The sequence below is a fragment of the Manacus candei genome, unplaced genomic scaffold (assembly GCF_025592945.1).
Source record: "Manacus candei isolate 608988 ecotype Guabito, Panama unplaced genomic scaffold, ASM2559294v1 h1tg000058l, whole genome shotgun sequence".
Taxonomy (NCBI): Eukaryota; Metazoa; Chordata; class Aves; order Passeriformes; family Pipridae; genus Manacus; species Manacus candei.
Genome location: NW_026138106.1, coordinates 26,502 through 272,696, shown reverse-complemented (window position 1 = coordinate 272,696; position 246,195 = coordinate 26,502). Strand labels below are relative to the sequence as shown.

At 60.9% G+C, this 246,195-nt stretch overlaps 18 protein-coding genes and 2 long non-coding RNA genes across 87 annotated transcripts; 8 read left to right on the top strand and 12 right to left on the bottom strand.

Moving 5' to 3' along the window:
* Positions 1-58,746: 58,746 nt before the first annotated feature.
* Positions 58,747-61,403, top strand: DLX4 (distal-less homeobox 4). Its single transcript, XM_051803542.1, has 3 exons — positions 58,747-59,134; positions 60,171-60,364; positions 61,152-61,403. The coding sequence occupies exons 1-3, from the start codon at positions 58,858-58,860 to the stop codon at positions 61,401-61,403; spliced, it is 723 nt and encodes a 240-aa protein (XP_051659502.1). The 5' UTR covers positions 58,747-58,857.
* Positions 61,404-66,076: 4,673 nt separating this feature from the next.
* DLX3 (distal-less homeobox 3) lies at positions 66,077-70,845 on the bottom strand. 49 transcript variants are annotated; one of them, XM_051803575.1, is made up of 7 exons: positions 70,380-70,845; positions 69,831-70,021; positions 67,115-67,977; positions 66,990-67,064; positions 66,834-66,860; positions 66,730-66,783; positions 66,077-66,679 (listed from the first exon to the last, which is right to left on the bottom strand). In XM_051803575.1, exons 1-3 carry the CDS (start codon positions 70,696-70,698, stop codon positions 67,639-67,641), a joined length of 849 nt encoding a protein of 282 aa, XP_051659535.1. In that variant the 5' UTR covers positions 70,699-70,845; the 3' UTR covers positions 66,077-66,679; positions 66,730-66,783; positions 66,834-66,860; positions 66,990-67,064; positions 67,115-67,638. The 49 variants fall into 49 exon arrangements, with proteins under 49 accessions (XP_051659535.1, XP_051659545.1, XP_051659515.1 ...); XM_051803585.1 differs by having other exon boundaries at positions 67,015-67,039; positions 67,142-67,977; XM_051803555.1 differs by having other exon boundaries at positions 66,730-66,887.
* A 4,014-nt stretch (positions 70,846-74,859) lies between these two features.
* ITGA3 (integrin subunit alpha 3) lies at positions 74,860-90,864 on the top strand. 2 transcript variants are annotated; one of them, XR_007907144.1, is made up of 26 exons: positions 74,862-75,216; positions 81,456-81,577; positions 81,658-81,740; positions 82,123-82,372; positions 82,892-82,975; positions 83,553-83,760; positions 84,198-84,391; positions 84,578-84,666; positions 84,886-85,022; positions 85,107-85,193; positions 85,276-85,343; positions 85,497-85,633; positions 86,132-86,278; positions 86,356-86,453; positions 86,541-86,706; positions 86,808-86,876; positions 86,974-87,053; positions 87,174-87,251; positions 87,463-87,565; positions 87,642-87,812; positions 87,918-88,031; positions 88,161-88,274; positions 88,711-88,809; positions 88,916-89,041; positions 89,639-89,799; positions 90,019-90,164. XR_007907144.1 is itself a non-coding variant. In XM_051803544.1 (25 exons), the coding sequence occupies exons 1-25, from the start codon at positions 75,002-75,004 to the stop codon at positions 90,175-90,177; spliced, it is 3,198 nt and encodes a 1,065-aa protein (XP_051659504.1). In that variant the 5' UTR covers positions 74,860-75,001; the 3' UTR covers positions 90,178-90,864. The 2 variants fall into 2 exon arrangements, 1 of the variants encoding a protein (XP_051659504.1); XM_051803544.1 differs by lacking the exon at positions 89,639-89,799 and having other exon boundaries at positions 74,860-75,216; positions 90,019-90,864.
* Positions 90,865-91,598: 734 nt separating this feature from the next.
* Positions 91,599-99,281, top strand: PDK2 (pyruvate dehydrogenase kinase 2). The gene is made up of 11 exons (XM_051803541.1): positions 91,599-91,766; positions 93,560-93,701; positions 95,223-95,294; positions 95,534-95,718; positions 96,592-96,681; positions 96,980-97,057; positions 97,181-97,257; positions 97,339-97,437; positions 97,525-97,632; positions 98,331-98,444; positions 98,520-99,281. Exons 1-11 carry the CDS (start codon positions 91,649-91,651, stop codon positions 98,658-98,660), a joined length of 1,224 nt encoding a protein of 407 aa, XP_051659501.1. The 5' UTR covers positions 91,599-91,648; the 3' UTR covers positions 98,661-99,281.
* A 251-nt stretch (positions 99,282-99,532) lies between these two features.
* Positions 99,533-105,492, bottom strand: SAMD14 (sterile alpha motif domain containing 14). Its single transcript, XM_051803539.1, is given in 11 exon segments — positions 99,533-100,147; positions 100,150-100,168; positions 100,629-100,784; positions 100,865-100,978; positions 101,664-101,820; positions 101,898-101,972; positions 102,549-102,636; positions 102,738-102,996; positions 103,291-103,445; positions 104,547-104,598; positions 105,409-105,492. Coding segments are annotated over 11 exon segments (1,230 nt in total). The 5' UTR covers positions 105,427-105,492; the 3' UTR covers positions 99,533-100,010.
* Positions 105,493-106,692: 1,200 nt separating this feature from the next.
* On the bottom strand, positions 106,693-116,639 carry PPP1R9B (protein phosphatase 1 regulatory subunit 9B). 2 transcript variants are annotated; one of them, XM_051803538.1, is made up of 10 exons: positions 114,897-116,638; positions 112,194-112,326; positions 111,960-112,080; positions 111,523-111,627; positions 111,046-111,181; positions 110,788-110,940; positions 110,648-110,701; positions 109,985-110,214; positions 109,061-109,157; positions 106,693-107,870 (listed from the first exon to the last, which is right to left on the bottom strand). In XM_051803538.1, the coding sequence occupies exons 1-10, from the start codon at positions 116,193-116,195 to the stop codon at positions 107,817-107,819; spliced, it is 2,382 nt and encodes a 793-aa protein (XP_051659498.1). In that variant the 5' UTR covers positions 116,196-116,638; the 3' UTR covers positions 106,693-107,816. The 2 variants fall into 2 exon arrangements, with proteins under 2 accessions (XP_051659498.1, XP_051659497.1); XM_051803537.1 differs by having other exon boundaries at positions 110,788-111,181; positions 114,897-116,639.
* A 1,610-nt stretch (positions 116,640-118,249) lies between these two features.
* Positions 118,250-122,572, top strand: SGCA (sarcoglycan alpha). Of its 5 annotated transcripts, XM_051803554.1 has the most exons (10): positions 118,310-118,350; positions 118,550-118,601; positions 119,016-119,168; positions 119,721-119,863; positions 119,947-120,019; positions 120,107-120,305; positions 120,617-120,779; positions 120,864-121,069; positions 121,243-121,269; positions 122,150-122,572. In XM_051803554.1, exons 3-10 carry the CDS (start codon positions 119,018-119,020, stop codon positions 122,343-122,345), a joined length of 1,158 nt encoding a protein of 385 aa, XP_051659514.1. In that variant the 5' UTR covers positions 118,310-118,350; positions 118,550-118,601; positions 119,016-119,017; the 3' UTR covers positions 122,346-122,572. The 5 variants fall into 5 exon arrangements, with proteins under 5 accessions (XP_051659513.1, XP_051659512.1, XP_051659511.1 ...); XM_051803553.1 differs by lacking the exon at positions 118,550-118,601 and having other exon boundaries at positions 118,250-118,350; XM_051803552.1 differs by lacking the exon at positions 118,550-118,601 and having other exon boundaries at positions 118,274-118,350; positions 118,986-119,168; positions 119,721-119,842.
* A 1,813-nt stretch (positions 122,573-124,385) lies between these two features.
* Positions 124,386-141,505, bottom strand: COL1A1 (collagen type I alpha 1 chain). The gene is made up of 51 exons (XM_051803545.1): positions 141,302-141,505; positions 139,466-139,660; positions 139,258-139,292; positions 139,114-139,149; positions 138,936-139,028; positions 138,784-138,852; positions 137,796-137,840; positions 137,504-137,557; positions 137,238-137,291; positions 137,061-137,114; positions 136,852-136,905; positions 136,696-136,749; positions 136,551-136,595; positions 136,225-136,278; positions 136,070-136,114; positions 135,810-135,863; positions 135,430-135,528; positions 135,298-135,342; positions 135,119-135,217; positions 134,809-134,862; positions 134,609-134,716; positions 134,317-134,370; positions 134,027-134,125; positions 133,791-133,844; positions 133,601-133,699; positions 133,358-133,411; positions 132,877-132,930; positions 132,726-132,779; positions 132,544-132,597; positions 132,252-132,296; positions 132,054-132,152; positions 131,777-131,884; positions 131,016-131,123; positions 130,862-130,915; positions 130,699-130,752; positions 130,490-130,597; positions 130,338-130,391; positions 129,919-129,972; positions 129,554-129,715; positions 129,330-129,437; positions 129,097-129,204; positions 128,839-128,892; positions 128,625-128,732; positions 128,087-128,140; positions 127,861-127,968; positions 127,704-127,757; positions 127,442-127,549; positions 127,071-127,353; positions 126,237-126,427; positions 125,916-126,158; positions 124,386-125,835 (listed from the first exon to the last, which is right to left on the bottom strand). The coding sequence occupies exons 1-51, from the start codon at positions 141,381-141,383 to the stop codon at positions 125,689-125,691; spliced, it is 4,362 nt and encodes a 1,453-aa protein (XP_051659505.1). The 5' UTR covers positions 141,384-141,505; the 3' UTR covers positions 124,386-125,688.
* A 10,397-nt stretch (positions 141,506-151,902) lies between these two features.
* On the bottom strand, positions 151,903-155,328 carry LOC127478231 (uncharacterized). The gene is made up of 3 exons (XR_007907145.1): positions 154,967-155,328; positions 154,654-154,924; positions 151,903-153,052 (listed from the first exon to the last, which is right to left on the bottom strand). It is a non-coding gene; the product is annotated as an uncharacterized LOC127478231 (long non-coding RNA).
* A 91-nt stretch (positions 155,329-155,419) lies between these two features.
* On the top strand, positions 155,420-156,697 carry LOC127478229 (uncharacterized). Of its 2 annotated transcripts, none has more exons than XM_051803548.1 (3): positions 155,420-155,509; positions 155,743-155,995; positions 156,461-156,697. In XM_051803548.1, exons 1-3 carry the CDS (start codon positions 155,487-155,489, stop codon positions 156,563-156,565), a joined length of 381 nt encoding a protein of 126 aa, XP_051659508.1. In that variant the 5' UTR covers positions 155,420-155,486; the 3' UTR covers positions 156,566-156,697. The 2 variants fall into 2 exon arrangements, with proteins under 2 accessions (XP_051659508.1, XP_051659506.1); XM_051803546.1 differs by having other exon boundaries at positions 155,438-155,539.
* A 167-nt stretch (positions 156,698-156,864) lies between these two features.
* On the bottom strand, positions 156,865-165,329 carry LOC127478230 (all-trans-retinol 13,14-reductase-like). The gene is given in 12 exon segments (XM_051803549.1): positions 156,865-157,621; positions 158,187-158,346; positions 159,184-159,350; positions 159,544-159,653; positions 159,954-160,092; positions 160,716-160,841; positions 160,943-161,060; positions 161,062-161,141; positions 161,436-161,631; positions 162,564-162,793; positions 163,168-163,350; positions 164,178-165,329. Coding segments are annotated over 12 exon segments (1,821 nt in total). The 5' UTR covers positions 164,344-165,329; the 3' UTR covers positions 156,865-157,475.
* Positions 165,330-165,669: 340 nt separating this feature from the next.
* On the bottom strand, positions 165,670-177,703 carry MPP2 (MAGUK p55 scaffold protein 2). 6 transcript variants are annotated; one of them, XM_051803641.1, is made up of 12 exons: positions 177,633-177,703; positions 175,751-175,869; positions 174,360-174,518; positions 173,803-173,952; positions 172,968-173,195; positions 171,452-171,583; positions 170,635-170,740; positions 170,168-170,236; positions 169,884-170,045; positions 168,787-168,989; positions 168,054-168,182; positions 165,670-167,035 (listed from the first exon to the last, which is right to left on the bottom strand). In XM_051803641.1, the coding sequence occupies exons 1-12, from the start codon at positions 177,661-177,663 to the stop codon at positions 166,859-166,861; spliced, it is 1,665 nt and encodes a 554-aa protein (XP_051659601.1). In that variant the 5' UTR covers positions 177,664-177,703; the 3' UTR covers positions 165,670-166,858. The 6 variants fall into 6 exon arrangements, with proteins under 6 accessions (XP_051659601.1, XP_051659605.1, XP_051659602.1 ...); XM_051803645.1 differs by lacking the exon at positions 177,633-177,703 and adding an exon at positions 177,142-177,248; XM_051803642.1 differs by lacking the exon at positions 177,633-177,703 and adding an exon at positions 177,134-177,226.
* Positions 177,704-178,086: 383 nt separating this feature from the next.
* Positions 178,087-181,336, bottom strand: LOC127478261 (pancreatic hormone-like). The gene is made up of 5 exons (XM_051803654.1): positions 181,283-181,336; positions 180,181-180,285; positions 179,148-179,325; positions 178,640-178,711; positions 178,087-178,217 (listed from the first exon to the last, which is right to left on the bottom strand). Exons 3-4 carry the CDS (start codon positions 179,321-179,323, stop codon positions 178,648-178,650), a joined length of 240 nt encoding a protein of 79 aa, XP_051659614.1. The 5' UTR covers positions 179,324-179,325; positions 180,181-180,285; positions 181,283-181,336; the 3' UTR covers positions 178,087-178,217; positions 178,640-178,647.
* Positions 181,337-182,147: 811 nt separating this feature from the next.
* LOC127478259 (peptide YY-like) lies at positions 182,148-184,685 on the bottom strand. Of its 2 annotated transcripts, none has more exons than XM_051803652.1 (4): positions 183,549-184,685; positions 182,823-183,010; positions 182,553-182,624; positions 182,148-182,398 (listed from the first exon to the last, which is right to left on the bottom strand). In XM_051803652.1, exons 1-4 carry the CDS (start codon positions 183,744-183,746, stop codon positions 182,371-182,373), a joined length of 486 nt encoding a protein of 161 aa, XP_051659612.1. In that variant the 5' UTR covers positions 183,747-184,685; the 3' UTR covers positions 182,148-182,370. The 2 variants fall into 2 exon arrangements, with proteins under 2 accessions (XP_051659612.1, XP_051659613.1); XM_051803653.1 differs by having other exon boundaries at positions 182,148-182,395.
* Positions 184,686-187,115: 2,430 nt separating this feature from the next.
* On the bottom strand, positions 187,116-189,586 carry TMEM101 (transmembrane protein 101). Its single transcript, XM_051803650.1, has 4 exons — positions 189,434-189,586; positions 188,727-188,907; positions 188,501-188,647; positions 187,116-187,679 (listed from the first exon to the last, which is right to left on the bottom strand). The coding sequence occupies exons 1-4, from the start codon at positions 189,568-189,570 to the stop codon at positions 187,371-187,373; spliced, it is 774 nt and encodes a 257-aa protein (XP_051659610.1). The 5' UTR covers positions 189,571-189,586; the 3' UTR covers positions 187,116-187,370.
* A 404-nt stretch (positions 189,587-189,990) lies between these two features.
* Positions 189,991-199,422, bottom strand: LSM12 (LSM12 homolog). Its single transcript, XM_051803649.1, has 5 exons — positions 199,232-199,422; positions 195,920-196,053; positions 192,008-192,117; positions 191,520-191,646; positions 189,991-190,809 (listed from the first exon to the last, which is right to left on the bottom strand). The coding sequence occupies exons 1-5, from the start codon at positions 199,350-199,352 to the stop codon at positions 190,717-190,719; spliced, it is 585 nt and encodes a 194-aa protein (XP_051659609.1). The 5' UTR covers positions 199,353-199,422; the 3' UTR covers positions 189,991-190,716.
* A 120-nt stretch (positions 199,423-199,542) lies between these two features.
* G6PC3 (glucose-6-phosphatase catalytic subunit 3) lies at positions 199,543-205,627 on the top strand. Of its 2 annotated transcripts, none has more exons than XM_051803647.1 (7): positions 199,543-199,683; positions 200,651-200,877; positions 201,722-201,837; positions 202,266-202,356; positions 203,030-203,148; positions 203,279-203,420; positions 204,134-205,627. In XM_051803647.1, exons 1-7 carry the CDS (start codon positions 199,645-199,647, stop codon positions 204,504-204,506), a joined length of 1,107 nt encoding a protein of 368 aa, XP_051659607.1. In that variant the 5' UTR covers positions 199,543-199,644; the 3' UTR covers positions 204,507-205,627. The 2 variants fall into 2 exon arrangements, with proteins under 2 accessions (XP_051659607.1, XP_051659608.1); XM_051803648.1 differs by having other exon boundaries at positions 199,567-199,662.
* A 42-nt stretch (positions 205,628-205,669) lies between these two features.
* HDAC5 (histone deacetylase 5) lies at positions 205,670-229,825 on the bottom strand. 6 transcript variants are annotated; one of them, XM_051803634.1, is made up of 27 exons: positions 229,752-229,825; positions 228,178-228,300; positions 225,775-225,837; positions 222,509-222,735; positions 221,179-221,311; positions 220,358-220,472; positions 220,130-220,257; positions 219,913-220,044; positions 218,660-218,766; positions 217,586-217,714; positions 216,874-217,093; positions 216,196-216,383; positions 215,115-215,390; positions 214,668-214,818; positions 213,413-213,546; positions 213,209-213,329; positions 212,216-212,265; positions 212,036-212,143; positions 210,882-210,937; positions 210,683-210,770; positions 210,476-210,595; positions 210,288-210,385; positions 209,410-209,528; positions 209,198-209,331; positions 208,918-209,002; positions 208,120-208,273; positions 205,670-207,135 (listed from the first exon to the last, which is right to left on the bottom strand). In XM_051803634.1, exons 2-27 carry the CDS (start codon positions 228,197-228,199, stop codon positions 207,096-207,098), a joined length of 3,198 nt encoding a protein of 1,065 aa, XP_051659594.1. In that variant the 5' UTR covers positions 228,200-228,300; positions 229,752-229,825; the 3' UTR covers positions 205,670-207,095. The 6 variants fall into 6 exon arrangements, with proteins under 6 accessions (XP_051659594.1, XP_051659595.1, XP_051659596.1 ...); XM_051803635.1 differs by having other exon boundaries at positions 217,586-217,711; XM_051803636.1 differs by having other exon boundaries at positions 221,179-221,308.
* A 4,539-nt stretch (positions 229,826-234,364) lies between these two features.
* On the top strand, positions 234,365-238,477 carry LOC127478258 (uncharacterized). The gene is made up of 7 exons (XM_051803651.1): positions 234,365-234,522; positions 235,294-235,397; positions 235,943-236,013; positions 236,122-236,221; positions 236,790-236,803; positions 237,197-237,298; positions 238,131-238,477. The coding sequence occupies exons 1-7, from the start codon at positions 234,443-234,445 to the stop codon at positions 238,317-238,319; spliced, it is 660 nt and encodes a 219-aa protein (XP_051659611.1). The 5' UTR covers positions 234,365-234,442; the 3' UTR covers positions 238,320-238,477.
* Positions 238,478-241,969: 3,492 nt separating this feature from the next.
* LOC127478262 (uncharacterized) lies at positions 241,970-244,116 on the top strand. The gene is made up of 5 exons (XR_007907149.1): positions 241,970-242,392; positions 242,482-242,707; positions 242,893-243,489; positions 243,693-243,755; positions 243,867-244,116. It is a non-coding gene; the product is annotated as an uncharacterized LOC127478262 (long non-coding RNA).
* The last annotated feature ends 2,079 nt before the right edge of the window (positions 244,117-246,195 follow it).

Below are 246,195 nucleotides of genomic sequence, written 5' to 3'. Positions count from 1 at the left end.
GGAGGTGGAAGAGGAGTTATGGGGGAAAAGGAGGTAAAAGGGAGTGAAGGGGGTGAAGGCAGCACCCCCTTCCTTTCCAGCAGCTCCCTGGGCAGAGGGAAGGAGCCAAGGCCAACCCTCCCCCCTGGAGGGGAGATTCTTTATGAATGTGGGGAAGGAATAGAAAAAAAAAAGGGGGAGAATTAATGAGAGCAAAGGGTGGGGATAAGGCCCAGGGCCTGAAGCTTCCCGAGCCACGATGTCTCAGGTGTGTGCAGGGGGGTTATAGAAATCTCTGGGAACTGCTGGGAAGGTTGAGTGACAGTTCAGGTTCCCAAGGAATGGCCACCACAGTTTTCCTGCCCTGGCCACCACCCAAACCAGGGGAGAGAGGAAACATCTCCAGGCTCATTCCCGTTCCCTGCAGCCATCTGGTCCTTGGTCGCCGGAGAATTCCCTGCCTGGGAAGGAGGCCCTTTGTGGGATCTTCCCCCGTGCCAGGCTCCAGCTCCCCTTTCATCCCCGCTGCCGTGCCCGCCCCCTCAGCCTTTGATTGCAGGACCTGGGGAGGGCTGGGGAGGGAATGTCCCCCTCCTGCTCCCCGGGCGCTCTCCGCTGGCTCCGCGGTGCAGACGGACGAGATCAAAGCCCAGCCGGCTGTTCTGGGCCGGGGGAGGAATGTCCCAGCCCCGGTAACCGGAGCCTCCCGTCCCCGGGGGGGGACTGACGGTGACACGGGGCGGGCAGGTCCGCTCGGCAAGTCCCGACTGCGCAGCGGAGCTTTTCCGAGGGGGCTGGAGGTGTCTGCGGTCGGGACGGGATGTGCCTCGGAACACCGGAGAACTTACCTGGATGGGATTAACCCTTCCCGGAGCTCGGGGCTCTCTTCTGCTCCGTCGGGGGGATGAACGGCCTCTCTCTGTGACTTGGGAGCAGATTTTTGTCTCTCCCCCTCACTTTGCCCATCTCACAGCTCCCATAATCCCGGTCTCCCTGTTTCCAGGACTTTTCCCTGCCTTTGTGGAACCTCTCACCGGTGGGGTGGGCGGGTTTGCTGGGGTGGCACCACCAGCAGGCAACTCCAGCTGGGATTTTCCTCACTGGAAGCACTAAAGAATCCCTCCAGCCTTTCCCACAGCAGCAGGAGGCTCCAGGAATCACCTCTTGGGGAAGTTCATGACCCGGTTTGACCCGGGGGCTCCATCAGACCCAAAATCCCGCCGTGAGGAGCCGGGAGCTGTGCCTGGTGCACAGCTGAGGTCTCCTCTGAGGCACGTTCGGGCTCCCAGTTTCTCCACGTGGATTTTCCCACCTGCTCTGGGCAGGGAGGGCTGGCAGCCAGCAGGCAGCAGAGCTGGGATTCCTCAAACCCCGGAGCCTGGGGCAGGTTTGCTGGGTCTGTTCCTGACAGGGAACGCTGTGAGCTGCCAGCAAAGCTCTGATAAAGACTTTGCTCAGAGGGCTGTTCATGGAATAAAGGAAAGGGAAACAAGAGGAGGAGATGGGGAGGAGGGGAACTCTCTGCCCTGAAGAACAGGGAGCTCAGCCAGGGGAGGGCATGGGAAGCAATCCCGTGTGTTTAGGATGTTTATGCATCTTGCCAGGGTGTTTTTCTTGGATTGCTGGAGTCAGATCATCCCTCTGGGTCGTTCCCTTCAGTCTGTTGGGGAGTCATCTCCTCTCCCTGGACCCCTCTGTGTGTTTGGGTCGGGGAGATCTCGGGACAAGGGAAATCCCCCCGGTGGGATCACTCCAGACAAGAGCTCTGGGCACGTCCCCAGCCTGGCAGGGGGGCACAGCACCACGGAATCGTGGAATCACCACCTTTAAAGCAGGGAATAAGCCTTGGAATTAGAACATTTTCCACTCTCCACCCAAACAAGCTGCTGAGCCTCCAAGATGCTCCAGCATCCCGATCCCCTCCGAGGGGAAACTGAGGCAGGAGCAGCCCCCCGGGGCCGAATGCTGATCCTGTGGGAGCAGGGAGTGCAGGCAGGGCCTCCTGCCTGCCGGGGCTGCGCTTCAGCCACGATCCATCTCCCTGCCCAAGGCCCTTTCCGTGTTCAAAGTGTTCCACAAACAATTGAGGCCTTTGAACTCCTCCTCATCCTGGTTAGTTTGAAAGAGGAGGCAGGGAAGGAAACACCTTCCCAAACTTAGCCCCCAGCCAGCCAATACTTTTGGGAGCCGGGTTTGATTAGGCCTGGGGAGCAGGAATTTGGGCTGAGGTTTAGAAAAAATCCTTTCCTCTCCGGCTGGGAGGAGCAGGAGAAGGATTAGATCCTGCCTTTTGTTCCTCTCCATCCCAGCTCCCGGTGATGTGCCCCTCTCCACAAAACCAGTGTTTCCCCTGGGCTCTATCCCTGGAATTTCTCCACAGCAAGTGTAGGAGAGAGGAAAACAGGGGCCGTGGTGCCTCTGGAACAATTCCTTCCACTCCTTGCAAAGTGTGCAAGTGCCATAAACCCAGATCATGGAATGGTTTGGGTGGGAAGGGACCTTAAAGCCCACCCAGTCCCACCCCAGGGACACCTTCCCCTGTCCCAGGTTGCTCCAACCTTGGACACTCCCAGGGATGGGGCAGCCACAGCTCCTCTGGGCACCCTGATGACAGGAGCTGATCCTGGTTGCCAATATTTCCCCCCTGAGCACCTCCAAGGGATCTCCTGGAGCACCACAGCCTGTCCTGCCCCAGGGAGGAGTTTTTTCCCATCCAAGGGGTGTGTTTGCACCTCTCAGCCCCAAGGTGGGACCTTCCTCCCCCTCTGCCAGGAGCCTCCTCACCGCAAGATGTCCCTGTTCAGCTGCACCAGCGTTTTTCCAGAGGGAAAAACGAGGATTCCAGAGGGATGGGTGGAGGGAATATCAGCCATATGAGGTTTCCATGGATCTCCTGCTGGTTCCTGGGAGGAGCAGGGAGGCTCAGGGCAGGGCAGCCCCCCGGGTGAGCCGGGCTGGACAGGAGGTGGTGCTGTGACCCTTCTGCTGTCCGGGGCTCACACTGGGCTTGTGCCCCCAGTCCTGTCCCAGCTGCAGCAGCAACTCCCCCTTGGCATTCCCCAGATCCCAAACCGGCCAGAAATCACCACCAAGTTCATTATTCCGGAGTCCAGTGCCTTCCACCCCCTTCTCTTCTGCCTCCTGACACAACCTTCGAGCAAAAGCCTTGAGGGAACACATCTCCTGCTCTGCCTTCCACGACCCAGAGCTGCGTCCCTGCTGGGAATGAGCAAGGCCTGGGAATGGGGAGAATGCCTTTGGCTCTGCTGACCTGCTGCCAGCACCCAGAGGGACCAAATCCCCCTTCATTAGGTGTGTTAATTATTTGAGATGGGAATGTCTGAAGAACTTCTCCGGAGCGCAGCCGAGCCGTGGGACCAGGACGAGGTCCCTCACATGTCATCCCTAACACAGCCTCCCTCATCCACGGACTCCACAGCGACTCAGGGAGCCAAAACCCACCCAAAACCTGCACAGGGGGAGGGGACACGCTCAGGGACAGCACAAAGCCAAAGCCCACCCCCAGTGCTGGGCTGTCCCCACAGGGCAATGCTGGCATGAGATCTGTCCCCTGCTCTGGGCCTCCTTTTCCCAGCCTAGACCTCATTTCCCCAACCTGGTCTTCATTTCCCCAACCTGGACGTCCTTTTCCCAACCTGGAATTCCTGCTGGCCTCCCCCCGTGAGGAGGGTGAGATGGATGCTGAGCAGAGCCCCGGGTGCTGAGGGTTGTTGTCCCACAGCCTGTGGGTGCTGAGGGTTGTTGTCCCACAGCCCATGGGGGCTCAGGGTTGTTGTCCCACAGCCGTGGGTGCTCAGGGTTGTTGTCCCACAGCCGTGGGGGCTCAGGGTTGTTGTCCCACAGCCGTGGGGGCTCAGGGTTGTTGTCCCACAGCCCTGGGTGCTCAGGGTTGTTGTCCCACAGCCCGTGGCCGCTCCACGATCCCACTGTGCCAGTTTCCCGCTGCCAGCTCGGATCCTGCCGGAGCTGGTGCCAACCTCCAGGAGGTGCCAGCTGCTGGCAGGGCTGGGGGCACCTTGGAGGGAGCCCCGTTGGGAAATGAACCTCCCAGACTGCGAGACGAGATCAGGGGCTGCAGGCAGAGGCTGCAGACGCGTCTGGAGCGATGTTTTCCCTCCCTGCTGAGGGGGAGGACCTCGATAGGTGGCCTGGCTGGGTGCAGGATGCTGCCAGAGAGGTGCTGAGAGCTCCAGAGCAAACAATTCCAAGGGGAGAGGAGCCAGGGAAAAACGCTCCGATGGTGCCGAGAGCCTCATTAGCAGGGCCCATCCTAATTGTGTGTTTGCATGTGCTGTTCTGTACTTGCCTTTCCAGCAGCCAGGGAGCTGACAGGAAAAGCTCTGGGATGCCCACGGCAGTCTGGGCTTGGATCAGCTGCAGAGATGCTGCTGTGTGATAAGGAGGAGCCCTGGTGATTTATATCCCTTCCACTTCCTTCCTCGTGGGGCTGGAGACATCCCAGAGTCCTCCTGTGCTTCCCAGGACGTTCCTGGGTGATCTCACCCCGCTCTGGCCCTGCCTGTGCCCGCAGCACCAAACCCAGCTCGTGCTTTGCAGGGATCCCAGTCCCCCCAGCCGGGCTCGGAGCAGCCTGGCCCAGTGCAAGGAGTCCCTGCCCATGGCAGTGCAGGGGCTTTAAGGTCCTTTAAGGTCCCCTCCAACCCCAGCCAGGCTGTGATCCCGTGATCCTGGCACAGGGAAACTGAGTCACGAAGGATTGAGTCACCCACGGAGACCCGACCCAGTGTGAGCTGAGCTCAGGGAAGGAGCCTCTCCGGGACTTCAGCAGGCTTTGGAAGGGACCTTAAAGCCTTCCTGCTGCTCCCCTCAGCTCTGCCCCACACTGTGCAGGGGGACAAAGCAGCTCCTTGGAGCTCCAGGCAACGCCAGGAAGTCAGGACAGCTTTGGTCATTTGGGAATTCAGCTCAAGGCAACGGAACAGGGGCTGGAGGTGGAAACCCCTCCGTGACCTTGGGAGCTTCCCGGAGTCCCTGTGGAGTGGGGGCGAGGGGATCACAATATCCCCTTTGTGTGGAAGGGCTGGGCTCTGGGAGCTCTCTGTGCACAGTGAGGCTGGGCACCATGGTCCCTGTGGGTTATCCATGGGGGGCTGTACCTGGAGCACAGTCCTGTTGCACTGGGAATGCTGTTGGAAACACCAGGATCTCTGGAACAGGCAGAGATGTTCTTCCAAGACCTGAACCAGCCTTTTTGGTGGAAGCAACTGCCCCAGAAATGATATTTCAGGGCATGATGATCAAAAGAGAGCCCAGAACTGCTCCTGAGCTTGGATTGAACTCGGCAGTTTAGTTTGGAGAAGGCAGGAGGGAAAACCTGGAGGAAGTTCAAATGTTTGCTTTGTTTCAGAAAGATCAGAACTGAAATTAAATTTTGGGGGTTCAAAGCAGTGTTTTGGTTTCAAATAAAGTTGGGTTGGGTTTTTTTCAAGGTGAAAAAGACAATAAAGTAACTCCAGGTGAAGGTTATGCTCCAGCACAGAACATTTTCCCTTTTTGTTCAGCCAGCAAACGGATGAATCCCCACCTGGACTGATGGGTGGAAACATGGAGGGGGCTCCTGGAAATCTTGTATTCCAAGAAAATGGAAGAAATTGCTGCCTGTTCATACAGGAACAGCTGAAATAGGAGGATGAAGAGACGTTGCCCAGAGCAGCTGTGGCTGCCCCATCCCTGCGAGTGTCCAAGGCCAGGCTGGACGAGGCTTGGAGCACCCTGGGCTGGTGGGAGGTGTCCCTGGGGTGGGACTGGAGGGGCTTCAAGGTCTCTTCCCACCCAAAGCATTCCACGATGATCCTGTGGAGCCGGGAGCCTCATGGCACAGCTGGTCCCATCCTGCTTGGATGTCCAGCAAAACCAAGGCAAATTGTCTCCACCTGGGCACAGGAACAAGGAAAAGCTGCATTTTGAGGGCAGAACCCACCTGGCAGAGCAGAGGGGAGTGTCTGGAAGAGGCAGCTGCCTCTGGGCACCCAGTAAACACCCAGAGTGGTGCCAAAGCACCACCTGACTCACCCAATCAGTTCCCCCTCCTAACGGAAACACCCTGGCAAGGCCCCAGGAATGGGCAAAGCACTCTGGCCGGGCAGGAGCGGGAGCAGGATCCCTCCAGACACGGAGCCTTGGCTGGAAGGTATAATTTTCTTGCCTTTATTTATTTATCTCTATTATTGTTGTTGCTATTATTATTATTATTATTGTTATTAAGTGCTTTCAAGTTTGTTGGTAAAGAAATGTGAGCCCTCTCCCCGAGTCCCTGCCGTGTGGTGAGGTGCCGGCTCTCGGGATGCTCCCGCGGGAATGACTCGCTGCTGGGGCAATTATGTGGGGCTGGATGGAGGGTGTCGGGGTGGCTGTGCCAGGGCTCTGTGGTTGTGGGGAGGGTGAGGCTCATCCCGCTGCAGGGGAGGTGCAGCAGGAGCACAGTCCTGCTTCCGAGGCTCCAGGAGGGATCTTTCATCCTCCCCGGATCTTGGTCCGTCTGTGCCTCCTGGAGATGAGGGAGATCCTTGTCCAGGAGCCAGGAGCCTGCAGGATCATGGAATCGTGGAAAGATTTGGTTGGAAGGGACCTTAAAGCTCATCCAGTGCCACCCCCTGCCATGGGCAGGGACACCTTCCACCAGCCCAGGGTGCTCCAAGCCCCGTCCAGCCTGGCCTTGGACACTTCCCAGGATGGAGCAGCCAGAACACCCTGTGGCAGCTCAGCTTTTAAGGATCAGCACCGGGATCACTCCTGGAACCAAACTTACCCCCTTCAAGCCTGTCTGAAACCCATTTCTCCACAATGGCCATTTCCCCAAGTCTCCAAACAAGCCAGGCACAAAGTCACTGCAATCCCAACGCCAGAGGAGGGGGTTAGTGTGGTACCAAGGTGGAATTAGTCCACCCAGGCCAGCTAAGCCGGGCTTAGCCCCGTGCCAGAGCCCCTGTGCTCCCCACACAACACCCAACACCCAACACAACCCTGTGCATCACTCCTCCTCCTCCTCCTCCTCCTCCTCAGTCCCAGCGGTCTGTGCCAGCCCTGCCCCGCCGGGGGATGGCTCAGGTGCAGAGGTGACATCCCAGGTCCCACCGCCCCCGGGCCCTCCCTCACCCCCCTCCCCTCTTTCCCAACCGCGAGCACAAACACGGTCCCCGCGCAGCCCCGACCTGTTCCTCCAACCCACAGCGCTCTGGCACCGGCGGGAGCGAGGAGCGGTCTGGCCCGGGGCCTTCCCACTTCACAGGGCACCTCGTGCCCTGGAATGCGGCTGATCTGGCTCCCTCCCCGCCGGGAGCCGGGACAGCTCCCGGAGCCAGCGCCGAGCCCGCCCAGGGAGCTGCGGAGACACCGCCTGGGTCTGGGGCAGCCCGGCCACCCTCTCCTGCTCATTTCCAGGGAGATGAGGCTCAGGGGTGGGGTTTGCTGGCACTCCTGGCAAGCCCCGTGTTCCCAAGTGCTGACAGAGCACTCCCAGCCCGTGCTGGAGCCCGGGGGTGCTGTGCAAAACCAGCCCCAAGCACAACCAGCCTGGGCACAACCAGCCTTGGATACAACCAGCCCTGGGCACAACCATCCCTGTGCAAAACCAGCCTTGGATACAACCCTACCTGTGCACAGCCCTCCCTGGGCACAATCTGTGCACAACTAGCCCTGTGCACAACCCTCCCTGTGCACAACCCTCCCTGTGCACAACCATCCCCGGGCACAGAGGGGCAGTTTCTGGGTGACCCCCTCAGCAGGCTGGGGATGGAACCGGGCTCAGGTTTCCGCAGGGATTGATTTACTGCTCCCAGCAAAGCGCCCCGGAGAAATTCCCTGCCGGTGATGCAAGGTCAGCCCATGGAGACTCTGAGACTCCTCATCCTGCTGGAATGAGGAGCAGCACGTCGGGTCACCGGGCCAGGGTGGACACGAGGGGCCGGTGGTGGCACCGCCGGAGCCCGTCCGGCCGGGATGGAGGTGGATCCGTGGAGCAACGAGGCCAGTGGGGCTGCTGAGGCTGGGAGGGGACAGGGAATGACTGGGACAAGTGGTTTAGGTGGCTTTAAAGCCCTTGTGGTGAAGGGCTTGTGGGGTTTGGTGCTGTAAAGAGCAGAGTGAGGAACAACACCACGGCCCGGCCCTGCCCGTGATCCCGTCGGGAATGGGGACAGAAAGCAGCGTGTCCTTTCCATCAGCATCATCCTCCTGCTGACAGGAGCTGGGAGGAGACCTCAGCTCTCCTAATCCCTCACCCGTGGCTGTGTCAGCGTTCAGAGCAGAGCACAGTGGAGCTGCCAGGGGCAGGCCCGTGCTGGCAGAGGGCAGTGGAGCACAGGAGGTTGTACTGGGAGGACTGGGAAGGCCTGGAGGGAGTGTGAGCCCAAGGGAAAAACCAGCCCTGCAGGACCTGGGCAGGGGCTCTGGGTTCAGAGGAGGAAGGGCTGTGTTAGACCCTGAGCTGGTGGCCCCTGCTCTTGTCCCCAGCTCAGGCAGCTGGGAGCAGGGAGAGCAAAGCTGGGAGGCAAAGCCCTGCTTTTAACCTTTGTGGCAGGGGGAGGCAGCACATCGACTGCAAAGGGACACTGGCTCTGGGATGCACATCCCTGCCTTGGCTGGGTTTGCACACATGGATTTCACTGCCCGGTGGAGCCACGTGTGTCCTGATCCAGGTATGTCCTGATCCAGGTCTGTGTGTCCTGATCCAGGTATGTGTGTCCTGATCCAGGTCTGTGTGTCCTGATCCAGGTATGTCCTGACCCAGGTGTGTGTGTCCTGACCCAGGTGTGTGTGTCCTGACCCAGGTGTGTGTGTCCTGATCCAGGTCTGTGTGTCCTGATCCAGGTCTGTATGTCCTGATCCAGGTCTGTGTGTCCTGATCCAGGTCTGTGTGTCCTGCCCCAGGTGTCTCTTGTGACACCTCTCTGTGGGTGTATCTCCCTGGGTCAGTGACACATCCCAGTTCCATGCTGCCTTCCCAGTCTGGAGGAGGGGGATCCAAGGCCTGTGCTCCCGAGGGGGTGCGAGGAAACACTTCCCTTGTGCCCACACCCTGAGGGTGAGGGCTGAGCCTTGTCCAGCTGCTGGATCCCGTGGGATCACAGTCAGCCAAGGGCTCCAGGACCCCAGCAGTGGCTGCAGGGATCACACTTGTTTTCCTCTCTCCTCTCACCCCCTCGTAACCACTTTGCCACAATATCAACAGCAGGAACCACCGCCCAGCCCCAGGTCGGGCTGATTAAGATCTTCTCCCCTAATTACTCAGCAGCCTGCAAGTGCAGCCTCAGTGAAGCCCCTGAGCAGCCCTGGGCCACCTCTTCTCCCTCTCCTCCATCCTCCTTGTCCTGCTTGGGGCTCATCCAGCCGGAGCTGTCCATGTTTGGGGGCTGTAACCAATGCCCCAGACCTTGGAGGTCCGGGGTGTCTGTGGGACTCCTGGTGTTGCCATCCGTGAGTAGCCAAGGGAAAAGACCACGGGGGAAAACCTCCCTGCTCCCCTGTGGGATGGATGGGGAGGAGGGTAGGCTTGGGAAGAGAGGACTGGGTGCCTGAAGTCATTTATCACAGAATCACAGGCTGGTTTGGGGTGGAAGGGACCTTAAAGCCCATCCAGTCCCACCCCCTGCCATAGGCAGGGACACCTTCCACTATCCCAGGATGCTCCAAGACCCGTCCAACCTGGCCTTGGACACTTCCAGGGATGGGGTGTCCACAACCCCTTTAAAGCCCAAGCTGCCTGTCTGGGATGGGGGGGAGTAGAGCAAGAATTCTGTGTGTGCAGAGAAATCCATGACCTGTGTGAGCTCCTGGTGCCCCTGCAGGGAGGGTTTGTAGAATCATAAATCGTTAAGGTTGGAAAAGACCTCCAAGATCATCAAGGCCAACGGGATGGGAGGCAAAGCCCAAGCTGGCACGTGGCTGGGAAAACCAGGAGCCTGGAGCTGGACAAGATCTGTGAAGTTCCAACCTCAGCAGGGCTCCCGCTCAGGACAAAACCTGGGCGGCTCAGGGGCCGCTCCGATCCTGCCCTGACACCCGGCTGGGACTCCTCCTGTGCAGCCTGAAAGGGAAAGGTAATGGCAGGGCAATTAATGGCATTACCGGCTGAATGCAGAGCTATTATTTACCTCTGGGTTAAGTACACACTGGCACAAAATCCTGCGAATCTCGTGTGCTCAGAAAGCGCCCTGGCACTAAGCCCAGCCCAAGGTAGGAAGGGACTAAGCCCCAGGCTCGGCTTTCCAAGCCCTCAGCCACCCTGATCCCACTGACAGGAGCCTGTGGGGTCAGCAGTGCTGGCTGAGCAGAGAGCTGGGGAGGGAGGGGTGCCCTCACCTTCCTCACCGGGATCAGGAGCTGATTCCTCATGGATCAGAGGTTTCCCATCAGCACCAGAGCTGGTGCTCTGCTCCTGTGGGATAAGGGGATGGTTTTTTAGAGGGAATGGAGCATGGTGGAAAAATGTGCTTGGAGAAGCCTGTTCTGCTCTTGGAAGTGCTCAGAGCTGCCTGGCTGATACCTTTGAAGCAGTTGGAGGTCTGGGTTTCCAGGAGAGCTCCACATCCATCCCCCCCAGGCTCTGCATGTGCAAAGAGCTCCTTCCTCAGCAGCCACACAAAGGCCTGAGCTCCTGAGCTCATCCCAGTGCCAGGCTCTGACTCCTGGGGTGTACCTGGCCCTGCACTGACTCCTGGGGTGTACCTGGCCCTGCACTGACTCCCTGGATATACCTGGCCCTGCATTCCAGGGAGCTGAGTGTGGCCCCGTGGCCCTCGTGCTGAGCTGGGTTACCCCTGTAGATGGCATCCCAACCTCTCAGCTGGCCCGCAGGGATGATCCCAGCTCCGGACAAAACCCCCCTGGAGGAGCTGGGCTGCCCCCCCCACTCATCCCAACATCCCGAGGGTCCCTGAATCCTCCTGGAATCCTGACTCCTTCCAGGTGACAGTTACCTGCTGCTTCCAGACCTGGAATTGCAGCGTGGATTTACCTGGGAGGGAGTGTTAAATCAGGGCTTGGTCCCAGTCCAGATCCAAACTCCTGGTGGGTTTTACTGGTGGACTTAAATTGCATCTTCGCTTCCTAGAGCAGGGTTTGTGTACCTGGGGACATTCGGGAGAGTTAATCTGCATTCACTTTGAAAGTGGATAAATTAAACCACATTAAACATGCTTATAGAGAATTAAAATGGCTTTAATGTGGTTTGGTTTAATTTACTTGGAGAGTGTGTTGAACACTCCAAGATTAAATTGAACCCATTTTCATTCTCAAATCTGAATCATGAGTTTAACGGGCTTTAACTGATCAACTTCAAATTCATGCTTTTAATTCATTCGAATTAATTTTCCGGAGTGGCTCCATGTCGACAGGCCTGGTGGGGAGAGAAAACCACAGGGGCCCAGCTGGGATGTGTGGGATCACGTTCCCCATCTGCGGGAACGTCGGTGTCCCGTCCCTGCCGGGGCTGGGGCGGGATGGGGCTGGAGCTGAACGGGCTCTAACGGAGCTGGCTCGGCACCAGGAGCCAGCCTGGCCATGTTTGAGCCCACTGGAGTCCTGGGCCAGCTCTGCTGAAGCAAAACCCAGCCCGGTGGAGCCTCTCCAGGCTGTTGGTTTCCAGGGATTTGGATCTCCCCCAGGAAGTATTTAAGGCAAGGCCGTGTGGGCAGTGGTGGCCCAGGAGAAACCCCGCAAGGACTCGCTGGCAGCAGATTTTGGGAGCCTGCTTTGCCCACTTTGAGGCTGGTTTTTCCCTCCCCCCTTGTCCCTGAGTGCAGAGGGTGGCTGTCACTGCCCTGCTGCATTCCTTCCATCTGATGGCCGGCTGAGCTGGACGGGGCCACCTCGGCCACCACCACGTGTCACCTCTGACCAGGCTGCCACATCCCAGCGTGTGGCATCCCGTGTGGAGGCTGCTTCCAGTAAACACAGCTTCCCGGGATTTCGACACGCCCCTCCCTGCCTCCCTGCAGCCCGAGGAGCCTCAGAAATCCAGGTCACGGCGTTGTGGGCACCGGGAATGGGGGGAATGGGGTCGGGTGGGCAGGACCAGCTCGGAGGGCACAAACCCTCGGGGCTTCCCCAGCTCTGAGATAATGCTTAGGTGGCCCTTGTAAGGATTAATTAATGTTTGATTAGTTCTCTGGTGTTATAAAGCACCAGATAACCATTAAAGCTCATTATAACCCAATTTATCTACACGGTGCTTATCACCCAGGACAGTTCCTCAGCGCTCCAGGTAGTTTAATACCAACAGCTGCAGCCAAGACCAGGAAATCGAGGATTGTTTTCCACCCAGCTTTCTTTGTCCCAAGTGGATAGAAACTGCCAAGGCTGGGAAAATTCCCTGCTCTTGGGAATAAGTCACTAGAGCCCTGTTTGGACCAGGCTTGACTGGCTGGGAGAGCTGGGGGTAGAGAAGAAAAGGCTTTGGGGAGACCTTAGAGCCCCTTCCAGGGCCTAAAGGGGCTCCAGGAGAGCTGGAGAGGGACTTGGGACAAGGGATGGAGGGACAGGATAAGGGGAATGGCTTCCCACTGCCAGAGGGCAGGGAGAGATGGGATATTGGGGAGAAATTCTTCCCTGTGAGGGTGGGGAGGGGCTGGACTGGATTTTCCAGAGGAGCTGTGGCTGCCCCATCCCTGGAAATGTCCAAGGCTGGGTTGGAGCAACCTGGGACAGTGGAAGGTATGCACAGGGGGTCGCACTGGAAGGGCTTTGAGGTCCCTCCAACCCAAACCAGTGTGTGATTCTATGATTCCTAAGCCCCAGTTATAGAATTTGTGAGTGGATACAGGACAGACCTGTGTGATTCCCATGGGGAATCAGGACCTAGACCCAGCTGGAGCAGCTCTGAGAGCCCAGGGGAGCAGAGCTGTTGTTGTCAGAGTCTCAACCAAGAGAAAACCCGAATTTTCACCAGGCCAGGGAGTGAACACGTGGAGGAAACCAGCTCCCCTGTTGCTCACTCCCGTTCCCCTCTTGGCAAATCTGTGTTTTTATGACCATGTCACCTCCCAAGGTGCAATAAGGAGCACGGGATCCTGTTTGTTTTCCACTCACCACGGGATCGTTGGGCAAGGCAGCGTCACCCAGGGAGTGTTCCTGGCATGGCAGGGACACAGGGACACACATCCAGGTGGGCAGGGAAGGGGTGCACCCCACCCTCAGTGGGCACTCCCGTTGCCAAACCTCCCTGGCTTGGTTGGGGTTCAGAGGAGCCGCCTCCCTCCTGCCCAGAGATCCCTGGAGCCGGGCCAGGGAGCAGGGAAGGGGCTGCAGAGGTGTGTGGAGGAGAGGGAAGGGCTGGCATGTTAATCCTGCTCCGTGGGGACAAACCTGCCCTTCCCTGAGAGCACCAGAAATAGTCGTGTGCTTCTGAGTCTCCTGGAATTCTGCTGCAAAGCCTCAGCATCCCCCCGGCCCCACGGGGGATCCGTCGGCCGCTCCCTCCCGAGCCCAGGGCTGGAGGGATTCGTGTTCTGCATTTACCTGCAGGGGGTCAGGGGCAGAACCTGCTGCCCTGAGTGTTCTCCACGTTCCAGGTTATCCTGCAGAGAGGCAGTGCCAGGTATCCAAACCTCCCCTGGGAGCTCCTCACGCCCCCCAAAGCGGCACCTCCCCGGGTCTGATCCCGCTGGGTCCCTGTTCTGCCTCTCTCCACTCCTGCTTGAGGTGTTTGCTTACAGTGGCACTCACAATTATCTTTATTTACGGGCTCTCAACCCTTCCCAGCTCACTCCTTTCCTTTGTCAGTCTCCAGGTTCTCCCTCTGTCTCATTTGGATGAAAGCCCTTCCAGGCAGGAGCAATATCTCCCTTCATCTCTCAAGCACCAGCCACTGGTTACAGCTCCAGATAAATATTTAATGATAATAATTGAACTTGACATTAACAATACCCAGCCACACTTACGTTTTCTAAGCCCTTTCAGACACGGGCTAATTAATTAATTGCAAATTTACAAACAGGATAATTAAAGGATGCCCCGGCTGAGGGAGGGAATGTGCTGAAAGCAGAGCAGGGTTTTGGAGGGATCTCCATAAATCATGGAGGGGAAGGATGCAGCACCCTCCTCATGCTCAGCCCTGGAGGAGGAGCTCTGAGGACATTCTCAACCATTTGGTTCCCAAAACTGGACCCAGTTCGTGCTCCTGCCCCTCTCCCCACCTCCCTCCTCGGGTTGCATCATTTCTCCTCCCTCCCCTCAGGGAGAGTCAATTAAAATAGTTGGGTTTGATTTGGGTTTTTTATTTTTTTTACTTCTTTGAAAGGCAACCCCGGGCCTTTTATTTGATGTAAAATTGTCAAATTTGGGCAGAAGAAGCTCCTTTCATCCCCCACTGGGACAGCAGAGCAGGGAAGCCCATCCAGGAGCCAGCTGGGATCCCCTTCATCTCTCCCTGCTCCCGTGGGGAGAGGGAGGCTGGAGAGTTCCCCCCAGTTTGGGTCCAACAAGAACTCCCAAGGCCACGTGAACGGTGGGAGGTGGCCAGGCCACATCAAGAAATCCAATATTTCACTGCACCCTCCCTTGTCATTGCGAGGCTTTTCCTTTTCACAGGTTTGACATATTTATCCCTGTTCCCTCGACTTTTCTGCGCTGGAAAACCTGTGAGTGTGCCATTGCTGTTCCACAACCCGAGGGCCCAGCAACTGCTGCAGCACTTCCAGCAGCCCCATCCACGGACACACCAGCAAACAGAGGAGCTCTGGCTGCACGGGGAGGTGGCTGTGGTGTTGTCTCCCCCGGGACTCTGGATGAAGATCAGGTATTTATGCAGATGTTCCCAATCTGTGTCATTCTCCCCTCATTTCAGTGGTTTGTTCGCTGCAGAATGTTTCCAGCGCGGGATGGGGGAAAGTGAGTTGCCCAGGGCAGAGCCAGGAACATATCGCTCACTTCCCTCTGCCGTGTTTTAACCACAAGATAATCTTAATGAATAATAATAATTCGTGTAAACAGCGGGCCCGGCTCATCCCGGGAGCAGCAAATTGGCTTCGGATCAGGAGGAAGACGAGCCTCGACTCTCGCTCCGCACGTTCCCTCCCACACAGGAGGAAGAGGGTGGGTGTTTGCCGTGGATTTCCTCTTCCCTCCTCCTCCTCCCGCCCCAGTTCCCCGGGATAAGCGAGGCCCACGCCGGGCTGGGTGATTCCAGCCAAGCCGCTCCTCTGGCAGCCGAGCCTGCCCTAATTATTATTTATTGTTGGTGTTGTGGCAGCCCCAGGAAGCCCCAGCCAGGGAGCGGGGTCACATTGCTCCTGGTGCTGCCCGAATCCCACACAGATATCCCAAAGGACACCCGTCAGGCGGGAGGGCAAACGTGGCAGCATCTCCCGGGCTCGGCTCCAGCTCCGGCCGCGCCGCCGTGGCACCGGCGCCCGAGCCACTGGGGACCCACATCAAAGCCCTCCCCGAGCCACCACTGAGGGCCCCTGTCCCCCTGCACCCTCGGGGGGCTTGCTGGGGGCTGGGAGCAGCAGGATCCGAGGGGCTGAGCCCTGGGGTGTTTTTGGGAACACCAAGCTGGGTGACCAAAACCGGCTGGCAGAAGGGCCGAGGTTCCCAGGATGGGGTTCCCAATGGAATGGGGTTCCCGGCGGAACGGGGTGCAGGGAAGGCTCAGCTCTGAGCAGAACTGGTTGTACCAGAGCCTGGGGGACTCCTGGAGCTGCCCAGGCACAGCCAGCAGAGTTTCCCTGTGGAGGGGCTGATGTGCCTGCAGAGCCCTGGGCACGGGTGGGAAGGGGGCCCTCTCCTCCATCCCCCTTTCCTGAGCTTCTCCAAGGGCAGGGTGGGCAGAAGGACTGGACAGCAGTGACTTGTGAGTGCTGGTGATGAGGTTTCCAACCCTCCAAGTGTCCAAGGCAGAACAGGAGGGGGCAAAACCCCGGGGATGGTACTTAGGGAAAGGATTCTGCAGCTTTTTCCGGTTCCTGTCATACCTGGACGTGGTGGCCCTTAAGGTCCCTTCCCACGTGCCTGGTGAGCACCTGGTTTCCCTGTCTTACCCCCAGGTTTGTTCTCATCCCCATGGAACACCTCCCTCTGCCTCTATCTTATAACATTTCCCCCTGGAAATCTAATTGACAGCACATTTAACTGGGAAAAGGCAAAATTCCCCCCAGCACCATGTGCAGGTCTCCTTCTCCTTCCTAAAACCTTGGGGGACCCGTGGGGGAGCCAGAGGCCTCTGTCCCAGGCGCAGGGTTGTGTAACCCTCTTGTAAAACACATTCCCTGACTCCTCCCTGCACCCATCCTGCTCCCTGTCCACGCTCTGGCTCCGCTGCAGTGCTGGAGTCAGGCCTGGGAGCATCCCAGCTCGGAGCTGCCTGGCTTTGCCAGGCTCTGGACGGGAGCAGGGAGAAGGTTTTATCAGGAATGCCACTGTGCAGCGTGGAAATGGCCCTTGGGCACCTCCATAAGGGCCTGGGTTGGGGCACCAGCACATCTGTGGGAGCTGCAGACCACGATCTCCTCCTGCTGCTCCTGGAGGAGCAGCAGGGCAGCCTTGGCCACGGCTGCTCCGAGCTTTTTCCTCAGATCCCAACCTGCCTGTTGCTGGCTGCAGTTGTTTGTGGCATGAAAAGCTCCACACAAGCCTGGGGGGCTTCTCTGACCCCCTCAGGACCTGGGGGACAGCAGGATCAGCCACGGGAGGTGGGAAGGACCCGGCAGGAGCAGTGCCAGCTGGTGCCACCAGCCCGTGCCCAGAAGCAAATCCTTTGCCAGGGCAGTTCAGGGCCCTCGAGCCCCTCCTGGCTCTTTCTGTGCTGGTCTCACTCCAGCCCAGTGTTTGTTTGGCCCTTTCGGAGCCCGGACGAGCCAAGGCTGTGACTAACAGTGACTTGCAGCTCTCCCGGGGAAAGTGGTGGGTGCCTGGAATGTCTCCCATCCCACAGCAATCCCTGCAGCCCCCTGAACCTGCCCAGGGCTCTCTCCAGGCACAGGAATTCCGGTCCCCTCTGGCTGGAGCCAGCTCAGGGTGGTGCAGGATCAGTGCTGGGGGGACGGGTGGGGCAGGTCACGGGTGCTCGGAGCAGCACATCCAGAGGCTGCCAGGCTGGGGAGGGAGGAGAGCCAGGACTCGGAGCCAGGGAACCTTCCTGGGCTGGGAGAGAGCCAGAGTGATGCAGCGCTCGGGCCGAGCTGTGCGGACCTGATGGAAAATCCAGGCCAGTCCCTGGGAGCCTTTCCATGAGCACTGACGTGTTTGGGGCCAAGCCTTTGATTCTGGAGCTGCCCTCAAACTTTTCCAGCTTTTTCAGGTGTTTGCAGGCGGGATTTTGTTTCAGCTCCGCTTCCAGCCTGATTTACTTGGACAGGAGCTCCCTGGAGAGGGGCAGTGGCATTGGCACCGTGCTGGGCTCAGACCTCCCTCCGCCCCGGGGGACATGGGTGGGGTGGGGATCCATCTCACCCTGCATCCCCCAGGAACAGCATCCCCCAGGAACAGCATCCCCACAGGAATAGCATCCCCACAGGAACAGCATCCCCGCAGGAACAGCATCCCCCCAGGAACAGCATCCCCCAGGAACAGCATCCCCCCAGGAACAGCATCCCCCAGGAACAGCATCCCCAGCAGGAACAGCATCCCCCAGGAACAGCATCCCCCAGGAACAGCATCCCCGCAGGAACAGCATCCCACAGGAACAGCATCCCCCAGGAACAGCATCCCCACAGGAACAGCATCCCCACAGGAACAGCATCCCCACAGGAACAGCATCCCAGCAGGAACATCACCCACTGCTTCCCAGTGCCTGACCACCTTCCCAGTGCTCAGCACTGAACACCTTTTGGTGGGACAGGGAATCCCAGCCCTGCTGGGACACACGCTCAGCACAGACTCGTCTCCGTGGGTTCCTCAGGATGCCCCTCAGTCCTGGGGGCAGGGGAGCAACAGGGATTAAGGGCTCCGAGGAAAGGCTGAGTCACCCCAAGGGCATGTTGTTAATCCTCCCCAGCCAGGGAGAATTTGCCTGGCACTGGATCACAAAGGTGAACTTACACCCTCCTGTGACACCGTGCCCGTGGTGCTTCCTTCCTAAAGCCACGGCCTGGCCCAAAGGAGACTTGGCTCTGTTTTCCAGTGATCCTTGGGGGTCCCTCCCAGCTTGGGATATTCTGTGATTCCACAAAAAGGCAGAAGACCCCGAGGATCCCTCTCTGGAGCTGGGCTGTGCTCTGGGCACCCCCAGACAAGATCCCGCCGGGGCAATCAGAAAATCCCACGTTCTGTATTTACCCATCTCAGGGCCTGGATTTAAGGTTCTCCCAGGTGTTTGTGTCAAAATACCTCTGGAGGCTGCAGGGTGGATACCAGGGCTGGGGCTTGGGGAGCTGCACCCCTGAGTGCTGCTGCTCCTCGTGGTGGAGCTGAGGCTCCATCCTTGGAAATCTGCAGTTCCCATAACGTGCATGTTCCTGCTCCATCCCGGCACCGAGCAGCGAAGGCTGCTGGAAGAGAGGGGGCAGGGAGGCAGAGTTTGTGTAATTACCTGCAGGAACCTTTCAGCCCTGAATGGAGAAACCAGGCTGCAGCCAAGGTTTCTGCAAGCCGGGCAAACATCCCGACCGGAGAAGGCTTTCTTGAAACTCCACTCTTCCAGGCGGTGCCTTTCTTGGCTGCTGCTTTGGCAGCACCCGGGCCAGAATGTCTGGAGGCTGTTGCAGGGCAGGACTGCTGCCTCCTCTGTTTTCTTATGAAATGCACCCACAAAGCAACCTGCAGAGGCTCCAGTCTGCCAAATCAAAGGGATCGCACTTGTCCCAGGGCTACACACTCAGCAGCATTCCAAGCAAAGCTGCAGTTCTAAAACCTGGGCCGCAGAAATTAAAGGCACAGGCGGCCCTTCCTTCCCCCAGCCCCGCTGGCTGCGTCCCACCCCGTCCTCCCTTTGCTCCCCTGCTCCCCAAAATCGACGGGAATTAGAGAAATCCACAGGTTTTCCAGCCCCTGCAGCCACGGTTGGGATCCATTCCCTGGCGCCAAGTCCCTTGTGATTATGTTCTCCCACACAATCAGATTAAGTCTTGTCTCTTCTCCCTTTCCAGGCTTATTCATGTCGAGATTTTGTGCCTTTTTTTTTTTTTTTAAATTACCTGTGGCTTCTCCTTGAAAAATTCCAGAACTCTTCACACGGGCACAGGGACATGAGTGAGTGTCCCCTCCAGCCTGCAGAATTCCAGCACGATCCTCCCCTGGCATGGGGGTGTCCAGGCTGGTTCAGAGCATCTGCAGCACATCTGGGCTGGGTCTGAGCATCCTCAGAACCCCTGGACTGATTCTGAGCATCCCCAGCACAGCTGGGCTGGTTTGGTGTGTCCCCAACACACCCGGGCTGGGTCTGAGCATCTCCAGCACATCTGGACTAGTCCAGGGCATCCCCAACACACCTGGACTAATTCTGAGCATCCTCAGCACATCTGGGCTGGGACTGAACATCCCAAACACCCCTGGGCTGAGTCTCACCCCAGCCCCACTCGCCAGCAGGACCACAGGGTTCCCATCCCTTTGGTGGAGCAGGTGGAAACCTCCCCTGAGCCAAGGAACTGGGAGAGAGGAGGGGAAAGCCCTTGCTGTGGACCTGCACTTCTGTCCCAGGGCTCGTTGCCACCTGGTTTTCCTCCCGGAGGTGGCTGAGTCAGGAGTGCAGCTTTGGAGTCTCCCTCACGCACCCGTGGATGCTCCAAAGGGTGGCTCATCCCACTTCACATCCTCTGGATGCCAGGGGAAGCCTGGGCACCGCTTGTCTCCTGGTGGGACAGACCTTGGCCCCCTTCTCTGCTCTCTCTGGGCTCTGTAGAATAACCCAGGGCTGCTCTGTCCCACTCCTGCACCTTCCTGCTGAGCCTGGCCCGTGCCAGGCCACTCCAATTTCCACAGGGTGGACACAATTCTTCCCTTCCTTACAAACCCAGCACTTTCCAGCCTCTTTGCCCAAGGCCAAATGCAGTTCCTGGCATGAGGACTCACCAAATCTTTCCTCATATATTGTGTTTCTTTAATCCCCTTTATTGTCCACGTTGTCTTTTGGGATTCACTTGTGCCATCTCAGAAGGTGAGGTTTTAGTGAGTGCTTCCCACCTTTTTAATTCAAACATTCCCTTGAAATCACTGTTTTCTGAATTAAAATACCAGTATTGAGTGAAAGCCATCACCTGGAGAGGCTTTTCCAGGTAAAAACATCGATTAACTCTCCAGTTTTCTGTTGCTTTGATGTCTGAGCATTGTTTTTGGCAGGAATGGTGGGTCACAACCAAATCCCTCCAGGCCACTTTGGTTTATTCTTTCTTTTCTCTCCTGGCTCTTTCTTCTTCTCTCCTGTTCAAGGCGGAAGAGTCTTATCTGAGAGAAGAGGAGACAATAGAGGGAAGCAGGACAGAGAACGTGCCAAGCCTTGGCACCTCCATAAAGCTGCGGATTTCAAAGGAGCAGGAAGACGAGGGTGGAAGGAAAGGAAGCAAAACAGGCAAAGAAGAAGGTACCAAATAGGAAAAAACCTTGTCCCAGGGGGTGTGTGGTGAGTCTGAGTCCAGCCAGGGATTCCTCTCCCAGCCACGAGTCTCAAACTCCACATGGATGGGAAAGTCCTGAAACTCCAGTCCCCGGAATCCTCGGGAGGGAGGATGGAGCAAATCCAGCAAGTCCAGCTGCTGGCCCTGCACAGGACACCCCAAAGTCCCACCACGTGCCTGGGAGTGTTTAGAAGCCAAAATCAAGAGAAGACTCAGGCTCTTGCTCCAAAAGAGCCGGGGGGACACGAGGTGTCACCAGGACCTGCCCAGGAGGTGACAATTGTTTTCCAGGGGGACACTCTTGTTTCTGGATGGACTTGCAGAACCCTCAATCATTTGATAATTAACAAGAAAGCAAATAAATAATTAAAAAATAAAAAAAAGCCCAAGAGAGAGCCCTTTGAGTGGCTCTGAGGCTCCAGAGGGGAACATCCCGGGAGAGCTGGGCTGTAATTCCTGCCAGCTCAGCATCAAAGGATGCCCCGAAACTTTACCTTCCCGGTGGCTTCTCTTCTTCCCAATGAAAGATGACCCAGGTGACCTCTGATTGAATGTCTCGATAGTCCCGAAGGCAGGAGCAGGATAATTGGGGCCGGAGCATCTGATCCCAGCAGAGGTGAAGGCGCAGGGCAGGACAATGGGGCTTTTCAATAGCGGGTGTGACTCGGGGATGGTCCGGGGGGCTGGGCAGGGGGGCAGCCCAGCCTTTAAAAGGGGGGTTAAGGAGCTTAATTTGGGATAAAGGGGGCAGGAAGCCGGCTGTTATCTCCCCAGAGCCATTCAGGCTGCAGGTGTGCCCATCTCCCTGCTGGGGCACATGGGTGCTCTGGGACCCACCTTCCTGGGCCTGCTGCCTGTCCTGCTGCCTGTCCTGCTGCTCCCCTGACCTTTCCCTCGGCCCAGCTGAGGGATTTTCCACGTTTCACCAAGTGCTTGGCCCAACCTCACACGGGAGTTCCAACTCCCATTTCTCAAATTTCGGTTTTAGGCACTGAAAACTCTCCGAATCTTTTCCCTCTCTCCCCAAAACAAGACCTTTTTCAGAGCCCACACCTTTTGGGTGTGTTCTTGGTGTGTACAGGCCTCATCCCCGAGCTTTGCTGGTGCCAGAAAGAGGAATTCTCCTCTCCAGCAGTGCCTGCAGGAGCTGGAGCTTCCAGAGAGGGAGATGCTCCCAGGATGCAGCAGGAACCCACCCTCTGCATCGCTGTCCCAGCATGGATTCCTCATGGATATCCTGCCACCCATGGAAGTTCTTCCTTAAGGCTCTTCTTTCCCCCCAGAATTCTTTTTTTTTTCAGCTTCCCCTCGTGGAGCTCCCAGGGCAGGGTCTCATCCTGCTCTCCGGGTATTCCCAGTGCTGGATCCAGGCTGTTCTCAACCCCCACCTGGAGCCTCCCTGTCCCATCTGCTCCCATCCGACCCCCTTAGATCCTCGTCCTTTCTCCCCTCCTCGAGACAGGGAGCATTAAGTGAGAAATGATGAAAAGCCCCCGTTGTTCAGCTCAAAGCTCCCCCTTCCCCTGCGCTGCTTCTCCCCCCCCATTTTCGCCAGGAACCCCCCACACAAGTGCAAAATTATTTCCATGCGGGGCCGGTGAGGAAGAAAACTCCGCAGCAGCGAGTCCCTCCCCGGCTCCGCAACAAATTGGACAATTTGGGGCGATTAGGGAGGAATTCACACGTGGGGCTCCTGCAGCCCATTAAGGGCCATTTCGGGTGATGGGCCCATTTGTCTTTGTTGTTGGTTCTGGCAGGGCCGGTGACAGGACCTTGGTGACGGCTCCTTGGCTGCCCAGCAGTGCAGCCTCTCCCCGGCAGCATCCCAGCGCTCCTGGGGCTTCCCTTCCCAAACCTTCCCTTCCCTTCCCAAACCTTCCCAAACCTTCCCGATTTTTTTTCCTTGCCTTTGTTTTGGGTTAAGCCAAAGTGAAAATTTTTTGGGGGGCTAAAAGGAAGAAGTTTTCTTTCAAAAAAGGGAAGATTTTGAGGGGTGTCTCCCTTCTATAACCAAAAATCCATCTGTTGGTGGGACGTGATTTGGGATGGGAGGAAAACTCTGAGACCTTAATATAAAACAAAATCTCTTCGTGCTGTAAGTTATTGCTCTGATGAAGGGAATCGTGGAATTGCCACAAACCCCTGGGATGGATGAGAATTCCCAATTATTTGCAAACAAGACATGCCTTTTTTTTTTTTTTTTTTTTTTTTTTGCCTCCTAACTTGAGTTTTGTCCCGCAAGTGTTGCCCAGCTCTTCCCCTGGGAAGTTTGACCTGGGTTTAACCTTTTTATAAAGGAAAAAAAAACAAAAACCCAACCCAGGCTTGCCCCTCCCCAAGAGTCAACTTTCCCTGGCAAATGCAGGTGGTGTTTCAGCACTTGGGTCCCTCTGAGGGTGCCAGCCCGAGCTGCTGTGTGCTGACAGCTCCCATTGTGTCCAGCCAGGGGAATTAAGAACTTGATCCAGAGCTTTTCAGCCCCTTGGACTGACAGATGCTGGGGGGGCTCTTTGGAGGGGGGACAGGGGTGCTAAAAGGTTCCTGTCCCAGCCCACGGGACACCTGGGGCCATTCCAAGAGGATTTGGAGCTGCTTTTTAGCAGCAATTGGGGCTATTTGAGGAATTGGGGTCAATTATAACCAGCCTTCACCTGGCTTGATCCCACAGAGAACTGGAGCCAGATGGCAACTTGTAGGATCGGCCTCTCCCACTCCCATTCCCACCTGGAGCTCGTGGTGTTACAAACCACCACCGAATGTCGGGTTTAAATGCCAGGACAGAGGTGGAATGAGAGGAAAAATCCACTTGGGCCAAGTCTATCTCCTCAATATCTCGTGCAGCAATAGCCTCAGTGGGTGCCAGGGTCTGACTCCAAGCATCCCAAAATCCCCTCGTGGTCATTCCTGCCCAGATTACCAGCGGGGAGTGAGGCTCAGTGAGTCAGGCTGGAATTTTGTGACCACCCGAGAGATTAAATCTGCCATAAATCTGGACATGTCCAGCCTGCAGCTACTCTAAAGGGGTTTGGGTTGGTTGGTTGATTTTTTTTCAGATGCACAAGTGGATTTAGGGGTTTGTTTATGGGAATTGGGCTCTGAGAGGCCGTTTCTGCCTTCCCACCTCTCCCCAGCAGGTTCCACCAACACCCTCGTGTCTTGCCCACCAAATTCCCGTGGTGTGATGTCACCCTCCTCCTTATTAATGCTCTCATTAATAACACAGTTTCAGGTAGTTCTGGAGAGCGTGGCAAGGCTGAGAGGAGCCTGCCAGCCTTCCCAGGACCTCCTGTCCTCTCCTCTTCCTGGCATTGCACCAGGGAAGGTTTTAGGAAAGCCCCACAAAAATGCAGCGAGTTGTGGCAGCACCAAAAAAATCTCACAGAGGAAATGAAACCCCTGAATTTCCTAAACCTGCAGGAGACACACGAGCAGAGGGACCTGGAGTTCTGTGGAGGCTGCAACGCAGGGAGGGGAGTTATAAAACATTCCCTGCTCTGGATTCAAGGCCAGGAAACCTCCAGAGGAGGCAAAACTACTGGTGACCCTCCAGCTGGTTGGTTCCTTCCTCTGCAGGATAAATCACCTCTCCATGGATAAATCACCCCGAAATGTGGTGTCCCCCAGGGATCAGGGTTGGGCCCAGTCCTGTTTAATGTCTTTATTGATGATCTGGATGAGGGGATCGAGTGCACCATTAACAGATTTGCAGCTGACACCAAGCTGGGGGGTTGTTGATGTGCTGGAAGGCAGGAGGGCTCTGCAGAGGGACCTGGATCCGTGGGCTGGATCCATGGGCTGATTCCAAGGGGATGAGGTTCAAGCAGGCCAAGTGCCAGGTTCTGCCCTTTGGCCACAACAACCCCCAGCAGCCCCACGGGCTGGGCCAGAGCGGCTGGAGAGCAGCCAGGCAGGAAGGGAGCTGGGAGTTGGGATCCACAGGGAGCTGGTGTGGAGCTCTTCTGATGCTTCCCAACCAGGGGGGTCATGGACCTGCCTCTGTGAGTCTTCCTGCTGGCTCCAGCAATACCAACGGCTGCTTTTCCCCCTGCTGGACCCTGCCCTTGGATTTGGGAAGTGCCACAGGAGCAGCAGCAGCAGCTCTCCTTCCAGCTCCTCTTTGCAAACGGTGCCAGAAACGCTTTTACCCGGCCTGATGTCATCCCGAGGCTCTGGGAGCCAGGCAGCCCAGCACAGTGCCTGGATCTTAATCCAGCTGCGGTTGTTCCTGCTTCCAAGCCCTTATTACCTGCCTAATTCCGCGCTAGGATATTGCTCAGACATCTGAGGAGATGCAAGCTGGCGATTTCACTCCTAAACATCTCCAGCAAAACAGCCACCGGTGCCAAGCCCTGGCTCCTGCTCCTGCCCTGTTTCTCCTAAGTAAGGAGATTTCCAGGGCGAGTCTGACCTGGCCCTGCAGGAGGCATCTCCTCTCCTGCCAAGGCCGGGGCTGGAGGAGCTGTCACTCAGGGAGCAGGAATGCAGGCGAGGCTGCCCTGTGGTTTGGGAGGACTCCACCCCAGAGACAGGGACAGGCACCCAGGTACCAACCCCGGAGACTTGGGGCGCATCCAGGGCTGCTGATGACAGGCACTGATCTGTTCTTAACCCTTTGGCTCCCTCCTCTCTGGGTGGTGCCCGTGCATCGTGTTTGTCCCGTGCGGGGCGGGGTGGGAGCGGCTGGCGGAGGGAAAGCCAGGGATGAGGAGGGATCCAGGGATGAGGAGGGATCCAGGGATAAGGAGGGATCCAGGGATGAGGAGGGATCCAGGGATGAGGAGGGATCCAGGGATAAGGAGGGATCCAGGGATGAGGAGGGATCCAGGGATGAGGAGGGATCCAGGGATAAGGAGGGATCCAGGGATGAGGAGGGATCCAGGGATAAGGAGGGATCCAGGGATGAGGAGGGATCCAGGGATAAGGAGGGATCCAGGGATGAGGAGGGATCCAGGGATAAGGAGGGATCCGGGGATAAGGAGGGATCCAGGGATGAGGAGGGATCCAGGGATAAGGAGGGATCCAGGGATGAGGAGGGATCCAGGTCTCCCTCCTCTGTTCTCTGGGCCTGGAGGATGTTTCTAGCTGGAGATTTATGTCCAGGGAAGGGGTCCCCCTGCTATTTTTGTCCTGGAGAGCTGTGATGTGCTAAAGCCTGACTACATTCTCTTTTTATAACATTTAGAAGGCGGGTTCACGTTGGTGGTTCTGCCAAGGTCTCCTGGGAAGGTTTGGAGTCCAAACAAAGATGGTGCACCCAGGGGGGCTGTACTTTAACAGCATTAATTGTCCCTAAAGTGGGCAAACCCAATGGGTTTTTCCTTCCCTGAGGAGAGCCCCAGCCCAGAGTTTTGGAAAGTCTGGCCAAGTATTTCCCTGGATCAGTGGCCCAAGTTTCAGCTGCTCTTTTATTGTGATGACAACATCCCACTGGCCCCCCAAAAAAACCCAAAAACCTGTGGGTGGAGCAGGCTGGGGCTGGAGGGAACAGCCCAGCTGCCCTTGTGCAGATCCAGGCACTTTAATCCCAGGGTGTAAAAGGTGTTGTGACCTCTTGTGTTGCTCCTGCCTCAGCTCTCCATATCCAAAACACGACTTTGGTCTGTCTTCCTCCTGCTCAAAGTCCTGCCCAGTGCCATACCAGTACAAGTCCTCACTGCGGCCAAGGCTTTGCTGGTATTTGTGTCCCACTGGTTGTTTTTCTCCTGTCTTTCCATGATAAAAACCTCCTGGGATTCTCCTCTCCGTGAACAGGGCAGGTGTCCTGCCTGGTTCTTCCCCCTGCACATCCTGAGCATTCAGGGAGCCAGGTCCCAGATTTTGGCCTGTCTCCCTCGTTGTTCTCCTGGGATATTTGCTTAAGGAATCCTCCCTGGGTATTTAAATCCGTGCAGTGGAGCTGGGACGGGTCTTTGAAGCTGCCTCGTGTGCTCCAAGGGAATGAATCCCGTCTAGACCAGGGCTCTGTCAGCACTTCCAAGGCACACAAAGGCACTTAAAAGCACATCACTGAGTCCTTAAGGAAAGGGCACAGATCCTGCTTGTTCCTTTGCTTCTCCCCTGCTCCAAACTCTCCAGCTGCCTCCTCCACAGGCCTGTTCCCTCTGCCTGTTCCGTGCTGGGGAGGCAGCACATCCCTTTGTCTCCACGTGGGCTGGGAAGCTGTTTCTCCTCCTGTTTATGGAGCATTTTGCAGCCTGTAGCAGTAAAGTGACCCAGAAAGTGGAAATGATGTTGTGGAGGAATCTGTGGCCCCACGTTTTGGGGCTTGTTTCTGTTGGAGAGGAGCTACAAGTGTGTCCCAGCCTGGCTCTGTATCCTAAAATGCCCTTTGCAGGGTTTTCTCTGTTCCTGGAGACAAACAAAGTCCAAGGGGTGCCTGTGTCCTGCTTCCCAGATGCTCTGACATCCCCCACTCTGAGGGGCCCATGGAGAGACTGGGAATAGCTGGGAATGGGCTCCTTGCTCCAGTTTGCCACCAAATGCTCAAAGCCCACCTTGCTGACCTTTCCCGACCCCCACTGCCCAAGGGTCAGTGTCTACAAGCCAGGAAAGTCCTTTGGAGACAAAAGGGGGATTTTCCTGGTGCAGCTCAGTGCTGTGGGAGTTGTTTGCCTTGCCCAAGTGGGAGCTGACAGGACTGGGGCCCCAGTGTGGGGCAGGAGGATTTCCTCGGGGCTGCTGTGGGTGCTGGAGTCTCAGTGCAGACGTGGCAGCAGTTCCCCTTCATCCCTGTCCTCTTGGTCCACCATTTCCTTCCCAGTGGTGTCCCCAGGGTGTTCCCTGAGTGCTGGACTGCTTTGCTCAGAACCAAGGGAAAACCTCAGAGCAGAGATTTCCCTTTTCCCCAAATGCTAATGAGCTTATGGATGAGGCTTCCTTGTTCCTTCTGTGGTCATCAAACTCGTTATCAGCCTGTTTATCTGCAAGGATGTATAATATGGATGGATATATTTTTGGAAGGAATTCTTCCCTGGGAGGGTGGTGAGGGGCTGGAATGGCTTTCCCAGAGAAGCTGTGGCTGCCTCATCCCTGGAAGTGTCCAAGGCCAGGCTGGGCACAGCTTGGAGCAGCCTGGGACAGTGGAAAGTGTCCCTGCCCATGGATGAGGGTGGAATTTAAGGCATTTAAGGTCTCTTCAAACCCAAACCGTTTCATGCATCTATATCACAACGAAAGAAAAAAAATCAACCCCCCCAGCAGCACATGACAGCAAACCAACAAAGGCCTCAGGGCACATCCCAGCCCATGGGTGGGATTCTGGGGGGAATTTACCTCCTTTCCTCCTGGCTCCACAGTGGCACCAGTGCCTTCACAGCCCTCACCCCGTGGCCTGAGAGCCCCTGCTGATGTGAACAGGGAGCGCTGACAAAGTGATGCTGAGGAACAGAGCCCAGCTGGGTGTTTGGGGAAGGGTTAAAGCGGGGAGTGAAGCCCAGGACATGCCCAGTTTTGGTGTGGAGGGCACGGCTCTGCCCCTCGGGGTGACCCTGCCCGGGGTCCCCCCCAGCCAGCCGTGGCAGGGATGTCGTAACCCCTCGTGGCACGACCTGCTGGGCCCGGCCCCGAGCCCGGGGTGATGTCAGGGAGGACACGGCGGTGTCGTCTCACGCCACAACACGCTCCTGCTGACACAGCTCTGCCTCACGTGGGCACCGCCAGCTCGGAGCCTCTGCCCTGGGCTGGGGAGGGTGATGTCAGCCCGGGGCCCTGCCAAGGCTACCGGGGCAGCAGAGCCGGCCTTGGCACCTCGCGGCTCGCCCGCTGCTGACGCACCACGCCGGGACCTGCCCGGGGGCTCCTGCCCGGGGGCTCCTGCCCGGGGGCTCGGGCTGGGTTTGGTGGGAGGAGGGAGCAGGGGCAGCCCTGGCTCTGCAGGGGCAGCTGTGCTCAGGCTGAGGGGACTCCTGCACTGCTGCCCGGCATCGCTGGCCCGTGGTGGTCCCATCGTGGACAACACTTGGATCCCTCTGGGAGCAGATCCCGGCGGGGCAGAGCAGGGCCAGTGTGCATGGTGTGGGTTGGGTTGGAAGGACCCATCCAGGCCCATGGGCAGGGACACCTTCTGCTGTCCCAGGTTGCTCCAAGCCCTGTCCAGCCTGGCCTTGGACACTTGCAGGGATGGGGCAGCCACAACATCTTAACAGTTACTCTGTGGTTGCTCCTGGTTTACAAGTGCAGGGCTGCTCTCAGGGGGATCCTTGGTCTGGGCTAAGGAGGGTGCTGGATCAGCAGGATGGGAAGCAAACAGATCTCCAGGGGTCCCCAACTCCCAGCTGAGGATTCCCCAGGGAGCCCCAAATGTCTGTGGCATCCTTCCAGGATGTTTTCCTGACTCTTGGGGTTTTTTGGCACAGAGAAGGATTCATCTCTTTCCTTATCCCCCTGCTTTCCCTCCCATACAGACCCACCCCATATTCCTGCTGCTGTCTGGAGCTCCCCTGGGTTTGGGAGCTGTTGTGTGCCTTGGTGGGGTCCTGTGTCCCCCCAGCCTCACCCTCAGTTGCTCAGCCACCCCACTGTGCTCTGGTGCTTCCAGGATCCCAGCATTGCCTCCATGCCCCTCATTTTTGCATGTTTTTCGGGAGGGGGGTGTTTGACCTTGAGTATGAGGAAGTGCCTCCCTGTGTGGGCTGTGTGGGTGCACCAGCCTCCTCCGAGCTCGCTTGGGGCTCATTGTGTGGTGCAGACTTGTCTTGCATCTCATTAGAGGCTCCTTTCTCCCCTCCTTGCCTGCCACTCGCTCCTCTCCTCCCCTGCTCCCTCCAGACACTGCTTTGGGGACAACAGGCTCCAGTGCTGGTCCTTTGGGGTCTTGGGGTGCTGAACCTCCCCTGCAGGCTAAATCTGAGCAGGGTTTGCAGAGGCCCAGGTGGATTTTACCAGCTAAAACCACTCAGGAGGCGGGTTTGGCGTCGGAGACCTCACGCCCAAGAGCCAAATGAGTGGATACCCCCTTCTTTTAGGAGTCTGACGAACCCAAACGCAGCTGGATTTACCCCAAGGAGCTGATGGCAGAACCTCTGTGTGCCCCTGAGATCCAAGCACAAGGTCACTCCCCTCCCTCCCTTCCCTGTCCCTCACGTGTGAAGCAGGAATGCAACTTCTCCGCCCGGCCGGGGAATATCCCGGTGTTGCCACAATATTCCTGCAGAGAAACCCGTGCTCTGCAGGCCATTAAGGTTTGATTACCTGAGACACAACATGTGCTTTGTAAACTAGGAAAGGTTGTTGTTTTTTTTTTCCTTGGGTGGTGTCATGACCTGGCATCATTTAAAAATGATTTTGTATCTGGGATTATTATTACTTGTATAACGTTACGGGTAATTATCTACCAATAATTATCATGTTGAATAACTCCAGAAAGGGTTTATTTAATATAAACACTTAGAAAGGTAAATACTCTGGGATAAGACAGAGCCCAAGGGCTCAGGACTGCTGGGTTTTATTTCCAGCCATGGCACTTAACAGATGTGGCTTCCCCAAATAACTTGACTTCAGGGGGAAAGGAGTTTTGCTCTCTACCATCAAATAACCCAAAATTACACTGCCAAGACCGAAAGAAGCTTGGATGATACTTTACTGCTCCAACAACACATGGGAAATATCCCAAAGGATCAGTTCTGGGGTGTTAGTTTCTTCTCTGGAGCGATCCAACGTTGTAAAACGCAGCTCAAAGCTGCTCATGTCAAAATCAGCTCTGTTTTATCGCTTCCTTTTCCAACTCCCAGCCCAAGAGAGCACTTGAAGACTGGGGAAAAGTCGATGCTGAAAGCCTAAAGAACGATTTGCACGAGGACCTGTCTGTGTGTTTGAAGCCGGGCAGGGAGCTCGTCTTAAAAAAAAAAATAAATTAAAAAAAAAAAAAATAAAAATCAAGGATGAAACAGTCACCAGAAAATTGATAGACATGCCTGGAAATGCCTTTAACCCTTATTTACTGTAGGGCTTGTGGTTTGTGAGGCCTGGAGTCTCGCTCTGGCTGCCTGGTCCCCACTGAAATTACAGAGGTGGGAGGACCCACCCGGGTTTGGGCTCAGGGGAAAGGGGCTCTGCTCCAACCCAGCCCTGTGCAAATGAAAAGCAGGTTCAGGGCTGGAGCTCTGCTGCTGGTGGCAGTGGGCAGAGGGAAGGAGGCTCCTCCAGAGCTGTGGAGCTGTGCCAGGCTGGGCTCTGCCAGGCTGGAACTCCTGTGGGTGTGGAGTCCTACTTGTTTTATCACAGGGGCTCGTTACCATTTCCCTGGCGCTGGAATAAGCAGGAATAACTCCCTGGAGATAAAGGCACTGCAGCCCAGGGAGAGCCAGGCTTGCCGTTCCAGGCTCCTCCGAGTCCAGGAATCTCGAGGTGCAGGGAAGGGAAGGGAAGGAGCTCCCGTGTCCCTGTCCCTGCTGGAAAGGAAACTGAGGAATGAGAAGTGCCTGGCACGAGGTTGTGCAATGGGGAGGAGCTGCCACTGACACCAGGTCCTGGGGGGGAGCCTGGTGGGGCTTGACACCAAAATCCACAGGAGCAGAGGAGAAAGTGATGATCAGCACAGGGATGGCCCTTGTCCTGGGAGCCACATGGATATGAAGGAAAACCTTCATTATATCACAATATTATATGATATTTATATATATATATATATATATATACAATTATGGTGACATTATATCCCCATCTCCAAGCACACGAGGCCATCAGGGTGGTGGGGAATGAGTAAAGCTGTTTTGGGTTGGGGTTTTTTTTTTTTGCTTGTTTGGGGTTTTTGGGGTTTTGTTTTTAAAAGGAAATCGCTCTGGGCTTCGCTGCCATGGGGCTTTGGAGCAGCCAGGCAGAGCAAAAATCCCCAAGTGGGAATCCTGAGGGATTACCAGGATGGGCCCATGCATGCAGGAATGTGTGTGTGCAGCCTCCTTTATGGGTGGGAAAATGGGAGAGATCCAGAAGTGACAGCACCACCACCTCGGTCTCCAGCGCTTTGGATCCCAGAGAGGTTTGGGATGGAAGGGACCTTAAACTCCATCCCATCCCAGCTCCGTGCCATGGGCAGGGACACCTTCCATGTTGCTCCAAGTCCTGTCCTTGGGATGGAGCAGCCACTTTGGGGTCCTTATTGCCCCCAGCCCATGCACAGCCCCATCCCTCCCTCCCCGGCATTCCCAGCTCTCCTGGTGTCACAGGCTGTCAGAGGAGCTGTTCCCTCTCCTTGGCTGGGGAGAAGGAGGAGGCTTGGAGCAACCCAGCTCCCTCGTGGTGGCCTCCTGGGGTGGGGCAGGTTTGAACAACATGCCAGAATGTGTGGCTGTCCTTGGACATGTCTAATTTCCCCTTTCCCAGAGCAGGGAATGCTTGAATCGCCCTGTAGCGGTTGGGCACAGAAGGGGAAAGATCATTAACATACAAAGGGCTCCTCTTTCAACACCAGCCTTGAAAACTTTCATGATTTTTAGCTCTGTCTCATCACATTTGTTCTGTGTTGTACTTGGGTTGGTTGGTTTTTTCGGGTTTTGGGTTTTTTTTTAAGTCCTAATTCTTGGAATTGGGTAAAGACCTCGAGATCTCTCAGCTCCTGTGAAAGGCTCCGGCTCCCGGTGGGAGCAGAGGAGACCCATGGATTGCAAAGGTGATACAGGCAGTGATCCAGCAGCAGCACTGGGTTTCTGTGGCTCCTGTCTGATTCTTGCCATATTCAAACAAATCTCTCTGTGAGGGGGAGGAGGAATGGGGGAGTGTTGTCACTTCTGATCACTCGGGGCTGGCAGAGCTGGAGCCTGAGCCACTTTGCTGATTGCAACACAAATTCCCACTTCAGCAACGTGGAAAATGCCACATTTTTCACTTTTCTTTTGCCTCCCTCTTTCTGTCTCGCTCTCCCATCTCGGGGGATCAGGACTGTGACCCGTCCTGGGAATGTGGAAGTTGCCCAGAGAAGGGATGTCCCATCCCTGGAAGTGTCCAAGGCCAGGAGCAACCTGGACTAGGGGAAGGTGTCCCTGCCATGGCAGGGGGTGGATGAGATTATCTTTAGGGTCTCTTCCAACCCAACCCATTCTGTGAGAAGGGTTGGATTAGTTTGGGGAATTGTTGAATTGTTGCCTTCACCTCTTGACCCCCTCTTGGCTGCCTCGTTTCCTCAGGTGGGATTGGTTTATTGGGAAGTTTACTCAGAAATGTTGGGAGTTTAATCCCCTTTCGTGCTGGCACCAGGGCACCTGGGCTGCAGGTGCTGGTTGGACCATTCCACCTCTGCTGAAGGCACGACCCACTTAAGCTCAGGTGTGCTGTGGGTACTGCCAAAGTTATTCAGGTTAAACACCTTGGTTGGTTCTTAGGGCGCTTCTGACGATGGGCCCGAGGGGAAATAGGTCAGGTACTTGGAGATCTGTGTCACTGTGCTGGCCTGGGACATTCCTGCCGTCAGGAGATGCCACAGGGCTGACCCGTGACCCGCAGGATTCCCTTCCCAGGGTTTCTGCTCCTCGCTGGAGCTCGTCGGTGTGGAGGCACAAACGGGGGAGAGACGATGGTGCTTCCCCCAAAACCTTCATCTGCTGCCCTGGGAGCTGAGTCACCTTTGCAGGAACCTCCTTTAATCATCTCTGCACCCTCTGGAGGGACAGGCAGGAGACAGGGAAGCAAAGGAATTGCCCTGCAGGGGATCCCTCACAGAGCCCGGGGCTCTGCTGCTGAATGACACCAAAGCCTGTCCTAATTCCCTGGGTTTGGCCTCTCCTGGGATCCTGGCAGGGCTTTGTCTCTGCTGAACATCCTCTCCTTCCTGATACTGTGGGAATTCTGTGAGAATCTCCTGTTTTCCTTTTTCTTCCCCAAAGTAAATGTGAGTCTTTGGAGTGAAGGGAAGGAAGAATTGGTTTAATGCTCTTTGGTGCCTCTTCATTATGTTCCTTGCACCCAAAAGGCTTTGGTTGCCTATTAAAAATGATCTTTTTCCACAAAAAGTGTAATTTATTTGCTTAAAATATATGTACACACTTGTACATGATGCAACTTATCCATTTTTTAAAAAAATTAAAGCTGAATATTTTAGTGCTGAGAGTTGAAGCCTCTCTGCTGTTCCTGCTCTCCTGTTTCCCATTTTTTGCCACCATTTTAAGGGTAAAACTGAAACAGGAAAAAAAGAGTAAAAGCTGAGTGATTAAACTCTGGGTTCATGTTGGGTTTTGAGCAGAAATTTCAATGAGAAAAGCATTAATGGGGGGGGTTTCAGCTGGGCTGTGCTGAGCACACGGGGAGTCCCTTCTGAGCCAGGTGAGTCCTGGTTCTCCTCCTCCCTCCTGGACCTGCAGGGCTTGTGCTGCTCCCTGTCTCCACACAGGGTCTCCCTCTCCTTGGGCAAGGCAGCCCTGGGGAGACATCAATTGCTCTGGATTTCCATCCCATGCTTGGCCTTGGTTCTGCCACAGCCCGTGGGCTCCTGCTCTCTGCTCCAGTGGGAAGGGGGTTACTGAGTCTTTAATAAACTGCAGGAACACGGTGGTTTTCCAGCTTCCCCAGCTGGTTTTTCCATAGAAATGGACATAAAACCATCATAAAAACTAAAATTGTCCCTGTGGCAGTGCAGGAGGTGCACCAGGAGACACTCGTTGGGATTCACGGCCGAGGAGAACCTTCCCATGGCTCAGTTCCCTCTGTAAGCCCAGCTGGAGGGGGGCACCCAGCTTTTCCCAGATTGCTTGGGATCCACAGGAAAACTGAGATCCCATAAGGTCTGGTCACCTCGAGGGCTTAAACTGGAGCTGAGCTCCCCTTGAACTCCAGCCCTGGGACAGGAGGGGAAGCAGGGATGGAAAGAGGGATTGAGGACAGCAAGGAGAGTCAGCCTGGAAGGAATTTGCCATTCCTTCAGTGGGAGGAACCCTGGGAGAGGATCAGCAGCAGGTACCTCTGCGGGAGCGGGAAACATGTGCTTCCCATTTTTCCTGCTCTCTCTGTGCCAAGGGAATCTGTTTCCCATTGACTCCTGACCCCTCAGAAGAAAAGGGGAAAAACAAAAGAGGGATAACAGGCCAAAGGAGGGCTGTTGAGGTCCATGGCAAACATCCCACCAGCTCCAGCGGGACCTAGAGAAGGAAAAAAACCTCTCTGAGCTAGAACAGTAAAAAAATAATAATAGAAAATCTCCTGTCTTGGTCTGGGACACTGGCTGGATTGGGATACAGCGTATTCCCAGGTTATCATCATGCTGGGTTAGACCCACCTAGAGCTACTCTTGGAAAAAAATGTATAAAATCCTTTCCTGAAGGGGAAAAATTCTCTTGGGGGATCTGTGTTCCCAGGATAACAGAGACAGTCTTGGAGAAGACCTGAGTGGGAGATGGATTTGTTGTCCAAGGAATATTCCTGGATAAAAGAAAAGCGAAGATCTAAAATATTAATTTAATTATTTTTTTAAATCAGAAGTGCAGAAAATTAAATTCCTCTGTTCCATGAAAGTGGCCTTTCTTCAATAAACTCGAAATATTTAATTTAGTCTGATCTTTCAAAGTGCTACATGAGTGGTAAGTCTGGCACCAGCTTCCCCAGTTGCACTTCCTTCCCATTTCCATTTCCTTACTGGTTTGGGTGCCTGTTCCCATAAAGGCCAATATTTGCCTCCACAAATCAATGATTTTCTTCCTTCTGAAATAAGAGTTGCAAACCACATATTCCTTCCACATCCGTGTGATTGGTGGCACCTTCCCTTCCTTCCCAGAATGCCGGTTCAGACTGACAGCCAGGACTTGGAATAAGAAGGATTTGAACAAAAACCACCCCTGCAGCAGCGAAGGGAGCAATAAAATCAGTTACTCTGCTGAGTCTTGCCCAGATATCAGACCCTCTGTGGTTTGCAGGGCTCCACTTGTTACACAGGAACAGGAGGAAGAGGATTCCACGGACTGTGGGCAGCCTGAGGATGCTCCTTGGAGCTTTCCCATCAATCCCAGGTATCGAATTCTTCCAGGCAAGAAACCCTTTAACTGTTTGGTCTCATTGCCTGTTCCCTCCTGGCCTGGCTGGAGATGTCCCTGCTCGTTCCAGCGGGGTTGGGTGCCTTTCAAAGTCTCTTCCAAGCCACTCCATGCCCTATTTCTGCCTTGTTTGTTCCCCCCCTCCCCGATCCCAGTTTCCTGGCCGTCCCCAGCGGAGCTGCATGACACGGGTGTCAGGTGGCCCACGAGGCTCCTTTTGCCAGGTTCCTGCCCGATGACAGGTGACTCAACGCCTGCAGGCTCGCAGGGGAGGCAGGAGCCAAGCTCTGATGAAAGAGCCCAGCGGAGAGAGGCGCGAGGGGGAGAGGGAAGAGGAGAAACCTCTCGGGATGCGCTGGAAGTGACTCATCTGACAGGTAGTGCCACCGGCCGGGCTGTAATTAGCGCTCCCCTCGCCGGGTGTCTCCAGAGGAGCGTATGCCAATCACCCCCCGTGGCGCTTTCACACTCCTTATCTGTCAAGCCTAGGAATTGCTTTTTTAGCTGAACTTTGAAGGCTCGGCCCCGGCAGGGAGGCGCGGGGGGCCAGACAGGCGGCTTCGCGAGGGGAGCAGCCACGGCTGCTTTGTGGGGACCAGATTTTCAGGAGATGGGAGCTGGTTTTTCAAGGTGGGACCGGGTTTTTCCGAAGCGTTTGGGTCCTGGCAACTCCCAGCGCGTGTTTTTTTTTCCAAGGGCACCCGGGGAATTGGAGCTGCTTCTTTAAAACCTCAGCGGGAGCCCCCCTGAAATAATTTTTTTTTTGGGGGGGGGAGGAACTCCCAAAAATGACCCACAAATGAATGAAATGGTGGGAAGTGCAAGGATGGGAAATTCGTGGAATGGCTTCTCGGGGTGGTGGGGAATCCTCAGCCCACCACAGCCAGTTATTTTGGGTTGCTCAGGTTCTCAACACCTGCCTTCTGCAGGAGCTTTGTGATCCCTCTGCAGGTGCACCAAGGGCACTGTTATGAACAACTGATTAATGAGATTAAGTTGTACTTAATTAACAAAACCACTGATTGGATTTGGTTCTTTGGCAGTGGTGCCATGTGGGGTTAGAGCTTTGGTAACTTCTCTGGGAGTTATTCCTGAGTTGGGTGAATTAGGGATCCAGCTCAGGTTCTTACACGTGGTGATGCTCTGGAATCAGACCCAAGGGAATCTCCCCTGCTCTTCCAAAATCCTTTGGGATTCTTAAGGAAACACAATTTCCTGTTTTCCTCTGCTTGACTCAGGAAGGACTCGGACGAAGCCAGGTCCGTACCCCTGTCCCTCTCCCAGATGTGTTCTCCCGAGGATTCTGGGGCAGGGCTGGAATAGATGCCTTTTCCCCAGGCCAGCTGAGCCTTCCTCCCCATCCCTTTCTCCAGGGAGGGTGCTGTGGGTGCAGGGATGGCAGTGGGTGCTCCCCACTGCACACACACACTCACCCACGCCCGGTGCCCTCTCCCATGAGCACCCCGTGACTCCGTGCCCAGGAATGCTGCCACCAGGGACTGCTCTCCCACTGGGAATTGCATCAGGCCCCTGAACTCGTTCTGCACAGGATGGAGCAGGTGGTGACACCCGCTCGTGAGCAATGTGGCACCTCTGTGGGGACAGCCGGTCACCGCGGGCTGGGCACGGGGCAGGTGAGGGGTCACCCACTGTCCTGGCACCAGGCAGCGCGGGGGGACGTCCTGCCAGCCTCCACCGAGTTCTAGGACCTGTTCCCACCCCTCCTGGAAGGGTTGGAAGAAGTTTTCCCCGGTCTCTGAGCTGTCTGGGATTTTCCCAGTTCTCCGGGCTGGAGGATGAGACCCTGAGCTCATCCCAGCCCACAGGCCTTGGGCGTTCTTGTCCTCACAGCTCCAACTTTGCCCTTTTCTTCCCTTCAAAAAGCTGCTCCTGCTCAGCATCCCCGGGCTGTGTTCTGACCTGGGCTCTGGATCTCTCAGTGACACTTGTCCCAGGCCCGGGGGGTCTCCCAGGGACGTGCACTCGGAGTTTGTGCTGCGTCCCACTCGTCCCTTGTGTGCACAGGGCATTGCACAGGGCATTGCCTGGAGGTCTGGGTGACCCCAGGGCTGGATTCCCCTCCCTTTCTCGCACATCCCTCCCTGTCTGTCCCAGCTCCCTGCCTGCCTTCCCGGGGTTCCTGGGCCGTCCCTGCGGAGGCGCCGCTGGAATCCCGGGGCCCATTTCCCCCTCTGGATCACAGACAGAGCCCCGGGTGCTCTCCCAGTGCAGACGTCCCTGCTCTGAACATCTGAGGCTGGGCCAGGCAGCCACCACCCTTTGCCTTTCTCACATACATTAAAGCCCAAGGGGCTGATAAGGAACCTGCCACGTCCTCGCCTAAATTTATTAATGTCCAATTTATACAAATCTGGCCTCGTAGCCACCTTGTCCCTCACCTTCATGTTGCTTTCCCACCCCCGGGGGCTCGGGCTGGGCCTCTCTTGAGGCAGAACAGGACAATTCCCTTTCATCTCCCTGTGAAAGCCGAGGCCTTCCAGCCTTTTCCTTGTCAGAAGGGATCCCTTCAGCATCCTTGGAGTCCTCCTCCACCCCTGGTTTCTCGATCAAGGGGTGATTAAAAAAACCCACATTATATTCCAGGTGAGATCCCTCAAAGCCATATTGAGGGAATACCCCTCTATTCCTACTGCAAACGTTGATCCTGGTATTATTTGACCTGCACCACATGGCAATTCCTGGTTGTCCCAGGGCTGGATAATGCACAGGGATGTTCCTCCCTTTCTGCTGGAGGCAGTTTCTATCTGCTCCAATCTGGAATGCTCAGGTTTTATTCTGACCTAAGCTTTATACCTGGACAATTTATCTCCTGGACAACTTATCTCAAGAGTCACCCAACAGCCTGTGGAAAACCAGAAGGATTCAGCCAACTCTAGATCTGCCTTTAAAAACCTCCCAGTGCAGAAGAAAGGGAAAAAAAAAAAAGAAAGAGCTAAAAAGAAAATATTTTTGAAAACTGATTGACCTTTGGGAAGAAACCATTCCAGAAAAGAAAATATTATGGTATAGAAGGAAACAGGCCTGTTTGGCCAGACTTTGCTGAAATAAAATCCTCTGCCAGCCCTCGGGTAGCTGGGTTTGTGCTCGGGGCTGGGAGGGAATTTGTTCTTTGCTGTTTATTCAGCTTTGGATTTTTGGGAAACGTCAACATCGGCTGTTGGGCTGGTTTTTTGGGTTTTTTTGTTGTTGTTTTCTTTCCTTTCCGAAAGAGTTAGAAATTTCAAAATGCTGAAACTCTTCCCAAAAGGAACCAGCTGGTTCTTGCTCAACTCTTTCTGTTCCTACCTCCGCCCTCCCGATGAGTTACACGGAGGGTGTGACGTTCTGGGATCGCGCTGATCCCCAGGTGCTGGAAAGGGCCACTTCCAGCAGCTTCTCCCTAAGTAGGGCTCAATCCCTCTGTCAGCTGGTAAACCTGTCCCTGCTGGAGAGAACATCCCATTCCCTTGGCTCGGGTGCCATTCCCTGCAGAACCAGCTGCTGAAGCTGCTCCTGACCCCGTGGGGTTTATCCACGTGTTCCTCACGGGGCTTGGAGCGACCTGGGCTGGCTGAAGGTGTCCCGTGTGGAACGAGGTCCCTTTAAGGTCCCTTCCAGCCCAAACCCTGGGATTTATCCCCGTGTGAACAAGAGCCAAATCGAGCTGTAGGTGTCTCACACCTGAGGCATTCGGGCTTTCTCTGCATTCGTAGAAAAGGTTGAGGTTATTACCGAGAGGTGAAAATGAGATAATAACCGATGTCTCAAGGGTGCCAACCATCCCTGTCTGAAGTGATTCTTTATTCCAGGCACATCATAATTCCCTGGTGACTGCGCTACCTGGAGCCTGGTGTCTTCCTTGCATTTATGGCAGATGATTATAGAAAATACAGTAATTAAATAAGTACTTCAGCCGAGGAGGTTTGGCCTGGGAAAGAGTAAAATTAGACGAGGCAGCATGAGCTGTTCCAAATTGTGAATCTGATTTAATTTCACTTTCTTTTATGGAAACATGTCCAGTAATATTCAGGAGGAGGAAGAGGAGGAGGAGGAGGAGGGTTCTCCCAGGTGAATTAGAGCCAACAGGCTGAACCCCCAGTGTGCTGTGCTGGTACCGAGTGGTGCCACTCCACAAGGTGTGGTACAACAGAGAGGGAGATGATTTAACCAGAGCTGTGCAGCAGGCCCATGGAAACCCAGGATCTGGCCCCAGCAGCTGGGCAGGGCTGCCTTTTCCTTTTCCCTGTTCCCTTGGCAAGGCAACAGCTGGGATTCCAGGGTAAAAGTGGTTCTTGGGGCCACCTGGTTATGATATTTCTATGATAGTATCTCTGCAGGGGAAGCGCCCAGGGCCAGGCTGGATGAGGCTTGGAGCAACCTGGGCTAGTGGAAGGTGTCCCTGCCCGTGGCAGGGGTGGAATGGGATGGTCTCTAAGATCCCTTCCATCCCACACCATTCCATGAATCCATGGAGCTCTCTGCTCTTCCCCCTGTGTTTTGCATGCCTTGCTCCTCTCCAGCACAACAATTTCCAGCAGAGCCAAGGCCGGGGGTTGGACTGGCTCCAAGCAGCAGGAACCTGCAATTATCCAGGCATCTCCGGGATGCCATCAACGCAGGATTCCCTTTGATGGAGCGTCGTATCCAGGTAACCTGTTCCTAATCAAACACGACACTCGGTGTGCAGGAAAGGGCACTGCCGGCCATTCCAGGAGTGTGCTGTGGGCAGAGCAAACAGGAAGCCGAGGGATGGACCACTGGGAGCCGCTCCACCTTTGCCCAGGGGTGTTGGGCAGGTGACGAGTCAGCCGGAGCTGGTCCTGCTCCCGCTCCGGCAGTGACGCGTTGTTTTGGACGAGAAATTCCAGGAGCGTTGATGGTCCTTTTGCTTTAGGGACGGCGTCATTGCCTGAGGTTTTTGGGGTTAAATCCACACGGGTGCTGACCTCTCTGGAACCCAGCAGGATTTGGGGCCAGGGCTCACCCTCCACGGAGTGCCGGAGGTGCCAAAGGGAGGAGGATGGTCAGCTGGAGTGGCCGGGGAGAGACCGTCCCCAGACACGAGTCACTGTGCCCGGGCTCTGGAACACCCTCCGTGGTGGAGGCCACCTCTCCCACAGCCCATAGAGGGAGCTGATGGAGCTTTGAATCACCTGGCGTGATAAATCTGGCCCTGGTGCTTACATAAGAGCGGGATGCCGAAATTCCTGTATGGCCTGGGCTTCTCGGAGCCACCCAGGAGCCCTTTGGTCTCCCTTTGACGCGCGGCTCTTGCAGCATCACAGAATCCCAGAATGTGCTGAGCTGGGAGGGACCCACAAGGATCATCCAGTCCAACCCCTGGCCCTGCACAGAACCATCCCCAAGTCACCCCCTGTGCCCCAGAGAATCAGCCAAACCCTCCTGCAGCTCTGGCAGCCTTGGGGCTGTGCCCACTGCCCTGGGGAGCCTGGGCAGTGCCCAACCAGCCTCTGGGGGAAGAACCTTCTCCTGAGATCCAACCTGAGCCTGCCCTGACACAGCTCCAGCCATTCCCTGGGTGCTGTCCCTGGTCCCCCCAGAGCAGAGCTCAGTCCCTGCCCCTCCTCTGCCCCTCCTGAGGAAGTTGTGGGCTGCAGGGAGGCCTCAGGGTGCAGAGGGTCAGACAAGGGAACTGAAGGTTTTAGAGATGCCTCTCAACATCAGTGCAGTCTGTGTGGGGTTCCCTTCTCTCTTTGGGTTTGTCTCTTTGTATCTGATCAAGAGATGGACCCTTGGCTGACTCTGCTGGACTGGGACTGAGGAGGGGAGGTGTTTGGGACCCCAGGAGTGGCGGGGTGGGTGGTGTCGTGCCTCTCATCCCCACCAGAGCGTGATGTGATTCCCTCAGACAGGGCAGAGCTGTGAAAACACTCAGGTTGAGACTTGATGCAGCAACTCCAGGAGCTCTTCCAGCAGATTCCCTCTTGGGCCAGCGGGCAGGGAACGGAGTGGGGGCCGTTGGAGCAGGCAGAGGCTGCTGAGCCAGCACAGCCCTCGGTGCTCCTGTCATCACACGGGGGGACGAGGGTCCTCCCCAGTCCTTGGGGGTCAGTGCTCCAGCCTTTGCCTTCCCCTTGGTCTCAGAGCAGGGAAGGGTAGACATCAAAAGCTCCATGGGAGCATCCAAAAGTTCATCTGAAGCTCTGCAGACCTTCAGCATTTGGAACGGGAAGTTGGAGAGGTTTCAAGCACTCTCATCCCACCTCCTGGCGCTTCTGTTTCTGGTTAGGGCCAGACATAACCACAAGAACAAGCTTTCTCACGGTGTTTCAGCACATTTCCTGTTGGTCCTGGAAGAAAACTGGGAGAACGTTTGAAATTAGGAGGAGGTCAAGCCTTTGTAGAACCACAAAGGCCCCGTTTTGGAACCAGGCAGGGGCTCTGAGTGATGGTGAGGGGTGAGGGAGTTTGTTTTCTTAAACCACTCTGGGCCATAGCAGTGTCTCCCACCAAAAAAGAAGAGTGGATTTCGTCTCGCAGAGAAACGAGTCACGGTCCTGCAGTGCTCCAGGGGGACAGGAGCAATCCTGGGATGCTCCAGGAGACTGGGATGCAGCTCCAGGAGACTGGGATGCAGCTCCAGGAGACTGGGATGCAGCAGCCTTGTGCAACTGGAGCCCGCAGAGGGTCAGAGGGGGGTGTGAGGATGGAAAGCACAGTGTCCCCCATCACACTGTCACACAGACCCGTGTTCCCAGGGAGGTTTTCCCAGTCTTTTTGACTGGAGGGTGTGTTGGGCTGCATGAAGCAAAGAACCCTGGGAAGAGCTGGTTGGAAAACCGTGTGTGTGTCGTTGTGGGGAGGAGATCACAGGGAAACATCTCACTTTGGGCAAGAAGAAGACGTTTGAAAATGGTTTCATCAAACTGTTTGTGCCGGAGAACCACGTGGTTTTTTTTTTTTCCAACACAAGTTGGATTTTGTCTGAGCCTTCCTGGGATTGCTCTTGTTGTGACAGACGTTTGTACCCAAATTAAATCAAACCACAGCAAAAACAGCCAGCAGGAAACCCTTCAGCTCAATCACCCTTGGGCTCCAGAGCCCTTGGATGATCCTTCTGGGACCTCGTCCCGGGTGGGGACGGGAGCATGGGAAAGCAGCTTTGGGCTGGGAAAAGGCACGGTAAGAACCCACCAAACCTTGCTGCCACCACGAGAGGTGAAGTGTGTCCATGGAGACATCCAACCACACCCTTTTTTATCCCATCCAGTGCATGCTGCACCTCTGGGTTTAGTTTGGAGCTGATGAGGAGCCAATGACCATTTTTGGTGTGTTTTGTTTGGGATTTGAATCCTCAAAATCTAACACATATATATATGTATGTGTGTATATATTCAGATTAAAGACCATCACACCAGAGAAGTTTGAACATCCAGCTAAGGAGTGCTGGGACACACAGCAGGATCAAACCCTGGAGCTGGGCTGGGATTTGACATCACCTCCCTACAAAACACAGGTATAGTTTACTTTCCCTGGTTTATCTTTGCTCAGCCTTAATCACGGAGCTGCTGCAATTCCTGCTGTGAGGTTGAGCCAAAGGAAGTCCCCGGGGCAGGTCATCCATCCTCTGTGCTGGGTGCTCCAGGAGGAATGACCTGGGCTCCCAGTGGGATCTGAGCCGGAGCCTTGGGTGGGAGTTGACCTCTGGGTGGCCCCTCGAATTTGGCAAGCAGGGAGGGAGCAAAGGTGGCCAGATTTGTGTTGTCCCAGAAGGAGTTTCCACATCCCACCTTCTTTCCCTGCTCAGAGAAGTCAGAGCCCTGCGTTTGGCTCCATCTGGGAATTCAGGTCCGTGGTGTGGCGAGAGGGTCGAGTCTCCAGCGCTGGGGGTTGGGTTTGGAGGGTTTGGAGAAGCCCCAGCCAGGGCTGACACAGGCTGAGCTGTCCCTGCTGCGGGTGCACCATGAGCAAGGTGACCTCCTGCATTCCTGCTGCCCAGCCCCATCCCTCTGCTCCCAGAGGCAGCACAAGGGTTTTGTCCCACCTGAGGTCCGTGAGGAGGAAATCCCAGCTGAGCCCTCCCTGTGTGGAGGGTGGTTCTCCAGCCGGGCTCCTGGGGGCCGACATCCAGCCCAAAGCACTGGGACAGGGAGCAGGAACACGACCAAGACCACCCAGGGGCTCCCAGCCTTCCTTGGAGCACACCCCAAACCCCGGGGCTGCTCTGCCTCCCGCGGGACCAGCTCCCTCCCTGGGGCACAGGGAAGTTTCCTGGGACAATCCTTTCTTCTCATCGGCCTTTTTCTTTTCTTTCTTTCTTTCTTTCTTTTTTTTTTTTTTCTTTTAATTAAACGAAATTAAATTTCTGTAGCATCTTTTTTTTTTTATTATTATTATTACTATTTTACACCTCAGGCATCGCTCTGAGTCCATCGGGGCGAGCTGTGGAACACAGAGGAGAGACAGGTTGACTATCTGCCCACTGCTCCTCCCTCCCCTCCCTCTCCTCCCCTCTCCCCAGAGCGACTCTGCTGTGTGTGTGCTTGGGTTTCAGCAATCCCCACGCTGCACATCAAAGGCTGTGTGTGCTTCCCTGCTCGCTTCCCTGGCAGGCTCCGGGATTAATCACTCGGAGTCTGCGTGGACGGCGTGACCGTGTCACCCTTGTTTGTCTCACACGGGTGTTCTCCTGCTTATCTCCCACAAAACCCACGTGGCCCTTGGTCTTCAAGGACGGGACAGCTCTATTTTGGGGTTTTTTGGGTTACCAGGCATGACTGAGGTCGGCTGGAGGTGCTGCACAAGCAAAGGGAAAGATGCTGAGCCAGGCTGGGAGAGCTGGGGATGTTCACCTGGAGAAGAGAAGCTCCAGGGAGACCTGAGAGCCCCTTCCAGGGGAGCCAGGAGAGCTGGAGAGGGACTGGGGACAAGGGATGGAGGGATGGGACAAAGGGAATGGCTCCCAATTTAAATCTTCTGCACTTCCTCCTTCCCTTGAGGAGATCAAGATCCCGGGCAGGAGGGGGGACACCCTCCCTTTGCATCCTCTGCCACAGCCAGGCCGGGCAGGGAGCGGTGCCTGTCCCAGTGTGGGCCATGGGGAGGGGGGCTGACGGGGAAGGAGGAGGTGGTGGCCTTCCTGTGGGTGTGTTTTCCAGAGCAGGAGAGAAACCAAGATGGATCAGGCACCAGCCAAACAAGGTGACTCCGTGGTGAGGAATGCACAGGCTGTGGTGTGAGAGATGCAGGGAGGAGATAGAGGGGCAGCTGGAAAGGCTTCTGCTGGCACAGCCACCACGCTGGCTCCCAAAAAGTGAGAGGGAGGGTCAGTCTCAGCACCCCCATGAGCCTGGAATAACGTGGAAGTGGTGCAGAACTCACCACCACAGGGCACTGGTGCTGCAAGCGGCTGAGCAGGAACAGCAAAGCTTTTGGAGAGGTGTTGGGATAGTGAGAACAGGGAAGAATTTCAAATGGGAAGTCGTAAAAGGATAAAGGGGTTGAGCACAGATAAAATCCTCACACTGTGTGAGTGGCAGCACGGGGGAGGAAGAGACAGGCAGGAGCTTATTCCAGGCCAGGTAATCCCCAAACCACTTCCTTTAGGGTTAGGAACTGGAGGGATCCCAGGTCATCCTGGAATAGTTCTCCTCCTTCACGAGTTTTGAGATTGGTGCTGATGTTGGATTTACTCTTCTGGACAGGGCAAGGAAGCATCAAACTGCCTCTGTAGGAGGGAATGGGTCTTGGTGCTGACCTGGCACAGCAGTTCCCTCTGGGATTGGAAAAGCCCCACATTTGTGCAGACCCTGCAGGATTTTGTTGTCCTGATGCCACCCCATGGCAGGGGTGAGGTTGGCTCGTGTGAGGGCACAGCCCAGGGAATGCAGAACCAACACGTGAGATTCCTGTCCTCTGGAAAACTGTCCCAAACAACATTGTCTGCAGAGCCAGAGGGATGGGGCTGGCTGGGGATGACCCTGTTCCTCCCAAATGGGGGCTGTGGAGTGGGGATTTTCCTTTCTGTGCATCCAGCAAGGCCTGTTCTCCCCTCTGATGGTTTGGGAGGGAGGTGGCACAGGGAGGTGAGGGGAGATGAGCAGTGGGAGAGGGGATGGGGAGCAGGAGAGAGTCCCCACAACATTCCAGGACCCTGTCCCTCTGCTCCTGCCACTCCTGCCAGTCCCCAAGCAGGGAGAGGGGCCACTCTGAGCTGGGTTCAGGCACAGCCCACGTGGAGTGGAGCTCCCACGTACTCGGCCCATCCGCCTTTGATCTTAAGCTCTGTCAAGAAAGATGCTTTGGCAGGAATCCTGCCTGTCAGGTACCATCCCCAGCCGGCTGGATGTCACTCCTGACCAAGCCCTGGCAGCTCCAGGAGCTCAGGTGTTGCCAGGTTTAAGCCAAGCCTCCACCTTCTGCCCCGGGGCTGGGGGCAGGATCCTTTCTGAGCTCAGGGCTCCCCTCTCCCCTGCCTGGAGGATTCGGGGCTCTGAGCTGCTTCCAAGCATTGGCACAGCTTGGAGGAGCTGCCACTGGTCCCCCTGAGCCCTGAGTTGGGCTGTCCAGACGCTGATTGAATATTGGGAAGGAATTCTTCCCTGTGAGGGTGGTGAGGGCTGGAGTGGATTTCCCAGAGAAGCTGTGGCTGCCCCATCCCTGGAAGTGTCCAAGGCCAGGCTGGAGCAACCTGGGCTAGTGGAAGGTGTCCCTGCCCGTGGCAGGGGTGGCACTGGATGGGCTTTAAGGTCCCTTCCCACCCAAACCATTCCATGATTTCACAACCCAAGCTGCTGGACAATCCAAGGGTGGGATCTGCTCTCTGAGCAGAGGCTGTGCCCCCCCCGGGTGTGGGTACCACCGGGGTGTCACCGTGTCCCAGCTCACCTGTGCTGCTCCACCACCCCACCCTCTTCCCAAACAGTCCCCAAAGCGGCTCCCTTCCCTCGGCCGGGGTGGGAAGCCACTAGATGGCAACGTTCCTGCAGCCCGGCCGCATTCCCGGGATGGGGGGGCACGGGGGGACCCCGGCCCGGGCTGCCGGGTCACCTCTTACCTGCCACCTGTCAGCTTGCAAAAAGGAAGCAAATTGTCTTAAAACCACTTCAATTCCAGGTCAGTGGTTTCCCCCTCGGGCTGGTGGCAGCAGTTCTGAGGTGTCACATCCCCGGGCAGAGGTGACAGCACCAGGGGACACAGAGGCACGTCCGTGCTCAGGGACACACGTTGTTGCCCCCCCTGGAGACTCTGGACCTGCAGAATGTCTTGGATAATCCCCAAAGTGTGCCCTGCAAGCCCAGCTGGGTGTGACCCCGGGGGCACTGGGATCCCTGCAGGGTGTCCAGCCCTCGGTGTCCTGCAGAGACCTGTAAACTCTCACAGAGCCACGGAATCTCCTGAGCTGGGAGGGACCCCCAAGGACCATCCAGTCCAACCCCTGGCCCTGCACAGACACCCCAACAATCCCCCCTGTCCCTCAGAGCGTTTTCCAAATGCTCCTGGAGCTCTGGTAGCCTTGGGGCCGTGCCCACTGCCCTGGGGAGCCTGGGCAGTGCCCAACTACTCTCTGGAGGAAGAACCTTTCCCAAAATCCAGCCTAGCCCTCCCCTGGCACAGCTCCAGCCGTTCCCTGGGTCACTGCTCACAGAGAGCAGAGGTTGGTGCTGCCCCTCCACTTCCCTGCTCATCCACTTCCCACGAGTTGCTGTCCTTGCTGGGGCTGGGAGCTGATTTTGGTGGTGCTGAGGGTTTTAGGCGTGAGCAAACCCAGCTGGCAGTGAGCCAGGCAGTGCTGGGATGTGTGGCAGTGTTTGCCCTGCCAGGGAACACCCAAACCTTTCCCTGCTCCCACCAGGTATCGATGCTGCCCAGTCAGACCAGCACAGCCCTTTAGACTGGAGCAGAGGAGCAGGACAGCTGTGAAATCCATCTTATCCTGGGCCTTTTCCCTTGGAAAGGCAGGGCACAGGCTGCCAAAAGCCTGGCAGTGCTTCGGGCACAATACCCATCCCACTGGAAGAGAGAAGCCACCGAGCTGAGTTATGTGCCTCGGTTTCCCCACGGAATGATCCTTCCCTGCTTCGCCTAAAATGAGGAAGAGGGTGGAGGAGCATGTGCCACACTTCTCCAAGGCAGGTGGATGTGGGATTATCCATCTGATGAACCACAGAGCAGGAGGAAATGAAACTGTGGCCTGGTGTGGAAGGACAGCCCTGAACAGGGCTGGGATGTGCTGCTCATCCCGGGAAAGGGTGATGGGAGTCCTGAGTCGGAGCTTGAAGTGCTGCAACAGGTCACGGAATAAACACCTGAGGACAGGGAGTGAGAGGCAGTGCTGTGTCATTCCCTGCAGAGCCTGGAGAGGATGGATCACGCTGGGGAGGGAGGCAGGAGCCCTGGAGACAGCTCTGCCCTCACTCCTGAGCCCTCCAGGCTCCGTGTGCTGCCTCCAGGTGCTCAGTATTATTTTTCCTCCTTTTTTTTCCAGGGCTTTTGTCCCTCAGTCTCCACCCGCTGCCCTTTGAGCTCTGAAACCTGTAAGTTTGGAAAATCTCCTGCCTCTTTCCAGCTCCAGACCTCCAGGCTGGAGCCTCTGAGAGGAGCTCTGCGGGTGGGACACCAACCCCAGCAGAGATGCCCCCGGCACCGCGCAGGACAGGGAGCTTTGGGCCCGGGGAAGGAGCAGAGCCCAGGAGGTCTCAAGCCCGGGAGGTCTCAAGCCCGGGAGGTCTCAAGCCCAGGTGTCTCCTCGTGGCTCCATTCCCGGAGGGAGCAGAGCTGCTCCCTGCAAAGTCCTGCTCTCTCCACACCCATCAGGGCCGCAGGTCTTTCCAGCTCCCTGTGTGACTAACAGGGCTGGCCAGATCCCAGGGAGCCACTCCGGGACCCCAGACAACCCCCGGGAGCCCAGAGCAACAGGAAAGCCCAGAGCCTCCTTCCTCATCACCCTCCTCCTCCTCCTCACTGCCTGCCAAGGGTGGCCCTGGGTGGCCCCGTCTCCCGCTGGCACAGCCGGGAGCGGCCGCTCCCAATTACTCATGGGATGATGGGATGATGGGATGATGGGATGATGGGATGATGGGATGTGGGATGTGGGATGATGGGGGGATGCGGGGCCGGAAAGTCGGAGCAAATGGAAAGTGGGCACTGGTCTCGTCCTCCCGGGGCTGCAGCTGGGGCTGAGCTCAGCCAGGCACGGGGAGCAGGGGTGGGAGGAGGGAGGGGGATCCGTGTCCTGACCCGGGACAGGCTGTGGGGGGACGGGGAGGGGACAGCGAGCACGGGGGCAGCGGGTCCGTGTCACACACGTGTGCAGAACACACTGCTGTGCACACACACACGTCAAACACGTTGGGCCATGTGGAGCCACGCCCAGACATCCATATCCACCCCTCCCTGGGTGACTGGCACCCACGGGGGGTTCTCTGCCCCCCAAAAGAGTTCCAGCCCCCCCGGGTCCAGCAGCTCTGCTCCCTCCCTGGAGGAAGACGCTGCAAAGCGGAGGCAGGAGGGGCACAGGAGCTGGAAAGTGGGAGTTGGTTCGAGCTACAACCTGAGCTAATCCCTGCTTTCCTGCTGGTTTGCTGGAAAATGGATAAGGCTGTGGTCTCCAGACATCTGTGCAGGGCCAGGAGTTGGACTCGGTGGTCCTGAGGGGTCCCTTCCAACTCAGCACGTTCTGTGGTTCCACTGATCTCCAGATGTTTTCACCCCTTCATCCCATGGCACTGGATCCCCCCTCAGCTCCCCCACTCATCCCTCTGCCATGGAGGGACCAGGGCTTCCCAGACTCACCTTATGCCAAAAATAATCCCAAAAGTAAGGAAAGAAGGAAAACCTGTCCCGTCCCTGCTGGATTTTGCCTGAACAGCCTCCTCCCACCCCTGGTCCTCCTGAGCTCTGAGCCCTTCTCCAACCCCAGTGACACAAAACCACCTTGAAACCAAACCCACCCCCAGCCCATCATGACAATCCCCCACCCCAAACTTTCCAAAATCAGGAGCATCATCCCTATTTCCCAACAGCAGGATTTCCTGGCAGGATGGCTGCACTGAGCCGCTGAATTTGCTGGTTGTGTTGCCACAAATTCAAAGGATTTCACAATTCACCTCCCGTGGGCTGGAGAAAGACTCACTTCCCACCTCAAAGGTTTCTTTGGAGCACCCCAATTCACTAATGGCAGTATCCAAAACTTCTGCCTTGCCAAAAGCCAGGTTTTCCTACTGAATCTGAGCTTCCATGAGGATGGAAGCAGGAGGGAAGAGACAGGAGAGCTTGGGCAGGCTGGAATCTTCTTCACAGAAAATACATCTTTCGAGGCAAATCTTTTGGCATCAAGAGCTGGGGCTGACTGTGGCTCTGAGAGGCTTTCCAGGTGTCAAAACTGGGGCAAATCCATCTGGGAATCCCTGTCCCACCCAGACACCTACACCTCTGCAGTATTTTGAGGAGAAGTTCTGCCCAGCTCAAAGTAAGCAGACACATCCCTGGCAAAAAAAAAAAAAATAAATCACCATTTCCGATGAATCAACATTTTCCTGTTAAAAACCCCAAACAAAACACTTCCAAACCCTCCCTCGGTCACTTTTACTGGGCAGGGGGAGGCGGCAGCTGGGTTGGAACCCGCAGGCAGGGTCTGGGTGAAACGGGACCCTCTGGAAAGCCCCACCGAAACCAGGTGGAATTTTCCAAACCAAAGGCAAGACAAAAGCTCAGCTGGCCAATCTGTCCGGGGGGAGGATGTTCAAAGGGAGCAGTGCCTGCAGTGCCTCCCCTTCCCTGGACCAGGAGGAGGTGGGATTGGAGCTGTTAACACCGTTCCCGGGGTTGGGTTACGGGACTGGGGCTGGGAAAGCTCCTCCACAGGTCGCAGGTGGATTAAGGAATTCCAGCCCCATTCAGTGCCCAGTGAACCACAACTAATGTGGGAGCTGTAAAGAGCAGGGGGCAGGAGGGCTGGGAGGTGTTGAATGGGAAAGGCACCTGTGAGGGAGGGCGGTGGGAGCCTGGAATTCGGGGGGAGGTGAGGAAACAGTGGGATTGACCAGCAGACCTGGCCCCAACCTGCTTTTTGGTTTTGGCCTTTGAGTGGGGACAGCCCTGGGTGAAGGTGGCAGGGTGGAAAGGAGGGTTCAGGTGTCACCTCTGTGACGGGGATGCTCCCAGGGAGGGGAACAGTAATCACCTGGTGCAGGTGGATTGCTGGGATGGGTCGGAGCTGGGATCCATCCCAGGCTCCGTCCTGGGCATGGGGTGCCAGGGAACACAGCGGGACATGGCCCCAGAGCTCTCAGAGGGTGACAGGGACCTCCCAGCGAGGGTGAGGATGTGACCCATGGACAGGGCTGAGGATGCAGAGGGAGTAGCCAGGGCGGAGGAGGTGGTGAAACCCCGAGTCTGTGACAGCTCCAACGTAGGGGAGGTGACAGCAACTCCCTCTTTTTGCCTGTTAAAATACCTGTGTCCTCCACCAGCTCCAGACCAGGCCCAGGACACGGGCTGGACTCGCTCATCCGAGTTGCTGACCCCTTGCTCCATCCCACTCCGAGGGTTTTGGAGTCAGGGAGGTGACAATGTCACCTGTGTGAGCTCTCTGGGGACATGGGGCTGCCAGGAGAGCCAGCACTGGGATGGGCACCTGCTCCCAGCATCTCCCAGGGCCATGGGATGAGACAGGACGGGACGGGCTGGGATGGGATGTGACAGGGATGGTCTTCCCACACCACAGCCTGGCCTTGGGTCTGTCCCGGTGCCACAGAGCCCCTGCTGATGCCACATCCCCCGGGGCACCTCCCCGAGCCCTCCTGGCTGTGCCTGGGGGGACTTTTGCACCCAAAAGCCGTCGGGGAGGCAGCGATCTCGCCCGTCCTGCTCCCCGGGAGACTCCTGGGCGCCTCTTAATGGGACTTTAATTATACATGTACCGTCACCCTTTTTCCCTCCCTCCCTCCCTCTCTCCCTCTCTCCCTGCCCAGCTCAGCTTTCCCGGGATGTAAATACCCGGCGCGTGCTGCGGGACCGGCAGCACCACTAATGACCCCCCCGCGGGGCCTGGCGGGCAGGACGGTGGCGCGGGGACACGGGAGGGGACACGGGAGGGGACACGGGAGGGGACACGGGAGGGGACACGGGAGGGACACTGCCCCGACTGGCTCGCCAGGGCTGTCCCTGCTTTGTCCCGGCTCCGCAGGGAAGGGCTCCGTGGCTTTGGGATTTGGGGGGCCGGGGGGTCGCGGGGGGGCCGGGGATGAAGGGTTGTTCCTGTGCTGTTCCTGTGCAGCAGGACGATGTCACCGGGCCACCAGCCGTGGGATGGAGGTGGCCACCGGGCACCTCAGCCCTAAGGGGGACCCGAGCTCCAGATGCCACACTGCTCCTCTGCCAGCGGCCACCCTCCTCCCACCCCACTCTCTGCTGCCCAGGTGGCTTTTCCAAGCTTTCTTTTCCAGGATTTGGCGGGGACTGAACCCACTTCCCACAGGGGAGAGTCCGAGCATCCCCTGGCACTGAGGGCTCAGGGAAGAGGAGCGTTGGTTTCTGCCCTCCCTCTGCTGACAGGCAAGACCCGACTCCTTTGCTGAGGCAAAAACTAACAGAGAATTTTTGTTTAAGCCTGGGAATTCGGCCCCAGAGGCTCCAATAATTCCTCCTACAATGGTACACGCTGAGAACAAATAAAAAACCAAGCCAAAAAAACAAGCAAACCAGAAACAGCAATAGAAGAGGAACAATTTCCTTCACCACTAATTTTCTCTCTGTTAATTAACGAGAATGTGGGGGCACTGATTAGAATCTCTCCCAACCCGCAGGTCCTGGCTGGGGACAGCAGGGCTGAGCCTCCCCGGGTCCCCCGGAGCTGTGGAATTGCGGGGGGCAGGAGGAGACCCTGGGAAGCTCTGGGGATACCCAGGGCTGGATTTGGGGAGCTGTCACCCCCTCTGTGGGCAAACTGGGGACTTCCAGGGGGCATTTTGCTCCCAGGCTTGACCTGACTCTGCCCCCTGTGGAAATTCTGGGAGAAAGGAGCCGGGGGGGTGGTTTTCATCAGAGCTGGAACACGGAGAATGGGGTGGATTCAACCCAGGGAGCTTCTCCCTGCTCCCCCAGCACCATTCCCGGGGGCAGGAGTGAGCTGGGCATCCCCAGTCCCCCGAGGGCACACACAGCCACCCTGCCTGGCACCTTCCAGCAGCAAACCCACAGGGGCGAGTCACTGGGACAGGTCGGAAAACACCCATTTCTCCAGAGGCGTCCAAGCTTTTCCCATTTATTGCTGCGTTTCCCTCTGAAAAAACTCCTGAAATAATATTTTTTTTTTTCCCAGAGCCTTAATCACCAAAAAGAAAAGGATGTTTGGGGCTGCTGCTCTTCGTTAAAGGGTCCGGGGACTCCGTGCGAGTGTTTGGGGGTTTGGGGAGTTTTGGGATTTCGCCAAAGACGAGAAATGTCAACAGAATATTTGTTTTTCTCTCCAAGTATTTGTTGAAAAGTTTCTGTTCCATCACTAAGACGTCACAGGGGTGGGGTTTTTTCCCCTCCTTTTTCTTCTGTTCACCTGCTCGTGGGCTCTTGCAGTGTCTGGGATGGAGGGATCCCCTCCTGGCACGGAGGAGGATGAGGGGTAGGAAAGTCCTTCGTGGAAACAAGAGGAGGCAGTGCCAAAACCACCACGTCAAACCCCCCCCTCCCCATCCTGGTTTGGCAGCTAATAAGGTGGTAAAAAAGGTGCTCACCATCTGAGTCCTAATCCCAAAGTTTATGAAGTTTCTCCACTGCCTGCAAGAGATTGTGTGGGAGCAAATTAATGGGGTTTATTGGATCGAATTCCCTGCCAGGCTCAGGGACTCCTTGGTTTAAAGGCAGCATCTCACCCTCACCATCGTGTCGTTAAACCCTTAATGGGTCTCACTAAAGGGAAATAACAGCTTCCCAAATGAAGAGGGAAAGGAAAAGACCGTTTATGCGAGGAAGAGTCCCCTGGAAAGGTGTAGAAAACCTGGGCCAGGTCTTAATTGGGCTTGTGAGGCTCCCCCTGAGGGGAAAATCCATCTCCAAACTGGTATTGGGGAAAAAACCCCTCAATCCAAGACGATAGTTTTGTTAATTTAATGGACAATAAATTCAAGTTGTCTTAAAAAAAAATGAACATGGACCAATATTTCCCATGTCCCATCCCTGGAAGTGTTCAAGGCTGGGTTGGACAGGGCTTGGATCGATCTGGGATACCAGAAGTTGTCCCTGTGGATGGAAGAGATGATCCTTAAGGTCCTTTCCACCCCAAACCACTGCTCGAGTCTATGATTATTTAATTGTTCAGTTAAAACCCAATAAATTCAAGTTATCTTTTTTATCTCCTCCACCCATAAAGAAGCAATTATCCATCATTCCAGCAAAGGCAGCAGAGGCAGGGAAGGGGCAGGAGTGGAAGAGCATCAGGTGGGAGAAGAGTTGTGACATTCCAACCAAAGCCCAAGCGATGGAATTCCACGTGAGCGGAACAAAAACATGACCACTACTTTAATACTTTTTGGAGCATCCCAAAGGATTTTTTTGGGGTTGGCATGAGCAGACAAGATGCTTTTGCTGGTTGGGGCATGGCTTGAGTGACCACTGAAGGGACAGCAGAGGGTTCAGCTCCTTTCCAGCCTCTGCAGCTCTCGGCATTGAGGGAGAAGGGAAGCAAACGAAGGTTAAAAAGCCTCTTTAACTGGTTCTCTTGTCAAATTAGCAGGGCAAGGCGCTGAGGCCGGGGCTAATGAATGGAATAATTGATTAAATATGTCATATTTAGGTTCACACCTTCCCCAAAGGTTTCCAGATGGGGCATAATTATCCTCCAAACCAGCTTCACACGCCAGGGCACGAGGGGAGGAAACGGTGACATGGGGAATTCAGACAGCACAAAATTGCTCCCACAATTAATCCCAGGCACTTAATAAACTCACCAAAGAATAGCTGGGATGGGGAGAGACCCTCTCGGGGCTGGCCCTTGGGAATAGCTTGGGATGATGGAGCAAATGGTCACCTTGGTGTTTATGGGGCAGCAAAGGCGCCGGTTTTGCTCCTTTCCAAACAGGAATTGGGGAATTCTCCCCTCTCCTCTGCTCCCTCATTCATCCCTCCCAGCAGGGACCAAGGGCTGAAGGGGTGGAAATGCAGGGGACAATATTCACTGCTGATTTCCATCAGGGTCCTTTTATTCCTTTGATTTCCAGCCGACAGTCCCCCTGAAAATCAAACCCAGATCTACGTCCTGGAAAATATTTTTAAGTTCTAAAACAAAAATATTTGCTTTATTGAGGGGGGACGAGGCGGGGAGTGGGGGGAGTCGTGGCTTGTTTTAAGGATTTTGTTCCCATCCCTATGGTTTCATCTCAGCTCAGGGTGGGGATGGAGCAGGGAACAGATCTGGGATGTCACAGTGGCTCTGACCACGGCTGTGCTGTTGGGAAAACGCTGATTTACACCCCTGGCTGGTGATTTGGATGGCACCAGGCTGAGCCACACCCACTGCAGAGAGCCTTTGGGCGCTGGAAACCAGGGAACCCCCCAAGCCCTGGGTGGGAACTGGGTTTGGCACCCAGAAAGCACATCCAGGCTGGTCACTGGGGCTCCAACCTCTGGGATGAGCCATTTCCTGAGCATCTTTTCACAGCAAACCCCTCTCAAATCCCTCCTGGAGCTGCTGGAGCTCTGCAAAGGTAAAAGGGGGGAAAACCATGAACATGAACTTTCTCCTCCCTTGTGTCCCTCTGAAACTGCCCCGTGGAAGTCCCAGACCCTGCTGGGATGTCACTGTCACCTCCTGGCTCCGTGTGTCCTCTGGGCCACCCCTGTGCCTTCAGGTCACCAGTCCCTCATTCCACAGGTCCTGGGTGCTTTTGGGGGTGTCCGACACCATCCAGGGGACGAATCCTGTGTCCCTCTGGGGCAGGACCAGCCCCTGGGACACGAGGTGTCCCATTCTTCTCTCTGTTATCCTCTGCTGGATCTCCAGCCCCTTCCCAGAGGATGCTCCCCTCATCCTCCTGCTCCCCCCGGGATGGATTTTACCGCTGCCAACGTGCCAAAAAAGCCGGGGGTGGTGCCCGGGGCGCCGCAGCGGAGCCCAGCTCGTGCCGGCACCCCGTCTCCCCGCGTTCCCCTGGGATTATTCCCGGGCTGGAGATAGCGCGGTTGTTCGTTAGTGTGGCAGCGGTGGCGTGTGGGAGGGCAGACGCCAGGCTGTCTGCTCCCACTTTGTTCGGCTTGTTATTAACTTCTCCTTGGGCTGCCATTAACCCAGAATTCCTGTACTTGGCTTCAGGCTTTCCCCGCGCCGCTCTATCTGCAGCGCCTAATTACAGCTGTTGGGATCTCCCTTTATCTCGGCGCATCTCGGAGGTTTGTTACCTGGCATATGCTTTCCTGCCCTCCCCCCCGCCGCCACCTCCCCGCCCCACACACCCTTCCCTGCACCCCTTTAATCCTTCCTGCTTTCATCAGCCTCGCTAGACGGGAAGGGAGAAAATCCGGAGTCTCCGTCGCCCGGGTTTCGCTCAGGTGAATCCAGGGAATCCGCATCCCGGCGCCCACCGGCGGGAGCGTCCCCGGGCAGGTGCCGGGCGGCAGCGCCGTGGATCCCGCGTGTCCCGGCGTATTCCCGGCCACCGCGTGGGGCTCGGCGTGTGCCAGCACCTTCCAGCCCCGAGCCCGAGACTTTGAGTTGGCTCCGAGCGTGGCCTTGATTTATTTTTTTAATTTAATACGAGTTGACTCGATGTATTTGCTTTGGCAGCGGGTTCCCCCTCAAACCCCAAACTCTGCTAAAACAGCCCGTCCTGCCCCTGCCCCGCTGACACAACAGGGGGGCTGGGACCCGACCCGGCTGTGCCCCGTGCCCGCATCCCTGGGGGGCACCGGCCCCCGCCCCCGAGCTGGGACCTCCCTCCCCCCCAAAACCAGCCCCCGGAGCTTTGTGCAGCCTGAGGGCCCGTCCCACATTCCCAAGGGAACGTGGAGCAGGTAGTGCTGTCCCCGTGCCCATCCCAGGTGGGCTCGGGAGTGGGGTGTCCCCTTGGCACAGGATGGGGCTGAGATTGGCGCCAGGAGGAGCAGGAGGAGGAGCAGGAGCAGGAGGAGGAGGAGGAGGATGGTGTCAGCCTCGATGGCCTCGATGCTCGCCTGGGCCATCCCATGCCATGTGTCCCGCTTGGAGACCCCCAAGTGGGGGGACCCTCTTTCCCTCCAGCCCCCAGGCGTGGTGGGATGGGGTGGGTGGGGGTCCCTCCTTGTCATCCCAAATAAAACAGAGCTGTGACCCCTTGCCCCAGGAGGGGATTCGACCCTGAGGGTCCCCCTACCTCTGCCAGAGGGCAAATATTGCCCCCAAGCCCCCATGGGGACACCGTCCTTCCCCCAGCAGCCAGCACAGGGCCCCTCTGCTTCGGGACAGACATTTTGGGGTACTTCTATTTAACAATGGGTATTTATCACATCCCCCTTGCAGCGGAGGGCACAGGGAGCTGGGAAGGGGGGCTCGGTCCCCCGACCCAGCCTTGGGAGCCTCCCTGCCCCACGGCAGCCTCTGTGGTGGAGGGGGACGCAGCCCCCAGCCCCAGCATCCCCCTCCCACCCTCAGCTCCGGGGTGAGGAGCCCCAGAGCGAGCGGAGCCGCCGGGAGCTCATCCCGGCAAGCCGGCACCCGTCCCGGAGCCGGTGGGAGCTGAGTCACCCGGACAGGGAAAGTGAGGAGCGGGATAAAAGCAGATCAGTGCAGGTTTCCTTTGGTACTCGCCCTTGGTACTGGCCAGGCCGGGCTCCCTGGGGATGCCTCAGCCGGCCCGGGCAGGGCTGGAAACATCTGGATTTCTCCTCGTGCTGCTTCCTTCGCTGCTTCGCCCCCACGCTCGCCTGGGTGGGGTGGGAGATTTTCCACATCCGTCCCTGGAGTTTGGTGGGCCCCACAGAGGTGGTGGGATGGCTTCTCCCTCTGCCCAAATTTAAGGCTCGTGTTGAATTTTGAGTCCGTGTCATCTCTGAGGATGATCCCAGGGACACGGCTGTGCTGGGATGGAGAGACGTGGGGACTCCAGCACTAAGGCTGTGCTGGAAATGACCCTTATGGTGCCATGAGGGAAGGTTTGAGGATGTGGGGATGGGGAGAGAAGCCACCAGCTACAACGGGCGAGGAGAAGGGTTGCCCGGGGAGCCTGGGGCAGGACACGGTCCCTGCGTGTCCCAGGGTTACCCAGGAGCTCAGCTATTTATATCAGAGCTGCTGGCCCCAGCTCGGGGTGACTCAGCCCCGATGGCCAGATGGAAACATGTTTTGAAGATGGTCTAATGGGAGGGTGGGGACGGGGGACCCTCCCTGCCAGCACCCCCAGCCTCCTGTCACTGCTCCCTCGGGGCTGCTCCTCCCGGGCAAACCCCGCGTCGGGGGTGGCAGCGGGGACAGACCTTGTGGCCACGGCCCGGCTCGGCACGGACCCCCCCGCTCCCTTCCCCGGTGTCACCGCGGTGTCCCCAAACCCCGCGGTGCAGCTCAGACCCCGCCCAGTGCGAATTGCACCCCCGGCCCCCGCTGGTGTCCCCAAAGGCGGGGACGGCAGCCCCCAGCCCCAGCCGGGGGGGTTTCCCCCCGTTGTGTCCCGGCTGGGGTGGGGGCTGGGGGCCCCCCGGGCACCCGCCGGGGTCAGGGAGGGAGCGGCCGGGCAGGTTATCGCCTGCCACGGGAGCGGGGCCCCGCGGGGACCGGGCGCTGCCGACGCCGGGAAGGGGCCTCCCGTCTGTCGGGGGGTGGCTCGGGGGGTCCCACCCCCGTCTGGCACCCTGGGTGCCCCCCCGCAGCCTCCCTGAGCGCAGGGATGGGATGTGCGCCCGTGTCCGTCCTTCCCGTGTCCGTCTGTCCCTCATGGATGAGCTGAGCGCCCCCGGCCTCAGCTGCCCCGTGCGAGGGGTTTGTCCCCAGGGCTACCCCGCGTCCCCCTGGGCGGACGAACCCCCCGGGGTCGTGCGTGTGTAGGGGGTCACCGTCCTGCCCCTTCGCCCCTGAAGTTTGGGGGGTCCTTGAGAAGGGGTTACCCCCCTAAACACAGATCACGCCGCACGTGGGTCAACCCCCCACCCCCGCGGAGGCTCCGCCAGCACAAGGGGGGGGTCGGGGTGTCCCCCCGCCCCGGGGAGGGGTCGCGTTGGCACAGGCGGTGGTGGGCGACCTCGAAGGGGGTCGCACACACAGAGGGGGCTGCACCCCCGGGGGGGTGGGCACGGGGTGAAGGGGGTGCCCCGGGGCGTGGCGTCACGCGGGGGGGCGGGGCGGGGCGGGGCGTTCAGGGCATCCCCGGGCGCGGGGCCGCGGAGCGCGGAGCCCGTCGGGGGGCGGCGGGGGCTCGGCGGGGGCTCGGCGCGGCACTGCGGGGGCTGCGGGGGCTGCCCGCCCCGGCCCGGCCCGCACCATGACCATGAGCTCCGTGGCCGAGAGCTTGCTGGGGTCCGACCCCTCCAAAGCCGCCTTCCTGGAGCTCGGCCCCCCCCAGCACTACCCGCTACACGGCCTCCCCCCCGCCGGGCACCCCCAGCACGACCCGCCGCCCTTCGCCTCCTACGGCCGGCCCGGGCATTATCCGTACCCCGGGGGGGCCCCCCCGCCGCCCCACGGGGGTCCCTACCTGCCCTACCCGCCCCCCGGCGCCCCGCACCCCCCGGCCCCCGGCGCCAGGCTACAGGACACAGGTAAGGGGGGCGCGGGGGGGTCGGCGCCGCGAACCTCCCACCCGGGGCACCCACCCGGCGGGGAGCGCCGGGGCTGCGCCCGGACGGAGCCGTCGGAAGCGCTCCGGGGCTGCGCCGCCCCATCGGGGCAGCGCCGGTGCGGGGCTGGGCACGGCGGGGGGGTCCGCGGGGGGGTCCGCGGGGCCCGGGGGTGATGTCCTGTCTCTCCTTAGAGGGCCTTGACCCGCCGGAAATCCTTGGCTTCAAGGAACCCCGGGCATGGGGAGCATCAGCCCCACACTGCCCCTACCCTCTCACCGGAGACCCCCGGCTGCCCATAACCTGCACCTCGAGACCCCCAGTTGCCCACACCCTGCAGGCTGTGCCCTCTCAGGCCGGGCATTTCTCCCCTCTCCCCACCACCACCACACTCCCATCTCAGTTCCCTGCCCTGTTCCACCCCTGTTCCCCACTGTTTTCCCCAAAAGCTGATGCAGGAACCCGCAAGCTGAGCCACCCTGGAGAGGAGCGGCCCCAGGGCTGCCCCACGGAGGGGTCCTGAGCCCGACCGATCCCCCCAGGCCCTGTTGGCCCCCCATCAGCTCCGGGGAGCCGTGGCCGTGGTACCTGGGTGCACAGAAACCCTCAACACTGTGCCCGGAGCTCACCCACACCCTCCATGTGCTGCTGAGCCAGGGACCACCAGCGTGCCCACAGAAAGGGCCCCAGGGCAGGGCAGTCCCTCCTGTTGCACCCTCCATCCACCCGGGGGGCCCTGCCTTCCCCCCCCCAAGCTGGGTGCAGGGCAGAGGGGCCCGTGTCCTATGTGCTTTTGGACTTTATGAATAGTGATATTGGATGAATAATCCCATCCCTCCCTTCCTCCTCCTCTGTCCCTTTGGCTTTCCCTGAGACTTGAACAAGCAGTGAAGCCAAAGCAGGTTCCCCCCTTCCTCACCCCCCAAACAATGACTGTTTTGGGGGGATGGTTTGGGGGTTTGGGGGTGTTTTTTTAACCAGCATGTTGGCTTAACTCTGTCTCCTCTCCCACCCCAAGAGCACGAGAAGCCCCTGGCCGTGCCCAACGGGGAGCTGCGCATCAGCGGGAAGGGGAAGAAGCTGCGGAAGCCGCGGACCATCTACTCCAGCCTCCAGCTCCAGGCGCTCAACCAGCGCTTCCAGCAGACCCAGTACCTGGCGCTGCCGGAGCGCGCCGAGCTGGCGGCGCAGCTGGGGCTCACCCAGACCCAGGTACGGCCCCGCCGAGCGGGACGGGACACCCACGGGCAGCGGGGACGGCCGCGGCCGTCGGGCTGTGCCACGTGCTCCGGAGCGACTCCGGATCCAGGCCGCGTCCCGCCGCCGGGGCGCAGCTGGAGCCGTGCCGAGCCGGGCCGTGCCGCGGCGGGGGAGCTGGCGCCGGTGGGCCCGCAGGGCTCGGGTTTGGGGCGCCCCTGCTCGCACCTCCCAGCGGCACCGGGACTTTCCCAGCCCCGGAGCCTGGCTGCCGGCCCGGCCGTGCCCGGCGCTGGGCGGCCCCGGGCCGTGGGACGAGGCGAGTGGGTTTTTGAAGGCGATGGGGAGAGACAGGCAGGCGGCAGCGGTGCAGCCCGGAGCCAGGGGCGAAGCGAGCTCATAAAGCCGGGGAAGAGGAGACAAGTGGGAACCTGCCGGCAGCGCGGGGGGGACCGCGGGGAGGAATGAGCGGGGCCACCACCCCAGCGCGGCGGGCGCAGCCCAGCCCAGCCCCGGCACCCGGCACCCGGCTGGGCTGGTGGGCGCCACAGCCCGAGACACAGAGGGGGGCACGTGGGGATTCCTGCCTCGCTCTCCATCTCTCTGGGCTCCCTCTGCCTCTTCCCACGTTCTCCTCCCGCTGCCCTGAGTGGAGTCTCTGGTGGCTCCGAGCCCAGCTTATCTCACAGAGATGATGTGCACGGGGACCCCGCAGAGAGGTCTGTCCTGGTTGCTGCTGGGGGCTTAGAGGGGGGTGTTGGTCACATCCTCCCCACTCACTCCTCTCTCTCCCCTCCCCCAGGTGAAGATCTGGTTCCAGAACAAACGCTCCAAGTACAAGAAGATCATGAAGCAGGGCTCGAGTGCACCCGACGGGGAGCACCTCCACGCCACCCCCTCCCTCTCCCCCTGCTCCCCCAACATCCCCCCGCTCTGGGACATCCCCGTGCCGGGAAAAGGGCCCCCCCTGGCCCCCAGCAGCTACATTAACAGCTTTGGAGCCTGGTACCAGCCACACCCGCAGGACACCATCCCCCGGACCCCCATGATGTGACGGTGCCACCGCTCCAGCACCCGCCGGACGCAGGAGGGACAGTGAGGGGATGCTCTGCTGCCACCCCCTGAAGGACTGGGAAGCCCAGCGAAGCCCTGGGAGATCCCAGCGAGTGGAGAAGGAGGAAGAGGAGGAGGAAGGTGACCACAGTTTGCAGGAACCTGGACCACCTGCTCTATCACGGTCCGAAGTGACACAGAGCCCTGGTGTGCCCACCCCTGTGGGACAGGACTCAGCCTCCAGCAGCAGCCCTGGGTCCCCCATTCATGGACAGGGGGCAGGGGGACCCCAAGAGGGGCTGGGGAGTCCCTGGACCCCCCCCCTGCTGGCTTTATTTATAAATAGTGTCAGTTATTGTGAGTGCCCCCCCTTTATAAACAGACTGAACTCTGGCTGGTTCTGCTCCTCCTCACCCGCCGCTGCTTTGGGGTGTCCCTGCCTTGGGGGAGACGCTTCCTCGAGGGGCCCCCACATCCAGAGCTCCTGGGAAAACAGCCCAGAGGGGTTGGGGGTGCTGGAACAGGGGGCTGGGGCTGTGTCCCCCCACCCCACCCATCTGTGCAGGACCTGCTGTTTGTGCTCCCCTGAATGGAGCCGCAATTACCCTAATTGTGGGGCTGGAGGCCATGAGGGGCTTCTCGCCACCTCCCCCGGGCAATTTCAGGCAATTTGGAGCTGTTGGAGATGTCTCCTTTAATAAGGATGGGAGCAGGAGGGTGGCGGGACACAGGCCAGGGGTTCCTGCCCTGTGTCCCCCGCAGTCCTGTGGATACCTGGCCCTGGGAGTGAGGGTTTTTTGGGAGCAGGGGGTAATTTCCCGCTGCAGGTTTGGCCGTGGGTAACCTCTCCCCTCCTCCCTTTGTGCTTCCAGAGGCCAGAACCCGGCTGGAAAATACATTCTTGTGATTTCCTCCTTTTCCCATGTCATTATTTCCCACCTTTCCCGATCCTGCTCAGTGTTTGTCACCCACGGTGGGGTTGGGACCCCCACTGGGGCTCCCCCTGCTGAGGTGGGCAGCGATTCCACACCGAGCACAAGCATGCCGTGATCCTCACTCCAGGTATTCCCACTCTGTAATTCCCCTGCTCCAAGGATCCTTTCCCGCCGTGGGGACCCCATTTTGGGAGCTCTGTTTGTTTTGCACCTTCAGCATCACACAGGGCCAGAGTCATTCCCAGCACTTGGCTCCCACCTGAGGAGCCGGGATCAATAGCTGGGAATGGCACGTCTGGGGGTGGTGGCACTGGGGACCCCCAGGTCCCTGCTGGCATCCACAGGGTTGGACATGATTCCCTGCCACCCTGCCAGGTCGGATCCCTCGGCCAAGAGGTTTGGGGTGCTGGCAGTGATCCCACGGGATGGTTGTCCCCAGCTGTGTCCAGCGATGGCACGTGGGTGATGTGTCCCCAGCACCCTGGGACACTGGGACTGACTGTGATCCAGGACCCAGTGCATGGTGGATGATGTTCCCAGTGGGATTTTTCCGGAGTGATGGAGCCTGCCCACCCCTCTGAGGCTTTAGGGAAGGAGATGGATCTGCTTTGTGGCAACACTGGAAAATAGGAGAATTTCCCATCCAGGAACTGGGATAACCCAACTCCTTGGGTGGGATTTACCCGGACAGGAACTTGGGGCTGGAAGGGGTGGCTTTCCTTTGGGAATTACTCACAGTCATGGGAAGGGGCTGGTGGTCCTGTCTGGATAGGGAGGCTCAGGATGCTGCCCTGGAGGAGGCGGGTGCTGGGCACATCCCAGCCCTGCGGATTTGGGGTGACCTGCAGAGCCAGCGGTGCCGGGAGGGAAGGATCCCTCGGGATGGGGGAGCAGGAGGCAGAGGCCGTGGCGCCTGCTCGGCGTTCCCGATGGATGTGCTGCCAAGGACCTGCAGCCAGAGCTGCTCACAGGTCCTGTCTTGCAGTGGGAGGGAAGGAGGGAAGGAGGGAGGGAAGGAGGCAGCAACCTCGGCTCTGGGGCCCGGCTGGCGCCTGGACCCTGCGGGGGGATCCCAGCACAGCCCCACACCCATGGGAGAGCCACAGCCCACCCCCCACTGCCTGGAGAGGGGGGCAGAGCCGTGTTAGGACATCCCTGGATGTAGGGAAGTCCCTTGGGCACACATGGGAATCAGGTCTCTGCTGCCATCCCAGGTCGTGCTGGGATGGGGACATGGATGGGGGGTCCCTGGATGCCCTCAGGAAGGGGTTTGGGGACTTTTCTGCCTTTTCCCAGCTGGATGGGGATCCAACTTCCCTCTGCACCCAGGGGAGGGGCAGCACAGCCAGCCTGGCATCGCTGACCATGGTTGTCACCCTTCTCCACCAGCCAAAAGTGTCCCTGGCTGGGGACACAGGAAAGGCCAAGACATCCCGGTCTGGTTTAACCCACTGGATGGGGGAAATGCCACTGGGGGACCGGGGTGTCCCTGGACCTGTTCCTCCTTCCGCCCACACAGCCTGGAAATCAGGTCTGGGCCGTGGGGACATTGGTGTCACCTCCCCATCCCCAGCAGGGTGATGGGACACGGATGGGGACACCCAGGGAGCAGAGACACCCCGAGGCCTCCCAGGAGCGCTCCTGTCCCGTTTTCCAGGGGCCAAGAGCAGCGGTGGAGCCCTGGCAGTGCCGTGGCTCCGGCGTCGCTCCAGGTTAGCCAAGAGCTGGGAAGGGCACGGAGCCACGGTGGATGCCAGGCCGGGCCGTGGGTGGGCGGCTGCCCCCGCTCCCTGTGCTGGCACTGGGGTGATGCAAGAGGCTGAAGGGACGTGTTGTAACCGGGCAGGACCCGCGTGCCGCGCTGGGAGGGCTGTGCCGGGGCTCGTGGGCGATGCCGGGGGCACACGGGCACTGCCACCCCCCTGGCTCGGGCCCACCGGGGCTCCAAAACACAGCTGAGCCCCCACCCTGCCCGTGGCCACTGGAAAATCCCCTCGGAAGGGGTGGGTGTCCCCAGTGCCACAGCGTCGCCATCCCGGTGCTGCGCTCCGTCCCACCCGGGGGTAACTGGGATAACTGGGATAACTGGGATAACGAGGGGTGGTCATTCCATCCCCGTGCCAGGGCGGGACAGGGATGTTGGGAGGAGTGGGGTGATGGGATGATATCCCCATTGCTCTGGGAATCCTCCCAGACCCCCTCCTGGTCTTGGGAATGTGCTGGGACGCCGAGCTTGGCCCCGGGGAGGGATGTCTGGATCCTGCAGCCCCTTTTGGGGAGCTCTGGGGGTCTTGGCCACCTCTGGGCTGGAAGAGCTGGAGGTGATGCCAGTGGGGACCCCCCGGGGTGTTGGAGATGGGGATGAGAGAGGAGGAAAGGGGGACAGGCAGCCCGGGGGGGCCGTGCCCGGGCAAGTGTCAAGGGGTCCTGCACCCCCTGGGCACTCCCAACCCCAGGGACCCTCTGGAAAAGTCTCTGAGGATGGGACAGAGGAGCAGGACAGGAGGGATTTGGAGACTACAGGAGCTCAATACCTTCCCAGTGCCTATCCCTGTGCTGTCAGGGCTGCCAGGGGAGCCCCATTCCCAGGCAGTGCTGGAAGGGAGCAGGGTTAGAGCCTGTCCATGGGCACAAGGCACCTGGAATTTATATAATCCATGGATATGTAATCGTCTGCCTTTTTATTTTTTTTTCCTTCATCTCTAAATTAAAAAAAACCCCAAACATTAAAAACATTTAAAAAATTAAAAATATATTTAAAAAAATTAAAACTCCCCAGCGCCAGCTCGTGCCATGGAGCTTCTCACGCCGGGCTGGGACACTTGGGTTCCTCCTCTTCCATCCTGGAGCCTGGGATGGGAACAGGGCAGTGGGTGCAGCTCATGGAGGGGGTTAGGGAACCCCCCCAAGGGTGCAAGGTTGGCCTGTGTGGACTTGGGAATGGGAAGGGGGGATGGGGAGACAGATTTGGGGACTCTGAGAGCTCGATGCATCCCGTGCCATGCTGGGGGGTCCCCATGGAGGACTGGGGGGGACTGAGGGGTCCCCACAGCCAGGGGGGATGAGATGTAGGGTCCAGGTCCAGGGGGGCGATGGGGCATCACCCCCACCCGTGACACGACGCAGGTGACAGCGGGAGCAGCAGGACAGGGCCAGGTCTGGAGGGTCTTGGGGTCACTCGAGTTCCCCGACCCCATAACTCCACTGGGAAAGGCACCGTCTTACTGGTCCCAGTAAGAGGAGCAGGAGGGAAGCGCCAGGTCTCTGTGGCAGTTCAGGGAATGCTCCAAAACGCAGGAATAAAATCCTTTCCCCCCAAATTCCCTCTCAGCAGGGCGAAGTGGGATTTGGGGTGGGCCAGTGCCATCTGTGCCCGTCACCCCGTGCCATCCCACGGCCCGACCACCCCCCAGCTGCCCCCCGAAAACAGGGCACAAAGAAATAGGGTTTAACTGTGCATTTCCAAAGGTGGGGAAAAAACTCTGCTCCAAAAAAAAAACTGGGAAAAAAACCTGGTGTTTGGAAATTCAAAACATTTTTATCATTTAATATTTCTCTCTTGGTTCCCTTGGAAAGCAGCAAAGGACATTCAGGGGGACCCCCACCCTGTCCTGAGGGGGGGTGTCCCATCTACCAGGGGGGGTTTTCCTTAAAAACAAAAATAAAAGGACAAAAAACCAGATCGAAACCAGTTTGGTTTGGAACAACTTTATACAAACAAACCTTATGTACACTCGCTTTTTTTCCCCCCCAAACACCCCTATTTATATAAGGCAACATAAATAAGGTCCCCGGGACTGTACAACACGTAGGAACACTCCTTAAAACGGCACTTTCAGCTTAAAAAAATAGCACTATTCTCTTAAAAAATAGGAAAGAGTTTGGGCTTTTTTTTTTCCTTTAAAATATGTTGTCGATTTAGTTAAAAAATAGGCATTTTTGTCGCCGTTCCTTAACCCACACCCAGAGGCACTGCCAGAAAACGGAGATTAACACGACTTTCCTCTTTAAAAAATAACTTAAACCATTCCTGAACTGTTTAAATATTAAAATAATCCCCCCCACCCACCCACTTTTTATTTAATTTTAAATAACCACCTTGTTGTCTGAGCATCGTCCCGGGGGATTCCCACGGAGCTGCTGGGCTGAGGGTCCTGGGTTTGCTCCTGTGGGGTGTCTGTCACCCCCCCAAATCACTCCCACTCCGTGGATTTTGGAGTCAGGGTGAAGCACATCCCGCTCCTCCGGCGTCGGCGACCACCTGGGACAGTGTGTCCTCCATCCCGACCTGGGACAGTGTGTCCTCCATCCCGACCTGGGACAGTGTGTCCTCCTTCCCGACCTGGGACAGTGTCCTCCTTCCCGACCTGGGACAGTGTCCTCCATCCCGACCTGGGACAGTGTGTCCTCCTTCCCGACCTGGGACAGTGTGTCCTCCTTCCCAACCTGGGACAGTGTCCTCCTTCCCGACCTGGGACAGTGTCCTCCATCCCGACCTGGGACAGTGTGTCCTCCATCCCGACCTGGGACAGTGTGTCCTCCTTCCCGACCTGGGACAGTGTCCTCCATCCCGACCTGGGACAGTGTGTCCTCCATCCTGACCTGGGACAGTGTCTTCCATCCTGACCTGGGACAGTGTCCTCCTTCCCGACCTGGGACAGTGTCTTCCATCCTGACCTGGGACAGTGTCCTCCATCCTGACCTGGGACAGTGTCTTCCATCCTGACCTGGGACAGTGTCCTCCATCCTGACCCGGGACAGTGTCCTCCATCCTGACCTGGGACAGTGTGTCCTCCATCCTGACCTGGGACAGTGTGTCCTCCATCCTGACCTGGGACAGCGTGTCCTCCATCCTGACTTGGGACAGTGTCCTCCATCCCCACGGAATGTGGGGGCTCCGGGTGCCCCTCCTGGGTGCCCACTCCTGTTCGGGGCTCACTCAGTGGGGTGACCCCCAAAGGCAAAGCTCCAGAGAGGGACCTGCAGCGGGATGAGGCCTCTGGGGGGGCCAGTTTTATTACAGGGGGGAAGGCGATGAAAAAATAAAAAAAAAAATAAATGCAGAAGAATTTTCCGCCTTTTCCCACGCTGGGAGTGGAGGATTTGAACCCTTTGCAGTCCTCTGGTTCCTGAGATGAGCGGGGAGAGGGGAGGTAAGTGTGTCTAGGGGTGCGTGTACACGGGTGTCCTTTCTTTTCCTTTTTTTTTTAAAAAAAAAAAAGAAGAAAAAGCAAAAAGTAGGAGGGGAAAAAAGGGAGGCAAAGGAGTTCTGCCACTGTCTCTCAGCCCTGGCTCTCCCTGTTAGTAGACGGCGCCGGCATTGGGGGGCCCCGGGGAGGTGTGGTGCATCGTGGTGGCCGGCTGTGCCTGGTGGGGTCCGTGGGGTCCGCTGAGGGGCTGCGGGTGGTACCAGGGGTTGTGCTCCTCCAGAAATCCGGGCGAGGAGCTGTAGGGGAGTGGCTGCGGGAGCGGGGTCCGGCCCGGCGCGCTGCCGTGCGAGTTACTGTCCCAGACGGCCGGGGAGGGGGGCGAGTTGCAGGCCATGGAGTCGCTGTTGTTGGGGCTGTGCTCCAGCGGCACCTCGCCGTTCTTGTACAGCTTCTTGAACTTGGAGCGGCGGTTCTGGAACCAGATCTTCACCTGAGGGAGGGAGGGACAAGGGTCAGAGCCCCGGCATGGAACTGGGGGTGTGGGATGGATGGGGAGAGCGGGAGAGGGGGCGGGGTGGTGTGGGGAGCTCCGGCACGAGGGAAGGGATAAGTGACATGGGCATCACAGGGATCCCAGAGACACGGGAAAGCACCTGGAATATGGGCATTATGGGGACCTCAGAGACACGGGAAGGAGATGGGACAGGGGGGTCACAGGGACCCCAGAGACATGGGAAGGAGATGAGACATGGGGGTCATGAGGACCCCAGAGACAGGAGAAGGGATAAAGGACAAGGGTGTCACGGGGACTCCAGAGACACGATGCACCACAGAACAAGGGTGGCATGGATAGCTTGGACACACCATGTGCCACTGGAAGGCACCCAGGACACGGACACTGTGGGGACCCCACACGGTGGGTGTCAGGAAGCAGTCCCGGCTGTCGTGGGGACCCCGGACACACGGTGGGTGCACAACAGGAGGTCACCCGGGATGTGGGTGTCACGGAAAACATGGACACATGATGCTCTGCGGGAAGACCCATGGAATGGGTGTCGTGGGGACCCTCCTGGGGACGCGGGTGTCACAGGAAGCCCCCCTGGGGACACGGGCGTCGCGGGGAGCCCGTCACTGGGTGCATCACGCGGGGCGTCGGGAGCGTGCCAGGGCTGGGTGAGGCGTTGCTGGACGCGCTCGGCCCCCGCGGGGACGGGGTGGGGGCGGCGGCGGTTGTCACCCAAACAGGATGTCCCTCTGGGAGCGGGTGACGCGCTCCGTCAGCCCTTTGCCGAGTGTCCTCGATTGCTTCATCGCCCAAGGGGGGAGGAGGAGGAGGAGGAGGAGGAGGAGGAGGAGGAGGAGGAAGGCCGGGCGCTGGGAGCGCCGCGCCAAGGGCGGCACAAGGGCGCCGGCGCCGGCCCGCAGGCAGGGAGGGCACCCGGGCCGGGCTGCGGGGGAGTCACACGCTGCAGGGACAGTGGTGACAACCCACTCCCCTCCCACCAGCAGATCCGCCGGGACAGTTTGTCCCCTTGCCGGGCAGAACCCCAAAAACAAGGGGTTAGCCCCGACTCTGGGTGGTTCGTGGGGAGGAGAAGCCCGTCCCGCACGTCCCTGCTCTTCCAGTCCAGCCTGAACTGCCACCCCAGCGCAGGGTCCCGGCGGGGTGTGGAGCCGGTCCCCAAATCCCTTCTCTCTGCCTGAGCCAGGCAGGACAGCACAGTCGGGGAGCCTCGGGAAGTCCAGACGGGAGGAGGAGGGTTCGGCCCCATGTCCCCGTGCTCCTGCTGGACTTGGGATCAGGACCCGGTGTCGGGATGGGGCGTCCCGAACATCCCGTCCCGAGCGTCCCGTCCCGAGCGTCCTGTCCCGCCCGGGACTCGGTGCCCCGCACTCCCGGGACACCGGGTGCGCTGCTGACCCAGGACCTTCCCAGGCACCGGGGCAGGATTCAGCCCCCAACCCTTGGGGTGCCTGAGCAGAGCAAGGTCTGGGACGGTGCTGGCTCCAAAGAGAGGGGGATAAACCCCAAAACTGGGGAGTGGGGCACGGCTGGAGTCCGTCTCCTCTCCCTGTTCCTTCCCTCCTCTCCAGTTTTCCCTCGGCAAAGCATATCTGCTCCGCGTGGGGAAATCTGCTTTGCCCGCTTTGCACCCGCAAACAAGCGGGGACTATCCGTTCCTGGGGACCCCCAGACCCCCTCTGAGCTGCCCGGGAACAGAACTCCCTCCCAAGACCCCCCCAGTTCGCATTTGTGAGGAGCGGGGCAGCTCTGGCTCCCCCTCTGCCGATCCCTCCTGCCCGTGGTCGGGAATTGGGGTGTCGGGGGGTCTCAGCCCTTACCTGGGTCTGGGTGAGCCCCAGCTGCGCGGCCAGTTCAGCCCGCTCGGGCAGCGCCAGGTACTGGGCTTTCTGGAATCGGCGTTGCAGGGCAGCCAGTTGGTAACTGGAGTAGATGGTGCGGGGCTTGCGGATCTTCTTGGGTTTCCCGTTGACCATCCGCACCTCCGGCTCCGGCTCCTCCTTCACCGACACTGGGCAGAGAGCGCAGGGGTGAGGCGGGTGGAGGGGTCCCAGCCACCCCCCGTCCCCAACTCAGGGCCATCCCGCTCGAGCTGCTGGCACTACCCCATCCCCTGGAATATCCCCTGGGACACCCCCTGGGATATCCCCCGGACGCCGCATCCAGCACGGATCCATCCCGCCGCGTCCCCCCGGCAGCTCCGGGAATGCCGGAGGGGGATGAGCTTTGCCCCAACATCCGCCAGCAGCAGCAACACCTCCCGCCCCAACTCGGCGATAACTTAGACACGCACAGCTCCACAAAACTGCCTCCGGAATCCCAAGGGAGCAGCGGGATGGGCACGACCCCCTCTCCCCACAGCATCCTACCTGCTTCTTGCGCCGGGAGCTGCTGGTCCCTGAAGTGGCCGTACTGGCGGTAGGAAGGGCTGTAGGAATAGTCGGATTTGGGCGAGTAGGTGCCGGCGGCGCCAATGCCGTTGAGGTTGAACTGGTGGTAGGGGTAGTGGCTCACGGGCTGACTGTAGGACTGGCCCGGGTAGTAGTCGTGCTGGCTGGTGTAGTAGCCCAAATCGGTGACGGAGGACTCCGGTAAGGTGGGCGAGTCCTTGGAGGCGGCATGGCAGCTCAGCGAGCCCGACAGGTCCGTGAGGATGCTGGAAAGCTTCTTATCGAAAGAGCCGCTCATCGCTGGCACTGGCGAGGGGGGAGCTGCCTGCCCGGCTGGGGACCCCCCAACCTGGCGGCTCCGGCTGCCGCGTCAGGCCTGGCGTGCCCGGAGCTGGATCCTGCGCTGCGGCTCTTTGCGAGGAGCAACCAAAGAGACTGTGCCCAAACCTCCGGCCCCGGCCGCCTGCTTAAAGCCTTTAATTAGGGAGCAGGGCAGGGTGGGTGCGCATTCCGATTGGCTCCAGAAATATTGCCTGGGAGGCAAAATAGGCTCCTGCCTCCTCCTGTGTGGGTTCTTTTTTATTTTTTTTCTCTCTCCCTTATTTTTTTTTTCCCTCCCTCTTTCCCTCTCTCAAGAAACAACAAAGAGTGGGTGAAGGAAGGCGAAGGAGTAAATACAGAGCGCAGGGTCCCGTCTGCAGGAGGGGGGCCCTGGGGATGCAGGGGGCACTGTGGGGGTCAGAGAGGGCTGGTTTGCAAGGGGACTTTTGGGGCTGTGGGGGATTTGGAGGAGGAGTCGAGGGGGGGTGTTTGTTGGGTGGCAGGGAGGGTTGGGGGTTGAGAGCAGGGTGGATCCATGCTTGGGGCTGGGGGGCTCCGGGGGTGTGTTTGTGGTGTCCTCCCTTCTCCCCAGATCCCACCTTCTCCCAGAAGTGACTCCCAGTCCAACGCCATCCCCAAGGCAGAGCCCCCCCATCCTCACGGAACAGAGGACCCCTCACCCACCCCAAAACTTGCCGTGCTGCACCTGCCCTGTGGGGACCTCGGGCAGTGACAGGCCCTGATTCTGGGGGAACACATCCCCTCCGGGGCTCCGTGTCTCTCCCACCCCCAGTCCGGGTCCTGCCCCCCCCCCCCCGCGCTGCCCTCAGAGCCCCCCCCCAGCATCGCCCAGCTCAGGGGCCCGAGCCAGCCCTGGTCACCCCCGGCCACTCCCGGGGCTGTCCCCAGGAGGACGGGGGGCTTTGGGAGGGGGGCTTTTACCTGCGGGAGGGGGGTCTCTGCTTCTGCAGGCGGGTCTTTACCCTGACAGGGGGGGTTGGGAGGGGGCTGGGGGTCCTTGAGCCTGGCGGCGGCTGCGCCCTCCTGTCCCACCGTGTGTCCCCCCAGCCCCGGGATTGTCCCCCCAGCCCCTCGGGCCCCCCCGGGCCCGCACTGCGGTGCAAAGGCACCACCTGACGGACACGGAGGGAACTGCGCCCCCGCCGCCGCCCCGGGTTCGAGTCCCGGCGCCGCCGCCACCGCCGGGCCCGCCAGGAAAACGGGAAAATCGTCGGGAATGTGGAGGGACGGGGGATAGAAAGAGTGGGATGGGAACGGGAATAGGGGTAGGAACAATAAATAATGATAGCGATAGGGATAGGGATAGGGATAGGGATAGGGATAGGGATAGGGGTGGCAGTAGGAATAGGAATAAGCAGGAAAAGGAATGAATAGAAATAGGATTAGGAATAGGAGTAGGTATAGGAGTAGGAATAAGATTAGGAGTAGGAGTGGCAGTAGGAATAGGTGTAAGTAGGAAAACGAGTGAATAGAAATAGGATTAGGAAGAGAAATAAATAGGAATGGGAATAAGAGTAAGAATAAACAGGAATAGGAATAGGAATAAGAATAGGAACAGGGAGAAATAGAAATAGGAATAGGAATAAATACAAATAGGAAAAGGAATAAATAGGGATAGGAATAGGAATAAATAGAAAGAATGGTAGGAATGTGAGCAGGAATACAATTAGAAGTAGGAATAAGACTAGAAGTAGGAATAGAAATAGGAACAAGAATAGGAAAAGGAGAAATAAAAATAATAGAAATAGAGAAATGGAAATAATAGGAATAGCTCTAAAGAAATAAATAGAACTGGAGATGAATCCCGGAGGGAAGCAGAAGCCTCTGCAGGAGGCAAAGCATGACCCCAAAGCGTGGAGAATGGCACGGACTCGCTTCCCACATGGGAATTGTAATTGGGGATTCGAGGAGTTCATTCGGAGGGGACAGAAGCGTCTGGGCCAAGCCCAGCCCTGGGAGCTGTGCGGGGTCTCCCCGGGGAGCATTCCCAGGGTCCCGGGGAGCATTCCCAGGGTCCCGAGGAGCCACAGGGACATCCCCGGCTCCCTGGCCCGGCTGTCCCCCTCCAGCCGGACTGTCACCGGGGCCGGCTCCTGCCGGGAGAGGGATGTACCGGCAGGAAAAGCCGGTTGGGGAGCTGGAGGCCAGGGAGGGCGGCTGGGGAGTGGGGCACAAGCGGGGAGCAGGTCCGTGCAGTCCTGAACCAGTTTGGGACTGGGAGGCACTGGGGCTGCCGGAGGCTGCTGGGCCAGGCTGGCGCTTGTGGAGCCCCAAATCCAGGAGCTCATGGATGGGGGAGGGGGGTGGGGGGACTTGGGGGGGACCAGTTTGGGTGAACTGGGACACTGTGGGGATGGTAGAAGTCGTTGTACTGGGGCACCCGGGGGTCTCTGTGGGTCGGTGCAGGGGCAGGGCTGACCACAGGGTCAGGTCAGCACCCCCCTGCTGTCCCCTATGCTCCCCACAAGTTTGGGCCCCCTCCCCATACCCCCCATAGGGCTGGAGGGCCCCCCCTCGTCCACCCCACAAGGCTGAAATGATCCCCCCTCGTTCCTCCTACAAGGCCAAAGGGATCCTCCCGTTCCCCCCCACAAGGCTGAAGGGATCTCCCCATTCCCCCCACAAGGCTGGAGGGTTTTCCTCCCCTGTGGCCCCCAAAAGGTCGTCAGGTTCCCTTCATGTGCCCCCCCAAGGCTGGAGGGGTTCCCTCCTGTGGCCCCCTAAGGCTGCAGGACCTCTCCCCCCATACTCCCCCAAAAGGTCGGAGGACTTTCCCCTCCTTGCCTCCCACGAGGCTGGAGGGGATCCCTCCCATAGCCCCCCGGAAGTTGAAGGATCCCCTCGTGCCCCCCCAACACTGGTGGAGGGTCCTGCTTGGAAACGTCCCCCGAGCTCGGCAGCGCCCACGGGGGTCCCCGCGTGTTGCCGATTGACCTGCCCGACCCCAAATCCCAAATCCCAAATCCCCCAGAGCATCCTTGGGGGAACGGCGTCATCTAGAGGCGTTTTGGGGTAGTGACACCCCTGTGCGGTGATGTCACCTTGGGGCACGAGGGACAGGGACGGGGGTGGAGACGAAGGACTAGGGACTGGGGACAAGGAACAGGGGACGAGGAACAGGGATCGAGGAACGTGGGACGGAGGGCAAAGGATAAGGGAGGGGGCCAGGCCCCAGTGCCGTAGCCGTGTGCCGGCCGCCGGCAGCGCTGCCCGGGGCACTGTCCCCTTGTGCCGTCACTCTTTCCAGTGACACGGCACAGGGGCACGGGGACATCGGGGTGGGGGACACAGGACATCCTGCAGGCCCCCCAGCCTAGCCCACCCCACCCACGGGTTTCCTGGCACGGGTGGGAGCGGCGCGGTGGTTCCCGGTGACCTCAGCCGGGTCGGGGACGGGGACGATGGCTGTCACCGCGCCACCCCTCCCGGCAGGGAAGTGGCGATGCTGCGGCTGCGGTCGCGTCCCCAGGGCCACCGCGGTGTCCCCGTCGCGGTCACCACGGGATGGGACCGTCCCACGGCACAGCCGCTCTCTGGGTCCCGCCGTGACCTCCTGTCACGGGGGAAGGGGGGTCCCATTCCATGGGGGTCCCATCCCATGGTGGGGGGTCGAGCCTCGAGGGCCCATCTCATGGGGTGTCCTAAATTGGGAGTCCCATCCCATGGAGGATCCTAATTTGGGGTGGGGGCGGGAGAGAGGGGGATGCGGGGAAGGGAGGGGGAACACACACGACTCGGTTCCTCCCACGTGGGCGTGAGGGGGGTCAGCGGAAGGGGGGACGCGACATGATGCTCCCACGTCGGTTTGGGGGGAAATCGCGGACTGGGGGCAGGGGCGTGGAGGGACTCGGTGCCCCCCGCGTGGGCTTTGGGAGTTATCTATGGGAGGGGAGAGAGACTCGACATAATACCCCACGTGGGCGTGGGGACTGCGGGTTTGGGGCGAGGGGGACGTTGCCGGTACTGGGGAGAGAGGCTGCAAATTTGGGGGGGGGGTGCGGTGCCCCCGCGTGGGCATGGGGGGGACACAACAGAGAGGGAGGAGGACACAGGGGTGTGCCCGCACGCCCCTCCCTCCCCTCACCTGCGCACGCAGGTACGGGGGGTTGGTGATGGGTGAAGGAGGGGGTGCGACCCCTTTAAAAGGGGGCGTGTCCGAGCGGTGCCAAGCCCCGCCCCCGCCCCGCCCGGCCCCGCCCCCCCGGAGCGCACCGGGCCCGGTGGGGCGGCAGCCGCGGCTACGGCGGCCGGTGCGGGACATGGCGCGGCGCCGCCACCGCCCGCTGCTGCTGCCGCCGCTCCTGCCGCCCCTCCCGGCGCTGCTGCTCGGGCTCGGCCCGGTGCTGCTCGGAGCCGCCGCCGCCTTCAACCTGGACCGCACCTTCCCCGTCCTCAAGGAGGGGGGCCCCGCCGGCGCCTTGTTCGGCTTCTCGGTGGCGCTGCACCGGCAGACGGAGCGGAGGGAGCGCAGCTTGTGAGCGCGGGGAGGGGAAGCCGGTGATGCGGGGAGGGGGGGCATCGTGGGGGTGGTTGGGGGTCCCGTGTGGTACGGGAGAGAGGGGAGAGATTTACCTGGGCAGTGAAACCCCCCCATAGGGGGAGGGCCCCCGTGGGATGGGGGAGAGCGGGGAGGGGTCTCCCGGGGCGGTGTGGGGTGGGTGCGATGCCCGGTGGGATCGCGGTGGGGGAAGGCGAGAAGAGGTTTTACCTGTGGGGCGGGGGTGTCCCCGTGAAGTGGGGGAGGGTTCAAGGGTAGAGGTGTCCCCCGTGGATCGAAGGGGTCCCCCGTGGGATGGGATGTGCGCGGTGGTTGAGACCCCCGTGCGCTGGGGAAGAACGAGGAGAGGTTTACTTGTGAGGTTTGTGGGGGGTCCCCCATAGTGGAAGGGTCCCCCGTGGGGTGGAGAGGAGTTGTGAGCGGTCCCTGTAAGGGTCTGGGTCGCCCGTGAGGTGGGGGAGAGTGGGGAGTGTCCCCCGTGGTGGGTGTGAGGGGTCCCCCGATGGAATGAGGGTCCCACGTGGAGTGGTGGGGGGTCCCCATGGAATGGAGAAAGGGGGGGGGGGGTCCCCATGGGAGTGGGAGGTCCCTGTGTGAGGGCAAAGGTCCCGATCCCGCCGCCGTGGGGGCGGGGGTGCACCTGGAGGAGGAGGAGGAGGTGGGAGGGGGGGGCTCTGCGTGCCGGGAGAGGGGCGCCCGGGGGGCCCAGGTGCTGGGGTGGGAGTGGGGGGGACCCTCATGGCCCAGAGCCCAGGTGAGGAGGGGTCCGTACTCTACAGTGGCTCCTCGGGGGCTTTCCCCCCCCCCAGTCCCCTGGTCGTGGTTTCTTTGCACCCCGTTAGCGGTGGGGTGACGCGCCCCCCCATTATTCCCTGGGTCCCAGTGACACGGGGAAGGGGGGTCTGGCAGCACAGCGGGGACACCCCGTGTCACCCCTGCTGGGCTGGGAGCCCGACAGCCACCCTGGGAGATGGAATCCCCTCCCACCGGAGGGGTCCCGGCCGGCACCGACCCTCCCCGGGGCGGTTGCGAAGTCCCTCGTGTCCCCCCTCGGCTCCAGCCGCTCCTGGCAAGGAGGCCCCATTCCCGTTCCCGGGGAACCTGTTGGACTGTGGTTCCTGCTGCCAGGCAAAGCCCCAACAAAAGCCCTTTTCAGCCGGAGCATTCCCCGTGCGATCCCACCGCTGTCACCCGCCGTGTCCCCCCGCTGCCCCCCCGCCCTGCCAGTCCCCCATCTCCCCACCTCAGCATCCCTGTCCCCCATCCCTCCTGGCCGGAGATCCCTGCGGGGATAGCGCTCCTCCGCAGGGCTTGGGCTGGGATTTTCCCGCTCGAGGGCACAGGTTTTTTGCTGGATCACCCTCCCGCGGAACTCCCAGCTCCAGGGGGGTCCTTGGGAGACCCGGAGGGCTCCTTTTCTTTTTTTCCATGGAGAAGGGACTGGCAGCAGCTGCTTGGACGGGAGGCATGTGCTGCTCCGCATTCCAGAGATGCATTTTGGGCCGGCGGCCCCGCCGTGGGATGGGTTGTTGTTGCTCCTGTCCCGGGAGGGAGTGAAGCTGTTCCCTGCGGAGCAGCTGGTGGGGTGCAGGACCCCTCCTCCCCCACGGGGGACACACTGGCTCCCACCCAGGGCCGGGTTCTCCCTGCTCCGGTGCCACGGGAGCAGCTGCCGGGGGGCACCGAGCTGGGGGTCCGGGCTGGCACCGGGGCAGATCGGCTCGTGTCTCCCCGAGTGGTTCGGGGTTGGATTTTGGGGGGCCTTGGCCCCCCTAGGCAGGGACCTGCGATCCCTCCACCTGTGCCACGTGGCCCGTGCGAGTCCTGGCGTGATCCGGGTGGGGTGTGGAGGCTCCGCCGGCTGTGGGGGAAAGGCTTCAGAGCCGGGATCCCGCCGGGAATTTGCACCCCCACCCCCCTGGGAGCCCTTTGCTGCCCGTCCCCGTAGTGGCGGGGGTTGGAATGGCGTGGGGTTCTCTCGTTCCACGGGGGTGTTGCCCCCAAACTAGGGTGTCAGAGCCGTTTTAGGCGGGTGTGGCGGGGTGGCACCGATGCGGGGGTACCCCCTGAGCGCCCCCATCCCTCCCCTTTCGGACCCGCAGCCCCATGGGTGTGCCGCCACTCCCCCGTCACCCCGGTGCCGGATGAAGGCTCTCCTGCCCTCTGCTCTCAGGTGCAGGGTGGGGACAGGAAAGGGACGTTTCCTGCCACCGTCATCCCTGATACGGTCCGCGGGGAGGGGGGGTGTCCGTGCTTTTTTGGGGGGCTCACCCCGTGCCCTCGCTGCGAGGGATGACAACGGGACAAGAGGGATGCTCTTGCATGGATTCATGCCGCTGGCATTCCCAGCCTTCCGGTGGGGTGTGGAGCCGCTTCCCGGCCGGGCGCTGGCGGGGGGCCAGGCTGGCACGGCACACCCCCCCTCCTTCCCCATTCCAACCCCGCCGTGTTTTTCGTGTCCCTTGCAAAGGTTTGTTTGCTCGCCCCTCCCCTGGCCAGGTGAAGGCGAGCTGGAAGCGCGGGTGTTTATCAGCCTTCCCGAGATTAGGAAACTCCTTCTGCTGCCCGTGTCCGGCCGCTCCCGTGGGCTCCGGCCGCTCCCCTGGGCTCCCGCTGGGGGAGCTGGTTTGGCCCGTGCTGGTGGGACCCGGCGAATCCAACCCTTCCCTGAAAAACACGGGGAAACTGAGGCACGGAGCATCCGTGCCAGGAAAACCGAAGACCCCCCCCGAATCTGCCCCCGGGGGGGAGGCAGCACCCACGTCTGCCCCCCTTGTGTGTGCCTCAGTTTCCCTCTGTGTGTGCCTGATGCTCGGGGGTCTTCCTGCTCCCAGCTGGATGGTGAGGAGGAGATCGCTCTCCTGGCTGGATTCCCGGTTTTCCCTCCCCCTCGGCTGGGATTCTGTGGATTGCTGGAGCTGGCTGAGCTTCCCCTGCCTTGGCCCGAGTCCGCTGGGGTCCTGTGGGGCTGTGGCTGCTTGGCAGGCAGAGGAGGGGGGCGGATGCAGGGCCGTCATCCCGGGGGTCATCCATCCATCCATCTGTCCGTCCTTCTGTCTGTCCAGCCATCCCTCGTGGCGTCCAGGAGCCGTTGCTGGTTTCCTGAGGGGACATCAGTAGATTTGCCTGCTTAGGGCCCCCCCATTGTAAGCAGAGTGGCATTGAGGGACGATCCTCCTCTCGAAGCCTTGGGGGGGTGGGATATAGTGGAGATCCCTGTTGGATGCTGCTTTTGGGGGCTCAGAGGGGACCCCTCGTGGAGCTGAGCTCTCAAACCTGGAGCATCCCCCAGCCCTGGTATGAGGTGGGGAAGTTTGGGGAGGGTCCACTGTGCCATTCCTGCCTTTGCCCAGGGTGGGGGGGAGCAGGATGGGGTGTGGTGTGGAGCCCCCCCCATCCTGCCTTCTCCTCCTGTCCTGGCACCGTCACCCCTGCGAGAGGGATGAGGTGCTCCCCACACTGCCCAGCTGCTCCCTGGGGAGGGGGCTCTGAGGCTGGGGGGCTGCGCTGCTGTTGGGGGGAACACAACTCCCCCCCCCCATTACAGTCTGTGCTGTGGTGTCTGGGTGGGATCCTCTGCCATCCTCACCTCTGTCACCCCTGCAGGAGTGGCCTCATTTTGGGGTCCTGGTGCCCAGACCCTCCCACAGCCCCCCCTTCCAGCTCAGCTAGTGCTGGCAGGGAGCCCCCCCCGCCGCTGTCCAACCCCCCCAGTTTACCAGGGTGGATTAGGACGGAGCACGGCCTCACATTCCTGCCTCCCTCCCTTCCCGGCCTCCCCCTCGCGCTGCTGTTTGACCATGTCCGCAATCCCAGCTCCTCGTTCCCTCACCCCAGCGGGACCGGTGCCACAAACTGGTCCCGGCCTCCCCGGGATGGGAGCTCCAGTACCCCAGCCCCTGGTTCTCCAGGTAGCTGTGGGGGCACACGGCACCTTGGGGTGGGGGACGCCCGTGGGTGTCCCCCCTGTCTCTGGTGGGACTCCAAAGCCCCCAGCATCCCACACTCCCCCTTTTCCCAGGAGCAGAGCCTGCGGGTGGGCTGCCGTGCCGGGAAGTCTTGGCTGGAGGCAGCAGGATGCCGGAGCTGCTTGGCTTGGGTGGGCTCCCACCCCCCGGGACCTGCGGGCCGCGGGGAGCCACGGTGGTGGTTGGGAACGGCGGGGGTCTGGCTGAGCCAGGACCACCGAGGGAGCCTGGGGGCACCCCCTGCCCGGGGCAGCACCCGAGGGTCCCGCTGGGGTTTGGGGTGTGGGGGCAGGACCCCCCGGGTTCTCCCTCCAGCCCCGAGTCCCAGCAGCTGCACTGAGTCACTTCCCCTCCAGGTAAGACAATGGTGCCCCTTGTGCCCCCCTATTGTGGGGGGTGCAGGAATTAGGGGAGGGGAGAATTCCTTTGTGCTGAGCTGGAAAAAAATCAGGAGGCATCATCCCCCGTTATTCCCTTCCCTTCGCAGCCAGTGGCTCCCGCTTTCCCGGCAGCAGCTGGCATCCCCGTCCTGGCATTCCTGGGGGGGAAGGGGGCAGACACCCCTATTTGGGATGAGCAACGCCGTCCCCCCCACACCTGACTCAGCCGGTGCCGCCGGTGGGGCCCGTCACGGGCCGGGCGGGCGCGGGGGGGCCCCGACGTGCCGGGGCGGGGGCTGCCTGGGGGCCCACATTCCTCTGGCGCCTGGGCTTGGAGTCAGCCCGCCCGGACGTGCCCGCGCTCCCGGCCCTGCATTGCTCAGCCTTCCCGGCACTCCCTGCCTGCTGGCGACGGGATGAGGACAGCGGGATTTGTCCCTGTCCTCGCTGGGGGCTGCACTGGGGACTGGGCAGCTCGTTACCCCAGTGTGTCCTCACCACTGGCCGCACTGAGGACTGGGCAGCTCGTTACCCCAGTGTGTCCTCACCACTGGCCACGCTGAGGACTGGGCAGCTCGTTACCCCAGTGTGTCCTCACCACTGGCCACGCTGAGGACTGGGCAGCTCGTTACCCCAGTGTGTCCTCACCACTGGCCACGCTGAGGACTGGGCAGCTCGTTACCCCAGTGCCTTCTGACAAGGTCCCCATCCCATCACTACCCTTCCCAGTGTCAGTGGGATGGGATCAGCAGGATTTGTCCCTGTCCTCACCAGTGGCCCTGCTGAGGACTGACCTGCAGCCACTACCTGGGTGCTGTGCCCCCCACCCCGTGTCCTGCCTGCCAGGAGGGACACACTTCCTCTGCTAGCACGGCCTCCTCCACACCATTGTCCTCTCGGTCCCAAAGGAATTCCTGGCGGAAAGGCTGGCCTTTCCGGAACCCCCGGGCACAGAGTCCTCTTGCCAGCCCCCAGCCCCAGGTCCTGCTGCTGCCGGGGGTCCCTGGCATCTCCCTGGGGTGGGAGGTGTGTGGGGGTCCCTTCAGCATCAGCGTAGGGCTCTGTGGGGTGGGTGCTGCGTCCAGCCTGGAATGGCAATGCCCCCCCCCGCATGGCAGTGCCGTGACTCAGCCGGGCCGTCCCTGCCCTTCCAGGGGTCTGAGTCACCCCCGGGATGGCGCTGCCTCCCTTGGGATGCCCAGTGCTGCCCAGATGCCTTGTGGGATGAGGGGAGCTCATCCCAGCTCGCCCTCCCCATCCCGGAGGGTTGTCCCGGCGTTCCCTGGCACGCAGGGATCGCCTGTCGGCGGGACACGGCACAGCTGTGCCGGGGGCTGTGCCGGGGGCTGTGCCGGGGGCTGTGCCGGGGGGCCGCGGCCCCGCTCCCGGCTCAAAGGTTGGCCGGGAAGGGCCGTGGGTGTTTACACAGACACGGGGGCCCCAGGGCTGGCGATGGGGTGCTGAGCAACACACACACCCCCGCCCCAGTTTTGTTTTCTCTGAGGTTTGTGGGGTCAGCCTGACTCCTTGCACCCCACTGTGCAGCAGTATGGGGACTCACCCATGAGCCAGGGCTGGGATCAGGTTTGGGAAGGAGGGGGCAAGGAGTGAATCCGTCAGCCTGACCCCCCCATCCTCAGAGACCTTTCAGCTCCGGAGATGGTGTTGGGGGGCTGCTGTCCCCCATAATTTGGGGGTCAAGGTGTCATATGCTCCAGGTCCCCTCTGAGCACCTCCTCACCCCACCACTCCCTCCCCAGGGCGTGCCGGGCTTTCTCCCCTCCTGAAATGAGCTGGACTTTGTTGGAGCAGATGGACCTGCTCCCCCCAACCCACCCACCCACCTCCCTCTCTCTGTGCCCCCCAGGCTGCTGGTGGGGGCCCCCCGAGACGCGGAGCCCGTGAACGGGACCCGGACGGGCGCCGTCTACGCCTGTCCCCTCACTGCCTCCACCCGCGACTGCCAGCGCCTCGACATCGAGCTCAAGGGTACGAGAGCACCCCAGGGCACCCCAAATCCCCTCTGGGAACGGGGAGGCCCCGCTCTCACACCGTCCCTTCCCCCCCAGATGAACCGGACAAGGCCATCATCGATGACATGTGGCTGGGGGTGACGGTGGCCAGCCAGCGGCAGCCGGCGGGGAGGGTGCTGGTGAGTCCATGTGCACACACGTGTGCCACCAGGCAGAGGTGCTCCTGTCACCTCCGTGTCCCCTGGAGTGGGCGCTGTGGGGTGACGGGTGGGGGGTGCCAGTGGGGGTGAAGTGAAGCTCTCGGGTGGCGAGACAACATCCAGCTCTAGAGACCCTCACATCCTATAGACCCTCATCCCGTGGAGATCCTCACACCCTACAGAGCACCTGTAGAGGATTACACCCTATAGATCCCCAAATCCTATACACTTCCTATGCACTTCCCTCTCCTATACACTTCCCTGCCATCCTGACACGGGGCTCAGGGCGAGCGGTTCCCCCTCCCTTTTGGGGGTGCCCCCTCCCTTTTGGGGTGCTGAGCGGCGCCCGCCGTGCCCGCAGGCCTGTGCCCACCGCTACACCAAGGTGCTGTGGTCGGGCAGCGAGGACCAGCGGCGCATGGTGGGCCGGTGCTACGTGCGGGGCAACGACCTGCGGCTGGACCTGAGCGACGAGTGGCAGACGTACCACCACGAGATGTGCAACGCCAACACCGACAGCGACGAGACCGGCATGTGCCAGATGGGCACCAGCGCCGGCTTCACCGCCAACATCATCTACTTCGGCGCGCCCGGCGCCTACAACTGGCAGGGTGAGGGCGGCTGGGGAGGGCAGGGGCGGTGCCCCCTCCCCGGGGTGCTCAAACCTGGGGGATCCCCATCCCTGGGATGCTCATACCCTCATACCCCCTCGTGCCCTCTGAGCGCGGTGCAGGCATCCCCTTTCCTGGCGTGACTGTGCCCCCGTGTGCACCTCCTTCCCCCGGGTCCCCGTATCCCTGTGGGCACCCCCTTGCCTGGGATGTTCATATTTCTCTGGGCACCACCGTGGGTGCTTCCTTCCCCACAGTGTCTGTACCCCCACGGGCACCTCCTTACCCTATGGGACCCCCTTCCCCAGGGTACCCGCACCCCCACGGACACCCTGTGCACACGGATGTGTTTGCACACGGATGTGTTTGCACACAGATGTGTTTGCACACGGATGTGTTTGCACACACACACACACACATGTGGCCACACATGTGCTCATGTGCCAGGGGAGTGGTGCCAAAGGGGGGGAGAGGGGCTGCCCCCCCGTGCTGTGGGGTTGACCCCCCTCACTGTCGCAGGCACTGACTACATGTTGCAGCGGGAGATGTGGGACCTGCACGACTTCTCCTTCCCCAACCAGAAGAACGGCAACACCTACATAGGTGGGGGCAGCGGGGCAGGGGGGGCCTCCCTGGGGGGGGCCTTTGGGTTGAGGAGGAGGTTTGGGGGCTGTGGGTTTAGGGAGAATGTTGGAGGTGGATGTTAAAGGGGTGGGAGGAGTTTAGAGAGGCTTGGAGACCCCCGGGAATGGTGTGAGTGGGGGGCAGTGGTGGCACTGTGGTGACATCGGGGTGTTTAGGAGGCTTGAGGGGTGTCATGGAGAGTAGATTTGGGATAGGAGGAGGTTTGGGGGTTGAAGGTTTGGGGACAACTTTGGGGTGGATGTTAAACGAGTGGAGGGAGTTAGGGACGCTTGAAGACCCAAGTGATGACACCAGGGTGTGTGGAGGGCTGCAGGGGCTTGGGGTGGGGGGACATGGGGTGTGGGGGTCTCTGGAGGTCCGTACTGTCTCCCCCTCCCTGTGGGGGTATCGGGGGGGGTCCGTACTGTCTCCCCCTCCCTGTGGGGGTATCGGGGGGGGTCCGTACTGTCTCCCCCTCCCTGTGGGGGTGTCGGGACACACGGGATGCGGGGGTGTCGGGGGTCCGCGCTGCCCCCTGACCGCGGCGCTGGCACAGGGTACACGGCCGAGGTGGGCAGCGCGGTGCTGCAGCAGGACGCGGTGACCATGGTGACGGGCGCCCCCCGGTACCAGCACACGGGCGCCGTGTACCTGCTGAGCCGCAGCCCCCAGCAGAGCCTGCACAGGAGCCTCCTGCTCCCCGGCCCGCAGGTCGGCTCCTACTTCGGCAGCGCCATCGCCCTGGCAGACCTCAACAACGACGGGTGAGGGCGGGCAGGGGAGCGGGACCACCCGGCCTGCGGGATGGGGGGCTCACCTGGGGTGTCCTGCGGCTCACCTGGGCTGGGACCCCTCAGCTCCCAGGGCACCCTGCAGCTCCCAGGGGTGGGGGTCTCACCTGGGACATCCTGTAGCTCTTGGGGTAGGGAGTCTCACCTGGGGCATTGTGCAGCTTTTGGGGGTCTGGGGTCTCAGCCGGGGCACCCTGCAGATCCCGGGAGTGGGGGTCTCACCTGGGGGCACCCTGCAGCTCACCTGGGGTCTCTGCGGGTCCTATCATGGTGGGCACAGCTCTGGGGGTGGGGAGGTTTTTTAGGGAAGCACTGTTTTTATGGCTCTGGGGGGGTCTCCACCACTCCGGGTGTGTCGGGTGGGGTTGTGTCACAGTGCCCCAACCCCAACCACCCCCTTGTCCCCACAGGTGGCAGGACCTGGTGGTGGGGGCTCCCTACTACTTCGAGAGGAAGCAGGAGGTGGGGGGCGCGGTGTACGTGTACATGAACGAGGTGGGGGGCTTCCAGCTGCACCCCAGCCTGGTCCTCACCGGCCCCAGCTACTCCGGGTTCGGCTTCGCCCTGGCCAGCATTGGGGATGTCAACCAGGATGGATTCCAGGGTGAGGGGCTGGGCACTGCTCTCTGGGGGGAGCTGGAGAGCCCCCCCACTGGAGGGGGCATCGGGAGGTCCCTGGAGAGGTTTGGGGTGCAGAGATGGAGATGGGGGGGTGCATTTAAAGTGGAGGGGAGGGGCTTGAGGGGGGAACCCCATCCCTGAGGGGCTGACCGTGCTCTTCTCCCCCCAGATATTGCTGTGGGGGCTCCTTTTGAGGGGTATGGGAAGGTCTACATCTACCACAGCAGTGCTGAGGGGCTGCAGGACAAACCCCGGCAGGTAACGGCCCCATGGGGGGGGGTGTCCCTTCACTGCGGGGGGTCAGGGGTCTGGACCCCCTCACCGGGGTGTCAGGGGTCTGGACCCCCTCACCGGGGTGTCAGGGTTCCAGATATCCCCTGAGCATCCCATGCTCCAGGGCAGGATGCAGCGGGTCAGTCCCTGGATCTGTGGGGCTGGTGAGCAATGCTTGACACCCCCTTGCCCCCCCAACTCCAGGTGATCAGTGGGTCAGACCTGGGCCCCACCAAAATAAAGACCTTTGGGTACTCGCTGAGTGGGGGGCTGGACGTGGACGACAATTCCTACCCGGATCTCCTGGTGGGCAGCTTGAACGAGCGGATCATCCTGCTCAGGTACAGGGGTGGGGGGACAGGGGCAGGTGTCCTGCAGGCCCTGCCACCCCCGGCAGGGCTCAGCCCAAATCCACCTCTGCCCAGAGCTCGCCCCGTGATCAACATCCTGGACAAGACCTTCACGGTGACCCCCAGCAAGGTGGACCCCGCTCAGTGCACACAGAAGTCCTGGTGAGCCCCCCCGGGTCCCCCAGTGCCACCCATGCTGCTGGTGGCACACCTGGCTCCACTCACGGCCCCTTTGCCCCCCCAGCATCACGGTGACCCTCTGCTTCTCCTACAACCAGAGCGCAGGGGACCCCAAGTACCAGGAGAGGATCAGTGAGTGCGGGGGGTGCGGGGGTGGCAGCGGGTACCCCCGGTGCTCCTGCAGGGGGGTGACATCCAGGGGAGGACGTGCACACCTGTGGGGGTGCCCAGGTGTGTGCTGGGGGCACACGCGTGTGTCACACCCTGGCCCTGCCCTCCCCGCAGCCCTGGAGTACACGCTGGAGGCGGACAAGGACCGGCACCCACCCAGGGTGAGGTTTGCGGGGTCCCCGTCTGCCACCTACACCGGCAGCTTCACCATGCCCGACACCCGCTGCCAGGCCCAGGAGCTCCTGCTGCTGGTGAGCGGGTGGGACTGCACTGGGAGCGGGGCTGGGGCTGCGGGACTGGCTCCTGGGCGTGGGGACAGGGATGGTGGGAATGGCAGGCTCGGGAAAGAGCGAAATCCCACCCTCTTTCCCTCCTCTCTCTTCCTCTCCCCTCTCTCCCCCCTCCATTCCTTCTCTACGTTCCTCCTTCCTTCTCTTCATCCCATCTCTCCCTCCCTCCTTTCTCTCTCTCTCTCTCCACCCATCTCCTCACCCTCTCTCCCCCTTCCCTCTCCCTCTTCCCTTCCCTCTCTCCCTCCCTCCATTGTTTCCTACATCCCTCCTTCCCTCCCTCCTTCCCTCCCTTGTTTCCCTCCCTCCTGTGATGAGTTTGTTGGGTCTCACAGCAGGCTGTGAGTAGGAGGGGATACCCCAAAAGTGTCTCAGGGCTGCCTGGCTGTGGTTGGAGCTGCAGTGGGGGCCAGGGAGGGATCTATGAGGGGCTTTTTTGTGATTCCCACCACCCCTCAGGACAACATCCGGGACAAGCTGCACCCCATCGTGCTCTCCATGAACTACTCGCTGCAGGAGAAGCCCAGAACATTCCAGCTGGGCCCCCACTCCCTCGACTCCTTCCCTGTCCTCAACCAGGACCAGTCCCACGAGAATGAGACCAAGGTGTGCCGGTGGGGAGGGGGATTCTGGGGTGTCCTGGGGGGCCACAGGGGCTCACAGGGACATCCCTGTCCCTCCAGATCGAGTTCCAGAAGGAATGTGGCTCTGACAACGAGTGCTACAGCAACCTCCAGCTCCAGAGCAGCTTCGTCACCGACCAGAACCAGCCCCTGCCCAGGTGACAGCGGAGCCCCCCATGTCCCCACCCACCCTGGGAGGGGTCCCCGTCCCGTTGGGATGTGCTGAGCCCCCCCTCTGTGCACAGGCTGAACGGGACCCAGGTGCTGCAGTACAGCCGGGACGTGAGGAAGCTCTACCTGAGCATCAACATCACCAACACACCCACCACCCCCTCCAACGGCGAGGACGCCCACGAGGCCCTGCTGAACGTCACCGTGCCCCCCAGCCTGCTGCCCTCCTCCGTCCGCCCGGTACGTGGGGGGGACCCCCAGACCCCTCCCCAGCTCGGGGAGGCACCAGGAGCAAGGTGGGCTTTGCCAGGGTGTTCCTCACCCTCTTCCCCTGCCCGCAGAGCGGAGCCTGCACGTTCGGGGAGACGGTGCTGTGCGAGCTGGGAAACCCTTTTAAGAGGAACCAGAGGGTGAGTGCTCCCCCCCTATCCACCCCCAGCCCGTTTTGGGGGGTCAGCAGGCAGGTGGGGGTCTGACTGAGCTGCTCCACGTCCCTTCTGGGTGCAGGCAGAGCTGATCATCACCTTCGAGGCCATTGGGATCATGCTGGACACACGGGAGATCTTGGTGTGGCTGGATCTGTCCACGTGAGTGGGAACACTCTGGGAAGAGGGGGGGCCTGATGGGCAGGACAGGGACCCCCTGCTCCCCCTGGGAGGGTGGAGGCTGTTGGGATGTGGGAGATGCTGATCCTGGTGCCCTGGCAGGCAGAGCACCCAGGAGGACCTGCAGCCTGTGCTCGTCAAGCTGCTGGTGGACTACAGCATCCAGTCCTCACTGAGCATGTGAGTGCAGCCAGGGTGTCCCCCCACCCCTTGGGGTGTCCCCCACCCCTCTGTGTCCCCTCCATCCCTTGGCATCCCCCCCCCCCCCCGTGTCCCCCCCACCTGAGTGTGGCTGTGTCGGGAGCAGGCACAGCCCCCCATGTCCCAGGAATGGGGCAGGGGGCTGCCCCCTCTGCCCCCCACGCCATTCCTGTCCCCATCCCGTTCCCAGAGCCTCCTCCCATGTCCAGTCCTACTTCAGTGGGGTGGTGGTGGGTGAGTCAGCCATGAAGCAGGAGCAGGACGTGGGCAGCCCCCTCACCTTCGACTTCCAGGTGAGCCGGGGGTGGCCGGTGCCAGAGGGGGGTGGATTTGGGAATGCTGGTCTCCACCTTCCACTCTGCTCCGCAGGTGACCACCAAGGGTGAGTCCCTGGGCTCCTTGGGCACCATCCTGCTGGGGTTTGAGTGGCCCTACGAGATCCCCAACGGTAAATGGCTCCTCTACCCCACCGAGATCCTGGTCAATGGCAACGAGAGCTGCCAGCCCCCCGGGGGGGTCATCAACCCCCTCAACCTCACCGTGAGTCACCCGCTGCTTGGCCCTGTGTCCCTGCCCCACTCCGTGGCTCCTTCCAGCCCCACAGAGCTGCCTGGGCTCTGATGGGGCTCGTGTCCCTCCCCCCAGCTCCTGCAGGACCAGGCTCCCTCCCGGCAGAGACGGGAGCTGGAGCCCCCCGAGCCGGCAGAGCCCCCCATCACCTTGGCCACCGCCAAGAAAGCCAAGTCAGAGACGGTGCTGGTGAGTAGGGGGTGAGGGGAGGTCCAGCAGCACTTTCCCCCCACTGGGACCACTGTTCCTGCTGCTTCTCGGCACCGGTGTGGTGCTCTGGGGACTCGGTGCCCCCCTGAGCTCCTCCATGTCCCCCAGAGCTGCTCCGAGGGCACCGCACGCTGTGTGTGGTTCGAGTGCCCCCTGCTCCACACCCAGCACCCCAACACCTTCACCCTGCGGGCCCGAGTCTGGAACAGCACCTTCATCGAGGTCAGTGCCTGGGGGGGCTGCAGGGGGGCCAGGGCTGGGCTGGGCCCATGGGGATGGGCTTGAACAGGGCAGTGAGTTTGCCGGGTCTCAGCTCAGAAGATGACACCCATCCGTGTGTGTGTGTCCCCCTCCATCATCGGTGTCCTCCCCACGTGGTGTGTCCTTCCCTCTGTCATCCTTGTGTCCCCCGTCCATCATCCATGTGTGTTCCTCTCCATCATCCATGTGTGTCCCCACCATCCATGTCCCTCCCTTCCATCATCCCTGTGTCCCACATCATCCACGTGTCCCCTAATCATCCATGTCCCCCACCTGATCATCATGTCCCCTTCTCTGTCATCTGTGTCCCCCATCCCTCATCCATGTGTGTTCCTCTCTATCACCTGTGTCCCCTCTCTCTGTCACCCATGTCCCCTCTCTGTCCCCCATGTCCCAGGAGTTCCGGGACTTTGACCGGGTGAAGGTGACGGGCACCGCGACGCTGTTCCTGCGCTCCCACGTCCCCACCATCACCATGAGGAACCACACCGTGCGGGTGAGCGGCACCAGGGCCTTTCCTGGGACACGCTGGGACACGCTGGGACTCACTGGGATGCACTGGGAGCTCTGTGCCCCAACGAGGCTCTTCCCAACCCCTCCAGTTCTCTGTGGACGTGGACTCGGAGCTGCAGGAGGAGCAGCCGGCCGAGATCGCGCTGTGGCTGGTGCTGGTGTCGGTGGCAGCCGGGCTGCTGCTGCTGGGGATCATCATCCTCCTCCTCTGGAAGGTGAGGGGGGGCCTGGATTCCCTTCCCAGGAAGGAGGGGGTGTAGGAGCTGTGCTGAGACCTCACAGGCTCATGCCACTGGGGGCTGCCATCCTCCCTGCCTGGCGAGGGGTGATCGGGAGCGGCGGGTGGAAGGTTCTCCCCCCAGCTGGAAGGTGCCCCCGTGGGTGGAAGGTGCCCCCCAGGAGGAAGATGATCCTCCCAGGAGGAAGATTTCCCCCCCCAGCTGGAAGGTGCCTGGCTGCAAAGCAATGAGGAAGAGGAGCACAGAGATTCCCAACTTCTCTTGGGGTGCAAAACCTTTTGGGATCCACAAAAACACCCACTCAAAGAAGGGCTGGATGATGGCACCTCCTTCCCTGTGGCTCCCTCCTCCCCCTCTGCTGCAGGGACTGGGGGACCCCCACAGCCCTCTGGGGACCCTTCAGCTCACAGGGGACCCCTGTGGCCTCCTTGAAGCCCCCACTTTCTGCCCAGGAGGGTCTGCAGGACCACCCACCCCACAGGCACTCTGGGGGGCATGTCACCCTCCGAGGGGTGACCAGGAGCCCCCCAGCCCCTCTCCGGCCCCCCCTGACCCCTGTCCCCTTTCTCGCAGTGCGGGTTCTTCCGGCGGGCCAACACCCGGGCCATGTACGAGGCCAAGGGGCAGAAGGCGGAGATGAGGATCCAGCCGTCGGAAACCGAGCGGCTGACGGACGACTACTAATGGGGGGGGCACCCCCACTGCCCCCCCGGGGCCCCTGCGCCGCCCGCTTGGTAATGCCAGCGGCATCCTCCTCCTCCTCCTCCTCCTCTCCTCTTCCTCCTCTGTCCTGTAGGGTCGCTGTAGGGCGCGGGGTCTCTCCGAGTGGCTCCAGGAACTGCCGCTCCCTTTGCCTCCGCTCTTCGCCGCCTCGTGGGGGGTCTCTCTCCTTCTCTCCGGCCATGCCCAGCCCCACACTGACCCCCCCGCCTTCTCTTTCCCCCCCTTCCCAGTGTGACTTCTTCCAGCGGACCCGCTACTACCGGATCATGCCCAAGTACCACGCGGTGAGGATCCGGCAGGAGCAGCGCTACCAGCCCGGGGGGCTCCTGCCCCGTCGCCGCAAGAAGCACTGGGTGACCAAGTGGCAGGAGCCGGAGAAGTACTACTGACCCCCTGACCCCCCCCAGACCCTCAGGGGACTCTGACTTTGCACAAGTGCATCTCCCCCCCGCCCCTTCCCCGATCCCCCCCTCTTCGGATGTGGCTGCAATCCGGTGTTGGCTTCTGCACCTTCCTCTTGCACGCTCGTGCCTTGCACGCTGAGGGGGGGAGACCCCTCAAATGTGCCCCCCCTTCCTCCTGTCGTGTTTCCCCACGTGCTGCTGGGCTCACCGAGTGCCTTCACACTCCTCTCGTGTGTCCCAGACACACGTCCTGGCACGTGGGGACACGTCCTCAGGCGCCAGGACACGCTCGCCCCCCTCCCCTCATTGCTGGGTGTGGGACCCTCTGCTTTCACCCCCGGGCTGGGGCCTTTGGGAGCTCATTCCTTCCTCCTCCTCTTCCTCCTCCCCCGTGTGTTCACCCCGTGTTCGGACGCAGCTTTGGCTTTGGGGGGTACGGAGCATCAGGCCGTGTCCCCCCCCCGTCCCCCTCGCCCCCCACCCCCACGGGGGGTTAAGTTATTCCATGTCTCTCGTCGGTGTTTTGGTGTTGAGTCCCAGCGTCCCGTCGGTACTTGGGGGTGAGTGGGGAGGAGGGGGTCCTGCGCCCCCCCAGCCCCTGCTCGACCCCCCCTCATTCCCTCCCCACCGGGGCCAAATAAAGCCTCGCTCTGTGATTTGTAACTTCACGTCCCCTCCGTGTCTTGGCTGACAATTGATGGAGGGGTGCTCGGGGGGAAAGGAAAGGTGGTTTTGGGGGGTAGGGGGCAAAAAGGAGGGGGGGCGATGATATTCCCTAGAGAGGGCAGGGGAGCGGGGGTTTTGAGGGGGTTATAGGTGTGTGGTGGGAGGGTAATACCGCGGGGGGGGTAATGATGGGTCTGGGGTGGGCTCAGACGCCCCCAGTCCCCCGGACAGGGGTCTGGGTGGGCTCAGACTCCCTCCCGTCTCCCTTCAGGGCTCTTGGGGGGTCCCAGGCACGGGGGGGCTGGAGGGCGTTAAAGGAGGCGTGGCTAGCGCAGAGGGGCGTGGCGACCCAACTATGGGGGCGTGGTTATCTCGATGAAGAGGCGGGACCCACATCAAGGCGAGCGGTGATTGGCGGTGGGGCGGGACCAGCGGTGAGGCAAAATTAGCATAAAGAGGGCGGGTCTTCCCTCAGAGCGGGCGTTGATTGGCCTCGGGGAGGTGATTGACGTCGGGGCGGGACCAGCGGAGAGACCTCATTGGCACGGAGGGGGGCGGGTGTTGCCGCAGAGCGGGCGCTGATTGGCGGCGGAGCGGTGATTGACAGCGGGGTGTGTTGTTTGCGCGCGGCGCGGCGGGGGCGGGGCCAGGCCCGGGGGCGGTGGGGCCGGTTCGGGGCTCGCGGGGGCTCCGGGGACAGCGGGGGGACAGCGGGGGGACAGCGGGGGGACACCGGGGGGACACCGCGGGGACACCGGGGGGACACCGGGGCGCTCCCGGGGCCGCGGCCATGCGGCTGCTGCGCTGCCTGGGGAAGCGCGCGGCGCTGGCCGGCGTCCCCACCTACATCGAGCACTTCAGCAAGTTCTCGCCGTCGCCGCTCTCCATGAAGCAGTTCCTGGACTTCGGTAAATAAACAACCCCCCCTCCGGGACTCCGACCCGATCCCGGCACTTCCCCCCCCCAACAGCCTACGGGATGGGGACACTCCTCCTGCCACCCCCGGGGGTGCCCGGTCTGGGGGGCCGTGCTGGGGGAGGGAGCTCCGTGCACGCCCCCCTGGAAATCCTATTCCAACCCCCCTGGAAATCCTATTCCAACCCCCCTGGAAGTCCTATTTTCCCCCCCCCTCCCCCTCCATGCAATCCTATTCCAACTACTCCTGGAAATGCTATTCCCACCCCCCCCATGAAATCCTATTCCAACCCCCCCCTGGAAATCCTTCCAACACTCCTAGAAATCCTATTCCAACCCTCCCTGGAAACCCTTCCCACTCCCTGGACATCCTTCCAACAGCCCCCAGGAAATACAACACTCCCCCCTCAGCTGGTAAATAACTATCTTGGGGGATCAGGGGGCTGTCCCCCCCAGGAAGGACCCCCTCTAATAGGTATCTGAGCCTGGGTAACTCTAACCCTACAAATACCCCCTTATTATTTTAGGGTGGTGGTATTTAAACAACCCCCCCAGGGTAAATCAGTGAGGCTGGAACATGGTTTCCTTATATGCACCTTTTTGGAGGGGTCTCCTCTGAACACCTCTCCCTATAACCACCCTCAGGGGATTATTCATCCCCCTCTCCCCCCAAGTAAGTCCTCCCTGCCCCCCACATTAAATAACCCCGTGTGTGGGACCCCCAGTGTCCCCCCCCCAGGGTGGGGGACACAGCCCCCTACCCCAAGCCAGACCCTCAGGCAGGTGGAGATGTCCCCCTATCCCTGTCCCCTGGTCCAACCCCGTTCTGTCCCCCCCCGGGGGTGTTCAGTGTCACTGCTGTATTTACCCACGTCCCCTCAGTGCCATGCTGGTTGCACCCTGGGGGTCCCCAGCCCCTCTCTGCGCCCCCCCCCCCCAGTTCTGCCCTGTCCCGCCAGCACCAAGGCTCTCCATCCCAGTGTCCCTTGTCCCCCCTCCAGCTGTGCCCCCCCTGCCTTGCTGGCCACCAGCTTCCAGTTGGGGACCCCACACCCCTGGCTGTGTCCCCCACGTCACTCCCTCCACCTCCCAGTGCCACCAGGGTCTGGTTTGGGCTCTGGGGTGGCCCAGGTCCTTCTCACCTCCAGATTGCACCTGGGGGCCTTCCAGCCCCAACTTGGGCTTTACTGGGCTGTACTGGGCACCCAGCCTGCCCTCAGTGGGGGGCTGAGCACTGCCCCCCCCTCAGCCCTCCTGGTCCCTCCAGGATCACCCTCCAGCCAAGGACCTGCTCCTGCTTCCACTGCCTCAGTCCTCCCAGTCCCCCCAGTGCCCCCCAGCTTTCCCAGCCCTTCCAGGGTCTCCCTGCAGCCAAGGACAGGGACCTGCTCCTGCCCCCTCTGCCCCAGTGTCTCCCAGTCTCCCACACTGTCCCCCAGTTTCCCCTAGCCCTCACACCCCCTCCAGCCACGAACAGTCTGCTCCAGTCCTCCCAGTGTCTCCCTTTCCCAGTGTCCCCCAGTTTCCCCCTCCAGCCAAGGACAAGGACCTGCTCCTGCCCACCCAGTCCCAGTCCCCCCCGTGTCTCCCTGTCCCAGTCCCCCACAATGTCCCTCACCCTCTCCCGGCTCCCCCTCCAGCCAAGGGCAGGGATCTCCTCCTGCCCCCTCTACCCCAGTCCTCCCAGTTCTCCCCAGTCCCACCCAGCAGAGGGGTGGGAGTGACGCCAGCCCCGGGTCCGAGGGGTCCTAGGGGGGCTCACCCCGTGCCCCCTGTGCCCTCCCAGGCTCCAGCAATGCCTGTGAGAAGACGTCCTTCGCCTTCCTGCGCCAGGAGCTGCCCGTGCGCCTCTCCAACATCATGAAGGAGATCAACCTGCTGCCCGACCGCGTCCTGCGCACGCCCTCCGTGCAGCTGGTGCAGAGCTGGTGAGACCCCCGGGGGCTGGGGGGCACAGGGACACTGCCACGGGGTCTGTGGGCTCCGGGACCACCCGCTTCTGTGGTCACGTTGGGTGCAAAGATGCCACCACCGTTGGTTCTGGGCTCTGGTGGTGGCCCAGGTCCTTCTCGCCTTCACATTGCACTCGTGGGTGTTCCAGCCCCAGTTTGGGCTTTACTGGGCTGTACTGGGTGGCACTGGGCACCCAACCTGCCCTCAGTGGTGGGCTGAGCACTGCCCCCTCCTCAGCCCTCTGGGGTCCCCCTCCAGCCAAGGACCTGCTCCTGCCTCCACTGCCCCAGTCCTCCCAGTGTCCCCCAGTGTCCCCCAGTTCCCCCAGTGTCCCCCAGTCCTCCCAGTCCTCCTAGTCTCCCCAATGTCCCCCAGCCCTCCCAGCCCCTCCAGGGTCTCCCTGCAGCCAAGGACAGGAACCTTTTCCTGCCTCCTCTGCCCCAGTCCTCCCAGTCCCCCCACTGGAGGGTCCCCCTCCAGCCAAGGACAGCCACCACACCACTGTCACCTGTGTGGGTCCTGCTGCCACCACGGGTCCTGCTGCTGGGGGTCCCACTACAGGGGTCCCACTGTTGTCACTCACGGGGGTCCCACCACTGCCACTTGCCTGGGGTGACACTACTGCAGGTCACCCCCCGGTGCCCCCCTGAGTCCCCCACTGTCACCTGCACAGCTCCCATTGCCACCACGACTCCTGCCACTGCCGTCACCCAGGGGGTCCTGCTGCCACCACGTGTCCCACTGTGTGTCCCACCACTGTCACCAACTGCCCTCCCCAGCGGGTCCCGAGGGAGCTGGCACACAAAAGGGGACACAGGAGGTGGTGACAGGCAGGGCAGCCCCCAGCTGGTGCCATGCCATGCCCTTGGTGACATGGGCTGCTGGCCCTTTGGGGACATCCCTGTGCCAGCGGGGTGTCCCCAACCATCAGGGGGTCACAGTGCCACCTCCCAGCCTCCTGCCCCCCAAAGAGGCTGAGCCAGCACTGAAGGTGGTGGGTCAGTGTCCCTGGGGTGGGGGGGTCTGGGTGTCCCTTTAAGTGTCCTGTCCCCATGCCAGCAGTGGCAGTGTGACCCTTCTCCCAGTGCCACCACGTGACAGGTTGTTTGTCCACCGTCCTGGTCCCCTGCCAGCGGGATCTGGCCATGCTGGGGCAGGGGGGGTCTGGCCATGCCGGGGAATTCCAGCCATGCCACCCCTCCCACAGCCACCTCAGGTCACAGCCACCCTCATGCCCCACACCCCATCAGAGGGGCCTTGTCCCCAGGTGTGCCCCAGGCCCACCGTGCCAGCAGAGGGGTGGGACAGGGACCCAAGCACAGGGTGGTTTCACGGCAGAGCAGTTTTTGGGGTGGGGGGTCCTGGTTGAGGGGTGCTGACCCCTCGCCCTGCATGGGGCAGTGCCCCAGGGGACCCTGTGCCCCCCGGTGTGGTGTCCCCGGGGTGTCCCCTCTCTTTGGGGGGTGCCAGCTGGGGGTAACCATGTCCCTCCCCAGGTACGTCCAGAGCCTGCTGGACATCATGGAGTTCTTGGACAGGGACCCCGAGGACCAGGCCACGCTGGGACAGTAAGCTGGGGGTGACAGCATGTTCTTGTCCCCAGTCCCGGGGTGTCCCCTCCTCCCAGACTCCCCCTGGTGTGAACTGGTGTCACCCGGGGCTGTATCCCCCCAAACTGCCCCCACCCCATCCCGGTGCCACCGGATTTTGCTCCGGGTTTTCCTGGGTGCCACCAGGAGAATCCCGGCCTGGATCGGGGCCGTGCCCGGACCGGGTGTCCCCGGGGCCAGCCCTGTGCCCTCCCCAGGTTCACGGACTCCCTGGTCACCATCCGCAACCGGCACAACAACGTGGTGCCCACCATGGCCCAGGGGGTCATCGAGTACAAGGAGGCCTATGGAGACGATCCCGTCTCCAACCAGAACATCCAGTACTTCCTCGACCGCTTCTACCTGAGCCGCATCTCCATCCGCATGCTCATCAACCAGCACAGTGAGCGGGGGGCTCCGGGGGGCCCTGCACCCTGGGCATCGTCTTCCTGAGTGTCCCCCTGTCCCAGCACCCCCAGCCCCGAGGGTCCCCAGCACCCCTGGGCACCCCTGATAGCACTGGGTGTCCCTACACACCGCCCAGAGTGTCCCCCCAGCCCCAGGGGTCTGTCCCGAGGGTCTCTCTGCCCTTAGGGTGCTCCTGAGTGTCCCCCTGCCCTGGCACCCCCCTGCCCCCAAGGTCCCCATCAGCTCTGAACATCCCTGCCAGCCCTGGCATTCCCCTGTGCCCCCCAGAGCATCCCCCCAAACCCCAGGGATCTGCCCCAAGGGTCACCTTCAGCCCCAGGGATCAGCTCCTGCCCTGAGGGTCCTCTAAGCATCTTCCCTTTGAGTATCCCCCACCCTGAGGGTCCCCTCCAGCTCCAGGGCTCCTGCCCCTGCCCCAAATGCCCCCTCAAACCTCAGGGATCTGCTTTGAGGATTCCCCCACCCTCAAGGACTGTGCTCTGGATGTCCCCCTCAGCTCCAAATGTGCCCCCCAGCCCCAGGGGTCCTGCTCCACATGTCCCCCCACAGTGTTCCTGCCCCAAGGTTTCCCCCCTAACCCCAGAGACCTGCCCTGAGCATTCTTTTGTCCCAAATGTCACCCCCAGCCCCAGGGATCCTGCCACAAGGGTCCCCCCACCCCAAATGTCCCCTCCAGCCCCAGGCATCCTGACCCAACGATTCCTCCACCCCCAGGGCTCCTGCCCTGAATTTCCACTTCCCCTAATGTCACCCTCAGCCCCAGGGCCAGTGCCCTGAGCCCCCTGGGGGTGTCCCCGGGTGTCTCTGGGGTTGGGGTGGGGTCCCCACAGTTTGTTGTCCCCCCCAGCTCTGCTCTTCGACGGCAGCACCAACCCTGCACACCCCAAACACATCGGGAGCATCGACCCCCACTGCAACGTGGCCAACGTGGTGAGAGGTTGGTGGGGTCCAGGGGGCTCCCACCCCCACGGGGGGTGAATTTGGCAGGGGAGGGGTCGCTGAATGTCCCCCTGATCCTCCCCTTACCCTGTTTGGGAGCCATTTGTGTCACAAGTTTGGGTTGCCCTCAGCAAAAGCATCCCCCGTGCTTTGGGGTCGTGCCAGGAGACCCCAGAAACTTGCTGAATCTGTAGGACTGGAAAATCTTTGGGGGTGGGGGGCAAAGGGGGGGGGGGACCCTAAATGCTCCCTCTGTTCCATTTTGGGGGGTGCTGACCCCTCTGCTCCCCCCCCAGACGCCTACAACATGGCCAAGCTCCTGTGTGACAAGTACTACATGGCCTCGCCCGACCTGGAGATCGAGGAGGTGAATGGTGAGGCCCATCTGGGGGGATTCTGGGGTGTCTCCTTTAGGGTTGGGGGACCCCATGGTGGGGGGATTTTGGGGTGGCTCCAGGGAGCACAGCGATGCCGACGGCTGCTCCTCCTCCCCACAGCCACCAACTCCCAGCAGCCCGTGAGCATCGTCTACGTGCCCTCCCACCTCTACCACATGCTCTTCGAGCTCTTCAAGGTAACCCCAGCCCTGCTGGGGGGGTCTGAGGGGGGGTTTTGGGGGCTCCCCCCTGACCTGGTGACGCCTCCATGCCCCCAGAATGCCATGAGAGCCACTGTGGAGAGCCACGAGAGCAGCCCCCGCCTGCCTCCCATCAAGGTCATGGTGGCCCTGGGCCAGGAGGACCTTTCCATCAGGGTGAGGGACCACCAGCTCCGTCCCGAGGGGGTACAGTTTGGGGTGGGGGCCAGGAGCAGGGTTGTCACCCCCCGTGGTGTCTCACAGATGAGTGACAGGGGCATGGGGGTCCCCCTGAGGAAGATCGAGCGTCTCTTCAGCTACATGTACTCCACGGCCCCCACCCCCCAGATGGGCACTGGGGGGACCCCCCTGGTAGGTGACCCCCCTGGCGTGGGCTGTGGGGGCCCACGGGGTCCTAGGGAGAGGAGGGGGGGTGTGGGTGTGCGGGTGGGGGTGGTTGGGGGTGTCTGGCGTGGGTGGGGATATTTCAGGGTGGGTGGAGTGGCTTGGGGAGGTTTGGGGGTGGCATGGGCTGTTTTGGGAGTGGTTTGGGGGGGCAGAGTGGCATGGGGGTGCTTTGGGGGTGGCATGGGGTGGTCTGGGGGAACTGGGATGGCATGGTGGTATTTTGGTGGTGGTATGGGGAGGTTTTATGGCATGGAGTGCTCTGGGGGTCCTTTGGGGGTGTCCTGGGGTGGTTTGGAGTGGCTGGAGTGGCACGGGGGTGTTTTGGGCATGGCTTGAGGAGGTTTTGGGGTCCACTGGGGGTGGCATAGGGTGGTTTGGGGGGGATGGAGTGGTATGGGAGTGTTTTGGGGATGGCACAGGGAGGTTTGGGAGCGGATAGAGCGGCATGGGGAGCTTTGGGGGTGGCATGGGGAGATTCTGGGTTGCTGGGGGACATTTTGGGTTGCCGGGGGACATTTGGACGTGGCACAGTGACCGCTGGCAGGGGCACGGACACTTTGGGCTGCACATGGTGCTGCTTGTGGTGATGTGGGGGGGCTTGGGGTGCCCCAGGGGTGCCACCCCAGCACTGGAGACCCCCCACCCCATTCCCCACCCCCCAGGCTGGGTTTGGCTACGGGCTGCCCATCTCCCGCCTCTACGCCAAGTACTTCCAGGGGGACCTGCAGCTCTTTTCCATGGAGGGCTTCGGCACCGACGCCGTCATCTACCTGAAGGTGGGTCTTTCTCCCTCCAAATGGGGGGCTCGGGGCGGGGGCACAGACCCTGCCCAGCCCCCTGTGTGCCCCCAGGCCCTGTCCACGGACTCTGTGGAACGGCTGCCCGTGTACAACAAGTCGGCGTGGCGGCACTACCAGGCCAGCCAGGAGGCCGGGGACTGGTGTGTGCCCAGCACCGAGCCCAAGAACACCTCCACCTACCGCGTGCCCTAAGCCCCCCGGGGCTCACAGCCCCCCCAGGCTGCAGGGAACCCCTTGCCCCAGCTCACAGGGCCCGCCCGGGGTGGCCCCCAGGGCCCCGGGGGGTTGTTGGAGCATCCCGGTTCTGTGGCTCTTCGGGCTCCACTGGAAGGGGGTCCCGGTGGGGTGGGGGGGGTCCCAGCACCCCCCACCTTGGTGGCACTTAGGTACGTAGCTGGGGGGGTGTTGGAGCAGTGTGGAGGGGGTAAAACCCCTTTTGCCCCCCCTCCCACCCCCCTTCCTTTCACACCCACCCCAGGGGGTGCACCCCAGCCCAGCAGGGGACTGGTCTCCTTTCCCAGTATGACCAGTAGCACTTCCCTGCCCCTCCAGCCCTGACAGGGTGGGAGGCCCAGGCCTGACCCGCCCTCCACCCCCATTTCCCATCTCCCATCCCTGTTATTGCACTACTGAGCTGTTCTCACCTGCGTGTGCCCCCCACCCATGCACCCCTTGCACTCCCCCGGGGTGGGTTCCCCACCCCACACATGCTGTGACCTGCTCAGAAACCTCCCCCTCCTCCCCCAAATTCTCCTTTCCCCTCCACCCCCCAGCCCGTCCCTCCCCACTGTCAGTAAATTGGTTGTTGGTTGAGCTCCTGGTGTGGTGTTTTGGGGTCCTGGAAATGCCCCTCCTTTTGCACCCCCAAATGGGTCACTGACCACCCCCCTCCCGTGCCTCAGTTTACCCACTCCCAGGCTTGGGAGGGGGCTGGGCACAGTCGCAGGGTGGCACTTGGGGACACAATGGGGACCAGCCATGGTCCGTGCCCCCCCCAGCCTGGCACCGAGCTCCCCCCCCCCATCTTGCCCCCCAGCCCCACCCCAGTCAGCCTCACACTGGTCTCACTGGTTTGCACTGGCCCTTGATACCCTTTTATTTCTTGGCGTGGCCTCTGGGGCGCCATATTTGGGGCTGGGGGTGTGTGGGGAGGTCAGCAATCACCCCCACACCCCAACTGGGGAGTGTCCCCGTGGGGGGGGTCAGGCCACACGCTGTTCCCAGTCAGTGCTGGCCGTGACCCCCTGCCCCCCTTGGGGTGCTGCTGACGGGGTGGGAGGTGATGGGGCAGGGTGGGGGTGTCCAATGTGCCACTTGCATCTGGGAAAGGGGCCCCTGGAGGGGGGGCCCGGCTGTGCCCGTGGGGTGCAGGGGGGCAGGCGGGGAGGGGGCTGGAGGAGGGGGGCACGTGGTGCTCCGTGCTCGTCTCAGCCTGGCACCGTCCCTCAGCCACGCCAGTGTGTCCCACGCCGGGGGTCCCCTGGGGCATCCCAGGGGGGCTGTGGGTGGGGAGGGGGTGCAGGGGCACTCCCAGGCCCCCCCTTAACTCCACCGCTGCTCCTGGAGGTCCTTCTTCTTCTGCTTCTCCCGCTGCTTCTCCGCCTTCTCCTGGGCCTTGCGCTCCCTCTCGGCCGCCAGGCTCAGCTCCTTCAGCTTCCTCTTCAGCACCGCCCTGTCCTGGAGCTGCCCACCCCCAGTGCCTGTGGGCACAGCGGGGGCTGGCAGGGGGCCACACTACCCCCCAAGCCCTCTGGGGTATGTGGACCCCCCCTCAGATCCTCGGTACCCACACCCCCCGTGCAGTAGCGCCTTGGAGTCCCCAGAACTTCCCTTCTGCCTCCTGGACTCGTCCCTTGGGATGCCTGGAACTTCCTGCCATGTGGAGCCACTGGTTTGGGCAAGGGGGTTTAGGTACCCCTTGATGAGCCCTTTGGGGTACCCAGAACCATCCCAGACCTTCCTGCCCTGTGGAGCATCTTAATGGGGTAACTAGAACCTACCTGGACCTTCTGCTCCATGGAACACTCCATTGGGGTACCCAGAACCCTCTAAGACCTCCTGCTCTGTCGGGGTACCCAGAACCTCTTGCCCCACCCCAGAGCCCGTTGCGGCACCCAGAACCCCCCCGTGCCCCCTCATCAGAGCCCCCCAGCCCTATACCTTGAGCTTGGCCCCGTCGAGGTGCAGGAGCCGGGGCCCGTCCACGCCGTGGGCAGAGAAGTCCTGCACGTACTGCTCCAGGCTCAGGCTCTCCAGCCACTGCCCCACCTGCTGGCACGTCCAGCCCGCGGCCGCGCCGGGGGGCTCCTCCAGGAACTGGCACAGGGCGTTAATGGGGGGTCCCCGTGGGATATGGGGGGGGAACACCCCAACCTCGCCCCCTCGCCGCGTCTCACCTCGTCCGAGGACTGGGACAGGGTGTGGTAGGGGTACGAGCACTTGGCGCGGGGGGGCCCGGGCAGGCGGGGGCTGGCGCTGGGCGGGGGGGAGTCCTCGCTCAGCGTCGAGTCCTGGGGCAGCGTGAGGGGGGGTGAGAGCAGGGCTGCCCCCCCCGGACCCCTCTACAGCACCCTCCCACACCCATAGGGCTTCCAACCCCCCCTGGGCTTTCATCCCACAGCCCCTCATATCTATCTTGACCTCGTGGGGCTTTGAACCTCCACCCCAATACCTGTCTTGACTCTATAGGGCTTTGCATGCCCCCACCCCAGCCATCTTGACCTTGTGGGGCTTTGGACCCCCACCCCAATACCTGTCTTGACTCTAGGGTCTTGACACCTCCCTCTCCCAAGCCATTTTGACCCTATAGGGCTTTGGACCCCCTCCTAATACCTGTCATGACTTTATAGGGCTTTGACAACCCCCCACCCCAGCCATCTTGATCCTATAGGGCTTTGCCCCCACCCCCAGTACCTGCTTTGACTCTCTAGGGCTTTGACACAGCCCTCCCATATCCATCTTGATCCTATGGGGCTTTGGACCTGCTGCCCCCAATACTTGTCTTGACTTTTTAGGGCTTTGACACCCCCCAAAGCCACCCTGACCCTATGGGGCTTTGTCGTCTGTCCTACAGCTGGTGTCACCTCCTCTCCTATAGCCACCGAATGCATGGGAGCATCGACGTCCCTATAGGGCCCCCGCCCCCTCCCTTATCCCCACAGTGCCAGGCTCCCCCTCCCCTGGCCGGGCACTGACCTGGGAGGCGGATTTGGCGGGGCTGAGCCCCTCGTGCCGGGGGGAGCCGCAGGGGGACGCGGAGCCGGGGGAGCCCGAGCCCCTGGCGCTGTCCGAGAACCACGAGAAGGGCAGGAAGGGGGAGCCCGAGGGGCGGCCGGGACCCTCCGCCGCCTCCCTGGGCACAGAGCCGTGTCAGGGGGTGGGGGCCGTGCCCAGGCAGCCCCCCCTGCCCCGGCTGAGGGGGTCCCTCACCTGCTACCCGTGGACAGGCGGTTGCTGCTCTTCTCTTTGCGGCTCTTGCCGGAGGACGCCCGGCGCAGGGTCACCCTGGGGGAGAGGGGGGGCAGTCCTGAGGGTTGTGCTCCCCCCATGGGCCCCAGGACCCATCCTTCCACCCACCCATCATCCATCCTCAGAGACCCCTCCATTTCCTCCAGAGGATCCTCCACTCGTGCATCCCTCCTCTGTGCATCCCGCCATCTTTTCCTCCCTTCAGGCATCTCTCCAGCTATGTCTCCATCTTTCTTTCTGTTGCACCTCTCGATCTCTGCATCCATCCTCCCTCCATCCCTGCATCCCTCCGTCCCCCATCCTTCCCCCCATCCCTCCCTGTATCCACCCTCCATCCCTTCCTGTATCCCTCCCTGCACCCCTCTGTCCCCCTCCATTCCCTCTCTATCCCTCCCTATCCCATCCTGCATCTCTTCCTCCATCTCTCCATCCTGTCCTGCATCCCTCTGGCCACCTCCATCCCCTTTCCATCCCTCCCTATCCCTTCCTGCATCCCTTCCTCCATCTCCTCTCCATCCCCTCCTTCATCCTTTCGTGGCCCACTCCATCCCCCCAGTCCCCCTGCACCCCTCCTCCGTGTATTCCCCCGCTCCCGCCAGGGCCGGGTCTCACCCCAAATCCAAGAACTTCCTCCGTGTTTTCTTGTCCAGCCCCACGGTGGGACTGGCGGGCTCGGGGGGGCTCATGTCCCTGCTGTCATCTGCAGGAGAAGGACCGGGGTGTCCCCCACCGCCCCTCACAGTGCCGGGGGATGTCCCAGGGGTCCCCGTGCGCCCCGGGGGGGCCGGGGGGGTGTCTCACCTTCGCTGTGCTGCCGGGGCCAGGCATCGCGGCGGGCGAAGCCGGGGGAGCTGTCGGAGCTGGGGCAGGATTTGGGCACGGCGGGGCCTGACAGCCCCTCCTGGGACGAGGTGTTGGTGAGGGGCCGGTAGCGGCTGAGGGGGGTCGTGGGGGCCGGGGGGTCCCCCAGCGCCGCCCGCCCCGGCCCCCCGTCGAAGGAGAAGTCGCTGGCACGGGAGAAGGGCGAGGGGGTCGGGGGGCTGCCATCGCCCTCGGTGCCCTGGGGGGCACACGGCAAGGGGAGGGGTGGTCAAACCCCTGCACTCCCCCGGGTTTGTCCCCTAGACCCCCATCCCTGCCCTAACCCCCTCTAATCCCTGGGGTAGATGGTGCCCCCAGCCCTGCAGCCCAGCCATTCCCCTCTAGTCCCCGGGGTCTGCGGTGCCCCCCAGCCATGGATTCCCCCCTCTAATCCCTGGGGTCCACAGAGCCCCCCACCTCTTCAGCCCCGACGTCCCCCAACACCATCCCCGGTGTCCGCGGTGCCCCCCGCCCCTGCCGCCCCCGCTCTCACCGCGGTGTCCCCCTCGTCGCCCTCGGTGGAGCTGGCGCTGTCGCGCAGGCGGGAGCGGGAGGGCCGGTGGCGGCGGCCCTTGGCCAGCAGGCGGGCCCGGGCTTTGTGCAGGCTGCTGTCCAGGCGCGGCGTCTCTGGAACCACAGCGGTAAAATCTGGGGGTGAAAGAGAGACCGGGGCAGAGAGAGAGAGAGAGACGGACAGACGGACACGGGGTGCGGTGGGGTGGGATGGGATGGACGAGGAGAGAGAAGGATGGTGGGGTAGACGGAGGGATGGAGGGATGGACAAGTAGGGAGAAGGGATGGATGGATGGATGGATGGAGAAGGAAGATGGGGAGGGATGGAGGGGGGAATAGAGGAACAGGTAGGGAGAAGGAAGATGGATGGGTGGACGGACAGATGGATAAGGAAAAGGAAATGGTGGACAGGTGGATGGGTGGGGCCAAGCAGATGGGAGAAAAGGAGGGAGTGATGGATTGATGGGAGATGGAGGGATGGATGGCCAAGAAGGGGCAGGGAGAAGGGGACGGGGGAGCGTTGGAGGGAGGTGGACAGAAGGTCAGGAGAAGGCCAGCCCGGTGGAGAGGGGACAGAGGGACATTGGGGACAGGGCAGGAGAGTCAAAGGGCGGGAGGGGGGTCCCAGGGAGATTGGAGGGGGGACAGGGAGAGGGGAGCATTGGGGACATGGATGGGGCACCCCAGTGGGGCAGGACAGGGAACAGGGGGACAGAGAGAAGTGTTCAAAGAGATGCCCCGGCACGGGGAGAGAAGCAGTGGGGTGATCCCGAGGACAGAATGTCCCTGTCACCCAGGGGGGCCACGCTTTGTCCATGGTCCAACTGGGATCCCACTCATGTCCCTGCCCTGCTGTGACCCCTGTATCTCAACCCAGCGCAAGGGGTGGCTCTGGACCATGACCCCATGTCCCTGCCACCCTGTGCACCTCCCTGTGCCTCTCCCCATGTCCCCACATTCCTGTCACCCTGTGCACACCCCTATGCCCAACCTGTGTGTCCTGGACGTGTCCCCATGTGTCTGACACTCTCTGCATGCCCCTGTCCCCTGTATGTGTCCCCCTGCCCATACACATCCCTGTGTCCCCAAGTACACGTTGTCCCCAAGCCCAGTTTGTCCCCCCCTAAGATAGGAGGACACTGAGGGTGGGTGGGGACCCACAGGCAGCTCTGCACCCCCCAGGGTGCTCTGCACCCCGTTTGGGCGCTTGCACCCCATGTGCCCACTGGGACTCACCAAAAACCTCGTCCGTGTCCTGCAGCTTGGAGACCGACATGGTGGGACAAAGCTGGGGACAGAGGGGACAGTCAGGAGAGGAACCAGACCCTCTTCCAGTGATGCCAGTGACCCCCCCTGCCCTCCCAGTGATCCCCGTGTCCCGGGGCTCGGGGGGTCTCGAGGTGGGGGCGGGGACTCCTAATGCCTTGGCAGCATCGGGGCGGGGGACAGGCGGGGTAAGGGGAGGTAGATCCGTTCCTGGCTCCCCCCCAGCCCCTCCCTCCCTCCGGGGAACGGGTCCAGCACCGGTGGGAGCTGAGGGGAGGCGGTACCGGGAGGGGACAGGGCCGGGGATGATGTAGCGGTGTTTGGAGCTGTACCGGGCTGGGGCTGTACCGGGGCTGTACCGGGGGATGGTGCTGTGCCCGGGGTCGCCGAACCGGGAGCTGGGGGGCTGTACCGGGATGGGGCTGTACCAGGGGATGGGGCTGTACCGGGGGATGGGGCTGTACCGGGATGCGGCTGTACCGGAGCTGTCCCAGGGGATGCTTCTGTACATGGGGTGGGCTGTACCGGGAGCTGGGGGGCTGAACCGGGCTGGGGCTGTCCGGGCTGTCCTGGGGGATGGTGCTGTACCTGGGGTGGGGCTGTACCGGGAGTAGGGGGGTGTACCGGATGTGTACCGGGGCTGTAGCAGGGGCTGGGGCCGTACCGGGGGCTGTACCAGGGACGCTGTATCAGGGGTGGGGCTGTCCCTGGGGTGAGGAGCTCTACCGGGTTTGTACTGGGGGTGCTGCCCGGGGGATGAGGCTGTACCAGGAATACTGAACCGGGGGGATGGGGCTGTCCCGGGGGAGGGGCTCTACCGGAGATGCTGTACCGAGGCTGTACAAGGCATGCTGTCCCGGGGGTGGGGCTGTCCTGGGGATGCTGTACCGGGGATGCTGTACCGGGGGATGGGGCCATGCCGGGGCCGCTGTCCGGGGGTGACGCCCTGTCCCCCCCCGCCCCCGACTCACCGGCGCTTCTGGGGCATCCTGGTCGCCCCCGGTTGCCTCCCGCGGGCTGGGCCGGGGCCGTGGCAGGGCCGGTGGGAGCGGAGGGCGCTACCGAGCCGGGCTGGGCCGCCCCGCCGGGCCGGGGGCCGCGGGGGGGGCACAGGAACCCGGAAACGGCGGGGGCGGGGGCGGGGGGGCGGGGTCAGCCCCGCCCGAAGCGGGGCCGGTGATGAACGGACAGACCGGGGGGGGCACCGGGAGGGAGGCGTGGGGGGGATACACGGGGGTGCTGAACGGACAAGGACGGGGGGGCTCTGGGGGCGGGCAGCGGGCATGGGGGGACAGACGCACACACGGGGACAGTGCTGAAGGGATAGCGACGAGGGGGGCACCGGGGGAGGGGGCACGGGGACACCGGGCACGGACGGACAGACGCGCACACGGCGGTGCTGAACGGACAGCGACCGGGCACGGGGACACCGGGCACGGACACACCGGTGACCCCCACGGTGCCTAGTGTCTCCCATCCTCCACAGTGCCCCGAAGTGCCCCCCACCCTTCGCAATGTCCTCCACGTGCTACTCACTCCTCCCAGTGCCCCCCAATTCTTCCCATTCCTCCCAGTGCCCTACAGTCTTTCCTGCTCCTCCCAGTGCCTTCCAACCCTGCCCACTCCCCTCCAATTCTTCCCACTTCCCCCCCAATCCCTTCCTCTCAGTGCCCACATCGTGCCCACTCCCCCCAGTTCCCCCCCAAACCCTCCCACTCCTCCCAGTGCCCTCCATCCTCCTCGGTCCCCCACCTTCCCACTCCTCCCCATGACCCCCAATCACTCCCAGTCTTCCCTATTCCCCCCATCCTTCCCAGGCTCGCCCATCGCCCCCCGACCCATCCGCGGGCAGAAGGAGGCGGGGGGAAGCCGAGGCCGCGTTTATGGGGTGGGGGGGCCGCGGACGCTGCGTTACAAAACGAGGACCAGTACATACATAGGTACATTATATATAGTATATACACCCACAGGTACACGTGTGAGATTAAATAACCCCGGCCCCCCCCGGGGCTCGCGCTCCCCGACCCCCCCTTAAATATCCTCCCCCCTCCCCAAGTGGCTCCAATCCAGTCGGACCCCCCTTCCCTCCCCCCCCCCCCCCTCCGCGTGCCCCCCCCCGCCTCCCACTCCCAGTATAACCAGCTCTGGCTCCCAGTTGCCCCCACATCCAGTTACTGTCGGAGACTCGGTACTTCGGGGCAGGGGGCGAGGGGGGCAAAATAGAAATGAAAAATAATGGGGTTCCCCCGGGCCGAGGGAGGGGGACCCCCCGACCCGGCTGGGGGTGACCAGTAGTGGGGGGTGTCCCAGCCCCAGAGAAATACTGTGATTTGGGGGGGGTTATTTACAGTTGGGGGGTGAGGGCATCGCCCCCACCTTGGAGGGGGACCCCTGTGTGTCCCCCCCTGCCCAGGGAAGGCGAAAGCCCCGGGCTCAGGGAGGGTAGCAGAGGGTGCTGGGGGGCACTGGGGGCCCCCACAGTGGGGTGCTGGGCAGCCCCCCATTGCCGGGGGGGGCAGTGGGGCTGGTGCCCCCCCATCCTGCTGCAGGGGTTGGCAAAGGCTGGGGGGGGCTGTCCCTCCTGCCTGGCGATGGTGGCACTGAAGGGGAGTGAGAGGGGGGCACTTGGGGTCCCCCCTCCCTGGCAATGGTCCTGGGCACCAACCCCGAGGGGGGCACCTCGTTGTGGGGCTGGGGGTGAGTCCGTTGGTGGGGTGGGGAGGGCCAAGGCAACCGGCCCCCCCCAGCCCGTGCTCCAGGTGAGTCCCAAGAGAAGGAGCTGGGGATTGGGGGGGTTTCCAGCGTACCCCCCCAATATGGCTCACAATTTGGGGGGTGGGGGGGTGTCATTGTCCGGTCCCCGCCCCCACAGCGTCCAACCAGGGTGCCAGCTCTGTGTCCAGGGGCGGGGGGGTCACGTCGAGGGGAGGGGGGAGGCCTGGGGGGAGCTGTGCCCCCCCCATCGGTCCATCACGTCACCACGAGACTCACACTGGACACAGACACGAACGCGGGGTGTGTCCCCCCCCGAAACCCCCCCTCTGTCAGACACCCCCCCCACACACACTGTCTGTGCCCCCAGGGGGGAGTGGGGGGCACCAGGAGGCCTTGGCGGGGGTCTCATCTCCTCCCCGGTGGGGAAGAGGCAGGGAAGGGGCGGGGGGCAGGGCTGGGGGGGTGGTTTGGGGAGAAGAAATGGGGGACCCCCCCACCCCGAAATCGCTGCGGTTTGAGGGTGGTTTAAGTCGGGTTGGAATTTTTCAAAGTCTGCAGCTTGGCCTCCAGTTCGGAGATCTGAAAAACAGCAAAGGGGACAGGTCTCAGCGGGGGGGGCCGGGAGGGGGCACACACGGGGGGTGGGGGGGACACGGCTGTGACCGTGGGATGGGGGGACAGGATGAGGATACAGGGATGGGGACACGGAGATGGGGGGACAGGACAGGGAGGGATGGATGGGACTGGGGGGAAGGACAAAGGGGGCAGGACATGGGGGTGTTGGGGTGGGGGGAAACATGGAGGGGTGGGAAGGACGAGGGGGAGGACAGGGAGATAGCACAGAGGGGTAGGAGACTGGAGGGGTGGATGGGACAGGGATGGGGGCACAGAGATGGGGGGTAGGTTGGGGACACAGGGACAGGGGCACAGAGACGGGTGGAAGGGGGGCAGGAATAGGGAGGCAGACTGGGGGCACAGGGATGGGGAGGGGGCTGCAGGCAGGTGGTGGGTGAGTCTCTGTGGGATGTCAGGGGATATTTTGGGGTGATGGAGGTGGGTGCATGGAGGGGCTCTGCTGGGTGCCAGGGACCTCCCCTCTGTGCCCTGGTGCCCCCCAGCCGGGCAGGGGATGCCCCCCCCCACTGTGACCCACGGCAGACCCTTGGGATCCTTTGGGATCCGGTGAGCCCATGTGGGATCCGCTGTGGCCCCGCACGGCTCTGACCCCATGGCTGGGGGGTTCCAGTGTGGCTGGCATGGAATCCAGTGGGGTCTGTTGGGGGATCCAGCATGACCAGCATGGGATCCGGCTCCCAACAGGATCGTGTGGGATGATCTCTGGGGATCCCTCGTGGGATCCCGCACAAGCAGCCTGGGATCTGGTGCCCGAGGTGATCTCTTTGTGGGCTGTCAGACCCCGGAGCAGGATCCGCAGGCAGATCCCCTGCAATCCAGGGTGGGATCCAGTGCCGGGAGGAGCCCGGGCGTTGCCCAGCGCCCGAGCAGATCCGCTGTGATCTGGTGGAGGGAGCACAATCCCGCTGGGAGCCCCAGGCAGATCCACCGTGACCCGGGGTGGGATCCAGTGGCCGTAGCTCAGTCCGGAGGGAGCCGGTGCCCCACAGGCTCCGCAGCCCCCGGCGCGGGATCCGGCGGCCCAGCAGATCCCCCGCGATCCATCGGCGACGGAGCCCCGGGAGCGGTGCGACCGTGGCCGGGCGGGGCTGGGGGGCTCAGGGACACCCCTGGTCCCGGCGCCCGGTGCCCACCTTCTCCTGCAGCTTCTCCATCTCCTCTTTGTGTGCCAGCTCCGACTCCTCCAGCACCCGCCGCTGCGCCGTCTCCTTCTTCAGGAACTCGATCTCCCTGCGGGAATCGGTGCGTGGGTGCACGGCCCCCCCCCCGGCACTGGGGATACCCCAGGGAGGGGGACCAGGGCAGGGGCATCCTGGGACACCCAGCCCAGTGGGATGATGGAATAGTTGGGGCTGGAAGGGATCTTAAAGATGATCTTATCCCACTCCCTGCCATGGCAGGGACACCTTCCACTAGACCAGGTTACTCCAAGCCCTGTCTAACCTGGCCTTGATGGATTTATGTCACAGGGAAGGTCCCTGCACAGGGAATGGTCCATGCCAAGAGAACAAAGGGTGCCCAGGAAGGATTTGGTGCCCCAGGGATGGGTCTCTATCAAGAGGAAGGTTCCTTCCCAGGGCATGATCCATGATCAGGATGGAGCTGTTTCCCCAGGGAGGAGTCCCTGCCCAGTGGAATGTCCCTGCCCAGGGACAGGGGGTGCCCAGGAAGGATCTGGTGCCCCAAGGGATGTATTTCTGCCCAAGAGACGTTAAGTGCCCAGGGACAAAGGGTGCCCATGAAGGGGTCAGAGCCCCACAAGAGGGTCCACACCAAGGGCATGATCTGTGCCCACGTTATGTGGCTGTGCCCAGGGACAAGGGGTGCCAGGGAAGGATCTGGTTCCTGGGGGACGGATCCATGGCTAGGGGGCAGCTCAGCCCAATGGCACAGTCTGTGCCCAGAGATCAGGGATGCCCAGGGAGGGCCTGGCCCAGCCCAATGTTCCCAGGGACCGGGGTGCCTGAGGAGGGGTCAGTTCCCAGGGGACGGGTCCATGCCCGGGTGGACACGGGGTGCCCAGGGGAGGACGGGCAGGGGGTGGGCGCTGCCCTCACTTCTGCTGGTACTCCTTGATGAGCCGCTTGGCCTTGCTGTACTTGCGCTCCAGGGTCTGGTACTGGGCCTGGGTCTCCTTGAGGTGCTCGTCCACGGCCTGGCACAGGTTCTGGGCCTCCATCCAGTACCCTTCCAGCTTCTCCATCCGCTCCTTGTTCTCCTCCACGCTCTGCTCCAGCTGGGCCTTCTCAGCCCGCCAGCGTGCCTTCTCCTGCTCCAGGCACTGCAGCTGGGGATGGCACAGCATGGCACAGTCAGGGAGCGGGATATGGCACGGCATGGCACAGTCAGGGAGCGGGATATGGCAGAGCATGGCATGGCAGAGTCAGGGATAAGGATATGGCACAGCATGGCACAGTCAGGGAACAGGATATGGCATGGCATGGTGTGGCGTGGCATTACAAATCAGGGAACAGGCATGGCATGGCATGGCACAGCCACGTGGTGTGGCATGGCATGGCACAGCAAGACACAAACAGGGAACAGGCATGACATGGCACAGCCAGGTGACAGGCAGAACACGGCACAGCACGTGCAGGGTAGGGGTGAGAATGTGAGGAATTCAGAGAGGATGGTGGAGATCGAGATCCAGGGGTGCCAGGGGAGATGTCAGGGTGTCCCCCCTACCCCTGGGCAGCCGGGACCCCCAGACCCCCACTCACCTTCCTCTTGAGCTGCTGGATCTCGGCCTCGGTGACAGCGTGTTTGATCTGGAGCTGCGGGAGGAGCCGGTGTGGGCACGGGGTGGGCACACACGTGTGGGCAGCCCCCTCTCCCCCGGCTTCCCCCAGCCCCTCCTCACCTCCTTGAACTTGTGCACCAGCTTCTCGGGGTCCATCTCCACGGGGGACAGCGTGTCCTCGTTCTCGGCCAGCTCGAACACCTCGATGGCCATCTCCCCACCAGGGAACATGGGGCTCATCTCCTCCTCCTCGTCTGTCGCATATTCACCCGTCTGGGGAGGGCACAGGGCACCATTGGCATCCCCACCCGGGGAAATGGCGTCACCGGCCCCATGTCGGGCGGAGGGACCCTGGGTGGGTGGGCGTTGTCCCCTCACCTCCTCGTCGTCCTCGGTGTACTGGGTGTAGCGCTGCTCGATCATCTCCCGCTGCCACCGCTCCTGCTCCAGCGTCTGCTGGATCAGCTGTGCCACCTCGCTCTGCTCCCCCGGCTTCTCCCGCCCGATCAGGAACCTGGGGGGCAGCGGGCACGGGGGGTCAGCAGGGACGGGGGGGCCTGGCCGCAGGGGCACAGGGCGGGGGACACAGCTGAGGGACATCCCTGCAGTCCTCCTGGGAGTGGTGGGTTTAGGGGTGTCATGGGGGCTGGGGAGCAGTTGGGGGCGTTTTGGGGGGGCGCTGGGGCGGCACAGGGCAGGCAGTGGGCATGAGGAGGGAGTGGTATTTATGAGGGGGAGTGGTATTTTGGGGGACAGCCCAGCCTGGGGACAGGCTATGGGGCAGGGACCACAGGGGTCTCAGCACAGATTCTGGGGGTCTCCCAGCCCCTCAAGCCCCCCAGCCCCGGGTCCTACCGGACACGGCCCTTGGTGTTCCTGAGGACGGAGGCAGCGAAGCTCTGGGTCACCCCCACCAGGCTGGTGCCATCCACCTCCACAATCAGATCGTTCACCTGGATCCTGGGGACAAGGGGACCGTCACAGCGGGGCCACCCCTCGCCCACCTCCCCCACCGCAGGGAACACCTGGATCATCCTCTGCTCCCACCCCAGGGAACATCTGGGTCATCTGCTCCTATCTGGGAACACCTGGATCATCTGCCTTCTCCTATCATGGGAACGCCTGGACCATTTCCCTGCTCCCACCCCAAGGAACACCTGGATCATCATCTGCTCCCACCCAGGGAACACCTGGATCATCTCCCTGATCCCAGGGAACACCTGAACAGTGTCCCTGCTCCCACCCCCGTGCCAGGAGCAGCCATACAGGTGGGCAGTCCCCCCAGCCCGTACCTGCCATCCCGGTGGGCTGCCCCTCCTTCCGTCACCGTCTTGACGAAGATTCCCAATTTCTCCAGGCCCATGTCGGCCCCCGCTCCCATCCCGATGATGCTGATCCCCAACCCTTCGGAGTCTGTGGGGACAGACAGACGTGTCCTGGCGGGGTGGCCGCGGCCACTCAATGCCATGGAGTCACCTCCAAGGTGCCACAAGGGTCCTGGGGTGTGGGACGGGGTGAGGACCCACCTTTCTCCAGCTCCACAGGGAAGAGGTCGAGTCTCTCCACCCTCTTCTCCAGCTCATACTCGGCCGAGGCGGCCATGGGGTCGACGTCCTCATTGCGGCGGTCATAGTCCTCGTTGGAGTAAGTGCTGAACACCTGGTGGGAACAGGGAGCTGCTCAGCCAGGTGGGAAAACACCAGGGACACCCATGGCAATGGGAATTCCCGTGTGGGAGAGCCCCAGGCATGGGCAGGGCAGGGAGCCTGTAAGACACCAGAGAATCCCCCTCCCCACATCGTGTCGTGGAGCGAGGGGGAGACAAGGAAGGACAAAGGGTTTGGAGGTGGCTCTGGGAGAGGAGACAGTGCCTGCACCCCATGGAAGGATGGATGGACAGATGGAAGGATGGATGGACAGATGGATGGATGGATGGAATGGCAGATGGATGAGGAGATGGATGGATGGATGAAGGATGGATGGATGGATGAATGGATAGATGGAAGAATGACTAGAAAAAAGGAAGGAAGGCCGGATAGGTGGAAGAATGGATGGATGAAATGAAGGACTAATAGAAGGATGGGGCACCTCAAATCCCTGGGGATGTTGACTTCTCTCATGAGGCACCCCAAAACCCTCCTGTGTCAAATCCTCAGGGACACTGATCCTCGTTGTGGGGCATCTCTTCACCCTCCCATGCCAAATCCCTGGGGACCATGACCCCCACCATGGGGCACCCCTAAACCCTCCCTGGCCGAGTCTGGATGTGCCTCCAGGACGTTGTCCCCAGCCTGGAGCTGGAGGGAGTGGGTGCCATGTCCACTGGGGGCTGCTGGGGAGGGGCTGGCAGGGGCTGGGCCTGGCAGATGTCCCAGGAGGGGCCCTGGCCCCTCGATGCCGCCAGAGCGAGTGGATTAGGGATAACACCGTGGTGATAAAGCCTGGACACAAAGGGTATTAGGGATGAGTGTCAGGGGACAAAGCCCAGTGACACCCACAGAAGGGCAGGACCCACACGGGTGGCACCCAGGGGTGACAGGGAGGAGCAGGGCAGGAGACGTCCCAGTGTCCCCCCATCCATAGGAGGTCCCTGGGGGGCTGTGGGCACATGTCCCCACTCACCCTGCTGTGCCTCCCACCCCACCCCCAGGTCCTGGGGGATTTGGGATGCGTGGGGGGCCTGGAGTAGATTCCAAGGGAGAAGCAGCCGAAGCCAGGGGAAGGGGCTGGCGGTGTGTGCCCCCAGTGCTGGGCTGGGGGGGGTCCCCAACGTCTCCAAGCCCTACAGCGGGTTTGGGGGGCTCAGCATCACCCCTGTACCTGGGCAGGGACCTGGATCCCACTCTCCACCCATCCCCACGTGTGGGACACCCCCTGAGGTAGGTAAAAGCAGGAGGTTAAAGGCTGTGCTGGGGTGAGCAGAGCACCCCAAAAACGCATCCATGGCCAGGGCACCATTCCCAGGGCTGGGTTGGCTGGTTCCCACAGGATCAAGACTCCCTACAACATGCAGCCACCCCAGCACACAGCCACCACTGCCCCCTGCCCAGGCCACGGTGCTCCCTGTCCCCCTGTCCCCCTGTCCCAGGTGGGGCCACCCACCCGCTCTGACTCAGAGCCAGAATATAGACCGGGGCTCTAAAAATAACCCGGCTCCGGCACAAAGCAACCGCTGCTCCCGCGGTCGGGGGGATCCGTGCGGGAGAGAACACCCCAAAATAGCTGCACGGCCCCTTTAGCCCCCCCTTCACTGGGGGAGCATCCCAGGTAGGGACCCCAAACCCTGCCAGGATCCCCGGCAGGGAGCGGGGGGTGCTCGGGCGATGCCGCCCACCCGGCCACGCTGCCACGGCACTTCCCCTTCCTCCACTTCCCGAAACGGCTCTGGGCACCGGGCTGGGCACACGAGGGGGGGCACAACCCCCCAGCGCCACCTTGTCCTAGGGGACCCCCCGGTTTGGGAGGAGTCCTGGCACCGAGGGACAAACAGGACCAAGGGTGGCACGGCCCTGGCACCCAGCACCTCGTACACAGATATTTCAGGCATCCCCTCCCAAAATATGGAGTAGGTCTTGGCCTGTCCCAGGCACGATGGGGAGGTTGGCACTGGGTGCTGTGCACAGTCCACCCCAGCGGGTACCTGACCCCATCACACCAGCCCCGGGGGGCCCCTTGTTGGCAGGGGGTCCCCACCATGCCCGGGCTTGGCCCTTCATTAGCCAGCTCGTTAGCCAGACCCAGGCCCAGTTTCCCCAAGTGTAAGGGCATGGCCAGGGGGGATGCCCTGTCTGGGGAGGGCACAGGGCAGGGGGGCACAGACCTGCACCCCATTTCTCTGTCCCCTCCAAATGGGTGATTTTGTGGGGGTCCCATACACCAATCTGGGCTGCCCCTCACCCCGGGGTGCCCTTCCTCTTAGGGTACCCTTCATCTTGGGCTACTTGCCCACCTGGGCCCACTTGGGTACAGCCAGGGTACCCCTCACCCTGGGTGCCCCTCACCTTGGGTACTCTTCCCCCTGGGTTCCTCTCACCCTGGGGTACCCCTCACCCCGGGTACCTGTCACCCTGGGTACCCCTCACCCCAGGGTACCCCTCACCCCAGGTATCTGTCACCCTGGGTACCCCTCACCCCAGGGTACCCCTCACCCCAGGTATCTGTCACCCTGGGTACCCCTCACCCCAGGTTCCCTTCCTCCCCAGCTGCCCCCCACCCCCAGCCAGTCTCACCTGGATGGGTGCTGTGCTGAACTGGATCTTGCGGTTGGGGACGGGCTCCTCTTCCTCAGACAGCCCAGGGATCTCCACACAGCCCGACTCGGGTTCATACAGCCCTTCGGCCTCCTCCTCCTCCTCCAGCCCGCTGCCCCCCGAGTCCTCCCCAAGCCCGCTGTAGGCACTTATGTCCACCAGGTCCGCCTCAGAGAAGTCCTCCTTCTTGGCCTCCTCGTAGCCATCACCCTCCTCCGCCCGCTCGCCCTTGATGCCCTCCTCGCCCGAGGCCACCCCCGTGCCCCCATCCAGCCGTGGGGCGGTGGCCGCCGGACCCTCGTCCCCCTTGGCCAGTTGGGGCACGGGTGGCACCGCTTCGCCCGCTGCCGCTGCCTCCTCCTCCTCATCCTCGCCCTCTCCGCTCTCCTCCACCTCCACCGGCTTGATCTTGCAGACCTCCTGCACCCGTGGGGCGGCCGGTTCCTTCTCCGCCGGCCTCACGGTTTTGCTCGGCGCCTTCTCCTCCTCGGGTGGCCGGGCGCGGGTTGGGGCAGGGTGCCCATCGCCCTGGCGCCCGGCCTCGGCGCCCGGCGCGAAGACCCGCGGCCGCTTGCCCACCACCTTGGCGTTGAGCGGCGCTCCCGCCCTGCCCTGCGCCTTGTGCAGGTTGTTCCGGAGATCGGCCTTCTCGAAGACGGCGCTGAGCTGGCTGACCGTGGGCGACACGGCGTCGGCGTCCAGCTTGTCCAGGGACTCGGTGCTGCCGTTGAACCTCACCACCACGTCCAGCTTGCGGTCCTGGAAGCCGGCGCGCTCCTTGCGGAGCAGCAGCTTGGTGGTGGTGGCCTTCTCCTGCGGGCTCCTCTCGAAGATCTTGCGGGTCTCCTGCAGCTTGGAGAAGGGCTTGTCGGGCTTGGAGTCAAAGCGGCTGACCCGCTCCGAGACGCTGGTGCCCAGCTTGAGGAGGCTGCCCTGGTCCATGGTCTCGCTGAGGCTGCCGGCGCGGGGCAAGGAGAGGCGCACCGGCTTCTCCTTGGCCTTGGCCAGGTCGCAGGCGCCCTCGGGGCCGGGCGCCGTCCCCATCTGCAGGAACATGTTCTTGATCCGGTGGACGTTGGAGCCATACTTCTTGCCCCGGCTCTTCTTGCCGTCCTCGCCGCCGTCGGCCTCCTTTGTGGGCGCCAGGGCCTGGATGGTGGCCTCGTAGGCGTTCCGGTGCGGGGACGCGCTCCGCAGCCCCCCGCCGCCCGCCGCCCCGCCGGAGGAGGGGGACCCCCCCCCGGCGGCCGCCCCTCCGCCTGCCTCCGTCCTCAGCATGGCTCCGCCGCTTCTCCCCGCAGCATCGCTCGCCGCCGCCGCCCCCGCCGAGCCCCCCGCTCACGCCGCGGCCCCTCGCCGGCTACAGCGGCATCGGGGAGGGCGAGGATGCTGCCGGGGGGGGCCGCCGCCGGCACACCTGCACCGGCCGGCTGCCAGGCCCCGTCAGGCCATGTCCATCCTCGGCGGGGCCCCCCCGCCCGCCCTGCTCCGCCGCGGCCCTTCTTCCTTCCTCCCTTCTCCTCCTCCTCTTCCCCTTTCTCTGTGGCTGGTGATGGAGCCGCCGCTGCCTGCGCGCTCTGCCCGCCCCGCTGCCCGCAGAGCCCTCTGGGTCTTAGCAGCGCTCTCTCGCTCTTCCTCTTCCTCGGCGCCGCGCTTCGGCCTCAGCGCCGCCGCCGCCTCAGCCCGGCCATGGGGACCCCCCACCACCCCCACCCCAAAGCCCCCTCTCCCCCTACGGTCCCCTCCCCGCACCCGCCCGGGGGTCCCCTCCCTGCGGCGCGTCCCCCCCCAGCATCCGCGCTGTGCAGTGTGGGTCCCCCCCCGCGGCTTGGCCGCTGTTACCACCCCTCGCGCTGTCCCCGTGTGTCCCCCCCCAGCGCTGTCCCCGTGTGTCCCCCCCTCCAGCTCTGGCCCCTCCAGCTCTGGCCCCGTGTGTCTCCCACCTCCCCATCTCTGCTCCCTACCGTGTCTGTCTGATTCTGCTCCTGTCCCCCCTCCCCAGTTTTGTCCCCGTGGCCCCCAGGCTGGTCCCCGTGTCCCCTCGGTCCTGTCCCTGTACCCCCCAGTTCTGTATTCACACCCCGTGGATCTTCTCCTACATCCACTTCTGCCCTGTCCCCACATCTCCCCCCATCCTGTCCCCATATCCCCCGAGATTGCCCCTATGTCCCCCCGAGTTTGTCCCCGTATCCCCCCATCCTGTCCTCGTATCCCCCCTAAGTTTATACCCACAACTCCCCTAAGTTCGTACCTACATCCCTCCATCTGATCCCCGTGTCCCCCCAAATTTCTATCCACATTCCCCCACCCTGTCCCCATGCCTTTCCTGGGTCTGTCCCTGTGTCCTCCTGCTCCTCTCCCTGCGTCCCCTCAGCTTTATCCACATGTCCCCCTCATCCCCCTCCCTGGGACCTCCACACCCCCATGCCCGAAGCACCCTCCACCTCCAGGTGTCCTGTGGTGTCCCCCATTTACTCTCTGTCCCCCTAAATCCATCCTGGGGGTGCTGCACATCCCCTCTGACACCTCCACTCAGGGGTGGCAGGAGGGGAAACTGAGGCAGGAGGTCCCGGAGGGGGGGGCTACGGTGCTGCTCCCCTCATTCCTGCAGAAGTCAGGGGATATTTTGGGGGGCTGTTTGGGGGGTTCTTGTCTTCCCACTGGTGGGTAGGGAAGGGGCAGACACGCCAGTCTATGGCTGTGTTGGGGGTCCTTGCTGTGTGACGAGCCCCCCGAGGGGGTGGAGGGCAGGGTGGGGGGCACCCCTGCACCCCCAGTCTGGGGCAGCAGGACCCTGCAGATGTGTGTGTGTCCCCTTTGTCACCCAAGGCATCTCCCGACCCTTTGTGTGTGACATGGCATGACGAGGCGTGACGAGGCGTGATGAGGCGTGACATGCTGCAACATCCCCCCCATGACCACCCCCTTCCCCTTCTGCCACTGCCACCTGCCCCCCCAAGCCCCACCACAGAGTCTGGTCCCCATCAGTGCCACCCCCTGCTGTCCCAGTGCCCTCCACCCATGTCACTGTCCCCACGCACCCACGCGTGTGCACACACGTGTTCCCATCTTGGTGCCACATACGTGTGCAGGGCAGTGGTGGTGGCCATGCTGGTGGGGGCTATCCCCAAGTGTCCCCCATCCCATCCCCTCATTGCCACCCCAGTACCCTCAGTGGGGCACTGGGACAAGCCCACCCAGGGGACACCCCACGGATGCCACTGGGAGACACGGGAGGCCCCTCGGCAGCCCCGGTGCTCCGTGCCTTGGTGGCAAGAGGTGGCTGTGGCAGGGTGTCCCCTGTGGGACCCCCCCCAGGAGGGCCCTCCCGTCCTGGGCAGCCCCTGCTGCCTCTGTCAATCAGCCCTGGCCCCATTCCCAGCGCTGGCGAAGATGGAGGTGCCCGAGCTGCTCCGGCTCTGGGTGCTGGCAGGCGAGTGACAGCCCTGTCACCCCATCTGGGGGGACACGGCTGGGCTTGGGGGACCCCCGGCAGGGAGGGCGGGGGGGGGGACCCCCAGAGCAGGGTGGGCACGGGGGGTGTAAGTGGGAGAGGACGTGGGGACAGGGCTGGGATGTGACAGAGCTAAATAAAGCCGTCCTGTCCCAAATGCCAGCTGGGTTTGGGACAGGGCGGGGGACAGCGAGTGGGACCTTGGCCTGACAGGACCAGGAAAAGGGAAGGTACTGGCCCCATCCCTGACCCTGTCCCCATCCTGTCCCCATCCCTTCCTGTTGTTGTTCCCATCTCCATCTTTGACTCCATCCCCACTTTGTCCCTATCTTGTGTCCCTGTCCCCATCCTGCTTCTTTCCCCATCCCTGTCCCATCCCTGGTCCCATTCTGTCCCTGCCACCATCCTGTCCCCATCTCCATCCCGGTCTCTGTCCCTATCCTGTCCCTGTCCCTATCCCATCCTCTCCTAAATATATCCCCACTCCACTGCCTTGGGACACCTGGCACTGTAGGAACACATTTCTGTCCCAGGGGGTCTGTGGGCACCTGTGGCTTGTCCCAGGGTCTCCGGAAAAGGGGAATCTGAGGCAGGGAAGGGCCGTGTGTCCCCAGCCTCGGCCCCAGCCCTGTGTGTGGTCACAGCCATGGCCCTGGGGGTGTCCCAGACCACCCTCCCCGACCACCACGTCCTCCCTGACCACCGCATCTCCTCTGAGACTGGAACTATCTTCGTTCATGAGCTGGAGCGGGAGCTGTTCCAGGAGGCCTTTCCCACCGGGAGTGAGGATGATGATGGTAAGGGCCAGCATGGGAGGATTGGGGGGATGGGACTCATAATGGGGGCACTGAATAATCCTCCCTGCCAGTCCCCACCCCAGCTGGGCTGTCTGTCCATCCATCCCTCCATCCATCCGGTCCTGTAAACATCCATCCATCCGTCCATCCATCCGTCCATCCATCCATCCATCCATCCATCCATCCATCCATCCATCCATCCATCCATCCTTCTATCCCATCCCATCCCACCCCATCCCATCCCATCCCATCCCATCCCATCCTCCATCCCTCCCTTCTTTCCACCCTCCATCCCACCCTCCATCCCTCCCTCTCCACTCTCCACCCATGTGAGACCCCCTGGGCAGTGTCAACCCCCCCAGAGCATCACTGAGTGTCCCCTCCCCTGGGGGTTCCCTCCCTTTGGGGGATCAGGACCCCCAGGGACCATCCCTGTTTCCTTGTGGGGACCAGTTGGATGGGGAAGGAGTTCTCAGGCGGGGGGGTCCACCCACATCACAACCTGTGCCGTACCCATGTCTGTGTCCATCCCCACCCACCCGTGTGTCCCAGCAGCCCCCATCACCTTCCAAGCCCACCTGCGGGACCACCCGGACCTGCCGCGGTGGCTGCGGTACCTCCAGCGGGACCCCTACCAGCCCGGCTACCTGTATGGCTGCCCCACGGCCAGCGAGGTGGGCACCCACACCATCGAGGTAGGTGCCCACCCTCACACCCCCTGCTTCTGGGGTGGCACAGGAAGGGGTGACATCTTCAGGGGTGTCCCCTGTCCTTGCAGGTGCTGGCCTACAACCGCCGCACCTACGCCACGGTGTCCCAGCGCCTCGTCATCACCGTCATCCCCGCCCCAGGTGAGGGCTGGGCACCCTCAAGTTGCACCAGGATACCCCACAGGATGGACCGGGGTTTCCCCATGGGTGCTGCGTGTTGCCCCACAGGTGGGGAGCCCCCGTACCAGGGCGAGTTCCTGGTGGGGAACAGGAATGTGGAGGAGCTGCTGCCGGAGGCCGCGCGGGAGATGTTCCTGCAGGGCTCGGCCGGAGTCTGGGAGCGCGGAGACCTCCAGGTCATCAACGTCACCTCCGCCCTGGACCGGGGCGGCCGCGTCCCACTGCCCATCGAGGGGCGCAAGGAGGGGTACGGGCAGGGCTGGGGGGGCTGGGGGTGCTCCCTGGGCAGACCCTGGGTGGGTTTTGGGGGTCACCTCCAGCCAGTGCCCCCGCCCCACAGGGTGCACGTGATGGTGGGTTCCCATGGGGTCTTCTCAATGTGGTTTTGGGGGCTCACCTGAAGCTGCCTTAGGGTGTACATGAGGGTAGTTTCCTGTGGCCCCTTCTCCCCATGGGTGGGTTTTGGGGGGCTACCTCCACCACAAGGTGCACATAAAGGTGGGCTCCCATGGCCCCTTCTCACTGTGGGTGGGTTTTGGGGGCCCACCTCCACTGCAGGGTGTACGTGAAGGTGGGCTCCCACAGCCCCTTCTCCCCGTGCCTGGAGTCGGCCGTGTCCCCCCAGAGCCGCTTCCGCTGCAGCCTGGGCCAGCAGCCCCTCGCCTCCTGCTACGACACCTTTGCCCCCCACTTCTCCATCCGCTGGTGCAACCTCACCCTGGTGAGACCCACGTGTCCCCCCACCTCTCACAACCCCCCCCCTGTGGGGACCCCCCCCTCCTAACCACCCCCAACCCCGTTGCAGCTGCGGGTCTGGCCCAGCCCCACGACTCTGGGACCGGTTTGGGGGTCCGGGGTGCTGGAGGAGGATGGGGATTTCCAGCCCCCCACCGAGGTGCCCCCCCAGGACCTGCTGCCGGGGTTCCTGGTGACACTGCTGGTGCCACTGGTGGTGGCTGCGCTGCTCTGTCTGCTCCTGGGCCACCTCATGTGCTGCCGCAGGGAGGGAGTGTGAGTTGGGGGGCATGCTCAGGGTGCGGGTCTCCCCTACCCCAGTCGGGGTGTCTCCCCTACCCCAGGTTGGGTGCCCCTTCGCCGGCCATTGTGGCCCCAGGACAAACTGGGGATGGTGAGAGCCCTTCTCACCATAATTATAATTTTTCCCTTTTTCCCCTGTTTTGTAGGCAAAAACGGGACTTGCAGACGTCTGAGTAAGCCCTGTCACCCCAGACCGAGCTGGGGGGGTCTGGGGGGGCTGCTCTGGGAGGGCTGCTTTGGGGGACTTTGTCATGGGGATGGGACAACAGAGGAGAGAGGGACAGGGAGCAGTTTGGGGGGTGTCCTGGAGGTGGCAGAGCTTAAAGGATCCCCCCATCCCAAAAGGCCCCCCCAGCCCTCCTCCTCCCCTCCCACCCCTCGGCACCCCCCAATAACCCTCCTGAGACACGGGTTGGAGCACAAGAGCTTCTTTACTTCTCCAGTAGCCTCGGGTGGAACCAACAGCATTCAGGAGATACCCTGGGCATGGGGGGCAGACCCAAGGATGGGGGGCAGACCCCGAGGATGGGGGGCACACCCTGGTGATGGGTCCAGACCTCAAAGATGTGTGGGCAGACCCCCGTGATGGGTGGGTAGAACCCAGTGCTGGGGTGCAGACCCCAGTGAAGGGTGGGCAGACCCCAGTGATGAGGTGCAGACCACAGTGAAGGGTGGGCAGACCCCAGTGATGAGGTGCAGACCCCAACGATGGCATACAGACCCCAATAACAGGAGGGCAAACCCAAATGATGGGGGTCAATTCCTGGTGATGGGGGCCAGACCCTAATTATGGAGTGCAGACCCAATTTTGGGGGGTAGACCCCAATGGTGAGTGGGTAGAACCCAATGGTGAGACATTCAGACCCCAGTGAAGGATGGGCAGACCCCGGTGATGAGCTGTACACCCTAATGATGGGGGACGAGCCCAAATGATGAGTGAGCAGACCCCAACGGTGGGGGAGACAAACCCTGATAATGGGGCACCAACCCCCTCCCCAGGGGGACACGGGTGAAAACATGGGGTGCCTCATTCCATTCTCCTTCCCCTCTCAGCATCCAGCTGGTCCACCACACCACCATCCACGGGGACACGGAGGAGCTGCGGCACATGGCCGGGAGCCGGGATGTGATCCGGGATGTGCCCCGGCCCCTTTCCACGCTGCCCATGTTCAACGTCCGCACGGGCCAGCGCATCAACCCCATGCCCAGCCCCCGGGATGGGGCCCGTGTGCCCCTCCTCCCTCAGTGAGGGGCACCCAGGAGCGTGCCAGGGGGAGGGGGACAATCCCAGGGATGGGAACGGGGTGTCCTGATGTTTTTGGGGGTACAGAAGCCCCCCCAGGCAGAGTTCAGCCAGATGGGTGGTCACCCTTCTGACTGAGCTCTGCCCACTGACGGGCTGTTGCCTGGAGGATTTTGGGGTGTTTCCTCTTCGGGGTGAGTTTTGGAGGATAAATTGACCATTTAGTGATGAAATGAGGCTTTTCTGCTTTATTTGCAGAGCAGGTTTTGGAGTGCCCACCCTGTTCCAGACATGATCCCCCATGAAAGGCTTGCAACCTCCATAAGGGTTGGGATGACTCTGTGCATCCCCCAGCCTTGTAGAGGGAAAAGGGAGCAGGAAGAGGATGGGAATAGGCACAACGGGGGGGACACAGTCCCTGGGACCCATGATGGCACCCCAATGCCCCCCCTCCTCACCTGGGTGTCCGTGTCCAGCAGGATCTCTCCTGGAGCTCCCAAATCCTCCATCCGCACCGCATAGACCTGGATATCCCACTCAGCGTCCCGCTCAGCACCCCCCTAACCCCTCCCCGACCCCCCCAGGGGGTCCCCCAGCCCAGCCCCTCCAAAGAAAGAGCCTCTTTCACCACAGCCCCCCCTCCCTTGCATGGGGCAGGCGCCAGGGTGGGGGTTAGGAAAACATGGGGGCCCGGGAGGAACAAGGGGACCCATTGACGGGCTGGAGAATGGCAGCATTGAGGGCTTGTCCCGCGGCCAGAGCAGCCCCCCCGGGCTGTGGGGGTCCTGCTTGTGCCCACCACCATGGGGAGGGGGGCACTGGGTGGGTACAACCTGCTCCCTGGGCACATGGGGGGGTGCTGCTGGTCCCTTGGCATGAATGAGGGGTATGGGGTGTGTGGATGGGGCTGGGATGTGTGGGGCACCCAGGGGAGCAGGGGGGAGCTTGTGGTGGGGCACAAACACACTGGGACCCCCCACACCAGGGCACACATGCTCTAGGGCACCCACACACTGAGGCACCCCCACGCCGGGGTACCCCCATAGCAGAGCACCCCCATACTCACCCACCCACTCCTCTTGCATGGCTTTTGTTTGCCCACCCCCCTGCCACAATTTTGGGGTGTCTCCCTGTGCCCACCCCACTCCCCAATTCCTTCTGGGGGCTCACCCTGAGCTGAGAGCCCCCCAGTGTCCCCCACCCTGGCATCAGCTGCCCCCGAACCCTTCCTCCCCTTGATCCACCATCCCCATTTCTCCCTCCATTTGGGGAGGGGACACAGACCCCCCCAAATTCCCTCCACTGCGGGTGCCCAGCAGCTCTGCCCCACTAAATCCAGCCCAACCCTCCTACCGGGGGGGTGGGTTCCCCCTTCCTTCCTCTCCCCCCTCATCCCAGGGGGGCTGGAAGAGGAGGAGGAGGGCTGGGGGGCTGGAAAGGAGGATGGGCAGGAGCGGAGTGCAGAAGCTCGGCGGGAGCAGAGTGAGATCAACCGGGATGAGAGCGGGATCGGGGACAAGGAGCTCCCAAGGCCACCCCACCACCCACCCTGGACCCCCTCCTGAGCCCCCCCGAGAGCGAGAGGCAGCGTGGAAGAGCACCCCGAGGTTTGTTGGATCATTTCACATGCTTTATTTCAGCAGTCAAGAAAAAAAAAATCATTTCTTTTTCTTAAAAAAAAAAAAAAAGAAAACCCCCAAACCACTTAAAATTATTATTATTATTATTATTATTATTATAATTATTATTATTATTATACATTATACAAACTAGGTACAAACTCTGGGAAAAACCCGGAGTATCCACCGGGAGATGGGCCCGGCAAGAGGGAGTGGGTTCGTGCCCCTCTGTGCCTGGGGGGGATGCAGGGATGGAGAGGGATGGATGGATGGATGGATGGATGGATGGATGGATGGATGGATGGATGGATGGATGGATGGATGGAGGAAAAGCTGCTGGAAGTTGACAGCGGAGCTGAAGATTCACCTGCTTAACCTGGAAAATTCATTTATTCCTTTCTTCCCTTTTAATCCCTTTTAATTTCTTGGCTCTGCTTTGTGTTTGCTCCGGGATTTGCTCTTGGGATGATGGAAAGGGGGGGGGGGCATGGGGAGGATAGCACCTTTAGGAAATTCCCAAGTGGAACTGAGCAGCAAAGAAAGGAGGAAATAAAGCAGAAAATAGAGGGAAATTAAAATGGATTGAGCTGAGATGTGTCTTTGGAGGTTGTAGCACCAGGAGGTCCCGGGTTTGGGTGTTCCGGGGCCAAAATTAAGGAGAATATCTAAAAATAATAATAAAACAAACAAACAAACAAAGACAACCAAACAAAAAAAAACCCCACAAAACAAAACCAACCCAAAACCAGGATAAAAATCCTGAGGGAAAGAAACCTCCGAGAGAAAATGGGAATGAAAGATACACAGAGCAACAAAAGAGAAAGGTCTGGGGGGAGGGGGATAATAGGGAAAAATTAGCACCTTTGCTCTGAACCTGGCAGGAAAGTCCCGGCACGGCTGAAAAACTCCAAACGAAGCTAAAAAACAAAACAAAACAGAACTCCAAAATTAAAACTAAAAAAGACAATCAAACACCCCGAAAGTGGTGAGGTAGCCATCCGGAAAGGGGGGATGCAGCGGAGGGTCAGGTCTGCTCGGCGCCAGGGGCTCCCCTCATGTGCTTGGGAATGAATTGCTTTTGCTGCCTGAATGAAAAAATAAAATTAAAAAAGAATTCATAATAAAACCCAAAGATTCATAATAAGAAATGGCAAGTACTCAAAAGGCTGGTACCCGAATTAAAAAACTCAAGAGGAGGGGAGGGGAGAGAGAGGGAAAACAAGGAGAAAAAGCAAATTATAACCAAGAATTAAACATCTTCCTGGCAGCAAAAAAATTAATATTTGAATGAGATGCAAAAAGCAAAGGGGCTGGTGGGGAAAGGGGGGGTTTGGAGGGTGGGGGTCGACCAGTCCCAGGGGGGTCTCAGGGATTTTCAGGGAGTTGAGCTGCTCCATCTCCGGGGCTGAGGAATGAGGGGGGGGGGGCAAGCAAGCGAACCCACTTCCTGGTGATTTTGTTTGAAAAAGTAATTTATTTTTATTTCGGGTTTTTTTGGTGTTGTCTTTTTTTTTTTTTTTTTGGTTTAATGCTTTTTTTGTGGGGGGAGGGATTTTTAGGTTTTTCTCTTTTCTTTCTTTTAGAGACGCTGGATAGAAAACCGACACAAATTCAAGTCCATGTGAAATTTTCTCCTTTTTTTTTTGGCTGTTTTTTTTTTCTTTTTTTTATTATTATTATCATTATTATTACTCTCTCCTGTCACGCTTTCGGGGGGGAGGGTGTCCGGTTTACAAGAAGCAGACTGGGCCGATGTTAACGCCGAATTCCTGGTCTGGAGCGCCGACATCCATAGGAGCCAAATCAATGATGGGAAGGCGAGACGTCTTCGTCGTCTTGTACTCGATGACTGTCTTGCCCCACGCGCCGGTGTGACTCTGTGGGGACACCACGGTCATCCCCATCCCCACAAGACGTCCCACCGCCCCGCCGGGACCCCCCGCCCCCGAGCACCCACCGTGCAGCCGTCCTCAGTGACGCCGTAGGTGAAGCGGCTGTTGCCTTCAGCCCTGATCTCGATCTCGTTGGCGCCTTGGAGGAGAAGAGCCTTCTTCAGGTTGCCGGTGTCCTGGTCCATGTAGGCGACACTGTTCTTGCAGTGGTAGGTGATGTTTTGGGAGGCCTCGGTGGACATGAGGCGCAGGAAGGTCAGTTGGATGGCGACGTCGGCGGGGTTGGAGCCCTCACCGCCGTACTCAAACTGTGGGAGAAGAGGAATCGGTCACCGTGGAGGTCCCCCAGCCTGGTTGGCCCCTGACCTCGTGGCCCCCGTGCTCACCTGGAAGCCGTCGCTCATCGTCTCGCCGAACCAGACGTGCTTCTTCTCCTTGGGGTTCTTGCTGAGGTACCAGTTCTTCTGGGCGATGGTGGCCTGGGTCGGGTAGACGCACGTCTCGCCCGTTTCCATGTTGCAGTAGACCTTGATGGCGTCCAGGTTGCAGCCTTGGTTGGGGTCGATCCAGTATTCGCCTGTGGGATGAAGGGAGGGGGGTCAGGGTGGGGGATGGAGGTGTGGAGCAGACAAGAGGGATGGAAGAGAGGAGCAACCCAGGGAAAAAAAGGGGAGGAGCAGCCAGGAAGGAGGAGCAGCTAGGAGGGATCAGGTGAGGAGCAGCCAGAGGGATGGAGGTGAGGAGCAGCCAGAGGGATGGAGGTGCGGAACAGTCAGGAGGGATGAAGGATGACAGTGAGGAACAGCCACAGATGATGAAGATGGAGGTGAGGAGCAAGTGGCAGGAACAGAGGATGGAGGGATAGTTGAGGGATGTGAGATGGAAAGATGAAGGATATGAGAGCTTGAGAATGAAGAGATGAAGGAGGGAGGTGAGGAGCAGCTGTGAGAGGTGGAGGAGGGAGATGAGGAGCAGGTAGGAGGAAGCTCAGGAGTGGATCGTGGAGTTGGGCAACAGCCACAAGGAGGAGAAGAGGGAGGAGGTGAGGGGAAAACAGGAGATGGAGGGACAGAGGATGGAGGTGAGAGCAGCCATGAGAGACAGGATGGAGGAATGAAGATGGGAATCAACCATGGGGATGGAAGAAGGCCGGAGGTGAGGAGCAGGTAGAGGGGACAGAGGGATGGAGGTGAGGGCACAGAGGGGCATGGGACACTGACCGCTCTTCCAGTCGCCATGGCACATCTTCAGGTCGCGGCAGGTCCGGGCAGGGTTCTTGCGAGTGCCCTCGGGGCTGCGGATGTTCTCGATCTGTTGGCTCAGGCTCTTGAGGGTGGTGTCGACCTCCAGGTCGCGGTCACGCATCACGTTGGCATCGTCAGCCCTGTAGTAGCGCCCACCATCGTGGGCCTTCTCCTGGGGCGGCTGGGGCAGGAAGCTGAAGTCGAATCCACCACTGGGGGGGCCGGGAGGACCAGGGGGACCAGGTGGGCCGGGGGGACCCTGCGGGAGGAGAGGAGGAGGAGGACGGTGAGCAGGCAGATGATGAAGGAGGCAGTGCTGGGCGGGTGGCGGAGGGGCAGGTACGTACGACGGGGCCAACATCGCCGGTGCGCCCGCGGGGGCCAGGGGGGCCGATGGGGCCGGGCAGCCCATTGAGACCATCTTTGCCAGCAGCACCAGCGGAGCCAGGAGGACCCTGTGGGATGGGAGAAAGGGTGAGCGTGGCCGTCCTGCCCAGGCAGAGTCGTCCCCTCAAGCCCTGACCCACAGCCCCACGAGGAGCCCGATGGTGGTGGGGACTCCCGTTCCCTCTTGGGATACTGGATATCGCGGTTCATCCAGGGACTTACTCGTGGACCGGCGGGACCAGAAGCACCAGAAGGACCTTGTTCACCAGGAGAGCCCTGTGCCAAGCAAGGAAGAAGAGGAGGAGGTACCATCAGCATCTCGTGCTGCCTCCAGGACATGGGGCAGCACCCGGAGCCACCGTCACCCCACGGGACTTACAGGAGGACCAGGTGGGCCCTGAAGACCGGAGAAGCCTCTGTGACCCTTCATGCCTCTGTCACCCTGTTCACCAGCTTCACCTTTGTCACCACGGGGACCTTGTGGGCCCTGGAGGAGGAAGAGGAGGAGGAGGAAGATGTGTTGAGTGAGGTCCAGACCAACCACTGCCCCCACATCCGTGGGGACACAGAGACACTGAGGAGGATGGAGGAGAACATCAACTTACAGCAGGACCACGAGCACCAGCAGGACCAGGAGGGCCAGCAGGACCTTGGGGACCCTGAGACAGGAGAGAATGGGACAGGTTAGAGCATCCTCCACCTTCCACTGCCACTGGCTTGGGGCAGCATCACCCTGAGCGGGGCAGTGGGACCTCTGACTTCATCCTGAGCAGGGTGGTGGCACCCCTGGTTTCACTCTTTGCAGGGTGGTGAGATCTGTGGCATCACCCTGAGAGGAATGGTGGGACCCCTGGCACCACCCTTTGCAGGGTGGTGAGACCCCTAGCATCACCCTAAGAAGGGTGGTGGCGCCCCTGGCATCACCCTGAGAGGGGTGGTGGGACCCCTGGCACCACCCTGAGAAGGGTGATGGCACCCCTGGCATCACCCTGAGAAGGGTGGTGGCACTCCTGGCATCCTGGGGAAGCCCCTTTCAGCGGCAAGAGCTGAGCCTGAGTCCAGACCCCACGAATAAGATCCCTCTTGGAGTGCCCCTGGGCCAGGGAGGGGTACAAGGGGGGCTCTGGGCAGAGCAGCACTTACAGTCTCACCACGATCTCCGTTCTTGCCAGCAGGACCGACAGGGCCGGGGGCACCGGGGGCACCGGGAGCACCAGGGGGGCCGGCAGGGCCAGTCTCACCACGGTCACCCTGTGAGGAGGAAGAGGAAGAGGAGGAAGAGGAGGAAGAGGAGAGGTCAGTGTGGGCCAGCACAAGCCCATCACCCCCTACTGTGCCCCCCTCACAGCCCACTCACCTTGGGACCAGCAGCACCATCACGGCCGGGGGCACCTTCAGCACCAGGAGCACCCTGTGGAGGAGGAAAGACCCTCGTTAGGGATGGTGGGGGGTGAAGAGGGGTCACTGCTCAGCTCAACACGGGCCTCTCCATGCACCAACCGCGGCAACATCCACCAGTGCCACGAGCTGGCAAGTCCTCAGCACAACGAGCCCAACGCTGACACACGGGGGCGTCGGTGCCACCAAAAACCGATGGATGCCCACGGCCACCCACCTCACGTCCAGCTTCTCCGGGGGGTCCAGCCAGGCCGGGGGGGCCCATGGGGCCGGGAGGGCCGCGCTCACCGGGGGAACCGGAGGGACCTTGTTTGCCGGGTTCACCCTGTGCAGGGGAGGGAACAGGGGGTGTCAGACACGGTTGAACATCCCACCCCCGGCCACGGGGTTAGCCAGACCCCGGCGGGGGTCACAGCGCTGTCTGTTCCTGGGGACCCCTCTGGTACTCACAGAGGGGCCGGGCAGCCCAGGGAAGCCTCTCTCGCCTCTCTGTCCGGGGAGACCAACGACACCGCGCTGGCCGGCGATACCTTGGGGTCCGGGAGTGCCGGGAGCGCCCTGCGGGGACAAGCAGCGCCTCAGGGTGGTGGCAGCGGCGGGGTCCACCCTCCCTGCGGAGGGGACAGCTGGGGGGGGTGACCGGCACAGGGAGTCTGACCGGAGGGTTGACTTACAATGGGGCCATCAGCGCCAGGAGAGCCCTTCTCGCCGGGGGGGCCGGGGGGGCCGGCGGGTCCCGGTTCGCCGGGGCGGCCAGCGGGGCCAGTCTCACCACGGGGTCCTTTGCCACCTTCCTTCCCGCTGGGGCCGGGGGGGCCGGGGAGGCCGATGTTCCCCTGGACGGGAGGGGAGGCGATGCCATCAGGCAGCAGGCCGGGACCCCCCCGGCTGCCAGCTGAAGGGCGGCCAGGGGTATCCCGGTGCCAGATGGGACAGGGAGGCCACATGGAGCAGCCTGGATGGGTACCCAGCACCTCCCGTGTTCCCCGTCACAGGCACCCTCCCGGCCCCCACACCTCTCACCCCTGGGGGTACTCACAGAGGGGCCGGGGGGTCCAACTCGTCCAGCAGCACCAGGGAAACCAGTAGCACCCTGGAAGGGAGAAAAGCTGGAGTCAACGGGGTGGGATCCAGGTGTCACAGGGCCAGGGGACTGTCCCCTGGCTGGGAGCCACGGGGAGTGGGGGGGGAACCCCTTGGCTGGTGGTCAAGAGGGCAGGATCCATCTGGAGAGCTGATTTTGTGGGCATAAAAGCAACCCCTCCCCCTTTTCCCCTCTGCTCTTCCCCCTCCTGGGATGAAGCCACCCCACACTGATGCCATGTCCCAGGCAGTTTTGGGGTTGCAGGAATGGAGGTGCCTCACGGTGTTGGGGCAGCAGAGCGAGACACAGTGGGGAGTGTTCACGCCCCAGGGGGGGTCCCCAAAACCCCCCATCCCCACAAAACTGGTACTTACAGGGGGTCCGGCGCTTCCGCGAGCACCTTTGGGACCAGGAGCACCAACAGCACCCTGTGGGGGAGGAAGAGGAGGAAGAGGAGGAGGTGAGGAGTGAGCTGTGCCATGGGACTGGACCCCAAGGGGGTCTGGGGTGGGTTGGGAGAACTTACAGCAGGTCCAGGAGCACCAGTGGGGCCAGCAGGGCCGGGGGGACCGGCATCACCCTTGGCTCCAGCATCCCCAGTTTCACCTTTAGCACCAGGCTGGCCATCGGCACCCTGTGGGAGAGGGAGAGGGGTGGATTCGGGGGACTCAGCATCACCCCGGCAGGGGCAGGATCAGACCCCCAGGCAGGGAGGAGCGAGGCTATTGCACTTACAGGGGGGCCAGCAAATCCAGCAGGACCGGGAGGGCCGGGCTCGCCGCGGTCACCCTGGGAGAGACGGGAGGGAACGGAGTCAGACGAGCAGGGGACGGCCACCAGGGCCACCAAGGGGCGACCAAACAGCAGGGTCATCACTCAGGGTGGGGGGCACACTTACGGGAGCCCCACGGGCACCAGTGGGACCAGCAGGACCGGGGGGACCAGCTTCTCCCTGGAAAAGGGGAGGACAATCGGAAAAAAAGGAGGTCAGGGCTGCAGTGAGGAGGTGGCAGGGTGTGCCGGACACATCCGTCCCCGGGGGACGTCCCTACCTTGTCACCGGGAGCACCAGCGGGGCCGGGGGGGCCGATGGGACCGGTCAGACCTCGGAGACCGTCTTTGCCAGGAGCGCCGTCAGCACCTTTGGGTCCGGGGTCACCCTGGGGAGGAAGAGGATTGTGGGTTACTGAGGAGGTCCCTTGCGGGGGCTCGCCCCCTCTTCCCTCTTTCTTGGGTGCACTGAGCCATTCCTGGTTCTTCATCTTCCCTGGGAGAGGCTGGGACCATCCTCCTCCTCCTCACCAGAGCTGGGGTCTCAGTGAGAGACTGTTCCCAAGGGCCACACTCGGATGAGGACAGAGGTGACACTGAGCACCCCCTTCCCCAGGGCGTTGCTTCCCCCCAGCCTTGGCTTGGGGGCACATCCAGCCCTGAGGGGACAATGATGAGGGGGCACAGGGGTGGTGGGGAGCAGGTGACCAAGGGGGACATCAAGGTTTTGGGGGCACATCCAGCCCCAAGGGGTTGATGAGGGGAGCATAGGGATAGTGGGGAGCAGAGGAGAAATGGGGACATTGGGGTTTTGGGGACGTATCCAGCCCTGACGGGACTATGATGGAGCACAGGGGTGGTGGGGAGCAGAGGAGCAGTGGGGACACTGGGGCTCTGGGGGGCACATCCAGCCTCAAGAGAATGATGAGGGGGGCACAGAAGTGGTGGGGAGCAGAGGAACAGTGGGGACATCAGGGTTCTGGGGGATGCATCCAGTCCCCAGGGGACAATGAGGGAGGCACAGGTGTCTGGGGACACGTACCCTGTCACCCTTGGCACCTGGCAGGCCGGCAGCACCACGTTCTCCAGGCATACCCTGCAGACCGGGGGGCCCTTGGCTTCCGGGGGCTCCGGGAGCACCAGCATCACCCTGGGAAAGAGAGACAGAAAAGAAGGATTAGCAAGACCCCAGCACAGCAAAACCCTCCTGGCTCCAGCCCCAGCCAAAGAAGCAAAGCCAAACCCATCGCCCTTTACAGCTGCACTCAAAAGCTGGGGACAGTCACCCACCACCCTGACATTCCCAAGCTGGCACCTACCTTAGCACCATCATTACCGGGAGCACCGTTAGCACCACGAGGACCTTGGGGACCGGGGGGGCCTTGGACACCACGTTCACCAGGGAAACCTCTCTCACCCTGGAGGGGGGAGGCAGGAGAAGGGCCGAGGCCATCAGGGAGATGTCAGGCACTTTGAGGTGCCAAGAACCGATGGGGAGTCCACAGAGTTCAACTTACCCTGGCACCGGCGGGGCCGGGGGCACCGACATCTCCGGGGACACCCTGTGTGGGAAGGAGAGGGTGTGGAGTCAGAGGAGGCACTGGTGGGGATGGGCAGAGGGGTCCAGAGGAGTCCACAGGGTGCCCCCAGGGGTCTCTCAATCCCTGGGGCAGGGCTGGGATCCCCACTGCTCCCCCACTGCGTGAAGCACATCACTGGGGGGACCCCCCATCAACACGCCCCAGCCACGGCTGGGAGAGGGGACATGGGAAGGGGACAGGGAGGGTCTCAAGTCGCCCACGCACTCACCTGCTCACCAGGCTTGCCAGCCTCTCCGGGGGGGCCAGCGGGGCCGGGCAGACCCTGGGGAGGAAGAAGAGGAGCAATGAACCACCAGGGAAGTGGGAGACCAGAGAGGACGAGGGAAAGGGTAACATCACCCCCACCCTGGGTGGTTTATGCCCCTCACCACAGAAGGGGACACCCCTCACCTGGAAACCAGGAGCACCAGCAGGACCTTGTTCACCTCTTTCTCCAGCGGGACCCTGGGGGAGGCAGGACAAGTATTGAGGCTCAGCTTCTGAGCCCCTTCTTTGGTGGCAGAGCACGGCCGTGGGTGGCCACGGGCTGGGGGATACTCACAGTGGGGCCGGGAGGACCTTGGGCACCAACTTCACCGTCTTTGCCAGCAGCACCCTGGGGAAGAGGGATAAGAGGGTGCTCAGAGCACGGCCCCGACCTGCAGCCCCCGCAGAGCTCTGTGAGTCCCGTCCCCCCGCCCCCGCCTCCCCAAAACAAGGGTGTGGCCACACGGCGTCCTTCGAAGGACGGGAGACACCGCGGGGCGAGCTGCCCACGGCCACGTCACCTCCCTGCTGTCCCCGCTCCAAAGCTGCCGGTAGCCACCGGGATGGAGTCCCAAACACCTCATCCCACTGCCCTCCTCGTCCTTGGGGCTTTCCCTGGCACCGCTCAGTCATCTCACACCCCATCCCTGCCACCCCACACTGGGGTGACTCTCCCTGCCACCCCATCCTGGGGTGATGCCCCCTGTCACCTCACACAGGGGTGACCCTCCCTGCCGAGCCCCCACCAGACCGTTTGTGCTCCAGCAAATACTCACCACGGCACCGGGGGGACCGGGAGCGCCTCTCTCACCAGGTTTACCGGGCTCACCCTAAAAAGAGAGCAGGATGAGACCTGTGACGACACCGGGGGGGGGGACGGGACGGGTCCCCTGAGCCACCTGCCCATGCACAGCCACCGTCCCCGGTGGTGGCAGTGGCCATTGGGTGGGATCCCTCACGGACCAGGGTGCAGCATCACCCTGGCAGCCCCCCGGGGGGGGTGTGTGTGTCACACTCACCGCAGCACCTTTGGGACCAGGGAATCCCATCACACCGGCTTGACCTCTGGCACCGGGGGGGCCGGGGGGGCCAGGGCGACCGTCTTGACCAGCGGGACCCTGTTATGGGGGGAGCCAGAGTCCCATCAGCTGAGCCCCCGGTGAGCCAAGGGAGGAGGAGACATTAGTGGGGACAGCGGGGACAACTTACAGGGGGGCCAGTCTTGCCGTCGGGACCGGGGCTCCCGGGGCTTCCAGTCAGACCCTGCAAGGGAATGGGAAGTGGGTCAGGAGCTCAGGTATCCCAGGAGATGCTCCAGAGAACGGGAGCATCCTGGAAAGCAGCTTCTCCGTTGGCACGGGGAGTATGACAGCCGGCATCCATCAACGTGGCTCGTTGCTGCTGCTGCCACCGTGTCTCCGTGCCCGCCACCCTGCCACGCTCACCTTGGCACCGGGGAGGCCGGGTTCCCCGGGGCGTCCAGCTTCACCAGGAGATCCTTTGGGGCCGACGGGGCCGGGGGAGCCGCGCTCGCCGGGGGGACCCTGGGAAGGGCGGGAGAGGGGACAGGGGTTACTCTGACTGCGGGGCAGCACCCGGGGGCAGGGCAGGAGCAGTGTCACCGGAGGTGGCAGCGGCACAGAGCTGGTCTGGCCACTGCTTGGGACAGGTGACAATGCTCAGCGTCCCCATAGCCCCGATGACGCGACTTTCTCATCCAGACACGGGCACCCACCTTGGGACCAGCGATACCATCAGCGCCAGGGAAACCGCGGCTGCCGGGAGCACCCTGCGAGGGACACCAGAGGGGTCAACGTGGGGACACGGGGTGGCCTCGGGGGGCTTGAGGGTGCAGGGAAGGGTGTGCCGGTGTGGGACATGGCCACTGGTGGGAGTAGCCTGAGGAGGGGCTGGGGATGTCACCACGGTGTCCTCGAGCACGCACAAAGGTTCAGCTGCTGGACAGCACGGGGACGGGGATGGGGACAGGGACATGGCAGGGAGGGGACAGGGATGCTCCTACTCACACGTTCGCCAGCAGGGCCGGGAAGCCCAGCGGGGCCGGGCTCACCACGAGCTCCTCTCTTGCCTTCCTCACCAGCAGGGCCAGGGGGACCTTGGACACCAGCGGGACCCTGGGGGAGGAGTCGAAGGGATGAGCACCCACAGGATGTGCTGGGGCCAAGAGGGACCGAGACCCCCAAGGTGACATTGAGGAATCACTTACGGGTTCGCCTTTGGCACCAGTGTCACCTTTGTTGCCTGGAGCACCGGGCTCACCCTGGAGGTGGATGGAGAGAAGAAGGAAAAGCTGTTTAACACCAGATTGAGGAGCAGAGGGAGACCTGAGCCACATCCTGATCACCCCTCAGAGGCAGGAGGGTGCTCAGCATCTGTCATCCCCCAGCACCACCCTGCCCTGACAGGGACCAGAGGACACCAGAGGAGGCACCTCCAGGTAGGACATCAGCTTGCTGGAGCAGAGAAAGGGATCCAACCCCAGGAAGAAGAAGATGGAGGTGTCCAGGGATACTCACAGCGTTACCCTTGGGACCGGGGGCACCACTGGGACCCTGAGGTCCGGAGGGACCACGGGCACCGGGGAAGCCGGGAGCGCCAGCAATGCCAGGAGCACCCTGGAAGAGGCAGAGGAGGGTGTGAGGAAACAGCACAGCCCTTCATCCTGGAGCTGGAGCGGGAAGCAAGGGACACTCACAGTTGCACCCTTGGCACCAGGTTGACCATCAGCACCAGGATTGCCCTGTGGAGAGAAAGAGGAAGAGGAGGGTTATGGCGGGGCTGGCAAGACATGAGGCCAAAGGACAAGGAGCCATCAGATGTCACTTACAGCAGGACCAGCAGCGCCAGCAGGGCCGGGGGGACCGGGTTCACCACGGGCACCTTGGGGACCTTCACTGCCACGAGCTCCCTGGGGACCAGTTTCACCCTGGGGAGGAAGAGGAGGGAGGAAGAGCCATGAGCATGAGGGTTTCCCTGATCCCCAACATGGATGACCTCCCCTCCATCTGCAGCTCCTTCCCCATGGAGGCAAAGCCAGGAGAGATGCCCACGGGACTTGTTTGGGGACATCCCCATCTGTCCCAAGCAGTGGTCAGCTCATGGCATTTTGGGCTTGGGAACCCATGCCATGCTCAGTCCTCTTCCCATCCCACTCTCCCAGTTCCCACCAGTTTCTCCCAGCCCAGGAGATGGTCAGGCAGGTCCTACCTTAGCACCAGCAGCACCGGGGAAGCCGGGGGGACCAGCGGGACCAGTTGGACCCTAAATGGGAGAGAGGTTGTATGTCAGAAGAGGGATCCCACCTCCCACACCTGGCACTGGTGGGATTTCCAGGCAGCAGAGCTCTGGCTGCCATCCAGGATTTCCCATTCGTGGTGGAGCTGGGATGGGATTTCTCTCTGGAGAAGCTGGAAGTGATTCCAGGTTCTGGAGGAGGGTGGATGGGTTTGGGGTTTGAGGTTACTTACGGGGGGACCGGCAGCACCAGGAGCACCGTCATTGCCACGAGCACCCTGTGGGAGAGGACACATCCATGAGTGATGCCCACAGGTTGGAGAGGTGACCCCCAGCCCCCCCAAACCCCGGGCAGGGGGTCTCAGCCCTGCCCAGATTGAATACTCACAGCAGGGCCGGATGGACCAGGACGGCCTCTCTCGCCAGGAAGACCACGAGGACCCTTGGGAGGGAACAGGACACATTTAGGACATGTTTGGGTCACCTAGGTGGGCACTTACCTCTTTCTGAGCCTCCTCCTATCCCTGTGCCCCTTGTCTCTCCCCACTCCTGCCCACAGTGACATTTCCAAGGGGTTAATCCCCCTCCCACCCTGGTGAATCCCTGGGGAAGCATCCCTGAGGATGAGCTGGTTCCCCATCAGGTCTTGACCCCCATCCCCATCCCCTCTTGCCCATACCCCCCCACCACGCCCCTCAGGGGTCCAGCACTCACCATCTGCCCAGGAGCACCGTTCTCTCCAGGGCTGCCGGGCTCACCCTGGGAGGGGGGAAGGACAACATGAGGGACCTGCTCTGGAGGGAGGAGGGAACAGCGAGGACATTCCAAGGACAGGGGTGACACTGCCACCACTCCTCACCTTGGGGCCAGCAGGTCCAGGCTCACCCTTGGCACCATCCAGACCACTGAAGCCCTGAGTGGCAAGAGAGAAGGGGTGGGGGGTCAGGAAGGGATCTTTGCTGATGTTGGGGTCCCACATCCCCTAAATCTCACAAGCACTGGAGGGGGGACTCACTCTGTGTCCCTTCATGCCTGGCAGGCCAGCAGTGCCTGGGAGACCACGGGCACCCTAGAAGGAAAGGGGAAGTGGTCATGGAGATGTTGTGGGGGCTGTCCCTGCACCCCATTACCCCTGTCCCCAAGGGGACAGACACCTGGTGTCACCAGCAGAGCACAGCAGGGGTGTCCCCTCCTGTGTCCCTGTGTCCTGAGGGGCCACCTCACCTGGGGGCCGGGGGGACCGCGCTCTCCGGGGCGGCCGGGCTTTCCAGCTTCACCCTAGGGAGAAGGACACCGGGTTGGTGGCATGTCCCCAAGACAGGCAGCTCCTGCTCTCCTGGAGGGGCTGTCAGGGCCATCGGGCCCCAGACTGAGGGGGGACCCCATGGACAGGCCACTTACATCATCTCCGTTCTTGCCAGGGGGGCCAGCGGGACCACGGGGACCCATGGGACCCTAGGAGAGATGCAGGGCAGCAGTGAGGATGCTGTGGGTGACAGCTGTCCCCTGTCACCCTGCCACCCATCCTGGGCAGAGCCAGGCTCTGCCGGCCCCGTCCCCACGGATCCCAAAGCAGGGACAGTGTGGCCACAGCCAGGGCTGGGAACCAGCAGCATTGTCCCCATGCCCAGAGGACATCAGCTGGAGCAGGAGGTGGCAAGACTCACAGAAGCACCAGGCTCTCCAGGTTCACCAGGGGGACCTTGGAAACCTTGAGGACCCTGGGGGGAAAAAGGGGAAAAAAAAAAGGAGAAAATGGGTTATAAAGTGAGAAGTTTGGGCCTGAAGCCCCCAGTGACAGTGGAAGTGTCCTCCAGTATGGTGGCATGAGGACGTGTGTGCCCACATGCTTCCGTAGCTGTCAGGAAGGATGAGACATCCCCCAGCCCATCCCACCCAAAGGGGCCTTGGGGGTTTCTTGTCCCCAAAATCAAGGGGAGAGGAAGAGGAGACACTCACAGGAGCACCGGGAGGGCCAGGGAGACCACGGGGACCGGCTGGGCCCTAGGGGAGAATGGAAAAGTGAGGAGGGGGTGCCTTGTCACCCTCTCCCTATTGCCAACCCTTCCCTGTCCCCATCACCACCCCACTGCTGCACCCAGTGAGCCTCACTGCCACCCCACCACCATCCCATTGCTCTGCACATCTCCACTCATCACTGCCCCAAAACCAGTCCCTCCTTGTCCCCATCACCCCCATTCCCTGTCCCCACTGCCACCCCATCCCTGCCCCTGTTGCCAGCCCATCACTGCGCCCATTGCCATCCCCACACCATGTCCCCATCCCTGTTCCCATCTCCATCCATTCCTTGTCCCCACTGCCACCTCATCCCTGTCCCCATCCCTGCCCCTGTCTGCATCCCTGTCCCTCTCCCCACCCATTCCCTGTGCTTGTCCCTGACCCCATCCTTGTCCCTATACCCACCCATTCCCTGTCCCTATTGTCACCCCATCCCTGTTCCCATCACCCCCCATTCCCTGTCCCCAGTGCCACCCCATCTCTGCCTCTATTACCACCCCATCACCACCCTGACCATATTCCCCTCCCTGTCCCCATCACCCCCCATTCCCAGTTCCTCATTGCCATCCCATCACCGTCGGCTTTGACACTCCATCACCACGTCCCCCCCATTGCCACTCCATCCCTATCCCCACTGCCACCCCATCACCACCCTGACCCTGTCCCCATCCCTGTCCTCACTGCCACCCCATCACCACCCCATCCTGGTCCCCGTCCCTGTCCCCATCCCTGTCCCTATCCCTGTCCCCATCCCCTCCAGGCCCAACATCCCTCCCCAGCCCTCCCATCTCGTGCCACTCAGTGGCATCATCAACACATGAAGCACTTCTGGCACCTCACCCAGCTTGACCCTCCACCCCCCGTGCCCCCTGTGCCCCCCCATGTCCCCCTGTGCCCCTCCATGTCCCCCTGTGCCCCCCATGCTCACCATGGGCCCAGGCACGGCCATCCCCCCGGCTTTCTCATCGTAGCCGTAGGACATTTGGGGAGCGAAGTTCTGTGGGAGGAGGGAGAGAGCGGGGGGTGAGCAGGGCGTGGGACCCCCGGGGGGCTGCATCACTGAGGACCCCCCATACTCACTCCGCCGAGGCCTGGGGGGCCTGGAGGGCCTGGGGGTCCCGGGAGACCAGGCTGTCCAGGGATGCCATCTCTGCCAGGGGGGCCGGGGAGTCCCTGGGGGGAGAGAAGAGGAGCGTGAGCCCCAGTGGGCCAGGGGTCCCAGGGGTGATGCCCACCCTGGGGCAGGGGTGATACCCACCCTATCTCCTTTGGGGCCGGTGTCTCCTTTAGGACCCTGTGGTGGAGAGATGAAACAGATGGTTAGAAAAAGGGGTCTCCAAAAATACGGGGGGAGGGGGGATGTCGGGAGGTTTTGTGGGATTAATTTTGGGGGAGCCTTTACCTCTACTCCAGCACTTTCTGGGTAGACAGGGGAGGCTGTGGGAGGAAAAAGGGGCGTTCAGAGCAGCCCAACATCACCCACCAATCCCACACCCACCCAACAGCCCAGACATGGGGAGCGGGGGGGACACTGAGCCCCACTGGTCCTCAAGGACCCCCTGGACGGATAACTCGGCGGTCGGAGAGCTCTGGGGGACACGCCACTGTACCGTCGGTGTCGGGACAGATGGGGCAGCATTCTCCGAAGGGGATCTCGGCGTTGGGACAGTCGGAGGTGTCCTCGCAGATCACCTCGTCGCAGAGGATGTTGCCGCTATCGCAGACGCAGATCTGGCAGGGTTCTGGTTTCCACACATCCTTGTCGTTGTACGTTAGCCCATCCTGTACGCAGCTCCCAGTTTGGACTGGGACACAGGGGCAGGGCAGGAGGAAGCGTCAGGACGGAGGGGAGAGTGGATCCCGTCTGGCTCTCCCCCTCCCCTCCCCTCCTCTCCCCTCCCTTCATCCCCCTCTTTGCTCCTGCAGTGTTTCTCCCTTCATCTGGTTCTCATCAGCCCATCGCGGTGACACAGGAAAAAGCTCCACAATAAACTCTTCCCACATACGCTGGAATTTAAACAAAAAAAAAAAAAAAAAAAAAAAAAAAAAAAAAAAAAGTCCCTCCAGCCACTCTCTACGTCCCGCGAGCGGATGGGGCCAAGGCAAACATCCCCCCCCCAAAAAAAAAGGCAGGGGGGTCCCCGCCGTCCGCGGGAGGACGGCAACAAGGATGGGGTGGGATGGGGCGGGATGAGACGGGGATGGGACGGGGTGGGTTGGCCCCAACGTCTGGGCTGAAATTAGATCCAGGCGGCTGCGGGATAGGGCTGGATCAGGCCAGATGGGATTGGGGAATGGGAGGACAGAGAGTGGAAGCAGGCGGGGGCTGGCGTGGGGAGGGGAGGGCAGGGCGGCGCGCCAGAGCCCGGGGGTGGCCCCATGGTGGGGAAGGGTCCTGGGGAGGGGGCGCGGGGCTGGGTCAGCTCCTCGAAACCCACTCGGGAAAAAAAAAAAAAAGGCAAAGGGGGTAAAAAAGGCAAACGAGAAAAAAATGGCAAAGGGAAATAAAAAGGCCAAAAAAATAAAAAAAATTTAAAAAAGGAGAGGGGATGGAAAATGCAAAATTCCAATGGAAAAAAAGGCAGAAACCGGAATGAAAAAAAAAGGTAAAAAATGCAGAATGGGAAATGCAGGATTGGGAAAAGGGGAATGGGAAAGGAAGAATGGGAAATGCAGGATGGATGTTGTCAATGCAAAATGCAGAATTAAAAAAAAAAACAAACCAAGGTGTTAAAAAAAAGCACCAAAAAAATCCTCCCCAAAACCGACAAAATTGGGTAAAAAGCGATGGGCGCCCGGGCCTGGCGCTGCCCCAGCGTCCCTCTGTGTCCCCCTCCTGCAGGTGGCAGTGAGGCACAGAGGGGACATGGCAGTGGGGGGGTGACCCCAGCCGTGCCCCCGTCCCCCTTCCCTGGCAGCTCCCTCGGCTGCCGAAACATTTTGCTTATGAATCATCCGAGACTTTTCTAATTCTTTCCTGATGGCTTTCGCAGATCCTGGGGCTGGGCCCCCCCTTCTCCCTCTCCCCCCCTCTCCTCTCTCCCGCGCTCTTTCCCCCCTTTCCTTTCCTTTCCCGGCCTCCTCCTCCTCCTCCCCTCCGTCCCAGCTCCCTCCTTCCCCGCCGGCTCCTCTCCACCCTTTCTTCCCTCCCTGCTCTTGGCAGGGTGCCCCGACTCTCCACACGACCACAGCCCCCCTAAACCCCTTTTACCCCAACTCCAAATCCTCTCAAGCCCATTTTTGTTTTTTGGTTTTTTTTAAGTTTTTCCCTAATTTCCCTACTTTCCCCCTGATTTTCCCTCTCTGCTCTGCACGCCAACCCTGATTTCCTCCTTCCCCACACCAAGGCAGCCGGACCAAGGGTCGCTGATGCCACCAGACCCCATCCCACCCCACACCCCACATCCCACCGGGGTGAAGACCATCACCCAGCGCCGGCTACTCACTGTCTTCTTCTCCTTGCCCGTGGGTGAGTAGTACAGTCGCTGCTATCAACAGCAGTAACCGAGAATCCACAAAGCTGAACATGTCTAAATATTAGACATGTAGACTCTTTGGGTCTCTTTTGTTCTTAGGTTGGGGTCATACGGGGCCGATCCAACCCTGGAGCTCCAAATCCAGACCCCAGCAGAAACTTCCTACTGCCCTTTGCCCACTTCTTTGCCTGCCCTTATATACGGTGCGGCAGCGGCGAGAGGTGGGACCCATTGCAACCAGGGAATTTTGGACGGCCCCTCGGCCAATCAGAGGCACCCAGCGAGTCGGGGGGCACCCCTTGCACACCCCCCCTCCCGTCTGTCCATGCACACGCACACGGACATGTACACGCGTGTTGTCCCCAAGCAGGGCTACAGTGGTAGCTGTGGGGTGGATGGGAAGGGGATGGTGGGATGGGGGCTTCAAGGGGGTTTGGGGTGGTTTTTTGAGGGGGGCTGTGATTTTTTGGGGGGGGTTTGGCACACCCTGAGGTGTTTTGGGGGGATGGATGTGGCAGGGCGGGGTGGGGACAAGGAGATGTGGCACGTGGCGCTTCGGGGACCCTGGTGCCACGCGACGCCTGGTGCTGTACCAAGGAGGGGGGGCGAGGCCCTGCAAACCCCCACCCGTCACCCAACCCTGCACTTGGGGATCCCCAAAACCCACCCACCCACCATCCCCCCTCATCTAAACCCCCATCACAGTACAGGGCCAAGACCACCAACCCTCAACCCCCAGAGCATCCCTTCGATGGGCATCCCCCCACCCATGGACACCCCAAGAGCCACAAACACCCCAAAAAACACTGGCTTGATTTTTTTCTTTTAGCTCTTTCTTTCCGTCTTTTCCCTTCCTTTCCCTTGATCCCCTCACTCCTGGCCATCCCTCTCCCCTCTCTTCCCCCCTGGCACGCCTCCACCGCCGTTTCCACATTTGAAGGAGCCACGTTGGTTGGAAAAAGCAAAAGCTCCTGGACAATAATCCACAACCTACCGTGCAATTTGGGGAGGGTGTAATTACATGCCAAAAAAATCGACGTATTTACCAGGACCGGGAGCTCGGGAATGGAGGGGGGGAAGGAGCCTCGCATGGGCAATGTGGCACCCCGGGGGGGGGCACTCCCGTGTTTCAGGGGGGATTTTTAGGGAATGGGATGGGAAATGGGACTGGGAAGAAGGGAAAAGATGGGTTTAGCCTTTGCACTTGTGCTTGTGCCCCCCATGCTATGCTGAGGGTTTGTGGGATCATGGAATACTGGGAATACTGGGAGTACTGGGATCAGTCTGTTTGTCCCCCCTGTCACTGTGCTGAGGGCTTGCAGGCTCATGGAATACTGGGAATACTGGGAGCACTGGGAGAACTAGGCTCAGCCTTCACACCTACACTTGTCCCCCTCCACCAGTGTGCTGAGAGTTTGCAGCTTCATTGGATTACTGGGAATACTGGGAGCACTGGGAAAATGGAGCTTACTTAGCTTGTGTACCCCCTGTCACTAGGCTTGCAGGCTCATCAGGATACTGGGGATACTGGGAGTACTGGGAGCACTGGGCTCACTCTTGTTGTCCCTCCCATCACTATGCTTAGAGCTTGCAGGCTAATTGGAATACTGGGAATTCTGGGAGCACTGGGAGAGCTGGGTTCAGCCCTCACACCTCTGCTTGCCCTTCCACTACTGTACTGAGAGTTTGCAGGCTCAGCAGGATAATGGGAATACTGGGAGCACTGGGCTCACTCCGTTTGGTCCCCCATCAATATGCTGAGGATTTTTGCAGACTCAGCAGAATACTGGGAATTCTGGGAGCAGTGGGAGAGCTGAATTCTGCTCCTGCACCTCTGCTTGTTCCCCCCACTGCTGTGCTGATGGTTTGCAGGCTCAACGGGACACTGGGAATACTGGGAGCACTGGGCTCATTCCACTCATTCCCCCAACCTCTATGCCGAGGGCTTGCAGGCTCAGCAAAATACTGGGAGCACGGGGAACACTGGGAGAACTGGGAGCACTCTGTTTGTCCTCACTGCCACTCTGTGAGGGTTTGCAGGCACAGTGGATTACTGGGAATACTGGGAATACTTGGAATACCAGCAGCACTGGGCTCACTCTCCTTATCTCTGCTGCCACTATGCTGAGGGCTTGCAGGCTCAGTGGATTACTTGGAGCACCGGGAACACTGGGAATACTGGGAGTACTGGGGTTACTCCGCTTGTCTGACCTACCACTATGCCGAGGGCTTGCAGGCTCCGAGGATTACTGGGAGCACTGGGAGCACTGAGCTCATTGCAGAGCAAAACCACGTCGGAGCAGAAGCTCCCACTAAGACATTTCCTTATTTTTCTTCAGGAAAAACACAAGTCAAAACAATTTAACAATGAAATAACTGGGGGGGGGGGGGGGATGACACATCGCTCCCTCCTCGCGCCACCAACTTGTCCGGGGGACTTTTTATTTTCCCTGCAATGAAATTCAATAAAATGCAACAAAATCAAAGCCACCCGAGGAGGGGGGGTCACACGCATGCCCACGCACACGCGTGTCCATGGGGCCGGCAGCAGCTGGCCCCCGTTCCAGCCTTGTATCCATGAATCCGAGACACGTTGCAGGCAAAGCCTCCTCCAATCCTGCCTCGGCGACTCGAAAAGCCTGGCCAGGCTCCAGCCTGAAGATGTGTCTTTAATTTTTGCAGCATGACAGAAAAGAAAAGAATGTCATCGGAGGGTTTTTTATTTTTTTTAATAAATATATATGTATGGAGAGGGAGGGAAATAAAAAAGCAAGGGGGGGGGGGAAAGGACGGGATGATGCCACCTCATCAGCCCCGGGACGCCCGCCCCAGGAATGCAGGAGGACTTGGAGAAAGGGTTGGGGGTTGGGAAAAGGGAAGAATTCCCACTTTAAATAAATAAAAAAAAGTTAATAAAGAAGAAGAATATAAAAAAAAAAAAAGGCTGGAAAAGTCATTAGGATCCTCTGAAGCGGGATGGGAGATGCCAAGTACAGGCCTGGGCTCCCGTGGGATGCTGAGAGGGGTGGCACCCACCTGGGACCCTCCTGCTCTTAGGGGGTGTTTGGGGGGGGTTGGTGTCACATGCAGCCTCCCCTCAGTTTTGGGGGAATCCCAGAGCCTTTCCTGCACACCCCAGACTGGTTTTACTGGTGCAAACTGGGCATGTGGCTGGCGGTGTGGGAATGGAGGTGGGCACACCAAAAAAGATGGAGGTCACCCCAAAAAAGATGGAGGTCACCCCAAAAAATTGGGGGTCACCCTAAAAACTCACTGGTCATGCCAAAAGGTGGTGGATGCTCCAAAAATACAGCGGATGCTCCAAAAAGTTGGTGGACACCTCAAAAATCTGGTGGACACCTCAAAAATTTGGTGGGCACCCCAAAAATTTGCTGGATGCCCCTAAAATTTATGGGCCCCCAAAAAATCGGTGGATGCCCCAAAAACTGTCCGACCACCTCCAGGACGGGTTGCTCCCTGGGGGAGGTGGGAAGGGTGGAAGGGGGCAGCTCCCCCATCCCTTTTGGGTATGACCCACTGAAAAGCGGGGTGCAGGGGGGGTAGGGAGGGGAGGGCGCGGGGGTTTGTTTGCCGAGGAGCTGGAGCAGGCGCCGGCATCTGGAGCGAGTTAACTCCCCTCGACAGCCCAGACACATGGATCGGATTAATTCCCTTTTTTCTCCCCCCCCCCCGCCCCGCTTCCCTGTTCCCCGCTCCACAGCCCCGGGAGCCACTCCGACCCATATGTCTCCCCCATCCCGCCACTATCGCCCCCTTCTCACCCCCCAAAAGACGGGTCCCCCCACCTTGGTGGTGGTCGCAGTGAGGATGAGGATGGTGTCCTGCAAGGTGGTGACACGCAGGTGTTTGTCCCCGTGGAAGGGGGATTCCCCCCACTGATGTCTCCACAGTAGGACCCCCCCTCTCCCAAGGGTGTCCCCGGTATCCCCAAACCCGCCATGCCAGCACCAAGAACCCCTGGAGGGGATGTTCCCAGACGCCCCACCCTTCTCAGACCCGAAGCACCTCGACCCCCCACTTTTCCCCCGCTCCATGGGGACGTGGTGGGCGACTCGCTGCCTCGGTGTCCTCCCCCCGCCCGCGGCCGCAGCCCGGCACCGCCCCGGCTATTCCTGGTGGCCCGTCCGGCCCTCGGCGCCCTCAATTGTGGCGTCAGGGCAGAACCCCGTAATCACGGGCCGCGACTCCCCGGCTATTTCCAGGGAAAATTGCTAAATTGGCCTCCGGGATGCCAACGCCACGCCGCACCTCGGCGGGGGCACCAGCGGCCGGGGGGAGAGGGGGGGGGAAACATGATGGTCGTGTCCCCACCGGGATGGCACGGGGACCCCCGGGTTGAGGAGAGAACCTGATCCTGCTTGGCAGGTCCCTCTGCCTGGGATGGGTCCTGTAGGATTTGGGGGTTTGGGCGAGCCCCCTCCCAGGGCTGGGACCCTCCAGGGGGGCTCATTCTCTCCATCTGAACCCCCATATCCGGGGTTAGAACCCTTCAAGGGGGTCCTCTCCCCCATCTGAACCCCCACATTTCCCCCGTGTTCAGGTCTGGGTCTTTCCTGGGGGGTCATCTCCCCAGGTCTCCATCCCCCCATTCAGGGCTGGGACTCTCCTGGGGGGCTCATCCCCCTGCATCTGCACCCCCAAATTCCAGGCCTGGATCCATCCTGGGGAGGCTCATTCCCCCCATCTGTACCCCCAAATCCCCCCATATTCAGACCGTGGCAGGGGGAGTCATCCCTCACCCATCTGCACTCCCACATCCCACTTCTGGGGGCCTCATTCCCTCATCTTCACCCTCATCCCAAGACCTGAGTCCTGAGCAGGGCTGGGGATGGACAGGGGCTTTTTGGGTTTGGGGGATTTGGGGGGAGGGGGGATTCCCAGGCAGGGAGCAGCAGCCCAGCCCGGGCCTCCACAGTCTGGGCTCACAGAGCCAGGATGGAAACTCTGAGGGCCGAGCTCCATGCTGAACATTTTCCGTTCCCAGTTCGCTTCCCTGCTCCCTTTTTTTTTTTTCCTTTTTATTCCTTTTTTTTCTTTTTTTTTTTTCCCTTTTTCTTCAGTTTCATTGAAGAATTTGCTGCCCCCCCAAACCTCCCCAGGTCAGTTCAGGGATAGGGAGATGTGGACTGGAAGGGATGTGGGGGTACCCTGAGCACCCCACATTCACAAACACCCTCTAGGGAGGGGGTTGCTCATCCCTGAACCCCCAGGAAAAGCATCCCCAGGATCTGCTGGATTTATTTCTTGGGGCAGGGGGTGGGGTCAGGACTGGAGACAAGGAGGGGGATGGGGACAAGGGTGGGGATTGGGGTGGGACGGGACAGGGACTGGGACAAGGATGAGGATGGTATGGGGATAGGAATGGGGTTGGGGACGGGATGGGGATAGGTTGGGACTGGGAAGATGCCTGGGGATGGGAGAGGGACAGGAATGGGAACATGAGAGCTCCCGTGCTCCGGAGCCTGGCTGGGATCTCTCCTGGTGACCTCATCGGCCGTGGCTGGACCAGAGCCCGGGGCCTGGTGGGGACGGTGGCTCTGGTGCCACGTGGCCAGGGCGTGGGGCTGCCAGCACCAGCCTCGCACCCTCCAGCCCCCCCAGCTGCCAACCCCAAGGTGCAGGGGGTGTCCTGGGGGTGCCCTGGGGGTGCTGCACCCCAAAATGGGGGGGGGGTGTGAAAATGCCAAGAGCCCCCAGGTAGGGATGGGGGTGAAGGTTTGGTGGTTTTTGGGGGCCAGAGCTGTGGGCCCTGCCAGCAGGAAGGGTGGCAGGGTCCCAAAGGACACGCCTGGCACCAACCTGCTGTCACTGCTGGGCTCGGGGGTCTCATTTCCAGTGGGAAATCAGGCACTGATTGGGGCTGTTGGGTTGGGGTTGATGTTTGGGGTGGGTGGTTGGAGTATTTGAGTTGGTGGGCTGGTGGTTGAAGTTGTTGGGTGGGGTTCTCAGGGCCTTTGGGTATTTGGGTCGGTGGTTGGGGTTGGTGGGTCAGGTTGGGGTATTTGGATTGTTGGGGCTGTTTGTGTTGGGGGGGTCAGTTGGGTTGGAGTATTTGAGATTTTGGATTGGGGTATTTGGGTTGGTGGTTGGGGTTTTTGAGTTAGGAAACTCAGGTTGTTGGAGTTGTGGGGCTGGGACTGGGCTGGGCTGGGGTTGTTGGGTTGGAATTGGTGGTTGGGGTTCATGGGTTGGATTATTTGGGTTGTTGGGGTTGTCGGGCTGGGGTTGGGGTTGGTGAGGCTGTTTGAGTTGTTGGGTTGGGGTATTTGGGTTGGTGGTTGGGGTTTGTGAGTTGGGGTATTTGGGTGGGGTATTTGGGTTGACTTTGCTGGTTGGGTTGTTTGGAGCATGGTTGGATGGTCCAGCTCACTAGGAGTGATTTGCTATAGATTTGGGGGTCAGGGTCCTCCAGACCTACAGGTGGACAGTGGCAGGGGTGGGTGGCAGGAGAGACGGACGGACAGAGGCCAGGCAGTAAATGTCCCCAGAGAAGTGTGAGGACACCAGTGCTCTGAGGTCCCACAGTCCAGAAGGTCCCCCAGCCATGGGCACCCCTGCTCCAGGGAGGTGCTGGGGGTGCTGGGTCCTGGAAAAGGGGGTCTCCAGGGTGGAGGGGTCCCCAGGGGATTTCTGGGTGGTGGGGGCTCTGGAGCCCATAGGAAGAGCTGGGGCCTGGCAGGGGGAGCGGGACTGGTGCCCCCTGCCCAGCCCCCCTCGCCCAGCCCCCCCGGCTCTGCCACCCCTGATGAGGGGTCCCTCCAGCTGGAGCTCAGCCCAACAGCAGCCACGCTCCAGCCCAGCGTCAGCTCTTCCTCCTCCTCCTCCTCTCCGGCCCCACGTCAGCATCCTCCTCTCAGCCCTCCCTCCCCTCTCGCCCCAGTTCATCCCAGTTCCCTGCCAGAGGATGGGACCAGCACAGTTAAGGGGGGGAGGGGGTTAACCCTTCCCTCACGGCCTTCTTCTCCCCATGGGAGTGTCCCTCCCTTCCCTGCCGTGTCCCTCATCCCCACGGAGTCTCCCATCCTGACAGGGCTCCCCCATCGCCACCATTATTCCCCATCCCCACGGGGTCTCTATTCCTGATGGGATTCCCCCTATTCCTTCCATGTTTCATCCATCCCCACAGAGTCCCCATTCCTGACAGGATCCTCCCATCCTCACAACGTTCTCCCATCCCCAGGGTGTCCCCCTCCATTGCCACAGTGCCCCCAATCTCCACGGACTCCCCATTCCTGATGGGATTCCCCCCATCCCTCCTGTGTCCCCCTATCCCCTCGGCATCCCCACACCCATCCCCGCCACGTCCCTTTGGCAGCAGGATCCGGCCGTCGTGGAAATAGAGTGGGGGGGGGTGGTGTTGATGGAGGGGGGGTGATGGGCGTGGTCTGTCCGTGTGGGCGTGGCTTGTGTAGGAGGGGGCTGGGCTATCCACAAAAGGATTTCAAAGGGATGAAATTGGGGCAAAGCCAAAAAAACTTAAAACATTCCCCCCCCCCCCCAAAAAAAAACCCCACAACCCAACTCCACCCTCCGCCGGACTCGGCCCGTCGCTGTCTCTGCACACGTGTGCACCCACCTGGGAGGGGAAACTGAGGCACGGCGGGGCCACAGATCTGGCCTGCAGTGTCCCCATGTCACGGGCTGTGCCCAGCGCCGGGACGCCCCCTCGGTGCCCACACAGACCCCTAGGAAAGGCGGCAGTGGGCTGCAAGGGGGATTCCCCCACCCCAACCTCCCTGGATCCCCCAGCCCACCGCCCCACGAGCCCTAACGGGGAGCAGATGTGTCCCCACGTGGGGACAGGGACGGTGGATCGGCTCAGTGGCTGCGGTGCTCGGCACATTCCTCTGGCCCTGCCGGCCAGTCCCTCCTCCCTTGGCGGGACGGCTGCTGACGGCCCTCACCCCCTCCCTGCCCCCCCGACATTTGGGGCAGGCGCAGGCGATACCCTTGGCTCCCGTCCCACCGCTGACACGTCTCCGGCACAACCTCCACGTCGGCAGGCGAGGGGGGGCCCGAGGGCTGTGCCAGGAGCTGGGGGGGCTGGGGAGGGCCCCCCGCCTTGTGCCAGGCTGGTTCCCACCCTGCTCACCCCCTGGGGGAGGCTGCAGCACAGGGACCACCCACCTGGGCATCACTCCGAGGAGCTGGCAGGGTCTGCACAGGGCTGGGAGGTGCCACACTGTGCCACGCTGTGCCATGGGCAGGGCTGGGGACACTGTGCCATGGGAAGAGCTGGGACACGCCACAGTGTGCCACACTGTGCCACGCTGTGCCATGGGCAGGACTGGGAACACTTTACCATGGGCAGTACTGGGGACACTGTGCCATGGGAAGAGCTGGGATGTGCCACACTGTGCCAGGGGCAGGACTGGGGACACTATGTCATGGGAAGAGATGAGGACAGTGTCATGGCAAAGGCTGTGGTGTGCCACACTGTGCCATGCTGTGCCATGGGAAGATATGAGAATGCTGTGCCATGGGAAGGGACAGGGGCATGCCACACTGTGCCACGGGCAGTCCTTGGAGGCACACTATGGGCAATGCTGGAGCCATGGCAGGGGAAGGACTGGAGCTGTGCCAGGGGCACCATGGCAGGGCCACACCTCCCCGGCCATACCACGGGCAGACCCCACCCTGCTCCATGTGCCAGTGCCCATCCCCAGTGCCAGTACAGGCCGGTGCCGCAGGGCAGGACACGCTGGGGCGGCCGGGCCCGGCTCCACAGGTGCTACTGAGCCCCTCTATGTAGGTCAGGGTGAGATTAAGGTGAGTCCCCCACCCCTGCCTGCGGGCACAGCAGGCAGCCAGCATGTCCCACGGGCACTGGCAGGCCTGGACAGGTGAGGCCCCACCGTGGGGACACGCTGGGTGTCATCCCAGAGAGCTGTGTCACATCACTGACTCCTGTGGCACCCATGGGCTCATCCCAGTGGTGGGCAAGGGGGTCAATGCTGCTCCACAGCAGGGAAGGGTTTTGGGGGAATAAAAGGGGTTTGTGGTAAACCCAAGGGTGGTTTCTTGCTTTTAGGGGCTGTTGCTGCCATGCCTTGAAATGTCCCCTTGGTTAGGGCACAGCTGTCCCTATGCCAGCTGCCCCTCTGGTCTCCACTGTCTGTCCTTTATCCCATCCACCCTGTCATCCATCCCTCCCTTCATTCATCCATCCTGCTTTCCATACATACATTCATCCCTACATCTCTCCATCCCTCCCTCCACCCTTCAATCCATCCATGAATCCATCCATCCCACCATCCTTCCTGCCATTCATCCATCCTGCCATTCATCCATCCAGACATCCATCCATCCCTCCCTCCCACTATTACGCTCCTTTATTTATTTATTTATCCCTTCATTCCTCTGCTCCTCCATCCCTTCTCCATCCCTCCACACAAACTTGGGTGCAGCTCCTGCGTGTGCAACCCCAGCACGTGCAACCACTGCTCATGCACACGCATGACACAGGCACATGAATCAGCCCCAGCCGGACGCGTGTGCACCCACAGACAGACCCACATGGGCCTCCCCTCGCCATCCACCTCCATGGTGGCACCCGACCCCCATTCCCATTGCCAGTGGATGCTCTCCTGCCTTTGGGTGCTGGGTGGCCGTGCTGCCTGCGGTGTCCAGCTCCAGCCCTGGGCCGGGTGCCAAATTCCTCCGCCTCCGCAGGAAGCTGTCGACGCTGGCTCTGCAGCGGGGCCAGGCCTGGCCGGAGGGATGCCGGAGGGATGCCGGAGGGATGCCGGAGCGGGAGAGGGTTGGAGGAGAGAAAGCAGGTCAGCCCCTAGCCGCCAGCGTCACCCTGGCAGCGGCAGCGGCGGCGGCTCCTTCGAGGAAGCAGGGTGAGGATCCGGCCCCGTGACGTCCCTCCGGCGCTCACGGCCCGGGCCAATGCACTCAAGGAACCCACTGGGCCCCACACAGGGGGTAAGCCCTAAACGAGGATGTTTTTTCCCCCCGGGGGCTCCCACAGCCTGAGGATGAGGAGGGAGGTGACCCGTTGTGGGGCACAAGGGTGTGATGAAGGGGAGCAGAGGGTTCAGCTCAGGCAGCGCCTGCACTGTCTCCCTGTGGTGCTCCATCCCTGTGTGCTGCTCCCATCCCTGGGCATTGCTCCCATCCCCAGGTACCGCTCCCAACCCTAGGTACTCCTTCTACACCCCTGTTGTCCCCCCAGTCCCAGGTGATGCCCCTGGGTACCACTCCATCTCCAGGTGATGTGCCCACCCTGAGCCCTGCTCCCATTCTGAGTGCTGCTCCCAGCCCTGACCAATGCTCCCATCCCCACACTGTCCCCTCCACCCCCGGGTCATGTCCCCACTCCAGGTGCTGTCCCCATCCTCGAGTAGCTCCATCTCCAGGCGATGTGCTCACCCCAATCCATTGCTCCCTTTCTGGGCACTGCTCCCATCCTCATGCCAATCCCATCCCCTCATACTGCTCCCATCCCTGGACAGCACTCCCTCCCTGTGTCAGAATCCCGCTCCCATCCCCTCCTCCATAATCCCCTTCCCCCCACCTCATTCCCCTCCCCGCGGTGGGAACCCGGGGGTCCCTGCCCTTCTCCCGTGCTCCCTCCCCTCCTCCCTGCCGCCGCTTAAACACAAACACAGCTCAGTGGAAAATGTGACCGGCCGAGGAGCTGCCGATAACTGGGGCCGGGATGGGGCCAACTGGAACAGCACGGGCTTGGCTGCAGCTCCAGCTCAGCCCGGGGCAGCCGAGGGGGGGGGGCGGGGGACCCTGTGGGGGGACAGCTCGGGACTCCCTCCCGCCTCATTCCCTCCCGCCTCCAGCATCCATCCGACACTGCTCCGGCACCCAGCGCTGGCTGCGGCCCCGCGGGAGGGACACATGGGAAGATCGGGACCTGTCCTTGTCCCAGCTCTGCCCTGCGGGGGGGTGGAGATCCCGGGATGATGGTACATGAGCAGGATGGAAGTGCCTGGGGATGGTGCCGGATGGAGAGGATGGAGATGCCCAGGGATGGTGGCACTTGGGCAGCACAGAGATGCCCAGGGACAGTGGTGTATGGACAGGACAGAGAAGCCCATGGATGGTGCTGGATGGGGAGGATGGAGATGCCCAGGGATGGTGGTACATGGGCAGGATGGGCATTCCTGGGATGGTACTGGAGGGAGAGGATGAAGATGCCCAGGGACAGTGCTGAATGGAAGGATGGAGTTGTTCAGGGTCAGTGGCACATGGGCAGCATGGAGATGCCAAGGGACGATGACACACAGGCAGGATGGTGGTGCCCTGGGATGGTGCTGGATGGGGAGGTTGGTGACGCCTGGGGATGGTGACAGATGGGTACAAATTAGATGTCCAGGATCGGTGGCTCATGGACAGCACAGAGATGCCCTGGGACAATACTGGATGGAGAGAGGATGGAGATTCCCAGGAATGGTGCTGGATGGGGGGATGGAGATGCCTGGCATGGTGGCACAGAGGCAGGATAGAGATACCCAGTGATGGTGGCATGTGGGCAGGATGGAGATGTCCAGGGGTGGTGCTGGACAGGGAGGACAGAGATGCCCAGGGCCGGTGCCAGATGGGGAAGACGCAGGTGCCCAGGGCTGGTGCCAGGAGGGCACCGGGAGGTGCAGCCCCGTCCCCACAGCCGGAGGTGTGTGGGCCGGGAGCAGCCGCGGCCGAGGAGCCCGTTTGTTTCTCATTAGTGGCTCTTGGCAGGAGCTGTGGAAAAAATAGCTTCAAACAGGGAGCTGGAAGGGAAAAGGCTGGGCCGAGGGAGTGGAGAGGGGCCGTAGTGGGGAAGGGGGGCACGGGGCCAGGCGGGGGCGGGGAGGGGGTCCAAGGGACGGTGGCCTGGACGGGGTGGGGGGATAGGGACAGGGGGGCACGAGATGTTCCCTCTGCGGTGTCACGGCGGCCAAGGGAGAGGCAGCTGGGTCCGTTCGGGGACCTCGGTCATGCGTGTGACTGTGCTCACTTGTGCACACTCGTACGCGTTTGTCCATGTTTGTTACAGGCTTGCACACACATGTGTGCACAGGGCAGTGAGCATAGCGCATGTGTGCACCCTCGATGACCTGAGCAGTCCCGAGGAGGGTACAGGGACACACGGGTGGGCACATCCATCCGCATGGGGCATCTCGGCCCCCCGTCCTCCCAGAGAAACTGAGGCACGTCGAGAATGCCCCGGGGCCCCGTCTCTGCCCCACCATGGGGCTCCCGCTACCGCCGCAGTTGGTTCTCACGTTTTTTGGGGGGGCCTGTCACAGCCCCTTACGCAACCGCATGTCTGCGAGCGCCGCCAAGGCAGCCCAAAGCGAGCAGGGGGAGCGCGGGGGGGGCCCGGGGTCCTCCCTGCCTCCTGCCACGACAAGAGTTTGGAAGCGACGGGGGCGTGATCCACCCTGGCGTGGTTGTGCCAGGGTGGCACCGGTGCCAGGCTGTCCCATGTGTCCCCTCCCGTGACACCACTCTGGCCTGGGAAACGGGCAGCGGGCGAGACAGGGTCACTTGGGGACACGGCTGGGGATGGCGCTTGTCCCTGCGCCAGAGCTGGTGGCACCGTGGCAGCCCTGGCAGCAGGCACAGGGTTGGCACCGCGGTGCCCTGCAGGCACAGGGAGACTTCCACGGGGCTCTGTGTGCCAAGGGATGCATGTGTGTGTGTGTGCGTATGTGTACATGTGTGCACATGTGTGTACATGTGTGTGCACCCCCTGTGCTGGTGCCCGCGTGTCCGCCCGGTTTGGCCGCCGGCACCCACCTGGTAACACGGATGTTTCTGCCTCCAGCCGGGATTTAATTCCACCCTTTCTGCGGCTGGTGTGTAATTAGGAGCCCAAAAGAAGACCCGGGCACCATTCCCCTCATGCCCTGGGGGGGCACCCACCCAGTACCCCGGGCTGGGCTCAGGGGACAACACCCGGCCCCGAGGGGGTGAAGGAGCCCTGTGTCCAGCAGCAGAGACTGACAAACTCAGTGTAGTCAGGATGAGGTGTCTCGCCTGGCTGGGGGGCTCTGCCTGAGTAAGAGGCTGATTTTGGGGGGTCCCCACCAGGGCATGGGAAGACACGTGGTGGCAAATCCTTCGTTAAACCCTTGAGCTAATTATGGGGCTGGAGCTGCCTGTGACCCCTGTGGTAAAGCCCTCGTGCCTCAGGCAGCCCTAAACTCCTTAGGGGGATGATCCTGCTTAGGGCACCCCACGGCTCGTTCCCCCCCCCGACCCTCCGTTTCTCTAACCCTCCCTTCCAAACTGTCCCCTTGTCCCCCCACTCACATTCCCTCTTCCACCACCTCCCCATCTGACCTTGGGCCACTTACCTGCTCACCGATGTCACCACGGTGCCGGGGGCAGAGTGTGGGGCACCCCCTGTGTCACCCGGCTCAGCCCAGCATGGGGTTCAGGGAGCTGATTGGATTTGGGAGCTTATGGTGCTGAGCTGGCAGCTCGACGGCTCTTCACACTTGCAGGGGGATCTTGTGCCTTCAGCCTTGTTGCCTCCTCCTCATGCTCACCTTGGCCTTGGCAGTAGGGCACAACCCCAGGATGTGCAGGGCCCCCCTGTGCCAACCCGGGGATCCCCTCTATCACCTCAAGCACTCCTTTTGTCACCCTGAGCATCCTCTGTGTCACCCTGGGAAACCTCTTTGTCACCTTGAGCACCTGTTGTGCCATCACCCTGAGCACCATTCTGGGCATTCACTGTCACCCTGGCACCCCATCTACCACCCTGAGCACCGTTCTGGGCATCCACTGTCACCCTGGCACCCCATCTACCACCCTGAGTACCCCCTGTGTCACCCCAGCCACCTTACCCTGGCACCCCACCTGTCACCCCGGGCACCCCATCTGCCACCCCAAGAACACCCTGTCACCCTGAGCAGTCTCTGTCACCCTGGGCACCCCCTCATGCCCTCCCCAGTTTGGAGGCTCCTCTCCTCAGCAGGGTGCTAGCACCCCTTGGCATGGTCCCACCCCTAAAAAAGCCCAGCTTACCCCAAACTGCCCCACCATGGGGGTGCCCCCTGAGCCCCCACCCAGGACAAGGTCCACAGTGGGGCAGGGAGGGTGCAAAGGGCACCGGGTGTGGGGTGCTGGGCACAGGGAGTAGGGTGTGCCCGGGTCCAGAGGGCGGCTCTGGCACGGAAGTGACATGGATGGGCCGGGGGACACCTGGTTCGTTGGCAGGGGGCCGGGGGACACCTGGTTCGTTGGCAGGGGGTCAGGGGGCACGGAAGTCACGGGTATGCCTGGAAGGAGCCTGTGGGGATGGGGGCTGTGGGATGAGGAGATGGAGAGACCCCCTGAGCCCCGTGGGTGTGGGGACAGGGCTGGGGTGGGCAGACACACCTGAGTGCCAAGGAGGGGGTATGTGCCAGCCCCCAGCACACACCTCCTGGTGTCCCCAGGACGATATTCTTCATCATCGCCATCACCATCGTAGCCATCGCCTTCCTCATCCTCACCTTCCGCCTCTGCTACAAGTTCTGCCAAGACCCTGTGCCCCCCCCAGCCTACAGGATGCCTCAGGGCCCCATGTCCCTCCCATCTGATGGAGACTCCCGTGGCCCTGTGCCCCCCCCGCTGGCACCGATGCCTACGCTCCCCAGTCTGCCCAGTGGGGCCATCCCAGTGGGGCTGGAGCCCCCACCCTACAGCGAGGTGGGTTAGGGTGCTGGGCTGAGCCTGGAGGGGGGGTCAGGGTGGGCTATAGGGTGGTGGGTGCTGGGATATGGGGTGGTGGGTGCTGGGATATGGGGTGGTGGCTGTTGAGGTTATGGGGAGGTGGGTGTTGGGATATGGGGTGATGGGTCTGGCATATGGGGTGGTGGCTGTTGAGGTTATGGGGTGGTGGGTGCTGGGGATATGGGGTGGTGGGCGATTGGACATTGGGGTGATGGATGGTGGATATGAGGTGGGGGTGGTGGGATATGGGGTGGTGGGTGGCCTATGGGACTCAGCAGGGCATGGGTGAGACCCCCAACCCCTTCCCCATACCACGGCTCCCCCCTTACTCCCACACACCCTGCCTTGCCCCTCAAGGAGGACACCCTTCTTCTCTTGGGGCCCCCAGGAGCCATGGGGGTGCCACATGTTCCCCCCCGCACTGACCCCTCTCACCCTTAGGTGACAGCGAAGCCCTTCCTGTACCCGCTGCCACTGGGGCCGTGCCCCGAATGTGGCCACGACCCCAGACCTCAGCCCCCCTTCACCACCCAGACCCAGGGGTGAACCCCCCTCAAGGACAACCTGGTGACAACGCTCCCCTTCACTGGGGGGGGGACATGGACCCTTTGAGGCATCCGGATGCCTGGGTCCATGGGCCCCCCCATGTCTATGTCCTCCCCCATCCCAAACCATCTCATTGGGTTCCTCTATTTATTATATTTAAAATGTAAAAGGATTCCCGGTTGTGCTGGGCTGGGGGGCTGGGGAGGCTCACGAGGTACAGGGAGACAAGGGGGGAAGTATAAGGGGGATTCTGCACCCTGTATTCACTCCCAGCTGTGGGGGCACCCTGTCCCCATCCCTGTGTCCCTCCCCATCCTGCCCCCATTCCTGTCTCCATCCTAATCCCATTCCCCTCTCCATCCCCATCCCATTCCCATTCCCATCTCTATCCCCATCCCCATTCCCCTCCCATTCCCATCCCTATTCCAGTCCCCATCCCTTTCCCATTCCCAACTCCATCCTACCCCCCTTCCTGTCCCCATCCCTATCTCTATCCCATCCCACTCCTGTTCTCATCCCATCTCCATCTCCATCCTACTTGTTCCCATCCCCACTCCTGTCTCCATCCCATTCCCATTCCATCCCTATCTCTACCCCCATCTGCACCTACATCCCATCCCATCCCATCCCATCCCATCCCATCCCATCCCATCCCATCCCATCCCATCCCTATTCCAGTCCCCATCCCATCCTCATCTCCACTCCATCCCACCCCATTTCTGTCCCCACCCTGACTCCATCCCCATCTCCATCCTTTTCCATCCCCATCCCTATTCTATCCTCATTCCCAGAGACAGGCAGAGGCCAGTGGGACATCAGGGTTTACTGAGCAGGGAGCAAACTCCCAGCCCAAAGCCATTCCCTAGGACAGGTGTCCCCACACCCGGTGTCCCCATGGCCGGTGTCCCCCTCACGCCGTGTGCCGGCCCTGGCGCCGCTTGATCTTCCTCTTGAGGAGCAGCAGGTCCAGGTAGAGCAGGCGGCCCAGGACAGCCGAGGCGCAGAGTAGCCCCCCGTGCACGGCCCCTGCCAGCCCGCAGGAGAACACGTCCTGCCCTGGAGACAGGCCACCGTGGGACATGGCCACCCCAGGGGGGGACATGGCCACCACCAGGGAGGACATGGACCCCCCCAAGGAGAAGACAGCCACCCCTTGGGGGCAGGGTCACCACCCTGGGGGACATGGACACCCCCAGGGGAACACAGCCACCTCCATGGGTGGCACAGCCACCCCTTGGGGACCCAGTCACCACCCTGGGGGACATGGACACCCCCAGGGAGGACCTGGCCACCATCATGGGGGGGAGCATCTGGTCATCCTTGTGGAGGACACAGCCACACCCAGGGGGCACATGGTCACCCCCGCGGGGGACCCAGCTACCACTCTTGGGGACATGGCCACCACAATGCAGACCCAGCCAACCCTGTGGGGAACCCAGTCACCATCATGGAGGACATGGCCACTCTCAGGGGGAACAGAGTCACACCTTGGGGACTTGGTCACCACCATGGTGCATCCAGACACCCCTCACTGCAGGGAGCCCCTGGGGACATCATCCACAGCCTGGAGCTGGTCATGGGGACAGCAAGACAGGGGGACGTGGGGACACTCCTTCCTCACCTGTCAGGTAGAGGTTCCTCACGGGGGTGTCGGCTCTCAGGGTGGCCATCACGGTGGGGCAGAAGCGGCCCAGGTCGTGCTCGGCACCATACATTGCCCCGTGCGGTGCCGCCAGGTAGTGCTGGTTGGTGAGCGGTGATGCCGCCTCCACGAACTCCACCTGCCCGGGCACAGGGTGCTCGGGGCATGCCGGGGGACACCAGGCATAGGGGGCATGGATAGGCCCATCCCACCCCACAGCAGGTCCCACCACAACAGGTCCGAGCCCATCCCACGCGGAGGTGCTGGGGCTGCGGAGCCGCATCACAGGGCACCCTGTCCTCGCTGGGCACCCCAAACCCACGGGCACCCCTTCCTGTTGGGCACATTCCCTTTGGGTATCCCAGCTCCAAAGGGTGCCCTGTCATCACCAAGCACATCTCTGCAGGGCATGCTGCTCCCACAGGGCACTCCATCCTGCCTGGGCATCCATCCTATAGGGCACTCATCCCACAAGGCATCTCATCCCACCTGAGCACCCAATCTTCACTCTGCACCCATACCCAGGGGGCACCCCACCCCTGTGGGACACCTCAACCCGCCCCACAGACCACCCCATTTCTATGGGGCGTCCCACTCACACAGAACACCCTATTCCCCACTGAGCATGCCATTTCCACTGTGCATCTATCCCTGCAAGGCACCCAAACCCCATGAGGTGTCCCATCCACACAGGGCACCTTATTCCGCACTGGGCACCCCAACCCTGCAGGACACCCAGTCCCCACTGTGCACCCCATTTCCACTGTGTTTGCCCATCCCTGTGGGACACCCCAAATCTGAAGGGACACCCCAAATCCCAAGGGGCACCCCAACCCCACGGGGCACCCCAAACTCCACAGTACACCAGGATGCTGCATCCCTACACTCCCTCCCCTCCCTGGAAATCACTCTGTGCCCATCATGCCCCCTCCCCTCTGGGCACCCCGAGGCATGGCAGGGCTCCCCGTGGGGTCACCTTGTCCCTCAGGTGTGGAAAGCGGAGCAGGGCCCTCTCCAGCAGCCGCTGGGCGATGGACATCTTGTACTGCTGGTAGTCGGGGCTGCGGTGCCTGGGGAGGCTCCCGGCCCACTCCTCAAACCACTCATACCGTGCCATGGTCAGGATGGTCATGCACGACCGACCTGGGAGGGGGACACAGCTGGTGACACCCCCTGTGCCACCACAGGACCACAGTGGGGGTGCCAGCCAGGGACACGGCGACAGTGGTGGTGCCCACCTCGGGCTGGTGGCATTGAGGAGCCTCTGACCCCTCGAAGCTGAGCAGATCAGGGGTGCAGAGCTGGGAGTGGCCTGAGGGGTCTCCAGTGCTGTTACCTGGGTGCCGCTGCTCGTAGGTGGGGTCCTTGGCAGCGGGGAAGGTGATGAACATCATGGCCAGGTTTTCAGGGACGTCGTCACGGCTCAGGGCAGCGTAGCGGGTCATCCTGCGGGCAGAGAGGGTTGTGATGTACCCACTGTGCACCCACCCACCCACCATGTACCCACTGTGCACCCACTGTACACCCACCCACCGTGTGCACACCATGCTCTCCCTGTGCACCCACCCACAGTGCAGGCCCCACACATCCCCCACGCACCCACCCCACTCACCACGCACAACCCTGCACCCACCCCACCTGCTGTGCTCCCCCAGGCACCCCTCATGCACCCACCCTGCGTGTGCCCGCCCACCTGCCGTGCCCCCCCCGCCCCCATGCCCACCCCAGGGTGCCAGGACCCCTCACATAGTGTCCAGGTCGTTGTGGGGGTAGATCCAGAAGTTGGTGGGGGGCAGGCCCAGCTCGGCCGCGCTGCCCCGCAGCCCCACGAACACCAGGAAGGAGCCCATGCTCGGCCGCACCATGGCCAGGCGGGACTGGACACCTGCGGGGACACGGGGGTGACACCCCGACCCTGCCTGCACGAGGGACATGAGACTGCTGGGAACATGAAGGTTCTGGGGATGCCAGGGACACTGAGGGTGTATGGACACAGGGATGCTGAGGACAACAGGGGTGCTAGGGACTCTGAGGACACTAGAGGCATGGAGATGCTGGGAATGTGGGCATGCTGGGGACACTAGGGATACTAGGAACACCAGGGATGCTGGGGACACTGAGAACACTAGGAACATGGGGATGCAAGGATGCTGAGGACATCAGGGGTGCTAAGGATCCTGGAGATGCTGAGGACACTGGTGATGCCAGGGACACCAAGGATACCAGGGATGTTGAGCAACCCTGGTGATACCGGTAATGCTGGGGACACTGGTGATGCTGGGGACACTGGGGACATCAGGGACATGGAGATGCTGAGGACACCAGGCATATTGTGAACACATGGATACTGAGGACACTATGGGCACCAGGGACATGGAGATGCTGGAGACATGGGAACACAGGGATGCTGGGGACACTGGTGATGCTGGGGACACAGGGATGCTGCAGACACAGGGATCCTGGGAACACTGAGGACACCAGGGACATGGGGACACAGGGTTATGTTACCGGGGTGGCTGCGGATCTGGGGGGGCAGCAGTTTGCCGAAGGTGTTGAAGATTCCAGCATCGGAGATGACAAGGGGCACATGGATCTCCAGCTCCTCCTCACTGGACCCCACCTGCACTGCCACCCCTGGGGGCCAGGGTGGGAGGTCAGGGGGCACTGGGCACTGCCACCCCGTCCCCATCACACACATGTGACCCCCGGGGCAGGGCTGGGGGTCGGGCGCTCACCCAGGGCGGTGCCGGCGGGGCTGACGAGGACGCGCGTGACGGGGGCGCGCACCAGCACGGCCCCCCCCGCGCGCTCGATGACGGGCACGGCGTGGAAGGCGATCTCGCTGGCCCCCCCCCCGCGGGTACCAGGCCCCCCGCTGGTAGTGGTGAACCATCAGCACGTTTGCCAGGAAGCTGGAGTCCCGTGGGGCTGTTCCTTTGGAGGGGGCAAAGGGGAGGTGGGCACGACTGGACCCTGCCCATCATGATGCAGCCCTTCTCTATCATGACAAGACCCTCCTCACCACAATATATCCATCCCTCCCCTATCACAACACAGCCCTCCCCTAGCAAAACGTGGCCCTCCCATATCACGACAGAGCATGCCCCTATCACGATAGTGCCCTCCCCTATCACGACACAGCCCTCCCCTATATGACATTACTGTCGTTCTCCATGATGGTGCTCTCCCTATCACGACAGACCCCTCTCTATCGCGACAGCTCCTGACCATAGAAGAGGTAGCCGAGCAGGGCGCGCAGGTCGGGGTCAGAGGTGAGCTGGGCCACAGCCTGGCTGTGGCTGGTGGCGGCCAGGCGGAACACGGGGGACAGGAGGGACAGGAGGCCAGAGCGGAGCAGGAGGGTGGCCACCCAGCGCGGGACCAGCTTCAGCACGGCCAGCAGTGCCACGTGCCGCGAGGCCACCTGGGGGACATCGTGCCATGTCACTGTCACCACTGCCACCACCCCACCCTGCCACCACCACCAGCGTGGGGCCAGCTTCAGCACAGCCAGCAGTGCCTCGTGCCACGAGGCCACCTGTGGGACATCAACCCGTGTCACCACTGCCAGTGCGGGGTCAGCTTTGGCATGGCCAGCAGTGCCACATGCCACCGGGGGGACTTTCTGCCACTTCACTGTCACCACTGACACCAACCACCCTGCTACCACCACAAGCATAGGATCAGCTTCAGCGCGGCCAGCAGTGCCACGTGCTGCCAGATCACCTGTGTGACACTGACCTGTGTCACCACTGACATCATCCCAAATCACCACTGCCACTGCAAGACCAGATTTGGCACCATCAGCAGTGCCACATGCCCAAGGCCACGTGTGGGACACCAAGCTAGGCCACTGTCACCACCAACGCCTCCTTGCCTGGCCACCGTGTCATCAGGACTGTCACTGTCATGACCCCATGAGCACCACCTGTGGCTCAGCACCCATACCCACCATGCCTAACGCCCATGTTCTCACTATGCCCAGGACTTCCCTCCACCATGCCCAGCACCTGTGTCCCCAGCATGCCCACTACTTGTGTCCCCTCCACACCCATCACTTGTGTCCCCTCTGCACCCACCACCCATGTCCCCACCATGCCCATCACCTGTGTCCCCTCCATGCCCACCACTCTTGTACCCATCATTCCCATCACTTCTGTCCCCTCCACACCCATTACCAGTGTCCCCACCATTCCCATTGCCCCTTCCCCACCATCACCCATGTCCCCACAGAACCCACCAGTGCCACCACCACACCCACCCCCCTATTCCAGGTTGATCATTCCCAGCCAGAGAGACCCCACCACCCCTCCCTGACACTGTGGTCACCTCCCCATGGGGGTGGTGTGTCCCCACCTTGGAGATCTTCATGAACTCCCTGATGGCCGCCTTCTCCGCGGGGAACTGCTCCTCCAGCGCGGTGACAAAGGCCACCTTGCCGGCACGCAGTTGGTAGCGCCGGGGTCCCAGGGTCACCTCATCATAGGGGTCGGGCAGGCGCTGCCAGCAGAGCTGCCCATCCGTCAGCTGGTCCAGTGCCACACGCAGGAGGCTGCCCTCGTGCAGCTGCCCCACGTAGTGGATGCCTGCGGGATAGAGACAGGGGACATGGCGGGGGGACACCGGGGGGGTCACATGGACATGTGGTCAGAGCACCCAGGGGGCAACGGGGGAGAGAAGGGCTTGGCTTTCGCCTGTTGTGGGTCACATTGAGGGTGGGGGGTGGGATGGGCTGCTGGCACGGACACAGCATGGACAAGGCATGTGCATGGCACAGGCACAGAAAGCACGTGGCATGTACACAGAGCACACATGACATGCCCATGGCACACACAGACTGCACACAGCCCTGCACACAGCCCTGCACACTCAAGCACACACACAGGCACTGTGGGGGCAGCAGCAGTGCCAGGGGATGCTGGGGGCCTGGGGAGCGTCGGGGGGTCTTGGAGGTCCTTACCAACGTCAAACTCGATGCCGTGCTGCTGGAAGGTGTGGCAGCACCCGCCGGCCTTGTCATGCTGCTCCAGCACCAGCACCCGCCGGCCCGCCTTGGCCAGGGTGGCGGCCACTGCCAGCCCCCCCACGCCACTGCCGATGACCACGGCATCCAGCTGCTCCGGCACCCGCTGGGGGCTGAACCCTGGGCACAGGTGTGGGATTAACCACTGCCCATGGCAACCACTGGGCACCGAACCCTGCACACATGTGTGGGATTAACCACTGTCCATGGCCATCACAGGGCACTGAACCCTGCACACATGTGTGTGATTAACCACTGCCCATGGTCACCATGTCCAGCTGCTCCGGCACTCGCTGGGCACTGAACCCCGCATACATGTGTGGGATTAACCACTGCCCATGGCCACCACTGGGCACTGAACCGGGGCACACACGTGTGGGATTAATGACTGCCCATGGCCACTATGTTCAGCCGCTCTGGCACCTGCTGGGTGCTGAACCCTGGGCACACACGTGTGATCAGCCCCTGCCCGTGATCACCACCAGACACCCTGAACCCTGTGCAGGCACAGTGCACCTGACGGTGTGCTCAGACCCCACAGTGACCCTGCAGTGCCCATGTCCAGCCACTCTGGCACCCACAGGACACCAAGCCCTGCACACGTGATCAACCATTGCCCACGGGAACCACATCCAGCCTCTTTGGCACCTGTCGGGTGCTGAACCCTGGGCACAAGCCCCTGCCTGTGGCCACCACTGGGCACTGAACCCTGTGCACACACACCTGCTCAGCCTCTGCCCACGATCCCCACTGGGCACTGAGCCCTGTGCACATGATCAGCCCCTGCCAGTGGCCGTCCCTGGGCACCCTGTGCACACGCGTGTGCTCGGCCACGCTGTCACATGCAAGAGGCAACACGAGGGCACACAATGGGCAGCACACCCAGCATTCCACGGGACAGATGGACACACGGACAGACGGATACCCGACGGACACTCAGCACTCACCCCGCTTCAGCACCCTGTCCCGGGCGCGTTGGTCCGTCACCAGCGGCCGGGGGGGCTCCAGGGGTGGCCCGGCAAAGGGGTTGCCGGACGGGGTCAGCAGCTTGTGGGCCACCCGCCCCAGGGCCAGCACACCCAGGGCCACCAGCAGCAGCAGCGTGGGCCACATGGCTGTCACCACAGGTGAGATGGACAGGTACCGACACGGTAAGGACACACTACAGCCCTGTACGTTCGGCCCCGACACTTATAGACACAGCAGCTTATGGACAAAGGGGATTATGGACAGGCTTACAGACACCCCTGCTTAAAGACACCGGAGCTCATGGACACACCCCCTATGGAAATGGCATCTTATAGCCATGGCAACCTATGGCACCCTATGGCCACAGCTCCCTGTGGGACCCTCAGGTACCCTATGGTCACAGCTCCCTTGGCCATGGCATCCTATGGCTCCCTATGGCTCCCTATGGAACACAATGGCACCCTCGGACGCCCCATGGCACCCCGTGGCACTCTGTGGCACCCCATGATGCCCTGCGGGTCCTTATGTGACCCCGTGGTCATGGCACTCCACGTCAGTCTGTGGCACCCTATGGCTCCTTATGTCACCCCATGGCACCTTATGGCTCCTTATGGCACCCAGTGGCTCCCCGTGGGAGGTGCACACACGTGTGCATGGAGCACAGGTGCGTGGGACACTGGTGTGTTGGGCACTGCACACACACACACGTGTGTGTGCACAGGCAGCTGTGCACATGTGTGCACACCCGCACTTGTGCAAGGGAACACACACCCCCACACCTGTGAGAGCAACGGGTACACACACATGGGCTGGCACACACACACACATCTGTGCAAACACACACACACATGTGCACCTATGCACACACTGACCTTGCGCAAACACACATGTGCACACACACACATACAGTCACCCTGCGCACACACACGCAGGCTGACATGTATGTGCACACACGAGCTGATATGTGCACACACATGACTATCCAAACACACATGTGCACACACACATGTATGTGCACACACATGTACACCCATGCATACACTCACTCCTGTGCAAACACACACGTGCACACACACACATCTATGCAAACACACACACTTGCACAGCCACACACAATCCCCCACACTCCCCTTTCCCCTGCCCCTGTGCCTGCAGCTCTGCTGACCTCTCCCGGCAGCACCAAGGAAGGGCCCGTGTGTGCACCGTGACACGCGCACACACGTGTGCACACCCACGTACACCCTATGTAAACCCCATGCCCTCCCCCTCATCCCCTCAACAATCTCCCCAAACCGAACACACCACACACCCACAGTCACCAAACCCCAAATATAACGTGTGCACACGTGTACACACACGTGCACACACACAAACGTGTGAACATGCATGTACACCCCATGCATACACCTCGCGCCCCATCAAACCCTCCCCATCCCACCCCAACAAACCCCCCCAGCACCCCCAGCCACCAAACCCCAAATATAACGTGCACACACACATGTGCAAACACACATATGTGCACACACGTGTGTGCACACTCACACACCCTCCAGCCCCAAACTGGTGCAAAATGGGGATTTCCAGATAAAAAACCATCACTATCAGGTGGGAGAGGGGCAGAGGTGACACAGGTGACACCGAGTGTCCCCCGGGGGTCTCACAGTGCCCCCCGCATTCACCACGAGGGACAAACCCACCATTTTTCTCTCCTTTAATAAAATCCACAGCAAAGTACCAAAAAGGAGCAAGAGGGGGACAGGGAGGGGCCGGGGGGGCAAGGTGAGGGACATGGGGCAGGAGGGACATGGGGACACACCCTGCACTACCCGTGTCCCTGTCCCTTGGGGTCACCCCATGTGTCACCATCCCCAGCCCAGACACCCCCGGCGAGCCCCGAGCCACAGCCCTCCCATGGGGTTAATTACAGGGTTAATTAAGAGTTATTACAGGGAGGAACCAGAGTGGGGGGGGGGGGGGAGGGAGGGGTTATTGCTACCTGGGGAGGGGGAGGGGGGCCACAAAGGACAGAGAGGGACCCCCCCCCCCCGGTAAAGGGAAAAGGGGGTCCCAAGGGGGGGAGTTGTGGCCTGGGGGGGTGGAGGGGTGGGCCAGGACACTTGGGGCCACAGCAGCTTCTAAGGCTCCAGCTGGGTGTGACCCCCCCACCTAAAACCCCACAGCCCCCCCGACCCCAATCCTGGGGGTCCCAATCTGGGACAGGGTGGGCTTCCTCATGGGGAAACTGAGGCGGGGGGCTATGAAGAGTGGGGGGGACCCCTGTCCTCCCCGTGTCCCCCATCTGAGAAGTGGCACAACCCCCTGGGGTAATTTGGGGAGGGGGTGAGGTTTTGGCAGTGAATTAGCTGTGTGGGTGCTGGGCATGGTGGGGGGTGGCCGTGCCCCCCCATGTGGCCCCCAGTGGCTGATTCTGCCTCCACTCCCCCCAAATCTGGGGCTGAGTAGGGGTGAGAGAAGGGTCAGGCTTGGGTTGGGGGGCTCTACAGAGAGCCACACACACACACTCCCACGGTGCTGAGCACAAGCTCATCACACCAGTGGGTGAGGCACAACCCCCCTCCACCCCTCACAGCCCTCCTGGGTGGGCTGGGGGGGTTGAGGAGAGGGTTTTATGGCCCCCTCCTGCGGGGTGGGGTGGTCACTAGTAGACCCAGGTGACAGGCACCCACTGGGGCTGGACACGCAGGTGGTCCATGGCCTCCCGGAGCCTCCCGAAGGTTCGCTCCAGGTCGTCGTTGATGAGGCTCAGGTCAAAGTAGTGCCCGTACCCGCGTTGGATCCGGCTGCTCTCCTCCACTGTCCGCTGGGCATCTGCCTCCTGCACCCCACAACTGCCTCAGGATCCCCGCTGCCCCACAGGGATGGCAGAGGAGCACCCTCTGTCCTCCTCTTGCCCCGGCAACCCTGCCTCAGTTTCCCCATTGCCCCCCAGTATTGCAGAGGAACACCCATCATCTGCCTTCAGCCCCCCAATCCTGCCTCAGTTTCCCTGTTGCCCTCCAAGGTGGCAGGGGGGACACCCATCATGAGCTGTGTGTTCTTCTTCTGCCCCCACAGCCCTGCCTCAGTTTCCCCATTGCTCCCCAGGATGGCAGGGTGACACCCACCATCCACTGCCCACCCACCTCCTGCACCCTAAACTCTGCTTCAGTTTCCCCAACAACCCCCAAGGTGGCAGAGGGAAACCAACCATGAGCTGTGTGTCCTCCTCCTGCCCCCCAAACCATGTCCTCAGTTTCCCTATCACCCCTCCATGCCCCCTGGGTAGAGGGAGGACACCCACCATCCACCCAGACTCTGCCTCAGTTTCCCCATCACCCCTCTGTGACAGAGGGGGACACCCGCCATGAGCTGTGTCTTGTCTTTGTGCCCCCCAAACCCAGCCTCAGTTTTCCCACTGCCCCCTAGGGTGGCAGAGGGATGCCTGTCATTCTCTGGGTATCTGCCTCCTGCACCCTAAACCTGCCTCAGTTTCCCCATCACCCCCAGGATGGCAGGGGGACACCCACCATCCGCTGCCCACCCACCTCCTGCCCCCACAGACTTGCCTCAGTTTCCCCAAGACCCTGTGTGCCCCCCTGGGGACAGAGAGGGACACCAACCATGAGCTGTGTGTCTTCCTCCTGCCCCCCAAACCCTGCCTTAATTTCCCCACTGCCCCCCAGGGATGGTAGAGGAACACCCACCATCCACCTTCAGCCCCCCAAACCCTACTTCAGTTTCCCCATTGCCCCCCAGGGTGGCAGGGGACACTCACCATCTGCCTTCAGCCCCCCACAGCCCTGCCTCAGTTTTACCTTCCCTCAGTTTGCCCCCCAGACCCCCAGGACACCCACCGTGAGCTGTTTGGTGGCCACACCACTCTCCAGGGCCGCTCGGTTCATGGCCCGCAGGGTCTCGGGGCAGGGGGCTTCGATGAACACCACATATGGCACAAACTCAGCTGTTCTCAGCACCTTCACTGCCTGGGTGGGAGGAGACAGAGTCACCAAAACCCTGGGAAATAAACCCTCTAACCCAGTTTGTCAGGTTAGAGGGTTTATTCGACATTGAGGTACATGGGGATGGCTCCATAAAACCCGTACATCAGTTATTAAAACTTTTAAGTATTTATACATTTTAGCAAACAAAGGAATTAGTGTTCATCGGCTTATGCGGTTCTCTTCATTAATTATTATTCTATCTTCTATTGCTAATTGATTTCTCATTTCTCACACTAATCAGTCCCCATTTTCAGTATTCTATTACTTTTTCCCAGAGAGGGAGAGTCTCTGGGAAATTATCTGTGTTCGTTTCTTCTTCACCTCTTGTTTCTGCACCTTTGTGGTTTATATAAATCCTGCATTTGATGTCAACACTAAATTTCTCTCCCAGCTCTAAGAGCACTGAGCCATGCCAGGCCCTAAACGTTCCATTTGTTCTTTGAACACACAGGCATTACCCAGAGCTTGCCCATCATCTGTTATCTATTCCACTAATTAAATCTCCCCTCAACAATTCCCCCCAACGGCTGCACTTTTAAGAAATACAACTTGTTGGGTAACGACAGTCATCATCCCCCTCCCCTACCTGGGGGTTGACATCCAGGATGCACATCTTGCCAGCCTCCACCACGGCTCGGATGGAGTCGATCCTGGTTCCGTACAGGTTTCCTTCGTACTCGCCGTGCTCCAGGTACCTCCCAGCCTTGATGTCGGCCTCCATCTCCCCCCGGGACACGAAGCGATATCCCTGCCCGTCCCGCTCGCTCTCCTTTGGCTTCCGAGATGTGTCTGCCGGCAGTGGGGACCCACCTGAGTGACACCCACCCACCTCGGGTCCCATCCCAGAGGTGCTCACAGGGTGTGGGAATGATCGCAGGGGACAGGGATGTTCAAAAGGGACAGGGATGCTCACAAGGGACAGGGATGGTTGCAGGGGACAGGGATGTCCCCAGGAGACAGGGATGCTGGTGGGGTCGGGACAGGGATGCCATCAGGGGACAAGGATGGTCATGGAGACAGGCATGGTTGTAGGAGACAGGGATGGTCGTGGAGAACAGGGATGGTCACAAGAGACAGGGATACTGGAGTGGGACAGGAATGGTTGCAGGGGACAGGGATGCTAGAGGTGGACAGAGATGATCACAAGGGACAGGGACGCTGGAGGGGGACAGGGATGGTTGCAGGGGAAGGGATGTTCACAAGGGACAGGGATGGTCACAGGGGGAAGGGATGTTCACGAGGATGGTGATGCTCATGGGGACTGTGATGCTCATGGGAATGATGCTGCTGGCAGAGAACAGGAATGTTCACAAGGGACAGGAATGGTCGCAGGGGACAGGGATGCTGGAGTGGACAGGAATGGTCCTGAGGGACAGGGATGTTCACAGGGACAGGGATGCTGGAGTGGGACAGGGATGCTCACAAGGGACAGGGATGGTTGCAGGTGACATCGATGCTGGCAGGAGACAGGGATGGTCGAAGGGGACAGGGATGCTCACAGATGACAGGGATGCTCCCAAGGGACAGGGATGATCACGAGGATGGTGCTGCTCACAGGGGACAGTGATCTCACGGGAGTGATGCATGATGCTGCTGGCAGGGGACAGGGGAGGCAGGTGAGGGGCGGTGATGCCGGTGGGCTCAGCGATGCTCATGGGGACAGTGCTGCTAGCGGGGACTCACAGGGGATGGTGGTGCCGTAACGCGCCTGGTCTGACATGATGAGCTTGTTCTTGAGGCTGCGCCGCCCCACACCCTGCGCCCCGATCAGCACTAGCGTTTTCCGGCGGAACGGCGGCATCCGTGCCACCTCCTCGTAGATCAGCAGCTCATGCCGGTCAAACTCTGGGCAAGGGGCAGGGCTGGCACCCATCCAGGGGGACACCCTGTCCCCAGGAGGTGCCACCACGAGCAGAGCCCCAGGGCTGCTCCCCCCTTTCCCCGAGGGAATGCCATCAGACACTCACCGGCATTCTTTGTTGTCAGGTACATCATCCTCTTCTTCCTTCTCCCACTGAGACTGCCACACAGGGCCCCTGCGAGGGCAAGGGGCCAGCTGAGCTGGGGACACGAACAGGGACAGTGCCGTGGCACAGGGACAATGCAAGGGGAGCTGGGACATGCCACAGGGGCAGTGCCATTGGGACATCACCCTAAGAACTGGGGACATCACCCTGGGAATTGGGGACTTCCTGCAGTGACAGTGCCATGGGGGCATCACCCTGGGAACTGGGGACATCATCCCACGAACTGGGGACTTGCCACAGAGACAGTGCCATGTGCCACGGAGACATGGGGACATCACCCTGGTGCGATGGGGACATTGCCACAGGGTTCAGGGGACCCACTGTGCTCCCCCTCCAGGATGTGCCCCCCTGTCCCCCACCCCCAGAGCTGTGTCCCCCCTGCAGAGGCTGGGCTGGGGTCCTCATACCCGACGTGGGGGCCACCTCCCCATCCCGCTTGACGAAAGCCTTGCGCTTCTCCTCCAGCAGCTGGCTGGGCACCAGGCCTGCACTGCCCCCCTCCACATGGCACGCCTGGGGGCACAGAGTCACATGTGGGGACCCCCTCAACCCCACGGAGACCCTCCTGAGCTACAGGGCCCCCCTCTCAACCCCATAGGGAACCCTCTCAGCTACAGGGACTCACCATCCCCCAGGAACACTTCCCAGCTCCAGGGACTCCCCCAAGCTGCACAGGGAACCTCCCGAGCTCCAGGGACACCCCCAGGCTCCAGGGACCCCCAGCTCCCAGAGACCTCTCAATCCCTACAGGGACATACACTCAACTCCAAGGACCTCCCCCATCTCCAGGGACCCCCCAAGACCCCCAGGGAACCCCTCCAGCTCCAGGGTGTCCCCCAATATCCAGGGACCTCCCCAGTTCCAGGAATCCCCTACGGTCCACAGTTACTCCCTCCCAGTTCTAGAAATGCCCCGTTTCTTGGCACCCTCCCCAAATCCAGGGACACCTCCAAGCTCCCAGGAAACCCCTTTTTTCCCAGGGATGCCTCCCAGTTCCCAGGAACCCTTCCCAGCTCCAGGGACACTCCCAGCTTCACAAATCCCCCACTTTCCAGGGATCCTCCCAGCATCCCTCAAGCCTACAGGGACCTCTTGATCTCCCATAGAACCCCTGACCCCCACCCCCCCCCACACCCTCCACAGACCCTGCTGCCAGGGGGACCCCCAAATGGGGATCAAAGCACCACGACCCCCCCAGACCACCCCCCAGGGGGCCCCCCTGACCTGCCACCAGTTGGGGTCATCCTGGTTGACGATCTGCAGCAGATCCCCGGCCATGAACTTGAGCCCGGCCTCCTTGCAGGGGATGAGGCTGTCGGTGGCCGGGTCGTAGTCGAAGTGGCACTTGACAAACACCTGGGGACCGTGGGGGTCAGCGGGGGGGACCCCGGGCCCCCCACTCCGCTGTCCCGTGCCTCAGTTTCCCCAGCAGGCACACCCGTGTGCCCCCCCTAGGTGCCCCCTGTGCCGTGGTGCCCCCCCCGTGCCCGGTGCAGCCAGGCCCGTGCGGCCCCTGCGCACATGCAGAGGGTCCCGGCCGCTGCTGCCGCGCCCCACAGGACCCCCACGGCGACCCCCAGGCACAGCCCCACGGCCACACACAGGCACACACATGTGCCCAGCGCTGCCAGCACCGCCCCTGCCAGGACACACATGCGCGTGCAGGGACGCGTGTGCGCACACACGCGTGTGCTGGCACACGGGATACGGCGCTGGCGGCGGAGGGGTGTCGCGAGGGTGGCCCAGGCGGGGACGCGCGGTGCCAGGGGATGTGGTGTGGTGACAGGGTTGTTTTGTCTCCCTACAGAGACAGGGGATGGCTGGCACAGGGCGGGGAGGGGGGGCACGGGGTGGGCACCCTTTGCCACCCGGCACCCTGGGTGGGGACAGGGATGGGGAGAGGGCAGGGACAGGGCAGGGATGGGACAGGGACAGGGCAAGGGTAGGGATAGGGACAGGGATAGGAACAGGATGGGGATGGGGACAGGACAGGCACGGGGCAAGGACAGAGACAGGCCAGGAATGGGAACAGGGTAAGGACAGAGACTGGCCAGGGATGGGGACAACAGGGACAGGACAAGCACGGGGACAGGGCAAGGATGGGGTAGGGCAAGGACGGAGAGAAGGCAGGGATGGGGGCAGGGCAGGGACAACCACAGCCTGGCGCCCACCAGTGCCAGGCACAGAGGGCACGGTGGGGGATATGGGGGTACCAGCATGTTGGCACAGGGCATGGACAGGGGGACGGGGGGAGGATGGGGGGCTCAGCGGGCACATGGGGAGATGAGGAACATGGCAAGGGAACAGGGGATGTGGGGTATGTAGGCACTGGGACATTGGCAGGGTGGCACAGGGACAACATGGGGATGGGGACACAGATAGGGGCCACAGGGCAGGGGGAGTTGTGGGCAGAGTGCTGAGTGCGGGATGCAGGGTGGGATGCAGGGGTGACACCTTCCAGGGTGGGATGCAGGGCGGGATGTGGGGCAGGATGTGGAGCAGGATGGCAGGGCACTACCTGGTGGGGCTGGATGCAGGGTTGGACACTGGGCGGGATGCAGGGTAGGATGCAGGGATGGCACCAGACAGGGAAGGATGCGAGGTGGGATGCGGGGTGGGATGCAGTACCTGGTAGGGTAGGATGCAGGGCAGGATGTGGGGTGGGATGAAGGGTTGGATGCAGGGTCAGATGCGGGGTGGGATACAGGGTGGGATGCAGGGCAGGATGCAGGGGCAGTACCTGGCGGGGCGGGTGAGGCTCCTGGTAGCTGGGCAGGATCTTGAGGACGACGCTGCCGCTGGCGTGGCGCAGGCTGTCCTGCAGTGCCCGCGGGTCGCTGCCCACCTCGCGCCCGTTCACCTCACGGATCACGTCCCCCACGTGCAGCAGCCCCTGCTGCGCCACCATCCCCCCGTGCAGGATGCGGGCGATCACCAGCTCCCCCCGCTCCACCCGGAACGTCACCCCCTGACGGGCACAGCCCCACTCAGCCCCCAACAGGGACCCACCACAGCACCCTGTGACACCCACCCAGCACCCACCAGTCACCCTGCAAGGCACCCAGCACTCTGAAATACTCCCAGCACCCCATAATGTCCACAGCACCCCATAATATCCCCAGCACTCCAAAATGCTCCCAGTCATCCCAGCAATGTCCTCAGCACCCTGAAATGCCCCCAAGAACTCCAAAATGTCCCCGGCACCCCAAAGTGACCCTCAGCACACTGCAATGTCCCCAGCACCCCAAAGTAACCCTCAGCACTCTGCAATGCCCCCAGCACCCCAGCAATGTCCCCAGCACCCCACAACACCTCCAAGAACCCCAAAATGTCCCCAAGCAGCCCAAAGTGACCCTCAGCACTCTGCAATGCCCCCAGTATCCCAGCAATGTCTCCAATACCCCACACTGTCCCCAGTACCCCAAAATGCCCCCAATATCCCCACACCCTGCATTGCTCCAACACCCCACAGCACCAGGCAGTACCCCAGCACCCCGTAGCACCCTCAGCACCCCAAAATGTCCCAGCACCCCCCAATGCCCCCAGGACTCCCCAGCCCCCCCAGCTGGGCTCACCAGGTTCTCCCCGGCTGCCTTGCGGATGCCCACCATGCGCACGGCGTCGGGGGGCACGGGCTGGGACCCCAGGGGGGGCTCTGGGCCAGGGCTGCTTGGGGGGGGGTCATAGCTCTTAGCAGCCACCGAGTCGTGGGTCTCCAGCAGCGACTGGGACACACAGGAGAGGGGTCACAGCTGTGTCCCACACACCTGGCACACGTCACACACCCCAGCACACATGTGTCACACACCCCCGGCACAGGAGGGGGTCACACCTGTGTCCCACACACCTGACACATGTATGTGTCACACACATATGTGTCACACCCCCGGGCACACACGTGTCACACCCCCCAGCACTCAGAGCGTTCCACACCTCTGGTACAGGAGGGGGGGGTCACGCCTGTGTACTACACACCTGGTGCATGTTGTGTCACACTCCCCCAGCACACACACGTCACACAGGACAGGAGGGAGATCTAGCACAGGAGGGGGATCCCACCTGTGTCACACCCCCAGCACACACTTGTCCCACACCCCCCAGCACAGAAGTGTCCCACGCGTGTCCCACGCACCTGGAAGTGCGGTTCCCGCAGGATCCGGGCCAGCTCGGCCGCCGCCCCCTGCCCGTCGGGCCGCGCCAGCCGCCCGATGTCCCGCAGGATCTCCTGCACCAGCGCCAGGTTGTCCCCGCGAACCGCCTCCAGCTTCCGCTCCTCCAGCCGCTCGTGCGCCTGGGGGGCACCGCGGGGAGACCCCCGGAGGTGGCAGGGAGGTTAGGGAACGCTCGGGGGTTAGGGACTCCCAGGGGATCAGAGAGGTTGGGAAGTCTCAGAGGTGTTAGGGAGTCCCAGGGGCTTGGGGGATTAGGGACCCCCAGGGTCTCAGGAGCTTATGGAACACCAGGAGGAAGGTTTAGAGACCCTCGAGAGGGCACAGGGTCTTCTACGGGTGGACAGGGTGTTAGGGACCCCCAGGAGCAGGGAGGATTAGGGACCCTTGGAGGGCACAGGGAGTTTAGGGACCCCCGGGGGGAACACAGTCCCCCCAGGGTCGGGAGGTTAGGGACCCCCCGAGGAGACAGGAACCCCCGGGAGGGGACAGGGTGTTAGGGATCCCTGGGAGGGGTTAGGGATTCCTGGGACAGAGGGGATTAAGGATTCCTTGGGGGAAGGATGGATAAGGGACACCTGGGACAGAGGGGATTAAGGATTCCTTGGGGGAAGGATGGATTAGGGACACCTGGAAGGGCCAAGAGGTTTAGGAACCCCCAGGGGAGTTGGGGACCAGGGGGATTAGGGACCCCCGGGGGGGCTGGAGGGGGGGCAGAGGGGTTCAGGACCCTCAGGGATTGGAGGTCCCGGGGGGGGGGGGTAGGGACACAGGGACCCCTGGGGAGTTGGGGACCCCCAGGGCCAGGGGAGTTTGTGACACGAGGCAAGAACAGGGGGTTAGGGACTCCCAGGGCCTTGGGGGGGAGATTAAACACACACATGTAAGGGCACATCCCTGCAGGCACACACACATGCAAGCACAAATCTACACGTATGGACACACATGCACAGATGTGGACTTGCACACGCATGTGCAAACACGCATGGGCACCTCCTTGTGTGCACACATATGTGAGCACACGCACATCCACACACATGTACAAGCACACGTACATGTACACATGTACACATATTATGGTGCAAACAAGCACACCTTCCTGCAGCCACACATGTGCAAGTGCCCCCACACGCATGTACAAGCACACATACATGTGCATGTGTACACACACATGTGCAAGTATGCACAGATACCTCCCCACATGCACACACACACATACCAGCACACACCTCTGCATGCACACGTGCTTGCACGCATGGACATGCTGACACACACATGCACACACATGTGGATCACCCCCCCCCACAGCCTGGGGGTGCCGGGGCGGGGCACGGTGCCCCCCGTGCTGCGGTACCTTGGCCAGGGAGCGGACGATGGGGCTCTCCATGATGCCCCGCAGGAAGATGAGGTCAAGGTCGGCCACCCCCGGGGACCCCGAGAGCCCCATCAGGTTGTCCAGGACCTGCTGCATGGCTGGGGGGGGCAGACGGGGGACGTACGGAGTGGGGGACATCCACGGGGACACGGGGGGGACACGGGGGACACACACGGGGGGACACAGAGAGGAGGGAGAGAGCGGCAACGTGGGTAAAAGCCAAGTGCAGCCGGGGATGCTCGTTCGCCCACCCCCCAATTCCTGTCCCGCTCGCCCCAGGGCCCCTCGCCATTGTGGGCACCGTGCGAGGGTCCTATGGGAGCAGGGAAATCCCCCTTCCTCGTCCAGCAGGAGGGACAAACGGATGTGCCCCCCAAAGTAAAACGCCTCCCAGAGGGGAATGCGACTGGGGAGGCGAGAGGGGGAGCTTGATGCAGTTGGGGCGGTGATGCAACTGGGTGGCAATGGAATGAGGGGTTGCGACGGGGGGGTGATGCAGCTGGGGGTACGATGGAATGGGAAGGGGGGTTGCGATGGGAGGGTGCGCATCCGGGGCCGCGAGGGCGGGAGCGGCTGCGCGGCTGCGCTGCAATGGCGGGGGACGATCGCGAAGCAACCGGGGGGGCGATGGGGGGCTCATCCATCAGCCCCCCACACCTCTGGCGGGCCACCCCAGAAACCCCCCGCCATCCCCATCTCCCTGCATCCACCTCATCCCCCACCCCATCCCAACCGCCCCATCCCCACGCCACCCCGCCCGAATGGCATCACCACCCCGCGTGGCATCACCTCCCGCTCTCCCCAGCCCCCTCCCGTACCTGGGGGTCCCGGGGGCTCGCGGGCGGGGGCCGAGGCGGGCGGTGGGGACCCTCGGCCGGGGCGGCTCATGGCTGCGGGGCCGGGCTCCCCCGCCCCAGATCCGGGTACCGCCGCCCCCCCCCCCGCAACCCCCCGGCCCCGCGTGGGGCCCCCACCCGCGCCGGCCCCGCTCCCCTCCCCACATCCTCGCCGCCTTGCACACGCGTGTGCACTGAGCACGGTCCGGCCGCCTTTTGCGCACCCGGCGGCGTGGGCGCGGGCGTGCGCTCACACGCGCGGGCACGGCTCGTGCACGCGCACCTCACGCGTGTGCACCTCACGCGTGTGCACCCACGCGCGCAAACGCCCCCTGTGCGCGCTCACACGCCCGTGCGGGCCCCCGCTGCGCGCTCGCTCAGCGCACACGCGTGTGCGCGCACTCGCGCTGACACGTGCACCCCACCGTGCACGCCCACGCGCGCCCCCACGCTCGCTCACGCTCGCCTGCAAACTCCGCGCGGGCCCCCCGCCCTTCCCCCTGCCCGTGCGCAACCTCCCCCGTACCCGCTCACCTGTCCTTGCACACCCGAGTGTCTTACACACCCGCTCACGCGTGGGAGCCCCCCCGCAGCGTCCCCCGCGGCGTGGGGAGGGGGGCAGCGGGGGCTCGGCCTCTTTAAGGGGGCGGGGAGGGGGGGTGGGGAGGTGGGAGCGCGGATTTAAAGGGGCCGCACCGCGCTCGCGTGCACATTCACCTGCACCCGCACCCGCACCGGCAACAACGCACACGCACAGGCAGGAGCCCACTCGCGCAGAGCCCATCCCCCTCCCACAGTGCCAACCCCTGCAGGAGTGACCCCCCCGCTCTTGCACACACGCCCAAGCCTGGGCGTGGCCCGTGCACACGCGTGTGCCCATCCTGTGCCCCACAGCACATGCACCCTGCGGTCCCAGCACGGCCTCCCACCCGCAGCTGCCCCTGCACACGTGCATGAGGGCGTGTTATTGCACACGCGTGTGCCCCCGTGTGTGCGTGTGCAAGCGCCGGGTGGGGCACACTTACCCGTGACCGAGGCGGGGGTGGCCGCCGGCATCGCGGCGGAGCTGCGGACGCGGCGGGACACGAGTGACTGGCACCGACGGGACGGGGACGGGCAGAGGGACGGCCGCGGAGGCGTGTCCCCAGTGCCAGCACCCCCAATGTCCACAGTGTCCCCAGCACAGTCAGCATCCCAACGTCCCCAGTGCCAGTGTCCCGTGTCCCCAGCATGCCCAGTGCCACCAGTGCCCTCATCCCCAACACGTCCAGCGTCTCCAGGCCCAGTGTCCCACATCCTCAGCACCCCCAGTGCCACCAGCATCCTCTTTGTCCCCAGCATCCCCAGCACCCACAATGTCCCCAGTGTTCCCAGCACCCCCAGCGTCCCCAGCACTCACGGTGTCCCAGGCACACCCAGCCCCTCCCAGTCTCCCCCCAAGTGTCCCCCAGCAGGCAGAGGCAGGACAGGCGGTGGCTGCAGGGGGGTTTATTGCTGGGGGGTCTGTCCCGACCCTGCGGGGTCAGCTCTGGGGGGGCCGAGGGTGCGGTGGAGGGGCAGGGGCCGCACTCCCCGGGCTCCTCTTCGCCCGCTCGGCCCCAGCAGTGTTCCTGCAATGAGAGGGGGGTCAGCACCCTGAGACCCTGAGGGGCCCCTCAGCCCTATGTCCCCCGCCCTGCAGGTCCCCCCCGGATTCCCCCAGCCCCATGTCTCCCAACTCAACACCCTGCAGGGACCCCCCTATACCCCTTGTCCTATGTTCCCCAAGGGCCCCCTCGATGTCCCTGGACCCATGTCCCCTATCCTGCAGGGCCCCCATGTCCCCTACCCTGCAGGGCCCCCAAAAGATCCCCCTGGTCCCGTGTCCCCCACCTCACGCACACTGCAGAGACCCCCTGAATACCCCCAGCCCTGTGCCCCCCACCCCAGGGTTCCTCCTTCTACCCCCAGGATGACACCCATTGGGGAAACTGAGGCACGGGTGGCACTGGGGGAGGGTCCCCCCACCCTGCTGCCCTCGGTCCCCCCTTACCTGGGGACTCAGCACCCCGCAGCACCAAAGGGCTCCTCGCCCAGGACGCGCCCGCCCGCCCGCTTCCCATACCTGGAACGGGGGGGGGCACGTTACAGGGGCAGCGGGGGGGGCACGCCGTGATGGGGTGGGGGGCACGATGGGGAGCGTGTCGCAATAGGGACTGTGTCGTGACAGGGAGTGTGTCATGATGGGGAGTGTGTTGTGACGGGGAGGGAGTCACGACGGGGAGGGAGCACGTTGTGATGAGGAGCTTTGGCACGATGGGGAGCGTATTGTGATGGGGAGTGTGTTGCAATGGGGAGTGTGTCACGATAGGGAGCGTGTCATGACAGGGATAGTGTCGCAGCGGGGAGCCTGTTGCAATGGGTAGCACACCGTGTTGCAATGGCGAGTGTGTCGCAGAGGGAAGTGTGTCACGACGGGGAACGTGTCACGACACAGAGTGCCTCGCAGCAGGGAGGGTGTTGCGACTGGGAGCGTATCGCGACAGGCGGGCCCTGCTCACCGGGGGCGTGTCACGACGTTCAGATACTGCTGCAGATCGTTGTAGAAGCGCAGCAGGTCCTCGACGGGCGCGTCGTCTCCGGGGTAGGTGGGCTGGGCCGGGGCCGCGCGGGGCCGCAGCGGCAGCAGCACCAGCGCACAGGCCACCAGCAGCAACGGCGGCCAGCGGGGAGACATGGCTGGGGACAGGGCAGCTGTGAGCACGCGTGTGTGCACGGCACACGGATCACACAACACTTGAACACAGCACTGTGTGTTCACACACGTGTGTGCACAGCACGTGCCATGCACATATGTGCAAACACAGCATTGTGTGCTCAGCACACAGCACACACGTGGCTGTGGACAGCACTGTGTGCTTGCACACACACGTGGACAGTGCACAGCACACACACACACGAGCACGTCACCTGGCTGCACACACATGCACACAGACACACACATGCACATGTGTGTGCGCGCCAGCCAGCGGCACACGTACGGGCACAGCACTGGCTGCACACACATGCACACACACATGCACACCACCCAGCTGCACACATACACACATATACACTTGTGCACACTTCCTGGCTGCACACACATGCACATGCACATATCAGAGCATGCACGGCCCTTGCACACTCACACACACCCATCTCTGCTCCACACGCCCACACAGACCACCCCTCCTGCAGCACACACATGTCAGGGCATGCCTGCCTCACCGTGCACACGCACACACCTGCACGCTTCATGTACTCACTCACATGTGCATACACGTGTGAACACTCAAGCACATACACACGTGCGCACACACACACGTGCAGGCGCGCACACACAAACACTCCCACATGCACATACTCGCACACTCCCATGCCCACCCCGTGTCCCACCCCCGCACACTCACCCCTACTCCTGGCCTTGCACAAGGGCGTGCACACCCGTTTCACACCTCCACACGTTCCAGCCCCTTACACACCATACTGATCACACACCCACCCGCTGCTCACATCTGCACCCCCACCTTCCCACAGCCCTCCGGCCCCGCTCACCTGCTTCCACGGGTGGGGACACAGGGACACAGCAGGACAAGGGGACACAGCGGGATGAGGGGACACACCTGACACCCCGGTTCCTCGGTGCCACTGCTGCCACTGCTGTGCAGGTCCTTATATCCCCCTGTCCCCCCTGATGTCACCCTGCCACGCAGCACCTGTGGCCAGGTGCCCATTTGGCCGGGGGGGACAGGGGCCATCGTGGGGAGTGACAGGGACAGGTGGCCCCTGCACAACACTGGTTAATGTTTGACCCTGGGCTGGGGTGGCTTCCGTGGGGGGACAGGATATGGACATGGGTGTCCAGCATCAGGGATGGACAGAGGGACAGCTGTGGGGACAGAGGGATTAGGGGGAGACAGCCAGGGCGTCTGGTGGGGTACAAGGGTGGGAAGTAGTGGGAGGGGTGGACAGATGGATGGGGAGTGGGACAGGGAGACATTGGAGGGACAGACAGATGGACAGGGGGGTGGGAGGGCCAAGGGGGTGAGGTGGGCAATGTTGGGGTGAAGGGTGGGATAGAAGGACAGAGGGATAGAGGCATCGGGGCAGGGGAGACACAGCCACCCCCCACTGAGGCCATGCCTGAGGACGTGGCTGTCCCCCTGCTCCCACCATGGCCGGGTGGGGGGTCAGAGGGATGGGGAACCTCCAGCCCTGGCACAGCCCTGATGGCCGCAGTCCCTGTGCGGGGGGACCCCACGGTGGGTGTCAGCACCCACTGCCCATGCACCCCACACCCAGTGCACCCCAGTATCCCCATACACCCCAGCACCACTACCAGTACACCCCAACACCCAGTGCACCCCACACCCAGTGCACCCCACACCCAGTTCCTCCTACAGCCAGTGCACCTCTGCACCCACTGCTGGTAAACCCCACACCCAGTGCACCCCACACCCAGCACACCCCATCACCCAGTGCACCCCACACCCAGCACACCCCAGGACCCAGTGCACCCCACACCCAGTGCACCCCACACCCAGTGCACCCCATACCTCCACCCCAGCACCCACCACTAGTGTCCCCCTGTGGCCCATGAGCTCCAGCACCATCACAGCCCCCCCAGCACACCCCCACATCCAGCACACCCCCACACCTTTTGCAGCCCCACCCTCGGCCTCAGGGGACCCAGTTTCCCTGTGCACCCCAACACCCATCGACAGTGTACCCCCCAGAACTGCCCCCACCTTACCCCACATCCAGTGCACCCCAGTATCCAACCCCAGTGTGCCCCAGTGTACCCCACTTCCACCTCTCCCTCCCCACCCCTCTCCCACAAGCCCCCATCCCTCACCCCTCTCCACTTCTCCATTCACTTCCCCCTTTCAACCCTCCCACCCCCCATCTCTACCCACCCCTCCACCCCCCGTCCCTGCACCCAAGGATGTCCTGTCCCTTGTTCCTCCCACCTGGCCTCAACTCCTCCATCCCCCCTGCACCTCTTCATCCCTCCTGCATCCTCCCTGCACCCCTCCATCCCCCCTGCACCCTCCATCCCTCCTGCACCCCTCCATATCTCCTGCATCCTCCCTGCACCCGTCCATACCCCCTGCATCCTTCAATTCCTCCCACTTCCCTTCTACAGCCCTCTACCCCTCCACCCCTCCCTCTCCCCTCCATCCTCCCCTGCACCCCTCCAGCCCTACTGCATCCCCCCCAGCATCCCTCCATCCTTCCCTGCACCCCTGAATCCCTCGTGCATCCCCCCCTTCATCCTTCCTGCACACCCTCCATCCCACCTGTGCCCCTCCATCCCCTCCCCTCTCCATCCCCTCTTCACTCCCCTCCTCCTCTTCATCCCATTTGCACCCCTACATCCCTCCTCCACTCCTCCATTCCCTCTGCATCCTCCCTGCATCCCTTTATCCTTCCCTACACCTCTCCATCCCCCTTGTACCCCTGTATTCCCCTGGCGCCCCCCACACACACAGCGTAAACCCGGCAGTGCCCACGATCGTGTCTTTATTGCCGCTGCGGGGGCGTGCAGGGACCACGCGGGACCCCCCCAACAGCGGTGGGGAGGGGATGGGGTCGGGGCCCCCCCCGACAGCGGGACGCCCCTGGGCCGGGATCTGGGGGTTCCCGACCCTCCAGAGGGGGGTCCCGCACTGGCCCTGGGTCCCCTGGGGAGACGTGGAGAGATAGGGAGGGTTTGGGGGACAGAGGGACTGGAGGGGGGTGCCGTCACCATGCGGAGTCGTCGTCGTACCTGTTGGGAAGAGCTGATGTGAGAAAAGAGGGAACGAGACCCCCAAATCCCCCTGGGACCTCAAACAACCCCGGGACCCCCACCCCGGGGTGTGGGGGCCGGTGCAGCCCCTTGTCCCTGTGCGCGGGTCGGTGTGAACAGGGACGGGGAGACTCACCTTGACCTGTCACTGCCGGCCCCCAGGAGCAGTTCCGTCACCGCGGCGTCGGGGCTGGCGCGTTTGCCGTACCTGCGGGACACAGGGCACACGCGTGTGCAACGGGGACCCCACGGGGGTGTGCACGAGTGTGCAAAGGAGGAACCGCCGGAGCCCCCGGGGGCGCACAAGGACGGGCACGGGCGTGAAAATGGAGACTCGCGCGTGCAAAGGGGCTCGCACGAGCACCGCGGGGTTCGCCCACACGCGTTCACGGTCACTCGCGCTCACCTCTGCCGCGTGACCAGGTTGATGTAGTGGCGAAGGGCCGAGAAGTACCGGGCCATCTCCTCGGGGGACGCGTCGTCCCCGGGGCTCTCGGGCTTGGCGGGATACGCGGCCGTCAGCGCAGCCAAGCACAGCAGGGCGCAGAGCGACACGGCCACCAGTGCGTGCCACGGCCGCGGGGATAGCACCATCTGCGGGGACATGGGAGTGAGGGGCGGCTGCGGCTTCGTGTGGGTCACCTCCATCGCCCCCGCGTACCCTGTCACCTTGGGGTACCCCTGTCACCGCCAGGTATCCTCTACAGGTCACCTCCATCACCCTCAGCTATCCCCATCACCTTTGGGTACCCCCAACCCTGCTCTGTCCCCCACCAAACCCCCATTCCCCCGAGATATCTCACCCCCAAGGACCCCAACCCCTATGGGAATGTCACACCCCCAGGACGCCCCCCTGTCCCCCAAAGGGATGTGTCCCTCCACCACCTGGGACTCCAGCCTCACTCAAGAGACTGCTTCCCTCCAGGGACCCTCCCATGTCCCAGAGACCCCCACAGTGTCCCAAAGGGGCTGTCCCACCCAAAAGGACCCCAGAGGCCCACGTCCACCCCAAGGGACACCTCCCCATAAGGGACGCCACATGTCCCCAAGGGAGGGGGGTGATTCTCCCTCCCTGGGATCCCAGCCTCCCCTCAGGGACCCCCCAGGACCTCAGTCCTGTCCCCGCACTCACGATGGCAGAGGCAGAGGTGATAGGCAGGGCCTGGCAGTGGGGTGACAGTGCCAGGGACACAGCAGCTCCCCGACCCGCCCAGGGTTTTATAGCCTCGGAGGGGGCTCCTGGCTCCTCCCTCATGCGTGACCAACCCATGGGCACGCAGGACCCTGGCGACCCCCCCGCTACCACCCCCGGCCAACACCTTGTCACCATCCCTCGGCAGAGCACCCCAGCCTGGGACCCCGAGGGGCTGGGGAGGACAGAACATGGGGGGCATAGATGGGACACAGAGATATGGGAACATGGGGACACGAGCACAGCCAGAGGACACAGATGTGGCAATGCCAGATGGGCGCAGGACACGGACACAGATGTGACATGTCACCAGAACACATGAACATGGCACACAGGTACAGGTGTGACATGTAGCTGGGGCACACAGGCACAGAGGTGACAGGCAGCCATGGCACAAGGACACGGGACACAGACACAGATGTGACACACAACCATGGTGTGTGGACACAGGTGTGACAGGTAGCCATGGCACACAGGCACACATGTCATGTGCAGCCATGGCACAGATGTGACATACAACTTTGGCACATGGGCATGGGACACAGACATGGATGTGACGTAGCCAGGGCTCTTGAATATATCAAAAGGACACAGAAGTGACAGGCAGCCATGGCACAAGGACACGGGACATGGATACAGATGTGACACAACCATGGCATAGGACATCTCACAGAGGTGACATCCAAGCATGGCACATGAACGCAGACATGACAGGCAGGCCTGGCACATGAACATGGCACACGGACATAGATGTGACATACAGCTACAGTAACTGGGCACAAAAGTGACACAGCCATGGCACAGGGACACATATGTCACACACAGCCACGGCACACACATCTGCCCCCAAGACAGTCTTGGGATGTGACAGTGTGACACAGGAACATCAGCCACACCCAGGGACACAAACACAGTACAGCCACGACATAGCACGTGGGACACCACCCACGGCCCTGGTCAAAGCCGCCCACGGGGGACAGCGCAGGGGACAGTCCCAGTCCAAAGCCGCTGCTGCCTCAGTTTCCCCAGACGGGGCACGAAGTCCTTGTCACCACAGCCCCTGCCACCACAGCTGCTGTCACCGCTGTCCCCGCCACCGCCATCGATCCCTGTCACCGCCCCCAGGACGGATGAGGTGCCCTTTCCAGCCTCTAGCACCGGGAACACTAATCCGGTATGGATTTGCCATTAAGGAGCAATCACCGGCTCCTGGGGAAACTGAGGCACGGAGGGACCCGGTGGGAAGGTGCCCACCGGGCAGAGACCACCAAAGCCACCCTGTGGGTGCTGGGATGGGGAGAGGTGGCAGAAGGGGGTCCCCAAAAACGTCGGGATGGCCCCAGCCAGATGCAGCCACATCTCCAACCGGTGGGATGGAAGGGACACGGATCGTCTCCACAGGAGATACTGCGGGGTGACAACGGCCCAGAAAGAGGGGACACAGCTCGGGGGGACACTGCGGGGTGACACTGGTCCAGATAGAGGGGACACGGCTTGTGTGCACCACGGCTTGGTGTCGCGCCACTGCTCCGATTGGAGGTGACAAAGCTCCTGGGGACCCCGCGGGGTGCCACCGTTCCGCATGGTGGGGGCATGGTTAAGCGAGGACCCTGCGGGGCGCCACCAGCCCGGCTGGAGGGGACATGGCACACGGGACCCCGCGGGGTGCCAGTCCCGGCCGGAGGGGACACGCTCCCCACTCCTGCCCCGGCCGCCACCCCGGCGAGCGGTGGCAGGGACACGGCTGATGGCAGTCCACCGCGGGGGTCCCAGCCCCGGGGGGGTCCCCAGCCCCGGGGGGAGGTCACCCCCGTGGCGTGGCCGCGGTGTGACACGCGCCAGTGTGCGGGGACACGGGCGGGGGGTCCACGCTGCCCTGGGCGGGCGGTGCCGGGCTTACGGCAGCCTGGGGTGAGGGGGGGAGCTGAGCCCCCCCAGCCCCCGCAGCCCCCCCAGGCCGGCACCTTTCGCGTCCCCGCGGTCGATGCGGGGCTGATTGGATTGAGGGGGCTCCGGACCCCCCGCAGCGTCCTGACACGTGTGCAGAGAAACTGAGGCAGCGGGGCTGGATCTGCCCAGCAGACGAGAGTCCCGAGGGAAGGGTCTCAGCCACCCTGGCGTTCGGGGAGGACACACACCACCCCCACAGCCCCACCGACCCCCACCACAGCGGCAATGTCACCGCGTTGTGTCACAGACGTCCCCGAGCCGCGGCCGGGGGAGATATCGGGGTGCGGGTGGCCCCCAGCCTCCCGGGGAGGGGGGGGGGGTCGGGGAAGGGACACGAGGACTTTCTGCCCCATTTATTCCGAGTGACGGTAAACAGCCATTTTCCAAAGGTCACAGGATGGCTCTACCAGCAGAAGGGGGTGGACACAGAGGTGGTGGAGGGGCTCCCTCAGCAGAGGTGGGACCCCGAAGGGGACAGGGCAGGGGGGCTCCCCCATCTCTCCACTGGGCATTGAGGAGGATGAGGAGGGTCTGGGGGTGAAGGTGCGTGGCTGCAGCCCCGAGGGGGGGTCCTGGGAGGGTGAGGAGCCCCAGTGCCCCCCCACCCCGAGCAAACAGGGCTCTGCCGCTTCCCCGCGCTTTATGGCCCCGGTTCCACCGGAGGCGCATTAGGGCCCCCCCGGGCTCCCCCCACCCCGGAGGAAGCCCCTTATCAGCCCTGTTTGCTTTTCCGGAGGGGGCGGGGGGGACGGACACCTGCCCAGCCAGGTGACAGGATGGGGGCAGCGAGGACACAGCCCGTGGGGACTCTGGGGGGGTGCCAATCAGGACCCCCTACCCCATGCCAGAACACTCATAACCCACCAGCTGAGCAACCCGGGTGAGCACGGGCAGGGCACCCGGCCTGGGACCCCCCTCGCCCCCCCGCCCAAGTTTCCCCACTGAAGGGAGGGGAACACCCAGTATCACTCACACTGGCTCCCCCCCAAGCTCCTCAAGTAGCTTCTCTCCCCTCTGAGCCCCCCAAAGCAGCTCCCCCTTCAAACTCCCAAAACTTCTCTCCCCACAGCAGCTCCCCCCAAAAGTAGCTCCACTCCAAGCCCCCCAGAGCACCTTGCCTGAAGACCCCAAAAACCAGCTTCCCTGATGCAGCCCTTCCTCCAAGCCCCCAAAGTGGCTCCCGTAAAGCAGCTCCCCCAACTCCAAGGCCTCCAAAAGCTTCTCCCCATATTGCAGTTCCCCTCAAAGCCCCCCAAAAGCAGCTCCTCTCAAAGCAGTTCGCCCCAAACCTCCCAAAAGTGGATTCCCCTGAATCAGCTCCCCCCTGCAAGCCCCTCAAAAGCATCTCCCCCAAACCTCCAAAAGTGGTTCCCCCCAAAGCAGTTTCCCCCAAAAGCAGCTCCCTCCAAGCCCTCCAAAAGCATCCTCCCCAAAAGCAGTTCCCCTTCCAAGCCCCCCCAAACAGTTTTCCCTTCAAACCCCTCAAAGCTGCAGCCCCCCACCCTTTGTCACACAACAGCCAAGCTCCCCCGGGAAAATGACATAAAAGACTTCTCCTTTCATCAGTAAAAATACACTTTTTTTGGGGGGGCCAGTGACACCCCTCAGCGGGGAGAGGGGCTGTGGCCACACAGTGGCTGGCACCCCCCGGAAGGACCCCCCACACCCCCTCAGGAGCCCTGACCTCTGGCAAAATTATCAAATACAGTATTTACAAACAAACAAACAAACAAAAAAACCCAACGAATAAATAGCGGCAATCCTTAAAAAAAAACCCGCCCCTCTCCCTCCCCTTCCTTGCAGTTTTCCCGCTCATCCATCGGTGGCCAGGATCACCACAGCCCCGAAAATGCCGACATTCTGGCCGATGAGCTTCATCTGGTTCCAGAATTCGACGCGGCGGGCGGCGTGCCAGTACCCCAGGTTGCCATCGATGAGCAGGATAGCGAGGGGCAGCAGCACTGCCAGCACCTGGGCAGCTGCCCGCACGTAGTATCCCGACAGGAATGCCAGGGCCAGCAGCCCATAGAGCAGGAAGAGCAGCTGCAGGGCCAGCTCCCCTCCCAGCAGATGGTCCAGGTAGGCCAGGCGGTCCTCGGTGCTGTGCTGCAGGGAGTAGGCCTGGTGGGGCAAAGGGGGGAGTGGGGTGGCACTGGGGACACTCATAGTGAGGGGTGTACCCCAGGGGTAATGGGAGGTGGCACTGGTGCCAATGGTGGCACTGGAAATGCTTGTCCAACGCTTCTCCCTCAGGGACAATGGGGGAATTGGAGTGCAGTGGCACTGGTGCCAGTGGTGGCACTGGTAGCACTGACTGGAGACTTCTCCCCCAGGGACAATGGGAGAAGTGGACTGTGGTAGCACTGGTGCCAATGGTGGCACTGGTAGCGCTCACCCAAGGCTTCTCCCCCAGGGACAATGGGAGAACTGGAGTGTGGTGGCACTGGTAGCACTGGTACCAGTGGTGGCACTGGCAACACTCATCCAAGGCTTCTTCCCCAGGGACAACAGGGGGCAAAGTGCCACTGGTGGCACTGGGAACACTCACTCAAGGCTCCTACTGCAGGGACAATGGGGGAAAATGGTGCCACTGGTGGCACTGGGAACACCCACCTGAGCTTCTCCCAGGGACAACGCGGGGCTGGGGTGTAGTGGCACTGGTACCACTGGTAACAGTGCCCTGAGGTTTCTCTCAGGGACAATGGGGGAAAATGGTTCCACTGGTGGCACTGGTGGCACCCACCTGAGCTTCTCCCAGGGACAACGTGGGGCTGGGGTGTGGGGCACTGGTACCACTGGTAACACCCATCTGAGCTTCTCTCAGGGACAATTCGGGGCTGGGGTGTGGTGGCACTGGAAACACCCACCCCAGGAGGTTTCTCCCCAGGGAATTGTGGCTCCATCACCCAAGCAGCAGCGGGGCAGGGATGTGTTCCTCGTACCTGGCAGATGAGGTAGATGCCCAGGAACACCTGGCCTGTGGACTGCAGGGAGCGGCTCCGTGGTTTCTGCCGGTACAGCTCCCCGGCACCGCTGGCCAGGATGAGGAACCCACCGATGATGGCGATGGTCCGGGAGTACATCCGCACCTGGGGGGGGTCACTGTCACCGTCACCGAACGCCCCCGGGCTCTGGGGGGTCTGTCACGGCCCACGGAGGGGCTCTCACCTTGAGCCAGTCGCCATAGTGCACGTGCCCCCCAATGTGGGCGGCGTAGGTGGCCACAGCAAGCTGCAGGGCGGCCCCCAGGGCGAACCAGCGCCGCTTCACCCCGAAGGACATGAAGCTGGCACAGAGCACGGCCACCCCCATGTCCACATACAGGTAGGGCACTGGGATGTCCGGCTTCCTGCGGGCATGGCAGCTTCAGGGTGTGCCCAGTGCTTCTGGGCAGGCTGGGCACCCCCAGGCTCACCCCAGACCCCCCAAACCCTCCCCTAGGTCATAATTCTGCCAAAACCCTTCCCCAGCCCCCCAAACTCTCCAGACACTCCAAACTCTCCCTCACTCCCCAACTCTGCCAGGACCCTCCCCTGGCCCTACAGAGCCCCATATCAGCCCCAACCCCCCTCCAGGCCCCTCAGCCCCACATCCCCGGGGCTCTCCTCCAGACCCTCATGGCCCCACACCCCACAGCCACCCCCAGCCCGCTGCAGTCCCCCATCAGCCCCAAACCCCACAACCAGCCCCGGACTCTCCTAGTCCCACACCAGCCCCAGAATCACCCCCAGGCCCTCACAGCACCGGGACCCCCACAACCACTCTCAGACCCCACAACCACCCCCAGACCCTCCCAGCCCCACAACCATTCCCAGACCCCGCAGCCCCCTCAGGTTTATCCCCTCCCCTTCTCCCCACCCCGCCCCGCCCCGCACCGGCGCAGGTCGGCGCGCTCCGCGCAGAGCAGGAGGCCGCTGAAGCAGTGCCAGAAGGGGAAGCGGGTGAGCAGGACGCCGCCGCCCGCCGTGAGCAGCCGCAGCGCCCGGCGCCGCCACCCGCGGCCCGCCGCCATCACGGGCCCGTCCCGGCGGAAGTGCCGCGCCGGAAGTACCGCCCTGAGCCCTAACCCTGCCCCAAGCCCCACCCCCTTTCTAAGCCCTGCCCCATCAATGACTTATTTCCTCCTAAGCCACGCCCCTTGTGCCTAAGCCACACCTCTCCATTGAAATTGACCCCCACTCCAAGGTCCGCCCCCTCGCCCTAAGCTCTATCCCCTCCATTGAGGCCCCGCCCCCTCCATTGAGCCCCAACAGACGCCTGTGATGGTTAAAAAAATTTCGGGTTTTTATTGTTTTTTTTTTGCTAAACAAGACTAAAAAATTTTCCTTTTTTTTTCTTTTTTTTTAAATTTTTTTTTTAATCTTTAACTCTCCTAAAGGCAGGGCTTGAATTGTTTTTTGAGTTTGATCCATTTGTTTTTTGTTTTCAAAAAAAAAAAAAAATCAAACAAAAAAGGGGAGGGAGAGGATTGTGGCAAAAAAAAGAAATTAAAAAAATTAAAAACTAAATGAAGAAGGGCAAAAAAATTAAAAACATAAAGGAAATAAGTGGGGGGGAACCCCAAATCCAGGTTCTGGATGATCCTGGGATGGGCGTTAGGGGGGATTTTTTGCCACAATCCTGCTAGAAGCAAATATTTAAAGAACATTTTAATATATATTCATATATATATTTAAAGATAAGAAAAATAAGACTAATTCAAGCCTTGCCCTGTGCAAACAAAATTAAAACGAGACCATGTTGGTCACGAGGGTCCCGGGTTGGCCACAGCAGTGAGCTTGTAATTTTACTTTTTGGGCATTTTTTGGGGGGGGAGAGGGAAAGGTAGAAACTGGGAGAAAAAAAGGAAAAAAAAAAAAGCCAAAAAATAAAATTAACAGAACCTGCCCTGCTGGAGGGGAGAAAACATGGCAGAGAAAAAACAAAGTCTGTTAGTCAAGTAATGCGTGAAGAGGAGCTTTTAAATTATTCTCTTTTTCTCGTTTTTGTTTTTTTTTTTTTTTTTTTTTTAAGTTCTAAAGTTTGGAATTTTGAGTTGAGATTCCCCCCCCCCCCAAAAAAAAAAAAAAAAGGAAATAAAAGCGTGAAGGTGCCCCCGGCGCCGCCTCCCGGGAGGGAGGGGACAACGGGGACAGGGCGATCTCATCCCGAGATGGCCTCAGGATGACAGGGACGTGTCCTTCTGTGTCTGCTGTGCTTGTGAACGCTGCAGGACCTTCTGGCTTTCCACGTCCCGGAAATGTTTCTCCACCTGCATTGGGAAGGGTGGGATGGGGGGAGAAAGAGATGTGTTTAGGGGGAAAAAAAAAAGGTGGGGACGGGATATGGGGTGGGAAGGGGCTGGAATCTACCCAGGGATGGGCCACAGGTGTCCCCAGGGATGTGACACCCTGCCAGTATAACCAGTGTCTCCAGTCCCCCCAGTCCCTATTCACTATTTAATGTATTTAAAAAAAGGGTGGGAAGGGGATCTGGGGCAGGAAGGGGATCCATGGGGTGGGAAGGGATGCCCAAGAGAGGCTGGAGATCACCAGGAAGGACTGGAGACCAAACAAGGAGGAATACTGGCTGTCCCCATGGATGTGACACCCTGCCAGTATTCCCAGTATCCCCAGTCCCTACTCATTCTTGTGTATGTGACTCAGAAAAGGGTGGGAAGGGGATTCAGGGTGGGAAAGAGATCCACAAGAGGGGCTGGAGAGCCCCATGAGGAGCTGGAACCAACCCAGGGATGGGCTACAGGGGCCCCCAGGGATGTGACACCCTTCCAGTGTCCCCAGTCTCCCCCAACCTGTACTCACTATTTTGTGATGTGACTCAAAAAATGATGGGAAGGGGATTTGGAGAGGGAAGGCGATGCCCAGGAGGGGCTGGAGCCCACCAAGGGATGGACCACAGGTGTCCCCAGGGCTGTGACACCCTCCCAGTATTCCCAGTATCCCCAGTCCTCCCCATACTCACTATTTTCCGTACGTGACTCAGAGCGCTTCCCTCTTTGCCTTTACAGTTTTCCACCTGGTACGGAGGAGCAATAACGACTTCTTCCATCACAACTATGTTCTTCTCCTGCCATTTACAGTCTTTAATGCTGCAGGGGAGGGAAAAACGGGATCAGGGAATGCTGCCTGACCTGGGAAAGCCACCACCTGCCCTGCAGTGTCTCACTGAGGGGGAGCAAAAAGCCCCTCAGTCGCTCCAGGGTATCCAACTAGAGAGGGATGGGAGTCAAGGGGATGGGATGCGCCAGGAAGGGGCAGGGAGCAGGAAGAGAGCTATCTTCCCTCCCTGAGGATTCCATGGCTCCATCCCGCACATCCCAGGACACACATGAGCACCATTCCATGGCAAACCCAAGGGACCAAGCAATGGGAATTCCCCCCAAAAAAGGGTATGAGTGACCCCAAAACAGAGCATGGGAGGGACTAGTGATCCCGAGGGAAGGGACTTACGTCTTATGGATAGTCTGGAAGAGCTGCTGCCCCTCCAGGGAGACACCAGCACTAATTGCATATGCCTGGCTCATCTTCTCCTCCTTCTCTGTCCGTGCTTTGTTGGCAAGCTGGGAGAACACAGGGAGAGGGAATTTGGCTGGGTGTCACCCCGGAGCTCTGAGGGGACAAAGGGACCCCCCCAGGCACAGCTCTGCCACTCCCCATTAAATCAGGATAACAACAAATGTGACATCCCCACCCTCCCACCATCCCTTCTCCACACAATTCCAGCCTTAATTCCTTTTTTGAGGCACTGCCAGCATCCTCCTGATATTTGGGGAATGTGGGTGTCACCTTTTCACATCCCCCTATCCCTTCCCCTCGGCCTTTTTCAGAATAATTCTGGCATTTTAGGTCCAAACCACCTTCACTACTTGGTTTTCTCGGGTGATGGAGATGGGGAAGATGAACCTGGAATAACCATTACGTTGGGAGTAAATGCTCCACACAGGAGGATGGGGAACTTTATCCCAGAGTAGTTACTCTGTTCCCAAAATAAGGGCAGAACTGGTTATCTGGGAGTTGCATCCATGTGTGGGGAAATGTGATTCCACACAGGGTCCTGGAATAAAGAAAGGAAAGCCCAATCTTGGCATCTCATGGATGTGGGAGGAGAAGGACACAGTGTGTGGAGGCAGGAGCCCTGGACCAGCCACCTTTTCCTGGGCCTTTTCCCAGCTGGAGCTGCCACAGTAGAAGAGCTCATTAGCATTGCCCCTCCTCTTCCTCCTCCTGGAACCTCCCTGCTTCCCAAGCCGGACTGGCTTCCTGTGTGAGGGGGGTTCCACCCCTTCCAAAGCCCCTCTGGATACAGAAAGCCCGAGCTCCCACTGACTGGGGACACTTTTGTGCTCTCAAGGGACAGGTGTCCCTGTCCAAGCCATCCCACGTCTTCTCTCCATGTCCAGGGAAGCAGGAGTCACTGAAGGAGCACTGGGGTGCTCCCCACGTGCTTCCCAGCCTTCCATGGAGCAAAGAAAACCTCAGGAGGGATGGGATCCTTCCTCACCCCCAGCACAAGCAGTCCCCAAAGCCTCCCACCCCGTTCCATGTGGGAATTGCTCATTCCAAGACCACCAGTCAGGCTTCCAAACTGACCACAACATTCCACAGGAATTTTCCTGCACCCCACGTCATCCCCAGCTGTCTGTGGGGATGCCACAACCCCTTGTCCATCTGGGGGGGATGCCCCAAGGCTGGAGAACTGAGATCGCCCCCAGTTCCATCACCTGTGTCAAAGCTTCCCCCCATCGAGCTGGGATGGACTGGAATTGTGGCCCTGAGCACTGGGAATCACCTCTGTCGTGCCCAGCTCAGCTCCCCGAAGCAGATACCTTTCCCAGATAGATCCCCTTCCCAGAGATCCTCTTCCCAGCCAGTAGATCCCCCTTCCCACCCAGACCCCTTCCATCCGGCAGATCACCATTCCCCAGCCTGAGATTTAGATTCACTTTATCCAAAGCCTCTCTCTTTCCCAGGCCTTGGGATGCTCTTCCAGCAGCTGCGGCATCCAGATTTGGGATTTGAGAACAGCCCTGGTAAGAGGCCAGTGAGGGAAGACTGGAAACACCAGAGAGGTGAGGATGAAGAGCTGCCAGCCTGGGCAGCATCCCAGCATTTCTATCAGGATCCATCCCTGTGCTCCTCATCCCCCTGCAATAGGGTGTGCTCTCCCTACCCATCCATGTTTCCCAACAAAAAACGGATCAGAACCACCAAGCTCTCCAGCCTTCTGGATTCAAGCATTCCAAGGAATCCCAGTATTCCCCCTGCAGGGAGCATCTCCAGGGCTGCTGGAAAAGCTGGAATAGGGACACACCTTGTGTGAGGTGGAATGAATGGATGAGTCACTTCCCTGCTCCCTCTGGATGAATGACGGGAATATGCAGCAGGAGGCACAAGGAGAGGGTGGGGGCCACCAAGGGCCATTCCAGGGCCTCCCAAAGCCGGAATGGTCCCTTATCCCACTCAGGTGCCAAGCACAGCTTGGGGGATCACCTCCCACCACTGCCCCCCATCCCTTTCCAACAGGGGTTCTGGATCCTGCTGTTTTCCAAGCCTTTGCTCCCAACAGTCTCTCTCCACTGAGAACCAGGCGAGGTTCTCTGGAGCTCTGCTTCCTCTCTTGGGCCTTCCAGAGGAGCACCTGGAGCACCACAATTCCCATTGTGCCAACACACAAAACACCACCATCTAGACCCCCAAACGCCAAAATCCAGACCCCAAATTCTGAAATCTTCTCCCAGTACAACCAGAATCAGCCATCCATACTCCAGTCCTGCAGCAACACCAGATGCTTGTGCATCCATGGGGAAGGAAACGTGGGGTCAGAGCCTCTCAGAACCCCTCTCCTGCCATTGGATTGGGAACATGGACATTCCAGTGGCTGGAACACAACCATCCATTACTTCCCCACAATTATGTGGATGCGAGAAAAGACCAAAGTGTTGGAATTCCTGAGGGGTTTCCCCTTGGGCTGCGCTCCCAGTGATGCCAGTGACAGCCAACAGTCACATCTTGATAACAGCTGTGTCACCCGAGACCTCCTCCGATGTGTTAATCTAACCCTAATCCATCGGGAAGGGACGGACACCCGGTTGGTGCCATCTGTGTGACACCAACCACTGGGAGAAGTGTCCCTGTGGGATGAGGAGGTGACAGTTGAGACCCCTACAGCCAGGCCCCACACCTAGACTCATCCCAGCACCGAGGGTTTGGGGTCACCTTCCCTTTCTCTGACAGCACTGCTGGGAATCAGCAGCGATCCCATTCCAGGGATTCCTCAAAATCCACATGCGCTTTGTCCCTCCTGTCTGCTGTGCCACCACTCAGCTTCATCCAGGCCTCAAACACCATCACTTAGAGCCAAACTGCCAGAATCCAGGCCCAAAAATACCAGAATATCCAGGCCCCAGAATACTGTCATCTGGACCCCAAATGCCAAAATCAAGGCCCCAGAATGCCATCATCTTAGACATAAAATACCAAAATCCAGGCCCCAAACCCCAGGTCCCAAAGCACCAAAAATCCAGACCCAAAGTGTCCAAAATCTAGACACAAGTCACCCAAAATCCAGAGCCCCAAAATACCAAAATCCAGGCCCCAAAACCACCCAAAATCCAGATCTGTAACACCAAAACCCAGGCCCCAAAACACCACAACTTCAGACCCCAAATGCCCAAAATCTAGACATAAACCACCCAAAATCCAGGCCCCAAACCCACCCAAAATCCAGATCCAAAATGCCCAAAATCCAGGCCCCAAAACTATCAAAATTCAGGCCCCAAACCCACCAAAATCCAGAGCCTAAACCCACCAAAATCCAGACCCTGAATCCACCAAAATCCAGATCCAAAATACCCAAAATCCAGGGCCCAAAATGGCTAAAATCCAAATCCAAAATGCCCAAAAGCCAGGGCCTAAACTGCCAAAATCCAGGGCCAATTGCCCCAAAATCCAGACCCTAAGCCCACCAAAATCCAAACCCATCAAAATCCAGGGCCTAAACCCGACAAAACTGAGACCCAAAGCCAACAAAATCCAGAGGCAAAATGCTCAAAATCTTGGTCCTAAAGTGCCAAAATCCAGTCTCAAGACCCACCAAAATCCAGGCCCCAAATGCCAAAACCCAGACTCCAAACCCACCAAAATCCAGGCCCCAAAACATCCAAAATCCAGATCTAAAATCCCCAAAATCCAGGCCGCAAACCCACCCAAAATCCAAACCCCAAATCCCCAAACCCAGACCCCAAATCCCCAAACCCAGACCCCAAACAGAACTATGGGCTGTTGCAATGGAAGCAGGTGAGTTCCAGCACCCAATCCCCCCCCGATCCCAGCAGGAGGAGGGAATTCCCAGTGCCCCCCTACCTTGCTGACGTTCAGGGAAGCTAAGGGGGGAGGCGTTTCCGTGTGGTCATTGATTATTTCCACTTCTGACACATACTGTAAGTTTACGAGCAGGATGTCTGCGTGGTTGGGCTTCCCACTGGACGAAGGGCATTCTGGAAGGGGGAAAATTAAGGAAAACGAATCCAGAGGGAGGTATTTATGGGCTTGACACAGCCCAGGAGCAAACCGGGAGAAGGTTTGGTTGCCAGTGAGTTCCTCCATTCCTGTGTCCCTGCCCAGCCAAGCTCGGGGTCATCCATGATCCCAGGAAAGCCACAAGTCTCTTTTTGGGGTTACTTAATGCTGATCCCAGTTTTCCTGACTCCAGATTGAATTTTCCAGCCCTACCCAGCACAGCCCAGTCACTGGTTTGAACCAGCACCACCAAATCTGTACTTTTTACACCAGAGTATTTCCTCTGGCAAGAAGTGGCTCAGCCAGAGGAGCATTCCCTCACCTAGATGGAAAAGAATTCCCAGGAAAGGCCTCCTTGCCCTCACACACAAGGTTGGTATCACTGTTGCAAATACCCCCACACCCTTCCAGAACTGACAATTCATGGACTGCACGGATTTCTGCACTATCTGTTCTTATGAGGATGGACAGAGCAGGGAGCACAGCATGGAGACCCTCTTCCATGCCAACATCATCTCCTCATGGAAGAGATCCTTGTGGAAGTCCCAGTTCCTCTCTCCCAGCCCCCTGTGAGCCCAAGGTGGAGCCCTCCCTAAAAAATGCCATTCAATAATGACAAGAAAGCAAGGGATGCCAGGGAATTCCTTCACAGAATTCCAGTCTCTTCCTTCAGGAGGATGAGCTGGAGCATCCCAACTTTGGCATGAGGAAGAGGCAGGGTCAGGGAAAAGCCAGAAGGGGAGCACTCAGTCCCCTCTGGAGCAGACCAGCAGCACTGAGACACCTGTTGGAAATCCTCTTGGATTTTCCTGCTGCCCCCAGTGGCATCTGGGAGCTCCTCCAACTCCAACTACATCCCAGACACCCAGGGAGGCTTTTCCCATCGTGTTTCCCACAGCTACTGCCACAGACCCCTCTCCCTGCCCCTCGTTCCCTCTGGAACTCACCCTTGGGCTCCCAGAACTCCAACCCCCAGACCCAGGGCTGAGAACCCCCTTTTCCCTCTCTCCACGGTCCCTCCACAGTTTTCCAACAGCCCTTGGCTTTTCCCATTCCTTGCAGATTCCAAACAAAAGCATATACAAATACATGTATACTGGGGGGCCCACAGCACCCCCAAACCCCCTCATCTCCTTCACTTCCCAAGGTCTTCTCCCAGCACACTGGAGAGTCCACTTGTGTCCCCAAATCTCCCCTACACCCCCCTGCAGCCCCCAACCTTCAGACCTCATTCTGACTCCCCTTAAATCCCCCACAGGGGTCTCTTGACCCCCTTCCTATGGGATCCCACCCCTCCAGGCCTCCCCCATCCTCCCTGGACCCCCCCAGGCCCTGCCCACCACACAGGACCCATCTGCGCCCTCTCTGCACCCCAAAATAGGTCCCCAACCCCTTCCAGGAACCCCCCAGGGCTCCAAAATCTGGCCCCTCTCAAGACCTCCCTCCTCCTCCCTGAACCCCACAGGGTGCCCCTGTCCCCCCGAAAACCCCTCCAGCCCTGTGGGAAACCCCTGATCCCAGGTCCTTATGGAGCTACACCCCCACCAAATCCCCTACAGGGATCCCCCAGAACCCTCCTACATGGCACCCACCCCCTCAAAACCCCATTGGAGGGCTCCCCAATAACCCCATTCTGGAGCTCCTGAGTCCCCCGAAACCTCCCTATAAGGCACTCCCACCTTCCCCCCCCAGTAGTTACTAAAGGGCTCCTCACTCCCTCCAAAACTACCCTACAGGGTGCCCCATTCCCCCCAAAAACCTCTATAGGACACCCCACTTTGCCCTAATAACCCCACTAAAGGGTTCCCCACTCTCTCCTATTCACCCCACTAAAGGGCTCCCCCAAAACCAGCCCGCTCCCCCCCCAAACCTCTCTATAGGGCATCCTCTTGCCCCCCCATTTACCCCAATAGAGGGCACCTCACTTCACCCCAAAAAACCCTATAGGACACCTCACCCCAATACAGGGTTCCTCACTTCCCCCAACCACCTCAACACAAGGCTCTTCACTCCTCCCCAAAACCTCTCTATAGGGCACCTTCTTGCCCTTTCCTTCACCCCAATACCAGGCTCCCCATTGCCCCCCAAAAAACTCTATGGGGCACCCCCTTGCCCCCTCTTAACCCCAATATAGGGCTCCTCACACCGCTCCATTCACCCTAGTACAGGGTTCCTCACTCGCCCTCAAAAAACCCTCCCTATATGGTGCCTCCCCCAATAACCTCACAGTGGCTCTTCACTCTCCCCCAAAACCTCCCAACCCCATTCATCCCAATACAGGACACCTCATTCCCCCTCAAAAAACTCTATAGGGCACACCACCCCCCACTCACCCCAATGCAGGGCTCCCCAATTCCCCTACCCAAAAAAACCCCTATAGGACACCACATTCACTCCATTCACCCCAATACAGGACACCTCATTCCCCCTCAAAAACCTCTCTATAGGGCACTCCCTTTCCCTTCCTTCCCCCCAATACAGGGCTTCTCATTCCCCCCACTCACTCCAATCCAATGCTCTTCACTCCCCCCCAAAACCTCTCTATAGGGCATCCCCTTTCCCTTCCTTCACTCCAACACAGATCACCCCACTCCCTCCCCAAAAAACCCTGTAAGACACCCCGTTCCCCCATTCACCCCAAAACCGGGCTCCTCACTCCCCTCCAACCACACCAATACAAGGCTCTTCACTCCCCCCAAAATCCTCTCTAGAGGGCACCCCCTTTCCCTCCCTTCACCCCAAAACAGGGCTCCTTACACCCTCCCATTCACCTCAATACAAGGCTCCTCACTTCCCCCAAAAAACCCTATAGGACATCCCCCACTCCCCCCATTCACCCCAAATCAGGGCTCCTCACACTCCCCCATTCGCCCCAATAAAGAGGCTTCCCACTCCCCCCCAAACTCCCCTGAAGGGCACCCCCTTCACCCCAATACAGCGCTCCCCACTCCCTCCTCGGGGGTCTCCCCGCTCCCCCCCAAACCCCTCCCCGGCGCCGCCCACCTCGATCCCCTCAGACCCTCATCCCTTCCCTCCCCTTTCCCCTCCCTCTCTCCCTCACCGCCCCCCCCATCATATCGGGCGGGCCGCAGAGGCCCGGGCGGGCCGCGGCGGGGGCCCGGGGACCACCGGGACGAAACACAGGCGGGCGGATACTGAGCGCCAGCATCTTGCTGGGGTAGTCGAAGGCGACGACCTCGCCCTGGAGGCGCTGCTCCTGGCAGGTGCGGCAGGACACCTGGCTGCCCACGCTGAAGTACTCGCCCGGCGCCGCCATCTTGTCCGCCCGCAGCGCCCGCGGCTCCGCTCGCCTCGGCCCAGGCGCGGCGAGGGGCGGGGCCGCCTCGGCGGCGAGGGCGGGGATTGGCGCTCCGCCCCGCCGATCTGCTCCGCCCCGCCTCGTGATTGGTCGAGCACCCGCGGGGTCCCGCCCCCTTCCCCCGCGCCTGGCGGGGTTTGGCCCGCCCGCGCCGCCGTCAGCGCGCGGCGCCGCGGGGGGCGCCGGGAGTTGTAGGCGGAAGAGGGGCTGTGAGAGCAGCGGGAGGGACGGTTTGGGGGGTTCCCCCGACATGGAGACCCCCCCGCAGGTACCGCCCGACCGCACCGGGGTGAGCGGGGAGCGGCGAGGAGCGCGGCAGGGCGTCTCAGAGGGTCACGCGGGCAATGGGAGGTCGCGGGTCTGGAGTGAGGGGGACCCCAGGGAGGCCTCGGACCTGAGAGGCCAAGGGAGGCCCGAGGAGACCCCGAGTCTGATCCAGGGAGACCCCAGAGAGGCCCCGGGGAAATCTCGGGGTCTGAGCCAGGGAGAGCCCTGGGAGGGTCCAGGCCTGAGACCAGAGGGAAACCCCAAACGGAGCCCAGAGAGATCTGGCACCTGCTTTAGGAAGATCCCAAAGAGATCCCAGAGAGCCCCTAGGAAGACCCTGGTCCTGCTCCAGGAAGACCTCAAGGAGTTTCCCTGCTTGAGACCACAGACAGACCCCAAAGAGACCCCAGGTCAGCTCCAGGGAAGTCTCAGGGGAAATCCCAGTCCTCCTCCAGAGAGACCCCCAAAGGGTTCCCAGGGAAGCCCAGGATCTTCTTTAGAGAGACCCCAGGGAAACCCCAAAGACTCCCCAGGTTGGCTCCAGGGAAGACCCCAGGGGGACCCCGGGCCTGCTCCAGAATGACCCTAAGGAACTTTCCAAGGGAAGACCCCAAGGAGTCCCCAGGGAGGCCAGGGCTCTTTGGAGCAACCTGGCTGCTCCAGCAATTCCCACAGGGATTCCCCCAGATCCTGCCCTGGCCCCCATCCCTGACTCCCAGCTCTGCTCTGCTGGGACCCCCCAAGCAGAAGTTTGGAAGTCCCTTGTGGGCAAACTTCAGGTGGTGAATGACTCCCTGGATCCTTGCTAAGGCATCCCTTGGGATCCAGCCACCTCCCAGGCCCTTCACAAGACATCCCATCCCTCAGGGTCCAGCCACCTCCCACCCCCTTCCCAAGGGATTCCCTCAGGATCCAGCCACCTCCCAGCCCCTTCCCAGGGGGATTCCCAAGGGATCTGTGCCCAGCTGACCTCTGTCCCCATGTGCCAGCCGGGTGCCATGGATGCCCTGCACGAGGCCGGGATCTGGGCAGCCCTGGCCCTGCAGGCTGGGCCGCCCTGGCTGGAGCAGTTCTGGGTCTACCTGACATCCCACTTCGATCCCAAATCCATCTACACCTTCTGCTTCCCGCTGGCCCACGGGCTGGATGCCCGGGTGGGGCTTATGGTGCTCTGGATCGGGCTCGTGGCCGAGTGGCTCAACGTGGTCCTCAAATGGTGAGGGGGTGGCACTGGGGGTGGTACTGGGGGTGGCACTGGCATGGGGACACAGCTCAGGGAAACTCCTGGAGTTCTGGGCACAGACTCCCTGCAGCATTCCGCAGGGTCACCCGAGCTGCCCCAGGCATCTGCCAGGAATCCCTGGCAGAGAAAACCCCAGGAGGCATCAGGACTGGCAGGGATCCTGCTCTTCTGCTGTGGCTCCATCCCTGGTAATCCCAGGATGAGTGGCAGAGATCCTGCCCTCATGGGCGACCTGGGATGGGTGCAGGGATCCTGCCCTCCCACCGTGGATATATCCCTGGAAATCCTGGGAAGAGTGGCAGGGATCCTGCCCTCCTGCTGTGGCTCCATCCCTGGTAATCCCGGGATGAATGGCAGCCCTCCTGCTGGGGCTTTGTCCCTGGAAATCCCAGAATGGTTGGCAGTGATTCTGCCCTCCCAAATCCCCAGATACCATGGAATGGGTGGCAGGGATTCTGCCCTTTCCAATCCTCTGGGATGGGTGGCAGGGATCCTGCCCTCCTGCTGCGGCTCCATGCTGGGTTCCCCTGGGATGGGTACAGGGATCCTGCCCTCATGGATCCCCCAGGATGGGTGCAGGAATCCTGCCATCCCACTTTGGCTTCATCCCTTGAAATCCCAGAATGGTTAGCAGTGATTCTGTCTTCCCAAATCCCCAATACCATGGAATAGGTGGCAGGGATCCTGCCTTTCCCGGTCTTCTGGGGTGGGTAGCAGGGATTGTGCCCTCATGGATCCCCCAGGATGGGTGCAGGGATCCTGCCCTCCTGGATCCCCTGGGATGGGTGGGAAGGCTCTGTGTTTTCCGTCCCTCAAGGTTCCTGTTTGGGGAACGCCCGTACTGGTGGATCCATGAGTCCGGGTTGTTCTCCCAGGAGGAGCTGGAGAAGTTACCACTGCGCCAGTTCCCGGTCACCTGTGAAACGGGACCAGGTGAGTCACAAGTGAAGCCTTCATGTGTCCCGGACAACCCGGTGATCCCTGGGGAGGAGCCACAGGAGCCAGGAGGCTCCACCCCTGAAGGAATGCCGGGCTGGAAGCGGGAAAAGCCGCTCCTCAGCCAGGAAATATGAGAGAGCAGCAGGGAGCGGGTCCGACGCCGCCGGCGCTGGCACAGCCCTGCGGCACCAACGGCTCCGGGGCCAGGAAACCCACGGGAGAGTCTGGGAATGTCACTGCTACACCTGGGCTCCCTGTAAACGTGCCTGGAGTTTCAGGCACCGGCTCCATCCCTATCCCTGAGCCTCCAGGCCCAGCCAGGAGGGATCCCTGGGTGCAGGCAGGGTTAGGCTCAACATTCCCAGCTCTCATCCCGCTGGGACAAGCTCCCCCCGACCCTCCATGTGCTTCCCCCCACCCAGGGAGCCCCTCAGGCCACTGCATGATCCCCGGGGCGGCCCTGTGGCCACTTGTCACCGCACTGACAGCTGAGGTGGCCCGGAGCACCCGCAGGTGAGTCTGAGATGGGCAGCGCCTGGAAGCTTCCAGAGCACCTGTGGGAAGAGGGGATAGGAGTGGCACCCCTCCTTGGCAGGCAGCACCCATGGGGGATAGGCAGGATGAGTCCTGGGATGGGGAAACTGTCGCTTGGAAGTTTCCAGAGCACCTGTGGGAAGAGGGAGGTGGGATGTGGGACCTTTCTTAAGTGGGCATGGTGAATCTGGGATAGGGAAACCAGAGCTTGGAAGCTTCCAGAGCACCTTTGGGAACAGGGAGGTGGGCTGGATGAGTCCTAAGATGGGGAAAGCAATGCTTGGAAGCTTCCAGAGCACCTGTGGGAAGAGGAGATAGGATGTGGGACCCCTCCTTGGTGGCAGGGGGAGTCTGGGATGGGCAATTCTTGGAAGCTTCCAGAGCACCTTTGGGAAGAGGCGGGTGGGATGTGGGACCCCTCCTCAGCAGGGGGTGAGTAGGATCCCTTCCCCTCCCAGCAGGGCAGCTCCAGGGGGACACATGCCCTGGCAGCTCAGGAAGAGGCTGTGAGACCCCCCCTAACACTTTTTCTTGCCTTCTTCACCTCTGCTTCACCCATTCCTGCTGCTCGGTGGGATCAGTCCTGCCCTGCCTGGCCAGAGCAGGAGCCAGGGGCTGCCTCCCTCCATCACTGACCCCAGTTCCCTTCCAGCCGGGTGCTGAGGCTGATCCCTTTCCTTGCCTACATCCTCTTCCTGGTGGCCATGGGGCTCTCCCGGATCTTTGTCCTGGCCCACTTCCCCCACCAGGTGGTCACCGGCATCCTGGCAGGTGAGGGGAGTGGGGGGCACACATATCCCAACACCCCATCCTGGCTCAGGGCGTTGGGGGCACCTTCCCCTTCCCTCGAGCCCCTTTCCCAGTCCATCCCAGTCCCAAACCTGCCTGTCCCCTGTGCCAGGGTCGGCGCTGGGCTGGGGGCTGCAGCGCTGCCCCCCCAACTTCCGCGTGTTCCGGTTCTTCGTGGCGGTGGCTGTGGTACTGATGCTGAGTGCGCTGGCCCTGCACAGCCTGGCCACGGCTGCTGGCATCGACCTCGACTGGTGAGTGCCCAGGGAGGATGGGGGATATCCCCAGGGATCAGTGTTCCAGGGTGGAGGGGGGGTATCCCCAGGGATGAGCCCCTCAGGGTGGCAGGGTGTATCCCCAGGGTTCAGCCTTCCAGGGTGGAAAGGGATATCCCCAGGGATCAGCCCCTCCAGGTGAAGGGTGGTTATCCCTAGGGATCTGTTCCCAGGCTATTGTGGGGAACAGCCCCAGGGATCTGCCTCCAGACCATTTTGGGATGGGACTAACTGCAGGGATCTGCCCCCTACACAGTTTTTGGGAGGTGTTGGGGGGAACAGCCCCAGGGATCTGCCCCAGACCATTTGGGGAGGGGGCTACACAGAGATCTCCTCTGAGACTGTTTTTGGGATGTGTGTGGGGGTACTAACTCCAGGAATCTACCCCCAGGCTATTCTTTGGGGAGTACTATACCCAGGGATCTGCCCCCAGACTATTTTGGGATGGGAGTAACCCCAGGGATCTGCCCCCTACACTGTTTTTGGGAGGTGGGGGGTGGTCCTATTCCCAGGGATCAGCCCCCAGACATCTGGGGATGGGGGGGGTGCTATCTCTAGGGATCTGCCCCCCAGACTGTCAGGATCCACTCTGACCTACCCCCAACTCATCTGAGGAGGGGGCTACCCCAAAGACCTACCCCCAGCCCCTTTTTGGGGTGGGGGGAACACCAACCGCAGAGCCCCCCCCGCAGGTCCCTCCGCCTGGCCAGCGCCTGGTGCTCAGACCCGGCGTGGCTGCGGCCAGACACACGGCCTTTCGCCTCGCTGTGCCGGGTGGTGGGCAGTGCTCTGGGGCTGGCCCTGGCCGCCGAGACCCCCCTGCGTCGCCGGGACGAGGACCAGCTCCTGGATGGCCGCCTGCGGGTGGCGAGCACGGTGCTGGCCCTGCTGGCCCTGCAGCTGGTGCACAGGCTGCCCAGGCCCTCGGACGCAGCCGCCCTGTACAGGCACGTGGTCGTGCACTACGCGGCCGGGCCGTTCCTGGTGGTCTCCGTCCTGCCCCGGTTCGTCATCGCCCTCAGGAACTTCCTGGAGCCCTCCCAAGTCCCCCCCCCCACCAATTAGGAGGCCTCCGCTCTTGTTCTGGCTTGTTCTCGACCTCATAGAGTAGGGGGATCCCTGACCTGCCCCGGCTCATCTGAGAGCCCCCCACACTGAGTAGGGGGGTGCCCACTCCCTGCCCTGGCTCATCCTCAGCTGTGCCCAGGGTCCCCCCCCACTGAGTTGGGGTCCCCCCTCCTGCCCTGGCTTATCCTCACCTTCACCTGCCCCCGGGGACCCCTCAGACTGAGGAGGGGAGTCCCTGCTCATCCTCACCTGCCCCCAGGGACCCCCCACACTGAGTAGGGATCCCCCTCCTGTCACGGTTCATCTTCACCCTCACCTGCCCCGGGGACCCCCCCAGAGCAGATTAGGGGGGGTCCCTGCACCTCTCCCAGCTCATCCTCACCTTCACCCACCCCCGAGGACCCCTCACTAAGTAGGGGGTCCTGGCTCATCCTCACTCGTCCCCAGGGACCACCCCCCCATCGATTTGGGGAGTCCCTGCCCCCTCCCGCTGATTCCCACCCCCCATCCCGGCTCTGCCCTTTGCTGTGCCCATCGCCGGTGGCTTCAGTCCAGGGGAACCCCTCCAGGCCCCCCCAGTTGTTGCACTAACAGCCCTGTCCCCCCTCCCCCAGGCAGCAGGACCCCCCCGGGGGGGCAGAGCTGGGGGTGCCCCGTGCCCAGCAGGTCTGGGGACACAGCATAGGGACAGCCCCAGCCCAGGGGTCACTGACCTTCCACACCCCCCCCTCCAGCTGCCCCAGTTCTCCCAGTTCTCCCCTCTCTGGAGCAGGGATGGGACCCCCCCCCCCCAACGCCGGGAGCCCCCCTTATACCACCGGAGGCGGGGGGGTCACCTCGTTTCTTACCAAATAAAGCACCAAAACCAACCCACCGGGCCGAGTCCTGCAAAGACGGGGCGCACAGGCAGAGCTAGGGGGTCCCAGGGCAGGGCTGGGAGGGGGACAGAGCCCCCCCAGCCACAGTGGGGGGGTGACAGGGACGGACAGAGCCCCTCCAGACACGCTGGGGGGGACACGGTGGTCCCCTCCCTGCACCAGTTGCTGTAGGTGGGGAAACCGAGGCACAAGGGGACACCAGGAAGCCTTGGGGACACCAAGGGATGGGAACAGGGACACGGGGACCCTCCCCACCCCCCAAAGGCAGTGGGGGCCAGCAGGTATTGCCAGAAACAGTTTATTTATACAAGGACGAACATCGGTGACATCTTACAAAATACTGAACCGAGACCCAGAGCGAGCGTGAGCGGGGGGTGGGACGGACAGCAACCGAGGGGGACACACGGGGGGACACACGGGGGTAGAGGGGACACCAGCCCAAAGCAAGCCGGGCACACTGCTGGGGGGCCGGCACCCCCTTCCCCCCCATCCCGGGGGTGTTTCTCCTTCCCGGGATGGGGCTCTGGGACCTACCACCACCACCACACACGGGGTGTCCCCAACACTGGGGACACCCACACTGGGGTCCTCACAGTGACACCCCTCCCTTCCTCACCCTAAACCGGGGTTCTTTCCCCCCCACCCAGGGTTAGGAGAGGTGACCAAGGACACGCTCATCCCTCTGTCCTAATTTGGGGACCCCCCCAAATTCCCGTCACCCCCAAAATAACCCACGATGTGCTGTCCCTGTCCCCGCCCCTCCACCCCCCCATTAAAAAAATACTATTAAATAATCCATCTGTAATAAAATTATATCCCTTTTTAGGGGGGTGGTTGGGTAGTTTTCTCTCTTTTAAAGCTAAAATCGCTCCGAGGCCCCTCTGGCTGGTGATAAAACTGGAAAATTAAGTGGTTTTTTCTCTTTTTTTTGTGTCTCTTTTTTTTTTTTTCCTCCTCTAAGAACAAATTTGATCCCAATGAAGGGGTGACAAAGGGATGGGGGGGGGGGGGGACACACAGAGCTCGTCCCTTTGTCTTGTGTCCCTGTCCCAAACGGGGAGGCGGAGGGGAAAAAAAAACCCAAGAAAATTAAGAAAACCCAAAATTAAGGGAAATTAAGGCATTAAAAAAAATAATTAAAGGCACAAATATTTCCCATCGCCTCCCCTGGGGGTGGGGTTGGAGGAGCAGGGGGGGAACAAATGCCAGAGCTGAGGAGGGAACAAAGGAGGGGACACACACACAAAAAATAGAAGGGGAATTAAGGAAAAATCCCTAAAAAAAAGAGAGAGGAGAGCCGGGGGGGTCCGGGCAGCGACGGGGGGGACCCGACGGACACGGTGGGGACACAGGGTGCTGGTGGAACCGCTGCTGCACAAGAGACACAACCGCAAACACCGCGGGGGAGCCGGGGGGGGGCACTGGACAGGTAGGGGGGATTTTTTTTGTGGTTTTCTCCTCTTTTTAATAGAAAAAGAAAATATTTTCCTCTTTTTTCTGGTTTTCCTTCCGGTTTCTGCCTTTTTTTTTTTTGTCTTTTTTTTTGTCTTTTTTTTTCTTTTTTTGGTCTTTTTTTTTTAAGTGCTTTTTTTTCCCCTTTTACTGTGATTTTTTTTTCTCTCTCTGTGTGTGTGTGTGTGTGTGTGAGTTTTTTCATCTCTTCTGGGTGTTTCTTGGTTTTTTCGGAGGCGGGAACGATGTGGGTGGGTCAGAGCGTAGGCTCAGCCTCCATCGGCTCCTCCACTGGTCTGGGAAGGGGAGGGACACGCCAAGGTGGAGGACACGTGTGTTTCACACACCCCACACCCTCCCCGGACACACATGTCTGTCACTCCCTCCAGGACACACCTGCTTCATGCACAGCCCCAGGGACACGTGTCCTGCCTGAACACACACATGTGGCTCCATGCACAGCCCATGGGACACACATGTCCCAGAACACACATGTGACTCCGTGAGCATCCCAGGGGAACATACATTCCCTCCCCCCGAGGACACATGTGGCTCCATGCACAGCCCAGGGGACACACGTATCCAAGAGGACACGTGGCTTCTTGCACACCCCCAGGGACACGTGTGTCCCCCAAGAACACACATGGCTCCATGCACAGCCCATGGGACACACATGTCCAAGAGGCCACAGGTGGCTTCTTGCATGCCCCTAGGGGAACATGCAGCCCCCCCCAATGACACACATGGCTCCATGCACACCCCAGGGGGCACCTGTGACTCCATATAGAGCCCTGGGGACATGCACACCCACAGGGACACGTGTCCCCCAAGGACACACATGGATCCATGCACACCTCCAAGGGAACATGCAGCCTCCCCCATGACACAATGTGGCGCCTTGCACATCCCAGGGACATGTGTCCCTCCCCACAATGACACATGTGGCTCCATGTGTCCACCTCAGGGACACATGTCTCCCCTGAACACACACACATACGTGGCTCCACACCCACCCCAGTGACGTGTGTCTCCCCTGAACACACACATGTGCCTCCATCACACCCCAGGAACATGTGTCCCTCCCCACAATGACACATGTGGCTCCATGTACCCCGCCAGGGACATGTGTCCCCCAAAGACACACACGGATCCATGCAAATCTCCAAGGGAACATGCAGCCCCCCCGACACAATGTGGCTCCATGCCCACCCCAGTGACACACGTGTCCCACCCCATGACCCATGTGCCTGCACACCCAGCGGGGTCCCCAGGGGCCATACCTGGGCTGGGGGTCTCCCCTGGCCTGCTCGGCGCCCACCGAGAGCAGGGCCATGGCCGTCACCGTCTCGGCCTCCTCAGCCTCCCTGTGCTGGGCCTCCAGCAAGGACCGGCCCACGGCTGCCGCGAAACGCCGCACGGACCCCCAGTGCTTGCCTGCCGGGGGCAGCGTGACAGGGGACACCCGGGCTGGGACAGGTCAGGGGACCCCCAGGGACCCCATGGCTGAGACAGACCCAGGGAACAAGGACCACATGGCTGAGACAGGCTCAGGGGACCTCCAGGGCTGCAATGGAGACTGGGGCTGCTGGGGACTCCCAAGAACCCCAGGGCTGAGACAGATGCAGGAGACCCCCGGGACCCCATGGCTGAGGTGGAGCTGGGGGACCCCCACGGCAGGGACAGACCTGGGGGACCCCCAGGACTGGAACAAACCCAGGGGACCCATGAGACCCCAACAGCTGAGATAGACCCAGGGGACCCCTGAGACTCCCACAGCAAGGACAGACTCAGAGGACTCCCAGGAACCCCATGCTGGGACAGATCCTGGGCACCCACAAGACCCCCATGTCAGGGAGAGCCCTAGGGACCCTTCTCGGTCCTCCCTCAAAAGAGAGACAGTCCTCAGGATCCCAGTGGCAGCACTGGAGACCCTCCAGCTCCTTCCACAGCAAGGACAAACCCAGGGCCCCCCCACTGGGGTCCCCCAGTGACTCTTTTGTGCCCCCCCCAAGATAGAATCAGCCCTGGGGACCCCCCAGAGGACCCCATCAGGGTCTGCCCCTGCTCCCCGTTCTCACTCTGGATCTCGATGACCTTCTCCAGTGTGGCCACCGCATTCACATTTGGCTTCTGCTGCAGCAGGGATGGATCCAGGGGCTCCAGCTGGGGAGAGGGGACACACATCAGTCCCCCAAAACTGCCACCAGCACCCCCAAACCCCCCTCAGAGAGAGCAGGGATGGAACCACAGCCCCTCACCAACCCACAGAGGGAAACTGAGGCACGACATGGGGTGGGCACCTCAATACACCCTGCCCCCAGGTGGGGTCCTCAGTGATTGAGGGGGTCCCCACCGTACCTCCAGGCCGAGCAGGGCAGAGACACAAGCCTCGGAGGCGTCGCAGATGGCTGTCAGGTCATGGCCTCCCTCCAGCGCCAGCACCACCCGGCCCCCTGCCAGCATCATCAGCTGCTTCGTCAGGTGTCCAAAACCTGGGGGCACCGGGAAGGGGGGGTGAGGGGTGGCTGAGCCGGGGTCCCCAGCCTGGGACGCCCCCGGACCCCACTCACACTTGGCGGTGACAGAGTAGCCACCGAGCGGGGACAGGTGGCCCTCGACGGCGTCGAAGCCAGCGGAGACCAGCACCAGGTCTGGGGAGAACTCCTTGGCGATGGGCATCACCACCGTCCTGGGGGGCACAGGGTCAGCCAGGGGCAAGGGGACCCCCCCCAGGGCTGTGGGGAGCCCCTCAAAGTGCAAGGATCCTTCCCAGGGTACAGAGAACTCCCAGGACACAGGGATCCTCTAGGGTTTGGGAACCCCCTGCAGGACACAGGGATCCCCTCTAGGGAGTGAGGAACCCCCCCAGGAGTGCAGAGACCCTCCCCAAGGTGTAGGGGAACCCCCAGGGTGCAGGGTCCTCCCCCAGGACATGGCGATCCTCTGGGAGGACCACCCCAAGGGTACAGAGAACCTCCCCCAGGACATGGGGATCCCCCTGGGTTGTAGGGACCCCTCCCCAAGGGCACAGGGATGCTCTCAGGATGCAGGGACCTCCCCCAGGGGCATGAGGACCCCCTCAGAACTCCCTGGGGTGCAAGGACCCCTCCTCAAGGGCATGGTGACACACCCCTCCCAGGATGCAGAAACCCCTCAAGGGCACAGGGACCTTCCTCCACAGGGACACCTCCCCAAGGATGCAGGAACCCCCCCAAGGGCATAAAGACCCCCCCAGGACACACAGACCCCACTAAAGGGGCGCAGGAACCCTCTCCCCAAGACGTGGAGACCCCCCTAAGGGCACAAGAACCCCCCCAAGGGCGCAGGGACCTTCCTCAGGGTACAGACCCCCCCCCCAAGGACATGGAGACCCTCTCATCTGGACCCAGCAACTCCCCTTGAGCCCAGGGATCCCCCCAAAGGCTCAGGCGCCCTCCCAGACCCCCACCTGAAGGCGGTCAGATACTCCACGTCCCCGATCGGGGGGTCCACGCCGCCAGTCCAGGCGATGTTGATGTTGTAGCCCACTCCCAGCCCACTGCCCACCTGGGACACAGCCACAGGTGACCCCCTGTGCCACATCCAGGGCTAGGGGGATACAGGGCGACCCCCACCCCTCCCCCAAGCCCCCCATACCTCCTCAGGGGCCCCACTGCCCGGGAAGAAGTTGCCGTCGTCGTAGCGGTGCAAGGAGATGTAGAGCACGTGCGGGTCACTGTAGAAGGCCTGCTGGGTCCCATTCCCATGGTGGATGTCCTGGGGGGGCACCCGTGATGTCAGGGACCCCTCTGTCCACCCATGGGGTCCCCAACACCCGTGGGGGGGTCCCCCTGCCCCCCCTACCCAGTCCACGATGAGGATCCTGCCCACGCTGAGCCGCTGCTGCAGCAGCTTGGCCGAGATTGCCACAGAGTTGAAGAAGCAGAAGCCCCTGGGGACAAAAGAGGATGAGAGACAGGGGACATTCAGTGGTGGGGTGACCCCCAGGACACTGTGGGGTCCCCTCCCTGGGTGGGGGTCCCAGCGCTGTCCCCACACTCACATGGCTGTGGACTCCTCGGCGTGGTGGCCCGGGGGGCGGATGACCGCAAAGCCGTTCTGTGAGGACAGAGAGAGGGATGTGTGTAGGAAAGACAGGGACACATGTGGGACACAGGGACAATGGAACATGCATGGGACACAGGGAGATGTGTGGGACAGAGAGGAACACACAAGGCCATCCACTGAAGAGTTGGACTCGATGATCCTTGTAATTCCTTCCAACTCAGAATATTCTGCGACTGCGATGCTGAGAAGTGGTTTAAGGACACAAAGGGGCGTGTAGTGTGGCGACAGAGGGACACACGTGGGGTGGGGACACAGAGGAAGGTGTGGGACACAAAGGGACGTGTGTGGGACACAAAGGGACGTGTGTGGGACACAAAGGGACGTGTGGTGCGGGGACACAAAGGGACACATGGGACAGAGGAACAGGTGGTGTGGGGACACACAGGGACAAGTGGCGTGGGGACAGAGGGATGTGTGGGACAGAGGCACTTGTGGGACACAGAACGACACATGTGGGACAGAGGAACAGGAGTGGTGAGGGGAGAGGGACACGTGTGACACAGGGAGGGACACATGCAAGAAGGCAGCACATCTGCACACGAGCTGGCACAAGGAGCCCTGCACTCAGGGGAGTGTGCAAGAGAACAGCACATGCGTGCTCAGCCTTGCACAAGGACCATCTCGCCCCAGGGGAGTGTGCAAGAAGGCAACACACGCACACGAGTGTGCACAGGGACTGTCACACCTCAGATGAGTGCGTGACGCAACACACACACACACGGAGGAGTGTGCACAGGGACTGTCACACCCCAAGTGAGTGTGCAAGGAGCACACACGTGCACATGAGTGTCACAGCCCAGGTGAGTGTGCAAGACCACACACACAAGCTTGCACAAGGACTGTCACACCTCAGTTGAGTGTGCACAGGGACTGTCACAGCCCAGGTGAGTGTGCAAGGAGCATACATACACACGAGTACGTACAAGGACTGTCACATCTCAGATGACCGTGAAGGCAGCGCACACACACACATACAGGAGTGTGCACAGGGACTATCACACCCCAGGTGAGTGTGCAAGGCAACACACATGCACACGAGTGTGCACAGGGACTGTCACAGCCCAGGTAAGTGTGCAAGACCACGCTCACCTTGAGCTCGCCTGCAGCCACCTTGAAGGCCAGCTCGAGCAGGCAGCCCACGGCCGTGCGCACCGCGCTCGATGAGTGCAGCTCATTCCACACCGTGTCACTGTCCACCTGGGGGGGGGACACTGGGGGTCAGCGGGGCCAGCCCACCCCGGAGACCCCCCCCCGCACCCCCAGACTCACCCCGATTCCCCCGCATGGCAGCACTGCGTATGTCTTCTGCGTGATGGGACCTGAGGGGTGGAGCGGTGTGGTGGGGACAGCGGGTATAGGGGTATCCCAGGGGATAGAGGCACCCCTGGGCACCCCAAAGGATTGGGAACTGGAGGGGACAGGGATATCCCATGGGATAGGGGCACCCCTGGGCACCCCAAAGGACTGGGAACCCCATGGGACAGAGGGATCTCATGGGACTAGGGGATCCCATGGCAATGAGGAATCCCACGGGCAGTCCAAAGAATTAGAAATCCCCGGGGACAGGAGCATTCCATGGGATAGAGGGACCCCTGAGAACCCCAAAGGATTGGGAACCCCAGAGGATGGGAAGATCCCATGGGACAGGGGGACCCCTGGGCACTCCAAAGGATTGGGAACCCCAGGGAACAGAGGGATCTCATGGGACTGGGGGATCCCATGGCACTGAGGAATCCCATGGGCAGCCCAAAGCATTAGGAACCCCAGGGGACAGGAGAATTCCATGGGTTAGTGGGACCTCTGAGCACCCCAAACAATGGGGAACCCCAGAGGACAGAGGGATCCCATGGGATAGGGGGACTCCTGGGGATCCTATGGGACAGGGGGACCTCTGAGCACCCCAAATGATTGGGAACCCCATAGGACAGGGGGATCCCATGGGATACGGGGACCTCTGAGCTCCCCAGAAGGACTGAAAACCCCAGGGAACAAGAGAAACCCATAGGATGAGGGGAACTCCAGCCACTCCAAAGGATTGGGAACCCCAAGGGACAGAAGAATCCCATGGGACTGGGGACTCCTGGGACACCTAAGGGTTGGGGCATCCCATGGCATAAGGACACCCCAGAGGACACGGGCTCTCCTGGACATCTAAAGGGACAGGGCACCCCAGGGAACAGATCCAAAGGAATAGGGGGTACAGGGTGACCCCAGCTCCAAAAGAGGGGGGTCCCAGGCATCCAGGGCCCCCCCAACACCCACCCAGCAGCTTCTTGCTGTCCAGTTTCTGACGGTTGAGGGGGCTGGTGCCATAGAGCAGTGCATGATGCTCTGAGTGCACTGTCTGGATCTCCTCCAGCGTCGCCTTCCTGCCCCGGATCCGCTGGCAAAGGGGGCACAGGGGTGAGCCCCCCTCTCCCCAAGTCAACCCCAGCTCCCCCCCAGGACACGGGGTGCTCCCCTCACCTCACACTTTCCAAGCAGGCCGGTCTCCTGGAGCCGGGACCAGATGCTCTGGATGCGGCCGGCGTGCTCCGGGTGGATTGTGGTGTTCCCGCAGGTGCACTGGTGCTTCAGCATGAACGTGTCGTACACCACACCTGTGCCAGCAGCACACCTGGCACTGGACCCTGGCACCCCCCCAGGGCTGGGGCACTGAGGGACATGGGCACCCCAGGGGATGGAGGGATCCCATGGGATTGGGGGTCCCCTGGGCACCCCGGGGGACTGGGAACCCCAGGGAACGGGGGGAATCTGTGGAATAGGAGGACCCCTGAGCACCCTGAGCAACTGGGAATCCCAAGGGACAGGGAATCTGTGGAACAGAAGGACTCCTGGGCACGCCAAGGGATTGGGCAACCCAGGGGACAGGGGAAGCCCATGGAATACGGGAACCCTGGGCACCCCAAGGGATTGGGAACCCCAGGCGACAGGAGGAATCTGTGGAATAGGGGAACCCTGGGCACCCCAAGGGATTGGGCAACCCAGGGGACAGGGAGAATCTGTGGAATAGGAGGACCCCTAGGCACTCTGAGCAATTAGGAATCCCAAGGGACAGGGAATCTGTAGAACAGGGAAACCCTGGGCACCCGAAGGGATTGGGAACCCCAAAGGGCAGAGGGAACCTATGGAATAAGGGGGATCCCATAGGATATGGGGGCCCTTGGGCACCCTGAGCAATTGGGAACCCCAAGGGACAGGGGGAATCTGTGGAATAGGAGGATCCCTGGGCAACCCAAGGGAATAGGAACCCCAAGGGACAGGGAAAGCCCACGGGTACCCCAAGCAATTGGGAACCCCAGAACAGGAGGATTCCATGGGATATAGGGACACCTGGGCACCCTGAGGTATTAGGAACCCCAGGGGACAGGGAGAATCCCAGACACCTTGAGGGATGGGAAACCATCTGGGAGAGGGGCCCATGGCACACAGGCACCCCGAAGGGTGGGGAACATCCCCATCCCCTGGGGATAGGGGGACCCCAAACACCCTGAGAGACTGGGAACCCCATTGGACAGGGTCACCCCCAACCGCATCAAGGAATGGGACACTTGGGGTAGGGGTCTACCAAGGGATGGGGCACCCATGGGACACAGGGCCAGGGGGATCCCATGGGACAGGTGACACCTCATGGGACAGGAGCACCCTGAGGGTTGTGGGACCCCAAGGGACAGAGGGACCTCAGGGGACAGAGGGACCCCGCCCCCCGTTGCCCCTGTACCTGTGGTGAAGAGGTGCTTGGGGGGCCCCTCGGGCACAGGGGGCTTGACGCTGGCGGGGGACGACTGGGTGCGGGCGAGGGCCGGGTGGGACAGTGCCAGGACCCCCAGGGGGGGTGTGGGGTAAAGTTGCAGTGGTGCCTCGGGGTACACCTGGGGGAGGACACCCAACATGACCCCTCATCAGCCCCCATGGCCAAGGGGGGGGATGGGGGATGAGTCATGGCAGGGAACGGGGGGGGGGGTCATGGTGCAGGGGTGGCAGGGACGGGGGGGATGCAGAGGGGGGGATGAGTCACCGACCCTTCCGAGTCATCACTGCGGCATCACCCCAAAAATGGGGGGAGGACACACAGCTGGGTGCAGAGTGGGGGCAAGGGATGCACAGGATGCTTGTATATGGGGGAATTAAGGAGTCTGGGGGAATTTGGGCCCCCCCAAAATCTCACCTGCTTGTAGGTGATGCCCAGCTCGGTGACGTCGGGGTACCCGGCGCCCTCAGCTTCATCCCCGCTGTCCCCTGTCCCCTGGCAGCCCTTGGGGTCCTGCAGCTGCTCCGGGGGGTCCCCAGCCTCCGGGGAGATGAGGGTGAGGGGGGGGCCGAGGGGGGGTCCAGGGGGTCCCCCCTCGCCTGGGGGGGGTGATTGCTGCTCCGTCAGCTCCTCCTCCGTCTCCTCAGGGTGGGTGGGGGGCTGCCGTGCCAGCTCCCCCCCCTTGGGGAGCAGCTGGGAGGCATGGGGGTGTTAGTGATCCCCCTGCACCCCTATACCCCATCTGCCTGAACCCCGTGCCCAACCCACAGTCACCCCCTGCCCCAAAGCAATTCCATACCCACCCCATGGTCCCCTCGGAACCCACCCCATATGCAGCCCATGCCCATGCTCACCCTATGCCCCATTCCCACCCCACATGCACCCCACGCCCATCCCGTGCCCCAAAGCCACTCCATTCCCATCTCACAACCACCCTATGCCCCACCCCACTCCCCCCAGCCCCACTCCCACCCCCACCCAGTCCTTCCCCAGTTTCCCCCCAGTTCCCCCTCCTTTGCCTCAGTTTCCCCTGCTTGCAACCTCACCCCCCCCAGCTGTATCTGGGGGGTTAGTGGGGTGTCAGGGTGCCCCACAGCTACCCAACATCCCACCCCATGCCCCATTCCCATCCCACATACACCCCATGCTCACCCCATGCCCTCCCAGCGCCACTCCCATGCTCAACCTGTGCCCACCCACACCCATCCCACGCCTTATTCCCCACACCACATACTCCCCATGCCCACCCCACACCCATCTCATGCTCCATTCCCCACACCACACACACCCCATGCCTAACCCACACCCATCCCATGCCCCACACCACTTACACCCCACACCCCATTCCTATTCCACATACACCCCATTCCCACCCCACACCCATCCCATACCCATTCCCCACACCACACACACCCCATTCCCACCCCACCGCCAGCCCCACTCACACCCCATACCCACCCCATGCCCACCCCCAGTCCCAGGGCTGCCCCCGGCCCACCTTGCCCAGCTGGACCTGCTGCTTGTCGAGGAAGTGGTGCTGGAGGGGGCCGTGGGGCAGGGCCTGGGGGCTCTGGGGCAGCGGGGACGACTGGGTGCGGCTCAGGGGCCGGTGTCGAGGCAGTTTGTTCCCACGGGGACCCCCCCCGCGCTCCCCCGTCACCAGCGGGGACTGGCCGTGCAGGGGCACTGGGGGGCACCGGGTCAGTGGGGCACCCGACACCCCCCGGGCCCCCCAGTGCAGCTGGGGGTGAGGGTGGGGGGCTGTAGGCAGGGGAAACTGGGGCGGGACTGGGGGGGAACTGGGGAAGGACTTGCAGGGGAAAGTGGGGAAGGACTGGGAGGAAAGTGGAGCACAGAGGGCGAACTGGGGAAGGACCAGTGCAAGATCAGGGCAGGACAGGGAAGAAATTGTAGAAGGACTGGAGAAGAACTGGAGAAGGACTGAGAGAAAACTCAGGGGAAAGTGGGGCAGGACTGGGTGGGGGACTATGGAAGGACTGGGAGAAAACTGAGGCAAGACTAGGGATAAACTGGGGAAGGACTGGGGGCGGAAACCAGGGCAGGACTGGGAGAAAACTGGGGAAGGAACTGGGGAAGGACTGGAGGAAAATTGAGGGGGAACTGAGGAAGGAGTGAGGGGAAACTAGGGTGAGACTGGGGGGCAGTGGGGCCTCACCAGCGATGAGGGTGCTCTGCTGCCGCGCCTGCTCCAACAGCAGAACATGCTGCAACAGGGACGGGGGACCGGCCGGGGGGTCCCCGTCCAGGGCCACCCCCAGCAGGCACCCCGGGATTGAGGACGTGCTCAGGAACTTCCCGGTGAGGGTGGCCCCGGGGCGCAGGGGGGGCACCCCCGGGCGCTCGCCCTCAGCCTGCGGTGACAGCTTGGGGGATGCCTGAGGGGACATGGGTGGCAGTGGGGGGATCCCCACACTGCCCCCTGGAGTGCCACCCCCGTGGGGTCCCCACATAGTCCCCATGGGTCCCCCCATAGGAGGGTATCAGGTCCCCATGCCACCCCCTGTTGTGTTCCCACATCCCTCCCCGCAGGATTCCTGATCCTAATGTGGTCCCTATGCCATCCTCTTTGGGGTCCCCCCCCAGTCTCTATGGACCAGTGCCAGGTCCCCATGGGGACCCCCACATCCCCTCTATGGGGTGCCAGGTCCCCGTGCCACCCACCGTGTGATCCCCATGTCCCCAGGGAGTCCCCACATCCCCCCCATGGGGTGCCAGGTCCCTGTGCCACCCCCCACGGAGTCCTCATGTCCCCATGCCCTCAGAGCATCCCCACATCCCCTCCATGGGGTTCCAGGTCCCTGTGTGACCACTCCATGGGGTCCCCACGCCTCCCATGCCCCCAAAGGGTCCCTGTGCCCCCCACTCACGGGGAGGTGGGTGCTGGTGACAGTGACAGTGGCCTGCAGCCCCAGGGACAGGTTGGGCAGCGACGGGGACGTGTAGAGGCTGAGCTGGGCCCCATCCAGGGCCAGGGCACAGGGCTGGGGTAGGAGCTGCTGCGGCACCACACGGCACGACACGCCATCAGCACACGTGCCAGGGCACAGCACGTCATCAGCACATGTGTAGGGGGCAGGTCATGCCATCGGCATGCATGTGCCAAGGTAAAACTCGCCATAAGCATGTGTGAGCCAGGGCACACCAGTGACACATTATCTGCACGTGTGTGCCAGCACATGCCACTGACACCGGCCACGCTCACAGCACACCTGAACACGTGTGCACCTTAAACATACAGTATGCACTTGAGCACACATGTGCACCCTGAGCACACCCACAGCACATGCCTGCACATACATGTGCACCCTGAGCACACCTCCAACACACACCTGCACACAAATGTGCACCCTGAGAACACCCCCAGCACACACCTGAGCACACGTGTGCACCCTGAGCACACGTGTGCACCCTGAGCACACTCACAGCACATGCCTGCACACACATGTGCCCCCTGAGCATACCTCCAGCACATACCTGGTTACACACGTGTACCGTGAACATGCACACACTGGCTGCACACACTTAAGCACATGTGTGCACGCAAACATGCTGGCTGCACACACTTGAACATGTGTGCACCCTGAGCACACCCCCAGCACGCACCTGAACATACACGTGCCCCCTGAACATGGACACACTGGCTCCGCACACTTGAGCACACATGTGTACCCACACATGCTGGCTGCACACACCTGCACACACACGTACACCCTGAGCACCCCCCTAGCACCCCCCTGCACACACACGTACACCCTGAGCACACTTCCAGCACACACCGGAATGTACATGTATACCCTGAGCACACCCCCAGCACACACCTGCGCAGACGTGTGCCCCCTGAGCCCATCTCCAACACACACCCGAATATACATGTACACCTTGAGCACACCCCCAGCACACACCTGCACACACGAGTGCCCCTCCCTCCCCTCAGGCTGTACCTCGGTGTGGATGTTGGGGACGGAGGCGGCCAGGCCGTTGTGGGCACCGTGGGAGCTGTTGGGGGAGCTGGGCCCCGACCCGGGGGCACTGCTGCACACCGAGGACACTGCAGCACATGTGTGTGTCACACACAGGGATGGGGACACCGGGACCCCCACCCACCTCAGGGACAGGGCGGTGCAAGGGCACCAGCACACCTGTGCACACGTGTGGCACCACCGCAAAGGTACGTGCATGGATTAGTGTGTGCATGAACACACGTGCACTCGTTTTGCAGAGGAACACACATAGAGAAGCACACACGTGCACAAACACGTGCAGATGTGCACACTCACATTACAAATGCACGTGTGCACATGTGCTGCACAAGCACACACGTTAAAAACCTCCCACAGGAACCAGCCTACGTGCGTGCACGTGTTCCACAAGCGCATGCAGCAGCAGTATGTGTACTCCTGTTGCACAAGCACAGGGGTCATGTGTACACTCACACTGCAAACACGTGCCCAAGCACATGTGCTGCACAAGCAGGTGCGTACGGACATGCATTCACGTTGCACAAGTGTGTCCGCAATCATGCGTGTGCACACGTGTTGCACAAGCACACGTGTGAAAAAACTCACACAACAACAAGCACGTGTGCACCAGCATGTGCACGTTCCACACACATGCAGCAGCACGGTGCCCTCCTGTCGCACAAGCACACACGTGCACAAGTGTGTGCGCGGATGCGCACTCCTGTTGCACAAGCATTTACCTTGGGGGTGATGAGTGTTGCTCAAGCACATGTGAAAAATCTCCCACAGGAACAAGCGCATGTGTGTGCACATGTTCCACAAGCGTGTGCAGCAGCAGTGCATGCACTCTTGTTGCACAAGCATACGTGCGATGTGCACACTCATGCTGCAAACACGTGCACGAGCACACACGTTGCACAAGCACGCGTGTAGATGTGCAGCATCAGTGTGTCCCCACGTTGCACACAGATGTGCAGAAACACACACATGCACAAGTGCGTGTGCAGACACGCACACTCCTTCTGGACAGCGAGTGTCTAAGCACACACGTGCACACGTGTCCAGCAGTACACGTGTCCCACAGTCCTGTGCAGCCACAAGGACGGGGACGTGGGTCCCTCCCGGGCGCTCTGGGGAACCACCGGGTGACCTGGGGAAAGTGAGGCAGGTGGCGTGTCCCCACCCATGACCTCCCGCGTGGCCCATGCCGTCACACCCGCCCCCGGGGGACGCACCGGTGATCTCGACGTGGCGCTTGCGGAAGGCGCTGAGCACGGAGCCGTCACGACGCCGCAGGAGAGGGCTGCTCCGCCGCTCCGCCACCTTCTGCTTCAGCCGCGACCGCACCTTCAGGTTGGGCTCAGAGGCTGGGGGGACCCCAAAACATGTCACCCCAAAACGTGTCACCTCCCCTGGAGGTGTGTCATGCCCTCCCCGCCCACCGGCACCCACCAGTTTTCCGGAGAGGAAAGTCATCCCGGCCGTCGTAGGTGCCGAGGAGGGGGAGCTTGTAGGATGGAGGGGTCCCCGGGCTGCCTGTCTGCGGGGGGGAACTCTGGTCCAACGAGGTGTGGTGAGCCCTGGGCAGGGAGGGGAAGGCGGCAGAGATCCCGCTAGGACGCCTGGGTCCCCCCCCCGAGGTGGTTTGGGGGGGTCCTGTGGGGCTGGGGGGGCACCTACCAACATTTGGGGTGCTGGGGGAGGGAATGGTTTGGGGGGCTGGGGCCTGGCTCCTTCGTCTTGCTGAGCAGGAACTCCTGGAGCTTCAGCTTCACCTCAGTGCTGGCGATGGCACCTAGGGGGCACAGGGGGGGGTCAGAGGGGCAGTATATCCCCTCTACAGCCCCGAGATGCCCCCAGCACCCTCAGTCCCACTGCCCCCTCTGAGCACATTGCCCTCAGTGCCCCCAACCCACCCCAGAGCCCCTCATCCCACCTCAGACTCCATTGTCCCCAGACCCCCTGACTCCCCCAGTCCCAATTGCAACCAGTCCCTGCCAGAGCCCCCAGCCCTCCCAGGGTCCACTGCCTTCCCTTCCCCCCAAACCAGCCCCCAGTACCCCAACCCCAGATGCCCCCAGCCTCCATTTCCCATGGTCCTCCTCGATGCCCCCAGCCCCATTGCTCCCCTTCCCCCCACAGCCCCCCATGTCCCCACTGCCCCCAGCTTCTCAACTGCTACCTGTCCCCCCTGAGATGTGCCCAGTCCCATTGCCTCCACCTAGAGCCCGCTGCCCTACCAGTTCCTCCACCCACTCCCCGGCCCCCCATCACTACCAGCTCCCCACAGATGTCCTCAGCTCCACTTCCCCCCCAGATCCTGCTGCCTCCCATTCTCCCAAATCCACCCCACAGCCCACAACACCCCCCACCCTCAACTGACACCATTCCCCCCCATCCCACTGCCCCCTCTGAGCACATTGCCCCCAGTGCCTCCAACCCACCCCCAGCCCCGATTGCTACCAGCCCCCTCCCCAGCCCCCCGATGTTCCCTCGCTCACTGTCACGGCCCCTGTCCTTGGGTCGCAGGCTCTGGAGCTGCTCCAGGCGCTGTTGCTCCAGCTCCTGCCGCTCCCGCTGCTGCTGCTGCTCCAGCTCCTGCTGCCGGCGGGCGGCCAGGGCCTCCTGCTGCTGCTGTAGGGTAGAGGGACATGGCGGGACAGGGATGGGACCCCTGGAGCACGGCCACACCGGGGGGATGCACTGCCCTACCTCCTCTGCCCCACCTGGCTCCGGTACCCCAGGATAACACCCCACAGCTCCAGCACCCCAAGGAACATGATGGCCCCATGGCTCTGGCACTCCAAACCCCCTCAGTGGCTCCATCACCCCCAATCGCCCCCCACGAGCTCCATCACCCCAGATTACAGACACCCCACAGCTTCATTCCCCCAACCTCCCTCTCAACAGCTCCATCACCCCATAGAGGTGATACCCCACAGTTCCCTCACCCCCAATAGCTCCATCACCCCCAGCAACCCTCCCAGCAGTTCCATCACCCCAGATAAATGGTATCCCACAGCTCCATTCCCCCCCCCGATCTCCCCCAACAGTTCCATCACCCCACAGAGGTGATCCCCTGCAGTTCCATCATCCCCAGTAGCTCCATCACCCCAGTATCCTCCCCTGTGGCTTCATCGCCCCCAGTCTCACCTCCAACTCCACCACTCCCAATATCCCTCCAATAGCTCCATCATCTCAGATAGGTGATACCTCTTACCTCCATCACTCCCAATATCCCTCCAACAGCTCCATTGCTCCTTATCTCCATCACCCCCAGTATCACCCCCCTGGTTCCATCACCCCCACTATCATCTCCAACACCTCCACCACCCCAAATCAGTGATACCCCGTATTTCCATCACACCAATCTCCCTCCCAACCACTCCATCACCCTCCAACCGCTCCATCACCCCCACTATCCCCCTTCCCACAGCTCCAGCACCTCAGACAGGCGACACCCTGTATCTCCATCACCCCCAGCATCCACCCCATGGCTCCATCATCCTCAGTCACCTCCTAAGAGCTCCATCACCCTCGATCAGTGATCCCCCACATCTCCATTCCCCCAACCTCTCTCCAACAGCTGCATCACTCCCAGTATCCCCCCAACAGCTGCATTATCCAAGATTAGTGATCCCCCAAATCTCCATTCCCCCAACCTCCCTCCCAAGAGCTCCATCACCCCCCCATTGCTCCATCAGTCCCAGTATCCCCCCTCCAATAGCTCCATCACCCTCCATATACCTCCCCATGGCTCCACAACCCCCAGTATCTCCCCCAACAGCTCCATTCCCCCAATCCACCCCCCAAGGCTCCCCCCCATCACACCTTGAGGTGTTTCTGGAGCTGGACCTGGTGCTGGCGCGTGAGGTGCTCGTGCTGCTTCTGGAACTCGGCGAAGAGCAGCTGCTTCTGGAGCTGCTGCTGCTGCTTCAGGGCCACCAGCTCCCGCTGCAGCTGCTGCTCCCGTGCTGCCGCCAGTCCCGCGTCCAACCCTGTAGCCTCCGGCCCCGCCGCCTCCAGCCCCGGCCCCTCCAGCCCCGGCCCCTCTGGCCCTGCGAGGCCACACCGGGTTACGGGGGGGGGGGTGGGATGGGATGGGGGTGGCTTGAGGAAGGGGTTCCAGGGGTATGGTGGGGACTTGTTTAAGGGGCAGTTTTAGGGTGTCCCAGGGATGTGGGGGAGACACAAGAGTGGCTTGGGGGTGTCCCAGGAATGATAGGTGGGCTGGGACTTTGTTAAGGGGCAGTTTTGGGGTGTCCCAGGGATCGGGGAAGGGAATTAGGGGCAGTTTGGGAGCATCAGTGAGAGGGGAAAAAGCTGGGGGCATTTTGGGGATGTCCTAAGGATGGGGGGGAGCTGGGATCAGTTTTGGAGTGCGCCAGGGATGGAGAGAGGAAATGGGAGTGGCTTTGGGGTGTCCCGGGTATGATGGGAGGGGGGCGCTGGGGGTGTACCGGGAATGATGGGAGGGATAAGACTTGTTTAAGGGGCAGTTTTGGAGTGCCCCAGTGGTGGAGAGGGAACTGAGAGTGGTTTGGGAGTGTCCCAGGGATGATGGGGGGCAGCTGGAACTTCAAGGTATAATATAGGGGTGTTCGAGAGATGAGGGTGTCAACCCAGTGCAGTTTTGGAGTGTCCCAGTGATGGAGAGGGTAGCTGGGAGCAGTTTGGGGGTGTCCTGGGGATGAGGGGAGGTGTTAGGGGCAGTTTGGGGGTGTACCAGGGATGGGGGAAGAGGCTGGGCATTCCCAGAGATGGGGGGACAGGAGGGGACAGCTCAGGGGCACCTGGGGGGTTGCCGCGGGGGGGTCAGTGATCAGCCCCTCCTGTGAAGCTCCTGGGGGTCTCCCCCCAGCTTCCAACCCACTGGATAAGCCCGGGATTCCCCCCTTCTCCCCCCCAGAAAAAACCACATGGAGGTCCCCCTAGTCCAAGTTCCTGCATTTGCAACACAGAACAACCAACCCAGAGGGGAACCGGGAGGGGGTGGGGGAGGGAGGGGAGGGCAAGACTGAGCCCCCCCATCCCCAAACATCCCTCTTAAACTCCCCAGCGATCACCGAGGGGCACAGACATCCCCCCCTCACCTCCATCAGCAAAGGACATGGGGAGGGGACTCAGCGTCCAGGCCACCCCCGCCTCGAGCCCTCCCCCTCCCCACGCAAACAGGAAGGCGGGGGCGGGGGGCACGCGCTGAATGTTAATGCGGCCCCCCCCTCCCCTCCCCGCAGCCCCCTCAACCTGGCGCGGCCGCACGTCGGGCACTGACGTGCGCCTGGACGGACCCACGGACGTCACCGTGTGCAGGGGTGGGGCACCCCCAGCCCCCCCCCCCCCGCTCTGACAGACCCCTCCGGGGCATGCCAGCCCCCCCCCGAGGACAGCCAGCCCCCCAAAACCTGCCAGTGCACAGTACCCTGCTGCACCCCTCCATTGCCAACCAGGTCCCCCAAATATCAGCCCCCCTGATAGGCAGTATCCCCCCCAAGCTAACCAGCCCCCCAACTAGGCAGTACCCCTCCCCCCAAGCTAACCAGCCCCCCAAGCCAGGTAGCTTGTCCCCTTCAAACTAACCAGCCCCGCCAGTGCCAACCATTCCCCCCACAAACCAACTAGCCCCACCTCCCCAGTGCCAACCACCCCTTCCCAGTATGAGCCAGCCTCCCAAACCAGGCAGCACGCCCCCCCAAACTAACCAGCCCCCCATGTACCAGACAATCCCCCCAGTGCCAACCAGACCCCCGCTGGTATGAGGCAAGCCCTAAGACAGGCAGTACCCCCCCAAAATGACCAGTCCCTTCAGTGCCAACCAGCCCCCCAACACACGAAGCAGCACCCCCAGTTTCAACTGGCCCTCCTTCCCCAGCACTAACCAGTCTCCCCCAGTATGAGCCAGCCTCCCAAGCCAAGCAGCATCCCCCAAGATAACCAGTCCCTCCCAGTGCCAACCAGTCCCCCAATATACCAACCAGTCCCCCGAGCCCCCCATCTCAACCAGTCCCCCCAGTATGAGCCACACCCCCAAGTCAGGCAGTATTCCCCCAAACTAACCAGTAACCCCAGTGCCAACCAGCCCCCCCAGTATCAACCAGCCCCAGTATCAACCAGCTCCAGCTCCTCACTAACCAACCAGTCCCCCCATATGAGCCAGTCTCCCAAACCAGGCAGCAACCTAACTGAGGGGCAGTTGAGGGGCAGCCCCTCAACCTAACCAGCACCCCCAGACACCAACCAGCCCCCCCAGTCAGTGCCAGCCCCCCCTTGACATGCAAGAGGGGAACCCCCAGCCCCCCCTCCCCACCCCAAGTCACATCTCAGGGGGGAGATATTTTTGGGGGTGCATTGGGGTACTCCTGCAGCCCCCCAGACCTGACACATCCCAGTTTGGGGGGTAATCAAAGGCCCCCGGTGGATGTTGGGGTGCAATGGGGGGGGTGGAGGTCAGCACCCAGCCCTTTCAGGGGGGAGGGGAGGGGGCAGCACCCGAGGGGGCTAAAAATAGCCCCCAGAGGAGCCAACCCGACACTTTGGAGTCAGTGGTGGCTCTGGGCTGGCACCGGGCTGGGGCCACCACCCCACTCTGTGAGGGGACCCTCACCCTGTGCCCCCCCACCCCCACGGACAGGGGTTGCTTGCACAGTTGTGCACACGTGTAGCTCTCCCCCGACACACCTGTGCACACCTTTACACACTCATGCAAAAAGAGCAGCTCTCCTCCTTGCACACCTACACAAGGGGAGCAGCTCTCCTCTCCCTTGTACACCTGAACACTCTCATGCAAGGAAAGCAGCTCTACCCCTTGCACAGCTGAACACTCAGGTGCAGCTCTCCCCTGACACACTCGTGTCAAAAGAGAAGCTCTCCCCTTGCACAGCTGTGCACGCTCCTGCAAGGAAAGCAGCTCTCCCCCTTGCGCACCCCCCACCATGCTACATTCACACCTCACTGGGGGGGCATGACCAGCTTTTGCGGGGGGATGTCACCGGATTTTGAGAGGGGATGTCACAGGGTTTTGGGGGAAGAGTCACAGGGTTTTGAGGGGGGGTGTCACAGGGTTTTGGGGGCACAGGGAACCAGGCTCTCCCACTCACCTGGGGTGTGCAGCAGGGTGCAGGGCAGGAGCTCCAGGGGGGGCTCACGGCCAGACACCCCCTCTGCGGAGAGAGACCTGTGTTCCCCCCCGAATGGGACCACAGAGGGGCTGAGGGGCACACGCACCCCCAAATCTACCCCTCCATCACTCTCAGCAGGGGGACACAGAGAGATAGGGGTCACAGAGCATCCCTTGGAGTTTGGGGTGATTGGAGAGGATGTGGCTCCCCCCTCTCATTCTAGGCAGGGTAGGGCTGAGGGGCCCCCCCTTGCTCACAGCCCCCTCCATGCCCCCCTCCATCCAGGCTATTCTCTCTGACTCCTGGAAATAGCTGGTGCACGGGAGGAGCGGGCTATAAATAGGGAATTGTGCCGGGGGGGTGTGTCACAGCAGATCTTGTGGGATGGGGTGTGCTGTGCCCCCCCCAACACCCAGCTGCATCCCCAAACTGCCCCGGAGACAGGGCACAGCAGCTGCCCTGCATGGGGGGGCTGTGGGGGGCCTGGGATCCCACCACACCCCTCCCATCCTCATCCCACCCCCCTTTCCACATCCCCCTAATTGCTGGGGACATTAATCCGCATCAGCACTGCCAGGAATAAAATCTGGGATGTGCAGAGAACGATTAGCCCCGCTTTGAGAAAATGAAAGCAAACGACCCCCCCACCCTTCCTAGGACCCTGTGACTCCCCCCAACAAGACCCCTCCAGGGAGACAGGGGTGCAGGGGGGTGCAGATGTCGACTCAGCACATTTCCCATGGGATTAGTGTCCCAAAGCAGCTCCACGGGGACAAATCAGAGCAGAGGGTGAAAACGGGCTGAGGTGTGGAGACCCCCTTTTGGGAACGGTGACCCCCCCTCAGCGCCCCAGTCGTGCGTAACCCCCCCGGTAGCCGCCACGTTTATTTACCAGCATGTTAATCCCAAGCCAAGACTTTTAATAGCTGGGATATTTCTGGGACACCCCCTGCCCCCCCCCATCGTCCCCCCCACAGGGTGCTTTGGGGCTTGACGTCAGCCCGGCTATTTCTGGTGTTGCCAGCGGGCAGGAGGCCGCGGGAATGGGCCCTCCTGGCTCCTGGACCCCCTTCCTGGCTCCTGGACTCCTTTTCTGGTGGCCAGACCCCCATTACAGCTCCTAGACCCCCTTTCTGGCTCCCCATGGAGCCCCATCCAGAGGTGGTGGCATATCTGGGGGATGGGGGGGGCCCTCAAGGAGATGGAGAGTAATAGTGGGGACCTCCAGGCATGACGGGAGAGATGGAGGGGAGGGGGGGGGGGCTGCACCCGGGGATGGTACTGGCACCCACAGGACCCCCCCCCCAGTTTTGGGATGAGCATGGGAAAAGGGTGCAATTGGAGAGCCCTGGGGGGCACAAAGCCCCCCCAAGCTCAGGGGTGGGCTCTGCCACATCCCCGTGATTGACCTAGCTCAGCTGAGACTTGCCCAACTCATCACAGCAGCCAGAGAGTCACAGCATCTCTGTGGGGGCCCCAAACCCCCCTTCCAGAGGCAAATCCAAAGCCACAGCCAGGAGGGGACCCCGAGCAAAGTGCCCCGGGGATGGCAGAGGCGGGCAGGCCATGTCCCCATGCCACCGTGTCCCCGTGCCAGCCTCGTGCCAGGCACGGTCGGGCGACGCTCCAGCCCTGCGGCTGCTCCAAAAATACCAGCTGGTGGCAACCAGGGTGGTTTGGGGGCAGAGAGGATACACGTATCCCCATCCCCAACCGGTGGCGAGTCCATCCAGGGGACACGGGGGCTCCTCCACGTCCCTTGTGCCTCAGTTTCCCCTTCAGAGCCCACGGGGGTCGGTGGTGCCGGGTGTCCCCATCCGGGAAGGGGGAGAGGACACCCCCCCCTCCCCCGCCCAGATGTCGCCGGAGTTCCCACCGGGATAATTACAGGGCGGTTCTGCCGGGGAGCCAGCGGGAGCCGGGACAGCGCGGGCACAGCCCTCATGGTCACCACAGCTGTCCCCACGCGTGGCACCGCAGGGACTCCGCGCAAAGAGCCACGCGTAGGCCGTGCCACGGCGGTGACAGGAGCCATGCCTCAGCTTCCCCTGGGGGTGGGAAATGCCGGAGGTCTGGGAAAACCAGGAAGGGGGATACCTGGCATGGCCTGGGATACCCAGGGGAGGGGGGCGGCTGGCAGAACCCCCATCCCCCCCCTCGCCCTGGTGTCTGGCACGGTGACACCCCCATGGCAGCGGGCACAGACGTGCCGTGGTGGGTGGGACACTGCCACAGCACCCTGTGGGACCCCAACACCCTGTGGCTGTCATGGCGAGGGGCTTTGGGGCCACAGTGCAGACACGACAATGTGCAGGGGGGACGCAGCTGTGACCGGTGCCTGGCAGAGGGGAACACCCCCATCCCGGGGTCCCCAGGGCTCACCTGTGTCGCTCTGGGGGTCCATGGTGGGCGGCGGGTGCCAGGGGGGTGTGGAGAGGCACGTGTCCGGCGAGCCCGTCAGTGCCACCCGGGGCACCACGGCTGTGCCTGCGCCACCTGGGAGCCCTGCGGGACCAAGAGCCCTGTCAGCACCCGGGAACCCCCAAAATCCCCCCCAGCACCAAGTGAGAGGGGGGCTGGAGCCAGCACTGAGCCCCCCTCCAGCCCCTGAACACCCGCCAGAGGCAGGATGTGGCCCCGCTCTGCTCTGCTGCCCCCAGGGATGGGGGGACCTGTGGGCACCCCCAGAAGGGACCTGGGGGGGCAGAGGGGACTTGGGGGGGGCTGAGGGGGCTTTGGGAGAGTTGGTAGCATTACAAAAAGCTCTGCAGGAAAAGAAGAGGGAGCACAAAGGGGGAGCCCAGAGGGATGGCAGAGAAGTACCCCCCCCCGGTACCACCCCAAAAGGACTCGGGTGGGACCCCCATAAGGACATGGGTGGAGGGAACACACACACTCACTTGTGGCTGCCCCCCACACCACAAGGCCCCCGGTGCTGCCGCCCCCCCAAAACCGAGGCATTGCCCCGAGATGGGAGTCGGAGGGTGCCACGCATAGGAGACACGCGGCGGGACGGACCCCACGGAGGGGAGGGAGGGACAGGACACGCAGGCTGCCGGCAGCCCCGAGCCCGGCGCGGTGCAGCGGGGCCCCCCCGGCCCCCCTGCTGCAAACGGGCCGCGCTGCGGAGCTGCGAGCTGCCGCCGCGCTGGCGCACGGGCCCCCCGACATCGCAGGATCCCCCCGTTACACAGACCACCCCACTCCATTGCACAGAGCAAAGCCCATCGCACCGGGACTCCACAACCCACACCGACCTCTTCCCGAACCGCACCGGGGCTCGTCATTACAGGGCCCTGCCGAACCGCACCAGGACCCCCCAACAGCACCGGGACCCCCAACATTGCAGAGCCCTCCCGAACTGCGCAGAGACCCCTCTAGACTGCAGGGCCCCACCACTGCGTGGGCCCCCTCTCCTCCGAACCATGCCGGGACCCCGTAAGGCATAGGACCCCCCGACTTGCACTGGGGTCCCCCATTGCAGCCTCCGCACCGAACCGCAGCGGGATCCCATTGCAGCCTCCCGTCCATCCACACCAAGACCCCCACTGCAGTCCCCCCAAAACCACCCCACTGCAATCCCCTCCTCGCGCTGCACGGCCCCCCCCATTGCACCATCCCGACTCTCACGGGAGCGTCCCCCCCATTGCAGCCCCCCCCCAAAGCCGCGCAGGGGTCCTCCATTGCAGCCCCCCCCATCCCGCACGGCGCAAAGCCCCCCCCAACCACACAGCAGCCCCCCTTACAACCCCCCCTCCCCACTGCACACACACACCCCGCCCTAAACCGCACCGGACCCCCGATGCGCCTCCCCATTGCAGCCTCCCCACCAATGCACGGGGGGCCCCCCCGGAGGCGCACAGGAGGGACCCCGGTACCGCACCCCCTCGCGCTCCGCCGCGGCCCCCCCCAGGCGCGGTGCCCCCCTTCCCGTGCCCCCCGGGCCCCCCTCGTACCTGGGGTCCCCCCGGTGCCGCCCGGCGCGCGCCCCGCCGCGCCCCCCCCTCCTCCTCCATCTTCGCCGCGCGGCCCCGCCCGCCCCGACAACAACATTCGGTGACGTCACTCGCGGGTCACGTGACGGCGCCCGTGCGCTAAAAATAGACCCCCGCGCAAAGGGGGGGCGGGACCCTCCCCTTGAGGACGCGGGGCTTAAAGTGGGGCGGGGCTTAAGGAGGCTCTTAAAGGGGCCGCGGGGTGGGTGAGTGTGGGACTATGTCGTTGAGCGATGGCACAGGAGTGAGTGGGCGTGTGTGGATAAGTGTGCAACAGTACACGTGTGAGAGCGAGCGTGCAGTCGCACACGTGTGTGTGTAAATGAGTATACAATGGCACGTAAGTGTGAGCGTGCAACGGCATATGGATGTACGAATGTGAATGAGTGTGCAATGACACACACGTGTGTGTGTGCAAAGGCACGTGCCCAAATGTGTGTGTGCAATAGAACAGGTGGGTATGAGAGAGAATGGGTGGGTATGACACGACTGAAATGGCACACATGTGTGTGTGTGCAATGGCACACGAGCAAGTGTGAGTGTGCAAATACATGTGCCCGAGTGTGCGTGTGCAATGGCACACGTGTGTGAGTGTGCAATGGTATGTGAGTGTGTGGGAGTGAGCAAGGGCACACACGGCCTCTGTACCTCTGTGCAGCTGCTCGTCAGCCTATCGTATGTGTGGACGCGTTCACACGTGAGTGCACATGGGCCTGGCGTGTCCTCACACACGAGTGCAAGAGACACACAGATACACACGAGCAGGACACGCGTACAGACACACCCACAGACACGCGTGCAAGAAACACATACTCATTTTCTTACAAATTACAATCCCAAATATGAATTCGAATGCCAACTACAATACCTGTTCTCATTAAGAGTCCTCTTCTCTGTTAAGCCCTTCACCCATCCTGATTTTAAGTCAGAGATGCAAACCAGGTGCTCCTGCTCCCAGAACCTTTATACCTTCTGAGATTTGGCTCCTCCCTTTCCCCCGGGGCCTCACGGGAAGGGAGGTGGGCACGGTCAGGGGTATATTAACCCCAGCCTTTGCTCAGGGAGTTCATTCAGCAGCCGGGCTTTAATGAGGTGAGAGCTCTCCCTTTCTTTCAATGAATGGGACTTCTGAAGCTATTTCTGCTTTATTGAAGCATCAGCTTTGTTATCCAAAGAAGCAGGGCTGTATGTGGCAATGAAGAGGATTACACTCAAATGCAGGGTTTTTAAATTTAATCGTTTTGTGTCCTGTGTTCGGAGATGGTAAGGTGCTTTTGTAACTTGTTATCTTTTTTCTTTTCCTTAGGAGCCTTGCATCTTTTGGGATCTCCTGATCATTTCAACTGCAGCTTGGCATTTTTTCACAAGTGTGATCTGGCCCTGAGGTGAAGCTGCTCTGTGTTGAAGATGACTACAGACAGGCAGGTTTTCAAGTTGTCAGTGGGGGGTTACAGCTCAGAGAGAGAGTGAGGGCTGGGGTATCAGGTTAGGAATTGCCAGGGGTGTTTTGAAGGTAGTATGGGTGGAAAGCAGTGTCCAGGAAGAGCCCCCTAAATACCTGTGAAGGCATCCAGTGAGTTTTCATGTGTGCCACTAAAGTTTTTCTCTCATTCGTCTAGATATTCTGTGTGATGATGACCACAGTCTTCAGCTGCAGGCAGTGACCCTGGGTGGTTTGCCTAAAGAGAAGGGAGACTCTTTCAGCTCTCCCTGTGCACCTGAGTGACTTTGGTACATCATTTCTTTACCACGTCAGAAGGACAGGGTGTAAAGCAGAGTTGAACAGAACAGAGGCCAGAGGAGCAGAGTAAGAAGGTGGGTCATCACCTGACATCAGCACAAAGACGCGGCTTTTGGCTCCATGTTTACTTGATGTGTTAAGGATTTTCTTGTTTTGGTTTGTTTTTGTTTTCAGATGCAGAGCCCTGGCCCAAGGAGGCTCTAGGCACCGGAGGGGAGGTGATCGAGGTGAGTACCGGTGAGCAAGGTGAGCATTGACTCCAGGACAGAAGTAGATGGTCTTTTACAGGTGTTGTGGTGAATCTGTGCACATGCTTTGTTTGTTGTGTTTTCCAGGGGTTCTGCCACCTTCTAACAGACAGCCCAGTGCTTCAGGGCCCCTGCCGGTAAGAGGTCACTGTGGAGGAGAGGTAGGTAGGAGCTCCCACAGGAAAGCCATCCTTTCAGGCAGTATCTCAGTGTGTACATTTGCCTTTGGCTTTTTTACTTTGCAGAGAATGTGTGCAGCCTCAGAGGGCCACAGCCACCTGCTAGTTAGGTTTGATGGTCTTCAGCTGTCCTTGTGAGTAATCTCCTAGTACTACGAGGGTCATCAATTAAGGCTGGACCTTTTCCAGTTGCAGGTGCCATCCAGCCTGTGTTTGGCAAAGAAGGAGCATTGAGGTTGAGTCGGGGAGGTAGTGAGGAGGTGCTGGGGTCTCCCTTACTTTCAAACACACCACGTAATTTTTTTTCTCACTCTCCTAGGTACGGCACACGGTGACGGCAGCAGCCTCCGACTGGGGTCGGAGCCAGTGGCCCGAGAACCTCTCAGCTCAGGGGATGGTGAGTAGCCAATTGCAGGGTTATCTCCCACGTGCTGCTGAACTCTTGTCTCAATTCCAGTTTTCTTTCTCGTAGCCGACCGAGTCAGGGATCACAGGACCCTCTGAGCCAGCCGGGCATCCTTCCTTCACATCGAAGATGAATTCACATCCCCAGCTGTGGGAAAGATAAGTGGAGGACTTTAATTTTTTTAGGGCTCCTGTCCCGACTTTAATTTTTTTAGGGCTCCTGTCCCGACTTTAATTTTTTTAGGGCTCCTGTCCCGACTTTAATTTTTTTAGGGCTCCTGTCCCGACTTTAATTTTTTTAGGGCTCCTGTCCCGACTTTAATTTTTTTAAGGCTCTTCTCTTGATTTTTATTTTATGGGATCTTCTCATGGTTTTATTTCTCTTAGGCTCTTCTCCGGATTTTTTTTTTTTTTTTAGGCTCTCTCTGGATTTTGTTTTTTTTTTTTTTTTAGGCTCTCTCTCGATCTTCATTTTTTAAGGCTCTTCTCTTGATTTTTATTTTATGGGATCTTCTCCTGGTTTTATTTCTCTTAGGCTCCTCTCCTGGTTTCATTTCTCTTAGGCTCCTCTCCTGGTTTTATTTCTCTTAGGCTCCTCTCCTGGTTTCATTTCTCTTAGGCTCCTCTCCTGGTTTCATTTCTCTTAGGCTCCTCTCCTGGTTTTATTTCTCTTAGGCTCCTCTCCTGGTTTTATTTCTCTTAGGCTCCTCTCCTGGTTTTATTTCTCTTAGGCTCCTCTCCTGGTTTTATTTCTCTTAGGCTCCTCTCCTGGTTTTATTTCTCTTAGGCTCCTCTCCTGGTTTTATTTCTCTTAGGCTCCTCTCCTGGTTTTATTTCTCTTAGGCTCCTCTCCTGGTTTTATTTCTCTTAGGCTCCTCTCCTGGTTTTATTTCTCTTAGGCTCCTCTCCTGGTTTTATTTCTCTTAGGCTCCTCTCCTGGTTTTATTTCTCTTAGGCTCCTCTCCTGACTTTAATTTTTTTAAGGCTCTCGTCCTGATTTTTATTTTTTAGGCTCTTCTCCTGATTTTCATTTTTTTTTTTTTAGGCTCTTCTCCTGATTTTCATTTTTTTTTTTTTTAGGCTCTTCTCCTGATTTTCATTTTTTTTTTTAGGCTCTTCTCCTGATTTTAATTCTCTTAGGAGAAGAGCCTAGAGAATTAAAACCAGGAGAAGAGCCTAATTACACCAGTAAATTTTCAAACCGCTCATCAATTACAAGCCAATTATCCGATTTCCCAAAGGAACTACACCAACAAATACGGTTATAAAACAAAAAAAAAAAATGCAATAAGTAAAAAATCGCATAGCAACACTGCCATCTGGTGACAGAGAAAAGGAATTGCACATATATTTGAGATGAAATACTGCCACCTGCTGACGGAAAACAAAAACTGCATTGAAAAAAATTTTAAACAGCGCATGCGCAGTCGTTGGCAAGACGCCGGCGATCACGTGGTAAGTAAGGGCAGGCAGGAGAGGGACCGGCGACGCATGCGCAGTGGCTCTCGTGCCGGCGCAGCGCTCCCTGCTCGAGTTAAGGGCCGGTTCCGGCGGCAGAGCGGGACTCGCGGTCTCCCGTCTCTCCCGGGGTGTGTGGGGGGGGAATAACGTGAAGATTTCTTGGAGTGAAAGCGCAGAAATTAGCGAGGAGGGACGCTAATTTGGGTAAAGTCGGTCACCGGAAGTAGAAAGCGACCGGAAGTCCTCCAAGGCCCCGGCCCGGAAGTCCGCCAAGCCCACAGTAAAGATGGCGCCGACAGGACCGGAACGACCCCACTAAAGATGGCGGCGAGAGGCCCCCTCGCCTCAGAGAGGCGTTTATCCTGTTGCCTGACCTCCGCCGCGACCCGGACCCCCGCCCCGCGCCCGCAGCGCCGTCTCGCCGCGCCGCTTCCCGCTGCGGGGGCAGGGCGGGGCGCTCGGCGGCGCCGGGCGCGGGCGGCAGGTTCGTGGGCGGCGGCAGGCACTGGCGCGGGCAGCCCCCGTCTGAGGACCCCGCGCCGCGCCGCGCCGCCCGCTCGTCCCGCTCCGCTCCGCTCCCGCTTCCGCCCCCGCCCCCGCTCCCGCCGTGCCCTGGAGATGCTATCGGGGCTGCGCCGCCGCCTTCCCCCCCCCGGAAGCGACCCACGCCGGCAGATCCGACGGAGATCGGCCCCGGGGTAAGCTGGGCGCGTCGGAGGGGGGGCGCGGCCGCTCTTCTGCCTCTCCGGCGGCCATCGGGGACTGCAGGCCGGGGAAGCGACAGGCAAGTTGCTCGCCTCTGCGGAGAAACTTGCACCTGCGTGCCGCCGCAGGGGAGGGTTCGGATGTGCCCTGGCATTGCACACGCACCACACCCCCCCGCGGGGAGGGTCTCCGCTGCCTCGGGGACCCTGTCTGTGCTGCCGGGAGAGAGAAATCCTTTGGGAAGCTGGGCTGGAAACAGCAACTCTGTGAATTGCTCAGCTTTTTCTAGGCAAGGGCAGGTTTTAGGGAAGAAAGGCCCGTACGCGCGAAAGGCGCCGCGGGTCTCGCCAAGGGGGGGGGGGCGCGCGGCTGCAGCGCCGCGCGCGGCTGCAGTGCCGCTTCCGGCCGTGTCCGCCAGGCGGCGACTGTGAGGCAGGGCCCGGCGCTCGGCGGCGCTCTTGCAAGCGACGCCCCTGGCAAAGCGGCGCTGCTTGGGCACTGCCGGCCTTCCCCCGGAGTGCCCGGGCTGGCCCAGCACCTGGCCAAACCTCTTAGGGAAGAGGCAAGGAACAACTGCGCTTGTTCTGCCGTTTCTTTAGCCAGGGACTGGAACACAGACAAAATCAAGGGGCTCTTTGACCTGTGCAGGCTCCGAGCATTTTGCAGCCTTCCTTAGCAGGGCATTCTCACCCTCTGAAAAGCTGAAAGGCTTTAACATCTGGAGACGCGCCTGCAGCTGTGCAGATTAATGTAGTTTCTTTTAGGAAACGAAGGGGAGGTTTTCCTGTTATGAGCCTAAATACCGAGTCTACTCTGCTTTTTCAATCAGGTGACGAAGCTTATGGAAGAAAAGACCAAAGGCCTCGAGGTGAGTACATTCTACCGAGTTCTGCTTTTCTGGCATCGGTTTGGGAAAATCCCGTGAAATTCTAAAAAGCTTCTCTCCGTGTTTTCTAGTTGTTTTTTTCAGCCTTGGTGTAAGTTTCATGTAGAAAAGGGCATAGAATTATTAGAACAGACAAACTAGACTTTCTCGGGAGAGATGGAAGAAAAGTCTGCTGATTCCAGTTCTGCTTTTCTTGTCTTCCCTTCAACTGTCATTTTCTCTCCCCTGCTGTTCAAATAGGCAGCAGTTAATTGCTCTGCTGAAGAGTTTGCTGTCCTAAGTGTCTGTCAAATTGGTGCCTTCAACTCAAGATAGCACCTGCTCCTTAGTTACAAAAAGTTCCTCACAGGAAATGTTCAGGCGTGCCCATAAATCTCCTCGCTGTTTGTTTGGGAGAACAGGGTTTTCTCCTCTGTAACAGAATAGTCGTGGCATTTGCTATGGAATGCTGGTGGCAATCTAGTCAGAAGAGGACCCCGTGCTTCACTAATTTTCCCTTTTTGTTGTTGGGGGTGACTTCTTCCCAGGCATGTTATTCTTGACCCCCCCGGGGCAAGCGGAGGTGTCAGCGTCAGGAGCCATCCTACCTGAGGCCCTGGTAGGTCAGTGCTTTTTGTGTGACTGGACGGTGAAGCTGTCTGTGGGAATGACCTGGCTATGGCTCAGTGTAGTCCTAATTAAGGTGTCTTTTACTTCGTGTTCCCAGGCTCCCTCTTTTCCTTCGGTCGCCGTGGGTGTGCCGGACGCCTCTGGCAGGACTAACCCTGTGGCTTTTATGTCCAACGTGCTGTGCTGCGTGCCTGCAGGTAAGAAAAGCTGGGAGTGCAGTCCCTCTGCTTTGATTGCTGTGTCTCTTTGGGAGTGATTTTGGAGGGGAATCTCAGAGCGATTTGGTTTGAAGGGGACCTTCAAAGGCCAGCCTGTCTTCTGTGGGCAGGGACACCTTCCCCTCTCATCCCCGGTTGGATGCTCCAAGTCCCGTCCAGCCTGGCCTGGAACACTTGCAGGGATCCAGGGGCAGCCTCGGGTTCCCTGTGCAGTGTGCTCTGATATCTCTCCACTGGCATCGTGAAAAATGTTGTCAGCACGTTTTGTGTGACGATGGTGAGCGAGACCTGGGTGAAAATTGGGGTTCTCTGAGGTGCAGAGGGAAAGAATTCTCCTTTGAAGTCCAATGTAATTCAGTTTTGCACGAGTCTTGTCTGCCTTATGTTTGAATTGCTTTCTATTCTAGGCAGTTCTTTTAAATTAAACTTTTGTGTTTCCCCCCCCCAGTATCTTGTATAAGACAAAGCTGCCTTTCCTCGTGGGAACGGACTGGCCGGGCTTTGGCAATCTGGCCCCTCGAAAGACTAAAGTGACCTCTTCCAACAGGGGAAGACTTTCTGGTAAGCGGCGCCAGAAAGAACTGGAGTTTCTGGAGAATAAAAGCTGGAAGCGTGCCCCTGAAAATCCCCAGCCCTGGGTGGTCAGTGGTCTGACTTGCACGGACCGGTGGCCTTGGCCAGGAGCGGTCCTGCGGGAAGCGCCTTTGCCCAGGCTGTAATTTTAATTTCCCTTGGATGCTTGGCAAAGCCCCTCTGGGTGAGCCCCAGTGCCTGGCAGGAGCAGAGCGGGCTTGCAGGGAGGTATTCACCTGGTCAGCGTCAGGAGCCATCCTACCTGAGGCCCTGGTAGGTCAGTGCTTTTTGTGTGACTGGACGGTGAAGCTGTCTGTGGGAATGACCTGGCTATGGCTCAGTGTAGTCCTAATTAAGGTGTCTTTTACTCCGTGTTCCCAGGCTCCCTCTTTCCCTTCGGTCGCCGTGGGTGTGCCGGACGCCTCTGGCAGGACTAACCCTGTGGCTTTTATGTCCAACGTGCTGTGCTGTGTGTGCCTGCAGGTAAGAAAAGCTGGGAGTGCAGTCCCTCTGCTTTGATTGCTGTGTCTCTTTGGGAGTGATTTTGGAGGGGAATCCCAGAGCGATTTGGTTTGAAGGGGACCTTCAAAGGCCAGCCTGTCTTCCGTGGGCAGGGACACCTTCCACTGTCCCCGGTTGCTGCGAGTCCCGTCCAGCCTGGCCTGGAACACTTGCAGGGATCCAGGGGCAACCTCGGGTTCCCTGTGCAGTGTGCTCTGATATCTCTCCACTGGCATCGTGAAAAATGTTGTCAGCGTGTTTTGTTGGACGATGGTAAGCTGGACCTGGGTGAAAAGGACATTCTCTTAGGTGCTGGGAGAAGGAGGACTCGTGCGGGCACCTCCAGAGACAGCGGGAACGGGAGCGTGCTGCGGAGAAGGAAAATTTTAGGGGTTGGGTGCCGAGAAATTTGTCCTTCCCTCGCCCTGTGCTCTGCACTTAGCAATGGGTCGAGTGCAGAAGTTTCCTGGGGACCCTGGGAAATGATGCCGGGTCTGCTAAGAAAAGTGGGGCCAAAGGAGCAGGACCTGGGTCTGCGAGCGTGGGAGAAACAAGGGACGCGTCATCCTCTGCCTCCAGGAGGGAGGGCAGCAGGAAAGGCCACGGACTAAAGCACTGAAGTGCTGTTCCTCAGGGAGCCCCTGCCCAGCACTGAACTTGCTTCTGCACTTGCTGTCCCTTTCCCAGCGGAGCCGAAGCGTCGGGTGCGGCTACCGGGGGGATGGAGCTGCCAAGGACAAACTGGGAGGGTGTTTGCGAGGGAAGGGGGTAGAAGGAGCTCTTGATGTGCTTTTTTTACTTCTTCATCCCACAGAATTGCCAAGAGAGGAAATACTTCAGAGGGGCTTCCCTCCAGATAAGCCCTGAATATGCCAGGAGGTTTCAGCCGGGAGGAAAGGAGCTGTGGAAGAAAAGCAGCCTAAAAGGAGCCAGTGGGGATCATCAGGTTTTCCAGCCAAGAAGAACAAGGAGAGAGATGGGGGAATGGGGTTCCAATTCCTAATGATTTGGTGGGTGCAGGAATGATTTCTGTGTGTTTTCCAGTCCCTTTGGATTCCTGAGATGATTTTAAAATGATGGCTTTAGCAATCAACTAAATCGCAGATGTTGTTTTTGAGAGGAAATGATGCCAAATAAATGCAGAGAGAGAGCATGGAATCATCCTGGGATCCTGGAGTGGTTTGGGTTGGAAAGGATCTCAGGGATCATCTGCTTCCACCCCCTGCCACAGGCAGGGACACCTTCTAATAGACATCCAGCCTGGCCTTGGCCACTTCCAGGGATGGGGCAGCCACAACTTCTCTGTGCCAGGACACCTCCCCACCCTCCCAGGGAAGAATGTCTCCCTTCTGTGCAATCTTTCCCTTTCTTCTCTGCAGGAAGTGGGCTGGGACAAGGGAATTGGCTCCCACGAGGCTGAGGATCAGAGCGGGCTCTGCACAGGGGACGACTTCCACTTCCGAACGGGGAAGGGCACCTTCGTGCCCACCCCTGGCAAACTGGGACAGAGTAACATCTGCCTGCTGCTGGCTGGAGTTCCCGTTGGCTCTGGGCTTTCTGTCCACGGGCCAGGGATCATGGGCAGAGTCCTTCAAACCTGGGGAACAGTGGCCTTCACACCATCCCTGCAGCCCGTCCAGGCCAGGATGCTGCCCATCGGCCCCTGATCGCAGGTGGATGTAGAAGTGATGGTGTTTAGGGAATGCTGATTGTATTTCCCTGACTTTAGCCATGTGGTCATTAAAAAGAGAAAAATAACAAGTCTATGGAAATCCCCTGCACTTGGGAGCTTGCAGCACTCTGGATTAAACTTGGCTCTCTAACGTTAAAACTGTGGGCGAGGGGCGGTGGCCGAGCAGGGCCAGCGGCGGGGCCGGACGGGGCCGGCCCGGGGGTCCGTTCCCCGCGGGGTCGCAGCCGCGGGACCCGCCCCCGCCCCGCGCGGCCCCTCCCGGCGCGCCCCGCCCGTCCTTGGGGGCTGCGGCCGCTCCCGGCGCTGCCGAGGCTGCCGGGGAGTGACCGGCCTGTGCTGGGGGCACGGGGTTCGTTCCTTGGGTTCGAGGGCGGCAGCGGGAGCGGCGCTGCGGGGCGGGACGTGGGGGAGGTGCCGGGTGAGGGCGGGGAAGCCGCGGCGGGGCCCGGGGGCTGCAGCTCTCTGGCTTCCCGACTGGCTTTGCAGACATTTGCCACCTTCAGAGGAGGCACAAATCCCCGCGGAGCTGAGCAAGGGGTGCGGGGAGTGCAGCGAGCTAGGGCGGGGCTGTGACCAGGGCAGCGTGTGCGCAGTCCCCCAAAACCAGCCCGGAACAACCCCAGAGCCCAGAGCGAAGCGCCGCGGGATCGCGCCGGCCCCGCCCCTAGACTCGCCCAGGCCCGCCCCCCGGCTCGCGCCGGCCCCGCCGCCCGGCCCCGCCCTGCCCGCCCCCAAGAACCCCGCCGTCCCCGCTGCCCTCTTCGGTCCCCTTGTCCCGGGAGAACTCCCAGACGGGCCGTGACAGTGGAGCTCCCACCCGCCCTTCCCCGGCCCCAGCAGCGCCTGCCGGGGCTGCGGCGGGAGGCGCGCTGAGGGAACGGGGAGCGGGGCCGCGCGGAGGGGCGGGGTCGGGCTGAGCGGGCGGGGCGGGGCCGCAGGGCCAGGCGGGCTGGGATTCGGCGGAGGCACTCGAGTGCTGATTGGGCAGCGCTGCCGGCCCGCGGTATAGAAGGGTCGGCGGGGAAGGTGTGGCCGGTTGTGTGTGAGGGCGCGGTCCAGCTGCTGCCCGGGCTGTGGAGGTGAGAGCGCCTTGTCCGCTGGGTTTATGGACCGGGGGAGCTGGGGGGCGTTTAGGTGCGCGTTGTGCTGGGCAGCGGGGGCCGGGTAAGCCCGTTACCTGCCGGGTAACCCCGGGGAGAGCCGTGGCATGGCTGTGGGGCCTGTGCTCTCTGGGTGTCTCAGGTTTTGCTTTGAAATTCCAAACCCTTTCCCCGTGCAGGGTTATGAGGCAAAGACTGCTTTAACTTGGTTTTTTGGTGCTGCGTTAATGCTTTTTGCTCGTTCTGTGTCCATTTGCAGCCTCGCTCATGGTTTCCCCTGGTGTGGAGGCGAGTTGTGCTTCCTACTGGGAGAGAGAACGGCCTTGGGAAGCTGCTCCATGACCCACAGCTGTGCCGAGCCCGGGAGTCTGTCCAGGTAAGAGCAGGGCTTATACTCCCAGTGAGGAGCTGGGGTTTGCTGTTGGAAGATAGAATGTGCCCATGCCTTTAAATGCAAGGGCAGGCAGAAGCTGGGAGGGACCCTGAGCAGGTTTGGTGGAGATTTTGGCCTCCAAACCTCCAGGTTTGGAGGCCACCATCTTAAGTGTGGCCTCGGCTAAGTTCCAGTCCTGGTGGCGCCATCTTGAGTGTGGCCTCGGGGCGGACTTCTGGGCCACAGCCGCCATCTTTGGCGTGGTCTCGGCACAGTTTTAAAAGACCTTGACTGTGGGGGAAGTGTCCAGGAAAAATGATTCCTTTTTTGCAGGGAGGCAGTTTGCAAGGACAGGTGGGTTGCTATGCTCTCTAGCAAAAATACTCCCCTTGGGATGTCCAGGGTGAGGAAATGTTGGCCATGTGTGGGCTGGAGAAAAGGTGTGTGGGTGCCTGAGTGTGACAGCCGTGGGTGTGCAGGAAGGGGGTTCTGGTGCCATTGGAGCTGCCAGGGAGCCAAAAAGGGCACAGTTGTCTGAAAAAGGCAAAATGTTTTAGCCTCTGTTGACACCTGTACCAAAGGAGATGCAAATTTTCCCTTTCTCATCTGCAGACTTCACAAAGCTCCCCAGGAAAGGAAGCTTTAGATTCCTCCCCAGCTTTATGCTAAAGGTTTCATTCCTCCTGTCTCAACACCCTTTCTGCTGTTGGGAGAGCACAAGGTGGATGGAGAGGATCCCCAGGCATCTGCAGGCACAAGGGACTCATATAACTGCGATTTTCCTATGCCCCTTGTGAAAGGGACTTTCAGGATACTCTTGGGAATGTGCCAGCTCTCCTGCTGAAGCTTTTCTATGGAATATTTGAACACAAAGAGTAAAACTAAAATCAGGTCTGTTCTGGAGTATGTTACACTTGTGCAAAGCTCCTTTCCTCTGTTTATTTTCTGTTCTGGAAAGAACAATCTGGGGTTCCTGGGCACTTCCTATTGAGTCATTCCATGAAAATAATTTTGTACTGAAAGGGGAAAGGAGCTGTCTGTGGAAGGTCAGATGTGCATGATAAAAGCTTTATGCTTTTCAGACAGTAAAGTCTTAAAATATATAGCAGAGCTATATATGGCAATGAAGAGGATTACACTCAAATGCAAGGTTTTTAAATTTAATAATTTTGTGTGCTGTGTCGGTAAGGTACTTTTGTAATTTGTTATCTTGCTTTCTTTTCCTTAGGAGCCTTGCGTCTTTTGAGATCTCCTGATCATTTCAACTGCAGCTTGGTATTTTTTCACAAGTGTTATCCCATCCCGAGGTGAAGCTGCTCTGTGTTGAGGATGGCTACAGACACCTAGGTTTGCAAGTAGTCAGTGGGGGGTTACAGCCCAGAGATGGAGCAAGGGCTTGGGTGTCAGCTTAGGAATTGCCGGGGGTGTTTTGAAGGTAGTATGGGTGGAAAGCAGTGTCCAGGAGCCCCCTAAATACCTGTGAAGGCATCCACTGACTTTTCAGATGTGCCACTTAAGTTTTCCTCTCGTTCACCCAGATATTCTGCGCGATTACAGCTGCAGTCTTTGGCTGCAGGCAGTGACCCTGGGTGGTTTGCCTAAAGAGAAGGGAGACTCTTTGAGCTCTCCCCATATATCTGGGTGACTTTAGTTAGGGTTTCTTTACCATGTCAGAGGGACAGGGTGTAAAGCAGAGTTGAACAGAACAGAGGCCAGAGGAGCAGAGCTAGAAGGTGGGTGGTCACCTGACATCAGCACAAAGACGTGGCTTTTGGCTCCACGTTTACTCGCTGTGTTAAGGATTTTGTTGTTTGGGTTTGTTTTTTCTTTGTTTTCAGATGCAGAGCCCTGGCCCCAGGAGGCTCTAGGCACCGGAGGGGAGGTGATCTGGGTGAGTCCTGGTGAGCAAGGTGAGCATTGACTCCAGGACAGAAGTAAATGGTCTTTTACAGGTGTTGTGGTGAATCTGTGCACATGCTTTGTTTGTTGTGTTTTCCAGGGGTTCTGCCACCTTCTAACAGACAGCCCAGTGCTTCAGGGCCCCTGCCGGTAAGAGGTCACTGTGGAGGAGAGGTAGGTAGGAGCTACCCCAGGAAAGCCATCCTTTCAGGCAGTATCTCAGTGTGTACATTTGCCTTTGGCTTTTTTACTTTGCAGAGAATGTGTGCAGCCTCAGAGGGCCACAGCCACCTGCTAGTTAGGTTTGATGGTCTTCAGCTGTCCTTGTGAGTAATCTCCTAATACTACGAGGGTCATCAATTAAGGCTGGACCTTTTCCAGTTGCAGGTGCCATCCAGCCTGTGTTTGGCACAGGAGGAGCATTGAGGTTGAGTCGGGGAGGTAGTGAGGAGGTGCTGGGGTCTCCCTTACTTTCAAACACACCACGTAACTTTTTTTCTCACTCTCCTAGGTACGGCACACGGTGACGGCAGCAGCCTCCGACTGGGGTCGGAGCCAGTGGCCCGAGAACCTCTCAGCTCAGGGGATGGTGAGTAGCCAATTGCGGGGTTATCTCCCACGTGCTGCTGAACTCTTGTCTCAATTCCAGTTTTCTTTCTCGTAGCTGACCGAGTCAGGGATCACAGGACCTTCTGAGCCAGCCAGGTGTCCTTCCTTTACATGGAAGATGGATTCACATCCCCAGCTGTGGGAAAGATAAGTGGAGGACTATCACCTGGAGAGGGGATGAGAGCTGGGTCCAGTTTTATGGTTAGGAGGGAGGGATTTTCAAATGAGCACAGGGGAAAGGGTCTGCCCTAACAGGCCCTTGGCACACATAGGAGGAGCAGTTTACTTTTCATCACTGGAGTAGAATGTGCAGGGCAGAGCCGTTCAGGTCTGTGTCGTGTCCTTTGTCCAGTCTGTGTTTTGTGTCTTAAAATTCACAATCACGGTGTCCTTTCTCAGAGTTCTCTCTCCTCGTTGCACCAGAGCACTTGTTGGGAAATGTGTCCTTGGAGTTTGTGTTGGACCTGGAACTGCTCTGCCCTGCAGTGCAGACTTGGGGGTAGGTGGAGTAGAAAGGAGACTTTCCAGTTAACCTGTGGATAGGCTTAGCCACTGAGGGCAGGACCTTAAAGTTAGGTCAGTGTTTGTTTGTGCAGGCTGTCTTTGGACCCCAGATGGCTTGTCTAAGGAGAAATTAGAATTACACAGCAGTTAAGGTCCCTCCATCTATATGGCTGACTTTGGTAACTCATTTCTATGCAGCGTCAGAGGGACTGGATGTAAAGCAGAGATAAACAGAAGAGGCTGGAGGAGCAGAGTCAGAAGGTGGGTTCTCATGTGAGGTCAGAGCCAAGACATGACTTTTGGTCCTAGGTTTACTTGATCATTTGGATGGTTTGGTGGTTTAGTTTTGTTTTTTTGTTTTTTTTTCCCAAGATGCAGAGCCACCGGCCCAGCAGACGATAGGCACTAGAGGGAAGGTGAGCCTGGTGAGGAAGGTGAGCAGGGACTGCAGGACAAAATTAGATGCTTTTTTGCAGGCAGTGTACTTGTGGTGAATCTGTGTACATACTTGTTTTTTTGTTTTCCAGGCAGTGCACTGATTTCTGACGTACAATCCAACGTGATGGGGACCCTGCCTGTAAGAGGTCACGGTCAAGGGGTGTCAGACAGAAACTGCCATGGGGGCAGCAAACTCTTGGGCAGTATCTCAGTACTCACATTTGCCTCTGGGGTTTTTTTTGCAGGAGATGTAGACAGCCTGACAGGGCCGAAGCCAACTCACAATGAGGAGATGTACACGGTTTGGTCCCCTGGAGCTGTCCTTGTAGGTAATCTCTGAGTATTAAAAGGATCAGCAATGAAGCACTGAGCTTTTCTGATTGCAGGTGCCATCCGAGTAACCTTTGGGAGCAGATGAGCATTGGAGGTGAGTCGGGGGGGGGAGGCAGGAGGAGCAGGGATCCACTGCAGCTTTAGAAATGCCCTCTAATTGTTTCTCTCTCTCGCTCAGGTATCCCAGAAGATGACAGCACATTGTCCAAGTCTGGTCAGAGCCAGTGACATGAGGACCTGCCTCGGTACCAGTGAGTAGAGGGATCGTCGGGGCTGGGACCACGTGCCACACTACTCAGATATGGTGTCTGGTTTTCTTTCTTGCAGTTGACTCCGAGTACTCTCAGGATGACAGGAACCTCTGAGCCAGCCCAGGTGCCCCTCCTCTGCATCAAAGATGGATTCACATCCCCGGCTCTCGGAAAGATGAGTGCAGAGCAAAGGCCCAGAGAGAGGTTGGGAGTCGGGGCAAGTATGTGCATTGCCCGGAGGGATTTTTGCAATTAGTATGGTGCAATGGGTGTCCTGTAGCAGGTTATTTAGAGACCTCAAAGGAAGGGCTTACTTTGTATCATTGGATTCCCGTGTGCAGGGCAGAGCAGTTCCGGTCTGTGTCACGTCCTTTGTCTCCTCCATGTTTGTGTCCTTCGTCTCTTAATTGTGTCACATGGTGTGTGTCATCACAGGTATGGGGTGTCTCACTTGGGGTCAGCCTGGAACTGCTCTGCCCTGCTACGTGGATCAGTGGGTAGATAGAATATTGCTCAGTCTCACATCAACATGTCAGTTCCCTCAGACAGTCGAACCGATGGCTGTACAGTCCTGCCAGATGGAGCAGGTGTCCATAACTCGTGTGCAATCATTATAGCTGAGTGTTGTGGAGCTGATGGTACTTGGATAGCAGGGCCTTGAAGCTGGGTTGTCATTTGTATTCTTGTATGCTGTGGTCAGAGTTCTCACTTGCTCAGTGGAAATGAGTTCTTTGAAGTGGTTAAGGTCTCAGTGACCATGTGGGTGACCTGAATAACCCTTTGTTTGTTTTTTTTTTTTTCTTTTCATATAAGTGGACACAGTGTACCCCAGACCGAGACGAGTTGAAGCAGCCTGGGAAGAAGGTTGTCTTGGGTGTTGGATGAAGGATGTCAGTTTTAGCTGTAGGAGTCCTTTATCTTGTGCCTTCTTGCTTTTTATTTTCCAGATGGGGCCCAATTGGTCTCAAGGCGTAGCGGCTCAGCAGGGAGACAAGCGAGGTGAGAATTTTACTCCCCAGCCGAATTTGGAGTTAGTTTTAGGATGTCATCTATGTGGTCAATCTATGCATATATGTTGTAACTGTTTAATTTTTTTTCTAGGCGATGCACAACCCTTTACCCGTCTGCTGAAGGTGCTGAAGGTCCATCCGATCAGAGGTCAAGCTAAAGGGGCCCGAGATAGCCAGTATGAGGCAGTACATCAGCACAAGCCTCCATATCTGGGTTGTCTTGCAGCGGCCGTCTGTCCACTTCACAGTGTGTAGCAATGCTTCGGCGTGCAGTCTGATGGGGTTTAGAGGTTTTTGGCTTTCCTTGTGAACCACCCCTAATGTTTCAGAGCTCAGTGTTTGAGCATTTACCCATTTCATTTGCAGGGGCGATCTTGGGAGCAGCTGAAGAGAGAGGAGCTGTCTAGGTGAGTTGGGGAGGCAGCAGGAGGAGCGGGGATCCACTGCAGCTTTAGAGATGCCTTCGAATTTTGTGTCTCACTCACTTAGGTATCCTGGAAGGTGGCAGCATATTCTCCAAGTCTGGTCAGAGCCAGCGACACGAGGACCTGCCTCGGTGCCAGTGAGTAGAGGGATCATCGGGGCTGGGGCCACATGCCACACTACTCAGATATGGTGTCTGGTTTTCTTTCTTGCAGTTGACTCCGAGTACTCTCAGGATGACAGGAA

Excerpts from the sequence above, each read along its gene's own strand:
- LOC127478258 (XM_051803651.1), top strand. The coding sequence starts at position 234,443 with ATGCTATCGGGGCTGCGCCGCCGCCTTCCCCCCCCCGGAAGCGACCCA. Across the intron at positions 234,523-235,293 it reads CGACGGAGATCGGCCCCGGG|GAAACGAAGGGGAGGTTTTC; the intron begins GTAAGCTGGGCG and ends AGTTTCTTTTAG. Across the intron at positions 235,398-235,942 it reads AAAAGACCAAAGGCCTCGAG|GCATGTTATTCTTGACCCCC; the intron begins GTGAGTACATTC and ends ACTTCTTCCCAG.
- PDK2 (XM_051803541.1), top strand. The coding sequence starts at position 91,649 with ATGCGGCTGCTGCGCTGCCTGGGGAAGCGCGCGGCGCTGGCCGGCGTC. Across the intron at positions 95,295-95,533 it reads GACCAGGCCACGCTGGGACA|GTTCACGGACTCCCTGGTCA; the intron begins GTAAGCTGGGGG and ends TGCCCTCCCCAG. Across the intron at positions 97,258-97,338 it reads TGCTCTTCGAGCTCTTCAAG|AATGCCATGAGAGCCACTGT; the intron begins GTAACCCCAGCC and ends CCATGCCCCCAG.
- ITGA3 (XM_051803544.1), top strand. The coding sequence starts at position 75,002 with ATGGCGCGGCGCCGCCACCGCCCGCTGCTGCTGCCGCCGCTCCTGCCG. Across the intron at positions 85,634-86,131 it reads CCCAGGAGCTCCTGCTGCTG|GACAACATCCGGGACAAGCT; the intron begins GTGAGCGGGTGG and ends ACCACCCCTCAG. Across the intron at positions 88,032-88,160 it reads CCAAGTCAGAGACGGTGCTG|AGCTGCTCCGAGGGCACCGC; the intron begins GTGAGTAGGGGG and ends CATGTCCCCCAG.
- PPP1R9B (XM_051803537.1), bottom strand. The coding sequence starts at position 116,195 with ATGCTGAGGACGGAGGCAGGCGGAGGGGCGGCCGCCGGGGGGGGGTCC. Across the intron at positions 111,182-111,522 it reads AACACCAAGGGCCGTGTCCG|GTTCCTGATCGGGCGGGAGA; the intron begins GTAGGACCCGGG and ends GCTGCCCCCCAG. Across the intron at positions 109,158-109,984 it reads ATCAAGGAGTACCAGCAGAA|GGAGATCGAGTTCCTGAAGA; the intron begins GTGAGGGCAGCG and ends CGATTCCCGCAG.
- MPP2 (XM_051803640.1), bottom strand. The coding sequence starts at position 176,659 with ATGAGCCGCCCCGGCCGAGGGTCCCCACCGCCCGCCTCGGCCCCCGCC. Across the intron at positions 173,196-173,802 it reads AGGCAGCCGGGGAGAACCTG|GGGGTGACGTTCCGGGTGGA; the intron begins GTGAGCCCAGCT and ends TGTGCCCGTCAG. Across the intron at positions 167,036-168,053 it reads TGGCCACCAAACAGCTCACG|GAGGCAGATGCCCAGCGGAC; the intron begins GTGGGTGTCCTG and ends TGTGGGGTGCAG.
- COL1A1 (XM_051803545.1), bottom strand. The coding sequence starts at position 141,383 with ATGTTCAGCTTTGTGGATTCTCGGTTACTGCTGTTGATAGCAGCGACT. Across the intron at positions 133,845-134,026 it reads CCGGCCTCCCCGGTGCCAAG|GGTCTGACTGGAAGCCCCGG; the intron begins GTGAGCGTGGCA and ends ATTCCCTTGCAG. Across the intron at positions 126,159-126,236 it reads CGATGAGCGACGGCTTCCAG|TTTGAGTACGGCGGTGAGGG; the intron begins GTGAGCACGGGG and ends CTTCTCCCACAG.
- LSM12 (XM_051803649.1), bottom strand. The coding sequence starts at position 199,352 with ATGGCGGCGCCGGGCGAGTACTTCAGCGTGGGCAGCCAGGTGTCCTGC. Across the intron at positions 191,647-192,007 it reads TTCCAGACTATCCATAAGAC|CATTAAAGACTGTAAATGGC; the intron begins GTAAGTCCCTTC and ends CCTCCCCTGCAG. Across the intron at positions 190,810-191,519 it reads TGAGTCACGTACGGAAAATA|GTGGAGAAACATTTCCGGGA; the intron begins GTGAGTATGGGG and ends TTCCCAATGCAG.
- LOC127478229 (XM_051803546.1), top strand. The coding sequence starts at position 155,487 with ATGGATGGGCCGGGGGACACCTGGTTCGTTGGCAGGGGGCCGGGGGAC. Across the intron at positions 155,540-155,742 it reads AGGGGGCCGGGGGACACCTG|GACGATATTCTTCATCATCG; the intron begins GTTCGTTGGCAG and ends TGGTGTCCCCAG. Across the intron at positions 155,996-156,460 it reads AGCCCCCACCCTACAGCGAG|GTGACAGCGAAGCCCTTCCT; the intron begins GTGGGTTAGGGT and ends TCTCACCCTTAG.
- LOC127478259 (XM_051803652.1), bottom strand. The coding sequence starts at position 183,746 with ATGGTGACAAGGTGTTGGCCGGGGGTGGTAGCGGGGGGGTCGCCAGGG. Across the intron at positions 183,011-183,548 it reads TCACCTCTGCCTCTGCCATC|ATGGTGCTATCCCCGCGGCC; the intron begins GTGAGTGCGGGG and ends ATGTCCCCGCAG. Across the intron at positions 182,625-182,822 it reads AACCTGGTCACGCGGCAGAG|GTACGGCAAACGCGCCAGCC; the intron begins GTGAGCGCGAGT and ends TGTGTCCCGCAG.
- LOC127478261 (XM_051803654.1), bottom strand. The coding sequence starts at position 179,323 with ATGTCTCCCCGCTGGCCGCCGTTGCTGCTGGTGGCCTGTGCGCTGGTG. Across the intron at positions 178,712-179,147 it reads AACGTCGTGACACGCCCCCG|GTATGGGAAGCGGGCGGGCG; the intron begins GTGAGCAGGGCC and ends CCCCCGTTCCAG.
- TMEM101 (XM_051803650.1), bottom strand. The coding sequence starts at position 189,570 with ATGGCGGCGGGCCGCGGGTGGCGGCGCCGGGCGCTGCGGCTGCTCACG. Across the intron at positions 188,908-189,433 it reads GAGCGCGCCGACCTGCGCCG|GAAGCCGGACATCCCAGTGC; the intron begins GTGCGGGGCGGG and ends CCATGCCCGCAG. Across the intron at positions 187,680-188,500 it reads GCATCTACCTCATCTGCCAG|GCCTACTCCCTGCAGCACAG; the intron begins GTACGAGGAACA and ends TTGCCCCACCAG.
- G6PC3 (XM_051803647.1), top strand. The coding sequence starts at position 199,645 with ATGGAGACCCCCCCGCAGGTACCGCCCGACCGCACCGGG. Across the intron at positions 200,878-201,721 it reads CTCAACGTGGTCCTCAAATG|GTTCCTGTTTGGGGAACGCC; the intron begins GTGAGGGGGTGG and ends CCGTCCCTCAAG. Across the intron at positions 203,149-203,278 it reads GGTCACCGGCATCCTGGCAG|GGTCGGCGCTGGGCTGGGGG; the intron begins GTGAGGGGAGTG and ends CCCCTGTGCCAG.
- SGCA (XM_051803550.1), top strand. The coding sequence starts at position 118,311 with ATGGAGGTGCCCGAGCTGCTCCGGCTCTGGGTGCTGGCAG. Across the intron at positions 119,169-119,720 it reads CGGGAGTGAGGATGATGATG|CAGCCCCCATCACCTTCCAA; the intron begins GTAAGGGCCAGC and ends CGTGTGTCCCAG. Across the intron at positions 120,780-120,863 it reads GCTGGTGCAACCTCACCCTG|CTGCGGGTCTGGCCCAGCCC; the intron begins GTGAGACCCACG and ends ACCCCGTTGCAG.
- HDAC5 (XM_051803634.1), bottom strand. The coding sequence starts at position 228,199 with ATGGACCCCCAGAGCGACACAG. Across the intron at positions 221,312-222,508 it reads AGCTCCAGAAACACCTCAAG|CAGCAGCAGGAGGCCCTGGC; the intron begins GTGTGATGGGGG and ends TCTACCCTACAG. Across the intron at positions 209,332-209,409 it reads CTACTCTGTCACCGCCAAGT|GTTTTGGACACCTGACGAAG; the intron begins GTGAGTGGGGTC and ends CGGTGCCCCCAG.
- DLX3 (XM_051803564.1), bottom strand. The coding sequence starts at position 70,698 with ATGAGCGGCTCTTTCGATAAGAAGCTTTCCAGCATCCTCACGGACCTG. Across the intron at positions 70,022-70,379 it reads GCTCCCGGCGCAAGAAGCAG|TGTCGGTGAAGGAGGAGCCG; the intron begins GTAGGATGCTGT and ends CTCTCTGCCCAG. Across the intron at positions 67,978-69,830 it reads TGGGGCTCACCCAGACCCAG|GTGAAGATCTGGTTCCAGAA; the intron begins GTAAGGGCTGAG and ends TCCCTCCCTCAG.
- DLX4 (XM_051803542.1), top strand. The coding sequence starts at position 58,858 with ATGACCATGAGCTCCGTGGCCGAGAGCTTGCTGGGGTCCGACCCCTCC. Across the intron at positions 59,135-60,170 it reads CGCCAGGCTACAGGACACAG|AGCACGAGAAGCCCCTGGCC; the intron begins GTAAGGGGGGCG and ends TCCCACCCCAAG. Across the intron at positions 60,365-61,151 it reads TGGGGCTCACCCAGACCCAG|GTGAAGATCTGGTTCCAGAA; the intron begins GTACGGCCCCGC and ends CCCCTCCCCCAG.